At 43.1% G+C, this 226,960-nt stretch overlaps 2 protein-coding genes across 5 annotated transcripts in view; both read left to right on the top strand.

Annotated features, from left to right (window-relative positions):
- The first annotated feature begins 34,267 nt into the window (after positions 1 to 34,267).
- KLHL5 (kelch like family member 5) lies at positions 34,268 to 156,838 on the top strand. 2 transcript variants are annotated; one of them, XM_077477634.1, is made up of 11 exons: positions 34,268 to 34,428; positions 99,853 to 100,035; positions 102,298 to 102,434; positions 109,798 to 109,994; positions 120,290 to 120,502; positions 123,148 to 123,334; positions 123,716 to 123,940; positions 134,449 to 134,611; positions 146,821 to 147,033; positions 148,096 to 148,267; positions 150,189 to 156,838. In XM_077477634.1, exons 2-11 carry the CDS (start codon positions 99,893 to 99,895, stop codon positions 150,243 to 150,245), a joined length of 1,707 nt encoding a protein of 568 aa, XP_077333760.1. In that variant the 5' UTR covers positions 34,268 to 34,428; positions 99,853 to 99,892; the 3' UTR covers positions 150,246 to 156,838. The 2 variants fall into 2 exon arrangements, with proteins under 2 accessions (XP_077333760.1, XP_077333759.1); XM_077477633.1 differs by lacking the exon at positions 34,268 to 34,428 and adding an exon at positions 76,712 to 77,331.
- Positions 156,839 to 179,842: 23,004 nt separating this feature from the next.
- The window catches only part of WDR19 (WD repeat domain 19), a 77,343-nt gene continuing 30,225 nt past the window's right edge, over positions 179,843 to 226,960 (top strand). For all 3 annotated transcript variants that reach the window (XM_077477630.1, XM_077477629.1, XM_077477631.1), the window contains exons 1-20: positions 179,843 to 179,963; positions 181,808 to 181,899; positions 184,697 to 184,762; positions 186,889 to 187,014; positions 191,088 to 191,203; positions 192,685 to 192,800; positions 195,036 to 195,116; positions 196,675 to 196,787; positions 198,629 to 198,802; positions 200,989 to 201,059; positions 201,813 to 201,985; positions 204,077 to 204,191; positions 205,501 to 205,607; positions 206,438 to 206,560; positions 214,167 to 214,316; positions 214,740 to 214,887; positions 215,938 to 216,142; positions 219,751 to 219,910; positions 222,123 to 222,233; positions 222,577 to 222,686. In XM_077477630.1, coding sequence (XP_077333756.1) covers positions 179,958 to 179,963; positions 181,808 to 181,899; positions 184,697 to 184,762; positions 186,889 to 187,014; positions 191,088 to 191,203; positions 192,685 to 192,800; positions 195,036 to 195,116; positions 196,675 to 196,787; positions 198,629 to 198,802; positions 200,989 to 201,059; positions 201,813 to 201,985; positions 204,077 to 204,191; positions 205,501 to 205,607; positions 206,438 to 206,560; positions 214,167 to 214,316; positions 214,740 to 214,887; positions 215,938 to 216,142; positions 219,751 to 219,910; positions 222,123 to 222,233; positions 222,577 to 222,686 — 2,363 coding nt within the window. In that variant the 5' untranslated portion in view covers positions 179,843 to 179,957. The remainder of the gene's footprint in view (positions 179,964 to 181,807; positions 181,900 to 184,696; positions 184,763 to 186,888; positions 187,015 to 191,087; positions 191,204 to 192,684; positions 192,801 to 195,035; positions 195,117 to 196,674; positions 196,788 to 198,628; positions 198,803 to 200,988; positions 201,060 to 201,812; positions 201,986 to 204,076; positions 204,192 to 205,500; positions 205,608 to 206,437; positions 206,561 to 214,166; positions 214,317 to 214,739; positions 214,888 to 215,937; positions 216,143 to 219,750; positions 219,911 to 222,122; positions 222,234 to 222,576; positions 222,687 to 226,960) is intronic.

The following is a 226,960-nucleotide window of genomic DNA, read 5'->3' as shown; positions in this document are numbered from 1 at the left end:
AAAGTATTGGTATGTCTGCCTTTACACGCATGAACTTTAATGGCATCCCAGTCTTAGTCCGTAGGGTTCAATATTGAGTTGGCTCACCCTTTGCAGCTATAAAAGCTTCAACTTTTCTGGGAAGACTGTCCACAAGGTTAAGGAGTGTGTCTATGGGAATGTTTGACCATTATTCCAGAAGCAAATCTATGAGGTCAGGACTGATGTAGATAAGAAGGCCTGGCTCTCTGCTCTACTCTAATTCATCCCAAAGGTGTTCTGCGGGTTGAGGTCAGGACTCTGTGCAGTCTAGTCAAGTTCCTCAACCCCAAACATGCTCATCTATGTCTTTATGGACCTTGCTTTGTTCACTGGTGCGCAGACATGTGGGAACAGGAAAGAGCCACACCCCAAACTGTTCCCACAAAGTTGGGAGCATGAAATTGGCCAAAATGTCTTAGTATGCTGACGCCTTAAGAGTTCCCTTGACTGGAACTAAGGGGCCAAGAACAAAGTCTGAAAAACGACCCCAAACCACATTCCCCCCTCCACCAAATGATTTGGGTCAGTGCACAAAGCAAGGTCCATAAAGACATGGGATTGAGGAACTGGCCTGCACAGAATACTGACCTCAACCCGATAGAACACCTTTGGAATGAATTTGATGAATTCCCAGAAGAGTTGAAGCTGTTTTATCTGCCAAGGGTGGGCAAACACAATATTGAACCCAATGAACTAAGACTGGGATGCCATTAAAGTTCATGTGTGTGTAAAGTTAGGTGTCACAATACTTTTGACAAAATAGTGTATGTGAACTTCTAGGCAATAGATATGACTGACCGCCAAAAGGGTAAAGCTTGGGGGCTGCCTCACACCCTTGTCCAATTAGAGAATGCTTTACATTAATTTAGAAAATGCAAACGTGTTCTTTGAAAAGCGCCTGTGCCGAGCGTGCAATCTCATATATTTACTGAGCAGCAGGGCAACCGCTCAGCACAGGACCCGGAAGTTAGCAGCAATCACTGTAGTAGAAGTAACTTTAGTGGTTTTCAGTTTCCACAGGGTTCGACCAGGTATGTACATGCATGGTCCAAGCTGGATCGTAACTGTGTAAAAATATCCATACCTAAACGTTAGCTTTAAAGCAGAGTCGTGTGTATTCTTACTTGAATCAGTTAAGCTCTGTGCAGCAATCCAGTTTTTACCTTTGTCTTTGTGCAGAAGCTTCCTGTAATAAAGACCAGTGACTGCTGCTCTTTCTCCTTGTGCAGGAACCCTGGTCTCGTTTCCGCCCCCCTCCTGTAGATTTCTGAAGACAGCCTGTAGTGGGTGGATCTGTGGGGCCCCTCCCACAGCTCTGCTCTCTGCACAGCCTACATACAGCACAAAAGTGGATTTTTGGTTATTGAAAAATATATTTAACCAGTTCCCGACCAGCGCACGCCGATGTACGTCGGCAGAATGGCACGGGCAGGCATATTGGCATACAGGTACGTCCAATCTTAATGCTGCCCTGCCATCGCGAGCGCGCCGCCAGCTGGTCGGGGGCCCCCTTGAGTCCGGTCGTGGGTCCCGTGGACTCGATCACCGCAGGCATACCCGCGATTGTCTCACGGGGCGGCTGAACGGAGAGATGCCGTTGTAAACAGCATCTCCCCGTTCTGCCTAGCAACAAGTGACGCTGATCTCTGCTCCATGTGATTGGAGCAGAGATCAGTGTTCACTAAAAGAAAGCCCAGCCCCCAACAGTTAGTAACACACCCCTAGGAGCACTTAACCCCTACACTGCCACCCACTGGTTAACCCCTTCACTGCCAGTGTCATTTACACAGGAATCACTGCATTTGTATAGCAGTGATTGCTGTACAAATGACAATTGTCCCAAAAATGTGTCAAAAATGTCCGATGTGTCCGCCATAATGTCGCAGTCACAATAAAAATCGCTGATCGCCGCCATTACTAGTAAAAAAAAAAAATTATTAATAAAAATGCCATAAAACTATCCCCTATATTGTAAACGCTATAACTTTTGCGCAAACCAATCAATAATCGCTTATTGCAATTTTTTTACCAAAAATATGTAGAAGAATACGTATCAGCCTAAACTGAGGGAAAAAATGTTTTTTTATATATTTTTGGGGGATATTTATTATAACAAAAAGTAAAAAATAATGTGTTTTTTTCAAAACTGCCGCTGTATTTTTGTTTATAGCGCAAAAAATAAAAACTGCAAGGGTGATCAAATACCACCAAAAGAAAGCTCTATTTGTGGGAAAAAAAAGGACATCAATTTTCTTTGGGAGCCACATCGCATGACCGCGCAATTGTCAGTTAAAGCGACGCAGTGCCGAAACGCAAAAAGTAGTCTGGTCTTTGGCCAGCAAAACGGTCTGGGGCTGAAGTGGTTAAATTAAAATTTTTGTGCCTGGATTTCAGCTTTAAGTCTTAAAATGTCCATATTAATCTATGCCTAGGTCTATTAATCTGTTATAGAAATCGGACAGTAATGGCAGCTTGTATATTTCTATCATGACAGGTTTCCTTTAACCCCTTGCTGACCGGCTCACGCCGATATACACCGGCTGAATAGCATGTACCGGCATATTAACGTACCAGTACGTTGCCCTTTAAGATGCAGCATTGTGGGCATGAGCGTGCCCGCCGTGAGCTCCATGAGTGTGATCGTGGGTCCCATGGACTCAATATCCTCGGGGATATCTGCGATCATTTCACTGATCACCGCTCCCTGTGATCAGGAGCGGTGATCAGTGTAGTCTATTCCCCCCCCCCCCCCCCCCGCAGTTAGAACACATCACTAGGACACACTTAACCCTCTACTGGTTAACCCCTTCACCGCCAGTCACATTTACACAGTAATCAGAGCATTTTTAATCTCACTGATCACTGTATAAATGTGAATAGTCCCAAAAGGTGTCTGATCTGTCCGCCTTAATGTCACAGACACGATGGAAATCGCAGATTGCCGTCATTACTAGTAAAAAAAAAAAAATATTAATAAAAATGCCATAAAACCAGTCCCTATTTTGTAGACGCTATAACTTTTGCACAAACCAATCAATATAAGCTTATTGCGATTTATTTTACCAAAAATATGTAGAATAATACGTATCGACCAAAACTGAGGAAAACATTTCTTTATATATTTTTTGGGGGGATATTTATTATAGCAAAAAGTAAAAAATGTGGAGCTTTTTTGTTTATAGCGCAAAAAAAAAAAACGCAGAGGTGATAACATACCACTAAAAGAACCACTAAAAGAAAGCTCGTATACTATTTCTGGGTAAAAAAGGATGCCAATTTTATTTGGGAGCCACGTCGCATGACCGCGCAATTGTCAGTTAAAACGAGGCAGTGCCGAATCGCAAAAAAATGCTCTGGTCTTTGGCCAGCCAAATGGTCCGGGCTGAAGTGGTTAGCTTGCCTGAGCTTATTTCATAAGTGAAAGATCAATGTGTGGCATACAGTAATTCCCTGCAAGCAGCCAAGGCTAATATTTCAGTCATCTTATTTCTCTAAACTGATGAAATGTATAATCTGATTGGTCATCAGGGGGAATCTACCAAGTAGGAAGCCAACAAATTGTCTTTGTTATTTAGCAGTCTGTTTAATCTTTGTATTAAATTAAAAATGCTTTACATAATACTGCTAGCAATCGTTAAATTATTAATGAGTTTCTCAGTAACTAAAACAAGAGATGTGCAAGTTTGTAAACGATTTGTAAAATACTGCATACCACATTCGTTCATTGTGTTGTTATCCTGTAATGAAAAGAAAACCTGTATTGAGAGTAACATGGAGGGCTGCCACTGTTCTTTTGGAAAATGCTAGAGGCCTGGCTGTCTCTGGTTTCAGTACTTTTAAGCCCCATACACATTACTTGATTTTTTTCAGATTTTTGTTTTCAGATTTACCAAAACCATATAATATGAGGTCAAACGTTAAGCGTTTCAATTTGTATGCAATCGGGCAGGCCCTTGCACTACATGGTTTTGGTAAATCTGAAGACAAAAATCTGCAGACAATCTAATAGTGTGTATGGGGTCTAAGGCACTGACCCACAACAAGCATGCAGCAACAAAAGTCAGAGAGAGGTCAGAAATCCTGACTTGCATACTAGTAGTGAGTCTGGGACCCAGAACTAGCTCCTAGCTGTGTGTTCTGCCAGTTTTGGAAACTGCTTTGTAACTGTTCTAGACAAAGACTGGGAACCAATCGGCATGGTTCCCATTCATGTGATTACCATGGCAGGCAATCTTAGGCCGCGTACACACGCGCGGACTGTTCGCCCAACTTTGTCCGTCCAACAGTTTCGGCAAACAGTCCGCTCAAACTTAGCATGGACGGACATGGCCACACACGACGGACGAACAGTTTGCTGAAACCGTGCGCGATGACGTGAACGGCACGTACGACGGGACGAAAAATACGACGTCCTATACACTGCATTATAGCTTTCGGCGTGAAAATCCTTTCTGAGCATGCGCGCAACTTTGTTTGACGAACAAGCCTACACACGGGCGGACTGTTCGCTCAAACAAGGTTTCAGCGGACAGTTTTTCGGAAATTCCGAAAAACCTTGTCCGTCCAACTGTCCGCTGAAACTGTCCGCTGAAAGCCCACACACGAGCGGACTGTCCGCCCAAACACTGTTCAGCGGACAAAGTTGGGCGAACAGTCCGCCCGTGTGTACGCGGCCTCAGTGATTGCATGCAGGTCAAAAGTTTACATACAAACAACCTTCTCAAACCTTCTGATGGCGCTGTGGGCCTCTTCCTCTCTTTACATTTGCCCAGAGAAAGAAGAACAGTGTTAGAAATAATCACAAAAAGTAAAAAAATAAACATAAGTATTTTTTAACATTTTTGTCTAATTGTCAGCTTATGAAGCATGAAGTAAGTTGAAATGTCTGCTTATAATGTACGGGCCCCCTTTTTGGACAGCTGTAGTTCTTACCCACCCACCAGGTGGCACCTTGCTGCTCAGGGATGGAGTGGAGACCTAGGGAGATGATGTTCCCTTCAGCTTCCATAGGTGTCACAGGAGAGGTAGCTGAAAACCCCAGTGACCTTCCATGGTCATCTTGGTTGAGGGCAGTGCTAATAAATACCAGTGCCATGCCACGTTTGGCACATATTTGCGAGTCGACAGTGTAGGGATAGGATCCATGCTTGTCAGAGACAGGGAGATAGCCTCAAGGAAAGGTTCCTGTGTGAGTAGGGAGAGATTAGGGACAACGCTGTATGTAGAGTTGCCACCTCATCCCTTTAAAACTGAACACATATTAATTACACAGGTTCTGTGGCTGATTAAGGTGTTAATTAAACTCACTTGGTGTCTTCTCTGCATTAAATTAGTCTCAGAACCTGTTTCATATGTGTTTGGGATGAGGTGGCAACCCTAGTTGTATGCCTTACTACTTACCGATCTCTGGGACTACTGTTTAGGACCTGTACAGCTTCCTCGAGTGCTGCCAGAAGCTTTTGGTGCTGTATATTTTTTTTGGGGGGGGGGGGCAAATGAGCCCACCCTTTTTTAAAGCCAATTGGAGCCTCTGGCTCTAATCACGTGCTTCTAAAAGAAAAAAAAAACATTGGAATCCAATGCGTCTGGCACCCTGCATGTTGATTAGGGGCCGGGTGCATGGATTTGGGGAGTGGTGCCACTAATGGATGGGCGGCCACCGAGTGCCACCACTCTGCCACTCGGCCACCCCTCCTGCAGATGACATCCCAGTAATGTAGGCTAGTGGTGCTGAAGATAGATTACTGCTCATCAGTGTTGCTATGCCTGTTACTACCAGCATTATTGTGCCAGTTTCTACCAATACTGCTGCACTTGTTACTGTCAGCATTACTGAGTATGTTACTACAAGAGTGCCTGGGACTGCTACTTCAAGTGCTCAGCCACAATTGCTACAGCCGTATTACCAATGCTAGTAATCAAAGATTACATCTTGTGCAATAGATCCAAAAATCTCTCGGAAAGATGCGCTTGCAATGGACCGGAGCGTCTTCTCATGAGGTCTGTCCTGCTCTGCACTCCCTAGGAATCTTCCCATAAGGTGTTGTCATCTCTAACGATGCAGAAGACAGGGGAAAGGCGAGTGTAAAATCTAACTTTTTTATTTAGAAGTAACTTTTACATCCACTTACAGCAGATGATTTTTACATGGGGCTGGAACCAAAACAGTATTTTACAGACCTTGCATTGTACTCTAAAGTCCCCTTAGAAAAACAATGGAAAGATGATTTAGGTAGGCATATTATTCATAAGTATTTATGAATGCGGAGAGAAATTAGATTTTCCCGGTGCTTAAATATAATCAATACAAAGTGTGTTTATAAAATGTAATAAAATTCATTTATTAATTTATTGAAACTACGATTAAAATATCATAAATTATTTTCCAACAAAGTACATGGACTAGTTATAGCTGTAAGGGTCCTAGATGCAGGAAACTGAGGTACTTGCTGCACATTGTCCCGACATGTTGTAGCTTCTTCAGGGGATGTGCAAGCCCCAACCAGAAAACCCCCCAGAAGGGAGACCAGCCTCTAAATGTTGGAAAATGTGCGTAACCAAAATCCCACACCAGACTGCCCACCGTAAGAGGACATAGACGGAGGTAAGGCTAAGTTCAATAAAACCAAGTATGCATGGAATGATGAAACAAGCAGAAATTATATAGAGCGGACAGCTTGCAGCAAATCGATACAAATTAGACCGCTGCGTATGGCTGCAGTAACCACCCGTACAGCCATACGCAGTGGTTACATAAACAATCCATATAATGAACTTGGAGAAAAATCGTTCACTTTACAAATGACAAGGGGATACTCCATGTGTCTAACATTGGCATAGGGAAAGACTTATTCACAGTAAAAGCTGTTAAAATGTGGAATAGACTTCCTAGGAGCTAGTTCTAGCCAGCTAAGTGGATTGTTTTTTCACTTTCAGTACGTTTGGTTGAAGTTTTATAGGATACATAGCATAACCCGAACAAGTATTGCATATAAACGTAAGCAGCATGGAAAATACCAGAGTGCATTCATAAGTCATTAGAAGGGAAAAAGGCAGGGTCTGCGCTACCACTAGCGAAATAAGCAGCTGGACAAGGGGGTGCAATGTGCCCTGCCCACATGGAGTAAAAAAAATGCAAAGCAATGCAGATTCCTGCTGGGTCCCAAAAGTGTGTAACAGGCCAGACGACTGGGGACTTTTTATTTTTTTATTCACACACAGGCGGCGACCACCACCGCATTTTCCGATGCATGGTCTATAGAACTGGCCACCGTCCACAGCCACTGAAATGCCGGGCAGAGTGACCAGAGTGACGCACTCCATAAATTTTAAGGGCGGAAGGCGGGGCTGTGCAGAGAGTGAGAGAGTCGGGTGCCGCTGAGATTTAAGAACTGGAAGCTCTAGGCTCTACACATTAGGTGACGACTGTGGCAGAGGCGGTGGATTTAGGAGTACCTGGCCCTGCTGAGTGGTGTATTTAGTAAGAGCCTGCCTTCATTGACTCGGTGGGAGACCTTCTGAGATGAAGTATTGCGATTTGGCAGATATCTGAGCCTGAGTTCCATCTTCCATGCAATTGCAAACCACAACAAAACTATTCATTGACTTGGTGGGAGACCTTCTAGATGTATTGACATTTGGCAAGGATGTAAGACTAAGTTCTATCTTACATGCAAAGTTGCAAACCACAAAAAAAAACTAAAGCTACTAAATCAAACTACTGAGATATATCTTTTTCATGATATTTTTAATGCCTAAAGCAGCACAGCACAGATTATGTTGAAGAACAGTGTTCAATAGAATGTCCACAATCCAGCATTTCAGACAAACCAGCTTGTTTTAAAGTGGTTGTAAACCCTTACAACACACTTTGACCCAAGAAATATCTCCTAAACTTACATGGTTTAGGAGATATTTGCTGAAAGACAGGCACCGCTGCCTACGGCGCATGCGCCCCGTAGACAGCGGCACGCAGGCGCACTGAGCGTTCCGCGGTCAACTGCGATATGCCGCGAGTGGCGGCTCCCGTGCGCATGCGCGGGAGTGACGTCATCGTGGCTTCGCCGAATGACAGCGGCGGAGCAGCGAGACCCACCGAGAAGATGGATGCACCGGACTACAGGGGACAGCGGTGACTTCACTGGCTCCTGTGTCAGGTAAATGAGACACATAATGGACTACTATGCGATGCATAGTAGTCCATCATGCTTTACCTTTGCAGGGAATGAAAGTGGAAGTAAACCCATCAGGGTTTACTTCCTCTTTAAATGCTGGACTGTGACCCTTAGACTTGGTGGGAGTAGTATTGGCAGGATATTGATCTGAAAAAATGGCTTGTCTTAAATGCTGGACATTATATTGAACAATGTTCTTCAACATAGTCTGTGCTGTGCTGCTTCAGGCACTAAGTAAGTCATCTCAGACTCTAATAAACCATACCCCCTTTAAGCCACATACAATATTTAGCGCAATTTAAACCATGCCCGCCTTGTTCCGAGGCTTTTTCTCTTTGTCGATGCTTAGGGTCCACTTTTGCACACGGGCCCAGTGATTTCATGATACACCCCTGATCCAAATCACCCCCAGAGCGTCCTGCCCAAATACCCAGTCGGCGTTCCTGCTGCCACAGCCGTGCCCCTCAGCAACAGTGAAGGCTGTGCAGCAAGCAGAACTGTCCCTGAATGTATGGAAGCTGACAGCATCCACCACCGCCCACTGTCCTTAGCGCTAGGGTTTGGCTGCTAGCCAACACCAATCCCACCCATCTCCCTAGGCAATCTCCACATGGAGCTAACCTTGGCAAAGAGGTGAGAAAGCATCACTGCACAGCCTTTATTTAAAATTTCTAGCACCAGCCCTGGATATAAGTATGTTAAGTTACATATTAGTTGCACAATAATGATTCACATTATATAAACAGGGGGAGAGGGAGAAAGAGTAAGTCCTTTCTGTTAATTAGGAGACACTCATGGATTAAATAGAAGAGTCGGGTCCACTGTGCAGAAAATGGCCAAGAAACATATTAATAAAGGGGTGCTAAGAGAGAAAGAAGAGGGGAGGGAGTAGAACAGCATAGAAGGCACAGAAAGGAAGAGGAGGAGGGCGTTGGGGGCACCTAAGTTAGATTTTTTTTTTTTTTTAAAGCTGGATGTGTTTCTAAATACACAAAATATAACTGACTAATAATATCCATAAGTAATAATTGCATAGATTGTTCATACTGGGAATATGGAAAAATATGGGAAAAATTTGACCTTTTTTGCCTTCTTTTGGATCCAATGTGAGTTTAGGGTTTTGGATAAATAGGTTTTTGATTGATTTATTCATTAATTTTCAATTAATTCAACCTAACTCTCGCTATCCCTGTTTTATTGAAGGATTGATGAAGTCCAGTGCTATGTATTGTCATGGCCGGGATATATAAAAATGTTCATAATTCATGAAACACTCAGCCAAGGAGTCATCATAAAAGGGGAGCGCCCCCCCCCCCCCAGAGGAAAGGTTGAGTGGATTAAGGTCAAATATGCAAGCCTTATGCTGAATAACCTGAACAATGATGCCTCTTTACACAATACCACCTGACAATGGTCAAACTGGTATTTTGAGAGACCAGGATATCAGGGCCTTTAATCAAAGAAAGTCCATGTCAAACAAGCCGGTTATCTTTTCAATAGTGTTGATTTAACGGACCCCAGACAATGACAGAGACACCTGGTTAATTATACACCAGAAGACACCATTCACAAGTTGAAAGAGAACCAAGTGTATATAAAATTTACTATGTTGGATTTTGTAAGAATCAACGTAAAATGGAGTCATCCACATATTGGACAAAGATTCAATGCCAGTCTTTTATGGTTAAAAGGTTGTGTCGTTTGATTCCACAAATCTCTGTCAATCTCAATATATTTGGTTAGGTATCAATTTCTTATAACCAGCAAGGTACACGAGATGGGCACAGCAAATGACAGGGCAGAAGCAAGTTATATTAACGTGGAACATATTAAAATACATTTCATAATAACACGAAACATCATATTCTGATTAGACCTTTACCATGATCACAGAAGGGCGGGTGAGAATTAGGGCAGTTACCTCCCGTATTTGGAACCAACCAATCATGAGATGGTAAACATGAGGAGAGGGAGGTAACAATCCAATAATTACATTGCACCCTACAAAAGGAGAAACAAACAAGGGACCAAAGGACCACAGATCCACATGCTGGCATACACTCTCTGGACAAACACAAGCTTGGTATAAGTGACCACTCCCCATCTCGTTGGAAGTTGCTGTTAGGATGAATCATCCTTTCCTTTAATGGTGAGATACTGACCATATAAATATTGATCAACTTGTTCTTCCCAAAATTATAGGAATCGTATTTTGCTGTTTATATTTTAATCTTATCAAGTACTGTGTGAAGGGTAGTTTAGCATTTAATAATTGTCCCACATTATTTGTCTTGCCGTGTGTTGAAGCCATGTGTGGGCGAAATTAAGATCAACCTGTATTGCAACTAAGTTGGCTATTGTGGTCCCAGGGAAATTATGTATTGTCCAATCTGGTAGCCCTGTTAAATTAAGACTTCTTTCAAATTGATAATATCTATCTTTTATTTATAGAGGAAATGCTGCGCTATCTTGATGTTAGCATGAGTGCCTTGATGCAATGACACTAAATAAAAAATGTGTTGACGTGCAAAGTTTTTCTACCACAGAGCGTGTGATCACAGCAACATAAACCTTCTAATCCACAGATGTGCTGAAATGTATAAAGTGCCTCCGTGCTGGTAAAATAAATATAAATAATAAAAAAAAAATATATATATATATATATAAAGTATTTTTGTGCAAACTCCAAAAAGTTCATACAAAATAAAATAAAATCAAAAACCTCATGTATCAAATATAGCTATCCAAATACATGCAAAAAAATATATTTAACCACCTGACTCCCGTGCTATGGCCTAATGATGGCCACAGCGCGGATGTGAATTCCCGGGAGGTCGTCATACGACGGCCTCCCCTGTGCACGCTCCCTGTGTGCGCCCAGGGGCTGAAGCGGGCTGAAGCGGTAATCACCAGAAATTCCGGTTTTGTATGAAATTGTATAATTATACTTGTATATTATTAATAAAATGGATCTACTTTAATTGGGAAAAATTTATACATTAGTAAGAATTCCCCATAGATTAACAAATTTAGTAAATTATTGTGGTATATTACTGATTGTCTGAACAAAGTTCACAATTTTTTTTTTTTATTAACTACCATAAGTGGCTGGAGGCACTGCGATTCATTATACGTAGATTCAGACGTTACCCTTTTATTTATCACGTACCGTTCGTCAAAACACTTTATTTATTTATTTAAAATTCCCCATACTTATTATCATTAAAATTACATACCACCCTCACAACAGCATCACACTATCATTTTGATCTAACGGTCTATAACTATGTATAAAACAATGTTCAAACCATTCTCTACGGTGTCATATGCTTAGAAATCATTATGCAACAGGAAATAACACATGTGAACAGGAAGCACAATTTTTTTGTGTTTCTTTGTTGTTCTAGATTTAAGATTATGAAGGTTTGCTGGGATTGTATTACATTTGGTGCCCTGTTGTGCTATGCAGGGCCGTTTTTAAGGCAGGGCAAAAGGGGCAGCTGCCCTGGGCCCTGTCATTGTTGTGGGGCCCAAAGCAGCTGCCTCATACTTGCCAACTATCCTGGTTTAAATTCTCTCATCCCTTGAGGTTTTGGTCCTGTGCTGTGTCCCAATATCTGAGTGTGAAGTGCTGCTACTAATGCTCTGCCCTATTGTTGTGTACAGATGACTCACCTGCAGACTCTGTGTTTACATGTAAATTACCGGCATTCATATGTACATAGTGGCGGCATTCATATGTAAATAGCGGTGGCCGGCGGACTTGATATGTAGATCATGCCCCCTGTGGTCATATCCAGAGTAATCTCTAGCAACCAATCAACAAGCAGAAATCATGTGCTGTAGCCTCTAGTAACTAATCAGTGAGCCGTAATGTGTGCTGTAACCTCTAGCAACCAGTCAGTGAGCGGTAATGATACACTGTAACCTAAGAAAACAATCGCAATAGCTGCCTGATTTGATTCAGAAAACTGATTTTGAGTCTAGCTGCTATTTATTGTATGTCTCAGAGCAGGTGGAGAGCAAAACTGCATGGGGGGGCCCCCAAGAAAAGTTTTGCCCAGGGTCCAATCAGTATTAAAGACGGCCCTGGTGCTATGTGTATAGTAAATGCCATTGATAGCTGAAATTGCTGTCCCTTTATTTAAGATTCACGTATATGTTTTATTTGAGATCCTACCCCTTACCTTCATTTTTTTGGATGGAATGGGGGACCTGATACTCCATCCTACCTCCACTCCAGGCAGGCTCATCTTGTGTTGCACCTGGAGCCATAGCGCAAATGACTTTGCTATCATTGCCAACGTTTAAAAAAAGTTTTCAGGGGCACCTTTTTCTCTGTGTACAGCATGTACTTTAACCACTTCAGCCCCGGAAGAATTGACCCCCTTCCTGACCAGAGCACTTCTAACTGTGGGGGGACGTGGCTGTGTATGACACATCACTGATCTCTGCTCCGATCACAGGGAGAAGACATCAGTGACACTGTCACTAGGCAGAAGGGGGCAATGCTTGTTTACATTAGCATCTACCCATTCTTCCTCCCAGTGAGACGATTGCGGGTATCCCCACAGTAATCCAGTCCGCGGGACCCACGACCCGACTCATGGAGCTTGCCGCGGGCGCCTTTGAAAGAGCAACGTACGGGTATATGATTCTGCCTGGCCTTCTGCCCACGTATATCGGCGTGAGGCTGTTGGCAAACGGTTAATTAGGGGCGGGGAATTTGTCTATTTTGGGTGTGGTTCTATAACATGGGTAATTGTGTGCTTCCATCAGGGATCTGTTAACAATGTAAGGATTAATTATGTACAGTCAGCAAGGATCTGCTAGCAATAAAAGCATTAATCATGTCTCTAGCCACCAGGGATCTAAAGGCCCATACACACAATCAGAAAATCAGATTAAAAATACTGCTTTTGAAGCGATCATACAATAATCTGATGGTTAGTACACAGCTTTTGAGAACCAATCACCACAGTTCAGCCAATATTTTCTGAAGGGACAAACACAAAAAATGTTCTCTTACGATACCAGATCATTCGATTTTCATTTAATCAGTACAGTCTTCATCCAAAAATACAATACAAATACAATATAATACATGACATCCCTTTTGAATTTTTATTCTGTCGTATGAGAATTTTCGTAACTTTAGTAACCTCTTCATTTTTGATATGAGACTAGCATTCAATGAAAAATGGATGGTCATTCATTTGATAATCTCATTGTGTGAGAGGCATTAGGTTAGTAAGATCCCTGGTAGCTGGTGATTAACAATTTCATTGTTAGCAGTAGGGATGAGCCGAACACCCCCCAGTTCGGTTCGCACCGAACATGCAAACAGGCCAAAAATTTATACGAACACCGTTAAAGTCTATGGGACATGAACATGAAAAACCAAAAGTGCTCATTTTAAAGGCTTATATGCATGTTATTGCATTAAAAAGTGTATAGGGACCCGGGTCCTGCCCCAGGGGACATGTATCAATGTAAAAAAAGTTTTAAAAATGGCCAAAATATTCCTTTAAATATGGCCAAAATATTCCTTTAAATATCGTGCCTGGGGGGTCTCCTTAGCATGCCTGTAAAGTAGCTCACATGACATCAGAAGGGGACAGGATCACCCATTTACTACATCGGGTGGTCCCACCCACAGCTCTATAACAGTTGTCATTGCGAAGAAGATTCAGTCTGAGGCGGGGGGTTTTTTCGGTCCGTCTGGGCTGTGATCGAGGATGGATAGACATTGCGGGACAGTTTTTTTATTTTTATTTTTATTAAAGAACTTTTTCCAAATTGTCTACTGTCATTTTTAACATTTTGACACATTTTTGGTGAATGAGTAGGGGTTCCCTCATACTCATTCACATGGGGGGGGTGGGATCTGTTAAAGAGGGCTTACAGATTCCGATAAGCCCTCCTCCCGCAGACCCCCACAACCACCGGGAAGGGTTGTGGAGATGAGGCCCTTGTCCCCATCAAGATGGGGACAAGGTGCTTTGGGGGCAACCCCAAAGCATCCTAACCATGTTGGAGGTTAGAGGTTGGAGGGGGGGCTCTCTCGTCCCCCCCTTTTTTCTTGTGGCCTGCCAGGTTGCATACTCAGATAAGGGTCTGGTATGGATTTTGGGGAAGCTCCTATGACATTTTTATTTTTTTTGGTGCAGGGTTCCCCTTAAAATCCATACCAGACCTGAAGGGCCTGGTATAGATTTTGGGGGCCCCCTAAGCATTTTTTTTATTTTAGTGTTGGGTTCCCCTTACTATTCATACAAGACTCAAAGGGCCTGGTAATGGACTAGGGGAATCCATGCCGTTTTTCTTTAATGATTTTTATTTGTATTGCCGAGATCCGGCAATTCATTACAGCCGCGTTACTAGAAAGATGGAAAGATGCGTTACTTTGCAGGCATACTAAGGAGACCCCCCAGGCACAATATTTAAAGGAATATTTAATTTTGAATGTTTCAATTTAAGCATTATTAAAATCACTGCCCCTAAAACAGTCACTTTTTAAAACTTTTTTTTGCATTGATACATGTCCCTTGGGGCAGGACCCAGGTCCCCGTGACGTTTTTTCAATGATTTTTATCTATATTGCCAGAATCCAACAATACATTACAGCCCTGAGCAGTTTTGAATTCGATTTTTTCCTTTAGAAATGTTTTGCTGTGGTATTGTTCTAAACACAGGAAAGATGCGCTACTTTACAGGCATACAAAGGACACCCCCCCCCCCCCCCCCCAATGCATGATATTTAAAGAAATATTTCACTTTTATTGTTTTACTTTAAGCATTATTAAAATCACTGCTCCTGAAAAAACTGCAGTTTTAAAAACTTTTTTTTGTATTGATATATGTCCCCTGGGGCAGGACCCGGGGCCCCATACACTTTTTATGGCAATAACTTGCATATAAGCCTTTAAAATTAGTTTTTCATGTTAGTGTCCCATAGACTTTAGCCATGTTCTGCGGCTTTCGAATTTGCTGCGAACACCGTATAATGTTCGCTGTTCGGGGAACAACTGAACACTCGATGTCCGATTCAAACTTACGTTCGACTCGAACATCGGAATCATCCCTAGCTAGCAGATGCTTGCTGGCTGTACATTCTTGGTAACAATGCTGACATCCTGCAAAAAAGGGCAGCCGCACTGTCACACAGACTTACTGCTTCATTTTGCTCTCTTTGCAGCCTGACTGAGTCCCCATAGCCCCCCAAGTGATCACTGCTGTGAGGGAGGAGATAGGGGAAGGGATCGGTGCCTGCCACAGACCTGTGTTGGTGACCCCATCCAGCAGCACTGTATTGAGAAAGAGCATCTGAGCTTTGAATGTCCTGTGAATGCCGAGACTTGATTTTTCCAGGACAGAGCCCGGGACAAAGTCGGGACAAGGTCGGATCAGGACAGGTTTTCAAAATCCATGAGTGTCCTGGACAGACCGAGACAGTTTGCTACAATACCTTATTATTTCTCTGTGTTGGAAGCAGTGGGACTGGAGGCCATGTTTGTGGCTGGTCTATAAATGTCTAAATCGTGGAATATGCAATTAGCTGTTGCAAAACTACAAGTCCCATCATGCCTCTGCCTCTGGGTGTCATGCTTGTGGCTGTCAGAGTCTTGCTATGCCTCATGGGACTTGTAGTTCTGCAACAGCTGGAGGTCCGCTAATTGTATATCCCTGATCTAAATGGACACTGGAGTCAGAAAAGGAATATTTCATACAAAACTGAACAGCTGCATGTCTGGGACTTATGGGTGATGACATTTTTGAATAAAGTTTGGTGTCTCGGGGAAAATGTAATAACCCTAAGATAGAGAATTAATGTTACTGGGAGTTAGTATATAATAATATAGACAACCTGCAATCTCACATTCCTATTCTTACTTTTTCTTATAACTGTTGGACCAGCCATGGACATCAGTGGCTAAGGGCACATGTTTGCACAAGCTTACCATATTATTATTACAAGAATATTTTAGAACACTTTATGACCCTCCACAAATAAAAAAATCAATACATCTGTCATTAAAAAGCACCCCCCCCCTCCCCCCGAAATGCAGCTCACAACAGGGGTCCAAGTGCATCCCTGTTCTTCGTTTCAGGGACGAATCAAGCCCAAATTTTTTCCTGAATTCGAACTTGAAACTAAGTCAAAGATGCACAGGACCCCTGTGCAATCCACTCCGCAGTCGCCCCAGAGATGTGTGAACCAGCTCTATTGAGAGCCGGTCACAGTCTCCTGTCACAAATTGGATGCCGGAAAACCCACATTCTTTTCACATAAGTGTGAACCCAGCCTGAAACTTTCCTCAAGTCACCATGTTGAGACACCATGGTGGGTTTTTATTTGTTTTGGGGGGGACGGTAAACAACCACCCCCCCCAGGTGGCTAGGGGCACCTCAAAACCCCCCTGCCAGCTCGCTGTCTGCTGGTTGGTCCGGCACTCACTTCATCTAGGTGGCAGGTATCGGGTAGTGGCTCCTGTGTCCTTTCCTCCATCACGGCAGCTGTGTGTCTCCTTCCCTACCCCTAGGCGTTCAATAGGATTGGTACTGTTATAATACAACAAACAGACCAAAACAGATTACAGCGCACACATGCAAAAATCATATTAAATCCTGCAAACATAGTAAAAAAAATGGGGATTTGGGAACACCATATGGCTATATGACACTTAAGCCCACTACTGCGTCAAAGGACCCCATTATCAGTGGGTCCTACATTATTCATAGAATGAAAGATCCTGTGGATGTGTGCGCTGTAATATATTTTGCTCTGTTTGCGGTCTTATAGCAGCACCATCTTGAATGTAAATGCATTTAGGCGGCCCCCATGCAGGATGCCGGATGCATGGATTCAAATGTGGGGTGGGGGTGTGTTTTTTTAAGCACCTAATTAGAGCCAGAGGCTCTAATAGGCTTCAAAATAGGGTGGGAATGTAAATGCATTTAGGCTGTGCCCCCCAACCCTACCCCCCGACTTGACTCTCGGGGACCACGGGAAACTCACCTCCATCCTGAACAATGAACATTTACCTAATGCTGATATGCATCTGGACCACTAGTGCTTTCAACCTGAGGTAACTGAGGCTACTTGTGTTGTGGCTATGTGGTGGTCTTCGGTGGTAACCCTACTCCACCCCCTAGCCTCTCTCTTCTCTCTACCTCCTTTTTTCTCTTTGCAGTGTTTTTTCTCCTTTTTAATGTTTTGGGCCCTCACTGACATTTTGTTCGCTAGTTTGTTCAGAGGGTGAATACTGCCTCCTCCATAAAAGGTGTTGACAGCTCCAATCAGCTGCGAGATGCAGACCCTGCGAGTTCATAAACTCCTTTGCACAGCTGTATATCTGAAGCTTGGTCATATGGCCTTTTTGACTGTTATTGTACCAATAGCAGTTTTTTTCTTGCACTGCTCTTGCTATTATTGACCCACTGGCCCATATTGTATTGTATTGTTTTCTTACTACTTTTTTATGTAATACCTGTTGTATTAGGATCTTGAGCTATACATTTTCTCTTCCTCTTCTGTCCTCCAGTGATGGGTGGCACTGAGTACGAACTCATGTAATGACATGGTCTGATCCCTGTGGTATTCTCTTATGAGCCCAGGATGTCTTGATAACGCATCCTCATGGAGTGTGTCCTTGACACCTTAGGGACACAAAAAGTGTTAAGTCAAGTGTGGTGCAGATTCCCCCTGTTGACTGCCCCCGCCTTCCCCCGCAGGCACTTCCAGCTTCCCTCCTCTCCTGCCGGCTGCTGTGGTGGATGTTTCAGGATAGAGAGCAAGGGAAGGGGCTGGTAAATATGTAATTTACTGGCTCCTTCCTTTCTGAATGAACACAGTGAGTTATCAGTACTGATCATGTGTTCATTTATAACTGAAGCACGGTAAATTGTGTTTACTCTTCTTCAGTTTGTAAATGAACAGGAAGGCGCTCAGCACTGAGCACCCATTCATTTACAGCTGAGGTTCTCACTGGTGTCAATCAAATCTTGAGAGAAGGGAGCTGGGGATAGGGCAGAGAGGTGCTGTGTCTATGGACTCACACAGCCCAGCTCAGGAGCGTGCCCGCATGAGTGTTCCCATTGCCAGGGCGGTGCTACTATAAGTGTATGTACTTTAGTAAAGTCAACTGTCAGCTTTTATGTGGAAGTGATACAAGTGACTGTGAAGCCGCCTATCACTTCCACCACCGTCATAATGTGCCGCCTCCCCCCCCCATATTAACTGGGCTCCACTGTCATGGCGGGTGTTGCTGGGAAGGGCGGAGGAGCTCAGTGGACCTCCACCCTGTACACGGACCAGGAAGTGACATATATGATGTCATTCTCTGGGATCAATGCTGATGGAACACGGTTTGTGTTTCATCAGCTGCAGTGGATTAGAGAGGAGACACCCAGGGTCTAATAGACTCAGGTGTCTCCATAAGGAGAACCTGTCACCTATATGCTATCAAATAGGGGGCTATTGGTTCCCTATGTGATAGCAGCAATAAAAGCTATGTAAAAATAAAAATAAAATAAACCAAAAATGTTTTAAGCATATGTTTTAAGCACCACACCTCAAAATGCACCTTTGCCTAAGTAGACAAAAAAGCTTATATCGGCTCTTCCCATAGCAAGTGGCTTGCAAGCCCCAAGGACTTCACAATAAGTATCAAAGTACTGCAGGTTGGGCACCAGAATCATAGAGAATCTAGGCCTTGCTGATATGCCTACACAGCAGCTGGAAAACTTTGGGAAAGACACTGATTTGCAAGTATGCATTCATGCACTATTTATAACATGCAATTTCAGAGAGCTTGCATTAAAGTGGTAGTAAAGCCCGCTTTGTTATTTTTACCTACAGGTAAGCCTATAATAAGGTTTACCTGTAGGTAAAATAAATATCTTCTAAACGAGCACCATTTAGGAGATATTCATCATGGGTGCAGCCAGTGACATGACTGGCGCATGCGCTCTGAAGGTCCGGCATAACTTGACGGAAGTTCAGAGCTTGGTGCCGGAACCGAAGGCTCCCTAGCACATGCCATCATTGTGACCCCAGCCAATCACACAGCCAAAGGCGCGAATCTGGAAGAAAGACTGGGGGAAGATGTCAGCCCTCTCAGTGGTGACAGCATGGCGCTGGAGAGTTTCGTTCTAAGGTAAGTATTTCATAATGTGCTAGTATACGATGCATACAATCACATTATGCCATTGTCTTACAGGTTTTTTTTTTTCTCTTTTAAACCAGCCATGGTTTACTTTAATAAAAAAGAAACTGTAGTTCCGAGGTATTAAGTGGAAATAAAAAAAAAATGATTTAAAATAATTTTTAGTGTGCTAATATACAATAAAACTGTTTAAGCATCTTATATAGCAAGACCTGCATTATTATTTGTAGTTGTATAATTTCAGTATTAGTCTTAAATCAGCAGATCTACAAAATAATCTGCTGACAACATCTACACTTTGCGGAAATAAACTGTCTCATCACCACAAACTGAAAACGCTATCTAATGAATTTTTAATGTACGGTAACTAAACTCACCCATCCATGTCTCCCTGCTTTATTTTGTCACTTTGAAAAACAACCCCCTAGCATTTATAGTTGCGGCCATCTTGAGTAGGTGCAGATGGTTCATGCAGCATTTTGTCCTTCTGGACACACGGATTGGTTTAACGACATGGGGATTTGGTGTGGTATTTATTTACCAATACACATGGCATATGTTTATTAATCTGCCCTTAAAGCAGTGTTCCAGCCGTAAATTTTATTATTTTTAATAAGGACATTTACCTGTCCAGAGCGCCCGCAATGACGGCCGATTCGTCCCTCATATCGTGTGCCGGCGCCGCCATCCCCACTAAGGGAAACAGGCAGTGGAGCCTTGCGGCTTCACTGCCCGTTTCCTACTGCGCATGCGCGAGTCCCCTGGCGATTTCTGAATGGGCGGCTGTCCTCTGTGACACACACAGGTCCCAGAAGACACCACGCCCAAATTTCACAGAAATCAACGCGAGGAGGAGAAGACTGAAGATCACCGCGGAATAGGAAGTGGCAGTTTAGGACAATCTGCCTAGCAACAGGTATTTTCTGGCGAGTTAAAAATTTTATTTTATTTTGTTTTATTTTTTTGTTGCATTTGTGTGTAATTTTTTTTTTTCCAGGGTAGACCTCCACTTTAACTCAGGCATGCAGGCAAGAGGGTGTGCTTAACTGAGAAAGCTCCTCCTCTAGACGAAATTGAAAAAAAAAAAGTCCATGAACATCCATGGGATGTATTACATTATTTTGATCAGAACCCAGGAAGCAATTGAAGAAATGTAAACAAAAAAAAAAAAAATAATAAAAATGTTTAAAACAATTAATAAGTAACTCCACTTTTGTTGAGAAAATAACATTCCTCTCTGGGTGATTTATGTACATTGCAGGGATTTTAACAAACTTGTGTAGTACTAGCCCCTGAAGGAGCTGCTGGTTAGATTTGGGCTTACTGTTACCTTCCTTACTCCTCACTTCACGTCTAGAGGTGTCCCGTGGTAGATGGCCCAGTAACTCGAGAGACTGACAACAGATCCACTTGAATGGATTTTATTTGCAAAATGTAGATAATGAACAGTCTCTTAAAGAGGAAGTAAACCCTGATGAGTTTACTTCCTCTTTCATTCCCTGCAAAGGCAAAGCATAATGGACTAATATGCATCGCATAGTAGTCCATTATGTGTCACTTACCTGACACAGGAGCCAGCTGTCCCCTGTAGTCCGGTGCATCCATCTTCTTGGTGGGGTCTCGCAGCTCCGCCGCTGTCATTCGGCGAAGCCACGATGGCGTCACTCCCGCGCATGCGCACGGGAGCCGACACGCGCGGCAGCTCCGTCGCGGAGACAGCGGCGCTCAGTGCGCCTGCGCGCCGCTGTCTACGGCGCATGCGCCGTAGACAGCGGTGCCCGTTTTCGGGCAAATATCTCCTAAACCATATAGGTTTAGGAGATATTGCTTGGACCTACAGGTAAGCCTTAATCTAGGCTTACCTGTAGGTCAAAGTGGTTTGTAAGGGTTTACAACCACTTTAAATTGGGATCAGAGGGTTGGAAAGGAAGTTCAGGTACTCTTAGTGTCAAAGTCAATGTTGAAGAATTTGCTTACTTTGACTGCATCCAGAGAATAGCCATTCACAACTGGATGTTCACTCAATTTGGACAGTCCTTCTCTCACAAGGCCTAGCAGCCAACAAGGTGCTTACTCAGGAACAAGTCTCTGCCACAGACGTTGTAGAACATACAAGATATGTCTCTGCCACAGACGTTGTTGTAGAACACGTAGGAAAACTAAACGTGAAGAACACTCGTAGGATACCTGGATCTTTCAGCCAGCTTGGCAATATGCACGAGACTGGATTCTCTTGGGTACTTCAGCCCTTCCAGGCTCTTACTAAGAAACCAACCCGTACGTGGTCTTCTTCTGAAGAGTCCTCCCCTGGAATGCTTGAAGTCACTGGGTCTCTCCCAAACCGGAGACGGCACCCAATCCTCCTTTAGTTTCCTTGACTCGGGCTAGCCAGCCCCGAGACATCAAGATCGGGTGGATCCGCACCCCAGGCCATAGCCTTCCTCGGGGCTGGTCAGGAGGACCAGGACCATGAAGTCAGTACAGCATTCTGGACCGGAACCCCGAACCACGTGACGTCCGCATCTTAAATACCCTCTCCCAGAAAGCACAGCAAGACCGCCACTCCCACTGGGTGGGCTCCGAGAGAGAGTAACTTAAGCACCTTTCCAGACCATAGTTCCATACCTGCCAGAAAAGACAGTGCCCCCTGTGGCCAGGCTGAACATCTCACAGTCCAGTCAGACTGATGCTGAAATCCAAATTTAGTCAATTGTACCCAAACCAAACTGCAGTTCAGGCATAACTTTAACTTTGAAAAACGCATAGGAGGATCTTCAGGAGCTCTCTTCAGGAGCCGCCGCTACACTTGATTGCAGATTCCTACCTTTTACTATGCTAGAGAAATAGCTGTTTGTCTGTGTTTATGTGCAAAGTGAATCTCTATTAAAGTCATTTTTATAATTGCATAGCTCCCAACTGTCCTTGTTTTCGAGGGACTGTCCCTGGTTTGGGATAAAGTCCCTCTTTCCTCCTTATTTGTCTCTCATTTTTTTTCTCATCTACTGTTGTAGATGAGATTCATAAATTCATTATTTATCTTTCAAAAAGTGTTTTCCAGTGCTAAAACTTTCATCCAATTTCTAAATTGCTGCATTTGTAAATTTCAAAAGCCAATATAAAGGAATAGTAGTGGTAAATGCACTGGTGGGTTTAACTAATCCTTTTTTTTTTTGTATCATTTTCCTTTAAGGGGGCCTGACAGGGGTTGTATCCTATGCCTACATCAGGGGTCTCAAACTGGTGGCCTGCACTTGAGAAAGGAGCGCGCATGCCCGAACGAGGCTTGCGCAAGCTCAGAAACGCGTTGTGCTTTTGGGTACCCCCCCAGCTGATGTCACACGCTGTCCGCAAGCCAGTCTGATTCTCTGTGCACCACAGAACACAGCAGAGCTTCCCCTAGTGCGCTGTGGAGGAGGATTCATCCAGTAACAGCACCAGCGAAAGGGAACAGTGATTTGACTATCAAACGGAGGACAATAATAATTATGGATGTAAGTGAGACTTTTATTAATTGTATAAAATAAATGCACTTTTTACTGATTTGGCGCTCTTCTATATATTCCTTTATTGGTATCCTATTCATGAGATGACTTCACTCTAAAGAAGCAGCTGCCGCAGGTGATTGTGCACATACATCCCTTATCCTCTAAGGACAGCAAGCAACCTTTCTGGATCTTCAGCAAATTCCAAGTACTGTTTTCTCAGATAACTTTTTTAAAAACATCTTGCTTTTATAAAAACTGTTTTGAATCTATTTTAATGAACAATACAGACTGAACTGAAAAGGACACACCAGTATCTTTTAAAGCGCTAGTATTTTGTGTTGTTTTTTTTCATCAAACTGGTGGCCCTCCAGCTGTTGCAAGACTACAAGTCCCATCATGCCTCTGCCTGTGGGAGTCGTGCTTGCAACTGTCAGCCTTGCAATGCCTCATGGGACTTGTAGTTTTGCAACAGCTGCAGGGCCGTCAGTTTGAGACCCCTGGCCTACATACTTTTGTTAATAGGTGTCCCTTATTCCCATCTCAGAAAGATGGGAGGTATATGTAGCGGCCATAACTCGTTGCAGGGCGGCCTTGACTTAATGGGCTTACCAGTTACCTTCTCGTGGCCTGCTCTTCCACGTCTAGGGGTTCCCAGAGTTGATACCCAACGACTTGAACACTGACACAGATGAAGTCCTCTTTAAAAGGTTTTATTTTGCATCAAGAACCTCCAAATAACACAGTCTCTTAGGCTGCTTTCACACTGCAGCGGGAGCGGCGTCGGCGGTAAAGTGCCGTTATTTTTAGCGGCGCTTTACCGTCGTTTTAGCGGCGGTGTGCGGGCGCTAGCGGGGTGGTTTTAACCCCCGCTAGCGGCTGAAAAGGGGTTAAACCCGCCCGCAAAGCGCCGCTGCAGCGGCGCTTTGCCGGCGGTATTGCCGCGGTGTCCCATTGATTTCAATGGGTAGGAGCAGTTTAGGGGCCGGTTTTTTTCAGGCGTTACACAGGCGCTATTTTTAGCGCTGTAATGCCTGAATACCGCCCCAGTGTGAAAGCAGCCTTAGGGAACAGAGGGCACAGGTGAAGAACTCAGGCACCTTGAACTGCAGGTCTAGCAAAGTCTCTATTTCCACCCAGAGAGTAGCCACCCGCAGCTGGGTACTTCAAGGCTGAACAGATCTCTAGCCAGAGATCATGGCAGTCAGCACGTTGACTCAAACTTGATCAATCAACTAAGGGTGAACAGGAACCTTTTTTCGCTGTACCTGGAACGTTTCCCGTCTCCTTAATGGTACTGGAAAAGTGTGAATTTGCCAATGTCCTTCCCAACTCAGTAACCAGGCCCTTCTCAGGATGCCACTTGCCGGCCCTCCTCCGAAGAGTCCTTCCCCGGTCACTTCCACGAGCTGCGGTGTCCCTCCAAGCCGAGAGCACACCCGGACACTTTGAATCCTCCCTCAGTTACTGCGCCTCGGACCAGCCGGGTCCGAGGCCCGGGAACAGACGGATCCCTACCCCAGACCAGACGGGTCTACCAAGGGCCATTAACAGGAACATGTTGCGGGATGTTGAACACCCTGTGACCGGGACCCCTCACGGGGCTACCCCAGTCCTGGAACCAGACCAGACCCCAAGGGTCTCACGAACACCTCTCCCTCAACACGTGACGCACACCGCTTAAGTACCCCCTTCCCAGACTCCTCAGCGGGTCCGGCACTCCCACTGATTAGCTACGAGAAGGCCGATACCCAAACATCCAACCAGACCTGGCTCTGGCCTGTCATGTGCACCTCACCGTCCACATGACCAGGCAGAACTCCTACACACAGCCTGGCCAGACTGGTGTTAAGGCCCCCCTACATAATCAACCCTCAGAATCTTTATTGTTCTGAGGCAAAAACTAAATTTACATGCGTATGACATTTTGTCCAAAATGTCATCCGCTACATATGTAATTATCAATCAGCTGCCTAACCTGCAGCGCTCTAATGAGGAAAGTAGCAGGGTCTGCATCCCTTAAAGCAGAGTTCCACCCATTGAAAAGTCAGCAGGTGCAAAAAGTGTAGCTGTTGACTTTTAATAATCAGACTCTCACCTGTCCCATGGTCCAGCGATGCAGGCGCACGAAGCCTCGCTCCTTTCCCCGTCCTCTCCGCAGCGCCAGCATTATACCTGTGGGCGCCCGCCTGTGGCTTCACAGCCAGGCATACACTGCGCATGTACGTGCCGCATGCTGTTAATGGCCGAGCAATCTTCTGGGACCTGTGACGTGTTCCAGAAGATTGCAGGGAAGGAGGAGGGAGAGGGGATCCTCCTTCTGGCGCCACGATGCCAGGGGAGGAAGTGGGGGCTAGGTGCCTCTAAAAACAGGGTACCCGCTCCTTCCCCCAAAAAAATGACATGCCAAATGTGGCATGTCAGGGGGTCACCAGCAATTAAAGTGGAAGTTCCATTTTTTCCCTTTGGTAGTATCTCACCAAAAATTGCATTTTTGTTGGAGGGGATGCCCAAAATCGGACTTGTATCTTAGTGCAGATGTCTGGGAAAATCAGTAAGTCAATCACACATGCAGGAAATTCCATCTCTGGGGGCATTCTGTACATCATCTGTTTGCATTGCATTTTAAAGAAAATGACAGCACTGCAGATTGAAAAAGAAAGGTAATTTTTAGTAACATGACTTGTGTGGCAATTGTATATGCTATATCATTATTATTTTTTTATTTGCATTTTTGTTTACCCTTTAAATATAATATACCTTCCTATCTACTAATGTTAGCAGCATAAGAACAAAAATTCGTTAATGGTGTTTCCCATACCACATAAACAGGTTTATGTCTATATATCAGCGTTGTACTCAAAGAACCTTAACTATGCCATCTGACAAATATGGCTGCTGAAACAGAGTGTAAAAACTGTCTGATTGCTATTCTTTTCGCTAATTGACATTTTTTTAAAATATAACAAGGTTATATACAAATTTCATGTTGCGAATGCTGATGCTCAAACCAGCAGAAACAATATCCCTTGATGTGTCTCACCACATGCTGCAGCTTTATCGCCAACATGCCATCCTGATGAAATTCATTGGCTGATGTTATGCCCTACATCAGGCTTTTTCAACCTTACTACCTTGGAGGAACCCTTTGCAAAAAAAATTGAGTTCTCAGGGAACCCCTAAAATAATTTTTTAGATCTACAGCTCATGGAACATTGGTGTGATCAGCAAGCTGTTCACATAGCTCCCAAATGTCCCTGATTTCGAAGGACTGTCGCTGATTAGGAACAAAGCCTCTCTTTTCTTCTCATTTGCCCCTCATTTTAAACTGATCAATATAGCTGTATATTGTACAGGACGCCATGGCTGGGTCCTGGAAGGATGCTATGTTTCCCCTCTATTTGGTTTGTGGTCTCTTTAAGGGAATAAAATTGATTAACCCAGCTGTTAGAGGAAGTGTCTTTAAAAACAAGACAGGAAGTGGTAGATGGGTGTGGAGGAGTGGAGAAGTGGAGAAGTGGAGAAGTGGAGAAGTGGAGAAGTGGAGAAGTGGAGAAGTGGAGAAGTGGAGAAGTGGAGAAGTCATGGTGGATGGTGGTTGTTTTGGGTTGTTGCAGAAACAGAAGTGGACAGCAGTGTCCTGCTTGGAAGGCTCCTGGCAGGGGAAGCTACCTGCCATCAAGATAAAGCACTGTTTTGATAGAGACAGCTATTCTGGACTTTGCAAGTCGGTGAGACTAAAAACCTTTTCCTTTTGTTTTTGGCTGCTGTAAAGCTGTTTAAGTTTAATAAACCCCTTGTTGTGTGAAAAGCCTTTGTCCTGCGATCTACCTGGTCCCCCGAACATTACAAGTGGTGCTCGAATGCGGGCAGCACAAAGTAACGGGCGTTTTTCTTGCTATTTTTTATTTTTTTTGCATTGGATTTGAACTGACATTTAAACGGACAGTACAGTGAATTTATGTCCTGGGTTAAAGCTGCACAACTGTTGAAAGCTGAAACAATGGAGGAGCTAATTAAACAGCTGTCCTTGGCTAATATGCAAGCGCAGACTCGCCATGAGGAAGCTAATCGGCGCTTAGCAACCCAGCTGGAGGTACAAAAAACGCACCACAACGAGGCGCTGGCCCTGCAGCAAGAAAATACTCGCCTGTTGGTGGCCCAGTTAGCAGCCCAGCAAGCGACCCAACAAGGGGTTATGCAGGCTCAGATGGCTGCCTTAAAAGAAGCAGTGCAGCAGCTTTCTCAGGGCCGTGAACAAGTTGCCGTTGCCCCTGGCAATCAGGTGACCATAAGGGCAAGCCATTTTTTGCAGAAATTGTCCCTGAGTGATGACGTAGAGGCGTTTCTGGCAACATTTGAGAGGAAGGCAGAGAGAGAAGGGTGGCCCCAAGACCAGTGGGCCTGCTTAATTGCTCCTTTCCTCACCGGAGATCCTCAAAAAGCCTATTTTGACCTACCACCAGAAGACGCTAAAGATTATCAAAGACTAAAGGCAGAAATACTGGCTCGGTTGGGGGTGACTACGGCTGTTCGGGCCCAACGAGTGCACCAATGGAAGTATCGTTCAGACCGGCCACCGCGATCTCAAATGCATGACCTGGTGCAACTAGTAAAAAAAATGGCTGCAGCCCGAAGTGTTGTCTGGCCCCCAAATTGTGGAGCGGGTCGTGTTGGACCGATACTTAAGGTCACTGCCAGACGACCTTCAACGGTGGGTCAGCCATGGAGACCCCAAAACCGTGAACCTCCTTGTCGAGATGGTGGAACGATATACAGTGGTGGAGGATCTGCTTGGCCCCACCAAGCGTCAAGGGCCCAGTCTGCCACGGCCTTTCCGACCAACTGCCGCCCTTCGAAAGGATGTCCCCAGAAGCCCTGGAACCAACACCCCGGAAGGCCAAGAGTCACACCCGTTACCCCCTCTGCGACCTGTTCCTGATCGGAGAGGAGGGAATGTACAATGTTGGCGATGTCATGCCTGGGGCCATACCCGGGCCCACTGCCCATTGCAGGAAGAACCCATGGAATGCGGGGTTCTTCGGAGGGGGTCTTTTTATGCCCATAAAGCGTGTACAACACATCTTGACCTTGGAGAGGGGAAATTTGAGTGTGAAGTCCAAGTGAACCACCACCCTGCACGGGCTTTGCTGGACTCTGGAAGTATGGTAACCCTGGTTCACCCTAGAGTAATTGGGAAGATCGGTCCGGTAAGAAAAATTTTACGGGTTGTGTGCATTCATGGGGACACTAGAGAGTACCCTCTCATCTCGGTGTCCATCTCCACTGCATGTGGCACTGGTACTCAAGAGGTGGGGGTGGTAAAGAACTTGGTACATGACGTTATCATAGGACGAGACTGTCCGTTATTTGCAAAACTGTGGGGACAAGGAGAACTATCCGAAAGGTCCAGAGACTGGGAAGAAACTAGTCCCTCTGTTCCTGTTGTTGAGGGTAATAACCCTGAGATGCCGCATGTTCGTAATAGGGACCCAGTTGATAAAAATGCTAAGGATTTGGTTAATGGTGATGAAAGTAGTGCTGACACTGTTAAGGATGTCAAAATGTGGGGTTCACAGACCTACCTGAATACTGAGGGGGGGAACCTTCCCCGCTTCAGGTAATGCTGGGGGAAGAGGATGAGGAAGTGGCCTCTACCCCTGCCTTGCCAGATTTGGGTGTTCCCCAGAGGGCATTTGGTACTGCCCAGATGCAGGACCCCACTTTGGCCAGGGCACGGGAACAGGTTGTAGTAATAAATGGGGAGCCCCAAGAGCCAGGTGCTAATGAGCGGTGGCCACATTTTTCAATATGTAATGAATTGCTTTATCGGGTTACTAAAGTGAGAAAATGTGGTAGAACAATTATTGGTACCCCAACAGTATAGACGCAAGGTCCTGGACCTGGCCCATGACGATGTTTTAGGGGGACACCTGGGAGTTGAAAAGACGGAGGCACGGATCGCCGACCGGTTTTACTGGCCAGGCTTGAAAGCGGAGGTAAGGAGATACTGTACCTCTTGTCCCACCTGTCAGTTGACCGCTCCGGCGACCCATTTCCGGAGCCCATTGGTCCCTCTGCCCATAATTGAGGTCCCATTTGGATATAGTGGGTCCCTTGGTAAAGTCGGCTCGAGGTCATTCTTGCATACTGGTGATCCTCGACTATGCCACTCGATATCCTGAGGCGCTACCCCTGCGGAATACCTCCTCTAAGGCTATTGCACGGGAACTATTCCAGTTGTTTACACGGACAGGTTTTCCCAAGGAAATACTCACAGACCAGGGCACCCTGTTTATGTCGAAGGTTATGGCTGATGTATGCAAACTGTTCCGGATTAAACAGCTGCGCGCATCGGTCTACCATCCCCAAACAGATGGATTGGTAGAACGTTTTAATAAGACCCTTAAGTCTATGCCCAAGAGAGTGGTACAAAGGGATGGGAAAGACTGGGACTGCCTGTTACCAGCTCTCCTGTTTGCTATCTGAGAAGTGCCCCATGCCTCCACTGGGTTTTCGCCCTTTGAATTGGTATATGGGCGGAGACCTCGCGGATTACTGGACTTTGTTAAAGAAGAATGGGAAAGTGAACCAATTCAGCATAAGAGTGTTCTTGAATATGTCTCTCAAATGCAGGAGAGGATCCGAACTGTGATGCCGCTAGTTAAGGAACATTTACAAAAAGCCCAGGAGGCTCAACGACGGGTCTATAATAGGGCAGCCAAAATTAGGAACTTCCAAGTAGGGGCTCGAGTAGCAGTGTTGATTCCCACTGTGGAAAGTAAATTCTTGGCCAGATGGCAAGGCCCTTTCGAGGTTGTAGAAAAAGTGGGAGAGGTAAATTATAGAGTCCACCAGCCAGGCAAGAGGAAACCCTACCTGATATATCATGTAAACTTGTTAAAGCCCTGGACAGACAGGGAACCCGTGACCTCCCTGGCTAGTACAAAACTTGAGCCTCGGGTTGGGGTGGAAAGTGTCCAAGTAGCAAATACCCTGTCTAAAACCCAAAGTCAGCAGGCAAAGGAGTTCTTGCAGAGAAATAAAGAAAAATTTTCAGACTTGCCAGGGCTCACTAGTGTCATAGAGCATGATATTATCACAGAACCAGGAGTCAAAGTTTTTGTCCGGCCCTACCGCATCCCAGAGGCTCAAAGGAAGGCCGTTTCAGAGGAAGTAAAAAAGATGTTAGACCCAGGGATTATTGAGGAATCGCAGAGTGAGTGGTCGAGCCCGATTGTGTTGGTACCGAAGCCCAACGGGACTCTGCGATTCTGCAATGATTTCCGGAATCTTAATGAAGTTTCCCGGTTTGATGCCTACCCCATGCCCCGGGTAGATGAGCTTATCGAGAGACTAGGTCCAGCCAGGTATATCACTACGTTAGACCTTACCAAGGGGTATTGGCAAATACCGTTGACTAAGGCTGCTAGAGAGAACTCCTTTTTCTACCCCAGAGGGGAGTTTTCAGTACAAAAGGATGCCTTTTGGATTGCAAACTGCTCCAGCCACGTTCCAGAGAGCAATGGATAGGATTTTACGACCTCACCAGAAGTATGCCTCAGTGTACTTGGACGATATAGTCATTTTTTAGCAAAGACTGGGAATCACATTTGCCCAAAGTTCAGGCAGTGCTGGACTCTCTTTGGAAGGAGGGGTTTACAATAAACCCTGAAAAATGTGCTTTGGGAATGGAGGAGGTGAAATACCTGGGTTATATCGTGGGTAGAGGGGTAGTGAAACCGCAGGTCAACAAGATAGAGGCTATACAGAATTGGCCCCGCCCCCTCACAAAAAAGCAGGTACGTGCATTCCTGGGCATGGTGGGATACTACAGGAGGTTTGTACCCAACTTTGCCACGTTGGCGGCTCCGTTGACCGATCTGACTAAGGGTCGGAAATCAGTCATGGTGGAGTGGAATGCAGACGCTGAGGCTTTTTTGGAGCTCAAGTCGGTGCTGTGCCAACACCCTGTCCTGGTAGCACCTAATTTTTCAAAAGAGTTTGTTGTCCAGACTGATGCTTCCGATGTAGGATTGGGAGCGGTGTTGTCACAGGTTATTCATGGCGAGGAACACCCTATAGTCTTCCTCAGCAGGAAGTTAACACCAACCGAGAAAAACTACGCCATAATTGAACGAGAGTGTCTGGCCATTAAGTGGGCTCTGGAATCCCTCAGATATTACCTGTTGGGGAGGAAGTTTAGGTTGATTTCTGATCATGCCCCTTTAACATGGCTGAGACAGGGAAAAGGGACTAATGCCAGGGTTACCCGGTGGTTCCTGGCACTCCAGGAATTTAAATTTGTAGTGGAGCATAGGCCCGGGAGACTGCATCAAAATGCAGATGCCCTCTCCCGAGTCCAATGTTTGAGCTACACTGTTGCCTCCACCTCCTTGGCGTTGGGGCACAGGGGGGGGGGGATATGTACAGGACGCCGTGGCTGGGTCCTGGAAGGACGCTATATTTCCCCTCTATTTGGTTTGTGGTCTCTTTAAGGGAATAAAATTGATTAACCCACCTGTTAGAGGAAGTGTCTTTAAAAACAAGACAGGAAGTGGTAGATGGTGTTTGTTTTGGGTTGTTGCAGCAACAGACGTGGACAGCAGCGTCCTGCTTGGAAGGCTCCTGGCAGGGGAAGCTACCTGCCATCAAGATCAAGCACTCTTTTGATAGAGACAGCTATTCTGGACTTTGCAAGTCGGTGAGACTAAAAACCTTTTCCTTTTGTTTTTGGCTGCTGTAAAGCTGTTTAAGTTTAATAAACCCCTTGTTGTGTGAAAAGCCTGTGTCCTGCGATCTACCTGGTCCCCCGAACATTACAATATAAAATGTACTAAATGTGCAAAAATGGTTTCCCATTACTTAATTTGGAAATTTCAAAATCCAGTATAATGGAATAATATTGGTATAAAAAAAAAAAAAGAGCACACGTGGACTTAACTAATCTTTCTTTTTTGTATAATTCTCCTTTAATGCGGTGTGGCAGGGGGGTGTCCTGTGCCTACATATGTTTGCTAATAGGTGTCCCTATTTCAAAAAGTTGGGAGGCATGTGTTAATATAACAACAATTACTGTATTTTGTATGCTTGCGATTTTCTGCACAGGTACTCGGTTCTGGGTCGAACTTGAGATGAGCAGTGTTCAGGGGGCAGCAGGGTAGAGCACATGGACTATCAAGGCAGAGAACAGGGGGTCAGAAGGGCAGAGCACAGGGGTAAGTAGGGCCAAGCACAGGGGGTCATCAGGGGAGAGAACAGGGGCTATCAAGGCATAGCAAAGGGAGTCAGCAGGATAGAGCACAGGGGCTATGAAGGCAGAGCACACAGGGTTAGCAGAGTAGAGCATGGGGTTAGCATGGTAAAGCCCAGGGCTATCAAGGTAGAGCACAGGGGTAAGTAGGGAAAAGCACGGGGGCAAATAGGGCAAAGCACAGGAGTGAGTAGGGTAGAGCACAGGGGATTAGCAGGGTAAAACTCAGGGCTATCAATGTAGAGCATAGGGGTAAGTAGGGCAAAGCACAGCGGTTCAGCAGGGTAGAGCACAGGTGCTATCAAGGCAGAGTACAGGGGGTTAGCAGGTTAAAGCCCAGGGCTATCAAGGCAGAGAACAGGGGTAAGTAGGGAAAAGCACAGGGGCTATCAAGGCAGAGCACAGGGGTAAATAGGGCAACGCACAGGGGGTCAGTAGGGTAGAGCACAGGGGCTATCAAGGCAGAGCACAGGGGGTTAGCAGGGTAAAGCCCAGGGCTATCAAGGTAGAGCATAGGGGCTATCAAGGTGGGGCACAGAGGTAAGTAGGCTAGAGCACAGGGGGTTAGCAGGGTAAAGCCCAGGGCTATCAAGGTACAGCACAGGGGTAAGTAGGGAAAATCACAGGGGGCTATCAAGGCAGAGCACAGGGGTAAATAGGGCAAATCACAAGGGGTCAGCAGGGTAGAGCACAGGGGCTATCAAGGCAGAACATGGGGGTTAGCAGGGTAGAGTACAGGTTATCAGCAGGACAGAGTAGAATGGGTCCGCAGGGTACAGTATAGGAGATCCCGAGGCACAGTACAGTAGGTCAGGAGGGCACAGTTCATGGGGCAGCGGTGCACAGCCTAACACATATGGCGTAAATGGGCCCTAAGGATTGGTTCACACTTGTGCATGCACTGCAGCACGCATCCGTTCCTGTGGGTCACGTGTAAGGCAGCCCATTCATTTTAACAGACTGCTCTGTCTGAGAAACTTGGAAAAGAAGTTCCTGACCCTTTTACAAAAAACACAACACACTAAAATGCAGCACCATGCGTTTTGGCAAACGCGCATTAGCAGATATGTGGGGGTGCCAGTAAGAAGTCATGGCACTGCCATGCATCTCCTAAAGAGCAGTGCGCTTCTGTGTGAATCAGGAAAATGCACAATTTACAGTGTGTTCCCGACCCACAGTAGTCCTCCACCTATAAGTACACTATGATTTGTAGCTGTTTTCAATAATAAAAAATACACCATGAGAAACTTTCCCATAAATGATCCTTCCACACATACTTGCTGCTTCTGAGTACCTTAGATGGGACAGAGGAGCCTTGAGACCACCCAGAACTGGGACTGAGGGGTATTAACCATTTGACTGAGGACCCAACACATGATAAACCAGCACAGCTTTACCTTGTCTTCTTATATAATGAGACCCAGTGAGTGTGGAGTGTGGAATGTGTGGAGTGCGGTATGTGTAGTGTAGTGTGCGGTGTGGAGTGTGTAGTGGGGTCACAGGGGGTTTGGGTCATGTGTTGTAGTCTTTGGACATACACAGAGCACTCTACCACATGGACTGATTGGGTCAATGATTTATTATAGGACATGGCTGTATATTGTGGTAGACTAGTCCATGCCCTCAGTCCTGACAGCCTCTCACAGTCTCCTATTAGAAGTCTCCATTGTCTATCATTACATTCATAGTGCATTACGTGTGGCCCTCTAGTAATATCGGGGGTCACATACTGTCCCCCTAGGTATTGACCAATGATCATCCTCTGGCTCCCTTAAGAACATCCCATTCCAGCTCTGTCCACCTTCAGAGGATCCTCCCCATCCCCACCCTGGCACCGCCCCCAACAGGCTGCAGTGGGTAATGGTTGGATGAATCCTCGCAGCTCCGTCCCGCAATGCATTGTGGGGACTATAGTCTGATATGGTGAGGAAACTACAGCGGCAGAACTTTTCCTTCTTTCAGAAAGTAACTATTCATAAGCGGTTTGCAGCCGGGTGTCCGGCAGGGGGAGCCAGTCTATCTTCATACACAGGTAGTGCAGGCCACTACGAATCTCAGAGACCTGTCTATCCCGTCTAGCTCCTCCCACCTCATGCCCCTCCCACAGGACCTGATTGTACGGCGCTTATTCCGCTCAGAGGACACCGGATAGTGATGTGGGCGTGTCCGCCTGTACACGCTACAACCTTGTATGTTATTCCTCCTGTCCTGACGTCACGTATCCCCGCCCCCTGTATGGAGTTCCCGAGAGCGGAGCGGCCGTACCGGATGATCTGAGGAGGAGAGGGATGGAGGCGGGAGATACGCAGCCTGTGTACATCGCTCTACAGGTACCGGGGTGGGTGCGGGGCTCTCACTGACGACACTTTCAAAACCAATAAATGGCGCTCTTCCTGGACTGGGAGAAGTTTGATGGCAGAACCTGCGGCGCCCCACTCTGAACTTCTGCACTCATCATGCTTCTCTATGGGAGCTTACTGAGGAGCCCAACTCCTAGGAGGTCACACATCATAGTGACGTCCTTATTATGTCTGGGGGCGTGGATAAGGAGAATATACCTGGCTCCTCCCCAAGTGCTGAGACCACACCCCTGCAGGACCCTCCAGGACTACAACCCATCCCCAGCAGGGTCCTTCTAGGGCTATGGACAGTCTCTGGCGGGGGTCCTTCTGGAACTACAGTCAGCCCCTTAAGGACGACCCATCCCCCATAGGCTCCCTCCAGACTACAATCCATCCCCATGGGGTCCCTCTGGGGCTACGATCGCCTCCTCCAGGACTATAACCCATCCCTGGCAGGGGTCCTTCCTGGACTGCGGAACTGATCAAACATCTGGAGGGACCGGCCGTGGCCCCGGTCCCTTCCTGGACTGCGTTCGGCCCCTCCAGGACTACAGCTTACCCCCCCCCCCCAGGGTTCCTCCAGGACTACAGTCCATCTCCATGGGTTTGTGGGGCTATGACCACCACCTCCAGGTCCACAGCCCATCCCCAGCAGGGACCCATCAGGGCCACGGCTGGTCCCTCCAGATGTTTGATCAGGTCCCTTCGGTGCTACGACCACGTCCTTCCGGGGCTACAGCCGGTCCCTCTGGGGTGTTTGATCAGTCCCCTATGGCGTCCCTCCGGGGCCATGACCGCCTCCTGCAGGACTGCAGCCCGTCCCCCGCAGTGTTCTTCCAGGGCTCCGGCCAGTCCCCGGCGGGGGTCCCTCCAAAGCTACGACCCATCCCCCATAGGGTGCCTCCGGGGGTGTGTCTGGGTCCCTCTGGGGCTACAAACCTACCCCCACAGGGTTCCTCCAGGACTACGGGTGGTTCCCTGCAAATGCCTTGTAAGCTGAGATGCAGCTTAATGCCACTGTATTGTATATGATGATGCTGAGGCTTTGCCCACAGACCGGCCCTTCGGGCACATTAGGTAAGTAAATCAAGCAGCACTATACCCCCTAGACATAGCAAGTATTTAACACTTGCAGTCCATCTACCCCCCCCCCCCCCCCAATACTTCAAAGGTGAATTTTTGATATTACCGGAGTTGGCCTTCTGCTTATGTAGGAGAAAAAGTGTAAGGGACATTGAAGGTGCCAAAAAGAGTCCTAAAGTGCATACAGTATAATAAAAATGGGTATTTTAAAAGTTTTCTAAACAAAGAGTCAGTTTACTGTGCTTCAGACTTTAGGGGGCCAGACTGTGTCTTGTGGGAGTAGATAATGCCCCCCCCCTTTTTTTTTTTTTTTTTGTGACAAGTAATAGCGCTCCATTGTTGGGGTCAGCGGGAAGACTTATGTCTTACCATTGGTGTCAGTGAGACGAATAGTGCTGGATAAAGGTAAACAAAGGGGGGCACATCTGCCCCCCACCGATAAGGTTTGGAGACCGCTGTTCTAAATGACCACTGTCCTCTAGAAGCCCATTTATAGCTTAATCACAACTTTACTGGAGAAAGAAGGATAATGCTGCATATATGATAAAACGGTCATTTAGAAGAGGATGTTCTCATTATTGAGAGTAATGACATGGTGGTATAGTGCTTTATTTTATATTTGCATACAGACCACCCTAGGCACCACCCATATTCAGCCTATATGATTAAGGGCCCACTCACACTGCTACCTCCTGTTAGCTGCAGGAGCAGAGGCTGGGAGTTTGCACATGCAGTGACTGTGATGCTTTGCAGCAGTGGCATGAATAAAACCCCCTTATTTTATGCAGTTAGTGCCCACTCAACGCAAAACATTCATGTGAATGTGCAATGGCAGGCTTCAAGATGTTAAAGCGGGCAGTGATAAGGCGATACCACACCTCCTCCCCACCTGTCAAATGCTCTCTGAAGAATGAAAGATTAAATCGCATGTGAACAAGCCCTAAAAGAACTGAAATCCAATGACTAAGAGGGGTGTGCAAGGGACCATTGAGGTGAGGAGGAAAGTGCTAGATGCTTGGCACCTTGCAGCCAGGAAATGAGGCGGGCGCTGACTTGCTTTGGTTTCTAATGCAGATTGTGAGATGCTCACAGTGTGCAGTGACCTCAGAGTAACTAATTAATTTGTCATTATCACATAATCTCATTTAACCATATATCCATCAAAAATCCAGAAAAAAAACGATACAAATGTTAAAAATTGAGTTGCAGTTCAGTGAGTATAATAAGTGTTTGATTCCCTACCAACCAACAAGAATTTTGGCTCCCACAGACTGGCTACTGTATGTTCTCATGTGGCACAGATATTAGTCCTGTCAATCTAAGAAGATGCTCCTAATGACAACTGTGTAAAAGACATCTGTCCACAGAATCTTTCTTCCATTCAAACCTCACCATCATGGGCAAGACCAAATTGCTGTGAAAGGATGTCGGGGACAAGATGGTAGGAATGGGCTACAAGACCATCAGCAAGAAGCTTGACGACAAGGAGATAACTGTTGGAGGGATTATTTGCAAATGGAAGAAATCCAAAATGAACCATTAATTGCCCTCTGTCTGGAGCTCAATGCAAGATTGCGCCTCTTGTGGTATGGATGTTAATGAGAAAAGTGAGGCATCAGCCTGGAACTACACGGGAGGAGCTTGTGAATGATCTCAAGGCAGTTAGGACCACAGTCACCAAACAAACCATTGGTAACCCAATATATCACCATGGACTGAAATCCGCACAAGGTCCGCCTCCTCAAAAAGGCACATGTACAGGCTTGTCGTAAGTTTTACCAATGAACATCTAAATGATTCAGAAGACGGATTGTGAGAAAAGTGCTGTGGTCAGATGAGACCAAAATTGAGCTCTCTGGCATTAACTCAACTCGCCGTGTTTGGATTAAGAAAAATGTTGACTATGGCCCTAAGAACATCATGTTGTGTAAAATCTTGGATTAGAATCTTCGTTCCTCAGCCAGAACACTGAAGATGAGTCATGGATGGGTCTTCCAGCATGACAATGATTCAAAACGTACCACCAAGGCAACAAAGGAGTGGCTCAAGAAGAAGCCAGTCTCTAGACCTTAATCCTATAGAAAATGTATGGAGGGAGCTGAAACTTTGCGTTACCAAGAAACCTTAAGGATTTAGTGAAGATCTGTAAAGAGTGGACAGGACATCATACAGGACCCGAAAGTGACGAATTTGCCGTACTTGGTGTCTTCAGGAATGTGTGTCCATTCAACCCCCCCCCCCATTTAAAGAGCACCTGTCATTTCAGATCAATCATGGCAGCGCCTGTCAGTAGGCATCCACTCACCTGCTGACGCCACATCCCTCACCTTGTCACTGCCACATCATCATCCGTCCTTTTAAAGTGAATGGGACTGTCGGTGAGTCAACAGTGGGTCAGAGGAGGAGCCGCTGTGGGACAGAGATGACAGTTCCTCTTTAAAAATTATGATTTAAATCAAGTTGATTTAAATCAAATCCACCCTGTCTGTACGTCACCCTGGCTGTCTTCTCCGTCCTGCAGATTACACTACTGGGGGGAATCATTGGAGCTCTGCTGTCAGTGTCATAGCCACCCACTCTGAATCAACAGGGTACAGTGGACCAGCAGCTTATTCTTTCATCAACCTCTGCCTTATAAAATATGTAACTATTACTGTTGTCTGCAATGGTAGAATCCCCTGGTGGGCCCAAAGTATATAGGCCAAAGAATGCATTAGAAACCATCTAGGGGGGTTTCTGTCTGGGCCCCAGGTATATAGGAATCATAAATTCAAAGGCTCTTATGGGGTTCTGAACCGTATTGTTTCCTAACAACTAGGAGGTGAAGCTGAATGTGGAATTAAACCCTCCTATCCTTTACCAGAACTCAGCCGATTTAAGGTTTCCCAAACTAGTTACATTCAAGGCATGCCATGAATGATAACTCACAACTGATTGTACTCTCACCCAAACTGTCAAGCCATCAAATGACGTGTTCATAACTGATCACATGCACAGCACCATGGCAACTACAGATCAAACACAGGCGAAGATGGCAGCATCCCTGGATGTAAAGGATAGGAGGGTTTGTTCTGCTTTATTGTGAAGTATATATGCCAATGAGCCTTTCCTCTACGGATACATTCATGGTTGTGTCCACCTGTAATTATAGATGGCTATGTGGGTACACGTACATTGTCAGCGTGTTCAGTATGTACTGTGAATAGGCCCAGACTTTAAACCACGTCCAATATGCAGTGCTTCTTAACCATGCCCAGTTTTCACCAGTAGGGGTTTCTCCCTTGCCATTGTGGGTCGCAGAGGCCCCAGTCTGCCCCTAGATGTTTGCCTTTTTCTTGTCTAGCATACTGTGAAATCATGCAGAACAAAGGCGTTTTATAAATTGTGATACTTTTATAGAAAATGACTTGTTTTATAAGCTTAAGTTCACATTTGTGCAACCTCTGTTCTGCAGGTAGGGCACGCATGAAAATGTGGGCATTTTGACATGCTTGGGGGTGCTATTAAGAATTAGTGGCATACCGTGCGTCTGCTAAATTGTGTGCCTTCCCAACCCAGAATTGCATTTTTGCTTCTGGGCCAGGAACGTGCGCAATTTTTGCAAGTGTTCCTGACCAGCGCAAGTGTGATTCTAGACCAAGGAGGTGATGATCACAGAGGAGAATTGTGAAAGTGATCAGGGTAACCGGTTCCCGACCAGCTCACGCAGATATACTGCGGCAGAATGTCTCTCCTGGGCAAAATACCGTATTTCCCCTTTTTGGCCAGCAGAGGGCACCACTGCACAACGGGAGACCCGATGTGCATGGTCGCGATTGCCGCCGGCCATGGGTACTTGTGTGCACCAGCATGGGGATTTGTGTGTAAATGCACTAATCCCTGTGCTGTCAGAGGAGACGTGTCGTTTGTTCCTAGTAAGTAGGAACAGCGATATGTCTCTTCTACTTAGTCCTATCCCCATACAGTTAGAACACACTGAGGGAACACACAGTTAACCCCTTGATCACCCCCTAGTGTTAACCCCTTCCCTGCCAGTGACATTTGCACAGTAATCAGTGCATTTTTATAGCATTGATCGCTGTAAAATGGTCCCAAAAAATGTGTCACGTGTCTGATCTGTCTGTCACAATACCGCTAAAAATCGCAGATCACCGCCATTACTAGTAAAAAATAGTAAATGCCATAAATTTTTCCCGTAGTTTGTAGATGCTATAACTTTTGCGCAAACCAATCAATATACGCTTATTGTGAGATGGATAGATATATATATATATATATATATATATATATATATATATATATATATATATATATATATATATATATATATATATATATATATATATATATATAAATCTATTTATTTTTTTAACCAAAAATATATAGAAGAATACATATTGGCCTAAACTGATGAAGAAATGTGTTTTAAAAAATTAAAATTAATGGATATTTATTATATAAAAAAGTAATACATTTTATTTATTTATTTTTTCAAAACCGTCGCTCTTCTTCTTCCTTCTTCTTCTTTTTTTTTTTTTTTTTTTATTTTATTTTATTTATTTCTTTTTTTGTCTGTTTATAGCACAAAAAATAAAAAACGTAGAGTTGATCAAATACCACCAAAAAAAATCTCTATTTGTGGGAAAAGATACAAATTGAGTTTGGGTGCAACATTGCATGACCGCGCAATTGTCAGTTAAAGCGACACAGTGCCAAATTGTAAAGTGCTCTGGTCAGGAAGAGGGTAAAATCTTCCGGGGCTGAAGTGGGTAAAGAAGCTGAAATCACTTACTGTGGCCAGAAAGAGGGCTGAAGACTTAGAGCACATTTGATACTATGCTAAAAGTAATTGATTCGCTTGAAAAATGCAAGATTTTCCAATCCCTTTCCTGAGTAGAAGTCTGTAAAGTTTTCATTCTCTGTCCAAAACTCTGCTTGTTTGAAAAACAAGGGCATAATATACCAACATATGGATCGGACGTGAAACTCTTGTGCCAGTCATAAAATGATATGAAGAGGCTCTGTTCTCACCATACAGGTGTGTTTCCTGCAGCTCATTTATTTTAATAGACTGCCCTTTTCAGAAGTCCCTGACCTGTTTACAAAATTGCATTGCGTGGGAGTGCATGGTTCTGCCCATGCTGGTGCCAGTGCGTTTTGGTACGTTTGTTAGCAGATGCATGGGCGTGTAAAAGAATTAATGACACAGCTGCACATCTGCTAAAGGGCAGTGCATTCCTGACACATACAGAGTGTGAACGCAGCCTCATGCAGAGATGAGTAGCTGTTTCCAGAGAAAACTACGTATATAAAACTACAGTACATTTGAAAGATTAAAGTGAATGGGACTGTCGGTGAGTAAACAGCTGGTCAGAGGAGCCGCTGGGGGACAGAGATGACCAGTGCTCTTTTAAAAATGATGATTTAAATTGAGCCTCTTTACTAGTGATTTAAATCAAATCCACCCTGTTATGGAACAAAATAAAGGTTGGATCTACATACCAGCCCTGATCCTCCTCTTCGGAGGTCCTCCACCAGCTGTTCTGACTCCTTCTGCCCTGCCTTCAGAGTGCCCCTATAGTAAGGTAAAAAAAAAACATAGTGATTCTAAAAGTACAAATATTTAAAAAAAATTACTACAATGTTATACTTATTTTTTGGGGTTCCCCCCCCCCTTCCCGCCGAGTGCCCCCAATAACTCACTCCAGAGCCACGTTCCTGCAAATGGACATTATCCATTCACACACAAAGCGTGGCTTGGCCCAGCCCCCCCCTCTCTCCTTATTGACTGTTATTGACAGGAGCAGGAACCAATGGCTCCCACTGCTGTGTGAGCCAATGAGGTGAGAGAGACCTGGAAGAGCCACTGCTCTCATGCACATCGGACTGTGTTCCACGAGGCACTTCTTCTCGCACGTTCTCAGGCACTTACTGATATTTACGGACGGTGTGCTTCACTATGTATTAGGGATGCACCGAATGGGTTTTTTGGTGCCGAAACCAATACCGAAAATGAAAAATACACTAGGCCGAAAACCGAACCCGATACCGAAACAGCACCGATACCGAAAATTACTGTTTTAAAAAAATATTTTTATACAGGAGGTGGTCAGACTGGGGACATGGTACAGGAGGTGGTCAGAGACTGGGGACGTGGTACAGGAGGTGGTCAGAGACTGGGGACGTGGTACAGGAGGTGGTCAGAGACTGGGGACGTGGTACAGGAGGTGGTCAGAGACTGGGGACGCGGTACAGGAGGTGGTCAGAGACTGGGGACGCGGTACAGGAGGTGGTCAGAGACTGGGGACGCGGTACAGGAGGTGGTCAGAGACTGGGGACGCGGTACAGGAGGTGGTCAGAGACTGGCGACGCGGTACAGGAGGCATCCCCCATTGCAGGCCAGTGTCCCCCATTGCAGGCCAGTGTGCCCCATTGCAGCCAGTGTGTGCAGGGAAGAGAGCCGCCTCCGCCGCCTGTTTGTTTACAGCGCCGGGAACATCACAGCTTTCATTTCAATAGCTGTGTGTTCCCGGCCGCGCACCGTCACACACAGCCCCTCCCCCTTGTCCGGGCACTTAGATAGACAGATCATCCGCAGGATTGGACGGATGATCTGTCTATCTAAGTGCCCGGACAAGGGGGAGGGGCTGTGTGTGACGGTGCGCGGCCGGGAACACACAGCTATTGAAATGAAAGCTGTGATGTTCCCGGCACTGTAAACAAACAGGCGGCGGAGGCGGCTCTCCTGCGCTATGCACCCCCCATGATGGGCGTCACCAGGGGCGGGGGTGGAGCCCCACCCCCACCCAGGCCACACCCATTTTCGGCTCCATTTTCGGCCATTTTTCTCTTCGGCAAATTGCCGAAAAGGGCATTTTCGGCCGATCTGTTTTGGCGGCCGAAATTTCGGTGCATCACTACTATGTATACTGACATGTATGGACGGTGTACTGAGCTGTATGTGCCTTGCACTGTATTTGCGAATATGTAAACAAATAACGCATTCTGTATGCAGGCCAACTAATCGTCTGACCAACTAGTCAATTATGAAAATAACTATTTTCATAATCGATTGTCAATTCGTTATTTCAGGCTGGGTTCACACTGCTGCGCTGTCCGACATCGCATGTGATTCGCACTGCACTGCTGTGCAAATCACATGCAATGTCTGTGCAATGCGAATTCAGATATACAGATTGTATGGCTGAATTTGCAGAATGTTCACATCCATGCGATCCAATTCCTGTCTAAATTAACAGTTTGCACTGCGATATGTGAACTGGGAGTGTCATTAACTTTATATTACAGAAAATTTTGGGACTTTATGTGAGGCCATGACCATCCAGTACACTGGTCTCCATCCCTGATTATGTGGTATAAAAGAGGAAAAATTAGGGACATAAGGGGCATTGGGACTTTATGAAAAAAGGTGCATGGGTAGAATCCCCCTTCTAACGTTTTCATTTTTGTTCCCTGGTTGGCCCCACCCTGCTGCTGCAGTCGTCCCCTCCTCAACTCCCGGGGGGGATGATTTCTCATCTCCCGGTGCCTTTTATCATCATTTCTATTAATACTATGCCTTTTTACAATTATACCATATACCCACAGGTAAGAGTGTTAGGACCATAGGTGGTGTTCCCGCTCTTCTTGTGTTAACTAACTACCATTAATTATCTGCAATTCATTACATTCCCAGTTAGCTGCTCCCGATGATAAAAATCCACGAAACACGTCAAGCTTTCATATTTGATGCCATGTCACAGTATCCATGTTTACACCATGGGTTTTAATTGGTTGAGTCGTCAATTTATTCAATACAATATGTTCATTATGTTTGTGCTTATTTTGGGTGTACTGCTGATATTAATTTTATCATGTGATACATTGTTTATTATGCTATCAATTTTTACAACATGATGTATTAGAGCCGGTTCACACAGCGGGCGATGCGAGGCGACATGACTCGCCTCGCCTCGCTCTCGCAAGTCGCCCCCGTTCTGTACAATGGAACCGTTCTGAGAGGAGCGACTCGAGTCGCTCCGACTCATAAAAAAGGTTCCTGTACTACTTTTGGGCGACCTCGGGGCGACTTGCATTGACTTCTATACAGAAGTCATTTGCAAGTCGCCGCTGAGGCCGCTGCAGGTCGCGGCGAGGCAAGTCGGAGTCGCCTCGCCTCGCCTGCAGTGTGAACCGGCCCTTAATCATGTTTTACCTACCTTGTATCATATTTATTGATTTAATTAAATGTATATCAAATACTGTATTATGCCCATTATTGTCACTATTTAACACCATGTATAATATATTGAATGTCTTATCCTACCCGAGCGCTGTGTTTCATATAAAGTCCCAATGCCCCTTATGTCCCCAATTTTTCCTCTTATTAACTTTATATTGACACTCCCAGCATGTAAACAGAATCTTTCCTAAACCTCGGGTTGCTTTTACACACATAGTAAAGATACACATGCGTTTCTATTGAGTTCCTTGTGTGTTTTCTGGGTGTCTATTACCCACTATGCACCTGTGAAACTTGGACTTGATGTGACTCAAATAACACACCGAAAATGCAACGTGTGTTTTTGATGCTTTTTTTTGCTGGGTTTTCTGTTCATTTCTATGGGAACCTGTGTTTTTTGGTGCGGTTCTGAGATGAGCACCAAAAATGCAACATGAAAGACATTTCAAAATGCACTGTACCTGCAGCATGGTGGTGTGAAGAGCCCCATAGGATTTAAAGGGATTGCGTCTTTGTTGCATTTTTAGCAAGTAAAAGCATTTTGCATGAAAAAAAGGTACAATGACCTCTGGGGTTGCTGAGCTGTGAGTGCCCATGCAGTGAAATCCCCATTCTTCTCCTTCCTCTCTGTGCAGCACTTCCAGGAGCATTAGAGCAATTCACTGTGCAGGCATTGACCAATCAGAATAGCACAAGTCCATCCGGGAATCGTAAATGTGAACTAACGTTTTAAGTGGAACTTTTAAGTTGGTGCAATCAATTACAATATTTCCCTTAGGAATGTTTTATTTTATATCCTGTGATTAAAGTGTATGTATGTAAAAGTAGAAAAAATATGCTGCAGTACATGCACCATGTTTTGTCTCTTAAAAATGATGCAATTGCAGAAAAATACTCTTTGATTCTGCCAGAAATGCACTAAGCTCCTGACGTGTGTTGTGATTTGAAAACCGTTCCTCTACTGTAGTGAAATCTCATGCACTGTTATCAGACCTTCCCATATCTCTCTGCAGACTACAGAACCCCTCCCCTTTTTATTATGTATATTCTCAAAGAAAATTTTTGTAGCTGTACATTTTCCTGCTGGTATCATAAGTTGCCACCAAAGAACAACCCAACAGAGGTTCATCTGCTCCTAACGATCGTCTTGATATTTTGCATATGTTTATTTGTTGCCTGTACCTGTAGTAGGGTCCAGAAACAATGCTGTGCATTTTGTTCTTTTATCCTTCCTAAAACGGAGTGACACTGATACTAAATAAACTGACCTTGACCTTTTGACCCTAATGCTAACCCTGGCCATGACCTAGATCGGGTGTTGGCAACCCGTAGCACCCGGGCTACCTGTTGACCGTGGGTAGGTGACAGGTAGACTGGGAACAGAACTTTTTTTTAATCAAATTTTCGATAAAATGCTTTTGGATAAAAATCTATCTAAAGATAGTTTTCTATTTAAGATAAAATAATAATTTAGTTTATTCAGCATGACATGGAGCTTAGTTATATAGTATGAGGCTGTATATTCTGCAATATTTACATTTTTGGTGAATCCAAGCTCTGCAAACTGAGGATAACATTAGCATGCACTGCATTGATGCATTCACACAATTTTACAGTAACCATGAAATAAACCAGAGTTCAGGAATATTCCTTTATCCCATGTTTTTGCAAATCTATGTACACTACAAACTAACTGTATGATTGAAACGGTTCTGATATCACTGTTTTACTAACCGGACAGCTTATTATTCTAAATAGGAAAACTTTATTTTGTTTGCAAATATTGAAGATTCTAACTACCAGCAAGAATGTGTCCTTACATTTTAAAGATCACCTGTCATTTCAGATCCATCATGGCAGCGCCTGTTAGTGGGCATCCATTCACCTGCAACCGCCACGTCCCTCACCTTGTTGTGTCACTGCCGTATCACCAGCCATTCCATTAAAGTGAATGGGACTGTCGGTGAGTCAACAGCGGGTCGGAGGAGCCGCTGCGGGACTGAGATGACCGTTGCTCTTAAAAGAGGAGGTCCACTTAAAAAAACAAAATAAATAAAATAAAAGCCAGCAGCTACAAATACTGCAGCTGCTGATTTTTAGTGTTGAAAATATTTTTATTAGTATATTTCAAGATGGAACAAGAAAACAGTAAACATCATGAGTTAAATGCGAGCAAAGAACAGCAGCAGAAATACATTTACGGGGGGCCGGCTAATGACTATCGGCCACAACCGGTCTCCGTTGGTAAACTTGGAGAATCGGCTGCTGATTTTTAGACAGCTTTCACACTGAGCCGTGGAGGCATCAGCGGTAAAACGCCGCTATTTTTAGCAGCATTTTACCATCGGATTTGTGGTGCATTTTTGCCGCCAGCGGGGAGCTTATAACCCCTGCTAGTTGCTAAGAAAGGGGTAAAGCCATCTGTAATGCGCCAAAATATCGTCGCTTTGCTGGCGCTATAGCCACGCTGCCCCATTGATTTCAATGGGGAGCAGCAGTGGAGGAGCGGTAAACACAACGCTCCTTCACCGCTCCAAAGAAGCTGCTGGCAGGACTTTTCCTGACGCCCTGCTAGCGCAACGCTCCAATGTGAAAACCCTCGGACTTTCACACTGGAGACATTGGAGCAGCTGTTTGAGGGCGGATTGCAGGCGCTATTTTTAACGCTATAGCACCTGCAAGACGCCCTTGGTGTTAAAGGGGTCTTAATAAATGTGCACTTACCTGTCCCAGGGTCCAGCGATGTCGGAAGAGGATCAATCTCTTGGCAGCTGCCAGCACCATCCTTCATGAGGGAATTGGGAAGTGAAACCTTGCGGCTTCACTTCCCGGTTCCCTACTGCGCATGCTCGAGTCGCACTGCGTGTCCTAACTGGTCCCGCTATCTCCTGGGACCTGTGTGTTTCCCAGGAGACAGGGGGGGGGGGGTGACTCCCGAGTCTATTCCCGAAAGTGGGTGCAAATACCTATATTATACAGTTATCTGCACCCCAACCCGAAAGGTGCCAAATGTGACACCGGAGGAGGGGAGGGTTCCGAAAAGTGGAGGTTCCATTTTTGTGTGAACCTCTGCTTTAAAAATTTGGATTTAAATCAAGCCTTTTTACTAGTGATTTAAATCCAAGTCAATTTTAAATCGTGATTTAAATCAAATCCACCCTGCTAACAGGACACTGTGCCCGGTGATCTTTGACTTCATCAGTGTTGTTCAAGTAGATCTCCATCTTTCTAAGAATGCCTAACCCTGACCTAGATCAAACCCCATTTTATTTTTTCCCCACAAACTTTTCTTTGTATCTTTCTCTCCTTGCTAGGAGAAAATGTATAGAATGTACTATATGAGGTATCCTGTCCATGTGTATCCTCTCCATTCACAGAAGAAAATGCACAAAGGGGTGGGCGGTATAATGACTGATCACTGTAATAATTAACCAGAGGCTATGACTATGAACAGGCACTCATGAAATGGGCCTCCTGGTTCCTGACTGTTAGTACGAGCTATGAGTAAGCACTCTTGGTAGTGTGAAACGCGTTAAATATTGTGCTTTGCTGTGACCCACTTTTGTGTGATTCTGCTTCACGAATAAAAGGCATTTGAATTTATCTTGGCGTGCGGCCGTCCAGAGTTCTTCAATTATTTGCAACAAGTATATGCTGTGCCTGCACCTGGATTTCTCCATTCCTGGAGGGGCTGTTTTCTTGGATTTGTGGACTTACCTGGAGTGGTGGTTCTCTCACATGTTGGTACGAGTCCCAGGGCTCTCGTTACAAGCCCAGTCTCTACTGAGAGCATGTATGTACACCTATATGCGGACTCACTTCAGTGAGGCCACGTGTGTACTGTCGGCAGCAAGGGGTTGAATACTTTTGGTTTTATTCTTTCGTACTATCTTACTTTTTCCGGGCTGTCCATCTTTTTTAAAATGTTTCCTCTAATCCTTTTTGAATATTGCTATGAGAAATATCAAATGTGTCCTTTTTAAAAAGGCTGTAGGAAAGCCAAATGTGGAAACGTTGATTGGTAGAGGGGTTGTAATTGGTGATCTCCAGTAGTCTCTAATCTCTCTCCAGTCTCCCAACAACTCCCATAGCATTTTCATAGTCTATGACCATCTCCTGTTACATGTTTGCAGTCTGACAGCTTTCTGTAGCTTTAGATCAAATGACATTTATGTGTGTTATTTTTGTGATGTCAGGGGCCACAATTAAGAACCCCATATCGGGTAAGTTGATCACTACTGATCTAGCCTGTCTCTTAACTGCCAGAGGATCATCCACAAAAGTCCTACTGTGCAGAGTCTATACATACTGAGAATTGTACCCAGCATACAGGAGAAGAGAAGTTCCACTGTGCAGCATCCACAATAAGAGTAGATACTGAGAATCGCACTCAATATACAGGACAGGAGAAGAGCTTCTGAGCCGTGTCCATGCAAAACAGCAAACTGGTTGACTTCTGTAAATTTTAAGTAGAAGTTCAGCATGAAACAAACTCCGAATTTATTGGCAGACACATTCTAAGACCAAGCTATCTATCCCTGTAAAGCAAAAAATTCTATACATACCTTTTTTTTGCAACTGCTCTGGTCTGGTCCCACACTGAGCTGTCAGCTGCGACTTCTCTGTGCAGGCAGGTGCAGTAGCGGCAACTGACAACAGAAGCCCCATAGAAACTCTATGGGTGACGTCACTTCCCTGGCATTTTCCAGCAGTTGCCGCTTGTCTCTTCCACACAGCATCCGCCGCTGGAGGCCGGATCAGCTGCAGAAAAGTAATGTATAGTGGTTTTTGCTTTACAGGGTTAGATTAGTCTTAGAATGCGCCTGCCAGGAGATTTAGAGTTAGTTCGTTTTAGGCTGAACCTCTACATTAAATTGACTGACAAGCACCAACTTCTCTTCCTGCCACCTGCAGTGTGCCCTCCTCCCTCCCTGTGCGTCTGTCCTTCCTGTGCTTCTCTACATCCAGGACTTGTGTGCCATCCTCCTGCTATCCAGCCCTTCTGTTGGTCTGTAAGCATGATTAGCATATTTACTAGCATTACACACCTTATTTAAAAAAAAAAAAATCTATAAACCTCTGTTACTTAAGTTCACTTTTTGGGAAAGAAAATAGGTAAAAAAAGTATTATTATTATACATTATGCCATGCGGGATTCCAGTAGATCTGTGTGCTTGTACAGCCCATACAGGTAAGCAAATACAAAGGAAGCATGAATAAACTACCATGGAGCTTCACAGAATGTGGGTGTAACATGTTACGAAATGTGAACTTAACCTTTAATTGCCCTGTAATGTAATTTTCATTAAATCCTCCCTTTTTAGTGTGTTGTTCTGCGTCCTTTGGGAGCTCCCAGACTTCTCCTTTCCCATCTCACTTCCTTTTGCTTGAAACAAGAAGTCAATGTTTGTTTCCAGTCAGTGCACTGCTCTGTGCACACTACTACCATGTTGCTCAGGTAGATATCCACCTCTTTAACCACTTGCCTATAGGGTACTTTCACCTCCTTCCTGCCTAAGGTATTTTTCAGCTTTCAGTGCTGTCGCATTTTGAATAATTGCGCGGTCATGCTACACTGTAACCATATGAAATGTGTTATTTTCTTCACACAAATAGTTTTATTTTGGTGGTATATAATCACTGCTGGGATTTTTATTTTTTACCAAAAAAAGTGAAAAAAAAATGTTTTCTTAGTTTGTCAGAAAATTTTGTAAGAAAGTCATTTTTTTCCTTCACTGATGTGCCCTGATGAGATGGCACTGATGGGCACTGTTAAGGCAGTACTTATGGGCACGGATTAGGTGGCACTGATTAAGAGTCACTGATATCCGTAACTGATGGCCATTGATGGGCGGCACTGAAATCCGGCACTGATTGCTGGCACTGGTGGGCACTGATTGCTGCCATTTCTGGTGCTCTGATGTAATGAGTGCCCTGATTTCATCTCTTACTGTCCCCTGCGAGGAGATGCCGCTGATCGGCTCTCCTCGCCACACACACTGTCAGTGTGAGGCTATGAGCACCGATTACCGCCATATCCGTTTTTACATGTGACCAGCTGTGATTGGACATGATCAAATCATATGACGTCCACCCACGAGAGCTGCACCATCCCTCCGTCATTTGACAGCGGGTGGGCGGCATATGGTTGAGGTTGTCTACCCCTGCTCTATTCTCTTCTTCCCTGTGAGAGAACAGGTATGGCTTGCAAATTTAAACAGTACTGCACTCTTTACATTGATGATCATCTCTGCCTTTTTAGTACTGAGGTCTCCTGTTTGAATCCCAACTGGGACACTGTCTGCATGGAGATTGCATGATCTTTCTGTTATTGGGTTAGCCAGGTAAGAAACTTCAAAGCTGCATTCACACCTGAGCGTTTTCTAACTCGAAGACACTCAACAAGTAAAATCCCATTGATTTTATTGGGCTCTATTCATGCTCAGATGTGTACAGGGGCCATTGAAATGAATGGGCTTGTTGAGCATCTTTGATCTTTGCGCTACAACACATTCAGATGTGAAGGCGGCCTAATGCAGAAGAGATGTAGTTATCTTTCTACTGTATCAAAATCCTGCCTGGGGTTTTTTTTAATTTTGTAAAATTAACAAAATCTCTTTCTATAGTGTGTACTTGCCTCGATCCAAAATGGGTATGCCAAGTACACACTATAATGTGGTGTGTGTGTGGTTTATTTTTAATTTTTTTTCCATTCAACCCTGCGGGCTGAATGGGGGGGGGGAAAAGTGAGAAGTTATGTGTACTAACTATTGGATGTTAGTACAGCAATCTCTCCACTGAGCTATTGTGTTCTGACACCATGTATTGTCTACATTCAGTGATACTTTTGTAAGTACAAAAGTAGATGTGTGGGAAAGCTGCTATAACAGCCCAACTAGTGTCCAGCTTTCTTTGAAATGAGTGGATCATTGGCTGGAATGTGGAAGTTATTTACTCCTCTGACATTTGGAAATTCTGTTTTTGTGTTTAAAGGAGAAGTGTAGACAAATCGATTTTTGGCTACACCTCTCCTATGAGAGTTCTGTATTTCTGTGACCCATTTTCAGCCAACCGTGGGTTAAAGCCTGCTGATGCCACTCAGTCCAGAGCAGAGAACTGGTGACTATCTTTGATTGTTTTGTTGTATTTCATATTCCCAAACTTCCCTTTGTTTTGTTTATTTACTTGTGTTAGCCATGAGGGGATGGGAAGTTTGTTGTTCTGTGGTTGCTTTCCCAATATGTGGTAAATTATATATATATATATATATATATATATATATATATATAATTATTTTTTTTTTAATTCATCAAACTTTCAAAGCTAATAGCTGTAGTTCAGCTTCTAATTCCATAATTTTTAAAGTGTTACTAAACCCACAACAGTAAAATCGGTGTGCACATACAGCATAGCATGTTTGTTATACTCACTGTGGAACTTAAAGAGAAGGTATGGGTTTACTTCCTCTTTGTCTCCCTGCAAAGGTAAAGCATAATAGGTTATTATGCATCGCATAGTGGCCCATTATGTGTCACTTACCTGACACAGGAGCCAGAGATGTCACCGCTGTCCCCTGTAGTCCGGAGCGTCCATCTTCTTCTGGGTATCGCTGCTCCGGCCACTCACAGCGCCGGAGCAGCGATGTCACTCCCGCGCATGCGCACAGGAGCCGCTGCTAACAGCGATAGTGCGCCTGCGTGCCGCTGTCTACGCCGCATGCGCCGTAGACAGCTGTCACTGTCTTTTAGTAAATATCTCCTAAACCGTGTAGGTTTTTAGGAGATATTTCTTGGACTTACAGGTAAGCCTTGATCTAGGCTTACCTGTAGGTCAAAGTGGTTTGTAAGGGTTTACAGCCACTTTAAAGGGGTTGTAAAGGTTTGCGTTTTTTTCACCTTAATGCATCCTATGCAATAAGGTGAAAAAACATCCGACAACACAATGTCAATCACATCCAATGAAGCGGCATGTCGGGGGGTGGGGTCGAGTGACACAGTGAGCAACTATAGCTGCCGGCTGTAACACAGGAGCAAGAACTAACCACCACGCGAGAGAGCTCACTTGAAGGTGCTTAGTTCTTGCGGGGAGGAGCCGAGACGGCCCCAAGGGACCCTAGAAGACCAGGTTCAGGGCCACTCTGCAAAACGAGCTGCACAGTGGAGGTAGTGGAGTATAACATAGTCATTAAGGTTTCGAGGCTGACATTTAGTAACTGGAACCTTTTAGTTCCCTCCACATATTTTCTATGGGATTAAGGTCTGGAGACTGGCTAGGCCACTCCAGTACCTTTTTTAAATGTGCTTCTTCTTGAGCCACTCCTTTGTTGCCTTGACTGTGTGTGTTGGGTCATTGTCATGCTGGAATACCCATCCATGACCCATTTTCAATGCCCTGGCTGAGGGAAGGAGGTTCCTACCCAAGATTTGATGGTGCATGGCCCTGTCCATTGTCCCTTTAACGCGGTGAAGTTGTCCTGTCCCCTTAGCAGAAAAACACCCCCAAAGCATAATGTTTCCGCCTCCATTTTTGATGGTGGGGATGGTGTTCTTGTAGTCATGGGCAGCATTCCTCCTCCTCCAAACATGGCGAGTTGAGTTGATGCCAAAGAGCTCGATTTTTGGTCTCATCTGACCACAGCACTTTCACCTAGTTCTCCTTTAACTCATTCAGATGTTCATTAGCAAACTTCAGATGGGCCTGTACATGTGCTTTCTTAAACAGGGGGACCTTGCGGACGCTGCAGGTCCCAGCTGCCTTGAGATCATTGGCCAGATTCTGCCATGCAGTTCTGGGCTGATTCTTCACCGTTCTCATGATTGAAACTCCACAAGGTGAGATCTTGCGTGGAGCCCCAGACCAAGGGAGATTGAGAGTTATTTTGTTTTGTTCCATTTGCGAATAATTGCACTAACTGCTGTCACCCTCTCACCAAGCTGCTTGGCGATGGTCTTGTAGCCTATTCCAGCCTTATGTAGGTCTACAATCTTGTCCCTGGTCTTAGTCATGGTGGAGAGATTGGAATCTGATTGCTTCTGTGTACAAGGTTTTTTTTATGTGTTTGTTTGTTTTTTTTTTTTTTTGTTTTTTTTTGTATATATATATATATTTTTAAAGTCTTTTTATACAGCTAACACGCTTAGATTAGGAACACTCCCTTTTAAGAGTGTTCCTAATCTCGCCTTGTTCCTTTTTTATAGAAGACAACTGGGATCCAGAAATCCTGCTGATTGATAGGGGGATCAAATACTTATTTTACTCATTAAAATGCAAACAAATTTATTTTCATTTATAACTTTTTTTTTTTTTTTTTTTTTTAATGTTTTTCTGAATATTTTTGTTGTTCTGTCTTTCACTGGTAAAATAAACCTACCATTAAATTCTAGACTGATCATTTCTTTGTCAGTGGGCAAGTGGTACAAAATCAGCAAGAGATCAAATACTTTTTTCCCTCACTGTACAATTGGCTTTAGATTTACCAAATTGTAAAATTCCAATCTTTTGTCAAATCAGGGAGGACCTTGTACTACGTAGTTGTTGATGGATCTAAAGGAGATTGTACAATCCGTTTGAAACGTGTATGGTGAGCTGCAATCCTGCCGTGAAATTTTGAACTGATACCTGGTGGGAGTTGTTGAGCCTGGTGATCTACTTTGGCCAAGTCACTACTTTGCATGTGCGTTTTTATTCATATTTTATTGATGTAAAGGGTGATCGACATGCACTATCCATTGAGCTCTTGTTTTGCGTAAAGCAGAACTACACAGTATCTCAGCACCAAATATTCAAAGCAACACCCCCCCCCCCCCCCATACATCCATAGATTAATTCTTTATTTTGCTGAGAAAACTGCCCCCTATCGTTTCGGGCTATGGCCATCTTGACTAAGGGCAGATGATCCGTGAAGCATTTACTTCCTCAAATCCATCTGCCCTTAGCTCAGGCATCAGGAAGGTGTGCTTAGCTTAGAAAACATTCCCACCCCTCCTGAAGCTCCTGGGATGTATGACCTAGAGAAAACTAGGAAGTGAGTAAAGAAACGCGAACACCCTTTTAAAACAAGTAAATATGATAGTCAACGTTAAGAGAGTGAAGTTCCACTTTAAACGGTTATATATTTTGGTGTGGTTTTCAACGAGGGCAGCATGAGCATGTTGCATTATGAATGTGAAAGTCTTAAAAGCTGTATGTGTGATGTGGTGACACCCCCCCCCCCCCCCTCATTTAACTCAATTAATGGGGGATTATAAAACCCAAAATGGTGCATCTGAAAATACATGGCAGTGGATCTTTCAGGAGCATTGTATGTAGCACAGGAACCATTCACATATGTGACTAAATAAGGCTGCCTCTATCTAAATATTATAGAAACCTTTCTTTTAAACGTTGACACGCTTTAATAACGTTTTCTGTTTTTTCTTTTAAAAAGTCGGCCGTCCTCTTCAAAATAAAAACTATAGATTGGTTTCTCACCATTCAAAGTAGGGCATAAGAACATAAAAAATTCATTTCTCAGTTTGCAAGGAACCGTGAGAACGTAATCTGTTCCTCATTCCTGACAAAGATGCTGAAACTGTATTTTCTATTAAATATGTATCAAGTAAAACATTTCCCTATTTGGCATCAAAATATATCTTACATTTTGTACTTTAAAGACACTAAACTCTGGTTTAAAATATAATCTATTCAACTATGCTTCAAATTTACACTGCCTAATGTGTTCTTTTTCCGATTCCTGCACCTGCGACACATATATGCATCCCAATTTGAATCCTCTCCATTTCGATTGGAGCAGGATGATTTGGAGGTTCTTCTTCGGGATGACAGTCTCAAAAAAACACTATCGGTGATCTTCAAGTCACTACTGCCCTCATTTTTATGAGGGTCTAGATGCCCTGTTCACTCTGTGGTGCTCAGAAGAGCAGGAATTGGCTAATGAAGACTGGGAGGATCTCTGGGACAGCCCATTCCAAGCATTAATATTGACTAAAGACTGATTGATACAATTTAAAGTGGTGCACAGAATTTATTTTACACCGCAAAGATTACATTGTATCTACCCTAGTTCCTCTTCTTGCTGTTGGAGGTGTTCTAATGACCCTGTGGGATTTGCCCGTATCTTTTGGGAGTACCCTCAGAATAGTAGTTATTGGTGGGATGTGATCCAGTTCATATATACTCTATTATGCACGCCCCTGTAAAGGTTGTAATTTGTCTCCTGTGGTTAGTTGACTCTTTGGCCGTTAATAGGGCTATGCATACTTAATTGGGTGTCTTATTATTTTATGCCAGGAAGACAATGGTGCTCAAGTGGAAATCAGGCATGGTCCCTACTTTGTCCTTCTGGAAACGTCTAATCAATAGGGTTGTACCCCTATACAAAGTTACCTATTTGTCTTGGAGTTGCCCTAAAAAATTTGAGAAGGTCTGGCACTTGTGGACAGACTCGGACTATACAGCTGATGATCAGGAGTCCATAGAATCTTTCACCCCTGATATGGTTTAGCCTAAGATATATACGGTTTTACTCCTTAAAATTATTAGACTGGCCGAGTGCAGTGTATGGAATGTATTGTTCTTTGTGTTTGATAATTTGTATTATTTAGCAGTTATGTATTGTATTTGTTAGCCAGGGAATGCCCAAAGGCTATGTTCTGTAATTGTACAAATCATCTTAAATAAAAATAAATTTTCAAAAAAGTATGTATTTTTAACAAGTTTAAATAAAAAAAAAAAAATTTATCAGAAAAATATTTTATTGAACTTGTCAGGTTACAACATCATCCAATGTGCATGTACACATTAACGATCCTCGATCATCAACTCATACAGTATCATGTCACTGCCACAAATCACAAGGTCTCTGACATATCCCTTCCATTCCTCCGGTAACATGGCCCATAGCATTCATGATTTATCCATATTACATCCCTGACACATCCTCCCTTTTAGGGACATGGCAGCAGTTGGGACATCACAAGCTCATTGGGACTCGGACCAGGTGTATCCAGCCATCTTGCCCATATACGTTCAAACCTGCTCGGCATCCCCTATGTTGATAAATGTACTTTTCCATAATTGGGGTGTTTCCCATATGTGTTATCCAGGAGGTGCTAGTAAGTGGCAATGCTGACTTCCATCCCATCAGAAGTAGCTTCCTGCTTGGAACAATGCCCTTTAAATACATTTTCACATTGTTTCTGTAAGCAGAACCCCTTATTATAGTAACCCCTAAAAATGGTGGGAAACAACACTGCTCATTGTTTGGAGGCTGACCAGGCCTTTTTGCATTTACCAGGATGAATCAAGTAAAGATAACATTGGGATATATGCTATTTTCTGACTGGTTCTCTTGCATTTAATAGGTGATTTGAGCAATGAAACTGGTTCTTCGTTCTCGGGATACCCTTCTCCTCGTTCCCCCTACCTCCTTTGGCAGTGACTTCTATCTTTGAGATTATCTACTTGTTTTTCAAACGCCTTTCTCCTGAAAAAGCAAGTTTTAGAAAGGGTGACCCCTCTACAGTCTACAGTTGCCTTTTATTACTTGTGTGCCATATTGTATGGGTACATCTGTGGGCTGTCTTTTCCTTTCTGGAGCAGTAAGTTGGCACTGTACAGGGTTCGTCAACTCCCCCCCCCCCCCCACACACACTATGTATTCCGGGCTCCACTTGCCCATTGGTGGGCTCGGCACTGGCATAGCAGGTGCTGCCGCGTAGAGGGGTCGGAGGAGAGTGGACACACGTCCGCTTTAACTACCAATTGTGCGGTCGTTGCGACACTGTACCCAAATAAATTTTATGTCTATTTTTTTGCCCCACAAATATAGCTTTCTTTTGATGGTATTTGATCACCTCTGCTTCCTTTTTTTTATATATATATATATATATATATATATATATATATATATATTTATATATATATATATATATATATAGCGCAAAAAAAAAAAGAATTTTTTACTTTCTGCTATAAAACATATCCAATAAAAAAATCAAATTACTTCATAAATTTAGGCCAATATGTAATCTGCTACATATTTTTTGGTTAAAAAACAAAAAGTCCCAATAAGCGTATATTGATTGGTTTGCGCAAATGTTATAGCGTCTACAAACTATGGGATAGATTTAGGGACTTTATTTTTTTATATATATTTTTTACTAGTAATGGTGATCAGCAATTTTTAGCAGGATTGCGGCAGACAAAAGTGACCCTTTTTTTGGGGACCAGTGACGCCAATACAGTGATCAGTGCTAAAAAAAAAAAAAAAACGCTGCCGCTGTATAAATGACACATGGCAGGGAAGGGGTTAAATGTGTTCCCTATGTGACCTTTCTAACTGTAGGAGTGCTTTGACTAAAGGAAAACAGAAATCCATGTTTCTGCTTGGCAGAAACATAGGATCTCCATTTGCCTTTCTGGCAGAACCATGGTCTGCCTTGTTTACATAGGCAGACCACCGTTCTGCCTCTCTACAAAGGATAGTTGGGTTCCTGTTTGCCTCCCGCTGGGTCCAATTACAGCTGGAATGGGGCTCCGGCGGCACATGCCTCAGTCGATACAGATTACGTACAGTAGAGCTGCACAATTAATCGTCAAGAAACGTTATTGTGATCTTGACTAAAGTGTTTCACAATTCTTTCTATGCAAAGAATTCTCTCTGCTCTTCTGAAGCAAAAAAGGAAGAGAAAAACTGGGCAGTCTGCCCAAAACATTCAACAAAACAAAACCAAATCAAAACAAAAACAAAAAAAAAACGCATTCAAAACATTCTTTATCAGTTCAACATAAGTATAAACATTGTAACAATTTGTCAATGCAATAGAATTTGTGTGCAAGTGAAAAAAGTTTAACCACTTAAACACTAAACCTTTTTCTGACATTTGTTGGTTTCACATTAAAATCATTTTTTGTTGCTAGAAAATTACTTGGAACCCCCAAATATTTTATATATATATAATTAGAGAATAAAATGGTGGTTGTCACAATATTTTATGTCACACTGTATTTGTACAGCGGTCTTTCAAATGCTATTTTTTTATTTTTTTTATTACTTTAATGAATTAAAATAAAAATAAAAAACAGTAAATTTAGCCCCTTTTTTTTTTTTATGTGAACGATTTTACGTTGTGAGAGAATCGTGATCCTTTTTATTCTATGCAAAAAAAAAATTTCGATTCTCATTTTGCTCAGAATTGTGCAGCTCTAACGTACAGGTATGTGATTTTTGAGCTAAAAGGCCACCCTGCTGCAGTAAATGTACATGGGGTGGTTCTTAAAGCGGAGGTCCACCCTAAAGTGGACCTTCCGCTCATTGGAATCCTCCCCCCCCCCCCCTCCGGCGCCACAATTGGCACCTTTCAGGGGGGAGGGTACCTGCACCCACTTCCGGCGTAGATTCTGCAGAAGGTACGCCCCTTTCCGCAGAATCTACGCCCCTTTCCGAAAGTCCCCCGCTGCCTGCTGGGAAACGCACGGATCCCAGAGACAGCGGGGACCATCCTTATTGCGCAGCACGACTTGTGCAGTAGCAGTAGGGAACCGGGAAATGAAGCTGAAAGGCTCCACTTCCTGATTACCATACCCAAGATGGCGGCGGCAGCACCCGAGAGACGATCGAGAGATCGGCTTCGGGTGCCGACATCGCGGGCGCGCTGGGCGGGTAAGTGTCACTATTTTAAAAGTCAGCAGCTGCAGTATTTGTAGCTGCTGGCTTTAAAAAAACAAAAACAAAAAAAAAACGGCGGACTCCCGCTTTAAGCGGTTAGTTAAAAAAACAAAAAAACTGTCTTCTAACATTTTTTAGCTGGCTCCTAGATTCCTGGCAATGTATATTCTAGTATTTGTACTGTAGATAGCATTACTATAATAAGGGATTCTGCTTAAAGCAACAGGGTGCAAATGTTTTTAAACGTGTTGGGATTTTATCAGTAACCAACCTGACTATACTAGAAATAGAGTGCCCCCATTGGAGGATTCCCCCTCTATTACTTTTTTGAGGATAACCCAAAATTTTGGATATTCTTTACTTTACTTTTCAGCGAGGATGATCATGATAATGGTAAACAAGACAAATAGAGAGGGTCAATCTCCCTAATGGGGGCGCAGACAGCAATAAAAACTGACAGGTGCTCTAATCCCTCTCCACTCTCTTCTCTAAAACTAAAAAATGTGCCTTTTAATTATACTTTAAAGTGTTACCCTAAAAATAAAAATAAATTGATCCTGTTCCCTTAAAGCATGCACAGCACAGTGCTTGTGCTGTGTAATTTGGCCTCCTGTATCACCTAAAAAAAAAAACTGGCTGATCCTGCCTGGCTACGCCGCCCCCCCGTCAACTGACCACGGTTTATCATGGCCGCTGAGCCCTGACACCGTGGTCAGTTTGTCACCTGCAGCTCTCCTCTCTGTTCTCCCCCCTCCGCTCCCTGCTTGTCAGCTCCATCCACTCCTCAGCCCTCCCCTCCTGTTGCAATCATAACTATGTTATATTTCTACCTTCTGTTATATAATACTGTGTCTCAGTGCCTGTGCTATATAAAAACAATGACAATTTTTGCCTTCTCATAGTGTCTCCCGGCACTGCCTATATGGGAATAAAAGTCAGACAGCCTTAAACCATGTATTTTTAGAATTTTATGTTTATTTTTTAAGGCCGCGTACACACGCGCGGACTGTTGGCCCAACTTTGTCCGTCCAACAGTTTGAGCGAACAGTCCGCTCAAACTTAGCATGGACGGACATGGCCACACACGACGGACGAACAGTTTGCTGAAACCGTGCGCGATGACGTGAACGGCACGTACGACGGGACGAAAAATACGACGTCCTATACACTGCAATGCAACCTTCCGACGTGGAAATCCTTTCTGAGCATGCGCGAGACTTAGTTGGCCGAACAAGCCTACACACGAGCGAACAGTCCGCTGAAACCTTGTTTCAGCGGACAGTTTTTCGGAATTTCCGTAAGACCTTGTTCGGCCAACTGTCCGCTGAAACTGTCCGCTGAAGCCCCACACACGAGCGGACTGTCCGCCCAAACACTGTTCAGCGGACAAGGTTGGGCGAACAGTCCGCGCGTGTGTACGCGGCCTAAGAGCCGGTTCACACAGCGGGCGATGCGAGGCGACACGACTCGCCTCGCTCTCGCAAGTCGCCCCCGTTCTGTACAATGGAACCGTTCTGAGAGGAGCGACTCGAGTCGCTCCGACTCAGAAAAAAGGTTCCTGTACTACTTTTGGGCGACCTCGGGGCGACTTGCATTGACTTCTATACAGAAGTCATTTGCAAGTCGCCGCCGAGGCCGCTGCAGGTCGTGGCGAGGCAAGTCGGAGTCGCCTCGCCTCGCCTCGCCTGCAGTGTGAACCGGCCCTAACACTGCTTTGTATTTTTAAAGTCTCTTTAAGAATTTTTATATATTGACCTTAAGTGTCTGGCTGCTTATGTTACGAGTATTGTGGTTTTATTTTTTTTATTTTTTATTTTTTGTTTTTTTGTTTTTTTTTTTTGCGCTGACAGAATCCATTTATTTACTTTATGCAGCAGCAGACTGCCACAGAACTTGCCCAGTGTGGAAGGAGCCTTACCATCAGGACTTGCACACTCAGCAGTGTGCATATATGATGCCAAATGTATGAAAAATAGATTTTGGGTTTGCATACACCTAAAGGGTTGACCGTCGACAACTGGAAAGCACAAAGTTAATCACTAGTGCCTCAAGTCTCCCCTTAGCAAAGTCGGTAGCCTCAGTTGGGTTCAAGATTTTTGACTAAACGCTGGGTCAAATTCTGTACATGTTGATGTAAAACCTGAGGCAAACTGAACCAGACCTTCTAGTCATTTACATATTTAACAATTGGTCTCTTCTCTGCTAGATCAGGCAACAAAAATAATTTTTATTAGGGTTACTACCCAAAATGTAGGATGTGCTGTGTAGGGGTTTTTTATTAGTCATCTTCTATTAGTATATGTAGATCATTAAATAAAAAGCAGTATTTCATGTTATTTAACTGCAAAGCAAAGAAAATGTGTATTATCGATCTCCATTTGTGAGCATCATGAAAGATTTATGAGCTGTAAGTTGGAAAGATAAAATGCATAGCCTTTAGAAAGGTTGACCATTATGATGAAGCATTGAACTACAAAGTGTTTCTTACAACATTCTAATAAATTAATGAAATGTTGCAGTTTCAAGTGATGTATCTTTATTTAAGAAGAACATTACAGTGTACTGTGCCTGTTATGTAATTGCATTTCTGACTACTGCTAAACCCTTCTATTTGACAATCGTCTCCTCCTAGAGGCAGATTAAATGTTCTCTGTACTTGCTGCTCCCCCTCAGCATCTCACTGCTAAGGAAGGAAATTTGCTCCTATTCTGCAGGCCGGTAGAAGCAGCTGATGATGTAACCTAATGCCTTGCTGCAGAATGGCCGGCTTTTTAATAGGTCTTCCCTGTGGGACCTTGCAGCTTTGTATTTGAGAATGAAATTGAAATGCGCCTTTTCCAAATCTTACCATCTGCCAAAATTCTTCAAGTATAGTTGAAGGCAAAACCATTTTATCTTACCATAGCTTATCCTTCAGATCAACAGGTGGCCGGCATTTGGGTAGCATTCCATTACTTCTCCAAGCCAGTGGGGCAATGTACTGGAGGAATTAAAAATTGGATCACGGCATTACTAGGCAGTTTTAGCCGTGAAAGCCTCAAAAAAACAGAAGGGGTAATTTCTCAAAAATACAAATATTATTCCTAATTTTGGGACAGAGCCATGCAGATCATTTCTTTAGTGTGGGCGGCACAGTGGTGTAGTGGTTAGCAGTAAAAAGGGTCGCTGGTTCGAATCCCAACCACGACACTACCTGCCTGGAGTTTGCATGTTCTCCCTGTGCCTGCGTGGGTTTCCTCCCACACTCCAAAGACATGCAGGTAGGTTAATTGGCTTCTGTCTAAAATTGGCCTTGGTATATGAATGGGGACCTTAGATTGTGGGCTCCTTGAGGGTAGGGACCAATTTGAGTGTTCAGGTTTAACTGGATGGACTGGTGTCTTTATTCAACCTTACTAACTATAAAACTTTGAAATAAATGCACATATAGGGATGGTAGCATATACAAGGGATATATATGGTGAAGCATGGGGAGTTAATTTTCCTTTTCTGTTTAGTTGGTAGTCTGTGACTCTATTGATTTATTACCCTAACGTTTTCAGTAACTGATGATTAGGATTTTAAAATGGTACCTTTTGTACCTGGGATGATCTGGATTCATTTCATTTTTGGAAATGCTGAAATTCACTTTGACCCTATGGATATTGGAGGCATTTTTAGATGAGCAGTGTGACCTTTTTATAGACCTGGGCAGATGCATTAATTTCTGTGGAGTATATGGACTTTGGTTCATGAATTGTGTTAAGAAAATGTCGTCCTCTTGGTGGATGAGTGTGAAGAGTTAGGCCGCGTACACACGGGCGGATTGTCTGTCCAACTTAGTCCGCTGAATCGTGTTTCAGCGGACAATCTGCTCGTGTGTGGGCTTCAGCTGACTTTTTCAGCGGACTGTCTGACGAACAAAGTCTTACGGAATTTCCGTAATTTTGTCCGTTCAAACTTGGTTTCAGCGGACAGTCCGCTCGTGTGTAGGCAAGTTGGACGGACTAAGTATGGCGCATGCTCAGAAAGGATTTACACGGCCGAAGGTTGCATTGCAGTGTATAGGACGTCGTTTTTCTAGTCCCGACGTACGTGCCGTTCACGTCATCGCGCACGCTTTCAGCGGACTGTCTGCTCATCGTGTGTGGTCAAGTCCCTTCATTCAAATTTTGAACGGACTGTCTGTCGGATTGTCTAACGAACTTAGTTGGGCAGACAATCCGCCCATGTGTACGCGGCCTTAGGAATTTTCTGTCCTCCTCCCCCCCTGTTTCTTAAGCTTGGTGGATTAGAGGTCAACAAAGGGTGTGCTCACACTTGCACTCTGAACCAGTCCTGGGCACGGTTCATCCCCTTGGAAATGTAAAGAAGAATCTCAGTGTAGTAATTTGAATTTATTTATTAAAAGGATAAAATATTGCAGTTGCAGCAGGAAAAATAAAACTGATGAAACTGACAAACAGGAACTAAGAACGTTGGTTTGCTTACCACTTGGCACCTTTTTTGATAGTGCAGGGAAGTGTGTGTGTGTGTGTGTGTGTGTGTGTGTGTGTGTGTGTGTGTTTTTTTTTCCCATCTGTCCCATTGCAGAGAATTCCCTTAATATGCTGTTCCATAGCCAAACAGGAAGTGAGAGGAAATTCCAGCAAATTAAGGGAATTACATTGGGATCACAAGAACTAGTGGCCCCTTTGGCTTTGATCAATGATAATAGACAAAAATATGACTTTCTTGCAACTTTTGAGGGTTAACATTGAAGTCTATGGCCCTCAAGTTTCATGAAAGTCACACCAAAGTAGTGAAATTACGTTGAAGTTGCTGTGACTTCAAGTTTATACATGTATGAATGGTTATCAACGGAAAATATGAGGAACGACTGGTCATGCAATTTTGATGTCTACAGTCGCATGACAAGTTGCTCAAGTGTGAATGGTGCCTAAAACTTCCTTAGAACAGAAGGTAAATACATGTTTTATTCTGTAATTTCAGTACAGCCATAAAAAAAAAATTAAATTTATGCCCCAAACAACTAATTGTACACCTTGATGGTGTGTAGTACCAATACAGCCTAGTTATATTATAGGGCCATTTATTTTCCCACCCGTGCCTTCCATTGTCCTGTAATGAGGAGTAATACTCTTAATTTTGAGGTATGTAGTTGCGGAGACCTGTTGTACTGTCTCGCTAGCCAATTTTAGACTGTCCTTTTTTTTTTTTTTTTAATATGGGGGGAGGGGAGAATCTAGTTATTTACAACACAGGCTGTATTTGACCATCTGTTTGTTTTATTCTCAGTTCATTAAATGAACCATATCAGTTTTAGGGTTCTTCACCTGTAGCTTGCTAAGGTGTTGTTTCATGTTTCCTTTTTATTAGTTTCTAAATTATTCTAAATTCTGTATATTCCTTTGTTTCTGTTCTCCTTTTGGACCAGTAAAAATAAGTAATGTATTCAATATCTAACATATAATATGGATGTGTTTTTTTTTTAGAAGTATTCTGGGATCACAATACATTAATTCAAACTGGACTTCTCCTGGAATACTAACCGTACACTCTGTGATGTCTGCAGTTGCCAAAAGTACAGAATGCACAATACATCTTGTGCCAAATACTTATCATTTGTTCACTACATTGTTACACACCAACAAAAGCTTTACAAAACATATGCTGTAATTTCCCCTTTGTTGTTGTGTTTTGAGCATTTCCCTTATTACCTTCTTTATAGTTCCATATGCCAACAGGCTAAAAATGCTGTTCTTTTGTATATACACCCATCAGCTATAACTTTATGACCACTGACAGGTAAAGTGAACAACATTGATTATCTCATTACAGTGGCATCTGAAAATGGGTGGGATAGATTAGGAAGCTAGTGAACATGTTGTCTTTGATGTTGCTGTGTTGAAAGCGGAAGAAATTTTGACTAATCTTGTTACGCCTCTTGACACATTTCTCGTCCATTTTGTGCCTCCGTATTAGGCGTGTGCGTGGTAGACCTCTTGGGGCTTAACCCAGGTACGCCACCTATTGACCACACGTGGTCTGCATTCTGTGAATCCCACAACGCTCCCCAGGCAGAAATCTTTTTTGTTTTCTTCGGATCCAACACTGGATAACTATGCTCCGGCATACCCCCTCATACCCGTTTCAGACAACTGCTTTTGAACACCTCTGTCTACATGCCTCTGGTTCTCCAGGCCTTAACTCCACTCTTTACGCAGCTTTGAACAGCCAATCATCTCTCATCTCATTCTGTGTCCCAGTGGGAACGAGATTTAGGTACTGGGCTCGATCCAGCGGACTGGGGCAGGGCCTGGTCTTCTTCTGTAGCTAAATGTTCTTTAATACTGCCATTTTAGAGGCGGCATACAAGGTGCTGTTGTGGTGGTATTGGGTCCCAGCACGTATTGCATATGCCAACCCGACCTTTAGTGATCGCTGTTTTCGGGGATGTCATACACACTTGGTGGGCCTGTCCGTGCTTGGTGGGTTTCTGGACCCGAGTGTTTGATTTGCTGTATTCTCTGTTCCATTTGAATGTCCATAAAGAGGCTAAATTTGCACTATTGCATTGCCCTATCCCGGGTTTGTTTGCTTGTCAGCAGAAATGGGCAACCTATCTGTTTGTTTATAGTGGCTAAATGGACGATCGCTCAAGCATGGAAGAAAACCGCAGTCCTCTTTCAGAAAGTGAAAAACCGCTTGACGACCATGATGGTCAGTGTACAAAACTCTAGTATACTCAGACACACATGCCAAGGCCCTTTTAAAGTTTGGGAGCCATGGCTGGCATATGCCTTCCCGGAACTCCCTCTGGCTAATATGGATCGGCTCTGACTGGTTTCTGGGGTGATACCGGTGCCCTTCTCCCTCTTTCTTCCCCCTACCCCACTTCTTCTTCTGTCCCTCTTTTTCTTATCTCTCGCTAGGTTTTCCTCTTCTCTTACTGGGGCTCTTAGCCCCTTTTGATTGCTAACAAGATGCCCAAGAGGATTTTAATGCAGGGTTATTGCATATTTGTCCTGGTTATTTACTGCACTTAATGGGGTTTCCCCCCAAAAAATTAATGTTGCACTCAGAATTTTTGTGACCGTTTTTTAAACTGGAGGTTTCCTTCCTCTGTTTATGTCGTGTACTTTGTGTCTCTTGTGCGCCAGTTCTAGCCCCTGCGTGGGCAATCTAGTTGCCTTTTGACATTGTATATTTTTAATACTATTTCTGCAATAAAAATTTATTGAACCAGAGAGCAGAAAAAATGGGCAAGTGTAAAGAAATGAGCGACTTAGACAACGGCCAAACTGTAATGGCTAGAGAACTGGATCAGAGCATCTCCAAAACTACAGCTCTTGTGGGATTTTCCCAGTCTGCCGTGGTCAGGAATTAACAAAAGCGGTCCAAAGAAGGTAAACTGGGTCCTAGGCGACCAAGGCTCATTGAAGCACGTGGGGAAAGAAGGCTGGCTTTTGTAGTCTGATCCAATAGAGGAGCTACTGTAGCGCCAATTACTAAAAAAGTTAATGCTAGTTCTGATAGGAAAGTGTCAGGACACATAGAGCATCACAGTTTGTTGTGTATGAGGCTGCATAGGTGTAGACCGGATAGGGTGCCCATGCTGACCTGTGTCAAAAGCCATAAGAACCTACCATGGGCAGGTGAGCATCAGAATTGGATCACATGAGCAACGGAAGAAGGTCTGGTCTGAAGAACTGAAACATGGTTTGAGTAACACAACAATGAGTTTGATGTGTTGACTTGGCCTCTGAATTCTGACAATCTCAATCCATTGAGCATCTGTGGGATGTGCTGGAAAAACATGTCTGATCCATGAAGGACCACCCCACAACTTGCATTACTTTAAGGAACTGCTACTGATGGCTTGGTATTACAGCATACCTGCAGAGGTCTAGTGGAGTTCATGCCTCGACGGGTGGTAATAATTTTATGGCTGATCTGTGTATACTAGCTACTATTTACTGAGCTACTTACTTTCGCTAACTATCTGAATATCTTGTATGTAGAGACAGTGAAGGTCAACTGCCCTTCAGGCCTTCTCCAGAAATTAAGAACCCCAGTAGTTGTAAGCTTTATGTGACCTGCTTAAAAAATGTTACCTCCAACATTTCAAATTTCTAATACCTGTCTATGGTACTATGTACTTGTGTTACAAAGTATCATGTGTTCTTTTGTATCTTTCTTTGTGTATTTGTGTACAATGCCTGGTGATCCTGCCAGTCCCCCTGCTCTCCTATTTCAAACTGACCATGCTAGGCATAAGGGCACAATCATCTTGGTGTGGTCAGTATTCTGGCTGTGCTGGGAGAACAGTCTGTTTATAATCCAGAGGTCAGGCTTGTTCTGTCATGTGCCCCACAACCAACCAATCAGTGGGAAGATCACTGCTGTTTCTCCACCTCCACCTTTTTATTTACAGTATAGATACACAAAGGTTTTGCTGTTCAGTTTTAAACTGAATGGGTTGTTTTACAAGGTGAGGGTTCACATATACTTTAAAGAGTAATGATGTGTGTGTGTGTGTGTGTGTGTGTGTGTGTGTGTGTTTTATATCCCCAGTGTTTCGCTCGCTTGGCACCACTGCTATTCATACAATTCCATTTATTTTTTTCAATGAATACAAGGCATTCTCTGATTGGACAAGCTGGAGATCATAACATTACTGCTCTCTTCTTAACTCCTAAAAGCTCCCAGAGCAAGACTATACAGTATTTAGCACAGACTACTACAGTGACTTTCTATGCCCCTTCAGATGTGACACCTGCATATTTACATGTCACCAAGCTGGCCCAATGGAAGTTTAAAGAAATAGGTCATTTCTGGCATTCATCTTTAAGTCATTTGCCAAGTAAACAAGTTCCTGTATGTGTGTTCATCTATGCATTTAGCTAAGCCTCCCTTCAATAAAGTACATTAGCATCCATATCATCTGAGAGGAAAAAAATCACCGATCCCTACTTGCACTGAGATGAAAGGAACAGAGGCGTCATACTACTGTCATTTGCGGGGACTGCATGTGCTGCAGATAAATAAGTGCCTCACCACATTTCAATAAACACATAATTTTGTGGATTGGTCTGAAACATCTGCAGAACATTACTGAGTTTTTTTATGTGCTAAACTCCAAAGCATTGGAGCTCAGCCCCTCTTTAAATTCTTAAAGAAAAATCACAAGGTAAATATAATTGTGTGTGTGTGTGTATATATGTATGTGTGTGTGTGTGTGTATATATATATATATATATATATATATATATATATATATATATATATATATATATATATATATATATATATATATATATATATATATATATATATATATAATCTATATCTACCTATCACGCCGGCCACTTTGTTAGGTATACCTGTTCAATTGCTTGGTAACACAAATTGCTAATCACATGCCAGCAACTTAATGCATTTAGACATCTAGGTGTGGTGAAGACGATTTGCTGAAGTTCAAGCCGAGCATCAGAATGGGGAAGAAAGGGTATTTGATTGACTTTGAACATAGCATGGTTGTTTGTGCCAGACAAGCCGATCTGAATATTTCAAAAACTTCTGATTTATTGAGATTGTCACGCACAGCAAGGTCTGAGAAACGGAAAATATTCAGTGAGTGGCAATTGTGTGGACAGAAATGCCTTGTTGTCAGAGGCGAATGGGCAGACTGGCTCCAGATAATAGAAAGGCAACAGTAACTCAAACAGTAACTCGAATAACCACTGACAACCAAGATATGCAACATTCAGATGGTAGGGTCAGAATTTGGTGTAAACAACATGAACGCATGGATCCATCCTGCCTGGGAGATTCACATCATGGATGTGCAGCCGACAAATCTGCAGCAACTACGTGATGCCATCATGTCAATATGGACCAAAATCTCTGAGAAATGTTTCCATCACCTTGTTTTATCTATGCCAGGCAGAATTAAGGTAGCTCTGCAAGCAAAAGGGGGTCCAACCTGGTACTAGCAAGGTGTAACCAAAAGTGTCCAGTGTGTGTGTGTGTGTGTGTGTGTGTGTGTGTGTGTGTGTATATATATATATATATATATATATATATATATATATATATATATATATATATATATATATATATATATATATATATTAGGGATGCACCGAATGGGTTTTTTGGTGCCGATACCGAAAATGAAAAATACACTAGGCCGAAAACCGATACCGAAACAGCACCGATACCGAAAATGACTGTTTTAAAAAAATATTTTTATACAGGAGGTGGTCAGAGACTGGGGACATGGTACAGGAGGTGGTCAGAGACTGCATGCATGGTACAGGAGGTGGTCAGAGACTGCATGCATGGTACAGGAGGTGGTCAGAGACTGGGGACACGGTACAGGAGGTGGTCAGAGACTGGGGACACGGTACAGGAGGTGGTCAGAGACTGGGGACACGGTACAGGAGGTGGTCAGAGACTGGGGACACGGTACAGGAGGTGGTCAGAGACTGGGGACACGGTACAGGAGGTGGTCAGAGACTGGGGACACGGTACAGGAGGTGGTCAGAGACTGGGGACACGGTACAGGAGGTGGTCAGAGACTGGGGACACGGTACAGGAGGTGGTCAGAGACTGGGGACATGGTACAGGAGGTGGTCAGAGACAGAGGACGTGGTACAGGAGGCATCCCCCATTGCAGCCAGTGTGCCCCATTGCAGCCAGTGTGCCCCATTGCAGCCAATTGCAGCCAGTGTGCCCCATTGCAGCCAGTGTGCCCCATTGCAGCCAGTGTGCCCCATTGCAGCCAATGTGCCCCATTGCAGCCAATTGCAGCTAGTGTGCCCCATTGCAGCCAATTGCAGCCAGTGTGCCCCATTGCAGCCAGTGTGCCCCATTGCAGCCAGTGTGCCCCATTGCAGCCAATGTGCCCCATTGCAGCCAATGTGCCCCATTGCAGCCAATTGCAGCTAGTGTGCCCCATTGCAGCCAGTGTGCCCCATTGCAGCCTAAGCACTGTGTGCAGGGAAGAGAGCCGCCTCCGCCGCCTGTTTGATCACAGCGCCGGGAACATCACAGCTTTCATTTCAATAGCTGTGTGTTCCCAGCCGCGCGCCGTCACACGCAGCCCCTCCCCCTTGTCCGGGCACTTTGATAGACAGATCATCCATCCAATCCTGCGGATGATCTGTCTATCTAAGTGCCCGGACAAGGGGGAGGGGCTGCGTGTGACGGCGCGCGGCCGGGAACACACAGCTATTGAAATGAAAGCTGTGATGTTCCCGGTGCTGTGATCAAACAGGCGGCGGAGGCGGCTCTCCAGCGCTATACACCCCCCATGATGGGCGTCACCAGGGGGCGGGGCGGAGCCCCCACCCAGGCCACGCCCCATTTTCGGCTCCATTATCGTTGCATCACTAATATATATATATTCACGTGTATTTATATATTGTACATTTATTTTGTTTTGAATGCAAATTATGGTTGTCGCAGCTCTGTAAAATTTCTAGATGTTTTGACGTGTAAAGATGTAATTTATACAATATCAGTCATAGGAAATCATATTACAATTTTTCCTCCAGAAACAACTGTGACTTGAGATTGCCCCTACTGAGATATAGACAACCATTTTTTTTTTTTTTTTTTTAACCTCCTGGAATAAAACGCATAACAGTTATTGAACTTTGCAAGACTGGTGAAAATTGATTATTTCATAGTTTTGGTTTCTATTCAAAGGTCACCGCTACAGAGAACATTGATCTGCACTAAAAGCTTTGATGCGGTAGCTTTGACTTGTGCTTTCTAACCTGAGAAACATTATGGTAAATTATGCTAAGGGATGCTCTTGTCACTGTAATTTTTTTTTGGAAAGTGCTACTGTGCTGGTATTAGTATAATGGAAACAGACTGGTGGCTGTTCATGAAACCGTTAAACTAAAATCTTTTACATTCTTTAACTTCTTAACATAATTCAGTCCTTCAATATTCTTAAATCTGCAGCTCTCATTAAAACCATGCCTGGTGACCCAGGTTTTACCGGTATTGCCTGTGGTCTCTTTGCCGCTGAGGTTATTCCCACTACTGACCTACTATACTCTACTACACTGTGTCTTTACGGAAGCAGCCATATTGGTAGAGGTTTGCATTCTCATATCAGAGCGTGTGGTGAGGGGAGCAGCACAGTAGTAATCTTACTCCAAATCTACTAAAATAAGCAGTCCGAAACAGCAGTGCTTTAGATCTCACCTTGTTTATATACAACTATGAGGCTGTATGCACACTCACTGGTAAATGCATTGCTGTTTTTCAGGGTACTTTTTAAAGGGGTTCTAAAGTGTGTGTGTGTGTGTGTATATGTGTATATGTGTGTATGTATATATGTATGTATATATGTATGTATATATATATATATATATATATATATATATATATATATATATATATATATATATATATATATATATATATATATATATATATATATATATATATATATATATATATATATATATATATAATATAAATTTATTTTTTTACCTTTTTTAAAGTGGATGTAAACCCAATTTCATGAAATTTGACCTTTTGCAAATACATCTGTAGTGTTTTTCTTATCTCTTGCCAAAGCTTTGAGTCTTGTATGTTTCTGCTGTTCCATTCCTCTGTTATCAGCATGATAACTTCTGACAAGTTCTCCGAGACGGGAGATAAAAGCAGTTGAAAATGTGTGTCATGGGAGGTTGCTATAATAGATTAGCAGGGAGCTTGTCTTGCCATGGCACAGCTCTGAAAGTATCTTTGTTCTGCTGCCTATGTTGAGTGGGGGTGTGTGCCTTTCCTCCAATCAGCTGTCTCCCAGCGTAAACCAAGACTACATTCCCAGTGCTGAATGAGGAAGTGAAAGTTCTAACCGGATGTTAGAATTCTAAAGAATATAGCAAGTTGAAGACAGCAGATATACAAGTAAAACTTATTTAGGGAGATTTGTTTCATCCCTGTGTATCATCTGAGGCTGTTCATTTCACTGGGTATATGTGAGGATTTACATCCACTTTACATGTATATCTGTCTTCAGCTTTCTATATTCTTTATAAAGTGACATAGTGTTAACATTTTTACTTCTTCTTACAAAGCTGTGCTGTGAATAAAATAAGCTAAGTAAGAAGTAAGCTGACAGTGGAGTTGGGGGTATGAGGGCAGAAGGGAGAGCTGGCAGACTGGACTGCTTTGGGACTGAGTAGGGCGGAGGTAAAGCAGACTGAGCAACATCCCTTGGTCCAGGGAGGAAAAGGTTGGAGGGGAAACAAGCATCAACTCACTAAGTAACAATAGCAGGCTTGGCAGAGGAGATGCTGACCATGAAACATGAGGAGAGAAGGCAGAGGAGAGGCTGACCTTGAAGACAAGCAGAAAAGTCAGAGCCTGTGCTAAACAAAGACTGGAGAGTGAGAGGAAGGAAGCAGAGAGGAGACCTGTGGCAGATAGAGGCAGAGTGGGATATGAACAAGGACAGGAGATGGAGGGTGGGGAAGTGTGACTGGATCATGGCTGAGAAGGAGCCATAGTGGGAGGTGATCAGTGCAGGGAAGTATGTTTTGGCAAGGCAGAAGGGAGCAACTGCTAGAAAACCGTGTGGATGTTGGGTAGGGATCCACCAGATAATGTAGTGTGGAAAATGGGGAAGGAGGTGTGACACATGGGTATAGAGAGTAAACAGTTGTATAGTCACTGGTGAGGGAACAGTGTCAGAGGTGTGCTAAGAAATGTTGCTCTAGGCTTCCTGCTGTGCTAAAGGGACCAGAAGCGCACAGAATCTGGCAGAGATCTCTTTTAAAGGTAGGGTAGGCTAATTTAGGGGTAGGGGATCTTCTTCATCTGAAATTACATAACCAAATTCCTAGACTTTTGTTCATCTGGAGCAGAATTTTCTACAGGAAAGGTAAGTATTTACCATGATATTAAACTCTCTGTTTTGGGCACTTTCAGCAGCTAATTTTATCACCTACTGAGTATGCAGTTTATGTCACACACCTGATAAAAGAGCCCGATGTGATAAGGAAGTTCTCTCTTACAGCTCTGACTCGGGCCCCTAATAGAGTGAACAAGAGGTGCACAAGTGCCTGTAGATCTTGCTAGCAGCTGGTGAGCTGGGTAGCAGCTGGTGAGCACCAAGCAGAAGCAGGCTGGTATGGCAACAGCAGACAAGTGAGACATGAGCTGATTGCTGGCAGGAGGTAAGCAGGCACTGTAGACAGGTGCCAGCAGCAATAGGCATGGTTGCAGAGTCAGGTAAGCTGGGTTATACACTGGCAGACAGATCAGATACAAATGTGTATGAAGGAGCATAGTCGAGGTTGGTAGCAGGTCAGTGAAACCGCATGTTCCACATGTGTTCCACATGTGTCTCACATGTGTGAGACTTTTACACCGCCTGGCCACATACAAAGCCCAACATTGAAGTAGCACCTTCAGGCATTCTACGAGCATAAATGACGCATCTATTTTCATTCCTACCTATCATACTTTTGAAGGTCCTTGAGCATCAGGGCAGTGCAATTACCCACAAAATTACCCCATTTAGAAAGCGAACACCCCAACGTATATTCTATGAGGCATGGGCTACAGATAGGTACTCAGGTACTCTGATGAGCTGCCGACAGGTACTCTGTTGCTCTGAGGGCCTGGTGACAGGTACTCTGTTGCTCTGAGGGCCTGGTGACAGGTACTCTGTTGCTCTGAGGGCCTGGTGACAGGTACTCTGTTGCTCTGAGGGCCTGGTGACAGGTACTCTGTTGCTCTGAGGGCCTGGTGACAGGTACTCAGATGGCCTGGTGACAAGTACTGAGATGAACTGTAACAGGTGCTCGGGTGCTCAAATGAACTCTGACAGGTATTCAGGTACACAGGTACTCAGATGGACTGTGACAGGTACTTTGATGGGTGATGACAGGTCCTCTTTATTGGGGGGGCAATCGGTGTGTGTTTGGTGTACACTATAAGCGCTAACAAGATGCTGCGGCAATCTCCTCACACACGATCGGTGTGTGAGGAGGAGAACCCGGTAACCTCTCGTTAACACTCTGTTTACATTAAGTGATCAGCTGTGAAAGGATCACAGCTGATCACGTGGTAAACAGACACCGGCCAATGGCTGTTTACCAGCCTCGGTGACGAGCAGTGTTCCCGCGAACACGCTGTCACTGATGCGATCGTGCGCTGTGCAAAGTGAGGCGATGCAATTTGTGATTGCCGTGACTTCACCACGGCCGAACACACGGTAAACGGCCATTGGCTGTTCACCCCCCCCTGGTGCCAAGCGGTGTCTCTGTGGCACGCCGCCACCGAAGGTACAGGGCTGCGCCCACCCGAACGCGTGCATGCCCTGTTTAAATGGATGGACGTCATATGACGCCCGCCCAGAACAAGAGCCTCGCCGCCTGGCCAGTGTGTGGCAAGCAGTTAAGGAGTAGCCAGGACAAGCCGGGTTAGTAACTGCAATCGGATGCAGAATCATAGGGCCTCAGGACACACAGCACTGAACCAGAGCACTGGCTCAGTTTAACCCCTTCATGCCTAAAGGTAAGATGCACAATTTTGCAACTTTGACATGTGTTAGTAAAACTGTATATATCATCACAAGTACTTTGTGTAGCCAGGTGGATTATACCTTGTTTTTTCAGGACATATTGGACTTTCATTTGGTGGTAATTATTTTTTTTTTTCTTAGCTGTGGTTTGTTTGTTACTACAAAAACCTACCACCAAATAACAACCCAAAATAAATTCTCCACATTTGCTGTGTTTTTTTTTTTTTTTTTTTTTGTCCTACCTAAAACGCATACACCGATACTAATTTAAAAAATAAATACTAATTCTACCCAAAATATACTGACCTTGACCTTTGACCCTTATTTGACCCAGAAACTAACCCTGGCACTATCCTAGATCAAACCTTGCTCTAGGTATTTTTTCTTACTTTTTTTTTCTCTCTGGAAGTATATTTCCTCTCCATTCAGAGAGAGAAAAACAGGTGCAGGCTTTACAGTGACTGATAACTGTGGTAGCCAATCAGATGCTATCACAGCGATCAGGTGACCCGGATTCAGGAGTTCCAGGTTCCGATCATTAGTACAGGACCTGGGGCTCTTGGTGAGACCCCAGTCTCTGTGCTGGGGGTGTGCTGTACAGCGCACTCCCAGTACAAAGACAGATCCACATATATGCGGCACCACGACAAAAAGCCCAGGTCAGCGAGGCTGGCATGAAGGGGTTAAATAGGGGGCGGGGAAGGCGCCCCCCCCCCCCCAAGCTAAAAAACTGGCGGAGGATGGCACCATCCACTGTTGTCAATTTTATTAGATGTTTAGAATTTCAGAGAAGCATCCCTATGAGATCAGGAGCTGGCAGCATTGAAAATTGTAAACTGCAAGTGCTGGGGTAAGAACTTTAACAAGTAGTTTACTAGGGAATATTTTTAAATGGACTCCATGTATTAGGCTGAAAAAAAAAAACAGAGGATTCATTAATACTTTAACTTCTTGCCGCCTGCCCACTGTCAAATGACGGCGGAGTGGTGCAGCTCTTGTTTTGGGCCGCCGTCCTATGACGGTGGCCCTGAACGGCCGCTCTCGCGTTGCTAGGACACAGCGCGACTCGATTCTGTGTAAAGATCCGTGGCTCTTTAACCATGTGATCAGCAGTGTCCAATCACAGCCGATCACATGTAAACACGGAGATGTCGGTAATCGGCTCTCCTTGCCTGACAGTGTGAGGCGAGGAGAGCCGATCAGCAGCGTCTCCTCACAGGGAGAAATCTAGGGATGTAATCAGGGCCCTGATTACAATAAATAAAGTGTAACAAAGTGCCCACCAATGCCAGCATACAGTGCCCACAAGTGCCACAAATCGGTGCCCATTAGCCATGCCAGTCAGTGCTGGCAATCAGTGCCACCTATCACTGCTGTCCATCAGTGCCCATCTGTACCCGCCCATCTGTGCCCACCTATTAGTGCCCATCAGTACCACCTAACAGTGCCTATCAGTGCCCATAAGTGTGGTATATTAGTGCCTTCTCATCAGTCCACCTCATAAGTGCCATCTCATCATTACCCATTGGTGCCGACTCATCAGCGCACATCGATGAAGGTGAAAAATGACTTGGTTACAAAATTTACTGACCGAAAAAAAGTGTAAAACCTTTTTTTTTTTCCCAAATTTTTGGTCTTTTATTTTTTACAAAAAAACTGCAGTGATTAAATACCACCAAAAGAAATCTCTATTTGTGTGAAGAAAATGATAAAAAATGTGTTTGTTTGGGTACAGTGTAGCATGACCGCGCAATTGTCATTCAAAGTGCGATAGCGCTGAAAGCTGAAAAATGGCCTGGCTGGGCAGGAAGGGGGTGTTAGTGCCCTGTAGGCAAGTGGTTAAAGCACCTTTTTTGTTACGCTTTGTTAATAATTCCCAACAGGACTATTGACCTTGTTTAAAGATAATATGTATGTATGTCCCCTTTTAGGAGTTGGTGACCTGATAAATAAATATAAATGTATAAATATAATGCCATAGGATTTTAATTTCTCTTTGAAACCCCTTTAAAAAAAAAAAAAAAAAAAATGTCAGACTATCAGGAAGCAGAAAACAGATTACGTTGGCTTGTCGTGGTGGTTGCTCGGCTTTGAGGATATGAATCATATTTTTGTAGAATGAAAAAATAAACTATTTTCTTAGAATCTTCTAAAATGGATTATCCACAGCTTTGAAAGATTATTTTTATGCCCAACTGTAGTACGGTTATTAATCTGATCCTTTTGCACTAAAAAGTAATATTCAGTCATGTTGATTGGCTGAGCCTGGGGGGGGAGGGTAGGTAGTTCAGCTGTGCGCTGGACCCCCTCTGTGCCTTTTTCTTAGCTGTACTTCCCGAACATTACATTGGCTGGAGAATTAAGTACCATATTGATTTTGTCCATTATGTTCAAATATTAATTAAGTATCCATTAGACGTAAACAAGGCTGCTTATCCAGAATTATTTACATTCATAAAATGTGTGATTTGTGAGTTGAAATATGTTTGTGTGGATTTTTTTGGTGTTGTTTTTTATTTTTTATTTTTTTTGTTTTGTTTTTGGTCTTTGCTTGTTAATATTGTGAGGTTGAGTTAATGCAGAGTGAAAAAATTGTGGTCTGAAGAGATGATGGATGTGACTTATGCTGTCATTTGTGGTTTGAAGAAGGGGGAGGCGTTGAGAATCTGAAAGACTTAAATGAACACGGAGTGTCTTTTGAAAGCAAATAGTCACAGAGACGGGAAGAATGCAGTGGAAAGTGCAATGCTGCTTCTGCCTTCATTTCTGAGGCACATGGGCTGCATCTGCATGGCCAGGTGATAATGATTAATCGCTGGCATTCCAAAAAAAGAATCTTTTCCTTTTTCTCGGCTTATGGGTTCGCCTGCAGCTGGTCCCCCCTTTTTTTTTTTTTTTGGCAGGTTGAATATGTAGATCTTGTATGTGCGGCATTTTTTTGCCTAGTTGCCTAGACAATCGCTTGCTCTCTAAGAGAATGTCTGGCTCCCGAAAGGACTTTGATGTGAAGCAAATACTAAAAATCCGATGGAGGTGGTTCGGACATCAGGCTGCTCCCATTAATCCTAGCCATCAGGGGGATTTTTTGAATGGAGATCAAAACCTTGTTACTAGTAACAGAAAGTTCACAGAGCCAAGTAACCCACCCCTGCCCTTGTCGTCTGTGGGACAACGAAGGACGAGCAATCAGGATTTCCAAAATTTGCTTTCATATCCCATGGCATCTGCTTCTGAGCAACAAACCTCCGTGGAAGTTGCTGCAGGTGCTAGTGAGGCAGCGCATTGGCTGAGCAAACCAGAAGCTGAAGATGGAGCCAGTGAGGAGGACATCGACTCTGAGAGCAGTTCTTGCAGGTCAGGATCGTTTTATTTAAGAAAATAATTGCAGGGGAAGCAACTTTTTTTTCTTTGCTTGAAATATTGTCCGATTTTAAGTGTTTGTTTCAAGATTAGCCTTTTGTTTTTAATAATCAGCTGTAATGTGATGTAGAAAGTCCCATTGGTCAGTGCATCAACATCTAATGCAGCATTGCTATTTGTAGAGATGGGGCAAGTGTGGTCCAGATATGTCTCTCACTTGCTTATATGTGAGCTGCATTTTAACTGTGCCAGTGACACATAGTACCTAGTTTTTTTTTTTTTTTTTTGTTTTTTTTTTTTTTTGTTTTTTAAAGGATGTCCATCAAAGCACATTACTCGGTGAGAAGCCTGTGCTGAAGCTGTTATTTTCTGTCTCCTAGACTGTATGCTAGGTGTGAAACTATGACTTTTCTTGCAATGAATCTGAATAGTTGAACTGTCCGTGAACAACTCTATGACCTAGAAGTCCGTAAATAGTAGCTTCCATGTGAAATTCTCATAAAAGACTAATTTGCTGACCGATCTTTCGTTTGAATTGCTGATTCAGTTGAAGTATAATAGTATTGTAAATAAAATTGCTGTAAAACTGCTAGTTGTGCTCTGTGTCCTTGAAAGTGGGATGTGGGTGTATCTCCTGTCAGTGAGATAGATATAATATTTTGACATTTCATTGCTGTGTCCAGTGAATAAGTTGTTGCAGTGTTCCTGGTGTTTGTTGAATAACAGTATGTTAGTTCAGAGATACTGGTGCACAGTGGGTATGTTGGAGCAAAGTCCTTGGTGTTCAGTGATCATGTTAGCCAGTGTCCAGTGGACGTGTTGGCTCGGTGTCCAGTGGACGTGTTGGCTCGGTGTCCCTGGAGTCCAGTCGACGTGTTAGGGCTGTTGACTCTGTGTCCCTGGAGTTCAGTGGATGTGTTGGCTCGGTGTCCAGTGGACGCCTTGGCTCGGAGTCCAGTGGACGCCTTGGCTCGGATTCCAGTGGAAAAGATCTTGTTGAAAATCAGTTCCACTTCTATTGACTTTAAGTACAGTAATTGCATTAATAATTTTTCACTTTAGTTAAATTGGAGGGCCACAAAAAAAAAATTGCATAAAAACGTTTCTAAAAAAATTGGAGGAAAACTTTTATTTTATTTTTTAACTTGCCAGAAATGCCTGTTGTTGGGCAGATTGTCCTAATCTGCCTCTTCCTATTCCGCGGTGATCTTCAGTCGTTTTCTCCTCGCGTTGTCTTCTAGTGAATAGGGTGCGGTGTTTTCTGGGAACAGCGTGCCTCATTCACAAAGCTCTGCGCGACTCGCACATGCACAGTAGGAAACGGGCAGTGAATCCACAAGGCTCCACTGCATGTTTCCCTTAGTTGGAATGGCGGCGCAAGGAGCCGAGGGACGGTTGGCCTCGGGCGGCCGACATCGCGGGAACCCAGGACAGGTAAGTGTGCTTATTAAGTCAGCAGCTACGGTGTTTGCAGCTGCTGACTTTAAAAAAAATAAAAATAAATTCCCGACTGGCCATCCGGCCCGTGTAGCGTTACAAATGGCTTTTTCACCCCTTCACATTTATTGTAAACCACATATTGAACCTTATTTAACAGTTTAAATTATCTTGGTTGACTAATTACATGGTCATGGTTATAGGAACTGAACATTGGCATGAACTGATCTCGTGATCCATTATATATGGAGAAGTAAGGGTACAGGAATAGGGTAATCTGTGCTATTTCATAGCCTGGCCCCATTACCAGAACAATTATTGCAGCTGTATGGAATATCACAAACTCAGACAGCATTTCCATGCACATTAAGATCTGACAGTGACATGTACCCTCTGACGCCTGTTCCATCATCTGGATACAATTACAAGAGAAACAACTTACTTAATCGACTAGAAGTAATGTAGCAATTTTTAATAATTTAAAGAAAAAATGTAGAGAACTTGTAACTTGCAGTTGTATATTTGCATTGCCTACTCTCTTTATTCTTATTCAATGTTCACAATTATGAATTATGACTTCTTCCTTTTATTAGCATTGACGTAGAATTATGGTATATAGGCAAAGCCCTTTTTTATCTTTATTTTTTTGAATAGTAGGGGAGAGTTGCAGTATAAACCCCTGGGGGGATTTACCTTCACTTCCTGTCTAACAGTCAAAACAGGAAGTGAGAGGAAAATTAAGGGAATTCCTTGGGGACCCCCCAGGTCACCAGAACTTGTGTCTCCATTGTAAGATTTCCCCTCTTACTTTTCTGGGGCCAACCCAGAATTTGGGATTTTACTTTTACATTCACTGATAATGATAAACAGGACAAAGGGAGTGAATCTCCCTAATGGGAACACAGAGCAAAAAAAAAAAAAAAAAGTTTTATACTTTAATGCATATTAAATTGTAGAGATAAAAGTTCAATTTCAACTTTAGCCCTGTACATCATTTTGTGTGTATGTTTCCTTGAAAGTTTGGTTAGAGGGTAGGATTAGTGCCAGTTCACACTTCAGACCTCAGCGTGGCTTGCAAAAAACTTCTTTAATAGAAATCGATGCAAGCTGATCCGAAGTCGCCACCAAGTAGTACAGGAACCTTTTTTCTAAGTCGAAGCGACTTGAGTTGCTCCCATTTAGAATAATTCCATTGCACTGCATGGGAAAAAGTGGGGGAAAACACTGCGCTATAACTAAATGTAAAACAAAAAAAGCAGCTGCCAACACTTAAAACAAACAAAGTTAACCACTTGCCGACCGCCTAACGCCGATGTACGTCGGCAGAATGGCACGGGCAGGCATAAGCACGTACATGTACGTGATTTGCCTCCCGCGGGTCGGGGGCCCGATCGGGCCCCCGCCCGGTGCCTGCGGCGGTCGGTTTTCGTTCGGGAGCGATCCCGGACGAGGGGACGGCCATTCATTCATGGCCACCCCCTCGCGATCGCTCCCGACGAATAGAAATCCCCGGTGACATCACTTCCTCTCCTGTAATGTAAACACAGGAGAGGAAGTGATGTATTCTCTCCTCCGTGTCGGTATTTTTCGTTCCGACACGGAGGAGAGCGGATCAGTGAGTTGCACCAACACATCCCACACACAGTAGAACATGCCAGGCACACTCACACCCCCCCTTTACCCCCCGATCACCCCCCCAATTACCCCTGCCCCCCAGTCACAGTGACACCAATGTCATTTTTTTTTTTTTTTTTTTTTTTTTGCATTGGTGTCATTTGTGACTGTAATAACTGTTAGGGCAGTTAGAGTTAGCCCCCTTTAGTTCTAATGTACCCCCCTAACCCCCCCAATAAAGGTTTAACCCCGTGATCACCCCCCGTCGCCAGTGTCACTAAGGCTGGGTTCACATTGCAGCGGTTTATGAGAACGAATGTGATTCGCACCGCACTGCAGTGCAAATCACATCCGATCTCTGTGCGATTCGAGTTCAGCCATTCGCCGCACCCGCCGCACCCGCCACACCCGCCGCACCCGCCGCAAATTCGCACGGGACCCTTTTTTTGGCCCGCAGCAGAATCGGATCGCATGGGTGTTCACACCATGCGATCCGAGTTTGCAGATCGCACTGCGATATGCGAACTGATCTGGGGGTGTCAGTAACATTTCACTGACACTCCCAGCAGTTCGCATAGGGCAGTGTGAACTGCCGCCGGGAGGCATGCGATGCGGGAACCCGCCGCGGATTCGCGGCGTTTCCGCATCGCTCCAGTGTGAACCCAGCCTAATAAGCGATCATTTTTCTGATCGCCGTATTAGTGTCCCAGGTGACGCTAGTTAGGCAGGTAGGTATTTAGGTTCGCCGCAGCTTTTTATAGCGCCAGGGACCCCCATATACTACCGCATAAAGCCCCCTGATTGCCCCCTAGTTAACCCTTTCACCAGTGATCACCATATAACTGTTACAGGTGACGCTGGTTGGTTAGTTATTTTTTTATAGTTTCAGGGCACCCGCCATTTATTACCTAATAAAGGTTTAACCCCCTGATCACCCGGCGGGTGTCATTTGTGACTAATAACTGTTAGGGCAGTTAGGGTTAGCCCCCTTTAGTTCTAAGGTACCCCCCTAACCCCCCCAATAAAGGTTTAACCCCGTGATCACCCCCCGTCGCCAGTGTCACTAAGGCTGGGTTCAGATTGCAGCGGTTTGAGAACGGATGTGATTCGCACTGCAGTGCAAATCACATCCGATCTCTGTGCGATTCGAGTTCAGCCATTCGCCGCACCCGCCACACCCGCCGCACCCGCCGCAAATTCGCACGGGACCCTTTTTTTGGCCCGCAGCAGAATCGGATCGCATGGGTGTTCACACCATGCGATCCGAGTTTGCAGATCGCACTGCGATATGCGAACTGATCTGGGGGTGTCAGTAACATTTCACTGACACTCCCAGCAGTTCGCATAGGGCAGTGTGAACTGCCGCCGGGAGGCATGCGATGCGGGAACCCGCCGCGCATTCGTGGCGTTCCCGCATCGCTCCAGTGTGAACCCAGCCTAATAAGCGATCGTTTTTCTGATCGCTGTATTAGTGTCACAGGTGACGCTAGTTAGGCAAGTAGGTATTTAGGTTCGCCGCAGCTTTTTATAGCGCCAGGGACCCCCATATACTACCGCATAAAGCCCCCTGATTGCCCCCTAGTTAACCCTTTCACCAGTGATCACCATATAACTGTTACAGGTGACGCTGGTTGGTTAGTTATTTTTTTATAGTTTCAGGGCACCCGCCATTTATTACCTAGTCTCACTAGTGTACCCCTAAATTTAGGGGTGTCTACTTTCCAAAATGGGGTCATTTGGGGGGGGTTTGTGCCATCTTGGCATTTTATGGCCTTCAAAACTGTAACGCCCTTAGAAAGCCTGAAGGCGGTGCTTGGTTTTCGGGGCCCCGTACGCGGCTAGGCTCCCAAAAAGTCCCACATATGTGGTATCCCCGTACTCAGGAGAAGCAGCAGAATTTATTTTGGGGTGTCATTTCACATATGCCCATGGCATGCGTGAGCAATATATCATTTAGTGACAACTTTGTGAAAAAAAAAAAAAAAAAAAAAAAGTTTGTAATTTTCCCGCAACTTGTGGCAAAATATAAAATATTCCATGGACTCAACATGCCTCTCAGCAAATAGCTTGGGGTGTCTACTTTCTAAAATGGGGTCATTTGTGGGGGTTTTGTGCCATCTTGGCATTTTATGGCCTTCAAAACTGTAATAGGTAGTGAGGAGTGAAGTCAAATATTTACGCCCTTAGAAAGCCTGAAGGCGGTGCTTGGTTTTCGGGGCCCCGTACGCGGCTAGGCTCCCAAAAAGTCCCACATATGTGGTATCCCCGTACTCAGGAGAAGCAGCAGAATTTATTTTGGGGTGTCATTTCACATATGCCCATGGCATGTGTGAGCAATATATCATTTAGTGACAACTTTGTGAAAAAAAAAAAAAAAAAAAAAAAGTTTGTAATTTTCCCGCAACTTGTGGCAAAATATAAAATATTCCATGAACTCAACATGCCTCTCAGCAAATAGCTTGGGGTGTCTACTTTCTAAAATGGGGTCATTTGTGGGGGTTTTGTGCCATCTTGGCATTTTATGGCCTTCAAAACTGTAATAGGTAGTGAGAAGTGAACTCAAAAATTTACGCCCTTAGAAAGCCTGAAGGCGGTGCTTGGTTTTCGGGGCCCCGTACGCGGCTAGGCTCCCAAAAAGTCCCACATATGTGGTATCCCCGTACTCAGGAGAAGCAGCAGAATTTATTTTGGGGTGTCATTTCACATACGCCCATAGCATGTGTGAGCAATATATCATTTAGTGACAACTTTGTGTAAAAAAAAAAAAAAAATTTTTTTTTTGTCATTATTCAATCGCTTGAGGCAAAAAAATAAAATATTCAATGGGCTCAACATGCCTCTTATCAATTTCCTTAGGGGGTCTACTTTCCAAAATGGGGTCATTTGGGGGGGTTTTGTACTGCCCTGCCATTTTAGCACCTCAAGAAATGAGATAGGCAGTCGTAAACTAAAAGCTGCGTAAATTCCAGAAAACGTACCTTAGTTTGTAGATGTGACAACTTTTGCGCAAACCAATAAATATACAATTATTGACTTTTTTTTTACCAAAGACATGTGGCTGAATACATTTTGGCCTAAATGTATGACTAAAATTGAGTTTATTGGATTTTTCTAATAACAAAAAGTAGAAAATATCATTTTTTTTCAAAATTTGCGGTCTTTTTACGTTTATATCGCAAAAAATAAAAATCGCAGAGGCAATCAAATACCATCAAAAGAAAGCTCTATTTGTGGGAAGAAAAGGACGCAAATTTTGTTTGGGTACAACATTGCATGACCGCGCAATTACCAGTTAAAGCAGCGCAGTGCCAAAGTGTAAAAAGACCTCTGGTCATTTACCAGCAAAATGGTCCGGTCTGAAAGTGGTTAAACAGTCAAAAGGTAAAAAATAGTGTAGCGCTTCTGTAATGGTGAATGTGGTCAACACATACACAAAAAAATGCCAAATAAATGGTCACATGAGAAAGTCCATATACATAAAATAAAGTCCAATAGAATGGGTATGAACTTCCATGATGTGACTGGTACAAGGATGGTTAGGCCATTTCAAGGAAAGAGAGGGATCTTGCTAAACAGATATACCCATGTAAAACAGCTTGTCTGTAGACATCAGGGAAGTAATAAAATACTCTTACCAACTGTGTTGGACTCACACGGTCATATGACAGTTGAGTCTGTAAAGCTTGGGGTCCCAATCTAGGGCCAGGGGGTGGATCGATGAAGGTCCGTCAAACTGGTGAGAGAACTCCAACCGACTGTGTGCCAAGCGATGTGTTTCACGGATGGAACATCAGGATGGTTTCTTATCCAACTCGGACGTAGCACGATCAACACCGATACTCCGATCACCCCGAAATAGGGTGAAAGAGGTTTTTTAGGCTGTGTGGATTAGTTGATAGATGAACTCATTGCACTGCATGGATCGTGACTTGTCAAGTGGCCAAGTCGCCTAACAGGTTGCCTCAGTGTGAACCAGCACTTAGTGGTTTGTACTTGAGCAGCTTGTGAACAGAGAAATCATTTGTGAAACTGTGTGAGAGCTGTTACCTTGCACACGTGGAACTAAAGTAGCAGCTGGTACTGGTTTTGGTAGGTACCTGTTCCCACTTCCGGTCAGATTGCCATGGTGCTCCACCAGAAGTTCTCTAACTGTCGTCAGCAGTATCTGCTGCCTGTGCTCCTCAGTGGGCGCGATCACGGGAGGCCTTTATATGATGGCCTCCCAGAACTAGCAGACCATGCTGTAGCCGTCGTTCTGCTATAGCACAGCCGACAAGGGGTTCAAATATATTAAAACCGTTTTTGCTCCAAAATTCACCTTTAGTGCTGGTTCAAACTGCAGCCTTGTCCGAGGTCGCATGTGATTCGCACTGCAAACATGTGATCTCTGTTCAATTCGATTTCAGCCATACAGATAGTATGGCTAAAATCGCATCGCATTCGGACCCAACTTTTTTTTTTTTTGGTCCACAGCAGAATCGGATCGCATGGGTGTTTATCCGATCCCTGTCCGGATTTTCAGATCGCACTGTGATATACAAACTGATTTGGAGATGTCATTAACATTTAATTGACACTCCCAACAGTTTGCATAGGGCATTGTGAACTGCTGATGGGAGACATGCAATGCTGGAACCCGCAGAGGATTCGCAGGGTCCCCGCATCACAGCAGTGTGAACCTGCCCGCCAAAAACCAGAGTTCTCCCTGCAATACTTCTTTCACCACAAGATACCCTTAGCGTGATGCCCATCAGCATTTAACCCATTTTCTATGAGCCCAGGTCATTTTGGACCTGCCCTAACCTGTGATTGAATAGTGAAAGGAGAATTAGCACAGTAATGAGCTTATCTTATCAGCTTGCTTCTTGTCAGAACATGAACTGATTGTCTCTTTGCACTGCTTTTTCCTCACACTCCAGCCCTGCTGTACAGGGACCGCAAAAGGCTGATGCCATATTAAATTTGAGTGCTTACTTTTCTTCCTTTTTTTTAAAAAGAAAAATCACATTAAAGCGGTATTAAACCCAAAACCAAAAATGTAATAGCTGGCAGCTTACCAATTATATATGGTGGCTGCATTCGTTTTCTTCGCTTTTTTTTTTTTTTCCCCTCAGTTTTCATCTGCTGATCTGGCCAGTAATGCATCTCCTGTGTTAGAGTCCCCACTCCAGATATAGAACAGGCAGCACAGCAGTCAGCAGCATTGTCAGTCTGAGGGGGTAGAGTAGTATTAAATGTACTAGCAGATACAAATATACTAACAAATGAACAATAGCAAGCAGTCACTTTTAGCGTTATGAGGTATCTTGTAGTGTAAAACGGCAAGGACAGCGGTAATACCAAAGAACTAAGCGGATGCCACCCTCCTCAGATGGGGTAATCCAATCCATACTAAGGAGCAAGAGAAAATGGAAAATGCTTTCTATGCAATATTTAAATGACCAAATAAGAGAAGTTCATTGCTGGAGTTTACACACACTTAAAATGATGTATTAATGATTACAGTGCTGAAATAATTTGTGTCTTATATCTGCCTAGAGTCCAGCTTGAAAAAGAATGTTTTGAGCGTAAAATTAATAAAAAGCAGCTGGATGCTCTGATTATTAAATCAGAGGTAACATTTTTATTGTGCTTCATATTCCATTTTATCTTCTTTTTATTTTATTTTTTTATTTTTATTTTGTGGGCTAGATTAAAAAGCTCATAGCAAAGATATTTCTGCTTGTTCCATAGCAACCCATATGGAGACTCTGGAATATCAAGGATTGTTTTCACCATGTGTTCTGATTTTATTTCAGCCCAGCTTGCACGGTTTACTGGGCTATGTAGAGTCCATGCTGTACATTTCAAGAAGTGTTTAGATAACGCTGTCCTATACATGAGAGATTCAAACTGATCAAAGGATGTATATGCAGAGCTTTCATTCAGGGAAAGCCTGGTATAGAGCTATAGGCTTCTGTATTTATACTAAAATCTCAATCAAACTGAGCTGGTCCTGCCACCTGCTGCCCCCCAATGCTTGTATGTGATGGGAGACTTTACTGACTTAAAGTGGATGTAAACCCACTCTCATCCTTTCTAAACTATTGCAATATTGGTTATCTAGAAGGATATACATGCCTCCTGCATGTATACTTATCTGTCAAATGTCTCCCCTCTGTCTGCTACGAGACCCGAAAAACTGCAGATTTTGTGGGTGGGTCTGTTTTCCAGGGCTCAGTGGGTGGATTCGTGATGTCAGACTCCCCACCCACCTCTACACTCCGCTTGTCAACATGCATTTTCTCCTGTGTATTTCTTACACTGAACTTCTGCTATGATCTCTTACATCCAGTCAAAACCCAGAAAAGTCCCCACATGACTTCAGCATGCCAAAGCATGCGGAGGTGTGGAACAGCCAATCCTGGCAGAGCAGCAGAAGAAAGGAGTGGGAGGGAATTAAAAAATAATGCATGTCTCTTGGGCTAGTGCACGAGATATGTAAATCACCTGTCACTGTCACGCAAGGGGGAGAATTTGACAAAGTTTTTCTTTGTTTGTCAAGATTTATCTCGCTGAACAATAAGAGGATTGCTCAGACCTGGATTAACTCTTTGTGGCAAGACAGGGCTCAATTGATAGTAAATCTTATACTCTACATTATGACATCAAAAAAATTAAATAAAATTTGGGTTTACATCCACTTTTTATTATTCTTGATTTATCTGTCATTAAAGTATATGTGAGCCCTCACTTTGTAGATTAACCCATTCAGTTTACAAATAAAATATGAATATGTTTGTTCTTTTAAATAAGTGGCACTTCCTCTCTTGCACTTCAGCGATTTGCACGAAAGAAAACCACAGCAGACTGCATAAGACCTCATTTCCACATTTATCTCACCTTCCTCTATGAAACATGCGCTCTTTACCTCTCCTACTTTTCACAATTGCAGCCTCTCTCCTCAAACTCCCTTTTTTTTTTAACCCCTCTGCTCCACCCCACAATCTGTACATATCACCCTCACTTGTCCCCTCCCCCCTATTACTGCACTCCTCACCTCTTTCTAACTCTAGGCCCACTTGCTAACAAACCCCCCAGGATACTGAAGCATGTCCCCTTATACTAATCGTATTCTCATATTATCTCCCTTACTCTTCAGCTTCTTCTAACCGCTGGAGATAATTCCCCAAACCATGGGCCTCCCTTATTTAACTGTACCCAACACACCCATCACCATCGCCCTACACCCTCTGGCAGTAGTCGCAATCTACACAATTTAGTCTTCATTCCTCTTCTTCCCAATGCCAGCCTCCCCATATCCTGTGCTTCCGGAAGTGGGATTCCTCTTATTCCCCCAGAGCACCTTCCAGGTTATTCACTCTCCTCCCTCTTTCCCTCTCATCAGTTGAAGCTCACTCTATACGTCTATTCTCTCCAACCTCCCGAAGAATTGCTGTGATCTACCGGCCCCCTGGACCATTATCCACTTTCCTTGATGAGTTTTTTGCCTGGCTACCCTACTATCTCTCTTCGGAAATTCCTACAATCCTTCTTGGTGATCCCTGCAAATACAAACACTAATGCTACTTCTAAACTTCTTAATCTACCGTATATACTCGAGTATAGGCCGACCCGAATATAAGCCGAGGCCCCCAATTTACCCCCAAAAAAACTGGCAAACTTATTGACTCGTGTATAAGCCGAGGGTGAGACATGCCTGTCCATCCCTGTGTGTGTGTCCGTCCATCCCTGTGTGTCCGTCCATCCCTGTGTGTCCGTCCATCCCTGTGTGTCCGTCCATCCCTGTGTGTCCGTCCATCCATCCCTGTGTGTGTGTGTGTCCATCCATCCATCCATCCCTGTGTGTGTGTGTCTCCATCCATCCATCCATCCATCCCTGTGTGTGTGTGTCTCCATCCATCCATCCATCCCTGTGTGTGTGTGTGTCTCCATCCATCCATCCATCCCTGTGTGTGTCTCCATCCGTGTGTGTGTGTGTGTGTGTGTGTGTGTGTGTGTGTGTGTGTCCAGCCTACCTTTGTCCCGAGCCTCCGTCCCGTGCCTTGCCTCCTTGCCTCCGTCCCGTGCCGTGACTTGCCTCCTTGCATCCGTCCCGTGTCGTGCCGTGCCTTGCCGCCGCCGTCCCGTCCCGTGCCGTGCCGTGCCTTCCCTTGCCTCCGTCCCGTGCCCTCTTCGTCGGCGGCCATTGTAAAGTTCAAAAGCTGCGCCGCCGCCTTCGCCTGTGATAGGCGGAACACTGAATTTCCCAGCAGCCTGTGTTCCGCCTATCACAGACGTCGTATCATCCTCGTCCGTAGTACGAGGATGATACGATGTCCGTGATAGGCGGAACACAGGCTGCTGGGAAATTCAGTGTTCCGCCTATCACAGGCGAAGGCGGAGCCGGAGGCGCGGCTTTTGAATAGAATGGCCGCTGTCTGTCTGCTCGACACGCTGATCGAGCGGGCAGACAGCGATGACTCGAGTATAAGCCGAGGGGGGCACTTTCAGCCTCAAAAAAGAGGCTGAAAATCTCGGCTTATACTCGAGTATATACGGTAACCTCTTCTTTTTACCTGAATCAATGGGTACAGGCTTTTACTTCTCAAACAATCATTTTCCTCTCTCCGACCTCCACCTTATTAGTTTCTCTCTCCCTCTGTCTTCCACCACCTTTCCCTCCAATCGCCTAACCATCACTTGCAGAAACTTTTGCAACTTCAACTCTTCTCTCCTCTATTCTGCTACTGACCACCTCTGACAAAATCTCTTCCCTGTCCTCCCCCAACCAAGCCACTTACATCTACAATAAATCCCTGTACTCCACCCTGCACAAGCTCGCTCCCCTCACTACACGCAGAATCAGGCCTCGACCCCTACATCCCTGGCAAACAGATGACGCTAAAATTCTCAAACGCAGTCGCAACCAATACAAATCTGCTCTCCAAAAATGCTATTCTTTCCTCCACACTGCCAAGCAGACCTATTTTACAACTCTTATTAACACCTTCTCATCCAGTCCCCGTAAACTCTTCTCTACCTTCAACTCTCTACTTCTTCCTCCACCCACTGACTAGCAATCTCCTGGGCAGTGAGTGAATCACTTCAAAAACAAGATTAATACAATCCGTGATTAAATCTCCACTCTGCAGGTATGTAACAACATGTACAACTGACACTCTCCTTATTCAAATCTGCTACTACACACACAGTTTCTAAACTCTTTCTAATGCCCCCCTGTCCCCTGCACCCTATTCCCTCTCAAATACTACAGTCGCCCTCTGACTCTATCCTACACTCGCTAATGCACATCTTCAATCTCTCCCTCACCGCTAGCATTTTCCCCAATGCTTTAAAACAGGGGTCTCAAAGTGGCAGCCCTCCAGCTGTTACAAAACTACAAGTCCCATCATGCTTGTTATTGTTAGCCCTGCAATGCCTCGTGGGACTTGTAGTTTTGCAACAGCTGGAGGGCCACCAGTTTGAGACCCCTGCTTTAAAACATGCTCTGGTCACCCCCATACTTAAAAAGCCGTCCTTGGACCCTACCAATATTAACAACGTACACCCTATCTCCTTGCTCCCCTTTTCCTCTAAACTCCTAGAACGCCTGGTTTACAACCGACTGAGTGACTACCTCATTAAGAATAACTTTCTTGATCCCCTTCAATCTGCATTTCGCCCTCAACACTCTACAGAAACTGCTCTTTTAAAACTCACAAATGACCTATTAACTGCAAAAACCAACGGACACTATTCTATACTCCTACTTCTGGACCTTTCAGCTGCCTTTGACACAATTGACCACCCCTCCTACTCAAAGAATTTTAATCCCTCAATCTCCGTGACTGTGTGCTCTTCAGTGGCTCTCATTCTACCTATCCCAGTGAACCTTCAGTGTTCAGGTTCTGTTCTTGGACCTCTTTTTACTTTCAATCTACACCTCTTCCCTGGGTCAGCTGATAGCCTCTCGTGGCTTTCAATATAATTTCTACGCTGACGACACAAAAATCTATCTCTCCACCCCTCAACTTACTCCATCAGTCGCCTCACGCATCACTAATTTACTAACAAACATATCTGTATGGATGTCATACCACTTCCTCAGCTCAACTTGTCCAAAACCGAACTTATAATATTTCCTCCCCCACGTGCCTCTTCCCCTGACTTCTCTGTCAAGAGTAATGGCGCAACCATCCACCCATCCCCACATGTCAGCGTGCTAGGTGTTGTCCTAGACTCTGAACTCTCCTTTAGGCCCCACATCCAATCACTTTCCAAAGCTTGCTGCCTCAACCTCCAAAACATCTCTAAACTACGTCCCTTTCTAACCAATGAACCCACAAAGCTTCTGATCCACTCCCTGGTTATCTCTCGCCTTGACTACTGCAACTCCCTCCTCATTGGCTTACCTTAAAATAGACTATCCCCCCTTCAGTCCATCATGAATGCTGCTGCCAGACTCCTCCACCTTACAAACTGCGCAGTGTGTGCTACCCCTCTCTGCCAATCCCTCCACTGGCTGCCGCTCGCCCAACTAATTAAATTCAAAATACTAACAAGTTACAAAGCCATCCACAACTCTGCACCCAGCTACATCACTAGCCTAGTTTCAAAATACTAACCTAATCGCCCACTTTGTTCCTCCAAAGATCTCCTGCTCTCTAACCCCCTCATCACCTTCTCCTGAGCCTCACCCATTCTCTGGAATTCGCTACCCCAATCTGTCAGAAGGTCTCCAAATTTATCCACTTTTAAGTGATCCCTGAAAACCTTCCTCTTCAGAGAAGCCTATTCGGCCTCCCTCCTAACAACTGCACTATTTTCTCCATTAGCTCATCCTCCACAGCTATTAACCTTTTGTATAACTTGACCCTCCCTCCTAGATTGTAAGCTCTAACGAGCAGGGCTCTGATTCCCCCTGTATTGAATTGTATTGTAATTGTACTGTCTGCCCTAATGTTGTAAACCGCTGCATAAACTGTCGGCGCTATATAAATCCTATATAATAATTTGTATATGTGTGTGATAATATATAAATTCTACATTTTATAAAACTTAAAAAAAATAAATTTATAGTGATCCCATAATCTCTGTTCTCCGCTACATAAGGGACTTGGAGACGTGGGGATGGAGAAACAGCAGTACACTGATCTTCCCAGCGAGTGGCTGTGCAAGGGGGTGTGTCAGCATAAGTCTGATCAATGGAGGACAGGCAGGCTGTTCTCCCAGCACAGCTGGAAAACTGACCACACTGGGATGGATGTGGTGCTTTGTCTAGTCAGTTTAAAATAAGAAAGCAGGGGGGACTGGCAGGATCACCAGGTATTTGACATGAAGAAAGCGATACAAAGAGAGCAGACTACTTCTTAAGAAGTACATGGTACAGCAGATACAAACAAAAAATGTGGCGCTGAAATCTGTGCACAATGACGTAAAGATATACCCCTACCAAAACACCCAAATATATATAAATCAATATATATGAACTAAACAAATAACATCAAAAATTAAAAAAAAATGTGTTGCAACATAAACTGAATCAGTGTCACAAACAGGTATGAAGGGTGATTGCATATAATGTGCAACCACCCCGAAATAAGTGTAATCGCATGTCCAGGGAGTAATAAATATTCAATGGATGTACGCCAGGAGCTGACAATCCATACCACTCTAAAAAAAACTGTCTCCTAACTTTTTTAACTGGCTCCTAGATTCAAAGCAAATTTTTCAAGCCCTGCTTTAATGGCATCACAGTCTTAGCCCTTGTACACACGATCGGAGATTCCGACGGAATGCGTCCGGAGCGTTTTGTCGGATATTCCGACTGTGTGTGGTCTGCATCGGACTGTTACTGTCTGAATATCCGTCGGACCAAATTTTCCAACTTGCCGGAAATATCTTCCGACAAAATGCTCAGATCGGACATACTCCGATCATGTGTAGAGAATTCCGATCGGACAAAGTGCCACGCATGCTCAGATCAAATTCCTACATCAAAGCTATTGGCTACTAGCCTGAACGTAGTCCCGTCGTAATGAAATAACGTCATCACGTTCTGAACGATCGGATTTTCTGACAACTTTGTCCGACCGTGTGTATACAACAGTTTTGGACAAAATCCGACGGATTTGGTTGTCGGAATTTCCGATCGTGTGTGCAAGGGCTAAGTCCGTAGGATTCAATATTGAGTTGGCCCACCCTTTGCAGCTAGAAGAGCTTTAACTCTGGGAAGACTGTGCACCAGGTTTAGGAGTGTGGCTATGAGATTGTTTGATCATTCTTCCAGAAGCGCACTTGTGAGGTCAGGCACTGATGTTGGACGAGAAGGCCTGTCTCGCAGTCTCGACTTGAATTGATCCCAAAGGTACTCTGTCGGGTTGAGGTCACGTCGAGTTCCTCCACCCTAAACTTGCTCATCCATGTCTTTAAGAACCTTGCTTTGTGCACTGGTGCACAGTCATGTTGGAACAGGAAGGGGCCATCCGCAAACTGTTCTCACAAAGTTGTGAGCATGAAATTGTCCAAAATGTCTTAGTATGCTGACGTCTTAAGAGTTCCCTTCACTGGAACGAAGGGGCCAAGCCCAACCCCTGAAAAACAACCCCACACCATAATCCCCCCCCCCCCCCCCCCATAACCAAATTACTTGTACCAGTGCACAAAGCAAGGTCCATAAAGACATGGGTGAGCAAGTTTGGGGTGGCGGAACTTGACTGGCCTGCACAGAGTCCTGACCTCAAACCGATAGAACATTCACCTTTGGGATGGATTAGAGCAGAGACTGCGAGCCAAGCTGTCTGTGTGTCTGTGTGTGTGTGTGTGTGTGTGTGTGTATAAAGGCAGGTGTCCCAATACTTTTGGCAATATCGTGTATATTTACCTAGAAAAATGGTGACGTGTTTAATACTTATTTTACCCGCTGCATCTTACTATTCATATCTTGCCAAGGAGGACAGCAGGACAAAGTGATAAATTATATTGTTTGTACTTTTGCACATGACAGACTCAAGTACAGGCATAACCCACTTTTAAGTACACAATGGGTTAATTTACTAAAGCTGGAAAGTGCAAAATCAGGCTCACTTCTGCATAGAAACCAATCAGCTTCTAACCCCAACTTGCTCAATTAAGCTTTGGTAATAAAACCTGGAACCTCATTGGTTTCTATGCAGAAGTGAGCCTGATTTCACACTTTCCAGCTTTAGTAAATTAACCTCAATGTGTACTTAATAGTGGGGTATGCTTGTAGTGGGTCCTATTTACAACAATGTGTGGCGCTATTGTTGCAATACAATTTTCAAGTAAAGATCAATATATTAGTGATGAGCATATTGGAGGTAAATAAAAATCTTTATTATCGCACATAGTTATTGTGTCACAGCTTTAAGAGCATTCTTGACCACAATTTATCTTGGTTCCTCCGGAAATAATCGTTCGTGTTTCACTTGCTTTCCCAGCTTCTCCCAATAGCTTCTTTGATTGGAAATCATCGCTTTACACTTTGCAACAGTTCTGCCGGAGTTGTGACACATTCATGTATATCTTACCCACACGTAATTGTTGCACTACCAAAAGAAGGATCTCTAAAGGGTGTTTGCAACACTCATTAGGAATTCCAGGGATTGTTTTTGGTTTAATGGTAAGAAAGACGATGTACAAGATGTGTACATGTGCCAGTTATCATTGGTGATTAGGCCGTTAGATCTGTCCTGATACTGAGTGCCATGTGAGTTAAATATGACACTGTCCGTTTTCATTTGAACCATGTATATTGAGTAAACCTTTTGCATATACATCTTATGGCCAAATGTTCTGGGAAGGCTTTGCACAGGATTTTGGAGAATTTGTGCCGAAAGAGCATTTGTAATTCCACCGTACACACGATCAGAAATTCCGCCAGCAAAAGTCCGACGTGAGCTTTTGGTCGGAAATTCCATCCGCGTGTATGCTCCATCGGACTTTTGCAGGCGGAATTCCCACCAGCAAAAGATTCTTTATAAATTTAAATAATTACAGTGCTATCATTCATATACCGAAATAAAAGGGACAAAGTAAATTTAAAGCGGAGTTCCACCCAAAAGTGGAACTTCCACTTTCAGGACTCCTGAACCCCAGACATTTTGGCATGTCATTTTTTTTGGGGGGGGGTAGTTTTGACAGGTACCAGCTTCCATTTCCACTCGTGGGGCCACAAGCAGAAGTTTTCCTTTTCCCCTCCCTGCAATCTTCTGGGCACGTCACAGGTCCCAGAAGATTGCCCGGTCATTCATGACGTACAGTGTGACTCGCGCGGTGCACACCCAGCTGTGAAGCCACAAGCTGTCACAACCGGGTGCCCACACTTTCAATGCCGGTGCCGCAGAGAGGGAGAGACGCGAGGCTTCGGACAGCCACATCACTGGCTCCTGGGACAGGTGAGTGTATGTTTTATTAAAAGTCAGCTGTAACTGTAAATACTCTTTAAACCCTGTATGTTTAGTATCACTTTAAGGTAGCTTGGAAATGCCCTATGTGTGTGGGTTTTTTATTTTTTTATTTTTTTTTTTTACAAAGGGGAAGTGATGAGGAAGCCACCCAGATTTCAGCCATGCTTTTGGTAATTTGTTTCGTTTTTTTATTTTGGGGTTTTTGGTGGCTCAGTAAAACTCCCACTCATCAGTTTCTTGGCTTATTAGTAACCCCACTCAGCAGATCTCCAGCTCATCGATATCTCGGCTCAGTAGTACCCCAGGTTTAGTAGGTTTAGTAGACCCCCCCCCCCCCCAATCTGCAGTTTCCTGGCTCAGCAGATTCCTTACTCAGCATTTACCCTGCTCACACACAGTTGGCTGATCCTCTGTTCTGTTGAACTCCTGCATTTTATTTAGTGTGAGGTGCTTTTGATTTTCATTCAGAGAGCTTAAAGTGTCTCAGATGCCACATTTTGAAGCAAGTGTATTTAAAAAAAAAAAAAAAAAAAAGTCCTAACAGTACCCTTCATTGAAGCCCCCCCCCCCCCCCCAATAACCTGGAGGAATGTCCACATACTTTTGACCATACTGTATAGTGCATCTGTCCAAAGCAGCATTTTGCACCCATCTCTTCTACAGTGGAATATCAGTCAGATGTCTGGCTACTGTAATTTGATACAGGTGCTTGTATTAAAGAGGCCATGTTGCCAGACTATTTCCTCAAAAAATGTTCCCATAATAATTTTTGTTTTTGGGAAAAAGTGTGCCAATATGGGCTTTTACTGTATTTTAAGTTGTAAAAGCCTTACTTTTGTAGACATTAAAAAGCCCTGAGACTGCTGCTGGGTTTGGCCATCTTGGATGTGATGTCTGCAGCCTCAGGGCTGTCACTCAAGTGACACATTATAGTATTTTCTTTACTTCTCCCGTAGAAACTACATGAAAGATTATGTGATTCAGTTAGGAATCGCCGCATTGATGTTCAAATCACATGCGATTCTTTACAGTGAAATTTGAGACTATTAATTTTGTATGGGCTCAAATCGCACCGCACAAAAAAAGGTATCTGTAATTGGTATTGGCACGTACTTGATAAAAAGTATCTGTACTCATTCTTAAACTAGTATTGGTGCATTCCTATTATTAAATTTTTTACCTAAAAACATGCATGTTACAAAGTGGTAAGATAGGAACATTTGGTAGGCAGTCAATATTGTTAGGGGAATTGTTGCAACAAAGGCAGTTTCCTTTTTTAAATATCAAGCGTATGCCCTCTTATAATTTCAGGGAAAGATCATTTTCCTTTTGTAGAGCGAAAAAGCTGATCTCGTTCGGAAATAAATGATATCCAGATTTATGTTTAAGTTCTTATATTATCCTGACATTGCAGCAGTTCTCTCTGCATAATGTTCCTTTGGCATTGTATACCAAGCATATTACAGCTTTGGCCATAAAATGCTTTGACAGCTTTGTGTTTTATGATCACAATAATGATTTAGAAAAAAAATAATGGCAAGAAAGTCATTTAATTGTTCACAGAGTTTTGTGGATCAGAATTGTTTATCACCAAATATGGTTTTTCTGTGGATGGTCTGGAGTGTAAACTGAAGATGGTTATTTATAACCCTCACTGATTCAATCAGTTCTATGTTTTGTGTTGCAGAAGGTTGGGAGAAGTTGAAAAGTCGAAAGAGGTCCTCTTCCCTTCTTGCTGCAGGCCTGGAAAGATATTTTCAAAATCTAGGAAACCGTTCAACTATATCGGGAGCCAGTATAAAGGTCACTTTAATCTTACAGCCTGTGTAGGATGAAGGACCAGTTATTATGTTTGAGCGTATAGTACAGGCTTGCATTAATGTCAGAACTGACTCTTTTCCCATCAAAGAAAAAGCAGGTTGGAAGTCAACTGCCATTTTCCAATATTACAGCACCATAGCTGGCCAGTACCAGCCCTAATGCTTATCTTTACTTCTCTCCCTACCAGTAGGGATAAGCAAACCGGGAACATTCGGTTCACAGGGGGTTCAGCAACTCCATTGGGGTTTGGCCCTATAAGCAGGGTGTTTTATTTTATTCTGCCCTTTTCACAGCTAATTTGCAAGCTATGGTTAAGGCCTCATACACATTGGATATTCTAAAAACGTCAGTAGCAGTAGCTGTAGAAAGCTGTAGCTGTAGAATGAGTTTTGCAGTAGCGTTTTTCAGTTTCTTTTTAGCTAAACTATACTCCCACAAAAGCTTTATGGCTCATAAATGCTAAATAGCTGAGTTTTTTTTAGTGTTTTCAGTGGGTTTAAGCTTTTATCAGAGTTAGAGTGTTTTTACAGCTGAAAAACTTCTTTTAAAACCCACTATTTCTGGGGGGTTTTCCAGCCAGAAAACACTATTAACAGCCTATGTGTGCATGGACACATGGGATAACATGCTGGGGAGTTTACTGGCTGCAGAAAAAAACACCTGAATCCAAAAACGGCAGCTTTTAAAATGTCAAGTGTGCATGAGGCCTTAAAGCTTAAAAAAAACAAAAAAAATTCTTACAGGGCGCAACCCCCCATACAACAAGAGTTAAATGCTTGTTAATGCCCAGGGTACAAGTTAAAATTATTGATTTTTACTAACTGAATCCCTTGTTCGTGCAAGATCCCTCCATTTTATCAGACCTGCAGCCACAGTCTCTTCTATATGGAGCTTCAGTGGTTGCAGGTACTTTGATGGTCTAAATGTCATGTACAAAACAGGGCCAATAGCCCTGAACTGTAGGTTTTTATTGTGTCTCTTCCCCTCGGTCCCGGTGGTCCCGGTGATTTATTAATGTTCAGTTTCCCAAGTCTAATGTTAATTCTGTCCTCTGTTAACCATGGAGGTGTTTCCCTGGGATGTGTCATGAGGATAAACACTGCAGTTTTTGTTACTGAAGCCCCCCTTTTCTCTTGTGAAGACTGAGGAGAAGAATAAATTCAATACCTTCGCCATCCTGTAACCAGATGTCCTTCCTTATTCTTTATGGGGCCAATATGGTCTGTCCTCCCTTTTTTACGGTTTACATACTTAAAGAATTTCTTGGGATTGTTTTTGCTCTCTTCCGCTATTTGTCTTTCATGTTCTATCTTGGCCATCCTTATTCTACCCTTACATTTCTTGTTGCATTCTTTATAAAGTCTGAATGCTGATGATGATATCTCAACCTTGTATCTTTTGAAGGCATTCTCCTTTGCTTTTATATGCATTTTTACATTGGAGTTAAGCCATCCAGGACTTTTGTTCGCTCTTTTTAAATTTATTACCCAATGGGATGCATTGGCTAATGCCCTTATTTAATATACTCTGAAAGCAAACCCATCTCTCCTCCGTGTTCTTTGTGCCTAAGATTTTATCCCAATTTATATCTTCTCGCAAGGCTCGTAGTTAAGGAAAGTTGGCTCTTTTGAAATTCAGTGTCTTTGTATTTCCCTTATGGTTCCTATTTGTGTGATTTATACTGAAGCCAATTGACCTGTGATTGCTGTTACCTAAATTGCCCCATATTTCCACATCCGTAATCGGGTCTGTATTGGTAATCAGTAGATCCAGTAGCGCTTTATTTCTATTTGGTGTGTCTACCATCTGACCCATAAAATTGTTCTGCAAGACATTTAAGAACTGGCGAGTCTTAGATGAATGCATGGTTCCCTCCGCCCAGTCTATGTCTGGATAGTTAAAATCCCCCCTTATAACACTTCCCAACATTGGTGCTAATCCAGACTGTGATAGATCTGTCTCCCCTTCCTCCCTCAGGTTAGGGGGCCTATAACATACTCCCAGTATTATTTTCCCCTTGGCTTCATCCCTTTGGAGCTCTACCCATAAGGATTCCACCTCCTCTCTATCTCCCTTAGTGATGTCATCTCTCACATTCACTTGTACATCATTCTTGATCTATAGGCATACCCCTCCCCCTTTTTACCCCCTTTATCCTTGCAATAAAGGGTATACCCTTGAATGTTTGCCTGTCAATTATGGGAGCTGTTGAACCAGGTCTCTGAAATTCCCACAAAATCCAAATCCTCCTTGTACAACAGTATCTCCGTTTTTATATTCCATCAGCTTGTTGTTTGGGTGGGCAGACTGTCCAAAAACATGGGTTTAACCTGGACCTGAAGATCATACTTGCATAATATATACAAGAATGCTGATCCAGTGAAAAGGGCACTGTTCAAAGGTACTCGGGTATCGTCAGCTACTGGGTAATATGGCACTATGTGGCTCTTTCCAGAGATTACTTAAGATGCAAAGCATGATTGCGTCAAGTAATGCATAATCTGTAACCATCCACTGGAGGGATTAAAAATTACTTCTAGCAGTGTACATATTCTAGGAAAATAATGTGTATAAACGTAGAGCGTTACTAGAGAGGAGCTGGCACCAGTTTGTAATTTGGAAAATAAAGCCGAACTCCAGGAAATATCTGCATTGCATTTATGCATTGGCCCAACTTGCCACAAAGCGGAGAGGGATGGATGCATCCTTGCCCTCCTCTCCACCTCACCCAGTCAGAGAGAACCTTGCATTTATAAAAAAAAATAGACAATGTACTATGAATGGTGGTGCCAATAGACCGATCCAAGCCAAAATGCCATCAGCGAAGGATCTGGATTGGGATTCAGGTAAGTAGATTTGCTTCACTAAGAAAAAATAGGGGGGTTACAGTGGGTAGGCAAGGGGATAGGCTTTTGACCAGAGCTGGGCTTCATAGAACATTTCCCTGTGTAGCTAGTATGAACCAGCCCTTAATCAAATAAATTCCACATCTGTGCATTTTGTTTCTGCCAAATATCTTGAGAGATTGCTTATCTATTTTCAAATGACACAAATGAGAATCCATTTTGTAGGCATTCCACAGTAACTCATTAAATATTATTCTTTATAATAATATCCTTATTCTTATGAGTAGCAGAGCTCCTATCTTAAGTCACATTTTTTCTTTTTTTATTCCTGTTTCTGCAATTAAGATGTCTTTTTAAATAAAAACATGTGGTATTTGTTCCTTTAGGACTTCAAACAGCAACCAAACAATATCATCCTGCCAAACAATGGAGCCATGTGCCCAAGATGAATTCTTCCAGTCCCTCAACCATGCCGAGCAAACCTTCAAGAAGATGGAGAATTACCTCCATCACAAGCAACTGTGTGATGTGATTCTGATCGCTGGCGATCGTAGGATTCCTGCACACAGGTAAGTCAAAGATTTAATCAAGGAAAATGGTTCACACGGTGGACAGTGCTTGGCAATCTGTATATCAGGTTATTGAAGTCAGATGTGTAAAATGTGAATTTTAATTTCTGTGGGTGTTTCCCATCTGCACCTATTTGCATGGGTTACCCATGTGGATCAAATGGGCCCATACACAAGTGTAGCACAGCCCTGCCAGACAGCACAGCCAGCAGGGAGACCTGACGTGGCTCTACTACAGTTTTGTTTATACAATTTATGTATTTTACTTGCCCCAGCCTGTGATTGGACAGTGAAGAGGTAACTGACTGGTGTGCTCATCTGTCAGTGTGTTCCTTGTTAGAGCATGAGCACTGCAGCACAGCTGATTGGTTTCTTTATACAGCTTCACCCTCTCTTTCTGAGCTGTGCTGTACTGGGATGGCAAGATGCTTAAACCAAACTCACACTGACAGTGGAGGAGAAAAAAAGAAAGCAGATCACCGGCTTATCTTAAAGGGACATCGGTCCCTAAGAGGAATAAGCAATTATGCCTCATTTATACCAACCAACAATAACCACAAGTGCCGCCTATCGATGCCCACCAGTGGTGCCAATCAGTGTAATCGATCAGTGCCCATTACTGCCACCCATCAGTGCCCATCACTGCCACCTATCGGTGCCCATCAGTGCCGCCTCATCAGCGTACATCAATGACAGACAAAAATTACCAGTTTTTTATAAAATGTTAAAACAAAAAAACATCACTGGCTACGATGCAAGCAAGTGGAGCTATTCATTGTACCTATAGGTAAGCCCTATTTTGAGCTCACCTGTAGGTACAAGCGAGAAAGCAGTTTGCTGCCGCTTTAGGCTCCATGCACACATGACATTCTGAAACGTCTTTCTGGATGTTGGACTGCTGGCAGGAAACTGCTGCTGTAAAAAACGTGTGTTTATGAGCATTTTTAATAGCGTTTTTATGAGCGTTTGTGGGCGTTTTTTTTATCATCCGTGTTTTTTGGCGTTTTTGTCAATTTACAAAAAGAACACATTTAGCTCTGCAATGTCAAAAACTCTGACTCTGATAAACTCACGTTTTTTAGTGTTGGGTGTTTTTTGTTGTTGGAAGAACTGCTGTTGAATGCCGTTTTTAGGGTGTTCTGACAACAGCCCATAAACTCCTCTGCTGATAAGTCTTGTGTGCATGGAAACATAAGATAACATAGAGGGGTGTTTTAAGGACTGTTAAAAACAAAATGCCCAAACTCCCAAAAATGTGAGTTTATCATCTTCAGTGTGCATGAGGCCTTTCAATGAAAATTCGTAAGCTTAGTCAGGGCTCTGAGGCAAATGTCGTCATGTGTTGTAGCTTTCCAGCATATTCAGGGGTCTGCACCAGGACCTGAAACAATTAATTGCACATACACTGCTATTTAGTATATCTCCATGAGATACTTAAAGTGCAATTTTGAGCTTAACCCTAACTGCTCTTAAAAATGTCTCATCTTCACTCCTAACACCTATGCTTAGTAACCTGTGTACAAAAAATCTGTATACTTATCTATTTTCGGCCTGGTCCAGTCCAGACATGTAATTCTGCTCCCCTGTGTCCTCCAGCATGGCTGCAGCAGAGAGGAGTGAGCGCTGACGACAGGTGAAGTTGACACTCTCTCCTCTCCAGCGCCACACAGGGGACATCTTGTGATGGACCAGAGTGGAAATTAGTAGCTATACAGATCTTTCTTACACAGGTTAGACAAAATAAGTGTTGGAAAGGGGTAGGGGACAGTTTTAAGAGTTGGAGTTAAGCCTGGAATTCCACTTTAAACTACTTCACGTTTCAATTTAGCAAGCTTTGGCTCTTTTCCAAAGCCCTCTTCTTGTTAAAAAAAACAAAAAATGTTCCTTAGAGTGGACCCCGCAAATTTCTATTGATAATTCCATTTAATATTTGTTCTGACTTTTTTTACGTCAAAATAGCTGAACAGGGTAATCAAAGAAATATTCTAGAACGTGTGCGAAGATGCTTTTCTTTCACCTCTGTGAGCACATTGTGCTCGATTACCAACCAAATAATAACAATCTTTCATTGCTTTCAAGTTATGATGATTTAGAGCAGCTCCTTCAAACTGTATTTGTCAGGAAGGTGTATTAAATAATGCATCAGCATTAGTAGTTTTAGCACACGGATGTCAGATGTAAAATGAATTAGTTATTACATTCTGAAGACTGCATAAAACGTGTCTCTTGATTTTTATTAATTATTATTTATTTATTTTTCAGGCTTGTCCTTTCTTCAGTGTCAGACTATTTTGCTGCAATGTTCACCAGTGATGTTCGAGAAGCCAAGCAAGAGGAGATTAAAATGGAAGGTGTTGAACCCAATGCGCTGTGGGCCTTAGTTCAATATTCATATACAGGTAATCTATTTGCTTGCTATGCAGTGAGTAGGCATTACTTTGCAAACAAATTTCATTTCTACAAAATAGCAGTCTATAATTAAATCGGAGAATAGCAAAGGGAAGACTAAAAACTGCTCCCTCTCTGTAGAATGGGGGGGGGGGGGCACAATTTATTTGGGCGACTCCTTTTCCCTCTTATTTGATTATGGTGGGTTTTTTTTTTTCCACTTTCTCTTTTTGTCACTACCCCATTAAATACCCCTCAGTTCTTACCTGCTGTGTGGCAGTGGGAAGAATCTTGCCACATGGCTTTTTCAGATACGCACTATCCTATACAAGTCACGGTTTGCAATTTTGTTCATTTATTGTAAGTGGTTTGTCCACTAAAGCTAATAAAGTTGGTTATTCTCAAGTTTTTGTAAATATTTTATAATGAGATAAAACCAGTAAAAGTGCCACATCCATTTTCTTGCCCAAATGGTTTTCAATACATTTTTATTTGTTTCCAAAGTATAAAGCATTTCCATACTAAACTTATGAATGTACATTTACAATCCGTATGCAAAGCGTAAGCATCTCAAATACATATTAACAGAAAATGGAATCTCTTGCCAATAAGTTTTGACTGTTGGTTTTATTCAACACTGGGTGTTGCCTGCAAATCCCATGGGTCCTAACTTCTGACCACTATCTGCAAATGTGAGTAAGGTGGCAGAGGACTGTAAAATGTTAATGTTTTTTTTTGCCATTTCGGATAGATAAGGAAACGATTAAAACCCCATTCTTTTGAGGGAAATGCTCTCTTTAAAGTGGTTTTATGAGTACCGTCCCTGTTGGAAGATTTGCCCTCTATTCCTGTTATAATGAAAACTCCAAAATTTGTGATTGATTCCTTTGCTTTGAGTCCTGGTGACAGTGGTCCCCAAGACAACTAAAGAGAATAAATCTCTCTAATGGAGACACATACAGGAATAAAAAACTGAAGAGTTCGAACTCCTCATCGCTCTGTTAAAAACTAAGAAAAACAAGTTTTGGCTTAGATACACTTTTTTAATGTGATCTGTTTACTTGGCAATAAAATGTCATGTACCAAGCTTAAAGGCATGCAAAAAATCCCTGTACACTTTGCTATTGTTTGGAAGAGGTCAGCATCTGAAAAATTATAATTACTTTTTGGAGTCCGTATTACAAGAAGCATGTGTAATCTTGTAGCTGGTGCTCTCATGTGCACAGAGATTTGCATATACCTAGTCTAAATCCCATATGATTACTGCTTGCTGGTGGCTTAATTAAGTTAAAAATGGTGTTTTTCCTGCTGTTCCTTAAAAGGCCAGTTCACACCAGAACAAGGTGTGGCAAACCCATTGTCTGTGTGCGTTTCCCACACTGTGTTCCAAACGCACTGTAGTTGTGATCTGCAGTGGGTGTCAGTGTTAACCTAATGACACCCAAAATGCAGGTTGCAAATTCAGTGCACTTGCCTGCCCTGGATCACATAGTACAGTAGTACCATGTGATCCAGCTGCATTTTGTAAAGTGGTGCATGCTATTAAATGAATTGCCAAAAATTGTCCTGCACCCAAGTCGCATGTGAATCGCACTGCCATGCACAGCACGTTCCTGTGCTATTCATGGTGTGAACCAGCACTTAGGCTGGCTTTATACCTGTGTAGTAACATTCTCATGTTAACATGCTGCCGATCCATCCCAGCACAAAGAAAACTGCGCCCTGTCCTTTTTTGGGAACACGCAACAGTGCAATACTGTGGGGGTGATCAGAATCTGGTGCAGCTGTTCAAAGCAACCAATTGGCTTCTAACTTCTTGCTCAATTTAGCTTTGAGCATTCTTCCCCACCCCCATGTGTTGCAACAGGCTGCAATAAACACGCATTGGTGTTTCATTCAACATGAATGGTCCTGAAACATCCTAATGCATGCATTGTGCAGCACTGTAATGTCAGAGGTCTTATTCTAGCATCAGCTAAGGCCATGTGCATTTGTCATTTTTAGGCAGACCAAGGATGTTCTGCTTTGTTTGGGCATTGAAACATACATTCCAATTAAAGCCACAATTGTTAATAAATTCTGTGAATTAATACTGTAGCCAGATTGCAGAACAATGAAAGAGACCATGGGCATCGATACTCCACCATACGCATATATCTTGCAATCTAGCTATACATCATACAACCGTGTACATGTTTCACTCACAGCAATGGTGTGTGTGTGTGTGTGTGTGTGTGTGTGTGTGTGTGTGTGTGTGTGTGTGTATATTATATATATTCAAATTATTATAGTGTCAGAATCCACATTTTAAGTTCTTGACGTTGCATGTCCCAATTTAATGTTGCTCAAAGACATCAGATGTGGAAACCATGACCATTACGGCAGACACTCCTATGAAAGTGGCAAGTCCAAACAAGAACGAGTAGAATCTTTTTTAAATTGTCCAATTAGCAGTCACACCTCACATAGAAAGGAGGCTACCAGAAGTGTGGACATGTAATACAGTATCTCACAGATATCTATGATATCTTACTCCGTATACAGTACACTGAACCATGAGTAAAATGATAAACTTGCATAGTCAATAAGTGGCCACATTCAGTTCTAGGAATATGGAGGGTAACATCCCAATATAGTGCTGTATGGCAGTGACCGCACCTGTCTGGTCAGCATGCTTTGGATGTAAATGATTTACGGGCAGTAATGAAGGTCTGCTTAATAGGACCACGCCTGCCTGTTCAGCGTGCTCGAGTGTAAATTATTTTTTGAGCGGTAGATTAAAGCCAGGCAATTTGGAGGCTTACTTTGCGCTGGTTGTACAGGAGCAGAATCTAGTGTTTTTGGCCCCATAAATTTATAAAATGTGTCCTTCAGGCACTACCCTTAAAGTCAAAGGGGCCAAAAAAGAAGTTCTGGTATTTTTTTCAAGGATCATGCAAGAGGTGAGAAGCAATGCAATGCTCGGGTATGAACAGGCCCATCGAGAAGAATAGTATTGTTTATCTTGGGTGGTGATGCGCTTCAGGAATTGTGCAACAAAACGCTTAGGTGTGAATGGAGGCAGTATAGTGAGGCTTGCTTACGAGGACAGCTCCTGTCTGTTCAGCATGCTCTGTGTTTGATGTGGCGACAGTTAAGTCATACCTTGCCCAGTTACAGTTTCAATGTAGTTGTAAACTGAGCATGTAAATGGAACAATTTTTTGTACATTTTTATTCATAATATAAATATATATTATTTTTATTTTATTTTTTTATTACCCTTTTTAACTTTGCCTCAGTCTCACAATTGTTTCATTTCTAGAGAATTTATTTTATTTTAGACCTTGTTAGAATATAGCCATTTGTGCTCAAGGTCATGTATGAAAACTGCAGATCTTGGAGTAAAACAAAAATAGGTCACTGAGCCAGACTTGTGTTGCGGCCTTTGCTTTGAATGCACTTAATGCACATTGTTTTCTCAGGAGCTTTGACTTGCCTGTCTGCTGCTGGCATATAATTACAGGCTGTTCTAACCCTTTTGAGGTTTCTGAAAATGTTAATTCTGGTGTATCACATCATGTAAGTGGGTTAACCTTAGCTGCACCTGTTTATTAATAAGTCTTTTGTGGAAGTTCCTTATACACCCTCATCTTAAGAAGCAAAGACCGTTTAAATCATAATTTTAAATCTTCACTGATCCATCAAATGTATTATTTCTGCCCTGGTGCATGCATCAGATTTAAAAAAAAAAAAAAAAAGAAGAATATATTGTATTTAATGTACACCTGGACAAATCGTATCACCAAAGCACTTCTGAAATAAACAATTGGGGTTACTAGGTTTTAGTTTATTATACATTACGATTTAAAAGGGAGGTTTATCTTTTATGGCAACTGAAGTGGTTCTAAAGGCTAAAAGTTTTTTTGTGGATGTAAACCCTCACATATACCCAGTGAAGTGAACAGCCTTAGATGATACACAGAGATGAATTAAATCTCCCTACATACGTTTTATTTGTACATCTGCTGTCTTCAGCTTTCTACACTGTTTAGAAAGTGAATGCTGCCCTGTTGGAATATTTCTTCCTGCTTCAGCAGTGGGAGGGGAGTCTGGTCATACACTGTGTCAGGTGATTGGAGGAAAAATTCCCCCCCCCCCCCTTCACATAGGCAGAGGAATGAAGAAACATGCAGAGCCATGCCGTGAATAGACAAGCTCTCTGCTTATCTATCTCTATGCACCCACCCTGATACAAATTTCCAGCTACTCTTATCCCCTGTGTTGGAGAACATGTCAGAAGTTAGGCTGATAACAGAGGAACGGAGCCGCAGAAAGCCACCGGACTTGGTGCTGTGGAGACAGAGAGGTAAACACTGCAGATATATATGCCTATGTCAGATTTCATTAATGGGCTTTACATCCACTTTAATGCATTGAAGGTAAAAACACTTCTCTGTGTAGAAACTCCCCCAAAATACTTACTTGAGCCCATCGCAGTCCAGTGATGTCCATGAGAGCCTCGGCTCTCCGGGGACTCTCTCTCCTCATTGGCTAAGACAACAGCGGCAGCCATTGGCTCCTGCTGCTATCAATCACAGCCAGTGAGCCAATGAGGGGGCGGGGCTCTGTGTGAATGGACTCGCAGAGCAGCAGCTCGGAAGCAAGTCTGCTTGGGTGCCCCCATAGGAAGCAGCTTGCTCTGGGGCCACTTGGCAGGAGGAAGGGGCCAGGAGTGCCAGTGGAGGAGCCAGAGAAGAGGAGGATGGGGGTTGCTCTGTGCAAAACCACTGCACAGAGCAGGTAATTATAACTTGTTTGTTTAAAAAAAAAATTGCCTTTAGGGTAAAAAAAACAACTGTGTACAGCTCCCTTCAACCCCCTTATACTTATCTAAGCCCAATCTCGATGCAGCAATATACACAAGAGCAGCTGCTCTCTCTGCTCTTTCCTGCTTCGTAGACGGAGACACCAGTGGGAACCATTAAAACCCGCTTATGTCAATCACAGCCAATGAAAACGGGCAGGGCCAAGCCTTGCTTTGTCTCTCTATGGACCCACAGAGCCGGCTCAGGAAAGAGTCTGCACGAGTGCCCCCATAGCAAGGGGCTTGCTATGGGGCACTTGGTGGGGGGAGCCAGGAGTGCTGGCAAGGGACCCGAGAAGAGGAGGATCGGGGCTGCTCCATTGCACAGATCAGGTAAGTGTAAAATGTTTGTTAATTAAAATAAAAATAGGGATTTACAATTACTTTAAAGAGAACCAGGCTTACCTGGATTTATGAAAGAATCCAGATATTCTGATTGAAAGTGGACCCAGCATTAGTTATATTTTTTCATGTTTGCTTAGGAATGTTTAAGTGTAACACTTAAACACTCTTTTTACCTCTTGGACCCCTTTCACACCAGGGCGTTTTGCAGGCGCTATAGCGTTAGAAATGGCGCCTGCAAAACGCCCTAAAGAAGCTGCACCATTGTCTGTAGTGTACACTACAGCGGTGCGCTGGCAGGACGTCAGAAAAGTCCTGACAGCAGCTTCTTTGGAGCGGTGAAGGAACGGTGTGTTTACCGCTCCTCCACCGCTGCTCCCCATTGAAATTAATGGGGCAGCGCTGTAATACCGCCGGCAAAACGGCGCTATTGCCGGCGGTTTTAACCCTTTCGCGGCCACTAGCGGGGGTAAAAGCGCCCCGCTAGCGGTCGAAATGCGCCGCAAATCCGGCGGTAAAACGCCGCTAAAAATAGCGGCGTTTTACTGCCCACGCTATCGGTGGTGTGGTGTGAAAAGGGTCTTAGAGATCGCAGTACTTCTCTGATGTTGCCTTCATTTTTTTTTTGTCTTTTTTTTTTGAGGAATAGAGGCATCTTTATTCTGGCATTGCCATCTTCTGGCATTGCCCTGGTATTCCTTCTATCCGTCTTTGCATTAGACTGTTGGGGAAGATGGTTGCCTTGCTCAAGGCGGTTCCATATGCAGTTTCATTACACAGAGAAACATCCTGTCAGCTCATTCACGTCATGTCGGGCTGCATTGGACATCCTTGAGCCGTGCCACTGCATAGACGGGGCAATTTCTATCCCATGCGTTGTTTTGTGTTTTTTTTTTTTTTTTTTCATTTTTTTTTTAACAAATATATCCCATTAGTTTAGTTCACAAAACTACGCTGCACTGATGTGCATTGAGCAAAAAAGTAGGACGCGCTGTATTTTTTAAGTGTTGTGATGCAGTATGCTTAATCGCAACCCACTGTGGTGAATAAAAATAAATGTAATGTCAATTTTCAATAAAGTTGAAAAAAAAGAAAACCAAGCATTGTGTCATTTCCAGTGCATCCACATAGCTCCCTTCCCCAGTGCACGCCAATGGTCGCTATGAAGAACAAACCCTTAAAGTTTATATAAACCCATTGGTACATGTCATGGCATATGTGGTGTGTGTAAAAGCATTAACGTTATGGCCCACATATCACAGCATTGATTGTAAACCTTATTTGAGTTGTTCTTAAATATATGTAGTAATTGTTTCATTTTCTTGGTAATCTTCTCAGCTGCCCCACGTGTTACTCTTGTATTCTTGTAGGACAGCACTAGAACTGTGATTGACAGAGCATTATTCTTTCCTCCTCATCATCCCGCCCAAATGATGCTTCTGAACATGCACTCTGTAAAATAGGAAGTACTGCTCTGTCAGTCACATGTGTGATGAGGGGTAGCTAAGAAGTTCATTTTTAATTCAAATGAAGGTTGATAAAATTAGACAATCGTTATGTTTATGGGCTTTTATAAAACAGTGGTAAAAAATGTATTTGTTTGTTTTTATGCCCTCGTCGGCATTTGTCGTGTGGTGTGTTTGTTTTCAGCATTTTTTATATATTTATTTTTATATACATTTTGGAAATTGCAATATACATTTAAAGGCATGGACAAATACACCATTAAATGCTTAACATGGTGCTTAAATTGTTAGAAAGATATGACCAATTTTGCCAAAATTGAAGAACAGGTACTGTGGGGATTTTTAAAGTGGAAATCCAAGCAGACTGGTAGATGCATAGTTGAAATAGCTGCGTGAGCCGTTTGTTCTGGTAAACAAATGATCATTCTGTCCAGGCTCCTTGTTTACCTCCGGGGCCCCAGTCAGTGGTTTCCTATAGTCCCTCTATAGTGCCATCCTCCAAAAGTCTTTGAAAAAATGAAATTGAAAATTACAGTGACTATATTCTAATGATTGATCTACTAAATGTCTCATACATTTTGTTCCATGGTGGAATTATTTTTTATTTTGGACTTTTTTATTTTTATTTTTTTTTATTCTCTTTGTGTGTTGCTGGCTTATCTTAAAGTAAATGGCTAAACTGGTTTCAGCTTTTATTTAATGGCAATGTTTCTCTTGGCAGGCCGTCTGGAACTTAAAGAAGAAAACATAGAAAGCCTACTATCCACAGCTTGCCTTCTACAACTCTCACCGGTAGTTGAAGCTTGTTGTACATTTCTGATGAAGCAGCTCCACCCTTCCAACTGCCTGGGCATTCGCTCTTTTGCTGATGCGCAAGGATGTACAGATTTGCACAATGTGGCCCACAGTTACACAATGGTGAGGAGAACTTTCACATGTTTTAGCTACTATACACCCATATGCTACAGAACAGCTGACAACTGTTTTGTATTAGGAGTTGGAGACAAAGGCGAGTTTATCAAAACTGGTTGTCAGCTGCTCCAGATTGTGACAACTCCAATCGGCTTCTATCTTTTCTTTTCAAAGCTTAACCACTTGCTTACTGGCCACTTAAATACCCTTCCTGCCCAGATCAATTTTCAGCTTTCGGTGCTCTCACACTTTGAATGACAATTATGCAAATTATTAATTTTTCTTCATAAATGTTGGCCACAATTGATACTGCTACATGTCTTTGGTAAAAATAACCCAAATTAGTGGATATTATTTGGTCTTTGTGAAAGTTAGAGAGTCTACAAGCTGTGGTGCGAATCGCACAAAATTGATCACATCTGATGTACTGGTGGCCTATCTCGCTTCTTGTGACCCGAACAAGCCAGGAAAGTACAAATACCCCCCAAATGACCCCTTTTTGGAAAGTAGACATTTCAAGGTATTTAGTAAGAGGCATGGTGAGCTTTTTGATGTTGTCATTTTTCCCACAATTCTTTGCAAAATTAAGATTTTTCATTTTTTTTTTTTTTTTTTCACAAAATTGTCATTGTAATAGGTTATTTCTCTCACATGGCATGTGTATACCACAAATGACACCCCCAAAAAAATTCTGCTACTCCTCCTGAGTATTACAATACCACATGTGTGGGACTTTTTCACAGCCTGGCCACATAGAGGCCCAACATGCAGGGAGCACCATCATATGTTCTAGGAGCATAAATTACACATCTAACTTGTTGACTACCTATTACACTTTTGAAGGCTCTGGAGCACCAGGACAGTGACACGTGACACTGATGCATGGCAATGATGACACTTATACGTGGCACCGATGACGGATGGCACTAATACATGGCACCGATGACAGATGGCACTAATACGTGGCACCGATGACGTGTGGCACTGATAAGTGGCATTGATGACACGTGACACTGACAACAGATGGCACGTGACACTGGCAGGTGGCACTGATGACAAATGGCACTGATATGTGGCACTGATGACACATGGCGCTGATGACAGATGGCCCTGGGGACAAATGACGCTGACAACAGGTGGCACTGGGGACAGATAGCACTAACAGGTGGCACTGGGGGCAGGTTGGCACTGGGGGAGGATGGCACTTTTTTTTCACTTACGGCTGCTGCAGCCGTTCATCTCTCCCTTCTCACGTGCTGTCTGTGTGAGGAGGGAGAGCGGCGCTGAGAGATGATCTCATATGTTTACATATGAGATCATCTCACATTGGACACGCCGATCGTGCTGTAAACAGCCGCTGTGATTGGCCGTTTACAGCGATCTGCGTTTGCCTGTCTCCGGGGGACACGGCAAACACAGAACTTCCCCGATGCGCACCCGCGGCGGCGCGCATTGCGGAAGTAAACACCAGGACGTCCAGAGATGGCCTCCCGGACTAAAGCGCCTGCTCTATAGCCGTCATTCGGCTATAGGGCGGGCGGGAAGAGGTTAAAGTGGAAGTCCATGCAAGAACTCAAATACCTGAATCTATAGCCACCAACATTCTAACACTAACCTATCTAGCCCTAATAAGAAAAAAATCTGTATACAGACCTTTTTCTCAGGCGATCCGACCCGATCTCCAGAGGCTGAAGCTCTGATCCCACACTGAACTGTAAGCCACAGCTTCGTTGTGTGGGCGGGTGCAGAGGACACGCCCATTACAGAAGCTCCATAATAACTCTGGGTGACGTCACTTCCCATTAATTTCACAACTGTTGTCGGACGTGTACTCAGAGCTTCCGCCACTGGAGATCAGGTTGGATCACCTGTAGGAAAGGTATGTATACATATTTTTTTTCTTTTTCTTTTCTTTGCAGGGCTAGATAGGTTAGTGCTAGAATGTTGGTGGCTATAGATGCAGGAATTTTCATTTTTGCATGGACTTCCACTTGAACTAAACAAGCTGATGCTGATTGGTTGCCATGCGCAGCAGCTCCAGTTTTGACAAATTTACCGGAAGATGTTACAGTCGCCTTTCTGCCATCTGCAAGTACACTTAGGGCTCGTTCATACTTTTTTTTTATTTTTTTAAATTATTTTTTTAGAAATCTGCATTTTTGTGCACTACAAAAATGCTAATCTCGTTGCCACTCTGCAAATCAATCCTCCACACTGGAAGTCACAGGTTGTCCCTATATTGGAATGGGTTGCGGTCCTGAGGGAACTCATGGGAAGGGAACGCTTGATTGCTCAAGACAATGATAAATCGGAACTATTCAGTGCAGTATGGATGTCTTGGCGGGTGTTTGACATACCTAAAGCTAATCAAAGTTTTTCTTAAGATATATTTTCTCATGAAGTTGGTCTTCCTTTCTGGATGTATTCTGGGTCTAAGCTGGGCATCTTCCTTATGTCCCCTTCCTTCCTTCCTTCCTTCCTTCCTTCCTTCTCCTCTCTCTTCCCCCTCCCCTTCCGCCTTTATGTTTTTTTTGTTTTGTTTTTTTGTTATTATTATTATTGTTTTTTTATTCCATCTTATATTCTCTCTAACTTCTTCTTTCACTCATTCTATATAATATTGTTATCTGGCTTTCAAAACTATGGAGGTCATTTTAAGAAAGCAGTCTTGCTGGATGTTGTAATGATTTGTAACTATCATTATTTCAGGCTATTTGTGTTGCTTGAAACTTTTTTTTTTTTTTTTTTTTTTTTTTTGCTACACCATTGTCTACATTGTCTAATGCGACCTGTACCAAATATTGTTCTTACATTTGTTTTGCATAAGTGGTTCACGGTTTTGCATAAAAAGGCCAATCTCTGCAAGGGGACGCAGAAAATAATTGTACCATTTTTGTTTGGGTGAGTCTCCAGTTATCGTCATGCTTTTAAACTTGCATTGGAATAATATTTATCATGTCATGAAAAATCAATGGGTACCTTTTATTTTAGGGCTATGTGCAGAGACCTGCCCTTTTTTTGCACTAGAAAAAAACAGGTCTTTAAAAGGGCACACAGTGTTATGTTCAGTACAAAGCTGTGCAGAAATATACTGCATGTCTAAATTTTTTCCTCAGGGCACATAAATGCATGTAAAACGCATTAATATGTGCAAAAAATGCAAGGAAAAGTAACATGATGACACAGGAAATTGGGGGAAAAAAACACATCAATGGATGCCAGTCCACATAAAGAGACCTATAAATGCATATCATAGCACACATTTTGTACATGTGTTTTTCTGCTTGAGTGAATGCACTCTTATGCCCTGTACACACGGTCGGAGATTCCGACGGAAAAGGTCCGATCGGATTATATTGTTGGAAAATCCGATTGTGTGTGGCTCTATCTGACTTTTTCCATCGGAAATTCCGACGGAAAAAATTTGAGAGCAGGATCTAAATTTTTCCGACAAAAAAATCAGATCTGACTTTTTCCGATCGTTTGTGGAGAATTTCGACTGCCCAAGTGCCACACATGCTCAGATCCGATTACAAGACCAAAGCTATTGGCTACTAGCCTCTAGCTAGTCCCGTTGTACGCAACGAACGTCACCACATTTCTTTACCGACAACTTTGTCCGACCGTGTGTATGCAACACCAGTTTCGGACAAAATCCATCGGATTCGATGGATTTTGTGGTCGGAATGTCCGACTGTGTACAGGGCATCACTTTTTGTTACTGTTTTGATCATTGTAACACTTGTTACAGGAAAAGGTTACATAAATACATGGTAAGGAAAATTGCTAAATGTATTGCATATTTTGAGATGATTCTTTCTTGGAAATGTTAAGTGCATTTTTTTCCCTAAAGGACAGCTTAAAGCAGAACTCCAGCTTTTGATGCACTTTACAAAGTTTGTTTGGGCCTCACTAATATGTGAACCTGCTGGATGTGCGGTATAAACTGTATGTAGCTGTGGCCACATACAGGATACTGCACTGTGTTCTGGGTTTGAGTCGAAAACTTCTTGTCTCATACCTGCAACACAATTGAGTCTATTTGATCAACGCTCAGTTATTCAGAGAAAGCTGTGTATTCCGGCAATAAATAAAAAGCTTCCTGTGATTGGCTGAGTCAGAGAGGGGGGTTGATGTCACAATCTCTGACCAGCTTGGCCCAAACAAACTACGTATGTTTAGTGTATCAAAAGCAGGAGTTCAGCTTTAATTTCTCCAGGGATGATGAGGTTATCAGCTATGTACTGCTGTATCTGAAGATAGAACCACATTTATCGATCCTTCACTTTTCTCAGATTTATAAGAGTGTCAGGCTGAATAATCTTATAGTCTGATGATGAATTATTATTATTGCTATACACCCGCAATATTAAGTGCCTTTGACATTTGCTGCAATTTTTTTTCTTTTAATCTGTGCCCCGCATCCTTATGGCCCACAGTTTTGGTGTGTAAGCGAGACAGAATTAACTTCCTATACTTTAGATCTTTATTTATTCTACCCTGAGCTTGAAGTGCAGGGCTTGACTGTTGAATACTGTATGCAGAAATGTTTGCTATTCACCTGCTGTTGCCTGATGTTTATACTAAAGCTATGTGTGTGTGTGTATATGTGTATATGTATATATATATATATATATATATATATATATATATATATATATAATAATCTCACACACCTCTTAATGCATTCCCTACATTGGGGTGAAAAATGTTTTTCCACTTGCTATGAACATATCCCCTCACCGCACTAACACTGTGCGGATTCTGTGTGGATCCATTTCTGTGCCCGTCTGCAGTTCCCTGTCTCTCTTCTCATAGAACAGCTGTTGGTCAAATCCTGTGAGTAAAGAGCAGGTGGCTATACCCACAGCACGGCTCAGGAGAGAACCCGCACACAGAAGAGGAGGAGCAGAGAGCATCAGCGGGGACCCCAGAAGAGGTGGAAGGAGGTGCTCATTGCAATACCATTGAGGCAGCAAAGGCTTCTCTGAAGATATGGGTTTTCAAGGATCTTCTTAAGGTTGATGGAGTAGGAGATAGTTGTACCGGTTGGGATCTAGAGTTCCAGAGGATGAGAGAGGCTCTGGAGAGGTTCTGAATACGAGCATGGGAGGAAGTGATGAGAGGAGTGAAGAGAACAATTTGGTATTTTGAGACAAGGTTAGTGATATAACTTGGAGCAGGGTTGTGGATAGTTTTGTAAGTTGCTAGTATTTTGAATTTTATTTTTTGGGTGAGCGGGAGCCAGTATAGATATCAAACACTGAATGATTGGTAAAGTGGAGTATGGCAGCATTCATGATGGACTAAAGAGGGGGATGGATAGCCTATGTAAAGGTAATCAAATGAAGAGGGTGTTGCAGTAATCGAGGCGAGCGAGAGATGACTAGGGAGTGAATTGGGAGCTTTGTGGTGTCCTTGGTTAAGAAGGGGCTTATTTTGGAGATGTTGCAGAGATTGAGGCAGCAAGATTTGAACAGTGATGAGTGATTGGATGTGGAGCCAAAAGGATACTTCATAGTCCACATTATACCTACATCCTGGCATGAGAGGAAGGGTTGATAGTAGTTCTATCCATCTCAACAGAGAAGTCAGGGGAAGTGGTGAGGCATCCATACGGATATGTAGGTCAGTAAATTAGTGATGAGTGAGGATACTGATGGAGAGAGCTGATTGATAGAAAGATAGCTTTCCACAGCTTGCAATATAATTTCTATGCTACAGATAACCAAATCTATCAGCTGAACTAGGGAGATTATCGAACAGCCTCTCTGATCTTTGACTAGACAGACTGGTAAATTCTGAAACTTCCAGGGTTTGTGAAAAAAAAAAAAAAAAAAAATGTATTTATGATTAGATTACAATTATTATACAGGATTTATATAGTGCCCAACAGTTTGCACAGTGCTTTACAGCATTAGGGCAGACCGTACAGTTGCAGTACGATTTGATACAGGAGGAATCAGAGGCCTTGCTCGTTAGAGCTTACATTCTAATATTTGTGCCTCTTATATGCCTTAAAGAGGGGGGCCGGTTTAAAAAATAAAATAAAAAAATTAAAAGTCAGCAGCTGCAAACACTGTAGCTACTGACTTTTAATAAGCACACTTACCTGTCCAGGGCACCTGCGATGTTGGCCGCCCGAGGCTGACCCATCCCTCGGCTCTCGGGTCCCGGCGCCGCCATTTTGGCTAAGGTAAACGGGCAGTGGAGCCTTACGGCTTCACTGCCCGTTTCCTACTGCGGATGCACGAGTCACGCAGCGCTTTGTGAATGGGACGCGCTGTGTTCTGGGACACACAGTTCCCAGAACACAGCGCGACCCATTACCCAGAAAACGCCGCACGGAGGAGAGAAGACAGAAGATCTCCACGGAGGAGGAAGAGGCAGATTAGGACGATGTGCCTAGCAACAGGCATTTCTGGTAAGTTAAAAAAATATATATTTTAATTTTTTTTTTTCTGATGTTTTTTTTTTTTTTTTTTTTTCAGGGTGGCCCTCCACTTTAAGTTCAGCTTTAAAGCGGCGTTCCACCCATTTAAAAGTCAGAAGCTACAAAAAGTTTAGCTGCTGACTTTTAATAGACACTCACCTGTCCCATGGTCCAGTGATGTGGCCGCCCAAAGCCTCGCTCCTCTCCCCCTCCTCTTTACGGTGCCGGCATTGCAAGTGTGGGTGCCTGGCTGTGTCAGCTTGCAGCTTCACAGCCGGGCACGCTGCGATGTCTTGAATGGCCTGGCAATCTTCTGGGACCTATGACGTGTCCCAGAAGATTGCAGGGAGGGAGAGGTGAACTTTAAACGGCACCATGAGTGGATGTGGGACAAACTAGGTACCCGCTCCGCCACCCAAAACCCCCCCCCCCCCCCGCTAAAAAAAAAAAGACATGCCAAATGAGGCATGTCGGGGGGTCCCGAGTAGTTAAAGCAGAAGTTCCACTTTTGGGTGGAACTTCGCTTTAAATGGCTTTGCGTATTTGCATCTGCTGATTTGTCTCAGATATGTTTGCTGCCTGAGGAGTGATATATTATATCTGTTGTTATTCCTATTTATTGTGAGCACAGTATAAGATGGTGAAAGACAAAGTGCAGTTGAAAAAGTAATATTCTGTTAAGATGAAATTCTTCCCCCAGTTCTATTTTGATATTGTTTGACTGGTGTACAGGAATTGAATTTTAATAATGAATTTTATGAGAAAACAAGTTATAAATATTGTTATGAGTAAATATGCTGCATTATAGCGGATGTTTCTATGGGAACCATAATGTGCTTCTCAAATGTATATATTATAGCGGCTTCTCAGCCTGTGATATTTATGAGTAGTATTTAAAGGGGAAAAAACCCTATGATTATATATGGTAATGTAGTTGTCTTACTCATTCTGCCACCAGCTGTAATTTTGGGGAGACAGATAGAGAGATATATATATATATACACACACACACACACACACAGTATCTCACAAAAGTGAGTACACCCCTCACATTTTTGTAAATATTTTATTATATATTTTCATGTGACAACACTGAAGAAATTACACTTTGCTACAATGTAAAGTAGTGCATGTACAGCTTGTATAACTTGTGTAAATTTGCTGTCCCCTCAAAATAACGCAACACACAGCCATTAATGTCTTAACCGCTGGCAATAAGCGAGTACACCCCTAAATGAAAATGTCCAAATTGGGCCCAAAGTGTCAATATTTTGTGTGGCCATCATAATTTTCCAGCACTGCCTTAACCCTCTTGGGCATGGAGTTCACAAGAGCTTCACAGGTTGTCACTGAAATCCTCTTCCACTCCTCCATGATGACATCACAGAACTGGTGGAATTTAGAGACCTTACGCTCCTCCACCTTCCATTTGAGGATGTCCCACAGATGCTCAATAGGGTTTAGGTCTGGAGACATGCTTGGCCAGTCCATCACATTTATTCTCCGCTTTTTTAGCAGTGGTCGCCTTGGTGGTGTGTTCGTCTATATCCCAAAGACAACCTCTGGATATGGCGCTGAGCATGTGCACTCAGCTCCTTTGGTTTATCATGTCAAGGCCTGTTCTGCGTGGAACCTGTCCTGTTAAACTGCTGTATGGTCTTGGCCACCATGCTGCAGATCAGCTTCAGGGTCTTGGCAATCTTCTTATAGCCTAGGCTATCTTTATGTAGAGCAACAATTCTTTTTTTCAGATCCTCAGAGCTCTTTGCCATGAGGTGCCATTTTGAACTTCCAGTGACCAGTATGAGAGAGTGAGAATGACAACACCAAATTTAACAATCTGCTCCCCATTCACACCTGAGACCTTGTCACTAAGGCGACGCATGACCCCAGGGAGGGAAAAATGGCTAATTGGGCCCAATTTGAACATTTTCACAAATTAAAAAAATTATCGATTTATGGATGCTGATATATATTGAATGCAAAATAATGTGTCTAGGAAACACTGCAAGTGTGTTAAAGCGCACACACAAGATCACCTACTAGTCTGTACATCAGGCTGGTCATTCTTCTCAATGAGTGAGACAGATTCCGGATGCTGCTTGGCATTTGTTAAACGTCAGCAGTGATGAGACCGCAAACACTACTCCACCTGCAAGTGTTTGCTGGCTGGAAAACGTGTACCTGCTCATTGCTTGTGTAGCAGCCCATTGCCTGGGCAATATTCCATTCTTTAAAGCCCAGCTGGAAATGTCAAACATTTTCATCATTTTATAATCTTGTACCCTGCATATTATGATTTGTGACAGATTTTCGCTTGCAAATGTCGTGTTTTTTTTTTTTGTTTTTTTTGGTCTCTTCTTAAACTGCTACCTCCTGCCCTCGCATCGCAGTGGTCTGTGCTGGCAGAGCTGAGTAACAGCCACACACGACATTGCAAATACAGACTTGAACTACAGCCTGACCAGTTTTGTGTAAGTTATTAAGAGCAGTGGGTCTTTTCTGTTGCCTATTAGACCACACAGTAATTTTTCGACTTTCTGCTCCGCTGCTATAAAAGAAAAGTGAAGGTAAGAGATGCATGTTCATTAAGAAGCTTACTAAGCAGAGAAAGCTCCAAGGTTGGAGGAGAGTTGATCATAGGAATTTCACAGGTTACATGGGCAGGTTTGCCTCCCAGCTTTTTTTTATTTTTTTTTATTTATTTTTTTTAATACAGGACTTCCTTTTTATTTTTATTGTGCTCCATCTAAGCTGGTAGAGCGCATTTTCATAAGACATAAGACTCTTAGGTCCCTTTCACACGACAAGCCCACTCGGATCCGTCTGTCCATTTTTCAGGTGAATCCAGACCGGCCATCCATTGACTCCTATGGGGAGACGGACGTCAGCGGAGATGTCCTCTGCCACTCGATCCGCTAAAAACAAACATGGCGTTCGCCATCTGTCTTAGCAGATCGGACAAATGAGATCTGATGAAAATGGACATGCTGTCCATTTTCATCTGATCTCTCCATAGGAATCAGAGGGGCTCTGACAGGCCCCTCACCGCTCAGTAAGCACAGACGGACCTGTCATCCGCCGGCTCACCGGAGATCAACGCGCCGATCTCCCGCTGAGCTGGCGGACTCGCTAGTGTTTACTAACAGTTTAGGCTATTGTTAGATGGTGCACTATGACTCCCTTATTTTGCTGTTCTATAGATAATGCTAATGCCATGTAAAATACTGTTCACATGACTGTTCACTTGGAATACTCAATCAAGTGCAGATGAAGTAAGTAAACTTTTCACATGATTGGACAACTGAAGTAAATATTAACACAATCTTTTGTGTGCATGTTCCCGGTTGCTTTGAGGCCAACAAAAAAAACCTCCCCACCTACCCCTGCCACTATAAACCTCTGATTTATCTGGTTTTAATAGAGCTCATGGACCTGTGACATGCACTCAAAAGCGTCGACTATGTCCGCCCTTTGCCCCCACCACCTCCACTTTTCATAGTAGTATTATAGCTTCTATAAATGAAAGCCGATCTATGAATGAAGGATGGGTTGATGAAAGAAAGGTCCACTCCTCCGTTCGTCATGTTTCATTCATACACATGCTGTTCACCAGAATATTACGATGGGGGTGTTCATAAGGGGACCTGAGGATGAAGATTTCAAGTAATCCTATAGCCAGCAGCATTGGTTCGATTGTAAGTAATGTTTCCCTTGAGGTTAGGTTTTTAAATAAATCAGCCTCAATATTCCTTGGTACCATCTGGGAGTTGGTGTTTCACTAATGGATGCTAATTATTTAACTTAATATCGCGTGCATGAACCAGATTGATCCATTGATATTATTATTATTTTTTATTGCTTATAGGAACATTTCATGGAAGTAATAAGAAACCAGGAATTTCTATTATTGCCAGCTGCTGAAATTACTAAACTTTTAACAAGTGACGATATGAACATTCCCAATGAAGAAACCATTTTGAACGCCTTGCTAACCTGGGTACGGCATGATGTAGAACAGAGGAGAAGGGACCTTAGCAAACTACTGGCCTTTATCCGTTTACCCCTGTTGGCACCACAGGTACTATGGTTCGCCTGGTTGTCAGAACCTGTATGAAGTTCAGTAACATACCATATATACTACATATAAATGTTGTTTGCCTTACACTTTTTGAGCACACCATTATGAGTTATTTCACTCAAGGTCTATATTCAGTTGGGTTTGTATAACTTCAAGCACAAAATCTTTGAAGTTTTACATAACATTCTGTAAGTAGACCAGGGGAAAAGGGGTAGGCTAAGCAACTCTATCGCTTACCTGTAGGAGTCGCAGCTTTCATAGCCACATCGATAGCTGTGCTTTCCAGTTTCAAAACGAGCAGTGATTTTGAAGGACATAACACCGAGATACACCTTTGGAGAGATCATGGTTTTATGCATAGCCAAGCTAAAAAATGAGGGCCACCTGGTTACATTATACTTTTAATATGGTACAGGTGTCAGTTTGTTACCTCCTAGATTTATAGTTTAATATAATGCTATTGGGGATGAGACCTTTATGCTATAGAACCCTGGATTCTTTATGCTAATATTACTTACAATTTCAGATATAGTGCTGACTGTTTTGTTTTGTTTTTTTGGTGTTCCCACTCCCACCGCCTATACCCCTCCTTCCCTTCTTATTCTAGAGTGTAATGGGTGCATTGTTAACAGTATGGTCTATAGGTACACAGTCCTGGCTTGGTACACGGTTTTAAAAGCACATTTCCCCCCATGTTTGGGTATAAAAATTATGAAGTCATGTGATGGCAACTGTATGTATCAAAGTACCTTCTGAAACTAATGGTCCAGTGCCCCCATTTCTTTTATGCCCCCTTTTTTTCTTATTGTCTCCCTTTTATCTCTTATTGGTTGTATTCTAAATCAGTGTATGTTATCCCTTTCTTAGTGAAAATTAAAGAGGATATTAAAAAAAAAAAAAAAAAAATATATATATATATATATATATATATATATATATATATATATATATATATATATATATTTTTTTTTTTTTTTTTTTTTATATATTATATAATCTAAAAAAAATGTGCCTGAAGGTCGGCTTCAAGGATCACCTTTCATTACATGTACACCTGTATCCAGGGTGTATTGTGTAACCTGTTACTAAACAATTAATAAAAAAAAAACGCAGCTGTGCGGGGCTCTGTCACCCTGGCCACGTTATTTATACACCAGGTTCTGTGAATGGGAGAACTACAACTACTGTCTGTCATTGCGTTTTGACTGCTTGTAGTTCTCATTGAACTACCAGGGCACTGATGAGTGCTCTACGTAGTTTGATTGCTCCTGCCATTAAGTAACTGCCTGCCCATATAGGGTATGGGCAGGCAGTTATACTGATAGTCTACAGGAGCCAAACATTGCACCTGTGATCTCCCAATGCAATGCTTTACAGGCTCCTAATAAATAAAATAAGTGCACATTTTGTAACCTGCAAAAAGGTGCATTTTTATTTTATTTTTGTATTTTACTTAGGTGAACTTCTCCTTTTTTAAATGTATCCACAATGTTTACAGATCCAGAGATGAATAAGGACTTGTATTCAATTTTGACTTTTTATTTTGATGTATTCTAATCATATAATATCACAGCAATAGCTCCCCCTCCCACCGTATCCACATTAAGTGAACAGTGCATTAAGTGCAAAAAATCTTAAGAGTGCACAGTACACAGTAAGAAAAGAAGAGGGAAATATTGATATGTCAAAATCCTGGCAGGTATTATATTAGGTGCAAAGTAGTGTAGGAAAAAAAGCTGGCCAATGGTATAGGGGACCGGGGAAAAAAACAGTGCCCACAAAAAAAATCAGTGCATTGCATACACACAAAAAAAAACCCATTAACAGTAAAATCCCAGTAAGGTCTTCCCAACAATATATAACTCCATTCAATTAGTTTGGTTTCTCCATTGGTGACAAATTCACCCATCCAATACTTAAATCCCCGGCGGGTGGTGCTTCCCGAGGCACCCCAACCAAGGAGAACCCTGATGCGCTGCACCATCATCAACATATATATGATGGGGTGAGCGTAAACCCACCAGGGCCCGCCACCAACAAATGATGTCCTCTTCCATCCACCCCCACAACATGCAAATTGAAATCATTCTACATACACATCCCCCCTTAACTTCATAGCATAAGTAGTATCATAGGCAAATATTTACTTGCAAACAAAAAAAAAAAGAGGAAAGTAAAAAATTAACGATTTCCTCTAATAAATACTTACACATCTATACAGGAGACATCTGCCATTGGATACATCTGTGCTAAGAGCACCAGAGTCTGATACCTTCTAACTAGGAATTTATAAGACATTTAATAAGGACTTGTTTTGAATTGCCTTTACTAAGTGACAAAATATGTAAATACTTTGGTGTTCATGATCTGGACACAGGATCACACATGCATTGTTTAAAAATTTAGATGGATGAAATGAGATGCACACATGGAATTATTTTTTAAGCTGAAATGTTTTACTGAATACAGGCATGTTTTTTATGATTCTTGAATAGAACGTTTGTAGTAAATGGTTTTAAGAAAATTTCTGATCTACAAAATGTTTGATCAGCTGAGTGAAGAGGGATCCATGGACTTATTAGAAATAAGGCCTCTCGTATTCATATTTGAAGCTTTGGTGGAACATTAATGAAGCATCTTATTAGTTTCTTGCAGACATGGAAAATAATGCACTGTTTAGAGATGACATTGAATGTCAGAAGCTCATTATGGAAGCCATGAAATATCATTTGTTGCCTGAGAGGAGACCAATGTTACAAAGCCCTCGTACAAAGCCTAGAAAGTCAACAGTGGGCATGCTTTTTGCTGTTGGCGGTATGGATGCAACTAAAGGTAATTATTCTCCTATCGCCCTGTAAAGTTTCTGCAGTAAAATAAATATTAATATGGTGCAACGTAGAATATCAGGTTTTAACTTGTTTATATTAAGGATCCCCTAGTGCCTCAAATTAAGTTTAACAAATCATACATATGGAACACAGATGCAGCTAAAAATCAAATCAATATGTACTTTAGGTATAGTATTCGGCTGCAGAAATCCTGGGGAAGCTGGTCAGTAGTACATAAGCTGGATAGCTGGGTTCCAGGGAGAATAGGAGAAGGTTTTGTGTTCGAGTTAATTGAAATGCAAAATGTTAATATTTGATTTTTACTTTTACCAGATGTTTATTTACTGATTGCAAATAAATAGATCTGCTTATTAAATGGTTTTAGGAGCTACAAGCATTGAAAAGTATGATTTACGTACCAACACTTGGACCCCTGTAGCCATCATGAATGGACGAAGACTCCAGTTTGGTGTAGCTGTGTTGGATGACAAGCTGTATGTTGTTGGAGGACGAGATGGACTGAAAACGCTAAACACTGTGGAGTGTTATAACCCTAAAACAAAAACGTGGAGTGTTATGCCACCTATGTCCACACATCGGCATGGTCTTGGTAAGTTAGCATACCCAATGCAACACAACTGATCAGCTAAATGGAAATCTATCAAAGTGTCTTTACTTTTTTAAATGTAGCTTACAGTTTGTATTCTATATTTACAAAGGCAGCCATATTTCCTCATGATGTATGTCTACAAATACCTTTGCTTAATATGGATAGTGTTGTATGGGATTGCATTCTTCACTCCCCCCCCCCCCCCCCCAAATCTCCAAACACACTTGCCAAATGGACACAACACACAAAAGTTGGCATAAATTGGCTGCGACCGTATCACAATTCTAACTCAAATCAATTTATCATTCTCAAAATTGCTTAGCCTTGATGACTCAAGCAAATTATATTTCTTTATCGTACATCATGGGACACAGAGCCTTAAGTAATAACTTAATGGGTATATAGGCACCTTCAGGTGATGGACACGGGTATACCCAATCCAGGCAGTTCACTCCCTATATAAACTCTCCTCCTTCCAGGAGCCCATCGTTTTTTTTTGCCGTGTCTAAGGTGTTGGTCACGTGTGAACATATGCTCTGAGGAGCTCTAGGAGCGATCTATGCTGGATTTAAAAAGTATCCATAGACCAGATCCATCCAAAGTGCCACTGAGGCCTTGCTTCTGAAGCACAAGGTTTTGCCTGTAATGCCTCTCTTTGTAGGGCTGGACGCATGGACCCAGGGCTTTGGTCATGCTACATGACCCAAAGCTTTCCTGGTGGGGTGCTTTTTACAGGTCCAAGGAGTAGAACCCCGAAAAAAAAAAAAGGGACCTGGTCCTTGAAGGTTTGCTAAACACAGCCCGTCGTGATGGTTGAAGGTTGGATTGTCTGTTAATTCAGCAAATCTTGCAGCGGGATAAGGTAAGGGAAGAAATGTAGGAACTGAAAAGTCCACTTATGCTTTCTTTTTAAAGGGAAAATATGATGTCATGCCTTAATTCTCCACTAGAGGGAGTCTATGCATATACCTTAATCTGTTGTCTTCACTGTAAAGCTCAGTGTCAGTCTGTGTGTGGCCACAGCAGCTTGCGCAGGGGGATTTTCTAAGGTAAAGGCTCTCCTAAAATGCTTTTTTTCTACCCCCTGAAGGGACAGAGGTTTAGGGAAACATCAGCAGTGTACCCCCCTTGTAATACTCCCACCCCCCCTCCGCTGCGGGGGCTACGAAGGGCCTGGATTTTGTTCCATCTGTTCCCTATGCTGACTGGTGTCAGGGGCTCCCACCTGTCGCCCCGCACCCCCCCCCCCCTTTTGGGTCTGTAGACACCCGAAAGCCGCATGGGAACACTTTCAAAAACGAAAGAGGGGGCTGGGCCTAGGCGCAGCGCTGTGCAACCTCCATGAGGATGCACGGCGGGAAAGGATTATAAAAATACAGCTGGAACAGTCTCTCCTCGGCTGACGAGGAAGAAGCAAGCAGTCTGCACACAGAGACACAGGAGCTGTGGGGCATGTGAGGTTTGCAACTGGCATTCCTGATACAGGAAGGATTTTTTTCCCAGCACTAGGCTGAACTTAATAGTGGCTTTACTGTCTTGACTATGTTCAGCGATTAAGTGCAATTTATTAGTGCCTCTGCTTTTGTGCTTAGGACTATGCGTACCAAAAAATTACCAAAGGTTTCACCCCCAGGCACTAGGATCTCCAGTCACACTTCCACACTGTCATCCTCGCCTGAATTACCAATTATGGCAAGCCAGGGTGAGCCATTGGAATAAAATTGATGGTGCAACTGCTTCTCACATCTCAGCCCCTGTATACATGACTGAAAATGTCCTTTCCTCCTCCCTGCAGGGCCTGGAAGGAAAATTAGCGGCTTTAATCGCATCCTTCATTCAAATGGATAGGAAGTGTTCTAGATCCCCATCCCCCACTTCAGACTCTTTGCAAGGGGAAGAGTGGGCACAGGATGAGGTGTTACCCTCAGCCGATCAGGAGGAAAGACAAACCATTGATTCCTCTGTGTGGAGGAAACAACGGTAGATGAACCTTTTTCAGCCTCACAATCTGAGAAATTGCTGATACAATCTCTTACAGAGATGGTTCGTTCTACTTTCATGTCTCCTGAAAGCTCGGTTTCTTCCCTGGGTTCCTTAAAACCTTCACAGCCTTTGCATGTATTTCCTGTCCATACATTACTAGAACAGCTTATTTTTGCTGAATGGGATCACTTGGATAAGCATTTTCTCCCTCCAAAGAGACTTTCAGTTCTCTATCCCATGGAGGAGAAATTCACCAAAAAATAATACCAGCAGAGTTGACGCTGCGATTTCTAGTGTGAATAAAAGCCTAAATGGTCCAGTAGACTATGCACAAATGCTTAAGGATCCAACAGATAAAAGGTTGGAATACCTTTTTTTTGTCAATCCTTAAAGGACCAATTTAGGCTGGCCCTTAAAGCGGTTGTATTGTCAAAATTTTAACTTTTACCTACATGTAAGCCTATAATAAGGCTTACCTGTAGGTAAAAAAAAAAAAAAAAAAAAAATCTCCTAAACCTGTACGGTTTAGGAGATATTCCCCCTGCAATGAGCCTGACTGCAGCGGCGCATGCGCAACGTGGATTCTCGGCTGAAAGCCTGGCAGACGACGGACCCTGCCGGAAAGAAGTCTCCCGCGAGCATGCGCGGGAGTGACATCACGCATGCTGGAGCTGCGATACCTGGAAGACAGGCCGAGGCAACATGTCAGCTACCTCGGCGTGGACCAGGTGAGATGCCTACGCTTCGTTCTAAGGTAAGTATTTCATAATGAGCTAGTATGCTCATTATGCCTTTTTGATTTACAGGTGTAAAAAAATAAGTCAGCGGGTTTACTACCACTTTAAAGAGGTTCCTGCACAACAAGCCTGGGAATTGGCTGAACTACCGAAAGCATTATGCTTTGCCATATATGCCATTAAAGATTCTATTCACCAGGTGTCCAATCTTGCGCTTATGCTAGTACGTATGCATAGAATCCTGTGGTTAAAAAATTGGTCAGCCGAAGCACCATGTAAAAACCTAAATAGGTTCCCTTTTCATGGGGAGCGACTATTTGGGGATGATTTGGACAAAAATCAATCCAAACATTTTCTAGTGGGAAAAGTACTCTTTTGCCATTCAAAAGAAAGTATAAATGCCCTTCATTTAAACGGGCTCTTTTCCCTGTGCCAAGGGCTTCCGCCTCTAGGCAGTGGCGACAGCCTCCGCCGTCAGACTCTAGAGGAAAACCTCAGGGTCAGGCCCTGGCTCAAAAGAAGTCCTGGGACCGGAAACCTGCAAAGCAGCATCCTAAAGCCTCATCATGAAGAGGCACCTACCCCCCCTCACCAAAGTAGGGGGGAAGACTTCTGCAGTTTTCAGAAGTCTGGCAAGAGGAAATTCAGGACAGATGGGTCATCTCCACGGTAACGCTGGAGTAAAAGCTGGAATTTTAGGACTTTCCACTGCCTCATTTCCTGAGGTCAAGCATTCCCAAAGATCCAGAGAAAGGACAATCTCTGTTTCGGGCGCTAGACTGTTTAATATCTCAGGGGGTGATCATACAGATCCCCACAAAAGAGCAAGGTTTGGGGTTTTATTCAAATCTTTTTATGGTACCAAAACCAAATGGAGAAGTCAGACCCATTCTAGATCTAAAAAATCTAAATGGGTTCCTGAAGATCCGCTCCTTTAGCATGGAGATGATCAGGTCAGTAGTTTCTGTCCTTCGAGGAGGAGAACTTCTGGCATCTATCAACATCAGGGATGCAGTGTGCTGCAGGCAGCATTATAGGTCCTCAAGTCTGGGGGTACCCACTGGTTTGTCTTCCTCCCCTCAAGTAGCATTGCTATGGGACATCCCATTAAGTTGCATTAAGTTAAATTACTTAAGGCTCTGTGTCCCATGATGTAAGATGTAAAGAATACGTTTTAAGAATAAGATTAAGTATATTTCTTTGCTACAAAAACTGATGTGCTCCTGGAAGGTAAGCGGTTATAAAAATCCTATGTTCCTCAACTATATAATAATCAGACCCCCTTATATGTAAGGTGACATACCACATAAAGTGCAAACGATGGGAGGAGGGGTAAGAATCTCTTCTTTACCAGACTTTCAGCCTGTCGGCAAAACTCCTAGGACAGTGTGCCCTTTATATAATGAGCCCCACTGCTTCCAGAGAGTTCCATTCACTCTCATTGACCCATTCCTACTTGCCCCAGGTGAACAGGAAGGGCCCAACGTCCCTTGATTACCTGAATAATCTGACCATCCTAATCAGCTAACACCTGGGGGGAAGGCAGAGGCAACCCCATGCAGGTACGCCCAAATAATGCCCTCCTATTACATTCTATGTAAGAATTATTGAATTCTGGTTTTCAGCATGACGTTGCTAATTGGAATACTATCAGTGTCTTTAAGGCTCTGTTTACACTTTTACCATGTGTTGCAGCAATGCATAGTAACACATTATATACAGTCAAAAATATTTATAAGCAAACACCTGCCTTATTGCTTATAAACACAAGCGCTAAAAACGTAAAGAAATTATGAAAATGGACTTTCATTAAACATAAACTGATTTCAGCTGCTACTTACAGGCACACTCAGACAGAAATAGTGCAAGACATATAAAGCAAAAATCCCGATTTCGGGGGTCTTGTCCCCCTCTTCGGGGGTCTTGTCCCCCTCTTCGGTTCTTCTGCCGGACCTCCGCTTTCTTCTTCCAGCTCTTTTACTAGTCCCGTCTACCTGGAGCCAAGTTCAAAATGAATGGACTTTTCTCCGTGCGTGGGCAAGTCCGTTCATTTCAAAAGTCCGGCAGACTAGCACACAGACGGGCAGACAATTTTGAGTCAAAACTTTTTTGATTCAAAAGTCTGTCGGACTTTTGGAAAGAAGTACACCGGAGCCCACACACGGGCGGATTGTCTGGCGGACTCTGGTCCGCCGAACAAGTCCGCTGGATAGTCTGATCGTGTGTACGAGGCATTACTCTTACCGGGACCAATAGGTTCAATCAGGCATATCAACACTTCCACTGTGTGGTACAGGTCCTCACTACTTTATCCACCACTGCGCTTCTATCCCCTCAATGTCTCAGTAGAAAAAAAAAAACAGCAGACATAGCATAATCACGTTTTAAAACTAATTTTTAATATTGTTCTTAAAAATCATCATAATATGCACTCACAAAGGAATAAACTTAACATAGCGTTGGTTCACATTTGCAGTATCAGATATGTGCAGTCTCTCCTACCGCTCACTGTAGTGCTGGCTATAGCCGACGGAGGACCCGACTGCCTTTTATACTGACGTTGATACTCGCCATATGGCTCCACCTTGACGCGTTTCGTCATTCCGACATCATCTGAGGGTGGGGTAAAACGGAGCTCCCTCTATTTTATGCCTCCAGAGTCATTGATGTCCATATTACCGTATATACTCGAGTATAAGCCGAGATTTTCAGCCTCTTTTTTGAGGCTGAAAGTGCCCCCCTCGGCTTATACTCGAGTCATCGCTGTCTGCCCGCTCGATCAGCGTGTCGAGCAGACAGACAGCGGCCATTCTACGATTCAAAAGCCGCGCCTCCGGCTCCGCCTTCGCCTGTGATAGGCGGAACACTGAATTTCCCAGCAGCCTGTGTTCCGCCTATCACTGACATCGTATCATCCTCGTACTACGGACGAGGATGATACGATGTCAGTGATAGGCGGAACACAGGCTGCTGGGAAATTCAGTGTTCCGCCTATCACAGGCGAAGGAGGAGGCGCGGCTTTTGAATTTTACAATGGCCGCCGAAGAGGGCACGGGACGGAGGCAAGGCAAGGCAAGGCACGGCACGGCACGGGACGGGACGGGACGGGACGGAACGGAGGCAAGGCAAGGCACGACACGACGGCAAGGCACGGGACGGGACGGAGGCAAGGCAAGGCACGACGGCAAGGCACGGGACGGAACGGAGGCAAGGAGGCAAGGCACGGGACGGAGGCTCGGGACAAAGGTAGGCTGGACACACACACACACACACACACACACACACACACGGATGGGTGGATGGATGGAGACACACACACGGATGGGTGGATGGATGGAGACACACACACGGATGGGTGGATGGATGGAGACACACACAGGGATGGGTGGATGGATGGAGACACACACACACAGGGATGGATGGGTGGATGGATGGAGACACACACACACAGGGATGGATGGATGGATGGATGGAGACACACACACACAGGGATGGATGGATGGATGGACACACACACACACAGGGATGGATGGACGGACACACAGGGATGGACGGACACACAGGGATGGACGGACACACAGGGATGGACGGACACACACACAGGGATGGACAGGCATGTCTCACCCTCGGCTTATACACGAGTCAATAAGTTTGCCAGTTTTTTTGGGGGTAAATTGGGGGCCTCGGCTTATATTCGGGTCGGCCTATACTCGAGTATATACGGTAACTACTTGTTGGCACACGGCTCCTCTGCCGGCCACTGAAACAGAGGCATCTGACCATACTCAGCAGATTAGACGGCATGTACGAGCGCGGTTTAAATCTCGCACTACCATAGATTTGTCAATACTGATCGGCCGCAATTTGTCTGCAGATAGCATTGACGAGTAACCCTTTTTATATATTTTTTTATATAACGGACATTGCTAAGTCCTTTCTCTTAATATGTGTGTAAAAAAATCAATCCACGCTCATATAATCTATCTACCATACAATTATCTTGGACTCAGCAAATGTCTTATACTCCGCAGCATCTATATACGGTGTGTAAACGAAAAAACTATCGCTTTACACTCTCATACATTAATATAACTGCCATATATTGAGTAATTGAAGCTCAACACACGCAATGTTCTAAAAAATTATTGTACATTAAAATGCATTAAAAAACGCACAACCCATTGCACTTACTAATGCATGAAAAACGATCATTACAGTAATTAATAAAATTGAATAAAAATAAACTAATAAATATATATGAAAAATTAAATATAAATGTACAATTAAAATTCATATTTACGGATCGAATTGCTGCATGGCACTCCTAAACGATTAATGTAGATATAAAAAATTTCAACCGATAAAAATCTATATTCTGTATGAAATCGTTAATCTACAGGTGCCCCTTTAAAAGCTGGCATTGGCTATACATCCCCATATGGACTATACGTATTGAACTCCTATATAATTTTTAATTGCACAAAGGATATTGATGTCCATATGAAAATAATTGATCAGCGCTCCTAAAATCTGTGTTCACAGGGATTTTTACTTTATACATTATATACAGTGCTTTCATCCATTAAAGCTGAATTCCAGCTTTACCTTTTCCTTCTGGTATAGGCAGCCTGTCCCTTCCAGTGTTCACAATTGCTTGTGCCTCTTTCCTGAATGCTTTCTTGGTTGAAACCACCCTCAGTACCTCTTAATTCCCTCTCCCAATGACTTCAACCATAAGAAGTCCTGTGCTGCACTAAGTTCCTGACAATGGCCCGACCCTAACGCCCAATGTCTGCCTCCATCTGCCAATCATTTCTACCAGCTTGTGTAGGCGGACCTTATTGGCAAGAACACCCCCATTGACTGGCTGTACTCTTAGGGGGGAAAAAAGGCTGCAGTGATGTGTGGGAAGTACATGGAGTTTGTGTTTTGCATCATCGTTGCTGCTTAAAGATCAGTTCTTAAGAAGGAGAGTGGTTGAAGCTGTACTAATTTTATTCATGATCAGAAAGGAAAAGAGGGGTTAAGGGAATATTTGAATTTGTGCCATTCATCACGACTTCATCTTCAGTGCATCTACCAAGCACATCACAACGCCTGTCCTTTATGGCACACCACAGTGCACAGATGAGGTCTGTTTAAACTTACACTGTGGTGTGTGCATAGCCCATTCAGTATGACTAGTACGTAGTACTAACCACAACGCACATCAGTGCGCAAAGTACCACAGTAGAGCTGATACTGCATTTAACTTGTGTGCACCAATACAGCACAACTGCTGAACAGTTATTCCAAGGCAACAGAGCCATAGATTGACACAGCTGATATAAAGCTATCGGGGCACAAGGGTGTTCCCATACCAGAGGGTGCACTGCTCTTTTTTTCAGGAGAAATTCCGGGTATTTCGTAGACACAGTTAACACTTCTAGTTCTGCAAGTTTTTTTTGAGTTTAGCTCCACTTAAAAGAACATTTTTTATTTTTATTTTTTAACTGTTCAGCCACCTGGATAGCCTTTTCTAGTGATTTTATCAAATGCCATGGAAATGGTTTAATGTCAAACGACACTGGGGCTTGGTTCTAAGAGGTAAATGCTTATATGCTACAGACAGGTCACCAAAGAGTTAATGCAAATACACAGAATAGTTGTCACTGAGGGGTTGATGCACATGCTCTTGAAGTAGAGTACATACACTGCAGACAGATTAATGAAGGGCTATCACCTCTGGGCTCTGGGACTGAGCGGTCAATACTGCTTTTATGTGTTGGCTGATCACTGAGAGGATAATGCTCATGCACTGCAGAATGGTCACTGATGGGTTAATGCTTATACTCTAAAGTGCTTTTACCGCCCCCCCAACCACTACCCTACTTGGCTGCAGAGGCAGTGGTTGGGAGTGTACACATGCGGTTGCAGGAATTACACTCCCTGAAGTTTTTGGAGGACATAGTACACCATCCACTCAAGTGCACGGGGACGCTCGGCAAGCACCTTTTAACCTCATGCAATGCATCCAGTTGCAGCCTGCTAGTGCAGGTTGTAAGGTGTTAAAGCAGGCGGGGAGGAGATTACACAATTCTCATGGCCTGTCAAATGCTTTCTGAAGAACGATTTAACAGATGTTGCATTCTAAAGCAGCCTTTAACATTCATCAATGCAACATAACATTAATGAGCATTTTAGATGTGTTGCTCAGGCATTCGAGTTGCATCAGTGAACGCCCTGTGAGATTTTTTTGTATGGGCTCTTTCACACCGGCGTTGAATATAAGCGGTTGGGTCGTGTTTTTACAGCTTACCAATTGCCTATCGATGCTACTCAAAATTGTTAAAATAGGGAGAAGTTGGAGGTGTACACACTGCAGCATTAGTGTTGCTTTGCGTTACAGTGAGACAATAATAATGCTGTCTGTAGAGTTTGGCAGGCATTGACGCTTTGCAACCACGCTGAATGTGACCAGGGTTGTTCTTCCTGCTGCACATGTGTATGCCCCCGGCTGCTGTGTTTTCAAGTAAATGGAGAGCAGCTTTACTGCAAGGTTTTACTGCATCACAACAGCAAGTGTGAACAAGTCTTTAGCTCTTTGCAACCACACCTTAAACGCCCATAAATGCCATAGGCACATTTGCAGCTAGTTTGTGGCTTGATTTAATAGAACTCAAGAGCATCCATGCCTGACCAATTTTGCAAGCAGCACTCATTTTGCTTCCCGGTGACACAAGGCAACACAAATGCTGCATTGTCTACTTTTATCTGCTCCCTACTTTAACAATTTTGAGTGACTTTGATAGGCAGTTGGGAAGTGGTAAAAACATGACCCAGCTGCTAACTTTCAACATCTGTGTGAAAGAGCCCTTATGGTGGTTAAACTGTGAGCATCGGTATACTGGAGGGGACATCAAATTTTTTTTTAACATATACAAGGTTGTGTGAGGAGTGGGTGCTAGGTGTAAAGATATAGGGCAAAAAGACCAAAGTGTGTCCTAACACACACACAAACGCAACCCTGGACAGAAATTTTACTTCTGCACAGCAACGGTTAGGGAGGGGAGGGCGGAGTGTAGCGCCACCCTAGAAAAATCAAAGGAATGGATCGAAAAATACAGTGAACAGTGACTGTGTCCCATCAGATGCAATCACTGTTCAGGTATTTCAGGCTGAACAAGAGAAATCTATGCATGTATGGCTAGCATAAGGAGTCTCTGGGGCAGAAACAGGTGTGTGAGACCATGTCTGTGCATGTTTTGACCTCCATTGAATCCATGGAAACCTTAAATTGTGTCCTTTTGCTTGTTGGCAGGTATCTTTTTTAATGATGCTGTGTTAAGGCTTGTATACACTATAAGAAAATCGGGTGAAAATTTTCTTCCAAAGAATTTTCATATAGCGCGTACACAACTTCGACAGCCGATTCCGAATCTTCGTGCGAAAATTCCTGAAGGGACAAAACTCCAAAAATGTTCTCGTATGGGAACAGAACGAATGATTTTCGTTTTAATGTGTACTGTTTTTTTACACGGAAAAACACTGCATGTGATCAGAAACCATAAACGACAAAAAAGTCTGTCATATGAGAATTTTTGTACCCATTTTCGTTCATCGGTTCCGATTTGCTGTAAAACAATGAGGAAAATCGGACGATCGTTCGCCCGATTTTCTTATAGTGTGTACCCCACTTAAGTCTACATTTCTTATCATACATGCCATAGTCCCTGCTATAAAGAGCAAAGCCATAACTTTCATCAGTTATAACTATAAGATGTATAATTTGAGTCTGTGTATTAATAGGTGTGGCAGTTTTGGAAGGTCCCATGTATGCTGTTGGGGGTCACGATGGCTGGAGTTATTTGAACACAGTGGAGAGATGGGATCCTCAGGCCAGGCAGTGGAATTTTGTAGCTAGTATGTCCACACCGAGAAGCACCGTTGGTGTAGAGGTCCTTGGTGGAAAGTAAGTAAATTAATGTTCTATTTGTTATTAGCAATAATGTGGTTCAACTGTTTTTTTTAATTTTTTTTCTGGTGAGTAAAAAAATGATTTTGCATGCCAGTACTTCCATTAGAACTTGACTTGTCCTTTCTCTCAATGTATCTAAGGATCAGGTGTATAAAAAAAAAAGAAAAAAAAGAGGATTACATTTTAAATAAGCCAGAGGGCGTAAGTATTGTTCAGTACAGGACATGGGCAACTTTGGGGCAACCAGTTGCTGAACCTAATCAGGAACTGGTCTTAACACCAACATAAGCATCTGATTCTAGCTCTATTTCAGGCACGCAACAAGTGGCCTTTTTTGACAAAAGCAGAATTTTCTGCATGCATGTCACAATTTCTCATATTATGGCCCTAATGCAGCCATCCTTGTCCAAAGCTCAAAGACATCCCACCTCTTCTACTAGAACGGCACCCTGATATGCCAGTCCAGAGGATCCTGAATCACAGGGTAATGAAGAGGACGTAGAGGCAGTGTTGGCGGAAGCTGCTGGATGGATTTTTCTCCCCCACGCTATCGCTATATTGAAGAGAGAGTTTCCCAAAATATGCTTTGTCAGTGTTGAAAACCTCTGTCCACAAGAGCCTTGGCATTTTACAGTTGGATTCTTCTTTTCCTTGTCCATGCCCCTTTGGGCACAAACTAAGCCTTGAAAAAATATTCACGGTTTATGAACAGATGTGTAGTCGCTCCTGAATAATGATGGGCTCGGGCGTGTTCTGATCGAACCTGCCAGGAAGCCGTCACTGCATACCAATAGTCAGACAGTAAGGCATTTCTTGACCCGCAGCTGCACATACACACGTTGCCTATGATTGGCAGTGTACAGTGCTAGCTTCCTGGCAGGTTCGATCCGAACATGCCCCAGCCCAAAGATTTCCAGTTAACCACTTCAATACCGGGCACTTTTACCCCCTTCCTGCCTAGGCCAATTTTCAGCTTTCAGCCCTGTCACACTTTGAATGGCAGTTGCACAGTCATGCAACACTGTACCCATAAGAAATATTTATGATTTTTTTTTTTTTCACACAAACAGCTTTCTTTTGGTGGTATTTAACCACTTGAGGACCAGGCATTTTCGGGGACTTTTTGTTTACTTTTTCAATTTTTTATTTTTTTACACTGTTGCTTTTTATTTATTTATTTTTATTTTTAATTTTTTTGCTGTTACACTGAATGTAAATTTCCTTATGACAGCAATAGGCATGTGACTTTTATTTTTTTATTTTTTTAATGGAGGGCTCTGTTGTCTGTAAGACCTTCAAATCCCTTCTTTTGCACTTGAAAGCATTCAAAACGCTGTTTTTGAATACTTTTGACTTTCAAAAAAATGGCACCTTTTAAGATGCAGGTAAACCAAAAGTAATGTCATGGTTACCATAGTGGAGACCCAATCAAAACCGATCCTGGCTTTACTCTGGTCTCCCAGTAGGACTGGAGAGCCTGTGCGAGCCGTGGAAGGACGTCCTCTCCCGCTGCTTGTAATAACAACCAGGAGGCTGGTAAGCCGCTCCGGTTGTTATTACGAGAGAGCCAACCGTCTGCCTAAAACAAAACGGTACCAGGGTAATGCCTGCAGCTGCAGTACAACCACTTGAAATCAAATGACTTGCCAGGTACGTGATTTGGCAGCAAGTGGTTAGTCAACTCTGTTTTTTTTTTATTTTTTATTTTTTGCTAAAATAAACAAAGAAAACAACAGAAATATCTTTTTTTTCTTTGTTTCTGTTATACAAGTTTGCAAATAATCTTTCTTCAGAAATTTAAGTCAAGATCTATTCGTCTACATTTCTTTGGTGAAAATACCCCAAATCAGTGTATATTGTTTAGTCCGAAGAAGAGTTAGAGTCCACAAACTATGCTATATATCGGAAAATTGATCAATCCTGATGTGCTGATCTCCTTTTCTTGAGGCCTGAAAATGCTAGGACAGAATAAATACCCCCATATTACTTATTTTTGGACAGTAGACGGTCCAATGTATCAAGGTATTTAGTAAGAGGCATGGTGAGTTTTTATTTTTTTTGAAGCTGTAATTTTTTGTCACGGTTATTTGGAAAAAAATTTTTTTTTTTTTACATACTGTCACCCAGGGCTGGCACTAGCAATAGGCAGCTTAGGCGGCTTAAGCCGCCTTAGGGTGCAAGGATAGGGGGCGGTAAAATGCAAACAAAATTGTTGGGGATTTGGATTTTTACAGTGTCGCAGACATGTTTTTTTAGTTTTACACACTCCCAACCGCAATAGCGACTACCACCACCACGATGTGCCATGTTTCCCCCCAGCGCGGGGCCAGTGTTGTCATAGTAGGTGTCACTGGGAAGGGCAGTGGGAGCTCAGCGGACCTCCTGTACACAGACCAGGAAGTGTCACTTCCTCAACTGAAACAGTCATTCTCCAGGATCAGTGTTGGAGGAAGCAGCTGATGGAACAAGGTCTGTGTTCCTTCAGCTGAAGTGAATTGGAGAGTAGACATCCAGGATCTAATAGACCCAGGGTGTCTCCATAAAGAGAACCTGTCCCCTACAGTATCTCACAAAAGTGAGTACACCCCTCACATTTTTGTAAATATTTTATTATATCTTTTCATGTGACAACACTGAAGAAATCACACTTTGCTACAATGTAAATTAGTGAGTGTACAGCTTGTATAACAGTGTACATTTGCTGCCCTCTCAAAAGAACTCAACACACAAATGTCTAAACCTCTGGCAACAAAAGTGAGTACACCCCTAAGTGAACATGTCCAAATTGGGCCCAAAGTGTCAATATTTTGTGTGACCACCATTATTTTCCAGCATTGCCTTAACCCTCTTGGGCATGGAGTTCACCAGAGTTTCACAGGTTGTCACTGGAGTCCTCTTCCACTCCTCCATGATGACATTGCGGAGCTGGTGGCTGTTAGAGACCTTGCCCTCCTCCACCTTCCGTTTGAGGATGTCCCACATATGCTCAATAAGGTTTAGGTCTGGAGACATGCTTGGCCAGTCAATCACTTTTACCCTTGGCTTCTTTAGCAAGGCAGTGGTCATCTTGGAAGTGTGTTTGGGATCGTTATCATGTTGGAATACTACCCTGCGGTCCTGTCTCCAAAGGGAAGGGATCATGCTCTGCTTCAGTATGTTACAGTACATGTTGGCATTCATGGTTCCCTCAATGAACTGTAGCTCCCCAGTGCTGGCAGTACTCATGCAGCCCCAGACCATGACACTCCCACCACCATGCTTGACTGTAGGCAAGACATACTTATCTTTGTATTCCTCACCTGGTTGCCGCCACACATGCTTGACACCATCTGAACCAAATAAGTTTATCTTGGTCTCCTCAGACCACAGGACATGGTTCCAGTAGTCCATGTCCTTTGTCTGCTTGTCTTCAGCAAACTGTCTGCAGGCTTGCTTTTGCATCATCTTTAGAAGAGGCTTCCTTCTGGGAAGACAGCCATGCAAACTGATAGCCAGATCACTGACAGGCTTGCCCCTCCACCCCTTCAACCTCTGCAGCAATGCTGGCAGCACTCGTACATCTATTTCCCAAAGATAACCTCTGGATATGATGCTGAGCACGTTCACTCAACTTCTTTGGTCGGCCATAGCGAGGCCTGTTCTTCGTGAAACCTGTCCTGTTAAACCACTGTATGGTCTTGGCCACCGTGCTGCAGCTCAGTTTCAGTGTCTTTTCAATCTTCTTATAGCCTAGGCCAGTGATGGCGAACCTTGGCACCCAAGATGTTTTGGAACTACATATCCCATGATGCTCAACTACACAGCTGAGTGCCAGAGCATCATGGGAAATGTAGTTCCAAAACATCTGGGGTGCCAAGGTTCGCCATCACTGGCCTAGGCCATCTTTATGTAAAGCAACAATTCTTTTTTTTTTTTCAGCTCTTCAGAGTTCTTTGCCATGAGGTGTCATGTTGAACTTCCAGTGACCATTATGAGAGAGTGAGAGTGATAACACCAAATCTAACACACCTGCTCCCCATTCACACCTGAGACACATGAGTCACATGACACCGAGGAGGGAAAATGTCTAATTGGGCCCAGTTTGGACATTTTCACTTAGGGGTGTACTCACTTTTGTTCCTAGTGGTTTAGACATTTGTGGCTGTGTATTGAGTTTTGAGGGGACAGCAAATTTACACTGTTATACAAGCTGTACACTCACATTGTAGCAAAGTGTCATTTCTTCAGTGTTGTCACATGAAAATCTATAATAAAATATTTACAAAAACTTGACTTTTGTGAGATATTGTATATGCTATCATATAGTGGGCTATTGGACCCCTATGTGATGGCAAATAAGTTATGTACAAATACACACACACACCCACACCTACAAAATTGCTTGTATTTATGAAAACCGCAATTGTATTTATGATGACAGCAACAGCAAATGTATATGAGCACACACAGAGTGAGAGAAATAATTTTAGCACCAGTGCTCCTCTGTAACTCTAAACTGATGACCTGTAGGGTCCTAAACAGTTGTGCTACTGTTGTGCAAGATAACAAATTAGAACTACCAACATATTATTCTCTAGCGTGTCTGCTTTAAAAAAATATATATATTTTGGGGTTTATAGGTAATCTTAAGGTCTAAAATGAATTTTAAAACATGTAAACAAAAAATAGAATTTTTTTTCAAAATGGCTCCAGGACTGCCATAGAGGAGGGGTGGTGGCAGAATGCACCTTCGCCTAAGTAGACAAAAACTCTTGCCCCAGCCCTGCTGTCACCAGTGCAGTACAGCAGTGGCCATCAACCCTGTCCTCAGGACCCACTAACAGGCCAGGTTTTATGTATTACCTTGGGGAGATGCAGACTAGAATACTGCAATCACTGATGTCACCTGTGATGTATTTGTGATCTTGCAAACCTGGCCTGTTAGTGGGCCCTGAGGACAGAGTTGATGACCACTGCAGTACAGTCTTATAATAGAACTGGTTTAGCGGTGATCAGGGTTATTTTTATTTATTTTTTTCAATTTTTTATTTTTTTGGATTACTTTTTTTTTTCTTCTATTTTTAAATTTTTTTTTGCTAGCACACTGTGCCCAGAGCAATACAGTGTTACCATAGTAACACTGTACTGCTCTGGGGAAGTTATCAGAATTTTTTTTTTGTGTGTTGTATACATGGTACAGATGGGCTGTGATTTGCCTATCTGTACCATGTGTTCTTTGTGACCAATTAGTTACAAAACCATCCATTGTTTACAATTGTCATGTCTGCTGTGATTGCTCACAGCGATCGCATGACACTGGCGGCGGTGGACACCGCCGGTGACAGATTTTGCTGCTGCGTGGCCCTGTGTTCTGGGGGGAACATCATATGACGTCCTCCCAGAACAAAGGTTCTCCCACATGGCCGTCATTTTACTATAGGCTGGGCAAGAAGGTGTTCGAGTTTACATAGAAGTGGACTATTTCTGTGGTTGACCCTGCTGTCTCTTTCCCAAACAAACACCTCACTGTACCCATTGAAGGTGTTTCATCTGTTCATCTGTGTGGACAGAAAATTTGAGACTCTTTTAAAAGCTCTTTATTCTGGCAGACCCAGCTGTACAGCCGGCTCTGGCTGCTTTTTCAGTATGTCAAACCACAGTTAAATGGACCAGGGAAAAGATCAACCAATATGACCTTGTCTTTCAGGATTAGGCAGTTGCAGTGCAATTGCAACAACTTCCATCTGCTCCTCTTTTGTGTGTAGATGCCTTAGAACATGTCATGAGACAAATATTCAGAATGGCTCTCATTTCTGTTCATATGCGCAAGATTCTCTGGATAAGTGTGGACAGCAGAACCTGCCTGTAAGAAATGCCTTGTACAATTACTATTTCAAGGAAGACCTCTTAAGATGCCCCTAGCCCCTCAAAACACAGGGCACCTCCACGCTTCAACTTCAAAGCCTACTTTTTTTTTTTTTATTTTTTTTTTTTTTTTTTGGCACAAGGTTTGGCCCACAAAGGCCACCAAGCCCTCCCCCAAAGCCCTCTTCATAATTAAGGGGTGCCCCACTCTTTAAGATTTGGGGGATGTTTGTTGAAGTTTGCATCCATCTGGATCACAGATGTCCCAGACCTGTGGGTTTAATTGGTGGTTTTCAAAGGATACAATATATAATTTAAAACTACCTCCTCATCGCTTTCTTCTGTCAAATCAGTCGAGAACTGGTGCTAGGGCAGTCAGATTTGCAAAAGGCCCTGCACCACCCCTTGTCCCAGGTAGTCATTGTACCAGTACTGCCACAGGACAGGTTCAAGGGATTCTACTGAGACCTGTTCACGGTACCAAAACCCACTGGCTGTATCTGTCTTATGCTGGACTTAAAGTGGATGTAAACCTGAAAAAAAAATGTAATCAAGACTTCTACCTGGTACAGTAGAGGATGTCAAGTCATCTGTGACTAGTCTTGCCACGAAGAGTTAAAGGGGTTGTAAACCCTCGTGGTTTTTCACCTTAATGCATTCAATGCTTTAAGGTGAAACATCTTCCTTAATGCTCCAGAGCCCCCATTTTACTTACCTGAACCCAGTCTTTTTCTCCCCGGGGACGAGCACACCAGCTCTAGCTGGTGTCTCGTGTCCTGATTGTAAAGATTGATAGCAGCGCAGCCATTGGCTCCTACTGCTGTCAATCAAATCCAGTGACGCGGGCGGGGCCTAGTCCGGCATTCGTGTCCATGGATTTAAATGCTAGACCCAGCAGTGCCCCCGCAAGGTAACCCCCTCGGGAGAGCTCTTCGCCTAGGGCATTATCTGATGCAGAAAGGAGCCACGAGACCCACCGGGGGACCCCAGAACATGAGGATCAGGGCCGCTCTGCGCAAAACGAGCTGCACAGTGGAGGCAAGTATGACAGGTTTGTTATTAAAAAAAAAAAAAAATTGTTTACAATCACTTTAACCACTTAAGCCCTAGACCATTTTGCTGGCCAAAGACCAGAGCACTTTTTGCGATTCGGCACTGCGTCGCTTTAACTGACAATTGTGCAGTTGTGCGACGTGGCTCCCAAACAACATTTAAGTCATTTTTTTCCCCACAAATAGAGCTTTCTTTTGGTGTCATTTGATCACCCCTGCGGTTTTTCTTTTTTGCGCAATAAACAGAGTGACAATTTTGAAAAAAAGCATTATTTTTTACATTTTGCTATAATAAATATCCCCCAAAAATATCTAAAAAAAAAAAAAAAAAAAAATTTTTTTTTCTCAGTTTAGGCCGATACGTATTCTTCTACATATTTTTGGTAATAAAAAATTGCAATAAGTGATTATTGATTGGTTTGTGCAAAAGTTATAGCGTTTACAATATAGGGGATAGTTTTTTTTTTTTTATACATTTTTATTAATATTTTTTTTTTATTGCAAGTAATGGCAGCAATCAGCTATCTTTTTTTTTTTTTTTTTATCGTGACTGCAGCATCATGGCAGACACATCGGACATTTTTGACACATTTATGGGACCATTGTCATTTATACAGCAATCGGTGCTATATAAATGCACTGATTCCTGTGTAAATGACAATAGCAGTGAAGGGATTAACCACTAGGTGGTAGTGTAGGGGTTAAGTGAGCCCTGGGGAGTGTTTAACTGTGGGGGGGGGGGTGTGGCTGTGTATGACATGTCACTGATCTCTGCTCCAATCACAGGGAGCAAAGATCAGTGACACTGTCACTAGGCAGAATGGGGAGATGCTTGTTTACATTAGCATCTCCCCGTTCTTCCTCCCTGTGACACGATCGTGGATATCCCCGTGGCGATCGAGTCTGCAGGACCCGCGATTGGACTCGCGGAGGTCCTACCCAGGAGAGCGCGCTTGCGGCATACACGTGATGACACGGCGGCAAATTTAAAGGGACGTACCTATACGCCCATTTGCTGGTCCGTGCCATTCTGCCAACATACATCGGCGTGCGGCGGTCGGCAAGTGGTTAAACCTGCTCTGGGCAATCGTTTTTGTCTTTTTAGTAGTAAGATGACAAATGATACACAGATGAGTTTGTGTCGCCACATCTCCCACTACTGTGACCAACATCTGATTTCTTATCTCATGAACCAGCGAACGAAATTTGTGTTTACAATTCCAGCTTCATACCCCCCCCTCCTTTCTTCTCCAGCTCTCCCAGAATTGGCTGCTCCACACCTCAGCATGATTGGGCATGCTGAAGTCATGTGGTGCCTTTCCTGAGTTTTGACTGAATGTTACTCAAAACTCAGGAATAGCAGAGTGTAGAGGTGGGCGGGGAGTCTTGTGACACCACGACTCCGCCCACTGAGCTCCAGCAACATGACCCACCCATTGATTCCAGAGTTTTGCAGGTCTCCTGCTGCTTAAGGGTGTGACATTTTCAATGTAGGGCTACATGCAGGCGGCTTGCATGTGTAATATATATATATATATATATATATATATATATATATATATATATATACATTAATACCGTGCCATTAGTTTATACTGGTGGAGAGTTTACATTAACTTTAAAGGATATCTAAAGGTTTGTTTGTTTTTTGTTTTGTTTTTTTAAACAAACCTGTCATTCTTGCCTCCTCTGTGCAGTTGGTTTTGCACAGTAGTCCCGATCCTCCTCTTCTGGGGTCCCTCAGTGGCGCCCATGGCTCAGTCTCTTCTCGAGTGCCCCGTTGGAGACCCACACTCGTGTGGGAGTGCTACCGTGTCCTGCTGCTGCGTCTATTGACACAGACAGCAGGACTCGGCCCCAGCTCCCACATCATTGGATTTGATAGCAGCGACACTGTCCTAGTCGCTGGAAATACCAGGTTCAGGTAAGTAAAAGGGGGGGGCTCTGGGAGACAGCTGCATCAAAGGAGGTTTTTCACCTTAATGCATAGAATGCATTAAGGTGAAAAACCCTGAGCGTTTACATCCACTTTAAAATCCATTCCTGTGTCCTGTATTGTACAATTAAATTGCATTAGAGGAATTTTGACTTGCCTGTAAATTTAAAGTCCAATCATGTGGATGGAAATCAACAATATAGTGTAAAATATAGATTTAAATGCACAGTGCCATGTTCGGATCAACAATATAAACTTCTAGGTGAAAACAAAATGGTTCAGTGCAAAGATGCGTACAAAAATTTGGTGGCGACTTGAAAAATGAAGAGGTGATCAAGTACAGTGCTCTAGAATCCTCTCCCACACCCCTGTGTAATGGACACTCACCAGAAAAGCTGGCTGCCATTACAGCAAACAAGCACTCAGTGTAGATCCGCCATCTGTTGTGGGCAAGGCTGTTCAGCATCTCGCACCATCCAGATGTAGCTGTAGTAAATAAAGCTCACAGAGAGCCAGATGAAGTCTCCATAGTGTAGTATTTATCGGAATTGTAAGTTAAAAGCCAAAATAAAATGAATCCTAAAAACATATGACAATGGGTGCCACTGCTGACCCGATATCGGACAGTGACCTGATGTCAGCACTAGTGTCTGCTCCTGAAGATTTTCATCCAATAGGAGGTTATCAAGGGCAGTGGATGATTCTGGAGCACTGTACTGTATCACCTCTTCATTGTTCAAGTCGCCACCAAATTTTTGTGCATGTCTTTGCACTGAACTATTGTGTTTTCACCTATAAATTTATATTGCTGATCCTATCATGGGACCATGCATTTAAATCTATATTTTTCACTATATTGTCGATTTCCATCCACATGATTGGACTTTAAGTTTACAGGCAAGTCAAAATTAAGTGTGTGTGTGTATATATATATTTATTTATTTATCTTTTCTTTTTCATGTTGGCATTTTTTCACTTTAACACTTTTTTGGACTCTATTTCAATGTGCTATCCATGTATAAAACAGTATTCTCATATCATTGCTGTTCATTTACTTTTGGTGCTACACACTTTTACTTAACCACTTCGCATCCAGGCCAATTCTGACATTTCTCTCCTACATGTGAAAATTGAGTACTGTCCGTGATTGTCTCCTACATGTAAAATTCATAATTATTTTGCTAGAAAATTACATAGAACCCCCAAACATTATATATGTTTATTTTTATTTTTTTAGCATAGACCCTAGAGAATACAATGGTGGTCATTGCAACTTTTTATCTTGCACGGTATTTGCGCAGCAATTTTTCGAACATGTTTTTTTCAGAAAAAAAAAAGTTTCAAGCTTTAAAAAAAAATAAAACAGTAACATTAGCCCAATGTTTTTGCATAATGTGAAAGAGGAAGATACGCTGAGTAAATAGATACCCAACATGTCACGCTTCAACATTGCATGCGCTCGTGGAATGGCGCCAAACGTTGGTATTTCAAAATCCCCATAGGCGACGCTTTACATTTTTTTACTTTTGACATGTTTTGGGTGACAGAGGAGGTCTAGGGCTAGAATTATTGCTCTCGCTCTAACGTTTGCGTCGATACCTCACATGTGTGGTTTGAACACAGTTTTCATATGTGGGCGGGACTTGCGTATGCGTTCGCTTCTGCGTACGAGCTCACGGGGACAGGGGCGCTTTAAAAAAATGTTATTGTTAATTTTATATCTATTTTTTTAGTTTGACACTTTAAAAAAAAAAAAATTTGATTACTTTTATTCCTATTACAAGGAATGTAAACATCCATTGTAATAGGAATATGGCACGATCGGACCCATTTACAGTGAGATATGGGGTCAATAAGACCCCATATCTCACCTCTAGGCTGGGAAGCTTAAAATAATAATAATAATAAAAAAATGATCCTGGCTTCCTAGCCAAAGCGGCGCCGTTAATTTGAATGCAGAGGCCGGGCGTGACGTCATAACATCGCGCCCGGCCTCCGAATGATCATAGAGACTCCGGGGACCATCTGGTCCGCCGTAAATCTCTATGGTATCATCTGGGGGGCGGTGGATCCTGTGACTGACTCACAGATGGAAGCGGTGAGTCGGTACAAGCACCGGAGGGCGGTGGGAGGGGGGGGCGTCCCCTCCCACCGCCCGTAAGAACGATCAAGCGGTGGAACAGCCGCTATGATCATTCTTATGGTGCAGGGAATCGCCGGCTGAAAATGCCGATATCTGAATGATGTCTGTGGCCTCAGGCATCATTCAGATATTACACCACAAAGCCCACGATGTCATATGAAGTAGCTTGGGCGCCAAGTGGTTATTTCCCCCAACTTATAAATAATCTTATCTGTGTCAACTGCTGCCCCACCACAGTGCAGAAATATTTTTTTTTAATTTATGAATATAAATGGGCAGCCAATGGTAGTTCACTATAACCATTATCTAGAGCTGCAGGGGGAGAGGCTGGAAAGGGCGCCTTCATACTGGCAGGAAGTGCTGTGATGTCATGTCACTTCCTATGTAAACACAGTGTAGTATTGTTTTTACAGTCTCTCCTATGAAGGGGTCTGAAGCCAAAAAAGCTATTTTAAAACAGCACTAGAACAAATAGCCATAGTTCCATCACAGTTTTGAACCCACACAGGAGATTCAAGTGGTTAAATGATTTCTTGAAAATCAAATCATTAGGAAAGATTAGTACGTTGCTGGTGATAATTTGGTTCCTCGCCATAGGGAAAACTAAATTCTCTTTTGAGCACATTAATGTCAAATTAGTTCCCAACCTATGCAAACCCTTTTCTCCATTATGACTAATTTTTGTTGGGAAGGAATGCCATTTCTAGCAAGAAATGGGTTCTCTGCATTTAAATTAAGTTCCAACTCCAGGCAAAATGTGTTTCTGTGTAGATGCAGTACTGAATGGTTAAAAAAACTCTGCCAGTTGTTGTTGTTTTTTCTTTTTTTTCTATCTCTGGAGTAGATTGCCCCTTACTTACTCCTGTTTCAGCAAGGGATCAGAAATCTTTCCAACAGGGATTTGGACAAAAATACACTATCTCCTCAGTTGGGTCACAGAGAGAAATTTAAAAAGCTCTTTCTCACACTATCCAAAGCAACAAAACACATTTTGGCTAAATTTAGACTTTATTGCAGGTGGTAGTTAGAACCATTTATGTGAGAGAATTCCAGTGTCGGACCACCCTTACAGGGAAGAAGTGCACTGGCAATGAAAGAAAAATGTCTAACAGATGTGAATTTATGTACACATTTCTCTTCATATTGAAAAACATAAAACGTTGGGCCATCTGCCCGCAAGTGGGATCCACGGAATAAACTGGCACATTTTGGTTTGGTTGTCCTCCAGGCTTTATGCAGTGGGTGGTCGAGATGGAAGTTCTTGCCTCAAGTCTGTAGAATGCTTTGATCCTCACACCAATAAGTGGACCCTGTGTGCGCAGATGTCCAAGAGGAGAGGTGGAGTTGGGGTCACCACATGGAATGGCTTCCTTTATGCGATTGGAGGACATGATGCTCCAGCTTCTAATTTAACATCTCGACTTTCAGACTGTGTAGAAAGGTAACATTTCATTTACACTGCTAAAGAAATAAGCTGCCAAAGCTGATAGCAAGAAATTTTGATTTTAATAAAATCAATGTGATTCCAGACTCTCTGGAATTTTAAGCACCAGCCAGTTATAAATTAACTCAAGATTTGCTGAAGTACTGCTAGATTTAATGCTTCTGTGCAATTACTGTGGGGATTAACGGGGGTGAAAAACTTGGTTTCTTTTAAAGCCCCATACACACTATCCGTTTTTTCTGCTTTTTCTAATCAGGCAGGCCCTTGCACTACATGGTTTTGGTAAATCTGAAGGAAAAACTCAGCAGAAAAACTGATAGTGTGTATGGGGCTTTGATTTTCTATGGTATATTACTTTTGGTAAATGTGTTAGTACAATCTATATATTTGACACCTAATTAAATTCAAAGGCTTTGTATTTAAAATCCACGTTTTTCTCTAACACTCCATGCAGGGCAGCAGAGAAATGTCTTGGATCTCTCTGTACAGAAGCAACCACTGCTATGCTCCAGTCTCTCATTCACAAACATTACTTTTTGCAGATCATATAGTAGGCAGTACAACTTTTCCTGAATCTTTCCCCCAGACCAATGTCTGTAATACCACTCTTCAGCCAGACATCTTGGTAGGAGCCAATTCTTGAGTAGACGCTGAAGCCAACATAGCATTTGTTAACATAGAGGTGGCTATTTTAGGAAAAAAACACTAGTCCACATGCATTGCATGGAACATTCTAGATGGCTGCAGTTTGGCAGTTCCTATGTGGACGTTTACATAGCTTTACAAGGCTGCATAAATAAATTCACACTTTTATAGCTACAGTATAATTTTTCAAAAAATCGACATTTTAGCCTTAAAAAGCCCAGCAGTCCTGGAGCTCCAGGCTAGTGATTATTGCCTAGGGCCTAGGCTGAGATGGAGCTATTAGTCTGCTGTAGACAAGAGGACGTATTTCCTAAAGCTACAGTACAGGCCTCATGTAAATATGTTAAATGGGGCTACATCTGCCTTGTTGATATGTGTGTGCTACTAACATTACTAATATGATTTATTTTATAGATATGACCCCAAAACAGACATGTGGACTTCAGTGGCCTCCATGAGCATTAGCAGGGATGCGGTAGGAGTCTGCCTGTTGGGTGACAAGCTTTATGCTGTTGGTGGATATGATGGACAAAGTTACCTTAATAATGTGGAAGCATATGATCCACAGTCAAATGAATGGAGCCAGGTCAGTAGCTCTAGCAGCAACGTTTATTCTTAAAGATTTCACTAACATTTTAAAATAAAAAAGATTTTAATTTTTCAAATTATCTGTTATAGCCCCCTTAAATTTAGACTGGCCAATTACGAGTAGAATTTTGTTTTTCAAAATGTTCCTTCCATTTTATAATCATTACTGGGTCAGAATCAAATTGTTTTCTCGCGTGATCACATTTCTAACAGTGAATGTGGTTTTCATTTGGGGAAAATCCTTTCACTCCGTAAAACATTTGCTTTTGACATTCGATTTTTAAGTACTGTTGAATGACATTCATCAAGTCATCCAATGTACTCGTGAAACATGTCACTTGTACAAAAATCTACTAATGTATGGCCATCATTAGTCACTTAATGACAGCAAGTCTAAAGCAACCTATAGATATTGGAAGACACAGTTGGATATGCCATGATGATCTAACCACCAAAAGATCAACCAAGCGTCCATGTTTTTGGCTGAGAAGAGCAGAATACCAGGTTATCTCAGGGAGGTGCAGAGAACTCTTTTCAAAAAAGAAAAATACATGTGGTCGATCAATTTTGTTTAAAAAATAAATGTTTAGTGGATGGTTGCACATATACAACAAAAACTCTTAGGGCCAATTCACACCACATGCAGTCCATTGCATTTTTGTTTCTGCATCAAAAACGCATGAAAAGTAGGTTATATGGGTTTTAATGGCAAAGTTCACACCAGTGCTTGTAGTTCCAGTGTGTTCCAGTTCCAAAAAAAAGAAAATGCTGCATTTTTCTTGCACTGGACTGTACTGGAATACTGAAAAAAGCATCAAAAATGCACTGGAACACACGTCCTTATTTAAGGTTAAGAAAAAAAAAGGGGGGGGGGATGCACTGGACTGAATCAGGAACACATCTCAAACATGTCAAAAATGGGCATGCAGAAAAGCATCTGGAATGCATCCGGACTGCGTTTCTATGGTGTGAACTGGCCCTCAAGCAGGATTTTCACCTACAGCAAAATCGGCTCCTAGATATAGGTGTTGGTTAAAACAATGTATTATTCCCTTTCTTGCCTTTCTGGACTCGGATACACCCATCAAAATCTTTGAGCAGTTTAAGATCAGCAGATAATCTGCAGATTTTTTTTTTTTTTTTTTTTTTTACAGCTATAACCATAGTATTCCCTAAAAGAGATGTATGATGAAAGGCCATACTTCCCTTCTGGGTCACAGGAATGCACTTCACTTGTACAGAATCAGCCCACAGAGGCCGTTAGCTGATGTTGCAGAGCTGCTCTATGTTCTGAAAGGATCCTGACTATGTGGGGATCAACCCAAATGCTTGATCGGCAGCTGGCTCAGCCTCTCAGCGTGTTGCTGAGAGCCTGAGCCAGCTGATCCCATCCCCTCCCCAGTGATTTACCCCAGTGACAGTCACTGCCGTCTGCTCAGAGAGAACTGATCAGAGGTCATGTGATCTGTCAAATCTCAGACTTGGAGCTGGCAGGAGGCAGGAGGCAGCTGCAGAACGGAGGTGAGTATGTACTATTGTTTTTTTGGACTCCCACACTTCTTTAAGGGCTTGTTCACACTAGTACTATTGGGCTGAGTTGCCCATTGCAGTCCAACACAAAGGACAAGGCCAAAAGCCTTCTATTGCAAGGTTTTAGTTCATACCAATGTACAGTGTTGGTGTGTGCTAAAAAAAAAATAAAGGACAGGTTGTATTGCACTTTATGATGCTTTAAAACACCTCTTACCTCCTGGTTTAACCATAGAAGTTTCAAAAAGGTATAAAAAGAAAAATGCACTGCATGTTAAAAATCTAAGCCAGGCCCTAAGAAATTATATTTATATGGTTATTTTAGTTAATTTGTGACATCATTGAACATATAGTATGTTTGTTCTTTGTTTTCTTTTTTTGTATTTTAGGTTGCCCCATTGTGCCTTGGAAGAGCTGGAGCATGTTTGGTCACAGTGAAACTATAGCTTGCAAGTTTTGTATATCACCTGCACAAACCTTCCCAAAGAGCTGATTATCCATGGCATATTTATTGACTCAATATTTTTTTGTGAATGTTTTAAATAAAATACTACTACTATTTATCACATTATATCTAAATGCACACTCTATAGATGTTGATCATTTATCTAAGAAAAGAGTATTTAACATATTATATTGGACCAACCTAAAACACACACATAGAATAGAGAGATTTTATTTAAATATGTTACTGGATGATTTGCAGGGCAAAACGGGTAACAGTTTACAATCATCAGAGAATGTTTCAGTATTATTTAGCTGCTGTCTCCCTGTAATGTCATGCAAAGCTGTCACTAGGTGTCTGCATGTGACTGCAAGTGCAATAAAGACTGCTTGAAGTTGGCGGAAGTCCAGATTATGGGTGGAAAATTGTTGTACCTTCCATTTATATTTGGCACGGTATGTGTAGAAGAGGAACACAATGCAGTTTTCAAAGAAACATTTGTATGGAGAACGTATTGTAGGAAAAAAAAATTAACAGAGAACGAAAGCTATCTATGCTGTTCATGTTTATTCATTAGCAGTGTGACTTTGTAAAGTGTTGTGTTTAAATGCATTTTATATATATATACACACACACACACACACACACACACACACACACACACACACACACACACACACACACACACACACACACACACACACTTTTGTTTCATGGAACATTTTAATTATGTTATTATCTCAAAGACTCCTGGGTATGTATACAAAAAAAATTAAAGGGGCTTTAAATTCTATGCATTGAGGTGAAAAACCTCTTGCAGTGCAGCAGCTCCCCCGTGCCCCTGTTTTGCTTACCTGAACCCTCTTTTTCTCGCGCCGGGGACGAGCACACCAGCTCTAGGCGCTGTATCGTGTCTTGAGTGTCTAGATTGATAGCGGTGCAGCCATTGGCTCCCGCTGCTGTCAATCAAATCTAGTGACGCAGGGGGCGGACCCGAGTCCGGCATTCGTGTCTGTGGGCGCAAATGCTGGACTTGGGAGCGCGCCCGCAAGGTTACTCCCTTGGGGAAGCGCTTCCACTAGGGTGTTATCTGATGAGGGAAGAAGCCACCGGGGGACCCCAAAAGAGCAGGTTCGGGGCCACTCTGTGTAAAACGAGCTGCACAGTGGAGGTAAGTAAATTCATTTTATTTAAAAAAAAAATTTTAAATTAACCCTTACAATCACTTTAACCTCTCATACTGATTTCGTTTTGTTAAAGGTGAAGTTTAGCTTAAAAAAAAAATTCTCTACAGCTTTAGTGTCATCGATAATAAAGCATGTCCTACCTTGTGCAGGCAGCTCAATCCTTTAGAGATCTTCTATGCAGGAATACCAGTCCTGTGTGTCTGAGTTTCCTGCGCTACGATGGTTAATAACTTTGAGTTTTCGGGCAGAACTGCAGCGACAATGGCCATATGGGGATTCACCTTCCTTCTCATCCTTAATTGAGAAAAAGTATTTTCTTGTTTACACTGCATGTAACACAATCTCAGAATAGGAGAGTCAGATGAATGACCTGATTCTCTCCCATTTGTAGAGATTGTGTTAGTGCAGTGTAAATTAAGAAAGGGCTTTTCTCAGTGAGGGAAGAGGAAGGGGCAGGTCCCCCTTGTGGTCCGTCTTCACTGCATTTCTGCCCCCAAGATCTGAAGCTATTAACAATCACTTTTTCCAGACATTCAGAGACCGGAAGAAAGGCATGCCTGCGCATGACATGCATCATTACTGATGAGAAATGCCACTTTAGTTGTAGAGTAATTTTTTTTTCTTTTTTTTTAGCTAGCTAGTTTTGTATGCATAATTAGGAGTATTGCTGTGGTAATAATAATAATTCCATGAAACACAAGTATATACAATATACAGGTGTGTGTATGTGTGTGTTATATGGGGGTTGGCTAGCTAAATGTGCCTGGTAGCGGCCCACTTTTATTAAATGAAAAGCAAATTTAAAAAGTTTATTACATCACTGATTGCCAATGCTAGGGTTCTTCTCCAATACAAATAACACATAAATACCAAGCCACCTGGCTCTTAAAAGAGAGTATGGCTTTCCATAAGAAAACATTTATACTCACCTGGGTAGATGAAGCATTGATCCGATGCTGCATCTGTTCCCAACCGGCTCTGTAGTAAGAACTGAGCGATCTAACACCACTGATCACTTAGTTCTCCCCCTGCTCTTAGCAGAGAGCTGTTACAGCAGCTCTCTGCTCTCCTTTCACTGGTGCGCTGGGCTGTGGTGGGGGTGGGAGGGACTGGCTCAGGCTCTTGGCGGAGATGCTGAGCCAGGTGCCAATCCAGGCTTCTGGGTGGATCCTGATCATATAGTCAAGATCTTTCTAGAGCCTGGACTGATTCAGTTACGTCAGCTGACAGTGGGCCACAGGAGTGCAGGTCTGTGTGCACCTGGACACTGGATTAAAGATTCTATCCCTCCCAAGAAACTTTGAAATCTCCAAGCTATGAAGCCCAATTCTAGAAGACCAAAATCCAGAGAAAGCTTTAAAAAACATTTTCTCCACTCGTAATGGATACACTGAAGTCCTGCACTATGCATGTGTGCGAACCCGGTGTCCTTTTTTTTTTTCAACTATTTTATAGTGGCGGGCCTAACACTTTTGCAATATATATTTTGCTAAACTTCAGCTTTAAAATGGACATTGCATTAAAAGTTACTTTTTAGGGTCCATTCACACCAGAACGTAGTGCAGGAAAGTGCTTTTCGTGAGCGTTTCTTGCAGCACACACAAACACCGCCTGTGTAATCTGCGCATTTAATTGTGACGAGTAGGTGAAAAAGTGAAAATTATAAATTTTTTCACTTGGGCTGTTTTGGGAAAAGGAAAGCTAGGAGCGAATTATGGTGGCAGTGCTTGGTATTATTCCTTTAGGCTAGATAAAAAAAAAGTGAAGCTGTTGCTGAATATACTCCATTAGAAATGTATTCTATAGGAGAGTTATGGCTCTTGCAGATGAATGTATATCTGTAGCCTTTGATGAGGTGACATAATGTAATGGTGAAACTCAGAGCGGTTGTGTGCCAGTGCGACCAAACAGATTGATCTGTCCCGGATTCCCTAAGGAACAAAGGGGAAGCTGACTGTAGCTTTCAAATCCCTGGACTGACTGGGTGGGCAGTGAAAGCTACCGTAATTATCAACAGAGATAAATGTAGCGAGGACCAGGGGCGTGGAAATTGTGTTTTTTTTTTTTTTTTTTTTACCTTTTTTTCATTTTTTGTAAAAAGGTGAATTTTTTTTTTCTGGTTAAGAAGGAAGGCCTCTACTAATATCTATGTCCCTATTTTCTGCCAAGCTCCATTACTTTGCTACTGTAAGGGGGTTAAGGAGGTTGTGTTCTGAAAGGTTAAATGACCGCTTATCCTGTCTCTGAACCAAGGGTCTGAAACTGGCGGCCCCCCAGCTGTTGTGAAATTACAAGTCTCATCATGCCTCTGCCTGTAGGAGTCATGCTTGTAACTGTCAGCCTTGCAATGCCTCATGGGAATTGTAGTTTTGCAATAGCTGGAGGGCCGCCAGTTTGAGACCCCTGGTTCAGAGACAGGCTTAAATAGTCATTTAACCTCTTCCATATTTTGGAGATGAAAGGCTACACAATAGGCCTTACATGTGACACACAATACGCAAAAACATTTAAATCCGTTTCTACATTGCTCTGTTCTCTGCCTTCGGAGAATTGTTAATTACTGAAGTAAGGGTGTTAACGCTAATTTTACATTTAGTAAAGAGGATAGGTAGGACAATAATAAGTAGTGTTGATAACTGGAGAATGTGCTATAAAATGTATGGGCTTTGCCACCAAAAATTATCTGGGATCTTGATTTTAATACCAAAAATGACATCAGACTTGGCTTGTATATTGATAACTCGTCATATATTTGGTAAGCTATTAGTTGCTATTTGTGTTGCTTTATTGTTCCATAATATGCCAGTTTTTCAGGAAATGTGGAAATAGATCTCCACACCCTATAGATAGTTCTGGTTTGTTCTAGACTAAAATGAGCTGATGGAAATAAGGTAAAGTAAGTGTCTAGAAAGAAGTATTTGATGGTTTAAGGTTAGATTGGCTGCCAGCTTTGCATGAGATAATATTACAAATAATGTATAGGGAAGGAGCATGTCCCAATCTTTGTGTCACAGCTGGGGTCCTTATCCAATGCTGAAAGCCGCCATTATCTATCTCCCAGGACTGGTACTGGTTATAGGGATGGTGAGTCACTGTGCATGAAGCTGCTCTGATGATCACTGCCCCAGAACCCATATTAGTCCTTCGTATCAGATCACAGCATCAGAATAAAGAGCCTTAGCTGATGAATTTGAGACTGTCTGACAGGCCCCTTTAATACAGAATAAAGTATATCCTAAAATGGCCATAGATGACCCAGTTTTTTTTTTTTTTTCCCAATCACATGGGAGGCTGATCAAGAAAAACTGAATCCATCCACGCAAGTTAGCTGGATAGGTGGTCCTCTGCGCCATTGGGATTCTTCCACTGTCCAAATACACTGATTAGCATTACAGCACTGATCGAACGAAAACAGTCCTGTTCAAGAGGAGTCGATCATTAGATTAACTCCTCTCTAACGGGTATGAGTATAGATGGATCAAAATTCAGTCCATTCAGCAGGGACTGCTTGAATTGAGATCTATGGCCAGCTTTAAGCCTAGTACACATGAGCCGGATGACATCGACTGGTTCAGTAAAAGCCGTCCGACATTAGGCCAGTGTGTATGGCAGCTGGTCCAACAAAAGCCGGCCATTCTGTCAGACGTGCATGCTGGAAAACCAGCAGCTGACTGATCAGCGCTTTCAGCCAATGGCTGAGAGCTGTGACCAGAGTGTTCTGGCTGGGGGAGCCCATCCCCCTGTCAGAACACAATAGCTTGGTGGGGGAGATTGCAGTACTAGCCTCTGATAGTACAGTGGCACCAACCTAAGCGGCCAGCTTTTTTTTTTTTTTTTCAGGTTGAACCAAAAAAAAGAAAACTGATAGTGTGTACCGGGCTTTAGTCAGTAATCTTACTTTAATTAAAAAGCTTTTTCCCTTGATGTCGGGAGTGGGGGTGGTGTTTTGGAATGTTGATACAATGAGAGGTATGCCTAACTTGAATGTTTTGTTAAGCTATTAACCAAAAGCATTAGGATGGCAGGGATGGGCATACGGGTATACTTCCCTGTAGCCAAAACATTGAGGCCATTTCTGGTATCCCCTTCAGCTAAAACCTTGCTGTGCATACTGCTGCTTCATTTTTGGTTTGGTCCAGTTGAATTCAGTGTGGAATCCTCTGCCATCCAGACAGATAATGAGCAGGGAAGCAAGGCGTTTGTAGGGGACACTAATATTGAGGTAGATGACATTTATACCCTGTTTGTACCGTATCCAGAATTAACCTTGCGGTCTTCCAATAAAGTAGGTTTCTTCAACCATTTGAGTCCTAAACGCAGTTTATTTTTCTAGTGTCATTTTAAAGTGGAACTAAAGGGTGACGTGTCCCAAAAGTCCCTGCCAGTCTTTGGGCCTCTTGATTGGCCAGTGGAGGATGTCATCCAGCACTCGGAGACCAGTCCGGTACTGTCAGCTGAGCTGGCGGAGCTCGTATAGTGCCAGTGGCCACCGTGAGCAGGCATGCATGGACATTTTATTGCAGAAGAGACACTGCATGTCCTTATGCAATAAGAGCCAGTGCTTGCTCGCTGTTTTACAGCAGACCTTCGGTTCCACTTTCAAATATTTGGTCTGAGCATCTCCTGTCAGTACCTGCTGGGTTCAGTACTGGTACTGTCCTGTCACTGACAGCACTGGTCCAGCACTAATCTCAGAACCTGATTTGATTAGCTCCTGGACTTGCAATCCTGCTGTGGAGTACTCAATAAAAATAATTGTAAAAAAAAATCCCCCTTTATGCTGAAAAAGAAACCTGATGTATAATACATTGAGATAGACTACAAAAGATAAAATTCATAAAGTGCAGAGATAGATCTGGGAAACAAAATGGCTCCAGGAGTAAAGGGAGTAAAAAGTTCTAGGACCCCAGTGATTCAGTTGTCACTTTGTCATTGTTTAGTCATTCCACACTTGATTAGTGCTTTTTTTTTTTTTTTTTTTTTTTTTTTCCTTCTCGGATGTGTTTTTTGAAAACGTAACAACTGGTTACTAGCAATATGTATCTATTTATTTTAAGTAAACATAGATTTGTTTAATATTCTGTGTGACGAACCTACCTTCCACTGTGTGCCTTCCTCTGTCATTACACACACCACTGGGCTTCTATTTGTATGGATACTTTACTATTATTACTGCAAATTAAATGCCAATTCTTAATGGTGGCTTTACATGCTGTCATGGCTGTGCCGCTGATTTGTCTGTTTTTTTTTTTTTTTTTCCTTTGTAATACGTAAGCTTTATTTATTTATGTGCAATATCACCTGATATGTGCTTGTTCACTTCTTGTTATATCCCTTTTATATTATAAATGTACTGTTTCTGAAAGTTTTTATTATAAAATATGTAATAAACATTTATGCACTTTGAGATTCATGTGTTTAAGATATTGGTACACAACAACACAGTCACTTGAAATACAAATTACTGCTTTGTGAGAATATGTTGATTGTGTATGCATGGTAGATGGTCATTTTAAAGCTGAACGCTAGGAATTATTTCTATTGCAAACCTACATTGGTTCAGCTTGGAACAATGTAAGTATGCATTACTCATACATGATGGACCACTGGGTAAGCTGAAAATCGCTGTAGTAATTGGTGCTACTACAGTGATGGCTATGATCTTTTGGGTTCTGCTCAGGTTCTATGTGGACAGCTGCCCCACCTCACGCTGACCACAGGAGGTCGCTCACTGTGCACTGCTGCCATTCATAGCATGCCTTACATTTTTTTCAGAAAAGGCAAGGCGTCCTCTGGATGGGGAGATCATGATGTCATTGTCCACCTCCCCCAAAAAGAGTGCACTTTGTATTCCTTAAAAAACAAGGCATTCTATTGATGGAGGTTGTGCCCAGTGAACTATCTGCATAGAACCTGAACAGGAGACTGCGGGTCTCACTGTAGTGGCCCCGACTACTGCAGTGATCGTTGGCTCCCCCAGCAGTCCATCAGATATGAGTAATAATACTTACCTTGTGCCAAGCTGACCTAATGGATGTATATAATACAAAAAACTTCTAGAGTTTAGCTTTAAAAGTCATCTCATTAAAATAAAACGTTTTTAATTCCTTAAAGGGTTAGTTCATGTTCAATGTGCTGTCTCTCTCAGCCGCTGAGTTCATCAGAGCTGTCAGGGGAGGGACGGCACTGCACATGTGCAGACCTCGGTAAAAGGATGGCAATCCCTCCTTTAGCACTAGTGGGCTTTTATCATAATGGTTCGTTTGCAAAAAATGTGACTTTCACTGCAATACTTAATCTCCTACAAAACGTCTGCTGAGTCTGTCTAATGCTCAGCCTCGCTCATCTGGTAGTCAGCTATATTGCTATCCTCCAGTCTGCTGGCAATGGCCGCCCATACATATCACTATTGTGTTATATCTGTGCTCTACTCTACTCTGCCCATGGGCTGCTGCTGGGTTGAGGACTTGGAGCACCAAGAGCAACTTTTGGAAATAGATATTTGATGTAATTAGCGGGGAATATTGGAGAAAAAAAATACCAAGCTCAGGAAATAACAAGGAAAAGGCGTTATTTGAAACCTTTAAACTGGCTTTAAAAGCTGCAGAAATAATATTATTTTAAATATCATTATATCTCATACTATAGTACAAAGTAACTGAAAAAAACAGAATTGGTAACTACTGCAGGTGAGAGAGACCTGTCCATAGAAATGTATTGTTTTTACAGTACATCCTAAATAACAAAGATGCGTGAATAGGTGCAGGACAGCTTTATACGCTTTTCATTAACTCTAATATTTTATATATGACCTGTATATAATCAGGGCCGTCTTTAATATTGATTGGATCCTGGGCAAAAATTTTCTTAGGGCCCCCCATGCAATTTCGCTCTCCACCTTCTCTGAGACATACAATAAATAGCAGCTAGACTTAAAATCAGTTTACTGTATCAGGTCAGGCAGCGATTGCGTTTGGTTGCCAGAGGTTACAGCATATCATTACTACTTACTGACTGGTTGCTAGAGGTTACAGCACTCCTTAAGGCTCACTGATTAGTTGCTAGAGGTTACAGCACATTTCTGCTTGTTGATTGGCTGCTAGAGATTGCTGTACAGTAATACTGCTCACTGGTTGCTATAGGTTACAGCACATCTTCTCACTGCAGGGGGGCATGATATACCTATGAATGCTGCCTTTATTTACATATCAATGCAGTTGGCCTCAGCTATTTACATATGCATGTCACTGCTATTTACATATGAATGCCACTATATTTACATGTAAACACAGGTCTGCAGGTGAGTCATCTGTACACAACAATAGGGCAGAGCTGGGCAGCATTAGTAGCAGCAGAGGACTAAAACTTCAAGGGACAAGGGAATGTAAACTGGATAGTTGGCAAGTATGAGGCAGCTGCTTTGGGCCCCACAACAATGACAGGGCCCAGGGCAGCTGCCCCTTTTGCCCTGCCTTAAAGACGGCCCTGTATATAATGTAGTCTGGTGGGCTTCTCAAGCCTCTTTTCTTCCTTCTATGGAGATTCTTCAGAGTAACATCTCTCCGACTGTAAGGGTATCTTTGATATCAATAATGTGCCATTTTTTCAGTGGCCCTTATAGCTAGAACAACAAATTGTGACATTGGAAAGATGGATCCAAGGCTGTTTTCAGCAACAGGAAGCATAAGGAAATCTCCATTAAACATACTGTACAAATTTAACGGTTTGCTTTAACCCTTCACCTCTGTCTTTAACCACTTTCAGACCGGACCATTTTGCTGGTCAATGACCAGAGGTCTTTTTACAATTTGGCACTGCGCTGCTTTAACTGGTAATTGCGCGGTCATGCAATGTTGTACCCAAACAAAATTTGCGTCCTTTTTTTCCCACAAATAGAGCTTTCTTTTAAAGGTATTTGACTGACTCTGCGATTTTTATTTTTTGCGATATAAACGTAAAAAGACCGCAAATTTTGAAAAAAAAAAAGATATTTTCTACTTTGTTATTAGAAAAATCCAATAAACTCAATTTTAGTCATACATTTAGGCCAAAATGTATTCAGCCACATGTCTTTGGTAAAAAAAAAAGTCAATAACTGTATATTTATTGGTTTGCGCAAAAGTTGTCACATCTACAAACTAAGGTACGTTTTCTGGAATTTACGCAGCTTTTAGTTTGACTGCCTATCTCATTTCTTGAGGTGCTAAAATGGCAGGGCAGTACAAAACCCCCCAAAATGACCCCATTTTGGAAAGTAGATACCCTAAGGAAATTGATAAGAGGCATGTTGAGCCCATTGAATATTTTATTTTTTTGCCTCAAGCGATTGAATAATGACAAAAAAAAAATTATTATTTTTTTTTTACACAAAGTTGTCACTAAATGATATATTGCTCACACATGCCATGGTTATATGTGGAATTGTACCCCAAAATACATTCCGCTGCTTCTCCTGAGTACGGGGATACCACATGTGGTCGACTTTTTGGAAACCTAGCCGCGTACGGGGCCCCGAAACCCAAGCACCGCCTTCAGGATTTCTAAGGGCATACATTTGTAATTTCACTCCTCACTACCTATCACAGTTTTGAAGGCCATAAAATGCCAAGATGGCACAAAACCCCCACAAATGACCCCATTTTAGAAAGTAGACACCCCAAGCTATTTGCTGAGAGGCATGTGGAGTCCATGGAATATTTTATATTTTGCCACAAGTTGCGGGAAAATTACAAACTTTTTATTTTTATTTATTTTTTCACAAAGTTGTCACTAAATGATATATTGCTCACGCATGCCATGGGCATATGTGAAATGACACCCCAAAATAAATTCTGCTGCTTCTCCTGAGTACGGGGATACCACATGTGTGGGATTTTTTGGGAGCCTAGCCGCGTACGGGGCCCCGAAAGCCAAGAACCGCCTTCAGGTTTTCTAAGGGCGTAAATTTTTGACTTCACTCCTTACTACCTATTACAGTTTTGAAGGCCATAAAATGCCAAGATGGCACAAAACCCCCACAAATGATCCCATTTTAGAAAGTAGACACCCCAAGCTATTTGAGAGGCATGTTGAGTCCATGGAATATTTTATATTTGGCACAAGTTGCGGGAAAATTACAAACTTTTATTTATTTTATTTTTTTCACAAAGTTGTCACTAAATGATATATTGCTCACACATGCTATGGGCATATGTGAAATGACACCCCAAAATAAGTTCTGCTGCTTCTCCTGAGTACGGGGATACCACATATGTGGGACTTTTTGGGAGCCTAGCCGCGTACGGGGCCCCGAAAACCAAGCACCGCCTTCAGGCTTTCTAAGGGCGTAAATTTTTGACTTCACTCCTCACTACCTATTACAGTTTTGAAGGCCATAAAATGCCAAGATGGCACAAACCCCCCCCCCCCAAATGACCCCATTTTGGAAAGTAGACACCCCTAAATTTAGGGGTACACTAGTGAGACTCACAGGTAAAAAAAACCTAGGCTGTCAGCGACTGTATCAAAACGCTACAAGAAAAACTGTTAGCGATCGCAGGGATCAGGCCTGACTCTGCAAACGCTGCAGTTATGTGTGTTGTGTTTTGTAAGTGACAGTGATCGATCGATACTGCACTTGGGTGGGCTGGTCTGGGCTTGGTGGAGGGGCTAAACGCAGGTGCTAGCAGGTATCTGGGCTGATCCCGCTAACAATGCATTTTGGGAAACCTAAACTGCTGGCGACGCTAATATAGATCTGATCAGATACTATATTACTAAGGGAGGTGTATGCTTTGTGCGTGGGTGTTAGCGGTACTGGCACTAACCTGACGCTGCCTGGGGCGACGCAGACCTTATCTGACCCTCAAACTTATATCACCCTCCGGGTGATCAGGGGGTTAAACCTTTATTAGGTAATAAATGGCGGGTGCCCTGAAACTATAAAAAAATAACTAACCAACCAGCGTCACCTGTAACAGTTATATGGTGATCACTGGTGAAAGGGTTAACTAGGGGGCAATCAGGGGGCTTTATGCGGTAGTATATGGGGGTCCCTGGCGCTATAAAAAGCTGCGGCGAACCTAAATATCTACCTGCCTAACTAGCGTCACCTGTGACACTAATACAGCAATCAGAAAAACGATCGCTTATTAGGCTGGGTTCACACTGGAGCGATGCGGGAATGCCACGAATCCGCGGCGGGTTCCCGCATCGCATGCCTCCCGGCGGCAGTTCACACTGCCCTATGCGAACTGCTGGGAGTGTCAGTGAAATGTTAATGACACCCCCAGATCAGTTCGCATATCGCAGTGCGATCTGCAAACTCGGATCGCATGGTGTGAACACCCATGCGATCCAATTCTGCTGCGGACCAAAAAAAGGGTCCCGTGCGAATGTGCGGCGGGTGCGACGCAAATTCAGCCATACTATCTGTATGGCTGAACTCGAATCGCACAGAGATCGGATGTGATTTGCACTGCAGTGCGGTGCGAATCACATCTGTTCTCATAAACCGCTGCAATGTGAACCCAGCCTTAGTGACACTGGCGACGGGGGGTGATCACGGGGTTAAACCTTTATTGGGGGGGTTAGGGGGGTACCTTAGAACTAAAGGGGGCTAACCCTAACTGCCCTAACAGTTATTACAGTCACAAATGACACCAATGCAAAAAAAAATGCAATTGGTGTCACTGTGACTGGGGGGGGCAGGGGTGATTGGGGGGGGTGAAGGGGGGGTGAGAGTGTGCCTGGCATGTTCTACTGTGTAATGTCGTGTTGGTGCAACTCACCGATCCTCTCTCCTCGGTGCCGGAACGAAAAATACCGACACGGAGGAGAGATTGCATCACTTCCTCTGCCTGTGTTTACATTACAGGAGAGGAAGTGATGTCATGCTTCACTTCCATTCGTAAGGAGCGATCGCGAGGGGGTGGCCATGAATGAATGGCCGCCCCCTCATCCCGGATCGCTCCTGAACGGATACCGACCACCGCTGGCACCGGGGGGGCAGGGACGTCCAGGTACGCCCATATGCCTGCCCGTGCCATTCTGTCGACGTACATCGTCGTGCGGCAGTCGGCAAGTGGTTAACCACTTGAGGACCGCCGTATTGCCATTGTACGTCAGCACAATGGCACAGGCAGGCATAATCACGTACATCTACGTGATTGCCTTCCAGCGGGTGGGGGGTCCCATCGGACCCCCTCCCGCTGGTTACGGCGGTCCGATTCGGTCCAGGAGCGCTCCGTGATGAGGGGATGGCCGTTCAATTTCGGCCACCCCCTCTGGATCGCTCCTGGCCAATGAGAAGCTTCCTCCCCTGTGTATTGTTTACACAGGAAGGAGGAAGTGATGTCATTCTCCTCGGGGCGGTCTTTTTGACCGGACTACGAGGAGAAGAGTAAAAGTAAGTCTGCACGAACACTACACTGACATGTAGGTACACACAGGCACACAAACCCCCCCCGATCGCCCCCCGATCCCCCCCCCGCCCCCCTCCCCCCCCAGTCACAGTGTCACTGATTGCATTGATCATTTCTTTACTGATCAATGCATTCAGTGTCAGTTGTGACAGTAAAAACTGTCAGGACAGTTAGTGTTAGGTCCAGGGTAGCCCCCTATCACCCCCCAATAAAGATTTAACCCCCTGATTGCCCCTAGAGTTAACCCTTTCACCCCCTTTTGCCAGTGTCACTAAGCGATCATTTTTCTGATCGCTGCATGTGTCGCTAGGTAGCTAGTTATTTTTTTAGGTTCACCGCCAGGTTTTTATATCGCTAGGTACCCCGATATACTACCCAATAATGTTTTTAACCCCCTGATTGCCGCTAGTTAACCCTTTCACCCCCTTTTGCCAGTGTCACTAAGCGATCGTTTTTCTGATCGCTGCATTAGTGTCGCTACAGTCGCTAGATAGCTAGTTATTTTTTTAGGTTCACCGCCAGGTTTTTATATCGCTAGGTACCCCGATATACTACCCAATAATGTTTTTAACCCCCTGATTGCCGCTAGTTAACCCTTTCACCCCCTTTTGCCAGTGTCACTAAGCGATCGTTTTTCTGATCGCTGCATTAGTGTCGCTACAGTCGCTAGGTAGCTAGTTATTTTTTTAGGTTCACCGCCAGGTTTTTATAGCGCTAGGTACCCCGATATACTACCCAATAATGGTTTTAACCCCCTGATTTCCGCTAGTTAACCCTTTCACCCCCTTTTGCCAGTGTCACTAAGCGATAATTTTTCTGAACGCTGCATCAGTGTCGCTAGTGTCGCTAGGTAGCTAGTTAACTAGGCTCCCAAAAAGTCCCCCACATGTGGTATCCCCGTACTCGGGAGAAGCAGCAGAATTTATTTTGGGGTGTAATTTGACTTCTGCCCATAGCATGTGTGAGCAATATATCATTTAGTGACAACTTTGTGCAAAAAAAAAAAAGTTTGTAATATTCCCGCAACTTTTGGCAAAATATAAAATATTCCATGGACTCAACATGCCTCTCAGTAAATAGCTTGGGGTGTCTACTTTCCAAAATGGGGTCATTTGGGGGGGTTTTGTGCTATTTTGGCATTTTATGGCCTTCGAAAATGTGATAGGTAGTGAGGAGTTAAATCAAAAATTTGCACCCTTAGAAATCCTGAAGGTGGTGATTGGTTTTTTTTTTTTTTTTGTCATTATTCAATCCCTTAGGACAAAAAAAATAAATATTCAATGGGCTCAACATACCCATCAGCAATTTCCTTGGGGTGTCTACTTTCCAAAATGGGGTCATTTGGGGGGGATTTGTACTGCCCTGCCATTTTAGCACCTCAAGAAATGAGATCGGCAGTCATAAATTAAAAGCTGTGTAAATTCCAGAAAATGTACTCTAGTTTGTAGACGCTATAACTTTTGCGCAAACCAAAAAATATACGCTTATTGACATTTTTTTTACTAAAGACATGTGGCTGAATAAATTTTGCCCTCAATGTATGACTAAAATTTAGTTTATTCGATTTTTCTTATAACAAAAAGAAGAAAATATCTTTTTTTTTCAAAATTTTCGCTCTTTTTCCATTTATATCGCAAAAAAAAAAAATCGCAGAGGCAATCAAATACCATCAAAAGAAAGCTCTATTTGTGGGAAGAAAAGGACGCAAATTTCGTTTGGGTGCAATATTGCATGACCGCGCAATTACCAGTTAAAGCAGCGCAGTGCGAAATTGCAAAAAGACCTCTGGTCCTTAAGGTGTTTATTGGTCCGGAGCTGAAGTGGTTAAATAGGGGTTCTGCTACTGAATTTTTACCCTGTATTGGCCATGCTGTGTCCCCTGTCTAGGGCCTTGATGCTTGAATAGTCTATATTGATTTCAGAGTGATTTGTAACTGTACACTTCAAATGTCTTGATTGCAGTAGGCCCTGCTGAACCATTAAAGAATAAGTAAACCCAACATTTCACATTCCTGACATGTGCCTGCTGTACCATGTACTTGTATTGCTTCCTTTGTGTAAACTCTGGTAATCTTGCCAGTCCCTCTGCTTTCCTATTGTAAATTGACCATACTAGGCATATAAGCACAGAGTTGTAAGAAGCCTGTTCTCCAATGATCAGACTTGTCCTGACACTCCCCCCCCCCCCCCCTGCACAGCCATTCACTGGGAAGATCAGTGTGTTGTAATTTTCTCCTCCTTTCTTATCTAGCTGAGAACAAAGGAAATGTGATCACTTCTTTAAAAAAAAGGGAGGGGGGTATTTATAATGTGAATAAACAGTATACAACGTGTGTCTAAAAAGTTTAGTGAATGGTATCAGAAAACCATATACAATTGTATATCCATTTCTATTTTAAACGGAATGGATTATTTTACAAGGTGAGGGTTTATATATACTTTAATAGCCCAAACATAAAAAAAAAACATGGAAACGATTAGTTCCTGGATTTAGCAAATTTTAACAAATCCCACACTTTCTGCAAAAATAAAACTGCTGATGATGTAGATTGATGGGCATTACACTCCGAAGGCAGAGAAATTCCCTGACTTAACCACTTGCTTACTGGGCACTTAAACCCCCCTCCTGCCCAGACCAATTTTCAGCTTTCAGCGCTGATGCACTTTGAATGACAATTGCGCGGTCATACAACACTGTACCCAAATGACATTTTTATCATTTTTTTCCCCACAAATAGAGCTTTCTTTTGGTGGTATTTAATTACAGCTGGGAGTTTTATTTTTTGCTAAACAAACAAAAAAAGATGCAAAATAAAAAATAAATAAAAAATCATGTTTCATAGTTTGTTATAAAATTTTGCAAACAGGTAATTTTTCTCCTTCATTGAAATGCGCTGATGAGGCGGCACTGGTGGGCACTAATAAGCTGCACTGGTGGGCACTGATAGGCATAGTTAAGGCGGCACTAATAGGCACAGATAAGGTGGCACCGATAGGCACAGATAAGGCAGTACTGATGGGCAAAGATGGGCACAGATAAGATGGCACTGATAGGTGGCACGGATGGGTGGCACTAAAGGGCAGTGATGGGTACCACTGATAGATGGGACTGATGGGCATTGATAGGTGGCACTGATGGGCACGGATATGTGGCACTGGGGTGCAGCACTGTTGTTGAGGCAGATTGTGGGCACTGATGGGGCACTTTTTTATTATTTGGGTGGCAGGGGGCAGGTGGGCACTGATAAGCTGGCCGTGATCGGGACTGATGACCCGATCACGGCCGCCGATGATCAGCTTTTTTTTTTTTGCTCGAGGAAAGGAGGAGTAGGAGGAAAAATAGCCGATTACCGGCTCTGTTGTGTCATATAATCAGCTGTCATTGGCTGACAGCTGATCACGTGGTAAGGGGTCGGGATCGACCCCTTGCTTCGATCCGTGATCAGGCGAGTCTCATAGACTCGCTGATCACACAGCGCGCCGCGCGCGCCCCTCGTGCACGGGACGTCGTCAATAGACGTTGTCCCGGCAAAGCAGGTCTGCGCTGTAGCCTTCATTCGGCTATAGCTCTGATCCCTAGTGCTTAAATCTACATTAGGCGACTACAAGTTCGTTGCCTAATTAATGCATAAGATGCATTAAGGTGAAAAAACACGAGGGTTTACAACCCCTTTTCAGTACAGGAAAAACACACTTACTATTTTAGTACAAAACAGTCAATGAATGAGCCAATAAAAGTTGCACGGTATTTATTTGTGCTGTAAAGCAGCAGATCTGAACGCACAGTTGTCTGAAGGGGTTAACACTAGGGGGTGAGCAAGGGGTTAAATGTGTTCCCTAGGTGTGTTCTAACTGTAGGGGGAATGGGCTTACTGGAACATGACAGAGATCATTGTTCCCGATCACTGGGGACAGTAGATCCCTGTCATGCCACCTGTCAGAACGGGAAATCGCCTTGTTTACAAAGGCAGTTCCCCGTTCTGTCTCTGAAACAGGCAACATCGAGTCAGCCCAACCCGCGGCGATATGCTCAGGAGAGCCGACCTGCCACTGTATAACGACGGCAGCTGGTCAGCAATCGGTTAACGAGTGAAATAAGTATTTGACCCCTTTGCAAAACACGACTTAGTACTTGGTGGCAAAACCCTTGTTGGCAATCACAGAGGTCAGACGTTTCTTGTAGTTTTGCACACATCTCAGTAGGGATTTTGTCCCACTTCTCTTTGCAAATCTTCTCCAAGTCATTAAAGGAGAAGTACAGCCAAAGCTCGTTTGGCTGTACTTCTCCAATGGATCACAGGAGTGCAGTTCGTTTTGCACTCCTGTGACCTGTTTTCAGCAGAGAGTGGGCTGAAGTCCACTCTCTGCTGATGTCACAGGGTTGGTCCAGGCTCCGTGTAATCACTCCCACAAAGCCGAGATCCGCCAGATCCCTGGACCAACACCCGATCAGCCTCTCAGCAAGCTGCTGAGAGCCTGAACCGGCTGCTCTCATCCCCTCAACTCAGCGATCCAGTGAGTGAGGAGGGGGCAGAGCAGAGACCTGACAGTCAGCAGCTCTCTGCTGGGGGAGCTGTGAGAGCCAAGCGATCGGCGGCTCTTAGTGTAGAGGCCCCGGGGGACTGATGCTGCATCCACCTATGTAAGTATGAATAAAAAACAAAACAAAACCACTTCTCTTTTAAGGTTGAGACTGATGTTTGGTAACTCAAATCTTCAGCTCCCTCCACATATTTTCTATGGGATTAAGGCCTGAAGACTAGCTAGGTCCCTCAAACACCTTATTGTGCTTCTTCTTGAGCCACTCCTTTGTTGCCTTGGCCATGTGTTTTGGGTCATTGCCATGCTGGTTTACCCATCCAAGACCCATTTTCAATGCCCTGGCTGAGGGAAGGAGGGTTCTCGCCCAAGATTTGACGGTACATGGCCCTGTATATCATTCCTTTGATGCGGGGAAGTTGTCCTGTCCCCTTAGCAGAAAAACACCCCCATAGCATAATGTTTCCACCTCCATGTTTAACGGTGGGGATGGTGTTCTTGGGGCCACAGGCAGCATTCCTCCTCCTCCAAACACGGCAATTTCAATTGATTTCAAAGAGCTTGATTTTGGTCTCATCTCACCACAACACTTTCAACCAGTTCTCTTCTGAATCATTCAGATGTCTATTAGCCATCTTTAGATGGGCCTGCACACTTTTCTTGAACAGGGGGACCTTGTGGGCACTGCAGGATTTCAGTCCTCCATGGCGTAGTGTATTACCAATTGTTGTTGACTATGGTCCCAGCTGCCTTGAGATCATTAGGGATGGACGAACAGTTAGGCCCGACCATAAGTTCGGGCTGAACTTTAGTTGTTCGGATGTTCTGCGAACACCAAACAATATGCGGTGTTCGGGGCAAATTCGAAAGCTGCCAGAACACCGTTAAAGTCTATGGGACATTAACATGAAAAATCTAATGAAAGTTATTGTCATAAAAAGTCTTTGGGGACCTGGTTCCTGCCCCAGGGGACATGTATTTTTTTTTTTAAATGCCCATTTTTTTTTGGGAGCAGTGATTATTTTTTAATGCTGAAAGTGAAACAATCAAAATGAAATATTCCTTTAAATATTGTGCCTGGGGGATGTCTATAGTATGCCTGTAAAGTGGCGCATTTTTTCCATGTTTAGAACAGTACCACAGCAAAATGACTTTTCTAAAGGAAAAATTGTCATTTAAAACTGGTCGCGGCTGTAATGAATTGTCGGGTCTCTGCAATATAGATAAAACTCATTGAAAAAAAGAGCATGGGGTCCCCCCCACTCCATTACCAGGGCCTTTGGGTCTGGTATGAATATTAAGGGCCCTTCAGGTCTGATATAGAATTTAAGGGGAACCCTGCGCCAAATTTAGAAAGAAAATGGCGTAGGGGTCCCTCCCAAAACCCATAGGGTCTGGTATGGCTTTTAAGGGAACCCTGCGCCAATTTTAAATTTTTAAATATGGAGTCCTTCTCAATATCCATACCAGACCCTTATCGGAGCATGCAGCCTGGCAGGCCGCAGGAAAAGAGGGGGGCGAGAGAGCGACCCCCCCTCCTGAACCGTACCAGGCCACATTTACGTAACCAGGTGATAACACTTCCATAGGGACATCCCTGTGGCATCGGGGACGAGGTCACCCAAGTACATCACCAGGTGGTCCCGCCCTCAGTTATATAAGTCTCGGCTTTCTATTTTTTCTTTTTTCGTTCTGTCGGTGGAGCGATTTAAGAAGATGAATGGACATTGTGGGACATTTTTTTTTTTTTTTTTTAAATAAAGGACTTGTCCCCAAGCTGTGTCTTGTCATTTTTTTTTAACATTTTGACACTTTTTTGTGAAATGGTAGGGGTGCATTTGTACCCCGTTACCATTTCACACAGGGTCTGGGGGTCCCCTTGTTAAAGGGGGCTTCCAGATTCTGATAAGCCCCCTGCCCGCATACCCCCCACAACCACCGGGCAAGGGTTTTGGGGATGAAGCTCTTGTCCCCATCATCATGGCGACAAGGTGCTCTGGGGGGCTACACCAAAGCACCCTCCCCATGATGAGGGCATGTGGCCTGGTACGGTTCAGGAGGGGGCGCTCTCTCATTCCCCCCCCCCTTTCCTGTGGCCTGCCAGGTTGCGTGCTCAGGTAAGGGTCTGGTATGGATTTTGAGGGGGAGCCCTACACCAATTTTTATTTAATTTTGACGCAGGGTTCCCCTTATTTTCCATGAGAGACCCAAAAGACCTGGTAATGGACCATGGAGGGGGGATCCCATGCTCTTTTTTTTTCAATGAGTTTTATCTATATTGCCGAGACCCTACAATTCATTACAGCCGCAAGCTTTAAATTACAATTTTTCTTTTAGAAATGTAATTTTGCTGTGGTACTGTTCTAATCATGGGGAAAATGCGCCAATTTACAGGCATACTATAGACACCCCCCAGGCACAATATTTAAAGGAATATTTCATTTTTATTGTTTCACTTTAAGCATTAAAAAAAATCACTGCTCCCGAAAAAAACATCAGTTTTTAAATAAAAATATGCATTGATACATGTCCCCTGGGGCAGGACCCAGGTCCCCAAACACTTTTTATGAAAATAATTTGCATATAAGCCTTTAAAATGAGCACTTTTGATTATTCATGTTCGTGTCCCATAGACTTTAACAGTGTTTGTGTGTTGTTGCCAAATTGTTTGCCTGTTCGCATGTTCTGTTGCAAACCGAACAGGAGGGTGTTTGGCTCATCCATAGAGATCATTGACAAGATTCTCCCGTGTAGACTAGTTCTGGGCTGATTTCTGACTGTTCTGAAGATCATTGAAACTTCACAAAGTGAGATCATTTATAGAGCCCCAGACCGAGGGATATTGACAGTTATTTTGGGTTTCTTCCATTTGCAAATAGTCACAAACTGTTGTCGCCCTCTCACCAAGCTGCTTGGTGGTGATCTTGTAGGCCAGGGATATGCAATTAGCGGACCTCCAGCTGTTGCAAAATTACAAGTCCCATCATGCCTCTGCCTCTGGGTGTCATGCTTGTGGCCGTCACAGTCTTGCTATGCCTCTTGGGACTTGTAGTTCTGCATATCCCTGTTGTAGCCCATTCTAGCCTTGTGTAGGTCTATGATCTTGTCTCTGACATCGTTGGACAGCTCTTGGCCATAGTGGAGAGATTGGAATGCACCTAATATCAGCTTGTTACCTGTATAAAAGACACCTGGGAGCCAGAAATCTTGCTGATTGATAGGGGATCAAATACTTTTTTTTATCTAAGCTTTATTCATTTTCTTCATAGTTATACAAAATACATTCTTGTAAATATATATCACTAAATCAATAAAAGGCAGACATTTTCTCACAGTTTACTATTATCTATTTACTTCTTCCCCCCCCCCCCCCCCATTCTTCTCCTAGTATAGGTTTTATATCTCACTCACTTTTTTTGACTAGTTTATTTCTGTAGGGCCATTCCTTATTACTCTTCTCTCTTTCCTTCCCTCCCCCTCCTTCCTTGCCTTCCCTATTCTCTACACAGGGTATCCAAATCCTATCTAACCATGGTTGCCGCATTTTTTCTTATTCCTTAAGATTTCCTCTCCTTGTATAAACTACTTTTTCCTTCCACACTGTTTCTGTGATTATTCTGGCCCAGTCTCCTACCGTGGGGGGTTTCTCTGCTTGCCATCTCTGCGCTATTAATTTTCTAGCTTGGAAAAGACACCTCATCACTACTTTAGTTATACGCATCCCTCCTCCTATTCCCTCCCCCAGACCTAAAATACAGAGTCTCGGGTCCATTTCCAGCCTTATATCAAATGTGATATTTATGGTATCGAGGATCTCTGACCAATATTGGAACAGTTTTGGACACTTCCATATTATATGTACCAAATCCCCAATATCCAGAAATCTAGGGCACCTGGCATCTACTCTCAACCCGAACTCGAACAGTCTCTTAGGTGTGTAATATGTCCTATGTAACAACATTAAATATGAGACTTTCTGTGCGGGCGAAAATGGATACCAGGTGTCCTCTCTCTAATATCCTCTTTCACTGCTCACCCGATATTGTTCCTAGGTCCTCCTCCCATTTTCCCCTACTTTTAAGCCGTTCCGGGCCCTCAATGCTTAATCCGCATATATGTGGATAGATTTCTGCTATAAATCCCCCAGTCCTACTCAGGCTGCCTATTCTTTGATAAATAGGGGAATTACTCCAGCCCGGACCTAGTTTCTCAAACTGAATATTTAAAGCATGTCTAATTTGTAAATATTTAGAGAATGAATGTTTAGGTATGTCGTATTCCTCTCTCAATGCTGTAAATGTTTTTAACATACTACCCTCATACAGCTGGGCCAACCTATCTATCCCCTTTATTTCCCATTCTTTAATCTTCCCTATCATCTCCAGCTCCCGTAGGCTCCCATTATTCCAAAGAGGGGTGTATTTTGTCACACCACCTAGGCCAGTGATGGCGAACCTTGGCACCCCAGATGTTTTGGAACTACATTTCCCATGATGCTCATGCACTCTGCAGTGTAGCTGAGCATCATGGGAAATGTAGTTCCAAAACATCTGGAGTGCCAAGGTTTGCCATCACTGACCTAGGCCCTTTATTGCCTTTACTGCCTTCCATACCTTTAAGGCTAGCCTTACCGTGGGGGTTCTATAAACAAATGAGTTTGCCTCCAATACTTCTACTACTGTCTTGTGGGGTGCCCTGCTATCATTAATCCCTCATTTGTACCTCCTCCTGGGTCTTTACTCGCTCCTAGATGCTGCAATTGAGCTGCTAGGAAGTAACTCCATGGCTGTGGTACTGACAGCCCCCCCTCCCCTAAACCTATCCTGGACTGGCCTCCTTTCCATATTAGTTCTCCAAACAATATATACATTTTTTTGAACCATTTCTTGTATATCCATATCCGGAGAGTTATGCAACATGTATAGTAATTGTGGCATCCACAACATTTTAATCAAACTGCATCTCCCTGCGACCGATAGTGGGAGACGCCTCCAGATTTCAGTTTTACTTTTAAATTTGGCTAAAAGGGGGGGGTTATCTTGTTGTTTATATATTTATTTGGGTCTCTTGTTATGTAAATACCTAAGTATTTCATTATCTCAACCACTTTCAAGTGGGGAGTCTATAATAATATTTGATTTCCAATAGGGTCCACTGGCATAAGGGCTGATTTTTCCCAGTTTATAACCAGTCCCGAGAGTCTTCCAAATTCCATGATGATGTTCATCGCCTGCCTAAGGGATTGCTCTGTATCCTCCAGAAAGTGGACGATATCATCCGCATATAATGCGATTCTCTCCTCACCAGTCGCTCTCCAGAACCCTTCCATATTTATATTTGATCTTATTGCAATGGCCAATGGCTCCCTTGCAAGTGCAAAGAGCAGGGGTGACAGTGGACACCTCTGTCTTGTCCCCCTCTCTAGTTGGATCTTACCTGAGTATTCATTGTTAACTCTAATTTTAGCACTAGGACCATTATACAGTGTTTTTATCCAGCTAATAAATGAGGGACCAAATCCAAATTCTCCCAACACTTGCCAGATATACCCCCACTCTAAGCTGTCAAAAGCTTTAACCACGTCTAGGGACATAACTGCCCTTGTACCCATATTCTCAGTTGGTATCTGCAGATTGAGAAATACCCTCCTAATGTTCATGCTAGTAGATCTATTAGGGATGAATCCTGTTTGATCTGGGTGTATAAGTCTAGGGATGATTTTATTTAACTTAGCTGCCATTACTTTAGCCAACATTTTAGCATCCAAACAAAGTAGGGAAATAGGTCTGTAAGACTTGATTTCTAATGGGTCTTTCCCCTCTTTGTGCAGAACTATTATCGTTGCCTCTGTCATTGATATGGGCAATTTCCCCTCCTCCCTCACCCAATTCAATACTTCAATAATTCAATAAGGAGCTCCAGGAGCAGTACTTTCCCATAACATTTATAGGTTTCTACTGGGAGACCATCTAGTCTTGGAGTTTTCTGATTGGCCATCTCTGCTACTGCTGTCTGTGTTTCCTTCAAAGTTATTGGGGCCTCTATTCCCTCTTTATCCTCCTCTGTAAGGACAGGTATCTCAATATTTCTGAAGAATCTATCCAATTCCTCCCTGGGGGGAATCAAATACTTAATTAGAATGCAAATCAATTTATAACTTTAAAAAAAAAAATCTGGATTTTTGTTGTTATTCTGTCTCTCGCTGTTATAATAAACCTACCATTAAAATTATAGATCATTTCTTTTTCAGTGGGCAAATGTACAAAATCAGCAGGGGATCAAATATTTTTTCCCCTCACTGTACATGGATAGTAGATGGAGATGCAGAAGTTGATTTACTAAAGGCGAATGAGCTGTTCACTTTGCAAGGGCATTTCCCCTTGCAAAGGGAAGCGTTAGCAAGCTGTGCTGCCTTCCATCATCCAAATTTGTGCAAGCTAGCAAACAAAAATACCGTTATTTTTCCCATCTTATGTAATTGGGCATTCTTTGCAAAGTCAATTTTCCCCACATTTGCTAGGGTAAGAGAAAATTCTCTTGCAAAGTAAATAGCATATTTGCCTTTAGTAAATGAAGCCCAAAGTATCCTGTTTTCATTTTTTTACAACGTGATTCACTATATGATTATTGGGATAGTGAATAAAGGCTGAAAATACGAAAGGTTTTATGGTAACATAATTAGCAAAAAAATGTTAGTTGTTTGGTAAGGCCTCGTTCAAATGGGGCATACTATACCGTAACCCTGTTCAGTCGTGTTTACCCGCATGCGGATGCACAGTTGTTTTGTACATCCCAGTGCAGGCAGTGCCATTGATGTCTACTGAAACACAGCCGCTGCTCCCAATATGACATCTGTGGGTGTGAGGGTCCCCAAATGCAGGCAGTGTGAGTTTGGGGACCCGCAATATCACAGTATGTCATATTGGGAGCTACATCTGTGTCCATGCAGCTGCGCCCAATGGGCATCAATACCAGTTCATCCAAGGGCGGGTAAACACAGGCCCAGGGGTATAATATAGTACATCTTGTGTGAACGAGTCCTAAGACTACAGAAATTGCTTGGATGTTGAACACCTTAAGATTCTGTTTGAGAAGCATGCACCTGGGCAAAATTATATGGTACTCTTTTTAGTTCTCTTGTTTTTTCCTCTAACTGAAATCTGCATGTTTTTTATGGGGCTTACAGATTTATCTAAGCAGATTTTAAGCAGGAATGCAGGCCGAACGCCATAATATGGACAGCAGCTACAGGGAGAATCTCATCTCAATGTGAAATATGATGATCAAAATATGAAACAAAACAAGAAAAAAGTCACACAAACTGATTTTTCCATGTAGCGCTAACACCGTAGGATCTGCTGGAAATTTCCCCAGGTTTTCCCCACTGTTGCCTCGCATCCAGGCACAAGGTACTGTAGATTCACACTGCCAGGTACACACACTTTAGCTTGTTGTCTTTAATGATCAGTCTAGGGGTTGTATGGACAAACATATCAGTAGCGACTTCAGGAACTTAAAGCGAAGTTCCAACGACATATAGCACTTTTTATAAAAAAATCCTTCCATTAGCAGCATAGTCTTCTAATTTGGCACTCATTTGTCTTCTAATTTTCGGAGCTATAGTTTAGATTATATATAAAAACGTACCTTATATTTCCTCTTCTTCTGCGTTCCCATCTTGCTTGTGGGGAGGCGTTGCCCACAAGGATATTCTTCCGGGATATGGTGCTGCTGAATAGCTGCCTGTTCTCGCGCATGCGCAGTATGGACACATCGCAGAGCTGGAAAGGCGATGCTAGCCCTTGTCGCTGCCCACTGACTCCTGGGAAATGATGAAAGCATCTCCCAGGAGCACTAGCGAGCACAGGAGCCGAGGGAAATGACATCAGGCGTCGTGGAGAGGAAGTGGCAAATACAAGGGACCCCATAGCAACAGTGCTGAAGAGATGAGTTTAAAAAAAAAAAAATGTCCAAATGTTTTTGCTGATGCATAATGCTGTTGATTTCTGCAAAGTTGATTTTATGGGTGGAACTCCACTTTAAAGTGGAGTTTCACTCAAAAGTGGAACTTCCGCTGATCTGCTTCCTCCCCCCGCCCCCCCCCCCCCCCCCCCCGGTGCCACATTTGGCACTTTGCAGGGGGGAGGGGGGAATGGGTACCTGTTGGTACCCTTCCAGACTTGCAGGAGACAGCACCGTCCTTCGAAAGTTCGGCCCCCCTTCTCCTTCCCCCAGCCGTTGGGCCAATTAGAAAGCATTTTGCACATTCACTGCCGGGTTCCCTTACCAGGAATTGCGGCTACAGCACCCAACAGCCGATCCGAAAATCAGCTGGGGTGCCGACATCGCGGGCTCCCTTGACAGGTAAGTGTCTATATATTAAAAGTCAGCAGCTCCAGTATTTGTAGCTGACGATTTTTAATTTTTTTTCCCCCAGGCAAAACACCGTTTTAATACATACAGTCTGAAGGAAAGAAGGGAAAAGGAGACATGATTGAAACCTTTAAATACATCAAGGGGGTGAATAAGGTTCAAGAGGGCAGTTTTTTCACTATGAAACCAAAATCAAGAACATGTGGACATGACCTCAAAATAACTGAATGAAAGTTCATAACTAATCTTAAAAAGTATTATTTTACTGAAAGGGTAGTTGATGATTGGAATAAACTACCAGCAGAGGTATTGAGACAGTAAATGGCTTCAAACATGCTTGAGACAAACATAGATTTATACTCAGACAAAAAAGTTAGCCAAAAAAAATGTGCAGACTCGATGGACTACTCGGCAGTATTGCCAATGAGATTGACATTTACTGACACAACACCCAAAATTTACTGGCACAGTTACATTTTTACTGGCATTTACAAAATTTACAAAATTACAGTTTTAAGTGCAAATTTCAGTATTTAGACTACAAACAAGTACAATATGCAATTAGAAATGTGATTTAAGGTGGATATAAAGGCAGAAAACATTTAATATTTTATTTTCGAAATAGTAAGTGAGTAGCTCAGGGAAAGGACAAGAAATTAGAATGGACAAGATCACATGCATGAAATTGACTTTCACAGTGACACTGACAGCAGTATAGATGATAATGGCACTTCACCGACATGACACGTCCCCTTATGAGTCACAGTGACAGTCTGTCTCCATGACAGGTGGTCCCTTCGGTCCACTCCAGTCCAAACAGCACTGACAGTCCCGCTCTTGGCTTGCCTTGCTCCAGTACTGTAGACCTGTACACGAGGCTCCGACCGCTCTCCTAGGCTTCCTTGCATCACATGACATGCTCAGGCACTGCCTCCACCAGACCCACCCCCTCCCCCCACTTGCGCCTCCCAAATACACTAGCATGCATTTGGATGGTCACGGCTGGCTCTGAACCAGACCTGTGCATGCGCAGGGCTGAGCTGAGTGTCACAACCATATTTTTAACTGGCAATTCTTTTCATTTACTGGCAGGAGAAAAAATGCCTGTTTTTTTACTGGCTGCCAGTAAAAATACTGGCGGTTGGCATCACTGCTACTCGGTCTTTTTCTGCCGCCACTTTTCTATGTTTCTATGTTGTTGTTTTACTTTTCAAGAACTTGGATAGGGAAGGGGATTTAGTGGGATACTCCAATAAATAGAACTATTTACAACTGAGGACATCTAACTAATCATTAAAGTAAAGTTCTGGTGAAGTCCTTGCTGATAGCAGATAGAAGACTTATCCTTGGCAGTAGCAGCAAAGTAGTTTCAGGATTGAGCAAAGTCCTTTAGTAGCAGTAATAAGTGGACAAAAAGCTCTTTGGAACACTAGCCAGTGTTCCCTTGTTTGGACCCTTAGCTGACGATATAGCACACCAGAAGGGGTTAAAACGGTTGTAAACTGCTGGACTTTTTCTCACACCCTGCAAGGTAAAGGCATAATGTGCTAGTATGCATCGCATACTAGCACATTATGTTAAACTTACCTGAAAACTAATCCCCCCCATGTGGAGATCTCACAGCTACAGCGGTCTTCCATCTTAACCTGTCTTGCTTCTGGGTTTGCGAACTCTGGCTCTGTGACTGGCCTGAGCCGCAATGACATCACTCCCACACGCAGGAGCTGCCGATTATGGCACAGGGCTCAGAAGGAACAGCACAGCTGGCTGTTCCTTCAGCACGCATGCGCCAGTAACATCACTGGCTGCATGTAATGTAAATATCTCCTAAACTGTGTCCGTTTAGGAGATATTTACACTACCGATAGGTAAGCCTTATTATAGACTAGGTAATAGGTAATTACATCAGATGCCCCCAGCGGAGTCTCTCCTTACATCAGGTGCCCCCAGCGGAGTCCCTCCTTACATCAGGTACCCCCGGCAGAATCCCTCCTTAAATCAGGTGCCTCCTTACATCAGAGGAGTCCCTTCTTGCATCAGGTGCCCCAGCAGAGTCTCTCCTTACATCTCAGGTGCCCCCAGCGGAGTCCCTCCTTACATCTCAGGTGCCCCGGCAGAGTCTCTTCAATCTGCCTCTTGTTAGACACAGACTGGCAGCAGGCCACAGGGCGGGGGGTTGGCGGCAGCTCCATGTGTATTTGCAGGTATCTTTCCCCGTGTGTTCAGTGGAGAGGGGAGGGGCCTCCGATCCGTGCAGCTAGCTGGCTTAATTGTACAAGTGAATTGTACACTAGCACATTATGTTAAACTTACCTGAAAACGAAGCCCCCCCCCCCAAGTGGAGATCTCACAGCTGCAGCAGGATTCCGTCTTCACCCGTCTTGCTTCCGGGTTTGCGGACTCTGGCTCTGTGACTGGCCGGAGCTGCAATGACATCACTCCCGCACGCAGGAGCCGCTGATTATGGCACAGGGCTCGGAAGGAACGGCACAGCTGGCTTTTCGCTCAGAGCGCATACGCCAGTAATGTCACTGGCTGCATGTAATGTAAATATCTCCTAAATTGTGCCCGTTTAGGAGATATTTACACTACCTATAGGTAAGCCTTATTATAAACTAGGTAATTACATCAGGGTCTCTCCTTACATCAGGTGCCCCCAGTGGAGTCCCTCCTTACATCAGATGTCCCCAGCGGAGTCCCTTCTTACATCAGGTGCCCCCAGCAAAATCCCTCCTTACATCAGGTGCCTCCAGTGGAGTCCCTTCTTATATCTGCGGAGTCCCTTCTTACATCTGGCCCCCACCAGAGTCTCTCCTTACATCTCAGGTGTTCCAAGCGGAGTCCCTCCTTACATCAGGTGCCCAGCAGAGTCCCTCCTTACATCTCAGGTGCCTCCAGCGGAGTCCCTCCTAACATCAGCAGAGTCCCTTATTACATCTGGCCCCCACCAGTCTCTCCTTACATCTCAGGTGTTCCAAGCGGAGTCCCTTCTTACATCAGGTGTCCCAGCAGAGTCCCTCCTTACATCTCAAGTGCCCCCAGCGGAGTCCCTCCTTATATCAGGTGCCCCCAGCAGAGTCCCTCATTACATCAGGTGTCGCCAGCGGAGTCACTCCTTACATCTCAGGTGCCCCCAGCAGAGTCTCTCCTTACATCAGGTGCCCCAGTAGAGTCCCTCTACCTGAACACAGACCGGCAGCAGGCCACGGGGCGGAGGGTTGGCGGCAGCTCCATGTGTATTTGCAGGTCTCTTACTCCACGTGTTCAGTGGATAGGGGAGGGGCCTCCGATCTGTGCAGCTAACCAGCTTCAGGGTACAAGTGAATTGTATACTTGTGCACTGAAGAGAGAAGCCGATTGGCTGCATGGATCGGAGGCCCCTCCCCTCTCCTCTGAACACATCGGGAAAGAGACCTGCTAGCCTCAAAGAGATCTCGCAGCTGCGGCAACATTTTTGTAGTCAGAAGCTGTGGCCAGTGCCAAAAAAAGTCCAGATTCCCGGTACAAAAGCAAAATCCCGGGATTTTCATCGGGACGCACTCAGATTGGGATGAGGGTCCAATTATCGGGATTGTTCCGGGACTGCTGACATTTAAGCAATAGTCACTGTTTAAGACAGGGTGCTACATATGTCTGAGAACTTTCCAACATTACTGCTAGAGTGTGCCCTCCTGCCTGAGCTAAGGGTAGATGGACTCTAGGAAGGAAACGTTACATGAATCGGAATCATTTGCCCTTACTAAAGATGGCCACAGCCAGAAATGCTAGGGGGGTGTTCCAAAGTGATTTCTCAACAAAATAAAGAATGTAGACATGGATGGATGAGTTTACTTTCAATATTAAAAATGGGCGTTTTTAGTGTATGTATGGCGCTCAGATACAGTTTAGTTTCACATCTGGTTCTTTTTATAGATGAATTTACAGTTAAATACTGCACGTAGTTGAAGAAACAAATAACGAGCGTTCAATCCTAATCATTTGAGATTTAGGAAGGTCTGCACACCAGGGTAGATTAGAAGTCTTCACTAAAATGGCAGATTTCGGAGACACATTCGGGAGGGCGGACTTCTGAGGAGATTGCTTCACTTGTTGCTTGTCTGGTGATTGGCTAAGAGGTTACTATGGGAATGTATTGACGCTCCCTAGCTCGCCGTCCGTGGTTGCCCTGGGTACACGCATGCGCGCTACGGTACTGAAGGGGCTTGTTACAGAATGAAGGTAAGAAGGCCGGGGAGGTTGGGGTTCGGGGTGTACACAGCACGTATACCCAAAGTTCTACACCTCCCACCGACATACAGGCTCAACGTCACCACACCGTGTTTACACGTCTACTCATTGGACCCCGATCCCTGCCTCAGAGTATTTATCCCGGGAAATGATTTCTAGGACCGTCCAGCTGAGCCTGAATGAGAGATCCAGTCCTTATAGTGTGACTATACTCTGTCCACCCCGTCTAATATCTATTCATCAGCAAAACAATGGTGGGGAAGGCATCTCACAGCAGTGCTCATTCATGGCAGCCTATGAGTCTATGCAGAAACCTGAGGAACCCCAGTCCAAAGTGGGGTCCCCCTTCACATCAGAGTCCCCCCCATCCCCCTCCGAGTCCTCCCCTCCCCTCCCCATTCACATCAGAGTCCTCCCCTCCCCCTTCACATCAGAGTCCCTCCCCTCGGAGTCCCCCCTCCCCTTCACATCAGAGTCCTCCCCTCCCCCTTCACATCAGAGTCCTCCCCTCCCCCTTCACATCAGAGTCCTCCCCTCCCCCTTCACATCAGAGTCCTCCCCTCCCCCTTCACATCAGAGTCCTCCCCTCCCCCTTCACATCAGAGTCCTCCTCTCCCCCTTAACATCAGAGTCCTCCCCAGATTCCCCCCTTCACATCAGAGTCCTTCACCTCTCCCTACACATCAGAGTCCCCCCTCCCCCTTTACATCAGAACCCCCCCTCCTCCCCTTCACATCAGAGTCCCCCCTCCCCCTTTATATCAGAACCCCCCCTCCTCCCCTTCACATCAGAATCCCCCCCCTCCCCTTCACATCAGTGTCCTCCACCCTAACCCCACCCTTCACATCAGGGTCCTCCACCCTAACCCCACCCTTCACATCAGGGTCCTCCACCGCAACCCCCCCATTCACATCAGGGTCCTCCACCCCAACCTCCCCCCTCCCCCTTCACATCAGAGTCCTCCACCCCAACCTCCCCCCTTCACATCAGAGTCCTCCACTCCAACTCCCCCTCCTCTTCCTCCACCCCGCCCCTTCACATCAGAGTCCCCCACCCTAACCCCCCTTCACATCAGGGTCCTCCACTGCAACCCCCCTCCCCATTCACATCAGAGTCCTCCACCCCAACCTCCCCCCCTCCCCTTAACATCAGAGTCCTCCGCCCCAACCTCCCCCTTCACATCAGAGTCCTCCACCCAAACCCCCCCTCCACATCAGAGTCCTCCAACACAACCCCCCTCCCCCTTCACATCGGAGTCCTCCACCCCAACCCCCCCTTCACATCAGAGTCCTCCAACCCCCCCTCCCCTTCACATCAGAGTCCTCCACTCCAAACCCCCTTCACATCAGACCATCCGTTCATGCAATATGGCCTGACCCCAGCTCCCTCCTATTATCAAATTGCTTCATGTGCTATACAGTTTGATAAACTCTGGGGTACTGGGTTTCCTCCCGGCTTACAACCACCTCCTCACTCCCTGGTGTTTTAGACTTGTACAATGATACCTGGGCACTGCAGTGTATCCTGTGTCCGTTTTTATGCACTGCCCACATTACCACACATGTTCTGAGGTCTGTAGGCTTTGCATTTTGCATGGAAAACAAGAGGTCTAGTCTTTGATTATTCCTTTTTGTGTGTGTGATCTATTATATATCCTTAAATCTTTAACAAATTGCTAGCTGTCACTTAAAAAATTACAATATTTTAGGGTTAGGTTTTTTACATTTTTTTATTTGATTTAAAAACTTTCAGTCCTGACGTTTTTACACTGTTGCTTTGATCTGTTCGTATTTTGTAAAGTGCTTTTTTTAAAGAATTGTGTTTGTGTTTTCCAGCGGGTATTTTGTTTGACTGAAAAGGGCTTGCTTGGACATCCCATTCAATATGTCTGGCAGAAGACATTAGGAAATTACATTGTGGTTACAGGGTAAGCATATAATTATCATACAACTACCTGGCTTGAAAGGAGAAGTATGACCAAATCTCTTAGCTATAGTTCTCCTGTGCATCACAGGAGAACACTTAGTTCTGCACTCCTGTGACCCAGATTCAGCCGACATCAGGCTAAAGCCCGCTGTCAGCTGATGTCACAGAGCCGGTTCAGGCTCTGCAGGGATCCCAACAACATTGTTGGAATCCTCCAAGAGGCTCAGCCTCTCAGCACGCCACTGAAAGCCTGAATCAGCCGCTCCCACACCCTCCACAGTCTGGGTCTCCAGTGAGCGCTGGAGGGGTAAGAACACAGAGCTGTGAATGATAGTCACCAATCTGTGCTCAGAGCAGACCCGGGAACTGAGCAATCAGCAGTCTTTGATCAGTTCTCGGTGTAGAGGTGGCAGGGGATAACATTGGAATCGAATCCCACACTTTTTTATTAAGGTTATAAACTGTACAGATATAAAACCATACAATACAAAATAGAAAAGTACCAGTACATAGTAACATTAGTGTCATACACCAGTTGTCACTAAAGAACTGGTATAAGGCTATTTTGGGCTGTGACCATAATTCTTAAGAGCAGAGGAGACATCCTCTAAAGAGAAGCTACATGGCCAGAGGACGCCTTTATCGAAGACGAGTGGGGTCGTCTCAGCCATAGATCAATCACGGTACCTGGTCTTTGTATTTGCGTACACAGCCTTCAAACTGGGAGTGGGACCAATAGCGGGCCAACCAGCGACCCCCATGCTGCTCTCCAAACTACCCTAAGGGTTTAATAAGTAGAAAGAAAAGAAACAGAGAAGAAAGGGATGAAGAAACCCACAGCTCTTTTAATAAAACAATGTGCTAAGGATGGTGACCCAGAACAACCCATCAGAAGTTGACGTTCATTCTATCTGGATACTATACATATGTGCAGCTTGTTGGTGTTTGACAGCACATACAATTTTAGCTTTTATTAGGAAATCAAGGAGGAACTATAGTAGCTTTGGTGCATTTGATATAACTATTATAAATTGTTATTTTTCATAGATAGTTTTAATAATTGGGCATGCTGGACTGTCAAACGCCTAGATCTACACTCTACTACAACACAACAGAGGGCAATGATTTGCAAATCTCTTAAACTCATATTTTATTCACAATAGAAAATATATCCAATGTTTAAACTAAGAAAATGTACCATTTATAGAAAAAAAAAAAAAGGTAATTTTGAAATTGATAGTTGGGACAGCAGTAAAACGCTGTCAAAGTAAGTGGTACTAACATGGAATAGTTGGAAGAACATTTTGCAACTAAATAAGTTAATTGGCAACAGGTTAGTAACATGATTGGGTATAAAAAGAGCATCCTTGAGAGTCAACGTATCTCAGAAATAAAGATGGACAGAGGCTAACCAATCTGTGAAAAGCTACACCTAAAAAGTGTGAAACAGATTAATAATAATAATGTTTCTCAATGTAAAATTGCAAAGAGTTTAAATATATCATCTACGTACATATCAAACGATTCTGAGAATGTGTAGAAATCTCTGTGCACAAGTTACAAGGCTGAAATGCAATATTGGAAACCTGTGATCTTTGGGCCCGCAGACAGCATGGCATTACAAACAGGCATGATTCTGTGTTGGACATAACTGCATGGGCTCAGGAATACTTCCAAAAATGATTGTTTGTGAACACAGTTCACCGTGCCATCCAAAAATGCAAGGTCTGTCTTGCAAAGAAGAAGCCATACTTGAACAGGATCCAGAAACGCTGCTGTCTTATCTGGGCCAAAGCTCATTTAAAATGGTCTGTTGCAAAGTGGAAAACTGTTATGTGGTCCCATGAATCAAAATTTAACATACTTTTTGGCAACCATGGGTGCCCAATCCTCTGGACAAAAGAGGGGAGGGACCTTCCAGCTTGTTATCAGCGCTCAGTTCAAAAGCCTGCATTCCTGAATTTGTAAAACCATAAATCTGTTTTTATGTAGATTTTACACAGCATCCCAATTGTTTTTGTAATTGAGGTTGTATTATCTGTGCCTGGAGAGATGGAGGGTGTGATACTATCAGATGACGCATTCAGTTCACTGACTAAATGTAAATGTAAAAAGTCAAAACGTTTAATAATATATAAAGTAATATAGGGAAATTCTATACATTCTCATGTAGCTTTAGGCAAACAGCTAAATACATATTGCATATACTCTTAACAGATATTCAAAGGCAGTGGATGATTTCAACCAGTATCCAAAACACCCAGAAACTTTTAAAGTGGGTTCTAAAGGCTGAAGGTTTTTACCTTCATGCATTCTGTGCATGAAGGTAAAAAAAAAAAACCTTCAGTGTGCAGCTCCCCGCTAATACTTATCTAAACCCGATCTCAATCCAGCATTGTGCACGAGAGCAGACTCTCCTAGGTCTCTCGCTCCTCATTGGCAGAGATGCACCATTGTCTCCCGCTGCTGTCAATCACAGCCAGTGAGGAGGGAGTGCAGGTAGGGCTAAGCCACACTCTCTGTGTCTTTACGACACAGAGAGTGGGGCTTGAGAGTGAGCACGAAAGAGTGTCCCCATAGCAAGTGGCTTGCTATGGGGACAGTCAGCAGTAGGTGGGGCTCTGAGAAGAGGAGGATCGGGGCTGCTCTGTGCAAAACCATTGAAAACAGCAGGCAAGTATGACATGTTTGAGATTTTTATTTTTATTTTTTTTATTTGCCTTTTACAATCCCTTTTATTATGGATTAAGAATGTTAACTATGTTGCTGTCTCTATGCATTTTATTATATATCTCTAGAGCGGATCATACAGTGAAAATATATGATCGACATGGCCAAAAGAAAGATGAAATCAACTTACCTGGGTAATAGGATCTTTATATTTTTATCATCTTTTTATTTTATATTCTATCTATCTATCTATCTATCTATCCATCCATCCTAATTTTTTAGCTTGTTTTTTTGCTATATACAGTACGTTTTAGTATACATTTGTATAATACAAGGGAAGATGATAGGGACATGCAGTTTTCATAATTTTAATATACACTACTGTGCAAAAGTTTTAGGCATGTATGAAAAAATGCTGTAAATTCCGAATGCTTTCAGAAATAGAAGTGTTAATAGTTTATTTTTATCAATTAACAAAATGGAAAGTAAATGAATAGAAGAGGAATCCAAATTCAATCAATATTTGGTGTGATCACCCTTCGCAACAGCATCAGCTCTTCTAGGTACACTTGCACACAGTTTTTAAAGGTACTCGGCAGGTAGGTTGTTCTAAACATCTTGGAGAACTAACCACAGGTCTTCTGTGGATGTAGGCTTTCTCAAATCCTTCATTTTTTTCGTGTAATCCCAGATAGACTCGATTATGTTGAGATCAAGGCTCTGTAGGAGCCAAACCATCACTTCCAGAACTCCTTGTTATTCTTTATGCTGAAGATAGTTCTTAATGACATTGGCTGTATGTTTGGGGTCATTGTCCTGCATCAGAATAAATGTGGGGCCAATCACATGCCATCATGATGGTATGACGTGTTGGATAAGTATCTGCCTGTAATTCTCAGCATTAAAGGACATGTAAAGTTTCAAGGTTTTTCACCTTAAAGCATTCTATGCATTAGGGTGAAAAACTGTCTTTTCTGAAGCAGCCCCCCAGAGCCCCCCTTTTTGTTACGTGAACCTGAAAGTTTCAGCGTCGAGGAGGAGCCCAGCAGCTCCAGCTGCTGTTTTGGGTCCTCATTGGATAGATTACTGTCAATCAAATTCAGTGACACAGGAGCCGGGTCCTGCTGTCCGTGTCAATGGGCAAAGCAGCGGGACTTGGGAGTGCACCCACATGGGTGCCCCCATGGAAAGCGGCTCTCCACTGGGGCACTCGATGAAGAGGAGGGGTCAGAAGCGCCGCCGGGGGACCCCAGAAAAGGAGGATCGGGGCTGCTCTGTTCAAAACACTTGCACAGAGCAGGTAAGTATAACATGTTTGTTATTTAAAAAATAATAAAATAAAATGAACCTTTACAATAACTTTAAGGAAACCATTGATCCTGACCAAATTTCCAACTACTTTGTAGAAATGCAGCCCCAAACTTGCAAAGAACTTCCATCACGCTTCACGGTTATCTGCAGACATTCGTTGTTGTACCTCTCTCCAGCCATTCGGCAAACAACCTGCTTCCGAGTACCGCCAAATATTAAACATTTTGACTCATCAATTTAAAGCACTGTTGCCATTTTTCGCACCTCAGTTCCTATGTTTTTATGCATAGCTGAATCATTTGTTTCCACATTGGAGGTATGGCTTTTTGGCCGAAATTCTTGCATGAAGACCACTTCTGGCCAGACTACTCTGGACAGTAGATGGGTGTAGTTCTGTGCTGATGGTAAGCATGATGTGTCTTTCATCTGCTACATTTTGTTTCCTTGGCTGAACACGGCGTCTACGGTCCTCCGCGTTGCCTGTTTCTCTGTGCTTGTTCAAAAGAGCTTAAACATCACATCTTGAAACTCCAGTCTGCTTGAAATCTTTGCCTGGGAGAGACCTTGCTGATGCAGTATAACTACTTTGTGTTTTCTTGCTGTGCTCAGACTTGCTATGGCGTGTGACCTGTGACATGAAACTGTCTTACGCATCCTCACCTTAGTAACAGAGTTTGGCTGTCCCTCACCCAGTTTTAAGCCTCCTATGCAGCTGTTTCTGTTAATGACTGTTTCAACCTACATATGAAATGAATAATCATTAGCACCTGATTGGTAGAACTGGATAATCATACACTTGACTCTAATACTAAAAAACCCCTGACTTTGTGCAAGTGTAAGAATTGATACTGGTTTGAAGCCAAAGTGTACAATATATAATTTTTTTTTTTTAAAGCTTTCCTAATTTATAGCATTTCTTCACATCTGCCTAAAGCTTTTGCACGATACTGTATGTCATGTCATTCTGTTTTGCATTAAGTCTTATAATCTGAATTTCATCTTTACTTAGCTCATGTGTGTCCATGGACTGGGACAAAGATGGAAATGCCTTGGCTGTTGTTGCTGATAAGTCTAGTTCCATATACATGTGGGATCCTAATACACGTAAAACCAGCCAGTTAGACAGTGGCATGAGGTAAGTCACATTTGCTTTAAATCTTTGATTTCTTGCCTTTTTGTGTATATTTTGTACAATTATTTAAAAATTCTTTATCAAAATGGCTACCGCGTGCAGCAGAATGAGCTAAACCATATAGGAGACATTTTCCTAGTGTGACCATAATGCTATTTTTTTAAAGCTTTAAGACCCCTTTCACACCAGGGCGTTTTGCAGGCGCTATAGCGTTAGAAATAGCGCCTGCAATCCGCCCTAAAGAAGCTGCACCATTGTGTGCAGTGTGAAAGCCCTGAGGGCTTTCACACTACAGCGGTGCGCTGGCAGGACATCAGAAAAAAGTCCTGCCAGCAGCTTCTTTGGAGCGGTGAAGGAGCGGTGTGTTTACGGCTCCTCCACCGCTGCTCCCCATTGAAATCAATGGGGCAGCGCTGTAATGCCGCTGGCAAACGCTGCTATTGCGGCGTATTGCCGACGGTTTTAACCCTTTCGCGGCCGCTAGCGGGGGTAAAAGCGCCCCGCTAGCGGCCGAAATGCGCCGCAAATCCGCCGGTAAAACGCCGCTAAAAATAGCGGCGTTTTACCGCCGACGCTATCAGCGGCGTGGTGTGAAAGGGGTCTAAGGGCAATTGCAAAGGCTTTATACACATTTTTAATCATTATGGTCCGAGGTAAAAAATAAAAATTGTCATCCATAGTGGCTTGGGAATCCTTTGTTATTCATTAAATTGTATATGAAGCCAAAACATTTTTGATATCTTGAATAGAGTATGGAATAGTTAAAACCTCTGTTGGATTTTTTTCCATCTGTGTTCCATTGGGGAGAACTCCTCCCTTCACTTCTTGTTCTGTAGAGTCAACATAAAGTGACAGGTCATCTCTCTAACTGTCAGGCTGGGTTCACACTGCCGTACAGAGGGGTTCACAGCAGGGGTCTGGTGCGTTCCTGTTCACCATTTCAGGTCCGATTTCGGTCCCAATTTTGGGATGATTTCAGACCAGAAGATGCACAGGACTACTGTGCAATACACTCTGCAGCCGCTCCGGAGATGTGTGAACCTGTGTTCTATCGATTTTTGCCCCCCGTCGTAACGTGCCTGCGCATACGCAGAACGGGAAGGCACTCCAGCTGATTTGCCGATCAGCTTGAGTGACGTCACCATAGTGCATACGCACATCGTAAGAGGTTTTTTTTTGACAGGAGATACCATTTCATGGACACAATTGAAAGCTATGCAAAGAGTGGAGGGACACCGTAGATGTCAGATTGTGCCTCGCTGTAAACCCGCGGTGCAACAGCGAGGCACAATATGACCAATACGGTGTCCCTCCTCTGTTTGCATAGCATTAAATTGTGCCTGTGAAATGGTATCTCCCGTCAAAAAAAGGTTCCTGTGATATGCGCAATAGTGACGTCACTCCAGCTGATCGGGAAATCAGCTGGAGTGCCGTTCCTTTCTGCACATGCGCGGTCACATATCGACAGAACACCGGCTCTATAGAGAGCCGGTCACAATCTCCTGACATGCGATATTGATGTGGAGAAATCTGCATCCAATTCGCAATAGTGTGAACCCAGCCTTCAACAACTGTCACTGGAACAAGTGTCCCATAGGAAGTTTTCCCCTCTAGTCTTGTTCTGGTGATAACTTAAAATTTTTAATTTCCACCCAATTTAATTCCCACTAACACTGAGAGAATGAACCTCCCCAAAAAAGTCACACAACCGAACATCTGTTCTAACCTACTCTATTTTAAACAAAACAAAACGCGTTGGTTTAGATACCCTTTAAATAAGTATTAGTTACATAGTTACATAGTTACATAGTTAGTCAGGTTGAAAAAAGACACAAGTCCATCCAGTTCAACCAAAAAAAAAAATATATACTATATATATATACACACATACATACATATATACATATACCAGCCCATATACCCAATTCTATACCCACAGTTGATCCAGAGGAAGGCAAAAAACCCCAGCAGAGCATGATCCAATTTGCTAAAGCAGGGGAAAAAATTCCTTCCTGATCCCCCGAGAGGCAATCGGATTTTCCCCGGATCAACTTTACCTATAAACTTTAGTACCCAGTTATATTACCTACACTTAGGAAATAATCCAGGCCTTTCTTAAAGCAATCCACTGAGCTGGCCATAACCACCTCTGCAGGGAGTCTATTCCACATTTTCACAGCTCTTACTGTGAAGAAACCTTTCCATATTTGGAGATGAAATCTCTTCTCCTCTAGACGTAAAGAGTGCCCCCTTGTCCTCTTTGTTGACTTTAAAGTGAATAACTCGACACCAAGTTCCCTATATGGACCCCTTATATATTTGTACATGTTGATCAAATCCCCCCTTAATCTCCTCTTATCAAGAGTGAATAAATTCAGTTCCTCTAATCTTTCCTCATAGCTGAGTTGCTCCATGCCTCTTATCAGTTTGGTTGCCCTTCTCTGCACTTTCTCCAGTTCCCCGATATCCTTTTTGAGAACTGGTGCCCAAAACTGAACGGCATATTCCAGATGAGGTCTTACTAATGATTTGAACAGGGGCAAAATTATATCTCTCTCTCTGGAGTCCATACCTCTCTTAATACAGGAAAGGACTTTGCTCGCTTTGGAAACCGCAGCTTGGCATTGCATGCTATTATTGAGCTTGTGATCTACCAAAACCCCCAGATCCTTCTCCACTATGGATTCCCCCAGGTGTACTCCCCCTAGCTTGTATGATGCATGCATATTCTTAGCCCCCAAGTGCATAACCTTACATTTCTCAACATTAAACCTCATCTGCCACATAGTCGCCCAATTAGACAGAGCATTGAGGTCTGCTTGTAAATTGGTGACATCCTGTAAGGACGTTATTGCACCCCATAGCTTGGTGTCATCTGCAAAGACGGAAATGTTACTCTTGATCCCAGACCCAATATCATTTATAAAGATATTAAAAAGTAAGGGTCCCAGCACTGAACCTTGGGGTACACCACTCATAACCTTAGACCATTCAGAGTAAGAATCATTAACCACTACTCTCTGAATTCTGTCTTTTAGCCAGTTTTCTATCCATCTACAAACTGATGTTTCCAAACCTGTAGACTTTACCTTACACATGAGCCATGTGTGCGGAACTGTATCGAACGCTTTTGCAAAATCCAAATATATCCGTCCACCGCCACCCCTCTGTCCAAGGTTTTACTTACCACCTCATAAAAAGAAATCAGGTTTGTCTGACAACTCCTGTCTTTCATGAATCCATGCTGTCTGTTGCTCAAAATATTTTTTTCCTGCAAGAACTCATCTATGTGGTCTTTTATTAATCCCTCCAGTATCTTCCCAACTATAGAAGTTAAACTAACGGGTCTATAATTACTTGGTAAAGACTTTGTTCCCTTTTTAAATATAGGCACCACATTGGCCCTGCGCCAATCCAGTGGTACTATTCCTGTCATTAATGAGTCCCTAAAAATTAGATACAATGGCTTTGAAATTACAGAGCTCAATTCTTTTAGGATCCGTGGGTGGATGCCATCAGGTCCAGGTGCTTTCTCCACCTTTATTCTGTCCAAATATTTCTGGACCATATCACTTATGAGCCATTGTGGATTAGGGGCTGCGTCAGTACCACCCCCATTGTGGACATGAGCTCCCCCATGCTCCTTTGTATACACAGAGCTGAAGAAAGTATTTAATAAGTTAGCCTTCTCTTTGTCCCCAGTCACCCACTCCAGATTATTTTGCAAAGGGCCTACATGCTCAGACTTAACCTTTTTACTATTAATATATTTGAAGAATTTTTTGGAGTTTGTCCTACTGTCTTTTGCAATCTGTCTTTCATTTTGAATTTTTGCATCCTTGATTTCCTTTTTACATATTCTGTTAATATTTACATATAAATGTTTTACATGCGTGTGTTCATATAATAAACAACTGTTTAAAAAAAAAAGACAATTAAACTCTATTCACACTTGTGCGACTTGTCATGCAACTTTGGACATCGAAGTCAATTGACAAGTCATAGCCCATTTTTTTTTAATAGCACCTGTTTCCTTCATAAACAGTCATATATCAATATTGTTTCTCTTACTTTAGAGATCAGATGGCTTACCTTCTGTGGTCCAAGGCTGGCTCGTTGCTAGCTGTTGGGACATCCAAAGGAAATCTACTGATTTATAACCTGCAGACGTCTCGGAAGGTACCTGTGCTTGGTAAGACTGCAAAATACCTGTGACTTTATAATAGACATATCATGCCTTAAGCCCCATACACACTATCAGATTTTCTGCTGATTTTTGTCTTCAGATTTACCAAAACCATGTAGTGCAAGGGCCTGCCTGATTGTATACAAATTGAAACTCCTAAGGTTTGATATTATAGGATATTATATGGTTTTGGTAAATCTGAAGGAAAAAATCATCTGCGGCTAGCTATTCCCGGAAGTGGGTGCAGATACCTGGATTATACAGGTACCTGCACCCCCCCTCCCCCCCGGAAAGGTGGTAATTGTGGCACAGGAAGGGGGGAGGGTTCCGATGAGCAGAACTTCCACTTGAGGGTGGAACTTCGCTTTAAGTCTCTCTGTATAGAAAAACTAAGATATGATTGAAACCTGTACATACTTAATGGGTTTGAATAAGGTTCAGGAGGGCAGTATTTTCAGTATGTAGTCAAGATCTGGAACATGGGGACATGACCTCAAACTTTTTACTGAAAGAGTAGATGATGCCTGGAACAGACTTCCAGCAGAGGTATTGAGTCAGTTAACATTAAGTGGATTCAACTGTAATCTGTTTCTATATTGTGGCAGGCATTTTATGTACTAAAATACTTTTAGAGGATAGACAAAGTTTTCTATTGTTGCTGACATTTTTGCAGGAACAATTAACAACAGTATTGTCTATAGGTACTTGCAAACATTTTTGCTGTCACCCCCTAGAGTTAGGCTAGGTACATACATAATGTCTAGGCTGAACAAAAAAAAAGTGAGAGGTCGCTATACTAATTTAACAATGTTAGTGCACCTGTCTCCCCTGCTGTGCTGTTGTGTTCTGACAGGGGAACTGCCCCCCGCCCCACCAGAACACACTGATGAGCACTGGCAGCCATTGGCTGATCGGTCGCTGGTTGGATGCTGGTTTTCCCAGCAAGACCGTTCAACAGACCGGCTTCTGTTGGACAGGCAGCTGTACACAATGGGGTTGATTTACTATAACTAAAGAGTGCAAAATGTGATGTAGCTGTGCATGGGAGCAACAGCTTGTCCAAATAAGCTTTGACAAAATCGAGAAGCTGATTGGTTTCTCTGCAGAGCTGCACCAGATTTTGCACTCTCCAGTTTTAGTAAATCAACCCCAGTGGCCGAATGTCAGACCGTTCCTGCTGAACCAGCTGATATTCAGATCTTGTACCCAGCTTTAGGGTAGACGTAATTGAGTGATCCTCACCCAAACCTCATATTGCATGATTGGAAGGCGAGGTTGGGTTAATTATTCACACAATAACTGGAAATAGATACGGGTAAAAAGTACAGAAATTATTACTACAAGATCATAATGGTTTTCATGATGGTATATTGATGTTATTGGACATAAACATTATAGTTTTCTTTATTATAAAGGAACAGATGATGTGGGTAAAATGACTTTCAGGTCTTACTGGTAACTTGAATTGCTGACTTGACTCTCTGCAGGTAAACACACTAAACGCATCACTTGTGGGTGCTGGAGCTCTCAAAATTTACTTGCACTGGGTGGGGAAGATAAAATGATCACTATCAGCAATCAGGAAGGAGACACAATCAGACAGGTATGTCACAGTTTGCCTATCATATTCTATTCATTCCGTTTACCTATAGTACATGTGTAGAACCCAACGCTGTATCCTGGAGTACAAGGCCCAGGCCTAGGGCAACACTTTGCAGGGGGGCAGCATGGAAAGAGTCCAGTCTGGCTTGCGCTACACTGTTAGTGTAGTGCCAGTCTTATGGGGCGGACTGGGCTGAGGGGCAAATTAGTCTCGCGCCCCCATAAAGCGGCCGCACTGTTTCCAGTATGGGGACAGCCCCGGCATTCCACAACTGTAGGGGGGGGGGAGGTGGCGCTTCTAATTTTGGCTGTCCTATCATCCTGGACCACAAACCTTCCTCACTGTGCTATATGTTTTCTGCTGCACCATTGACATGGTTATATCTTCTTATGCTGCGCACACACGATCGGAATTCCGGCCAGAAAAGACAGATGAAAGCTTTTTATCGGAAAATGCGACCATGTGTATGCTCCATCGGAATTTAGCTGTCCGAATTTGCGCCAGCCAAAAATTGATAGCATGTTCTCAATTTTCCCGATGGAAAACTGTCTATCGGAAATTCCGATCGTGTGTATGCAATTCCAAGACGCCAAAAATCACGCATGCTCAGATTTAACTGAGACAGAAGCTATTGGCTACTGGTTATTGAACTTCCTATTTCTAGTCCCGTTATATGTCACCGCATTCTAAACGATCGGAATTAGGTGTGACCGTGTGTAGGCAAGACAGCTTGAGCGGAATTCCATCAGGATAACCATCAGAGCTTCTTCCGACGAGAATTCCGATCGTATGTACGCGGCATTAGTCCTCTTCATAAAACGATCAGAAATTTGTGCTTAAAGTAGAACTATAGGTAACACTTTTTTTTCCGCTTTGGATAGAATAAGGGAGGGTTATAGCCCAGTCAGTTTATTTTTTACCATCCCTGTCCCATTGCCCCATTGCAGAGATTTCCCTTCACTTCCTGCACCATAGCCGAACAGGAAGTGAGATGAAATCTATGCAAATTAAGGGAATCCATTGCCCTCCCCCCCCCCAGGCTCTCAGAACTAGTGTCCCCACCTGAAAATTTCAGGGCGGGTCTTAAACAGCAAGGGGTGTTGCCTTGACAGGAAGGGGTGGGTCTTATTTAAATTAGGGGGTGCACGGGTTTAGTCAGGCCTAGGGCAGCACAAAACTTAAATACCCTACTGGTAAAACCCCCTATTAATAGATGTAGTGGAAAATCATTAGGAGCTGAAATTAATTAATGGATCTGCCTTTCATTTACCCCAAATGTGCCTATAACAACAGATTCAGATTCAGATAACAAAAATCAGATTTCAGCCACCATTTACGATGTAAGTTAGAAACCTGATCCTGATTGTTTCTTATACGTAGATATTGCTGACACTTTCTAGTCAGATATTTTATTTTCTGATGAAAAAATGTACTGTCCCTTGATAAATAATGTAACCTTGTGGGCACATTTAAGTTAAAGATGACTTTTGCATTGTACCATGTGCCTTCACATCTTTTTTTATTTTTTACAGAGTTTTCCAACAGTGCAGAAACCCAGGGCACTCTAACATGAAAATAAAGTCCATTTCCCATAGTCTGTTATTTTGCTCCCCCTCCCCCTTCTGCCTCCCACCTTAGTATTGGTTAATAAGACCCTCATAATGGTGTACCAGTAATGATGGAAGGGCCAAACTCGATTATCACAGGAGCTGGTTGCTTTGGACACCGACTCTACTCATATTCTCTTCCTCACATTTGTTCTCATGTGCTTTACTCCATTTTTAATAATGCAGCCCAAATGGTTTGTGTTTCCCGTAACAACATATCTGGTTTTGACTACCACTTCCAGTGCATGTTGGAATTAACAGCTTAAATCTGATTGGTTGCTGGCTATCGACGATGCTTATTGTAATGGTGGGCCAGTAGTAATGCATGGGAGGTGGCTAGCGAGAGTCAGCAATTAGGAGACCAGTCACATCTAACCCTGTGTAAGCTTCAGGTCAGGCCATGGAGCTTCTGCAGGGCCATCTATCTGTGCTCGTGGTGGCTGAAGACCGCTGTGGGGGGGGGGGGGGAACAAGGGGAGGGTATGTAAAAGCTGGAGGTAGAGATGCAGTAAAGTGAATCTGTTGCTTTGGACTTTAAGCTTTAAGGACCTCGAACAGGAGTTACCAGAAAAATAATAAGTATTGAAAAAAAACTGGTGAGTCAATAAATGGTATTCTTGGTTTACAGACCTCAGTGAGAATGGAGCCAAGCGACATCCAGTTCTCTGTTATGAAGACAGATGAAAGATCATCACAAGGCGAGAGCACAGTAAGATTTAAAGCAACAGTGTTACTTTTTTCATTAAATCTTCATTATTTGTGAAACATATTGTAATTAAATATATAAATGACTTGCGTCTACATATTTTTTGTTTGCTATTTTTCTTTATTTATAGGACCTATTTGGAGCTGTAGTTGACATCCAATTACAGATTACTATAGTAGGGTCTCACTTTATATTAGCCTGTATGACAAGCTCTGTGTTGACTAATAGAAGTATCTATATATCCTTTCTTCGCTTTATCCTTTTATCTGTTTTCTTTTGTATCCAAGTATCTAATGTAAGGGTAGTTACAGAATTTTTTTAGACATCAGTTTTGCTGTTCAGGATAATTAGTGCAATCTGCTGAACATAAACTCGTCATAGGTTTTCCTGTGCACCGTCTCAGTACTGTGTGATGGGCAGAGAAAGAGATTTTTAATGGCATCTCTTACCAGAAGCTGGTTTTGCAGAAGTTGTTGACCGTTTTTTAATAGGTGCTCAAGCTTTTCTTCTTAAGCTTGCATTCCACCTCTACCGAATGGCTATTCATTCAGTAGAGGTGGAATGCAACAGACATTGGTTTAGTGGATGGAGCTTAGTGATTTGTATGTATCCAGTTCTATTTTGTATACTTCCTGATTTGGGTAATAGTATTTTTTTTCACTCCTATTTTTAAATCTTTTTTTTCTGAATATTATGCCATACAAAGGCACATTTCTACATTATTATAAACTATAAGGGCAAAACTTTGTGGACACCTGACCATCATACCTATATGAGCTTGTTGAAAAGCTTTCTGCGAGATTTGGAGTGTACCATAGGCGCATTTGTGATGTTTGGTACTGATGTTAGACCTAGCCAGGTCTTTTTGTGCAACCTCTGTAATGCCTGGTACAGATCATGAGCTCAGAAGGAGGTCGCTGTACTAACGATGCTATTTTAGTACAGCTATCTCCTCACTGAGCTATTGTGTTCTGACAGGCCAGAACACACCGGTCAACTCTTGCAGCCATTCGGCAGATCTTTTTCTGGGATGCCTGTTCTACAGAAGTCAGACCGGCTGCTGTGTACACAGCCAAGTGTCAGCTGGTTTCTGTTGAACCAATATTTGGCCCATGTGTACCAGGCATAAGCTAGGGCTCTGTGTAGGCCACTCTAGCTTTTCTACACCAAACTTGCCATACAATGTCTATATGGACCTAGCTATGTACACACAGACACAGTCAGTCTGTCCTAGAGAAATGTCTTCCCAAAACTGTTGGCACACAGTTATAAACACTCAATTGTCTAAAATGTATTTGTACTATGTGCTGTAGCATTAGCAGTACCCTTACTTGAAACACCAAAACTAAGTAGCTTGATGGGGTGTCCACATACTATTGGCCAAAAATGTGAAGATCAGGTGTTTACAAACCTTTGGATATATCTTGTAAGGTGACAATTACATTAAGCACATATCCTGAAATTATATTATTTGGAATGTTCACACTTGTACACAGTTTTTAATGATTATTGTTATATTTCTTTCTATTTATCTAATGCCATCTTTTCTGCCTGTTCTTAGGTAAGCGTTGTTGTTGGAAAGAAAACCTTGTTTCTGTTCAATCTGAATGATCCAGACAATCCTATAGAACTGGCCTTTCAGCAGCGCTATGGGGCCATTGTGGCCCACAAATGGTAAAATAATATCAAGATGTGTTTACAGCTTTCCACTGGAATACTGCAGATCAAGCATAACTTAGGAGCTCGGAGCTGGTGGAGCACAATAAAAATGAATGAGCTGTGAGGGGGAAGGGGGAGCCAGGATTAGATCTGTCAAACAACTTTCTATACTCATTTGGTAGAGAGAACTCCATGGAGTCATTCATGCTACACATCCCTTCTTCAATTTATGAATGGGCTGTAAAATGCAATCCACAGCTTGCATACCCCAGTGTACAGCAAAATCATCTCTCTTTTATAAATAAGCCCCAATGTCATCAAAACAGTCAAATTAGTGGTTTTCGTCCAATCCAGTCCAAATTATTTTATGTTATTTTGTTTTGGATAGAGCAGGGGTGGTACCCCTATCAGATTTGTATTGCCCTTTATGCCCCTAAAGGCAACATTTCCAAATTGATGATAGATTTGTCCAACAGGAATTAAGACAAAATAACATTTTTTTTTTTTTTTTTTTTTGTGAGCTACAGATAACACTTCAGACGTGCTTGTGACTTCTTTTTTTCAGTGACACCTACATCTTTAATTTCTTATACTGATGTCACATAGACAGGAAATGAGGGAGAATCTCCAAAGGGGTTACAAGCAGAAAAAACGAAAATCCTATGCTCTGAAAATATATTTTCTGCTAATGATACAATGCAATTGTATATTTTTTCTTAAAATCTGTATTTTTGGATCAAAAACAGTTGACTACTGTTCTGTGATACTTTTTTTATTTGCACTAACATCCAAATTTTCAGGACAAGCTTCTTCAAGGTCCAAGCCAAACTAATACAATTTGTGTATAAATCTGTACTGTATATTTTTCATAAAATCTCTCTTCTCTATACAATGACTGTCTTTACTCATACCTTTTATTTCTGTTTTCCACAGCAACATTACATGATATGAAATTAAAGCCATGGGTGGCCCTGTCAGCATGTCTCCCTCCTGACATCCTTCGATCTGAAAATCAAAGGAGTTTGGAGGAAAATTCCTGTCCAAACAGTACTTGCATCCAATCAGATCCAGGCACTGTATTTTAACATCTGTCAGAATACAATAGCCAGAAGGGGAGATTCCTCTATGCATGCTATTTAGGATGTAAGGGGAATCCATAGTTTATCTCATCTAGCCCCACAGGGCTAAACAAAAAACGTATTGCAGTGTATGGTCAGCTTAAGGGGTTAATATAGACAGGACCTATGGGGCACCCCTTGTGTTAAGGAGGCGTTCCAGCCGTTTGTGTTTTTTTTTTTAAAGTCAGCAGCTACAAAAAGTGTAGCTGCTGACTTTAAATAAACACACACTCACCTGTCCCACAATCCAGTGATGTGGCCACGCAAAGTCTCGCTTCTCTTCCTCTCTGTGGAGCCGGTATTGCAAGTGTGGGCACTCAGCTGTGACAGCTTGCGGCTTCACAGCTGGGTGTGCACTGCACATGCGCGTCCTGAATGGCCGGGCAATCTTTTGGGACCTGTGACGTGCCCAGAAGATTGCAGGGAGGGGGAGAAGTTCCCCTTGTGGCACTGTGGCCCTGCAAGTGGAATCGAGAGCGGGGTACCTGTCAAAACTAGGTACCCCCCCTCCCAAAACAAATGACAAGCCAAGTGCGACATGTCAGGGGGTCAGGAGTCACGTTTGGGTGGCACTCAGCTTTAACTTAGTTTGTATCTTGGTGATTTTTCCAACAACAAGATCATGTAAGGCATTTATGGAAGAAGTTTGCATAACTGAGAACTATGGATATGTTTTAATGGAATAATGAAGAAGTGTGTGTTTGCTGTATTTGAGGTTTGTTCCTTGTATTTGGCCAGGTATGGTGATGGCTACATCATGATTGGCTTCTCCCTTGGCTTCTTTGTGGTGATTTCCACACACATGAGTGAGATTGGTCAAGAGCTGTTCCAGGCAAGCAACCATAAAGATAATCTAACCAGTATCGCCATTTCACAGTCATTGAACAAAGCTGCATCTTGTGGTGACAACAAGTAAGTGAAAGATTTTTTTTTTCCAAACCAACCATTCTCCCAAACTCTGGAAACAGCATCATTGCATGTTTACACTCAGCCAGGACTAAGTAGGCTGTTAAAATCAGCCCTGGACTCAGTAGAGGAACTACCAGGGTCGCAGATGTCACAGTTACGACTGGACCCTGGCGTTCCACCACTTGGGGGCCCTGGGCCCCTTCCCCAGCAAAATCTGCTTTAGACATGCTGTGCTAATTCCCAGAGCCCAGTGCCAGGGAGCAAGCTCCGGCACTGAGCTCAAGTTCTCTGCCTAATGGGGTGCGCCAGCATGGGCACTCTGGACATCTACCCCACATCCCTTGCGGGGTGCCTGGTGTCCCACATGCGGGGATGATCACCCCCTTTGTGGCAGCCGGCATGTCTCCCTGCCGACTGGCTGCACACTTCACAGACCTCACTGAAGCCGGCTCCTCCTCGGCTCCGATGTTCTTCTCCTGTACACAGACAGAAGGAGCTAGGGAGGAGGAGTATAGAACTGAACGGAAATTGGAATTTGTGCTGCAGAGGATTAGGGGAGTAGAGAGGATTTGTTCCAGGATGGAAAGGACAGGGCATATGTACAGGGGTTGCAATTGCAACGTATAGAGGAGGGGCAGTGGGGGTGGCATATAAAGCAACCAATCCCCTCCATTTTTCACCTTTCAGCGGCTGCAGGAGGAAAATAGAGGGGATCATTTTGCCCACATGCTGCCCCCACCACCCCTCATATCGAGCTTCTGCTGCCCTCAGGCCCCTGTGTACTCCCTTGGCTCCCTCATCCACCACAGCACTGCCAGCTTTCCCCCTCTCCCACTAGCTGCTGCAGGGGATGTCAATATGGAGAGTGGGGAAGGGGCTGGTAAATGTGTAATTTACCAGCCCTTCTCTTGTCTTAATGATTAGGGTCAGTGATCCATACCATTCAAATGAACAGAAAGCGTCTGTGCAGAGCTATTCCTGTCCATTCATTCTGTGCAGCTGAGACTGCAGATATGGAGAGGGCTGTGTCCTCAGTCTACTTTTTCAGTCTCAAAGGTGAAACACCAAAGCCTAAAGCCTAAAAAATTGTAAAAATAAAATGGTTGAAAACCGATAAACAAATAAATTAACAAACATAAAACTACTGACACCAGTGGTGGAACTACCAGTGTCACAAAATTCGCACTTGCGATCAGGCCCTGGCGTTTCCCCATCGTAGGGGACACTTTATGATTTCTTGCAGCGGGGCTCTGAAGGTTCTAGTTACGCCTATGCCTGGACTATAAAATGTTAATGTCCAGATTTTAGTATTCACTGGAACTTTTACAAAGCATGATAGAAAAATATTTTTTTTTTCAAATTTGTATCACTACTGATGGAAGAGTATCTAGACAACGATGACCTTTTCTGCTTTATTAGTGACAGCCTGATACTGAACAGCCCACAGGGCTTTGCATCACCTCTCTGGTACTACTCCATGATAAAAAGGGAGAAAGGCTGGTGCAATGGAATTAGGCTAAATCATCATTTTATTTATTTTTTTGCATGTGAACAACAGTCAAAAATACAACGCGTTCTGCCATCAGGCCTTAATCATAGCCTTGATTAAGGCCTGATGGCCAAAATGCGTCAAATTTTTCGATTGTTGTTCACATGCAATAATAAAATGATGTTTTAGCAGCTTTGCATTACAGCAGCCTTTTTCTCTTTTTTGCATGGATTACACGGAGGTTTCCAGAGACTTCCCAGGCTGAGTGCTGTGCTCTTGAGGCTCACCAGGCATTACACAGGAGGTAGTAGCTAGGATGCACCTGTCCCACTACTCAATGATACTCTGTCACAGTTTATCTACTTTTACAGATGCCTGAGTTGCCATAGTGCAAGCCCGGACCTGTTTACACTGAGCTCTGGCATATAATGCTCTTATATGCCATTTTCTTCCATGCCCCCAGAGTTTTCCATGTTGCACAATAATAATTATGTCCTGGCATCATTTGGCGACTACTTAAATTCTTGGTCATACTCCATACTCCAAAGTCCTACATCAACAATACATTTATTAAACTGTGTACAATCATTTTACAAATTCCTACCTCAGGTTTATTTGGCACTTTACATTATTCTTGTCTGTTACTATTTTCTTTTTTTTTCTTTTTTCTCCTCATTGTAACATTTCTATTCTGTTTTAGTATTAAAATCCATGATTTGAGTGAGCTAAAAGAAATGTATGCGATCATCACACTGGATGATGAAACTAAAGGTAACCAAGCAGCTAACATAAAAGGTTATTTACTTTGTTCATAAGCACAATTTTTGATAGGGTGGGAAAGGGTTAGACCTTCTGTCATGTGTCTGTACTCCCATTTGGGAGATTTCTCCTAAGATTCTTAGACCAGGACAGGAAGTCAGGATAATATCAGAAGGGACACAGACAGCAATACAATTATTTTTTAAAGGAAACCGCAACATATTTGGGTCTGTTTTAATAAAAACTGATGATTTATATCCTTTTTACAGTCATTATTTTACATATAAATATTTAGTACAAGATGCATCCTTCTTTTTCTTCTGCTTTTATAGAGTGATGAATCTGGGGGAGGAGTGTAGATCTAGTAAAGCCCCATACACACTATCAGATTTTCTGCTGATTTTTTCCTTCAGATTTACCAAAACCATGTAGTAGAAGGGCCTGCCTGATTGCATACAAATTGAAACTCCTAAGGTTTGACCTCATATTATATGGTTTTGGTAAAACTGAAGGAAAAACTCAGCAGAAAAACTGATAGTGTGTATGGGGCTTTAGGGAAAAAGTATGTTAAAACAATCTTTCCATTTAATGGAGAAAGAACCATATTTGTACTGCTGGAGATTCCCATATGAATAGAAGAAAACAATCCCCACACTACCCAGGACAAAAATAATTTGTATGAGAGATGTTGTATTAAGAGATATAAAAATATATTGTAAAAAAGAACATATCTACAGGATAACACCCATTTTTTTTTTGCTAAAGGTTTAGATAGACTTTCCTGGACAGACGATGGACAATTGTTGGCGATATCCACTCAGCGAGGGTCACTCAGTGTCTTTTTAACCAAACTTCCTATCTTGGGAGATACGAGTGGCACCAAGATTGCCTATCTCACATCCTTGCTGGAGGTCACTGTGTGCAATCTGGTAGAAGGGGTAAGAAAAATAGTTTTAATTTAAATTTCTTACATTGTGCCAAGTTCGGCTTTCATTTTTATTTATTTTTTATTTTCACCTGTTTAGTGATCACTAGGTCATGATTTACTTTTTATACCAAATGTATCTTTACTAAACTGCCACTGAAAACACAATAAAGTGGTTGTAAACCCTTACATAAACCCAGTGTAGTGAATGGCCTCAGTTAATACGCAGGGATGAAACAAATCCTCCTACATAAGTTGTACCCGTTTATCTGCTTTCGTCTCTTCTCTACATCTGTTCAAAGTGTTCAATTTAAAGCTTGTCTGAGCTGTCAAAAAAATAAAATAAAAAAATAACGGGGGCAGAAAGCTGAAATCACATACTGTTCGGTGAGAGGAGTTTGGAGAGCTGATTGGAGGAAAGGGAACTCTCCCCTCCCGACACACACACACACACACACACACACACACACACACACACACACACACACACACACACACGAAAAAAGCTGAGACTGTCAGTCTGCTGGAGGTCCCTCCTCTGTCACCTTTTTTCTCTTGGTGTCAGGAAAACTTGTCAGAAGTGATTCATGCTGATAGCAGAGAAAGAAAGCAGCAGACAGAAATGATACTTAGTGCCCCGGATAGAGATATGTACACAATATAGAGGGATATGCTTTGTTCGTATTTCATGTCTGAGGTTTACAACCACTTTAATACAACAGACTTTTTGGATTAGTATATAATTCTGAATTTCTGAAGGTCTTCATATGTCGATGCATGGACCAATAATGGACGCACAAAAGTTGTTTTTCAAGGCTCCATGCACACAGGATGCTCAGAAAAGTCGTTCTGGGCATCGGATTACTGGTAGGAAAATGCTGCTTTAAAAATGCGATTGTTATCAGCGTTTTGCATTGGCTTCAATGCGCGTTTAGTGGCGTTTCTCTGCCTTTATTCAAAATCAATGGTTCCCTATGGGAACGCCCCCCTTCTCTCCTGGACCATACCAGGCCACATGCCCTCAACATGGGAGGGTGGGTGCTTTGGGGCAGGAGGGCCCCCCCACCCCAAAGCACCTTGCCCTCATGTTGATGAGGTCTGTGGGCGGGGGCTTATTGGAATCTGGAAGCCCCCTTTAACAAGGGGGCCCCCACCCTGTGTGAATGAGTATGGGGTACATTGTACCCATTCACCTAAAAAAAAGTGTCAAAAATAAGCAAAGTACACAGGTGTTTAAAGTATTTTATTAAGGCTTTTGGTGCGACTCCTATTCAAATCAATGGGCTCCAATAGGAACTGCGTTTAACAGCTTTTACCGGCGTCTGGCGTTTTTATGACTGCTTTTGAATGTGATTTTAGGGCGTTAAGAAAACCGCCCATAATCTCCCCAGCTGATAAATGTCCAAAAACATCCATGTGTCCATGGACACATAGGATAACACAAAGGGGAGTTTATGGGCTGTTAAAAAATGGCCAAACTCCCAAAAACATCCATTTATGAGCTTCAGTGTGCATGAAGCCTTATTATTAACTGACCTAGGTGGAGACTGAGCCACTGAAATTTACAGGGATTATATTGGTTCATACTGTATGTGTGGTTCTAAAGTGCTTTTATTGTCTGGACTGCAGGCAGGCCAGTTAAGCACCTGGACATAAACCCATATGAGAGTCTGAAAGCATCATGGATGACAGAAAGGAGAAGTGTTAGGCTACCTAGTCTGTCGCTATATAGCCAGCCTTAGGTTGTCCATACCAGATTTCTCGGAAAGAATAAGTCTGATAAAAAATGTAATTATTTTGGTTCATCTCAGACATTTGCACCTTTTCTCTCTGGCTCAGGTGAAATTCCAATGAAGTATGCAGGTCATGAAATTAATGATCTGTTTTCTAACAGCACATCAGTCACAAAAAAATAGAAGACCCCTTAAAAACAGTTAGCACTTCTGACATTCAAGTGCTTGCTGTTTTTCCATCGTTGGCTGATACAACAACATAAGCATGGGGCTAATGTAGCTCTACTCTTCTAAACCTGTAAAATTATATATTATGTTTATAGTCTCATATGCTGTTTGACTTTTTTACATTTCAATTAATTGTTGTTTAGGAGCTGCCAATCACAGTTTCTGTTGAGGTGGAGCCTAACTTTGTTGCTGTGGGTCCTTACCATGTTGCTGTAGGAATGAACAACCGGGCCTGGTTCTATGCTCTGACCGAGAATGGTATTAGTCTGTCTCTATTACATTGTCTTATAATGTGACTGTCACACCGTCCACTGCACAATGCACATCTATTATTTCCCAGTGTTTAATTGGGGGGGGGGGGGGGGATTAAACTGTACAGAGTACATGCCTGGGTTAATACCAATATTTTTTTGTTTTGTTACATAAATCCTAACGCATCACAAAGGCATTACATAATAATCTTTCCTTCATACAAGAAAATTTGAAGTATAGTTTACACATCCAGTACATTGTACCTAAGGCGGATATAGTAATACAGTTATGTATTAATTAAAGATAAATACTTTTTTAAATGGAACTAGGCGGTGGTCTCAGCGGGGAGCATTGATAGTTTCAAAAAACTATTAGATAAGCACCTGAATGACCGCAACATACAGGGATATACAATATAATACCGACATATAATCATACACATAGGTTGGACTTAATGGACTTGTGTCTTTTGTCAACCTCATCTACTATGTAAGTACCTGCATTTGCCTATACATCAGCCTCTTTTTATTCCCTGCACAGAAGAAATTACACTTAGATATGGAGGGGCAGCGCGCCTCTGCTGTGATCAGCCTATAGTGAACATGCTGAAGGAGGAGAAAGCAGAAGAATGACCAACCACATCAGTGTACTGCTGCTCCCTTTTTATCTAATCAGCAGATTTGTTTGAGTGGCAGCGGGGGGATCTTGACTAAGGTTTGCTGCTGTTGCAGTATAGCAGTGATCTCCAAACTATGGCCCTCCAGATGTTGCGGAACTCCACGTCCCATGAGGCATTATAAAACTCTGACATTCACAGACATGACTAGGCATGATGGCAATTGTAGTTCCTGAACCACTGGAGGACCGTAGTTTGGAGAACCCTGCAGTAGAGGTAGAGAACCTTTCTATGCTGCTGGACTGGGGTGGTTGAATCACAAAATTGGCTGTAAAGAATAAGCAAACTTTTCACAGGTAAGATAGTCCCTGTATATAGTATTTACATGTCTACATTTTCTACATGTAGGACCACTTAACAATAACGCCTTGTGTGCCAATCTCCTCAGAAACATGATGCACACTCCTTAGTTACCCATGTTTCTTTATTTTTTACAGATAGCCCCCCTTTAGTTATAAATTCCTCATGTTCATTTAAAAAAAAAGCAAAAATGCAGCATGGTGTATTAATATCACTGTCCCTAATACAGGGTAATCCTTTTATTAGCAATATGCCTTTAGGATGTATTATTTAAATTCTTAAAATGTATTTTTAATATGCGGTGCATCTAAATGTAGTTACTTTATTTTTCCTGTGCAGGTGTAGAGAAGCTGAAGGACATGGAATACCTGGGGACTGTTGCAAACATGAGCCTAAATTCTGATTATGCTGCTGCTTTGTTTGAGGGCAAAGTACAACTTCATATGGTGAGAATAACATCAAATTATCTCCTGACTAGATAGAAGGAAACTAAAATGCAGCTTATAAAATACATTTTTAGTACTTTCAATCGGAGTATAATCCAAAACCAGTAGATAGATGGCAAAACTTTAAAGTGATTGTAAAGTTTCTTTTTTTTTTTAATAACAAACATGCTATTCTTACATGCTATCCTCCTTTTCTGGGGTCCCCCTGCGGCGCTTCTGGCTCTTCCTCATCGAGTGCCCCTACGGAGAGCCTCATTCCATGGGTTCCCGAGTCCTGCTTCTGCGTCCATTGACACAGACAGCAGGACTCGGCCCCGTCCCCTGGCTACCGTGTCACTGAATTTGATTGACAGCGGCTCCCGCTGCTATTAGTGGCCAGAGCTACTCTGCTCATCTTCGACGCTGGAACAATCGGTTCCAATGAGCGCAGAGGGAGATGAGCAGAGAGCTGTGACTGACAGTCTACAACTCTCTGCTCATGGAGCTGTGAAAAATGTGTGATCGGCGGTGTTCAGTCGCATGGTTTTCAGTGCAGAGGAGCCCTGGCTGATACATCATAAGACCGATGCTGCATCCACCTAGGTAAGTATAAATCTACAAAAAACAACCCACACTTCTCTTTTATATTGGGAGGATTGTGCACACCTGAAAGATTGGTCAGTTTGAAAACAGGTGAGCTGTTTGATTTACTGCTATGTGTATTGCTAGATATGCCTGACAAACCAGAATCTATTATATCTACTTAGGAATGTACACTGGGATTTAAAGTGAAGTTTGTAAACGAATTATGTTTATATAATTCAAAAATGGTCCTTTGTAAATCTCCCCAGATTGAAGGTGAATCCCTAGAAGCTCAGGAGGAGCGGGAGACTCGTCTGTTCCCATCTGCTGATGAGAAGTATCGAATTCTGTGCCATTCGTTGACTGGAGATTTCCTTATTTATGGAACTAATGTAATTTTCTTTAACTTTATTTAATGCAATCCATATTTGTTTTTGCGAAATGGCTCTAACAAAGAAGTTAAAGAGGAAGTAAACCCTGATGAGTTTACTTCCTCTTTCATTCCCTGCAAAGGCAAAGCATAATGGACTACTATGCATCGCATAGTAGTCCATTATGTGTCACTTACCTGACACAGGAGCCAGCGAAGTCACCGCTGTCCCCTGTAGTCCGCCGCATCCATCTTCTTGGTGGGGTCTCGCAGCTCCGCCGCTGTCATTCGGCGAAGCCGCGATGACGTCACTCCCGCGCATGCGCACGGGAGCCGACGTGTGGCAGCTCCGTCGTTGAGAATGCCACGCTCAGTGCGCCTGCTTTCACGCTCAGGGTGCCTGTTTTCGGGCAAATATCTCCTAAACCATATAGGTTTAGGAGATATTTCTTGGACCTACAGGTAAGCCTTAATCTAGGCTTACCTGTAGGTCAAAGAGGTTTGTAAGGGTTTACAACCACTTTAATGATTACTAAAAGTATGTTTTAGTTGTGTGGAAACAAATGAAGGGAGTAGTAAGCTAAGTCCCATATGTATTTTACATATAAAATAGAAAGGTAGTGAGATCCTCACACACTGGAGGAGATGGATGCACGTGTGGCTTAGACCAGCCAAACAGCTGCCAATATCTCATTTTTAAACCACACTAGAAAAATGACAGGTTGATATGGGCACCATAGAAAATTTAATTTAATTTTTTTGTAAATCCTTCAAATTATATGAAAAAAAAATGCTTGATGTGACACCTAAGAGGAAACTCCAGCCAAAGCTTTTTATAGTTTTGGATGAAGTGGGCAAGGGTTGGAACTGTTTTACAAATAGGCATCTAATACATAAAAATGATTTCCAGACCATTATGGGCTAGCTAAAAAAAAAAAAACTAGAAGTATATGTCTGCTGTCAGACACTCTGTCTTTGTTTTAAACTTCAGATTGAGCAGTGCAGAGATATGGGTCTGTGTAAATTTTAGTTCAGTTAACACCTTCCCTCCCTGCCTATAGCAGATTGATTGCTGAGCGGGACTATAATGTCCTTTCAGAAGGCGTTTTCTGTCCCTGGCTGTGTCCTGACTGATCCCTATACTGGCCCGCTGCCAGTGTCATGTGATCACTGTGACCAATCACAGCAGGTCACATGACACTTGTAAACAATGGAGGGCTTCCTTTCTTGTCATCCATTGTATACAATTGTGTTGCCAGCTGTGACTGGACACAGTGATTTCATGGTACAGACAGGGCCAATCACAGCCCATCTGTACCATGGGAATAGCTTTGGCCATTCACAGCTAATCAAAAGACACTGAATGAATATGTTTCATTCAGTAAAAATGGTTGCTTATACCAATGAAATTCATTGGTATAAGTGATCCTAATGTGTAAAAAAAAAAAAATCCTGATCACTTCTGCAGAGTAGTACAATGTTACCATGGTAACACTGTATTGTTCTATTCACAGCGTGCTAAAAAGAAATTGTAAAAAAATTGACATTACATTTTTTTTTTTTACATACTGTCACCAGTCAGTGTCCCTGATCACTGCCACACCAGTTATATGATAACGCTGTACTGCACTGGTAAAAATATATATTTTTTTTAATTTCTTCACTTTCCAAAATATTGTGACAAATAATTAAAATGTCAAAAACTTAACATGCCTTTTACGAAATATCTTGGACTGTCTACTTTCCAAAAAGGGGTCTTTTAGGGGATATTTGCACTGTCTGTTTTCAGGCCTCAAGAAATGTGATGTCTTTAAATCAGGATTGACCGATTTTCAGATATACAGTGCCGCGAAAAAGTATTGATACCCCTTGACATTTTCCACATTTTGCAACAAAAAAAGTAAATGTACATTACTGGGATTTTATGTAATAGACCAACACAAAGTGGCACTTAATTATGAAGTGAAAGGAAAACGATAAATGGTTTTACATTTTTTTTACATATAAATATGTGAAAAGTGTGGCATGCATTTGTATTCAGCCCCTGACACCCCCCACACACACTTTGTAGAATCACCCTTTGCTGCAATTACAATCTTTTTGGGGATGTCTCTACCAGATCTACAGAGTGGAATTTTTGCCCATTTTTCTTCTTTGAAAAATAGCTCAGGCTCTGGCAGATTCGATGGAGAGCATCTATGAACAGAAATTTTCATGTCTTGCCACAGATTCTCCATTGGATTTAGGTCTGGACTTTGACTGGGCCATTCTAACACATGAAAATGCTTTGATCTAAACCATTCCATTGTAGCTCTCGCTGTATGTTTAGGGTCGTTGTCCTTCTGGAAGGTAAACCTCCGCCCCAGTCTCAAGTCTTTTGAAGACTTTTGCAGACTAGGTTTTCTTCTAAGATTGCCCTGTATTTGGCTCCATCCATCTTCCCATCAACTCTGACCAGCTTCCCTGTCGAAGAAAAGCATCCCCACAACATGATGCAGCCAGCACCATGTTTGACAGTGTGGATGGTGTGCCCACTGTGATGTGCAATGTTAGTTTTCAGCCTCACATAGTGTTTTGCTTTTTGGCCAGAAAGTTCCATTTTGGTCACATCTGACCAGAGTACCTTCTTCCGCATGTTTGCTGTGTCCTTCACGTGGCTTCTTGCAAACTGCAAACAGGACTTCTTATGGCTTTCTTTAAACAATGGATTTCTTTTTGCCACTCTTCTATGAAGGCCGGATTTGTGGAGTGCATGACTAATAGTTGTCCTGTGGACAAATTCTCCCACCTGAGCCGTGGATCTCTGCAGGTCTTCCAGAGTTTCCATGGGCCTCGTGGCTGCTTCTCTGATTAATGCTCTCCTTGCCGGGCCTGTCAGTTTAGGTGTCTTGGTATGTTTGCCAATGACAGCTGATCATGTGATATAACGGAGCCGGTAATCGGCTATTATTAGGAAAAAAAAAAAGCCGATCACCGGTGGCCGTGATCGGGACATCAGTCCCGATCACGGCCAGCCCTGCTAGTGCCCACCTGCCCCCTGCCAGTGCCCACCTGCCTCCTACAGTGCCAAATGTTTAAAAAGTAAGTGCCCCCCGTCAGTGCCACCCAGCAGTGCCCACAGTGCCGCCCAGCAGTGCCACCCAGCAGTGCCCACAATCTGCCTCAAAGGTGCTGCACCCCAATGCCACTTATCCGTGCCCATCAGTGTCATCTACCAGTGCCCAGCAGTGCCGCCCATCAGTGCCCAGCAGTGCCACCTATCAGAGCCACCTATCAGTGCCACCTATCAGTGCCCATCAGTCCCATCTATCAGTGGTACCTATCAGTGCCCATCCGTGCCACCCATCTGTGCCCATCTTTGCCCATCAGTGCCGCCTTATCTGTGCCCATCGGTGCCGCCTTATCTGTGCCTATCAGTGCCCACCAATGCAGCCTATCAGTGCCCACCAATGCAGCCCATCAGTGCCCACCAATGCAGCCCATCAGTGCCCACCAGTGCAGCCTATCAGTGCCGCCTAATCAGCGCACTTCAATGAAGGAGAAAAATGACCCGTTTGTAAAATTTTATAACAAACTATTAAACATGATTTTTTTTTTTGCATCTTTTTTTGTTTGTTTAGCAAAAAATAAAACTCCGAGCTGTAATTAAATACCACCAAAAGAAAGCTCTATTTGTGGGAAAAAAATGATAAAAATTTCATTTGGGTACAGTGTTGTATGCCCGCGCAATTGTCATTCAAAGTGCATCAGCGCTGAAAGCTGGAAATTGGTCTGGGACTGAGGGGGGTTTAGGTGCCCAGTAAGCAAGTGGTTAAACAGTACTCTGTGAAATGTTCAAAGCTTGGGAATTTTTTTTATACCCTAACCCTGCTTTTAAACTTTTCCACAACTTTAGCCCTGACATGTCTGGTGTGTTCCTTGGCCTTCTTGATGCTGTTTGTTCACTAAGGTTCTCTAAAAAAAACTCTGAGGGCTTCACAGAACAGCTCTATTTATACAGAGATTAAATTACACACAGGTGGACTCTGTTTACTGATTAGGTGACTTCAAAAGGCAATTGGTTCCACTATATTTTAGTTAGGGGTATGAAAATAAAGGGGGATGAATACAAATGCACGGCACACTTTTCAGATATGTATTTGTAAAAAATTGAAAACCGTTTATCATTTTTCTTTCACTGCACAATTATGTGCCACTTTGTGTTGGTCTATCACATAAAATCCCAATAAAATACATTAACGTTTTCGGTTGTAACATGACAAAATGTGGAAAGTTTCAAGGGGTATGAATACTTATTCAAGACACTGTATATACACTATATAACTTTCCTACAGACTAAATAATATACAGTGATTTGGGTTATTTTCACCAGGGAAATGTAGCAGAATACATTTTTTTTTTTTTTTAACATAAAGTTTATTTAACCATAAAAAACACACAAGAAGTACAATCCAGAATCATAACAGTTTAGCCAGACAATGTTGCACAATCAGTAACCCTGTTCTTAATCAAATACATACATAGACAGTCGGGGTATTGTTGTGGGGCAGAGCCCCTTCTCAGCCCTTGCCACCCGCCCGCAGCTAGTGTACAAATATAGCACTTGAATAGAGTGCACCCCTAGAGGAGGGGGGGGGAAGGGGAGGGGGGGGAGAAAGGGGCACAGGCCCCCCACGACCACCACCCAACAGCCCCAAGTCCACAGCAGGTCTCAGCAATCCGGAGGAGCAGAATACATTTTAAATTAACTTAAAATTACTTAAATTCATGGAGAAAGATTATTTATTTGCAACATTTTGTAACAGAAGAAAAATATATATATTGTTTTACTTTTTTTTTTTTTTTTTTTTTTTTTTTTGTATATTTAGTAAAAAACAGAAAACCCAGTGGTGATTAAATCCCATTATCCCATCTCCACTGATGATATCGAAGAGGCAATGTCCCATCTTGCTCCTACGGCCTCCCCCTTGAATCTTACACAAGTTTTAGTGAGACCTTAGTTTCCAAACTACATGAGCTGTTTTCCCCCTTCTTTAAATCGGCTTCCTTGCCCAAATCCATGGGTGAAGCCCTAATTGTACTCATATCTAAACTGGGTAAAGACCCAGAACTCCCCGAATCATACCGCCCAATTTCCCTCCTCCAGCTTGATATTAAAATATTGGCCAAGGTCCTGGCACTGAGGTTAAATAAAGTGATCCTGAGTTTTATCCATCCCGACCAAACTGGGTTTATTCCTGCTAAAAACACAGCATTTAACTTATGTAGACTCTTTATGAACATGCAATCTGAACATGATCAGATTGGCTCCAGAGTGGTAGTGTCCTTGGACGCTGCCAAGGCATTCGATTCAGTGGAATGGCACTATCTTTGGGAATGCCTTGCCCGATTTGGTTTTGGATCCAATTTCATTAAGTGGATTCAGCTTGTTTATCAGGCTCCCATAGCCAGGATGTTGGTCAATGGCAGGGTCTCAGATGCTTTCCCTCTGGCCAGGGGCACATGCCACGGGTGTCCCCTGTCCCCTTTTACTATATGCCCTCACAGTAGAACTCCCAGCTACAACGCTCCGAACACATCCTGGGATTAGGGTCTTGCGTAGTGCTCAATTAGTGGAGACGGTTAGCTTATATGCGGATGACATGCTCCTTTATTTGGAGAATGCCTGCCCCTCCTTTACAACAGCACTAAATGCAATAGAACAATTCGGACGTTACTCGGGTCTGAAGATCAATTGGGACAAATTCCAGATCCTCCCCTTGGATATTGGGGCCCCAACTGAAGTGAAAGCCTCCTCCCCCCTTAGTTCGTGTCAGCTCCATGAAATACCTTGGCATTATAGTTACTCGCTCTCCAGAAGACTGTCAAATTAAATTTAAAACCTTTTATTTGCAGTTTTAAAACCTAAAACACAGACGTGGACTAGACTTCCTCTGGGCGTTATGGGCTGTGTCAACCTAATTAAAATGGTTCTGTTACCCAAATTTCTGTACGTCCTATGGCATGCTCCAGCGTATATACCACTGCGGATCTTTAAATCTCTGGAATCTCTCAGCGCCTAGAGGCGATTCAGTTCTCATTGTGCGCTATACAAGTATTTCATTCATTCATTCATTCATGGAAGCTTTTCTGAATACCTTTGTATGGGGAAATACCCGCCACAAATTGTCTTGGCAAGCACTGAAAAACCATGGATCTAGGGGGCACAGCGCTTCCCGACTTCAGTTTGCATTATCTGGCAGCGCAATTGTCCCATTTTTTTTTTTTACTTAGATGGGGGGACAGGGATCGCTATCTGGCATTGATATGCTCCCCCTTTTCCTGAATCAACACACACCCTTTTCATCTCGTCTTCAGTAACCCCGGTGACCCATGGACTCTGGGAAATTGCAAAGGATTGTTATATCATCATTGTAAGGTGTTGGAAGTGGTGAGGCACAGACTCGGGACCTCCTCCACGCATAGTCATAAACCCCTGTGGGACAATCCTTGTTTGTTCGAGCTTCTACAGATACTCGACCACAATTTGTGGATTACTAGGGGAGTTCTATACTTATCAGATGTTTACTGTGGGAGAGACCTGAAATCATTCCAGCAACTTAAGGAGGATTTTGGCCTTTCCAATTCAATGGACTTCCGCTACCTCCAGCTCCGCCATGCTCTCCCAATTTCGTAACTCCCCTAGAGCAATTATATACCTGGATGTGATATTCAGGTCGGAATCCAAAAAAACGTATTTCCACATTTTATAATGGTTTCCTTCTTCCATCTGCCACAGCGTTAGCTTACCAATTAAAAGACCGTTGGGCTGGGGATGTGGGGGGAGATGGAGGATGAAGAATGGGAGAAGGTGTTGGATGCATGCAAGAAGGTCTCCCCTAAACTGTCTGACCGTCTCACTCAGTTATATATTCTACACAGATCTTACTTGATCCTCCCTCGCTTGGCCAAATACAGAGCCAACTACAGCCCATTATGCTGTAGATGTGGAGGTTCCGTTGGTACCTTTTTTCTATATCATTTGGTCCTGCCCTGTGATTCGGAGCTACTGGTCCCAAGTAGTAAAATTCATTCACAATGAAATGGCCCCCCCCCCCCCTCACACTCTGCCCTAAACAGTGTTTACTGGGAGTGTTCCCAGACCCAGATTCTGATACATTTCTTTACACTTTCCTGCAGAAATCGATATTCATGGCTAGACTGCTTATCGCACGGACATGGCTTAGGGCAATACCACCCACTGTCCAAGATTGGATAGCTGCAGTTAATGCTGTGCTACCATACAAGAAAGAGTCATATACTCATAGGGGGTGTCCAGCTAAGTATGATAACACTTGGGATACCTGGTTAGAAAAGGCATGTATCGAGCTGGAAGAGGATACTGTTTAATATGGAGGTTACAGTGTTGACAGGTTAATAATGTTATTTGTAAAAAAAATTCCTGACATATGAGATTACACCCACTCCAAATATATTAAATTGTGCTAAGGTAGGATTTATAATTACTTTGGTATTGCATTAGATGCACAAATCTAATGTCTTTTTTAAAATATAGTAAAGTGAATGACAGTGCAGTTCTCCAAGTTTTCACAAGCGTCAAACCTGGTTTCTTTGCTTTTCTTTTATAGACTGGCCTTGTGAAATACTTTTACATTGAAGACTGGCAATATGTTAATGAATACCGACACCCAGTCAGCATACGAAAGATCTTTCCTGATGCATCTGGAACAAGATTAGTTTTAATCGATGAGAAGACTGAAGGATTTGTGTATTGCCCAGTAAGTTAACATGTAGCATGGTTTATTTCAGTGAGAGTACAGAATAGTACTTGAAGGGTAACTCCATTTTCATGGGAAAAAATATCACAATTAAAAAAAAGTAATAATATAGCATATACAATTGCAACACAAGCCATATTGTAATTTATTGTTATTAAAAATATTTCCCTTTCAATCTGCAAAGTTGATATTTTCTGTAAAATTCAATGTAATATGGCAACCTGGATAGTTACCAGACATACCATTTATATGCCAGGTTTTACTTGGATTCAAAGACAATGGTAAGCTAATGGTTTGTGTTTTAGGACATTGGCCTATCAATACTCTTATTTAAATGTTAAAAAAAGAACATTTCTGGTGTAAAGATCTGATTTCCAAATATAAAATGTAATTTTCTGTATGTTTTATTTTCATTTTTTTCAGCAAAATGATAATCTGTATGAGATTCCAAACTTTTCCCCAACTATCAAAGGCATACTTTGGGAAAATTGGGCAATGGATAAAGGGGTCTTCTGTGCCTTTGATGATGACAAGGTGTTTACATACGTTTTTCACAAGGACACCATACAAGGTACCCCCTTAGTTATTCTGTTTTCCATAAAGGTATTACATACTGGTACCAATCAATTACAACTGGAGGAAACAAAATCAGCTAAAAAGGGAAGGTGTTCAAAGTATCAAGCAGACACTCTTAATCTTTGATTTTAGAGCAAAAAATAAAACTAGAACCATAATTGGTCCCTGGTAAAAACGCTTCACTTTTGTTCTAATATTCTTCTATCAGGCAAAATATCTCAATAATGAAGACATATCTGCAAAATGAATTTTGTTCACACATTTGAAATAAGCATGCTAAAGCTGATTTGTAAAATGATTTTAAAAAGGATTAGCTTAGTGATGAAAGAAGTTTTTAAAAACACTAAGAGAATCAAAAATGTACACATACCTTAGCAATGTATAATAAAATATGTTGAGAGAAGAATGGGGGCTGCCATTGTTGACCACTTTTACAAAAATGCTAGTTGCCTGACTTTAATTCAGTGACCTTTCTGCCTATAGAGCCACTGACCTTGTAATATTATACAGCCAGGAAAGTCAGAGTGAGGTTAGAACTCCTGATCTTATACATGTTCCAGGCTAGTGAAAGAAAGCACTGAAACCTGACTCTTTTCTGATCCCCTAGCGCAGTGATGGTAAACCTTGGCACTCCAGATGTTTTGGAACTGCATTTCTCATGATGCTCATGCACTCTGCAGTGTAGTTGAGTATCATGGGAAATGTAGTTTCAAAGCATCTAGGGTGCCAAGGTTCGCCATCACTGCCACCAGTACAAGTGTGCAGAAAGCGAAAACGGAATTCCTGATCTGTATACTTGTGTCAGTAACTGTTTTACACGCCAGGCAGGTAGTTAAGATATTCAGAAGAAAAAAAAAAAAATAATATATATATATATATATATATATATATATATATATATATATATATATATATATATATATAATCTTATATTTCTTTCTAAAGAGGTTTATTTTCTCCATGACTTATGTTACCTATCAATGCATGTACACAAGTTAGCATTTAGTTTTGCCCATTTGTCTTTAGCATGTGTCATATTTTTCAGGTTCCAAGGTTATTCTGGCAGGAGGGACCAAGCTGCCTTATGCTCATAAACCCATTCTCTTACACAATGGAGAGCTGACCTGTCAGACTCAGAGCGGGATGCTAAACAATATCTATTTAAGCACACACAATTTCCTGAGCAGTATAAAGGATGCAGACACCAAAGAGTTGACAAAGATGCTAACACAGACTTTAATGTTGAGAAGGTAAGACCACGACTTTTTAACCTTTATCCATCATAATCTTTGTCAGATATAACTACTGGAAATTTTGTTCTGAGAAGATCAAATAGATACAAAGAACCCTGGTTAAATGGGCTATTTTGGCAAATATAAAACACACTTAAGAGACTGTTGAGGATGGCCAAAATGAGTCCTTGAGTCAATGAGCAAAGGTTCACATGTACTTACTTCTGCTTAGTAGTAGCCTGGTTGCAGAGAAATCTTCATCAGGTTTGGAAATTGTCCTTTTTAAAACAAGGGACTGCGACCTTTGGAGGGGCCCATTATTTGGTAAGGTGGTTGGAAGCAGACTGATAATCACATACAATGCTCACAATTAGAAGCCTGTTTATGACCACTTAGTAAAATATGGAAAGATGTGTGTGTTCCACTCAAAGCCCATCTTTACACCATTTACACCTCTCAGTCACTATATGTCCAGTTATCATTATTGCAGAAAACAACACTATAAGACAGTCACAAGGTAGAGAATGAGAAAAATATAGGAACATCACAGCCTGTGGTAAAAAAATGAGTTAGACATAACAGCAACTAGCTGGTATAAAACCCATCATTTCGGATGTTAACAGTGAGCTCAACTTTCTTGCAATATTACTGGATTGGAAACAAGTGATGAAGATGATTTCTTTTTCATCCATTGAGGTGCACAAGAAGTCTTCAACTTTTGGGCTATACTGCTGCCTACAGGAAGATTGGATACTGACAAACAAAAAAATAACTGTTTGCTCTTCTCCTGACAGAATGCAACAGTTTTTGCGAGTGTTCTAGAAAGGTGGATGTTTTTTTTTTCAGTTCAGCTGATTTAAGAAAACCTGTTTTCTAGCAACTTTTTCTTCTCTTCTATTAAAATTTAAGTCAAAATCGTTGCAGGAGGTATCTTTGCTTTGTTGCAGTTACCTGGCACTGTTGTCCATAGTCTTGACTTTTGATCATACTGTGACCAGGTCCTGTTGCTTGAACATTGTGGAGGGAGTCTGGAAGTGACCCTTCGAGTATGTACACTGCTTGAGCACTTTCCAGGTTCTGAGCAACTTAGCTATGGAGTGCTTTCTTTTTTTTTTCCAATACTTTCTTTTTTCAAAAGATCACACGGTAAATACAGAGACCACACTCAGGTAATAGATTCCAAAGTCTAAAAACTAAAAAGGTCCACATCATACAACTTTTTACACCTGTAGTCTTGACAGTAGACTAAAATTCAGGCTGCAAACGTCAGGATCTGAGGAGTCTCTGTATACCATATGACAATTTTTCACGGTAGACACCATGTAACAAGAATATCAGAGAGTTCGAATAGACCTATAGGGTCTCATGAAGAGAAAAAAAGGTAAGAGGAGGAAGGGGGAAGAGGGGAGAGAGCGAGGGATTGGAGAGGAGAAAAAAAAAGAGGGGGGGAGACAAGGGTAAAGTTCTGTCAGCCCAAAACCTCATCCAGGCCAGAGGGTTCAGTGAGTAAGCCCCCCTCTCATCGAGGATTAATAAGACTAGTTCCGCATACTCCTCGGAGTAAACAAACTCATGCCAATAAAACCATTTTTTAGAAAATTTCTCATGGAGCCCCTTCTCTGTGGCTACCATATTTTCCATCGCAATAATGTCGGCAACCCTTTTCAGCCAGATGGCAATCGATGGAGGCTGCATCTGCTTCCAGAACAGCAGGATGCATCCCTTTGCTGCTGTGATCAGGAAGGGCAAAATGGATTTCCTATATGCTTTACTTGGTATATTGTGGCGATGCAAGAGGAAAAAGGCTGGATCTTTTGGTAGAATTTTTGGACAATACAGTGTACTTCTGTCCAATAAGACTGCAAGAGCCGACAGGACCAGAAGGTGTGGAGAAGAGAGCCAATGTCCTCCCCACATCTCCAGCATAAGTCTGAGCATTGGGGAAACATTCTGTGGATCTTTACCGGGGTATGGTAGCACTGGGTCAACACCTTGAATCCTGCCTCTTGGTGTTTGGCACAGATCGAGATCTTGTAAGAAAACAGAGTATCTACCTGTTTCTCATTCAACTCAAGCCCCAGCTCTCTTTCCCAGCTGGCGATATATGGAAGCTTGTGATCTGCTGGCTGTGTTATCAGCAATTGGCAAGTTAGAGAGACCGCATGGGGAAGTGGAGACTGATCTAGACCAGGCAGTTCGAAGGTGATGAGACGTCTCCGACAAGACCCTGGAGGGGGAAGGGATACAAGGAAGTGAGCCAGTTGTATTTTTTGCCAAAAAGACAATCCTGGTAGGACTGGGTCGTTCAGGATTTGCTGTTTAGTCATCCATTGACCGTTAAGTACAAAGTGTCGGGCCTGTGAACGATCAACTATTTGCAGGTCCTGAAATTTGGGTTTGGTAGTTTCTGTTGCCATTATGATTACTGATAATAAATGGCTTCAGCCAAACACTAACCATGACTCAAAGAAAAGTTTTTGTGTTATCGTTCATATTCTCTGAAAAATGGGCAAGAATTCATAAATTCTGCCAGGGTATGTAAACTTATGAGCACAACTGTAGGAATGCAAGTCTACAGCAATGGAACATGTTTTTATTCTACCGAAGGGAAGGGATAGAACCTCTGATTTCACAAGTGAGGGGAGGTTTCCCCAGCAGGAACCCAGACAAGAATGGAAATCCAACAAATATTCCAACTCATCCTGTGTAAAATGATTAAAGTGTCCAGAGTTCCATTTTAAATAAAATGTGCAGAAGTATGCAAAATGTATTGTTCTGTTGTATAAACTGAACATCAAGGACATACATAGATCAGCCATAACATTATGACCACCCACCTAATATTGAGTAGATCCCATTTTGCCACCAAAACAGCCCTGCCCCATTGAGACATGGCCTCTACTAGACAAAGAATCACCCTGCCTCTGTCGGATTGCCTTCTTCCCATAGTGCATCCTTGTGCCGTCTCTTCCTCTGGGAAGCAACGCACAGGCACCTTGGCCATCCACATAATGTAAAAGAAAAAACATCAGCTCAGCCACCTTCTTCCTTTGCTCTGTAGTCTTGTTCTGATGCTTAGGTGCCCACAGTATGGACACCCTAATTGGTCTGTGGCTACACAGCCCCATGCACAGCAAACTGTGATGCACTGTGTGTTCTGATACCTTTGCATTGGAACCAGCAAATACTGTTTTAGCAATTTGAGCTACAGTAGCTCTTCTATTGGATTGGACTACACAGCCAGCCTTTGCTCCCAATGTTCATCAATGACCCTTGGTCACTCATGACCCTGTCGGCAGTTCAGTGGATTTCCTTCCTTGGACCACTTTTGGTAGATCCTTACCACTACAGACAGGGAACATCCCTCTAGAGCTGCAGTTTTGGATTTGCTCTGACCCAATCATCTTGCCATTACAATTTGGCCCTTGTCAAAGTCACTCAAATGCTTACGCTTGCCCATTTTTTTTTACTTTACATGCCAACTTCAGGCACAACATGTTCACTTGCTGCCTAATATAGCCAACCCACTTATAGTCATAATGTTATGGCTGATTGGTATGTATTATATGTAAATATAATTCATATATTCTCTATTGTCCTGTTCTTTCTGCCTGCTGCTGGGTTAGGTTTTCAGATTCCTGGGATGTCTGCAGTTCAGTGAATGCAGAGGAGAGCTGGAATGAGCTTGCCCGGGCCTGTCTGCACCACATGGAGTTGGAATTTGCAATACGCGTGTATAGGAAGATTGGAAACGTGGGCATGGTGATGTCACTAGAACAGATAAAGGTATATTATTAAAATGTCACTACAGAAAAGGAAATTTGTCAGGAGAGAAATACAAAGGCTGCCCTTGATGGTTTCTCCTAAGGCTGCATTCACACCTGAGCGTTTTGGAGCTTGAATGATTCTCTATGGAGATGGTTCACATCTCCACTCCATGTTGCCTGAACACCTGAAGCTCAAAAAAGCTCTGGAGCTTTTTTTGTAGCTTGAATCGGGCAGATTTGAGCGTTTTTTTTTATTCTCATAGAAATGGATGGAAATGCGCCATTCGCGTGTTTTTGTGCACATTTGCGTGTTTTGGTCGCACGTTTTTGTGTGATTTTCTGCTTAAATGAAAAAATGTAATTAATAAAATGGGAATAATATATGAATAAATAAATGTAAAATAAGTACACAAATAACTAAAAATCATCATAAATAAATTAATAATATGTAATAATACATTAATAAATACAAACCTCTAACCTTAAAAAATAATTTATTAATAATGAAATCACAATAAACACCCAAACTCAAACAAAAAAAATCTATTTTTATTTTTGCACGACTGGACTTTCCGGCAGACTAGGTCTGAAGGGATTAGTCTGTTGGACAATCCGATCGTGTGTGGGCTAGTCCGATCCTTTTTCGGGAAAAAAATCAGATGGACCTAGAATTAGAACATGTTTCAAATCTATCCGAAGGGCTCAATTCCGACGGACTAAAATCGAGAAAACTGTTCGTCTGTGTGCTGGTCCGGTGGACCAAATATGATGCAAGGCAAGCTGTTGGCTACTGGCTATTGAACTTCTTTCTTTAGTCCTGCCTTACGTCATCACGTTCAAAACTAATGGACTTTCGAACTGACTTAGTCCGTTCATTCGGGAAGTCCGTCGGAACTCCGCCAAAAGTCAGTCGGGAAGACAGTCGGACCTAGTCTGCCGGAAAGTCTGGTCGTGTGTTAAAGTTCTACCCGCTTGTCCATCACATTGCTTCATTGATCCATGACAAATGTGCATGTGAGGATGTCTGACTTTATTTTACATTTTCTAATATACATGGTTAAATATAAATGTTAAACCCAGTAGGTCATCATAAAAGCCAAACTAGCATTTTTAGAAGGATGGCTAAAATGGAAGGCACCAGATTATTCTTATGACAAGCTTCAATTTCTCTACATCTGCCTCACTTATAAAGCTAATTAAATACATAAAGTGATGCCGTGTACACCCGATCGCACTCTAGATCATGCAACTTTGGGGTCGCTATAGTGGAAACGTAGCCTTAGACCTCTTTCACACGGAGGCGTTTTTCAGGCACTTTTGGGCTAAAAATGGCGCCTGAAAAACACCTCCCCTGCAGTCCTAGTGTTAGAGCCTGAATGCTTTCACACTGGGGCGATGCGCTGGCAGGACGTGAAAAAAAGTCTTGCAAGCAGCATCTTTGGGGCGGTAAAGGAGCGGTGTATACACCACTCCTTCACCGCTTCTGCTCATTGAAATGAATGGGCACCGCTGCCGAAGCGCCTGCAAAGCGCTTCGGCAGAGGCACTACACGGCGCATTTAACCCTTTATTCAGCCACTAGCAGGGATCAAAAGCGACCCGCTAGCGGGCAAATAGCGCCACTAAAGTAGCGCAAAGCGCCGCTAAAACAAGCAGCGCTTTACCGTAAACGCCCGCCCGCCCCAGTGTGAAAGCAGCCTTAGTGTCTGCGCTGCAAGACTGTTGCTAAAAGAAATCTTAGATTATGTCAGGTTCTCTTTAAAAACATGCATGTCTTTCCTGACGTTGGGCTGATTTCACAAAGCATTACCACAGGTCTCCCTGTTTTACAGCCATGTGACTCATTTTGAGATGTTGTCGTGCTGAAATTAAGTCACTTTTTTGAAAATGGCTTTCCTTATCCTGCTCTGTAGGCTTTGTGAATTGAGCTTATTGTGTGCTGTATACTGTAATAATATTAAAATGAACAGTTCTACACAAACCTCAGGACTCTTCGGTCTCCTTCACATGGGTGGTTAGGTATATAAAACAGATTCCAGCAGCACAATATTAGCAGATTCTTGAGGCTAGGATCACGGGTGTATGTAGACAGCTGCAGCCGCTATACAAAGCAATGAAAGGCTAAAAGGAGCAGACTCTGCTCACATGTATCCACGCATCCAAGTACAGCAGTCATTGAAGTGTAAGGAAACTGCATTCTTGTTTTATAAATGTGTTGCATTTTTATTGCAGGGGATAGAGGATCACAATCTCGTGGCTGGCCATCTTGCCATGTTCACTAATGACTTCAACTTGGCACAGGACCTGTACCTAGCTTCCAGCAGTCCTATATGTGCGCTTGAAGTAAGTTCAATTCTGAATATGTGTTGAAGAGTCTCTGTCTCTAAAACCAAACCTACCCCAGGTATAAAGTGGGGGCACCTAAAGGGGCACAAAAAGCCTTCATTCAGGGCTCAATGCCAGGCTGTTCTGAAGGGAAACCTCTGACCCTCCAGGTAATGTACAAATTTGCTTTTAAGTCCAGCCCCCCAGATTTCTTCTGGTCCATTGCTTTTTTTGTGTGTTGTGTGGTGCGGAGTCTGGTCCCTTGCCCAGGTGTGTAAAGCTGACCAGGATTTTGGCATTGAGACCTTTTCTGTTTTGCATACATCTCTTCATATATAACACTAATGTGTGTCGACTTTAGGTAAGACGAGACTTGCAGCATTGGGATAGTGCCCTACAACTTGCAAAACGCCTGGCTCCCAACCAGATACCATTTATATCAAAGGAATACGCCATACAGCTGGAATTCACGTGAGTTCTCCTCTTGAATTATTTCATTTATAGTAAACTTTATAATCAAAAATATCTTTGCTAAAATATGGGTTATGTCAGAGTAATATGGACTGATTTGTATATATAGAATATATCAGAATGGAATTTACAACCATATCAAAATTACAGTACGTATGTCATTGCACTATTACAGATCACAAAGTGCACAACAATTAACTGGTCTGAAGAAGCCCTTTTAGTAGTTTATGGTCTTAAAAAGGAACTGCAGTCTGCTCACATAATTTGTAGTAAAAACATCTTTGCCATTCTGAAGCTTCCCTCCAACCACTTTGCATATTATTTTCTATATACTGGGATTCTTGCCAAATATGCTGCAGAAATCTCCCAGCTGAAGCTGCTGCCTGTTCACTTCCTGGATTTACTCAGATGCACAGGGGCACACCTCCCAGCTCTCCAGTCCTGTAGCTCTCATTGGCTCTCTTATGACTCCTCCCCCCTCCCTTCCTGGCAAACTCTCAGGAGCGTGAGCAAGAGAGCTGTGCATGATGTTATAAGCTTAGGCTTTTTACCAGACAAGAAACAGGAAGTGGGCTGTACAAGGGATTTACTGGCAGAAAAAAAGTACTATCCTAAGTTAAAACAACAAGGGCAGAAGATTTAATAGATGGAAAGTTGAATAAATTACTGAAGGTCCACTTTAACCACTTGCCGCCCGCCCTATAGCAAATAGACGGCGGCAAAGTGGTTTCATAATCCTGACCGGACGTCATATGACGTGATCAGGATTACGAGCCGCTGCGCGCCCCCGGGGGCGCGCATCGCGGCGATCGTTGTTGCGGGGTGTCAGTCTGACACCCGGCAACTATGATCTCGGTAAAGAGTCTCTGACGGAGACTCTTTACCACATGATCAGCCGTGTCCAATCACGGCTGATCACAGTGTAAATAGGAAAAGCCGGTGATCGGCTTTTCCTCACTCGCGTCTGTCAGACGCGAGTAGAGGAGAGCCGATCGGCTGCTCCTCTGACAGGGGGGGTCTGTGCTGATCGATTATCAGCACAGCCCCCCCGAGGATGCCCACACTGGACCACCAGGGACGCCACCAGACCACCAGGGATGCCAAGGACAAGGTATGCCACCCTAGACCACCAGGGATTCCAGTCAGTGCCACAATGGATGCCATTCAGTGCCCATAATGGATGCCAATCAGTGCCCACAATAGGCATCACTGATTGGCATGCATTATTGATTGGCACTGATTGGCATCCATTAGTACAATATATTATAATACAATGCCGCCTATCAGTTCCCATCTGTGCTGCCTATCAGTGCCTACCCATGCCCACCTGTGCCGCCTACCCATGCCCACCTGTGCCGCCTAACCCATGCCCACCTGTGCCACCTATCCATGCCCATCCGTGCCAATTTGTGCCACCTATCAGTGCCCATCCGTGTCGCCCATCAGTGCCACTCATCAGTGCCACATATCGGTGTCCATCAATGCCACCTCATCAGTGCCACTTCATTGGTGCCACCTCATCGGTGCCCATCAGTGCCGCCTTATCATTGCCCATCAGTGTAACCCCATCAGTGCCCATCAGTGAAGGAGAAAACTTACTTATTTGCAAAGTTTTGAAACTGAAACAAAAAAAAACGTTTTTTTTTCAAAATTTTCGGTATTTTTTTATTTGTTTAGCAAAAAATAAAAACCGCAGAGGTGATCAAATACCACCAAAAGAAAGCTCTATTTGTGGGAAAAAAATGATAAAAATTTCATTTGGGTACAGTGTAGCATGACCGCGCAATTGTCATTCAAAGTGCAACAGCGCTGAAAGCTCAAAATTGGTCTGGGCAGGAAGGTGTTTAAGTGCCCGGTATTGAAGTGGTTAAAGTATCTATAATGAAAAAAACTTAAAATATTGCAACTTACAAGTCCTTAGTAGCGGTTGCTGCATTTGTTGTTTTTATTTTTTTTAAGTATATGTACATTTTCTGAAAGTACAGAAAAACATCTTGTTGATCCTGCTAGAAATATGGTGTCTGTAACTTTCTGTGCACTTAACTGAAATCTCAAACAATGCAACCAGCCTTTCTAGCTATCATCTGTGAAGTTTAATGTAAATATAAATTTAAAGGATAAGTTCACCTTTCATAACATCTTACACCCATATTTACGGTGTAACATATTATGAATGCACCGACTACTGTACAAATCCGATCCCCACTGTTTCTCATACCCAGCCGTGTCAATCATTTCCTCTGTGAATGGAAAACTACAAAGTGTGGCAGCCTTTGCGGCTATCAGCTTGTAGTTTTCAGTGAAGTGCTGTGAGCGCTGTGGTAGTTCACTGAATCTGACTGTCAGAATGTATCAGTTTCCTCGTACTAGGCACGAGGACACCCATACACTGACAGATCTGCAGGGCATCTGAGATCTGCTGATCGCTGGTGCAATGCTCAACAGTCTCCCAAAACAAAAATAATAAATAAATGCAAATTTTTTTACTTGCAAAAACACGTGCATTTATTGTTTTATGTCAAAAGGTGAATTTATAAAGTTTTAAAGAATAAATTCACCTTTCATAACATGTTACATCCATATTCAGTTTATAACATGTAACATGTTATGAATGCACTGGCCCCTGGATTTATATTTTTTTGTCAAAAGTTGAACTTATCCTTTAACTAGTAATTCCTTCCCTATGTAATGGTTATGAAGAATGAGGAGGCATTTGAAGTCCAAATCAGAAGAGCTTCCTTTAGGAGACAACACATAAATAAAGTACTGGGAGTGAGCATTTTTACCCTAGGCCAGAAACCGTTTTAGGCAGAATTGACAGGTGAAAATAAAGCAAAAAAAAAATCCTTAAAAAGAAAGTAATGCAGCCCCCACCTTTAAGGACTGGTGGGCTGCAATACTTTTTTGTGTTTTTGTTAACTCACTTTTCTTAGTACATATCTGCATAGAAACATGCTCTGCACATTCATATTTAGCTCACCTTAAGATCCACTGCCTTCCTTACCTTGCTGTTGTTTGAGGATCTTTTGCACATTTTATGTCTTAGCCCTTGTACACACGGTTGGAGATTCCGACGGAATGTGTCCTATCGGATCATTTTGTCGGATAATCTGACTGTGTGTGGTCTCTATCGGACTGTTTCCATCGGAGTATCCGACGGACCAAGTTTTCCAACTTGTCCGTAAAATTTTCCGACAACATGCTCCGATCGGACATACTCCGATCATGTGTAGCCTACTCTGACGGACAAAGTGCCACGCATGCTCAGATCAAATTCCTAGACCAGAGCTATTGGCTACTAGCCTGAACGTAGTCCCGTCGTAACGAAATAACGTCATCACGTTATGTACAATCGGATTTTCCGACAACTTTGTCCGACCGTGTGTATGCAACAGTTTCGGACAAAATCCGTCGGACTAAATCCATAGATTTGGTTGTCAGAATGTCCGACCGTGTGTACAAGGGCTTAAATGTACAGAAAATGTTCCCTTAAAATGCACCTATAGCCAAAACATGCCCAGGCAGCAGCAAAATCTGACAGAGGTTCTAACCCTTCCACACCCTACCAAAAACACAAAACAAGTTTTGGGTATAGATACACTTTATGGTAGGTGCTTAAAGCGGGAGTCCACCGGGACTCCGCATTTTTTTTTTTTTTTTTTTAAAGCCAGCAGCTACAAATACTGCAGCTGCTGACTTTTAAAATAGTGACACTTACCTGTCCAGCGGGCCCGCGATGTCGGCACCCGAAGCCGATCTCTAGATCGTCTCTCGAGTGCTGCCGCCGCCATCTTGGGTATGGGAATCAGGAAATGGAGCCTTTCGGCTTAATTTCCCGGTTCCCTACTGCGCATGCGCGAGTCGCGCTGTGCAATAAGGACGGTCCCCGCTGCCTCTGGGATCTGTGTGTTTCCCAGCAGGCAGCGGGGCACTTGCGGAAAGGGGCAGGCACTTGCGGAAAGGGGCGTAATCTATGCCCCTTTCCGCAGAGAGCTATCCCGGAAGTGGGTGCAGATACCTGTACTGTACAGGTATCTGCACCCCCCTCCCCCCTGAAAGGTGCCAATTGTGGCGCCGGAGGGGGGGAGGGTTCCGATGAGGGGTGGACCTCCGCTTTAAGAGTGGCAGGTATTCTATAACCTGAGAGCAGTTCAGTTTCTTCCACAAAATCTGTGATTAGTAATAATTCCCATCTATTATGAAGTGTAATTAATCAATAGTCACAGTAATTACTGTGCTGACTAGCATAATAAACATTCATAAAAAATAAATAT

This window comes from Lithobates pipiens, unplaced genomic scaffold (genome assembly GCF_037356315.1).
Source record: "Lithobates pipiens isolate NorthernLeopardFrog02 unplaced genomic scaffold, aLitPip1_a1.2 Scaffold_13, whole genome shotgun sequence".
NCBI classification, from domain to species: Eukaryota; Metazoa; Chordata; class Amphibia; order Anura; family Ranidae; genus Lithobates; species Lithobates pipiens.
Note: the sequence above shows the minus strand (reverse complement) of the source record. Positions and strands in the feature narration are given on the sequence as shown.

Coding starts and splice junctions, on each gene's coding strand:
- KLHL5 (XM_077477633.1), top strand. CDS start 76,901: ATGTGCGGCATTTTTTTGCCTAGTTGCCTAGACAATCGCTTGCTCTCT. Junction 102,435..109,797: donor AGTTCAATATTCATATACAG/GTAATCTATTTG, acceptor TTCTCTTGGCAG/GCCGTCTGGAACTTAAAGAA. Junction 147,034..148,095: donor CTTTCAGACTGTGTAGAAAG/GTAACATTTCAT, acceptor TTTATTTTATAG/ATATGACCCCAAAACAGACA.